The following is a 288,358-nucleotide window of genomic DNA, read 5'->3' as shown; positions in this document are numbered from 1 at the left end:
AGATGCGGAAAAACAGAGGAAAATGTATAGAATAATCCACGGAAATATAAATATGCAGGAGGTAGAAATGAATTCTAAGTGTTTGGCAAGATGGTATATCACGCCGAGTGTGGCACACAGATTGAGTGGAGATCATTCACCTTTATGTTGGCGTGGATGTGGAGGTAGAGGCACAATGTATCACATATGGTGGGAGTGTTCTAAAATAAAAGAGTATTGGGGGAAAATAGTAAGCTTGATTCAGAAAATTACAGAGGTTGATATTCTAGTAGACCCAGAGATTTGCCTTTTTCATAGTGCTAAGCTTTCAGTTAAAAAATACAAAGAATCTGGTTCATTGTACTATTTGAATGCAGCAAAGGGACTGATACCCAAGTATTGGAGGAGACAGGAGGTGCCGAAAATAAAAGACTGGGTGGATAGGGTGGATCAAATATGTAAATTGGAGGAACTCTATCATTTGAATGAAGATAAGATGGAGAGTCACCATACAAGATGAATGGGAATTCAAATAGTCAAGGCTAGCCTTAGAGGTTATGGGGGATTAACATAGAATAATATGGAAACATATTTTGTTCTTCTTTTATAGGCATTACGATCTCCAGAAATGAACAGGAAAATGCAGAGCAGAAGGGGTCAGGGATTGGATGGAAGGGGAAGGGGGGGGGTTGTATATAGGTGGGGGGAGGGGATGAAACGATAAATGTTTTGATAATATGTTAAGGTTTTAATGAGTATGTTTGTATAACTTGTTTATCTGAAAAATTAATAAATATTTATATTTTTTAAAAAAATATAACGTTCTCTGTCTCCCCTGAACTCCCTCATACAGGCTCTATAATAATCTCTATCCCCCTGAGCTCCCTCATACAGGCTCCATAATGTTCTCTGTCTCCCCTGAGCTCCCTCATACAGGCTCTTTAATATTCTCTATGCTCCCACAGCTCCCTCATACAGGCTCTATAATGTTCTCTATCCTCCTTGAGCTTCCTCATACAAGCTCTATAATGTTATCTATCCTCCCTGAGCTCCCTCACATAGGCTCTATAATGTTCTATATCCTCCCTGAGCTTCCTCAAACAGGCTCTATAATGTTCTCTATCCTCCCTGAGCTTCCTCATACAGGCTCTATAATGTTATCTATCCTTCATAAAGTCTCCCTCATACAGGCTCTATAATGTTCTCTATCTCCCTTGATCTCCATCATACAGGTTCTATAATGTCCTCTATCCTCCCTGAGCTCCCTCATACAGGCTCAATAACAATCTCTATCCTCCTTGAGCTCCCTCATACAGGCTCTATAATGTTCTCTATCTCCCTTGATCTCTATCATACAGGTTCTATAATATCCTCTATCCTCCCTGAGCTCCCTCATACAGGCTCTATAATGTCCTCTATCCTCCCAGAGCTCCCTCACATATGCTCTATAATAATCTTTATCCTCCCTGAACTACCTCATACAGGCTCTATAATAATCTCTATCCCCCTGAGCTCCCTCATACAGGCTCTATAATAATCTCTAATCCCCCTGAGTTCCCTCATACAGGCTCTATAATATTCTCTACCCCCTTGAGCTCCCTCATACAGGCTCCATAATGTTCTCTGTCTCCCCTGAGCTCCCTCATACAGGCTCTATAACGTTCTGTCTCCCCTGAACTCCCTCATACAGGCTCTATAATAACCTCTGTACCCCGTGAACTCCCTCATACAGGCTCTATAATAATCTCTATCCCCCCGAGCTCCCTCAAACAGCCTCTATAATGTTCTCTATTCCCCCTGAGCTCCCTTGTACAGGCTCTATAATAATTTTTGTCCCCCCCTGAGCTCCCTCGTACAGGCTCTATAATGTTCTCTATCCCCCCTGAGCTCCCTCATACAGGCTCTATAGTAATCTCTATCCCCCCTGAGCTCCCTCGTACGGGCTCTATAGTAATCTCTATCCCCCTGAGCTCCCTCATACGGGCTCTATAATGTTCTCTATCCCCTCTGAGCTCCCTCATACAGGCTCTATAATGTTCTCTATCCCCCCTGAGCTCCCTCATACAGGCTCTATAATGTTCTCTATCCTTCCTGAGGTCCCTCATACATGCTCTATAATATTCTCTATCCTCCCACTGCTCCCTCATACATTCTCTATAATGTTCTCTATCCCCCCTGAACTCCCTCATACAGGCTCTATAGTAATCTCTCTACCCCCAGAACTCCCTCATACCGGTTCTATAACAATCTCTGTTACTCCATTGCCGTCTCTTACCTTCTCCAATACTCTGAGGAACAAACTTTTTCTGCAACAAACGCGTCAATTGATGTGTTCATCCGCGCTGATAAATAGTCCCCATTATTCGATGAGGAAGAGCAGCCAATGGGCTTAAAGCCTCGTCAGCTCGTCGTGTTCTTTACTCAATACTTTATGTGATGTTCTTGCCTCAGTATTTGAGAATATTAAGGAATAAAGTGCAAGAACATGCCATGCTGGCGGAGGGATACGGAATGCAGCGCTTGTACTGTTCCCATGGTGATGGCCCGGCTTGTAGGGGGCGGGGCTGGGAAGGCGCTGTACCTGTACTATAGAGGAGGAGAGCCTGCTGCTGCCATTGGTGGAATGAGGACAAAACCTGGCTATCAAGTCAGCGAGTCTGTTGCTAGAATAACATATCAGTAGCCGTCTGTGAGAGAAAGAGCTTGAATGCGAGGAAGCTATTTACTACATTTTGGATGTGGGGATTAAAGGGTTTGTTCACCTTTTCAAAAAAAACACCATAACAATATGTTGGTGGATGCTGAAAGCACCACACGCTCTATAATATGAGGCAAAGTCCAGTACAGCACCACACGCTCTATAATATGAGGCAAAGTCCAGTACAGCACCACACGCTCTGTAATATAAGGCCAAGTCCAGTACAGCACCACACGCTCTATAATATGAGGCAAAGTCCAGTACAGCACCACATGCTCTGTAATATGAGGCCAAGTCCAGGAAAGCACCACACGTTCTGTTATATGAGGCCAAGTCCAGAGAAGCACCACACGCTCTGTAATATGAGGCAAAGTCCACGAAAGCACCACACGCTCTGTAATATGAGGCCAAGTCCAGGAAAGCACCACACGCTCTGTAATATGAGGCAAAGTCCACGAAAGCACCACACGCTCTGTAATATGAGGCCAAGTCCAGTAGAGCACCACACGCTCTGTAATATGAGGCAAAGTCCAGTACAGCACCACACGCTCTGTAATATGAGGCCAAGTCCACGAAAGCACCACACGCTCTGTAATATGAGGCCAAGTCCAGTACAGCACCACACGCTCTGTAATATGAGGCCAAGTCCAGTACAGCACCACACGCTCTGTAATATGAGGCAAAGTCCAGGAAAGCACCACACGCTCTGTAATATGAGGCAAAGTCCAGTACAGCACCATATGCTCTATAATATGAGGCAAAGTCCAGTACAGCACCACACGCTCTATAATATGAGGCCAAGTCCAGTACAGCACCACACGCTCTGTAATATAAGGCCAAGTCCAGTACAGCACCACATGCTCTGTAATATGAGGCCAAGTCCAGGAAAGCACCACACGTTCTGTTATATGAGGCCAAGTCCAGAGAAGCACCACACGCTCTGTAATATGAGGCAAAGTCCACGAAAGCACCACACGCTCTGTAATATGAGGCCAAGTCCAGGAAAGCACCACACGTTCTATAATATGAGGCCAAGTCCAGTACAGCACCACACGCTCTGTAATATGAGGCCAAGTCCAGTACAGCACCACACGCTCTGTAATACGAGGCAAACTCCAGGAAAGCACCACACGCTCTATAATATGAGGCAAAGTCCAGTAAAGAAGTAAAACAGCTTTTTCTTCACTGGACTTGGCACCTGACCTAGCACCCTGCAATGTTCTCTGACAACCAATCCCCCTCCACACTGTACTTACCTCAGTGGGTGACGGGCCGTCAGTTCCCATGCAGCCAGTATAGCAGTCCAGGCATTTGAAATCCCATTCCTCTTCTCCCTGTTCTTTCTGCAGTGACAGACCAGAGCGATTCTCTGTGCTGACCAATCAGAATCGCTGATTGTCCCAGAAGTACTGCAGAAAACAAGATCATGCTGTGGAAAAATTACTGTTTTCTATCTAAATACAGTCATCTTTCAGTACTCAAAATTTTAGGTAGAACTAAAGGCAAAACTTTTTTTTTTCATTTTTGAAGGAAGGGAGGTTTATCACTCCTGTTAGGTGTTTTGACCATTGAGGAGATTTCCCTTCACTTCTTGTCCCATAGTCAAAACAGGAAGTGAGAGGAAAGTGAAGGCATCAACAGTTCTATATTGTCCATTAGAAGACTTCTCTTCCATTTCTGTCCTGGTGACAACCCGAAATCTGTGATTTTCTTTCACTATCGCTCTCAGTGATCACAGAGATAGAGAGGGTGAATCTTCCTAACAGGGTCACAGAGAGCAATTAAAACTTGACGGGTGTTGTAACTAAAGTGCCTTTAGTTATACTTTATCCACTTTACTATACACATGATAAAATCTGCATTTTTTTTTGCTAGGAGAATATCTTACACTCCCATTCTATTATAATTTTCTGAAAGCAGAGTTTCTATAGAATTAAATAGCGGCAGATACATTTTTTTGTGTCTTATAATTTTTGTACAACTGTTATTCAAATGCATATTTTCAGGAAAATACACCAAAATGACTTTTAGCACATACAAATATAATATAAATCTCAGTTATGTTGATAAGATATGAAAGATTATTATTATTATTATTATTATGGGTTGCAATGAGTAAACAGGAACCATATACACTATATTACCAAAAGTATTGGGACGCCTGCCTTTACACGCACATGAACTTTAATGGCATCCCAGTCTTAATCCGTAGGGTTCAGTATTGAGTTGGCCCACTCTTTGCAGCTATAACAGCTTCATCTCTTCTGGGATGGCTGTCCACATGATTTAGGAGTGTGTCTATGGGAAGGTCTGACCATTCTTCCAGAAGCACAGTTGTGAGGTCAGGCACTGATGTCGGACAAGAAGGCTTGGCTTGCAGTCTCCCCTCTAATTCATACCAAAGGTGTTCTATCGAGTTGAGGTCAGGACTCTGTGTAGGTCAGTCAAGTTCCTCCACCCCAAACTCACTCATCCATGTCTTTATGGACTTTGCTTTGTGCACTGGTGTGCAGTCATATTGGAACAGGAAGGGGACATCCCCAAACTATTGCCACAAAGTTGGGAGCATGAAATTGTCCAAAATGTCTTGGTATGCTGACGCCTTAAGAGTTCCCTGCACTGGAACTAAGGGGCCAAACTCAACCCCTGAAAAACAACCGCACACCATATTCCCACCCTCCACCAAAGTTTACACATGGAACAATGCAGTCAGGCAAGTATCGTTCTCCTGGCAACCTGCCAAACCCAGACATGTCCATCAGATTGCCAGACAGAGAAGCATGTTTGATCACTCCAGAGAACATGTCTCCACTGCTCTAGAGTCCAGTGGCAGCGTGCTTTACATCACTACTTCCGACACTTCGCATTGCACTTGGTGATGTAAGGCTTGGATGCAGCTGCTCGGCCAAGGAAACCCATTCCATGAAGCTCTCTATGCACCGTTGTTGTGATAATCTGAAGGCCACACCAAGTTTGGAGGTCTCTAGCTATTGACTCTGCAGACAGTTGGCGACTTCTGCGCACTGTGTGCTTCAGCATGTGCTGACCCCGTTCTGTCATTTTACGTGGCCTACCACTTCATGGGTGAATTGTTGTTGTTCTCAGTTGCTTCCACTTTGTTATACCACTAACAGTTGACTGTGGAATATTTAGTAGCAAGGAAATTTCACAGCTGGACTTATTGCACAGGTGACAACCTATCACAGTACCACGCTTGATTTCACTGAGCTCCTGAAAGTGACCCATTTTTTCACAAATGTTTGTAGAAGCAGTCTGTATGGTGCTTGATTTTATACACCTGTGGCCATGTAGGTTATTGAAACACCTGAATCTAATGATTTGGAGGGGTGTCCCAATACTTTTGGCAATATAACGTATTTAAAGCAGAACTTCAAGCAGGAAACCCAAAAGCAAACATATTGCAGCCTACCATTTCTTAGATGTGATTAGTTTTCTTTTTTAGACTTTCTTTCCTTATTTTTCACCTGGTGGTCCAACCAGTAAGTCTGTTATTTTTCCAAAGAACAAGCTCTCTTGCAACTTGTAACAGTTACAGGGGTGAGACAAACTATTTACCACTAACAGGGGTGCTTACAATGATCAGCTTTTATTTATTTGTGCAAACCTTTATCCCAAAAAAGAAAAAAAACAACTGTTGCTGTAGATCAGTGGTCTCCAAACTGCGGCCCGGGGGCCGGATGTCGCCCTTTGCTTGCTTTTATCTGGCCCCTGGGCACTTTTCCTCCCACTTATATCAACATTGGGGCATAATTCCTGCTACTGACATCAACAACCAGACACTATTCCTCTCATTGACAACAACGATAATGCAGTTCCTCCCACTTACATCAATGATAAGGCACTATTCCTCCCACTGACATCAATTATAGGGCATTCCTCCCACTGACACCAATGATAGGGCACTTTTCCCCCCACTGACACCAACCATGGGACACTATTCCTCCCACTGACACCAATGATGGAGTACTATTCCTTCCACTGACACCAATAGGGCACTCTTCCTCCCACTGACACCAATGATAGGGCACTATTCCTCCCACTGACACCAACAATGGGGCACTATTCCTCCTACTAACACCAACAATGGGGCACTAATCCTCCCACTGACAACAATGATGGGACACTATTCCTACCACTGACACCAATGATGGGGCACTTTTCTTCCCACTGACACCAATAATAGGGGGCTATTCATTCCACTGACACAAATGATAGGGCACTGACACAAATGATAGGGCACTATTCCTCCCACTGATACCAACGATGGGGTGCTATTCCTCCCCTTAATACCAAAGATCCATGGTTTACTCCCACTGATGCCAGGACAATTTCTGATCCTGATGACCACAGTCAGGTTCCCAAAAAACCTGAAGGTCCCTTTGTTTAGACCGTTTGGAGACCCCTGCTGTAGATGATTATAAAGTATTAGCTGAAGTTCATCTTCAATATGTTAGTGTATTTAAATCTGCTTGCACATATAACACTCCTCCCCCTGACTGACAATGCTGCTGTCCAAAGGTGGCCCCTTTACTCCTTGATCCAGAGTGGGACACTAATACAGGAGGTGTGTTAATGGCCAGATCACCAAGTAAAAACAGAGGGAAACAAGCTTAAAAATTAATACTAATGCAGCCACCACATCTAATGATTAGTAAGCTGCAATATATTACATTTTTGGTTTTGGGTTTAATACTGCTTTCACTCTCTCAATTACCATTTACTATTTTTAATCTAAAGTTGCTAGTATTAGTAAATAAATAGGAAAGCATATTATATTTACTTGTTTTAAACTTTTTATGTTAACATTTTTTCAGTTACTTAAGTATCAGAGTTGCATGGAAAAATATCAGAGTTGTATGAAATAATTTGACTGTAACAAATCCTTCCTTCCTGTTATATATAAAGATCAAAATAGAAGGCAGGTATATATTTAGGTTTTTGGGGAGAGGATACGGACACACCCTATGGGCTCTCAGGAACTGTGGGGTGCAGTAAAATGCATTATACCAACAAGGGTATTACCTTCAATGCCGAGTCTGGTGCATGAGGCCCTAAAGACATCATTAGACTTACAATAGGGTAGGACCATGCTATTATTTTTAAAGTAGATTTGGAAGTTAACATACCTAGTTTCTCTATATAAAGCTGGCCATTGATAGAGTGCCCCACTGGGAATGGCTGTAGATAAAAAAAATTTCTGGGGGGGGTTCAGCTCGCAGCTGAGCTGCACAGTGGGGATTATTTACTAAAGCCGGAGAGTGCAAAATCTGGTGAAGCTCTGCAGAGAAAGCAATTAGTTTCCAGGTTGTATTGCCAAAGCTTAATTGAACAAACTGAAGTTAGAAAATGACTGGCTACCACCGACAGCTGCACCAGATTCTGAGTGCTCCAGTTTTAGTAAATCCCCCCCAGTATGTGGAAACTGAACAAATAGAAAAACTAAAGAAAATGGGGTAAAGCATCACTGGCAAGTTATGCAGGTGGGATCAGTGAACTGAAATATTATTATATTATCTATTATGACTTCAAGTAACACTGCAGTCTTTCAAATAATAAAAGAAATATATGTTGGCCATCTCCAAATAAATAACATCACGAACATTTGTAGATCCATTCATTAATCTTAATATCTATGTATAGGGTTGTACAATAGAATATAGTAGAAGTGGCATTGTAAAAGTTATTCCCAGGACCTTACAAATCCAAAGGAAAAAACCAGCTGCACTCCAGAAAATTTTTTTAAAATGCTGGTAACTTTATTAATGCAGATAACATAAAACAGAGAGTTTCTGTCTGGGAGTTTTACCCACAGGGCTGGGTTTAATCGTTTTAGAGATTTGTTGGGTGTGTATTGCATATGAGTATTTATGTTTATGCTTTTTATGAGTGAATAAGCATTACATATGTTTTCTAGCTGAAATGAACATTTTGGATTGCATGTAGTAATCCACCATTTAAACAGGCAGATTTAACAATTCGTTGATGAATGCCTTTAAATAAAAGTCACTTGTCAGGTGTATTGCATTGCATTTCCAATGAATCAGTGGTTACAATTGAAATATATATATTTATTTAAACATGAGGTCACCTTATGTAGGCCTGAGATTCTCTTTGATGTCTGTTAAAGACAACACGTATTTGCAAAGACATTTTTCTTTTCCTTCAAACCATCTATGAAACATGTCAGTTAGTACTTCTTGTCTGACAAATATCCCTCTTTCAAGGATTTGTTGTAAAATCATTCTCCCTTTATTTTCAAAGAGATTACGTGAGATAAATATTTACTCTTTTTCTTAATTACTACAGATAGGATTGCATTTTTGTACAAGAACCCATATATTATAACTGGTGTATATTTTGGATCATTTATAAAATAAAGTAGCATTTTAGCTGTCTAAATAATATTAATAACTTTTACTAAAGGGTAAACAGACATCAGTAGACTAGTCACAGGTATGTATAGTGTATAAAATACACTAAACTGATCATCACCATTCTAACCTACTGTAGAGTAGAGATGAGGCTAAGGTTCACCGCTACCATGGCTTTGTGTTGGATCCAGCGTGTTCAAAATTTGTGAATTCAAGTGGAAGACTGAATTCTTGGTTATCATAATGCACTGCCTGTCCTTTTGACTGTGGTCAGCAGGTTTACAATGGCCAGTAACTGGGATTTTTGTTATGTGCCAGCCCCTTAACTATACATCTTCCCAGAAGATTCCCAGAAGATCTTCCCAGAAGATATTTTTCAGTGTGTTTTAGAGTAGGGAGGTCTGACAGTCGGTGTACAAAGAGTTAACTGATATAGGATGCTATTCTGTGCTTTATTGTGCTAAATTACTTGGATTGCAGTGTGGTGGCTTACATATTCTTGTATATCTTTTCTGTGTTCACAGTTCAGAGACACCCAACAGTCCTTGCTAGGACTCTTTTGGTGAGTGTCAATAACAACTATAGTTGCTGCTTAGCTGATGCTCCTCCCACTTTCTAAAAAATAAAAAAATGTAGGTGACCCCCTTTGTAGAAAAAAAAAATTACATTCAGACCTAAAGAGAAATGCAGAGGTTCTGTACACAAGGGAAATAGGGGGAGAAAAGGTTTTACGTTTTTTACATGGAGGAACCCTTAAAACACCTTTCCAGGCTCAGGGAACTCCTACTAGTAATTACTTTATATACAGCTCACAGTACATTAGTTTGATGGTTACTGGGAAGAATGCTCATTACCTTTGTGGTTATTGGGAATACCCCCCCATCCTTATCAGTGGTGTCAGTGGTTACTTGTCTGAGAGGCAGGAATTGCCCATTGCGCAAGGAACCCCTGGCAACCCACTGTAAGAATCCTAGGGCCCAAGGGTTTCAAAGAACCCTGGTTGGGAAAGGCTGATCAGGAGGCAGAGCACATCTGCCTTTTTATTTCAGAGTGGCCATGCTATATACAGCCACATCACACACTGAAGCTTGCACAATATGCATTGGAGATGTTGGCTTACCCAGCAGCCAGTTTTATGTCTGAGAGGGTCATCAGAGCAACAGAAGGTATTGTTTAGATATGTGCGGTTTGTTTCATTCTGAATTCGATGTCTCAGAATTTCCCAATTACAATAGTAGCAAATCCAAAATAATGAAGGAAAATAATGAAATTAAATTTGGATGAAATTCGAATCAAATCTGAATCGAGTTGGACTCAAATTCAACTCGAATTCAAATAAAAAAAAGAAAAAGAATGGAATAGAACATAAAAGAATAGAATAGATTAGAATAGAATAGACAATAAAAGAATAAAATAGTAAACGTGATTCTTGTGAGCTACTACAGTGTGTACTATGGGTGAGAAATTATTAAGCAAATGTGTGTATAAAGAAACCAACAGGTTATTGAAATATCACCGTGTGTTTGGTATTAATTGCAGTAAAATAAATCAATTAAGCTGGTGTGCAAGATATTAAATAAATAAATAAATAAGTTGTTAAATAAATGAGTGGGTTGACTACACTATACACATACTCACACCAGTGTGTCAAAACAAATAAAAAATCCAATGGTGTTGCGATCCACTATCAATAATATAATATAAACACACACACATATATATATATATATATATATATATATATTATAAAGTAGATTAATTAAATAAACTAGGACAAATTAAAACAAGTACATAAGTCCAATATTATTTCCACAGCGGTACATTGCAATCACGCTGGTGCTACATGCATATTTTGTAATATTCCTTGATATTGAAGTGTCTTCTTAATGGTATAATACAAAGTATATATAGTCCACCAATCTTAAATAATGTTCTCCTTCACCAGTTGTGCTTTCACCTGATGTATATTACCAAACCGTTAAATGAGGTCATACAAGCTTGCGTCCCTTTAGTTGGTGAACAGATGGATAAATCCCTGTTTTCCAGATGGATGGATGGATGAATGGAGTTTTTCCCTTTCCCAGCAGTGGGTCTCGCTGCTTCCTGGGGATCTTTTTCTGCTGGAGGCGGATGGATGCATGGAGTTGTCCCTCTTCCCACTACAGGGGTCTCTTCACTCCCTTCACACTTTTTCCTCTATGTATATATATCATAAAATTAAAAAGAGAATATAGTGCCTTATCTTCTTTTTAAATAATTTATTAAACAAATGTAGTGCACTCACATAACATAAAACGTAAAATCGCTTTTTGTGCAAATTTGCAGGATCCTTAATGTGACTTCATCAGGGAGAATTGATTGGACGGCAAGGCGCTCCTTGAATTATATAGGAACTCCCGGTGCCATTTTCTAGAGGTGCGCATGGCGGTGGCCATGTTTTTGGGGCCCGAATTCATCTGTTAGTGATCGTGTGACTCGAATGCAGTGTGACAGATCCATCCGAGCTTCATGATGGATCAGCTGCATTACCATCACACTCTCTGCCTGTATATTCCCAAAGGGGGCAACATTATTTACTACTGAATGCTTAATAATTTACATGTTTAGCTAGTGGATACATTAACCCTATTTAGGGTATTTTATAAACCCACAATTGGCACAGTTTATTTATCTAGGGGAAATAAAATAATCTAAAACTTTTTGTACTGTCTATGTGTGGAGTACACCTGCAGGAAATGCATATTATTTAACATATTTTACATATTTGAAAAGATACATATATATAAAAATAAAATATGAACAATAAATAAGCTAAAATTAATTATTAAAAATACACATAATCAATATTCACAATTGCAGATGTGCAAAATCATCCGTATTAATCTAAATCCCTATGTTAAAGTATTATATCCTATAATAAGTAACGCTAAGTAATATAGTATAATATTAAATGGTGTCTCTGCCTATAAGTGGATACCTATATATACTACCTTTGCTACCATAATGTTGCTAATTGAAAATTTACTATTGGACACTATCCTTGAATGTTATCCTAATAAAGATAAAGATTTATTATTTGATGCAGAGATGAAAAATTAAGTTGACTGTGCAAAAAAAAGGTTAAAAAAAAAAAAAATACTTCTTTATGGTCCTATGCTGTGTTAAAATGTTCCTATGATTAAATGAGAGGAATATATACTATAAGAAATCGACAAGATTGTATATTTGAAATTTTTAAATATTATAATCATTCTGCCCAGAGGCAGATGACCAATCTACTACCACTGCTGAGTATGAATAAAATATAAATAATTGTAGACATTAAATTCATTATTCTAAAACAGTGTAATACTGATATGAATGGAGGTAGAATATATTTTAATAATTGCTAATGACACAGGAGAGATCAAATTCCTTCTTAATGCCCATTGGAGCTAGACTCTTCATCTCATAAATCTATCTGGATTCTTTTTTGTTTAATTCTCTAATTTTATTGTCCCCTCTCAAGTGACTAATATGTTTTTCAATGCCCCAAAATTGCAATAGACTAGCGTCCTTATTGTGGTATGTACGGAAGTGCTGTGATAGATGATGGCATTTATAATCTCTATTTATATTATAAACATGTTCTTTAATCCTGTCTTTCAAGGCTCTTTTTGTTCTCCCTGTATAAATGAGGTTGCAAGGGCATTTTAAAGCATAGACTACTCCCTTAGTCTCACATGAAATTAATTGCTTAATTTTATATTTCCTTCCAGTTTGAGGATTTTGGAAGGTGAATCTTCTCCTTGGGTTATTAGTGACTCTGCTGCAACTATAGCATCTCCCACATGTATAAAAACCAATTCCCTGAAAGAAACTCACACTCAGTATGTGTGTGGGGAGCTCTATAACGTTTTTCACTAATTTATCTCTCAGGTTAGGTGCCTTTTTGTAAACAAACATAGGTTTTGATGGTATGATATTTTTGAGGTGTTTATCAAATTTCAGCACATTCCAGTGTTTTTGAATAATATTCTCCACTGCTCTGTATTGTTTATTATATTGTAAAACAACTGGTAAATCAAAGGCTCCCTTAATTTCTTGTGGTTTGTCCATTAGTATGGTGTTTCTATTAGATTGTCCTACTACGTGCCTTTCCTTTTCTAACATATCTTGTTTATATCTTTTATTAGTGAACTTCTGTGCTAAAATTGCACTTTGTTCCTGTGACGGAACGTAGGCAGGACAGAACACACAGAGTGGATGGCAAACGCACAAAGCTTTATTGAGACAAAAAGATGACAGTCACTCAATGGAGGGATTTGCAGGGAGGGTGACCTCGCCAGTAAAGGGTAGCAAGGAGGGGCTAAAACACTTATAGTCAAGTACCGAGAGCAAAGAAAAAGTCTCTGTAGCAGATTGTAATCCAACGGGGGGGTGGGGGGTCATCACGGGAACAGTTCAGGTAAAACAGGGATAGAAAGTAGGACACAAGTACCTGTTGGGGTCCGGAATATGCGGGTGGTCTCTCCTTTTGGACTGAGGTCTCAGGCAGCTGGCCGGCAATCTCTCTCCTGGACTGGGGGTCTCGGGCCGCTGGCAGGCAATCTCTCCCCTGGACTGGGGTCTCGGGCCGCTGGCAGGCAATCTCTCCCCTGGACTGGGGTCTCGGGCAGCTGGCAGGCAATCTCTCCCCTGGACTGGGGTCTCGGGCAGCTGGCAGGCAATCTCTCCCCTGGGCTGGAGGTTTCAGGTAGCTGGCAGGCACTCACTCCCCTGGACTGGGGTCTTAGGCAGATGGTGGGCAATCTACCCTGGACTGGGGTCTTAGGCTGCGGGCAATCTCCCCTGGACTGGGGTCTTAGAAGTGGGCAGGCAATCCTCTTAGGCTGGGGTCTCAGGCAGGCGTGGATGCAGTCCCCGTCTTAGCTGGGGGTCTGGGCAGAGTCTGGCCACGAACGTCCCACCGCAGCTGGGCTCCTTCATTGGCTGCGCAGTGGAGAAGATGACTGGAGTGCCCGACATCAGCTTTTTAAGCTGATGCAGGACGCTTTCTGGTCATCCTGGCAACCATGGCGGGCTGGGGCTGGCTTGCCTCGACCTTTGTCCAGGGCTGGGGTTGGTGTCAGCTAGACGCCGCAGCCCGGAACATCCCTGCAGGAGGTTCGCACCTCTCCGCAGAGAGGTGTGAACCTCGCTACCTTCTCCTCTCCGGCCGCGCCGGAGGAGGAGAAGATCGTGGCAGGGGTGCTGAAAGCCGCACCTCTCGTCCTGCGTGGCAGGACGAGAGGTGGAGGGGGGTCATTGGGCAACAGTGAGAGGACAGGCTGGAGACAGGGGAAACAGTAAGGGGGGCCAGGATGACACAGGTCCCCCTGGGGACATCAAGGGGACCTGGTGACAGTCTCACAATTCCAGATGAGTTTACAGAAGAGGGGAAGAAGACTGGTCAGTGGTGGAAATAATAGGTTAATACAATTTGTGGACATTGAGCAAGCTGGCAGGGAGGAGAAAACTATGGTAAATGGATTTGCGCCATTTGGCTGGATGACACGGAGGACATACAGGAATTAAATTTGGGGACATTTGGCACACAGGATTAATGAGAGGGTTAAGCAGAATTAATAATTGGCAGGGCCCCTATACCGTGACAGTTTTATGCGCATAAACGGTCCTTTGGGGACATTCGTGAGCCAGGGCTTATAATGGCAGCTATTCAACAGAATATATGCGTTTCTATCCGTATTTTTAAAATAAGTTTTTGTATATAATGTGGGTTCCTCCTTTATAATCTGAATATCTAGAAAAGTAATGCTAGTGAAGCTGATGTTCCAACTAAGTTCAATATTTTGGTCATTAGTATTCAGATGTCCATAAAATGTATTTAAACCATGTTCGTCTCCTTCCCATATGATTATAAAGTCATCTATAAATCCTTTATATAAAATTACTTCCTTACTGAGGTCACTAAAAATGGTTTCTTCTTCCCATTTTGCCATGTATAAATTGGCTATACTGGGGGCAAACTTAGCACCCATTGCCACTCCCCTGTGTTGCAAAAAATATTCATCTTTATACCAAAAATAATTATGATTTAAACAAAATCTTAAACATTTTATGACGAATCTTTTGGTGTGTCAATGGTAGTTGGGAGTATTTATTGAGGGCCCACTTTGCTGCCTCTATGGCTCCCTCATGGTTAATGTTAGTGTATAGTGCTGATGCATTGGCCGTGCTCATGATGGTATTGCTATTGGTAACTATTTTCTGGGCTAACTGTATAACATGCTTTGTGTCCCTTAAATAGGCCGGGGTTTTAGTTACTAACGGTTGTAGATAATTGTCTATATATTCTCCCAAAAGTGCTGACAATGAGTCTATTCCGTTTATGATGGGCCTTCCTGGTGGTTTATTAATGTCTTTGTGTATCAGGGGTATGGCCATCACAAACCCAAACCACAAAGGCCACAATATTACAAGAAACCCACGTACAGACCTTACTCAGTACCGCTTCACAACAGATATTCACCCCTAGCATCAGAAGAACCAGAATCCCCCATCCCTAATACTTTTTTAGGTTGGAGTCAAACCCCCCCCCCCCCCAAGAGAGGGGAGAACCCAGAGAAAGACCATAAAAGAGGCTGCAGAGGAAGAAGGAAACAACAAAAAAAGAAGAAGGGATTAACAGGGGAGGGCATTTTCAACTTCAGTGGAGTACCCCTTACCAAAGAGGAAATTTACACTCTAGACAAGGGGTTAAAATTTGCACCCACTCAAAGTTTAAATAAGTTTGATACTTATATTGGCATTCAGAAATTAGTAAGGAATTTGAATATTAAAAAGTATTATGCCCAGAATCCTAGTTTAATTCCCATTAATACCAGGGAGCAGGAAAGTACATATCACACTACTTTGCAAAATAAATCTACTTTCAACCCCATTATCACAGACAATATGTATGTAGACATGTTTAGAAAATTGGTTATTGAGGATTTAGAGCCTTTACAGATTAACAAATACAAAGAAATAGGAGACCTCAAAAAAGGAATGAAATCACTCGAGGAAAGAAAGGATATAGTCATCCGCCCAGCGGATAAGGGTGGAGGCACAATAATACTCTCCAGGGAGTACTATGAATCAACTATGAATTACATGCTTAATGATACTAATACACACAGCAAACGTAATAATAATCCCACTAAAACATACAAAAAAGAATTGTTAAAGCAAATCCAGTATGGAAGTAAAAATGTTATACTAAATAGTAAAGAAGAGAAGTACCTTGTACCATCTACGTGCAAGTTACCTATCATTTAATGGTTCCTAAAATACACAAAGACATTAATAAACCACCAGGAAGGCCCATCATAAACGAAATAGACTCATTATCAGCATGTTTGGAAGAATATATAGACAATTATCTGCAACCGTTAGTAACTAAAACCCCGGCCTATTTAAGGGACACAAAACATGTTATACAGTTAACCCAGAAAATAGTTACCAATAGCAATACTATCATGAGCACGGCCGATGTATCAGCGCTATACACCAACATTAACCATGAAGGAGTCTATCTCCAATGGGCCTTAACAAGGAATCTTTCATTAGCAATTATTAAAATATATTCTACTGCCATTCATATCAGTATTACACCTTTTTAGAATAATCAGTTTAATGTCTACAATTATTTATATTTTTTTCATACTCAGTAGTGGTAGTAGCTTGGTCATCTGCCTCTGGGTAAAATGATTATACTATTTTAAAATATACAATCTTGTTGATTATTATTATAGGTACCTATATAGTGCTGTCAATTTACACAGCACTTCACATATATATTGTACATTCACAACAGTCTCTAACCCTCAAGGCGCGTACAATCTAAGGTTCCTAATTCACATTCATACATACACATACAAGGGACAATTTCGACAGGATCCAATTAACCTACCAGCATGTCTTTGGAGTGTGGGAAGAAACAGGAGTACCCGGAGGAAATCCACGCAGGCACAGGGAGAACATGCAAACTCCAGGCAGGTGGTGCTGTGGCTGGGATTCGAACCAATGACCCTACTACTGCCAGGCAGAAGTGCTAACCACTTAGCCACTGTGCTGCCCATATTATAGTATATATTCCTCCCATTTAATCATAGAAACAACACAGCATAGGCCCATAATGCAGTAGTCTAGATAGTGTCCAATAGTAAATTTTCAATTAGCAACATTATGGTAGCAGAGGTAGTAGATATAGGTATCCACTTATAGGCAGAGACACCATTTAATATCATACTATATTACTTAGCGTTACTTATTATAGGATATAGTACTTTAACATAGGGATATAGATTAATACGGATACTTTTGCACATCTGCAATTTTGAATATTGATTATGTGTATTTTAAATAATTAATTTTATATTTTTTATTGTTCATATTTTACTTTTACATATATGTATCTTTTCAAATATGTAAAATATGTTAAATAATATGCATTTCCTGCAGGTGTACTCCACACATAGACAGTACAAAAAGTGTTAGATGATTTTATTTCCGCTAGATAAATAAACTGTGCCAATTGTGGGTTTATAAAATACCCTCAATAGGGTTAATGTATCTACTAGCTAAACATGTAAATTATTAAGCATTCAGTAGTAAATAATGTTGCCCCCTTTGGGAATATACAGGCAGAGAGTGTGATGGTAATGCAGCTGATCCATCACAGAGCTCGGATGGATCTGTCACACTGCATTCGAGTCACACAAACTCCGATCACTAAGAGATGAATCCGGGTCCCAAAAACATGGCCACCGCAAATGGCGCCCAGAGTTCCTATATAAGTCAATGAGCTCCATGTCGTCCAATCAATTCTCCCTGATGAAGCGGGGTGTAACGTGTAGGGGAGGGGCTCTGACGTCACAACGCTTATAGGCAACTACACAGCAAGTATATGGGAGTGTGGCAAACACATTAAGGATCCTGCAAATTTGTACAAAAAGCGATTTTAACTTTTATGTCATGTGAGTGCACTACATTTGTTTAATAAATTATTTAAAAAGAAGATAAGGCACTATATTCTCTTTTTAATTTCATGGTATATATACATGGAGGAAAAAGTGTGAAGGGAGTGAAGAGACCCCCTAGTGGGAAGAGAGATAACTCCATCCATCCATCTGCCTCCTGGAAAAAGATCCCCAGGAAGCGGTGAGACCCCCTGCTGGGAAAACTCTATTCATCCATCCATCCATCTGGAAAACAGGGATTTATCCATCTGTTCACCTCTGAGTCCAATTAAAGGGACACAAGTTTGTATGACTTCTGTTAACGGTTTGGTCATATATGTCAGATGAGAGCACAACTGGTGAAGGAACACATTATTTAAGATTGGTGGACTATATATACTTTGTATTATACCATTAAGAAGACACTTCAATATCACGGAATATTCAAAAACATGCATGTAGCACCAGCGTGATTTCAATATAACACTGTGGAAATAATATTGGACTTATTCACTTGTTTTAATTTGTCTATTAGAATAGAAAAAACAATAGAATAGAATAAAATAGGAATAATATAACTGTCTTCCGAATTTCACATTTCGAATAGAATAAATTTGAATTCGAATCAAATAGAAAATAATAGAATAAAAAAGAATAGAATAGAAAGTTAAGAATAGAATAGAAAAAAAAACTATTGAACAGAATAAAATAGAATATAACTGTCTTTTGAATAGAATACATTTGAATAGAATAGATTAGAAAAAGAATAGAAAAGAATAGAACAGAAAAAACAATAGAATAGAATTAAATAGAATATAACTGTCTTCTGAAATTTGAATTTCGAATAGAATAAATGCAAATAAAATAGAATGGAGTAGAAAATGAAACTATAGAATAAAATAGAATATAACTGTCTTCCGAAATTCACATTTCAAACAGAATAAGTTAGGATTTGAAAAGAATAGAATAGAAAATAAGAGAATAGAACTGAATATAAAATGATAGAATACAACACAATAGAAAGAATATAACTATCTTCCAAAATTCAAATAGAATAAATTAGAATTTGAATGCCAATTCGAATGGCAATTTGAATTTTCCGAATTTGTTAGAATTAAATTCTAATCGCATTGAATCGAATTTGAAAACGAAACGAATTCCGAAAAAAAAAGAATTGAATTTAATGAAACAAAAGTATTAACTGCCTCCCGTCCGCCATATAGTACAATGGATGCAAGGCGGTTCTCTTGTTCTGGGAGGACATCATATGACGTCCTCCCATTCTAACTGCGCATTATTATTATTATTATTATTATACAGTATTTATAAAGCGCCAATAGTTCGCTCAGCGCTGTACATTACAAAGGGGGACAGAACATGTGACAGAACAATACCAATACAATGTGATACACGAGGGGTTCGAGGGCCCTGCTCTTTCGAGCTTATAATCTAGGAGGGAGATAGCTGTGGGGGATGGAGTGGTAGGAAGAGTGGAGGAGGTCGGCAAGTTAGCAGGGGGTGGGGTAGGCTTCCCGGAAGAGATGGGTTTTCAGGGTGCGCCTAAAGGAGAGGAGAGTAGGTGATAATCTGATGGGTTGGGGCAGGGAGTTCCAGAGGATGGGTGACACCCTGGAGAAGTCCTGGAGGCGTTACTCGGAGACAGACACAGAATTGTTACTCAGGGACACAGAATTGTTACTCAGGGACACAGAATTGTTACTGAGGGACACAGAATCGTTACTCAGGGACACAGAATTGTTACTCAGGGACACAGAATTGTTACTCAGGGACACAGAATCGTTACTCAGGGACACAGAATTGTTACTGAGGGACACAGAATCGTTACTCAGGGACACAGAATTGTTACTCAGGGACACAGAATTGTTACTGAGGGACACAGAATCGTTACTCAGGGACACAGAATCGTTACTCAGGGACACAGAATCGTTACTCAGGGACACAGAATCGTTACTGAGGGACACAGAATTGTTACTCAGGGACACAGAATTGTTACTCAGGGACACAGAATCGTTACTGAGGGACACAGAATCGTTACTGAGGGACACAGAATCGTTACTGAGGGACACAGAATTGTTACTCAGGGACACAGAATTGTTACTCAGGGACACAGAATTGTTACTGAGGGACACAGAATCGTTACTCAGGGACACAGAATTGTTACTCAGGGACACAGAATTGTTACTCAGAGACACAGAATCGTTACTGAGCGACACAGAATTGTTACTGAGGGACACAGAATTGTTACTCAGGGACACAGAATCATTACTCAGGGACACAGAATCGTTACTCAGGGACACAGAATCGTTACTCAGGGACACAGAATTGTTACTCAGGGACACAGAATTGTTACTCAGGGACACAGAATCGTTAAATTAAAGAGTATGTCAGACAACACGCAGAGGAGTGGCAGAGGAGGCAATGTTTCAGGAGCGAGCAGACGTGGCAGCAGAGGAAGGGGTCGAGGCAGCACTAGTCGCAGCCAGAGGCCAGTGCTCCCGGTGTCATCCAGCGGTCGTGTCTCCACCAACAACCCTGCCGTCATCGATTGGTTGGCTCGGTCGTCTTCCTCTTCCCAGGTCACCTCTGACACCTACAGCCAACGGTCGGTGGGTACGTCAGACACAACCGTTAGTTGGCATGGCCCGGGAGCAAGCCCAATGAAATCACGTGTCTTCTACCTGCCCCTGTCCTTTGGTGTTCCCTCACCAAGCGAAGTATCGCATGCTGTGGGCTCAGCCCCACTGTACAGTGAGGAAGAGCTAACAGAGGGCGGTCAGGAACGGGGGGAGACATCCGCCTCTTCAGCAGCCAGGCGAAGAAGTACTGGCGAGGAGAGTGGCTCGGTAGCCGGTCTAGAGACAGGTCTGTCTCCTGACCCACACGCAGCCGAGGGGGCTAGTAGTGAGGCGGAGACCCTAATTGATGATGATGAGGCTGATTGCACTTGGCAGCCTCGTTGGCATCAGGCTATTGCTTCCGCATAATCAGGAGAAGAGGGTGCCAGCTTGGCAGCGAGCAAAACAGTCGGTGGGTTGCCCAGGAGGCAGCAGGGTCGCAGCAGTGTCAGTGGAGGCAAACGGCCACGGAGTAGAGCACCAGCTCCACTGCAGCCTACCACCACGGCCAGTAGTGGTGCCGGTGTGCACGGAGGAAGTAGCAGTCAGCCAGTGAGGAGTAGCGGGGGCAAAGTTTCCTACTCGGCGGTGTGGCAATTTTTCGTCAAGCCGCCCGAGGAAGTAAACGTAGCCGTATGTCGACTATGTGGCCAGAAAGTCAAGCGTGGCCAGGGGGCCCATGTTGGGACTACAGCGTTGCGTCAGCATATGCAGCGTCGCCATTCGGTGGCCTGGGAAAACCGTGATAAAGATACGGCGGTTCTGCCTGCCCCAGCCCCCGCTCCATCACCCGCTCCGTTACTTGCTCCGTCACCCGACGTCAATCGCCCTCTATCAGCCAGTCAAGGCTCCAACACCTCTGCTGAGGGGAGTTGTCGCTCGTTGGCATCTTCCGCTCGTTCAGATGCTCCTTCTCCTGCTACTCCTCTTCACGGATTCTGTCAGCAGTCTTTCTTGGAATCCGTTTCCAAGAGACAACAGTTTGCGAGCACACACCCGACGGTGCAGAAGCTGAACGTCCTCCTGTCCAAGTTGCCAGTGCTGCAGTCCCTCCCTTTCCAAGTGGTGGACTCAGCACCTTTCCGAGAAATGATGGCTTGTGCCGCGCCGCGGTGGAGAGTGCCAAGCCGGCATTTCTTCGCCAAAAAGGCAGTGCCAGCCCTGCATTCACATGTAGAAGAGATGGTGGGCCAGTCTTTGAGCATGTCGGTCTCTGCCAAAGTGCACGGCAGCGCCGACGTGTGGAGCTGTAACTACGGTCAGGGACAGTACATGTCATTTACGGCCCACTGGGTGAACGTGGTGCCGGCACAGCCGCACCAGCAACTTGGACAGGTCACGCCGCTTTTGCCTCCACGTTTGCACGTCCTTGGTCCACAAAAGATGTCCGCCTCTACCACCTCTTCTTCCGCCGTGTCCTCAGCCGCCACCCCCGTGCCAAGTCCCATTACCCGACCGGCATATCACATGTGCAGGGCGCAACGGTGTCACGCTGTGCTGCACCTGGTATGCCTTGGCGAAGGTAGTCACACAGGGGAGGAACTTCTGAGTGTAATGAACAGAGAAATCGACAGATGGCTGTCTCCGCGCTAACTGAAAATCGGAACCATGTTGACCGACAACGGAAAGAACACGGTGTCTGCTCTGCGTCAAGGAAGGTTGTGCCATGCGCCATGCATGGCTCACGTGTTCAATCTGGTTGTCAAGCGGTTCCTAAAATCCACCATCCCACTGCAAGACATCCTTAAAATGTCACGTAAACTTTGCATGCATTTCAGCCATTCCTACACCGCAAAGCACACCCTCCTTGAGCTGCAGCGGCAGAACGGAATTCCACAGCATCGCCTGATCTGCGACATTGCAACAAGGTGGAATTCAACCCTACATATGTTAGACCGCCATTACGAACAGCGAAAGGCCATCACCGATTTCCTGATGTTACAAGGGGATAAAGGTACTCCCCTGTGTAACTTAGATGTCAGCCATTGGCAGCTCATGCGTGACACCTGCCGCTTGCTCAGGCCCTTTGCTCAGGCCACGCTATTCGTGAGTCGGCAGGACTATGGGATGAACGACGTCATTCCTCTGTTGCACGTCCTGGAACAAATGCTGTTAACAATGGCTGGTCAGGGTGCGGTAGACGTGGCGCACAGATCTCAACGCCACATGACCCCTGTGGGGGCAGGACAGGAAGAAGAGGAGGAGGTAGAGGAGGACATGGGTGCTCAGGAATTATTGAGTGAAATGGGTGGTTTTTCCACTCAGCGGACAGGAGTGGAGGAGCAGGAGCATCTGGTAGAGGAGGAGGAGGAGACAGAGGACCCAGACGCACCGTGGCAGTATGCTGTGGAGATGGAGGCAGGGAGTCCCTCGCATTCCTTGGCACAAATGGCCCATAGCATGCTCGGTTGCTTGTGTAGCGACAGCCGAATAATAACCATCAGACAGAGGGATGACTTTTGGCTGTCCACCTTGTTGGACCCTCGCTACCGTTCAAAAATGGTGGCCTTTTTCACACCTGCTGAGAGGGAGGCCAAAATAACGTACTATAAAAACCACCTATGTAGTCAGTTGGTCTCTGCCTTTCTGCGCCAACGTCCATCCTCAGACACTGTGGGCCCTGTGCGCTCGCGTTCCGCTGCCATGGCAGCAGGGGAGGGGTGGGGTGGTAGGAGCAGTGGCAGCTCCACCAGCAGCGGCTGCCTCAGTCTGCAGTCGATGATGAGTAGCTTTCTTCACCAGCGCAGTGAGGAAACTACTAACCAGCCGCAGCAGCAGCAGCATCAGGTGGACCTGGAGCAGGACCTCAAACAACAGGTTTGGGCCTACTTGGACAGCACCCTGCCAACCGAGGTAGACAATCCCCTTGACTACTGGGCAACGAAACTTGACCTTTGGCCCCAACTAGCTGAATTTGCCCTTGAAAGGCTGTCATGCCCGGCCAGTAGCGTGGCATCGGAGCGCGTGTTTAGTGCGGCAGGAGGTATTGTAACTCCGCGGAGGACACGACTGTCCACCCAAAGTGTGGAGAGACTCACGTTTGTGAAAATGAATCAGGCATGGATTAGTCTGGATTTCAAACCACCAGTTCCTGACACAACTGACTAAATCCGCCATGAATCATGCCCCAAACATGTTATTATTTTTAACATAGGCCTCTGTATGGCCTTCAATTTAAGCTGCTTACGCTTCGCCACTCTGCCATGGGCCCCTGTACCGCCTCCTCTTGCTGCTGCCAGGTCCAGAGTGTGTCATGGGTCCCTGTACGGCCTCCCATTGCTGCTATCTCCATCGCCACACTCTGCCATGTGCCACTTTCAGGTCTCCTCACACTGCTGGTGGGTTCCATTTTGTCATAGGGTGCTGGCAGATTACGGGCCTCCCATTGCTGCTGCCAGGCCCGTAATCTGCCATGGGCCCCCGTACCGACTCCTCATGCTGCTGCCAGGCCCGTAATCTGTCATGGGCCCCTGTACCGCCTCCTCATGCTGCTGCCAGTTCCAGAGTGTGTCATGGGTCCCTGTACGGCCTCCCATTGCTGCTGCCAGGCCCGTAATCTGCCATGGGCCCCCGTACCGACTCCTCATGCTGCTGCCAGGCCCGTAATCTGTCATGGGCCCCTGTACCGCCTCCTCATGCTGCTGCCAGGTCCAGAGTGTGTCATGGGTCCCTGTACGGCCTCCCATTGCTGTTGTCTCCATCACCACACTCTGCCATGTGCCACTTTCAGGTCTCCTCACACTGCTGGTGGGTTCCATTTTGTCATAGGGTGCTGTATGGCCTCCCATTGCTGCTGCCAGGCCCGTAATCTGCCATGGGCCCCCGTACCGACTCCTCATGCTGCTGCCAGGCCCGTAATCTGTCATGGGCCCCTGTACCGCCTCCTCATGCTGCTGCCAGGTCCAGAGTGTGTCATGGGTCCCTGTACGGCCTCCCATTGCTGCTGTCTCCATCGCCACACTCTGCCATGTGCCACTTTCAGGTCTCCTCACACTGCTGGTGGGTTCCATTTTTTCATAGGGTGCTGTATGGCCTCCCATTGCTGCTGCCTCCACCGCCACACTGTGGCTCCACACTCTGGTTTTGGCCCCGTGACTGCCCAAATGAGTGAAGTGTGCGGTGATTCTAAGATCGACGGCACTCATCTGCATGTCATACTGACTGACAGTATTATTTCTCTTCCCCAGCAGACTCCAAGGGCATTTAAATTAAAGGTACAGTGTTCTGCACTAATATAAAGGCTCTCTGAAGCCTAGAAACACCCTTTTTATAAGTTAAATTCGCAGCGAATATATTCGACTCGAATCGAATTTATTCCGCGAATTCGCCGAATCAGCCGAATCGAATTTTTGAATAATTCGCTCATCTCTAGTGATATGCGTGGCTCCTGTGATCTGCATGGCACCTTTCCACAGCAGCTCTCGAGAAGGAGCAGATGAGGTGGCAGCAATCCGGCCATTCCATTCCCACTGTTCCTTGAAGCTGACACTGACTGCAGAGACGTGCTTTCATTTATTCATGCTTGGGAATGCAACCAAACCTTTTTTTCAACTTTCCTTATAAACCTGGTTACTACACGATGTTCTGCTTGGCTTCTCCCTCTCTCATCCCTCTTCTGTTTGCAGCCACTGGGTTCCCAGCCTCGACAAATGAGGCAGCCTCGTACCGCCTGTAGACAGTTACTGGTTAATTTGTAGTTGCCCACAGCTTACGGTGACCAGTTTCTGAGAATTTGTCATTTCTATTTTATATGCTCTACTGCTTGGTCATGCAAACCACATTGTTGTGATATTGCGCTTACAGTTAAATGATACAATATAACCATAGAGGAGTTACATTTGTTTCCCAGTAAAGTTTTAATAGATCCCTTCTATGGTACATTTACTTTACCTGTTGGAAAAGCCCTAGATACACATTTTCACTGTACAATATTTATAATAATATATTCTAATGCTTATTTACAGGTACAACTTACCACAGCTTTCCTTTTTATATTGTGCCCTTGCCAAGCTGCTTACATACTGTCCGGGCACTGACCAATTTACTGAATGCTGCTATTGTCTCTCACATAATACATGCTAATGTTTATTTTAAGATACAGTCGGCCTCATATTTTCTTCTTACCTTACCAAGCTCCCTACATACTCTCCAGTCATTCTACAATACTTGTGGCTATTGTCTCACAAATAATACAATTTTATCTCTATTTCAAAACAAAACCTGCCCTGTCACTCCCTCCTATATTTCTGCCTAACCAAGCTGCTTACATAATGTCCAGTCACTGTAAATTATTTTTGGCTACTGTCTCTCAGATAATATATTCTAACTTTTATGGCACAATCAAACCTGCCTTATCTCTTTCTATTTGCTGCCTATGCAACTGTCCCTAACTAGCCAATTTCTACCGTATGTGAATTTATAAAAGGTCAGCGCTAACCCACCCGCAACTCAATAAACGCTATAAATTGGGGGTCAGCAACCAGTAGATCTTGTTAGGGTCAGGGCTTGCTGACCCGCCATCAGCAATGCAGAAGGACTACTTGTAAATTTGGAGCTGTAGTAGGGAGCAAGGGCTCTGTAGTGCCAGCTCCTGCACCCTGTCATGGTTGGTGCGTGTAGCACCTGCCAAGCATGACTCATTCAAGTGAATGAGGCCACCGTGCAAGTGCCCTGCAACCTTGTGCAATACAGCAAACAAGGCGGTGTGTTGCTTTCTCACCACCTGCCTTAACCCCTTGGACCCTCAAGAAGCATGCAGTTGCAGGGCACTTGCAGAGTGGCCCAATTTATTTAAATGGGTCTCGAATGACAGGCGGTAGCACCTACCAAAAACAACAGGGGATGTAATTCCTGCCGTGACATGTGTATATCTACTACCTCAGCAGCTAAAAGTGATAGGGATTGAGGGCAGTAAAACCATGACTCAACCACAGGGTTTTACCACTACCCAACTTTACATGTGAAAGAGCCCTAAGAGTGCGGCTGCAAGATGTAACTAAGGGCTCATTCACAAGGGCAGCAGACACTACTGCTCCTTTGCAAATCTATCCAAGTGTGTTTGACAGGTGGTGAGGAGACGATATGTTGCCTCTTCAACACCTGATTTAAATCCATGATTGTCATGCAAAGCATGCGATTGTGATACTGTAGTACTGTAATTAGAGGTTTAAATCAGGTGTGAGGAAGTGACACTGGGCGACACTGTGCCTGGTGATCTTTGACTTCTCCCATGTTGTTCAGGACCTCAGGTAGATCTCCACCTCTTTAAGGTTGCCTACCTCTGCTATAAATCACTATATATATATATATATATATATATATATATATATATATATGTATATATATATATATATATATATATATATATACAAAAAATCAACTACAACACCCCCTCTATAAACCATGTTTTCCCAAACAAAATCATGCAATCATGCAATGAGTGGCATCTAATGCACAAATATATAACTCAAATATGTAACTTGAACTCCTCTTATATAGGCAGCTTCTACAAGTGTGAAAAATATTAAATGTGCTCCTGTGCAATAAATATTCAAATCATGCAGTTCATATCACAAATTTAAAATCCACTGTGATGATTATATTGCATGCTCCAACATACAGTATATAAAAAGTCCACCATAAATATAAAAAAACAAACTCTGTGTATTTTCTTATCATGTGCCACCAAAAAGTGTTCTTCCACCACCGGATAAATTAGATAAACTCTTCAGAGCTCCAGACTGGTAATATTATAAACCAGCTGTGAGTGCGTGAACTCTGGGAGTAAGGACCTACAGCAAGAGATCACTTCTCCTCCCAGGCACCCTTCTGAGAAGCTCGCAGCAAAAAATCACTCCTCTTAAACCCTTCTGCTGAGCGCTTCCTTTGCATCACATACGGTCACATGAATCAGGAAGAAAAGAGGACAAGCTCCCATCACATAAAACCATAACAAATCTTTATTAAAAAACATTCTTTTAAACTCACATTTCTGAGTATCACCACTGACATAATTATATAAGGTACAATCTCGGAATAGGATTGCCTCTGACCGCTGCTTCCAGCCACAAACTATGCCCCGCCGTGCATGGAGACATCACATCCAAGGCCCATATCCTATCTGATAACTCATTGGATCAACACTCTTCAATATAAATTTATATAAATACAGTATGAGTAGCCATGTACTTTTTTGCATTTACAGTGGGGCGAAAAAGTATTTAGTCAGCCACCAATTGTGCAAGTTCTCCCACTTAAAAAGATGAGAGAGGCCTGTAATTGGCATCAAAGGTAGACCTCAACTATGAGAGACAAAATGAGAAAAAAAATCCAGACAATCACATTGGCTGATTTGGAAAGAATTTATTTGCAAATTATGGTGGAAAATAAGTATTTGGTCACCTACAAACAAGCAAGATTTCTGGCTCTCACAGACCTGTACCTTCTTCTTTAAGAGGCTCCTCTGTCCTGCACTCATTACCTGTATCAATGGCACCTGTTTGAACTTGTTATCAGTATAAAAGACACCTGTTTACAACCTCAAACAGTCACACTCCAAACTCCACTATGGTGAAGACCAAAGATCTGTCGAAGGACACCAGAAACAAAATTGTAGACCTGCACCAGGCTGGGAAGACTGAATCTGCACTAGGCAAGCAGCTTGGTGTGAACAAATCAACTGTGGGAGCAATAATTAGAAAATGGAAGACATACAAGACCACTGATAATCTCCCTCGATCTGGGGCTCCATGCAAGATCTCACCCCGTGGGGTCAAAATGATCACAAGAACGGTGAGCAAAAATCCCAGGAGCACACGCGGGGACCTAGTGAATGACCTGCAGAGAGCTGGAACCAACGTAACAAGGGCTACCATCAGTAACACACTACGCCGCCAGGGACTCAGATCCTGCAGTGCCAGATGTGTCCCCCTGCTTAAGCCAGTACATGTCCGGGCCCGTCTGAAGTTTGCTAGACAGCATTTGGATGATCCAGAAGAGGATTGGGAGAATGTCATATGGTCAGATGAAACCAAAATAGAACTGTTTGGTAGAAGCACAACTCATCATGTTTGGAGGAGAGAGAATGCTAAGTTGCATCCAAAGAACACCATACCTACTGTGAAGCATGGGGGTGGCAACATCATGCTTTGGGGCTGTTTCTCCGCAAAGGGACCAGGACGACTGATCCATGTACAGGACAGAATGAATGGGGCCATGTATCGTGAGATTTTGAGTGCAAACCTCCTTCCATCAGCAAGGGCATTGAAGATGAAATGTGGCTGGGTCTTCCAACATGACAATGATCCCAAGCATACCGCCCGGGCAACGAAGGAGTGGTTTCGTAAGAAGCATTTCAAGGTCCTGGAGTGGCCTAGCCAGTCTTCAGATCTCAACCCCATAGAAAACCTTTGGAGGGAGTTGAAAGTCCGTGTTGCCCAGCGACAGCCCCAAAACATCACTGCTCTAGAGGAGATCTGCATGGAGGAATGGGCCAATATACCAGCAACAGTGTGTGCCAACCTTGTGAAGACTTATAGGAAACATTTGACCTCTGCCATTGCCAACAAAGGAGATATAACAAAATATTGAGATGAACTTTTGATATTGACCAAATACTTATTTTCCACCATAATTTGCAAATAAATTCTTTCCAAATCAGCCAATGTGATTGTCTGGATTTTTTTTCTCATTTTGTCTCTTAGTTGAGGTCTACCTATGATGCCAATTACAGGCCTCTCTCATCTTTATAAGTGGGAGAACTTGCACAATTGGTGGCTGACTAAATACTTTTTTGCCCCACTGTATAAACACACCAAACCTACTAAAAATTTTCACAGCTCTTACAGGAAATAACCCTGCATGTACAGGTTAACCTCTTTTCCACCAGTGACAAAGCGTTTCCTCGGGCCTTTGCTATAAACTTAACGCATTTCTATAAACTGAACTTAAGTATTTATATAAGGTGATCATATTCCCAATGAATTGCCTGTTCCTAAGGTTCAGATAATGTAAATGTAAATTCAGTTCAGATATATCCTCAAAGATAAAGTCATCCATGCCTCATATGAAGTTACCCTACTTTGCTCTTTTTCCTGCTGATTTTTATATGTTGGTACATTAAGGAGAAATAGCATAGAGATTATAGAATGTTATTCATCATGGTTTTTTAGGTTCCGTTACCAGTAGCAAATTGGTGACATCATTGCAAGCATTATGATTGGTTGCTGTGGGTTACAACCCTTTGCACTTTGCTCTATACATAAAAAACAAAATATACATTATATATGCAGAGAAATACCAGTGCCATGCACACGTCTTTCTTTTCCGAGACAGCCGCATGGAATGCCAATGAGCACATTCTGTTGTCTTCCATCCTTCACTTTAATCAAAGTCTATTTTGTCTATATTAGCCTCCATTCCTCTTCTGACTGGTAGGAAACAGAAGAGAACAGAGACAGACGCTATTAATGCTCATGTGCTCAAGCATTAAAAGAACGAGTAATGAAAATCCATTGTTCTTTTGGAGGAATTTGATATGAATTCTCAAGTATTTCCTTACATTCACATGCACATCTATTCATGTTCAAAAGAGATGCAAAATTAAGTCTGTGAAAGTAATGGTCTACTGCATAAATAATACAGGAAAAAGCAAGAAAAAAATTCTAAAAGCAACATTGTGACACAAATGATAGAACCCTTCCTCCCCCCCAACCCCTTATTCTCCTACTTAAGGATCCTGCTATTTCTGATTGATATCTTGCTTTTGTCTGCAAATGCTCCAGGGCTGTAAAGACATAGAATGAGCACAGCAAGGATAGGGATGGCAGCCCCAACCCTAGATATTAGGATTAGATAACATTCTAAGGGTTTATTTTTGGTGTTATCTCTGTGTATTCTTTAGAATTATGTTTAGGTTAGCCATTAAAGCTCAACTCTGAGTGCGGGTTCCACACTACTGCCCTAGCCCCCCCAATTGGGGTACTCCAGCACTTATTAAGGAAATATTAATATCTTTTTTTACAGGTGTCTTTGGTTCCATTAGATGATGTCACGGGTCCTCTTCACCCCTTTTTCCCCTCCAGCAGTGGGTTGATATTAAATGTTACAGAATAGTGCTAGATTATTATTATTATCATACAGGATTTATATAGCACCAACAGTTTGCTTAGCACTTTACAATATAAAGGGAGACAATACAATTCAATACAAGAGTGTAAGGAGGACCCTGCTCCTTGAAGCTTACAATCCAAGAGGGAGGGGCTGGTGGTACAAAAGGTAATAACTGTGGAGGATGAACTGATAGGAGGAATAGAAGATTCCGTTATTAGCTGAAGACAGGATAGGCATTCCTGAAGAGATAGGTTTTCAGAGATCACCTAGAAGTGGGCAGAGTAGGCGATAGATAGATTGGGGTAGACAGTTCCTGAGGATGGGGGAGGCTCTGGAGAAGTCCTGGAGATGAGCATGGAAGGAGGAGACAAGGGAGCTATAGAGCAGGAGGTCGTGCGAGGAGTGGAGCGGAGAGGACAGTTTGGGTGATATTTGGAGACAAGATCAGTGATGTATTTTGGGGCAGAGTTATAAATGGCTTTATATGTTATTGTTAATGTTTTGAATTTTATTCGTTGGGCAATGGGAAGCCAGTGGAGGGATTGGCAGAGAGGGATGGCAGATATGAAACAGTTAGTAAGATGTATGAGTCTGGCAGCAGCATTCATGATAGACTTAAGAGGGGATGGCCTGCAATTAGGTAGACCAATGAGGAGGGAGCTGTAATAATCAAGGCGAGAGATAAAAAGGGAATGCATAAGTTGCTTAGTATGTTCAGAGGGTAAGAACGGGCGTATCTTGGAGATGTTGGGAGGTGAAGTCTACAGGATGTGGACAATGATTGGATTTGGGGCTGAAAGGACAGATGGGAGTCCAGGATTACACCTAGTACCCTGGCATGAGGGGAGGGATTGATGTTGATGTATTATTGATCTGGATGGAGAAGTCAGGGGAGGAGGGCACAGGCTGGAGGGAATAGTATGAGCTCCATTTTGGAAAGATTTAGTTTGAGGAAGTGGAGTGACACCCATGTTGATATGTCACTTAGTAATGTGAGAGGAAACTGAAGGGGTGAGGTGGGGAGTGGACAGTTAGATTTGTGTGTCATCAGCATAGAGATGGTACTTAAAGCCATGGGAATTTATCAAGTGACCGAGGGAGGAGGTATAGGTGGAGAAGAGAAGGGGTCCAAAGACAGAACCTTGAGGGACCCCTACAGAAAGAGGAAGTGGAGAGGAGGAGACAGAGTTATAGGTAACACTGAAGGAGCACAGCGATAGGTAGGAGGAGAACCAGGAGAGAGCTGTTTTGCACTCCAGCAGAAAATGCACTCAACTGTTGTGTTCAACTGCTGTTTTGAACTCCAGCAGAAAATTCACTCACGCAGGACAATGATCCCCATCCCCAAAGCGGAAGTGGAGAGGAGGAGACAGAGTTATAGTAATTCTGAAGGAGCACTGCGATAAGTAGGAGGAGAACCAGGAGAGAGCTGTTTTGCACTCCAGCAGAAAATGCACTCAACTGTTGTGTTCAACTGCTGTTTTGCACTCCAGCAGAAAATGCACTTATGCAGGACAACGCCCCCCCCCCCATGTGACCTCCCTCTGTGCTGTTCCCCTCATATTTGTTATTTAACTGTGCATTGTATCACCAATTCTTATTTCACCATGTTTGTTTCTATGTCTTGATCTGTTGCTGCCATCTGCTGGCCAGAATTTGCATGCTGCATGCCTTTGTTATAGCTAGTAAGTGTTTTCTCTGCTGGGCGTGGTTTTAGGCAAGCCTTGGTTCTGGTCACTTCCTGCAGCCATTTTATCTGCTATATAGCTGTGTGACAGGACATTCATTACCCTGGGTTTGTGAAGGCATCAGTTTTTGACCAGCAGTTAGCCTCAGGAAAGATATCACAGGACAGCATGAATACCTCTACTACCTTACAGTATTGTATCACTGTTTGTCGCTGTATTTTGGACCAAATAAACCCACGCTGATTTCATTCCCATGTATACGTTTGGATCCATCTAACCTGAACATCTGCCGGTCCGGTCTGCTCCACTGCTTGGATACGAAGGTAGGAAGTTACACAGCCATTATTAGATATACCTTCATTCGCCTTCATGTGGGGACAGAACAGTCAAAAACTGCCTTAAAGTCCATACCCCGCTACAGATTCCCTCAGAGTCCAGTACCACACTCAGGAATCTCCCTAGCAACAGGCCCACTTGCAGCAAATCTGCCCGGCTACAGTGCACGTTCCACAAGCCTATGCGGAAGCACTGCGCATACGCAGTATCTATAGTCTCGCCTGGAAGTCCTCCACAACTCGCCAAGCCATTCCTAAAGTCCTATATTAACTTTTCCTCGCATAATAGAAGTACTGTTTATGCACGCTCATTACATTGCTGTGGCCCGCAAAACCCCGCAATTCACTCTAAACATCTTAGAAATTTTATCAAAGTGCCCTATCGGAGCCGTGCTGCGATTTTCAGCGCCCAATTCAAAACTTCATTTTCTTAAAGGGACAGCGCACCTTAAGTCAAAATGGCCGAAAAGGACTTTGCACAGTTCCCCAGTGATGAACTAAAGCAAATACAACCTGATACTGATCGTTATGAAGGGCAGGGAACAGAATCCACACTTCCAGCAGAACAAGTCGTACGACCAAGACGCTCTCTGAAACCGACAGTAAAAGTCATTGAAAATTATCACACCACGAAAGATGAACTATGTGATAACCTGGAGGAACAATGGGAACGAGTTTCCTCCCTCATGTCCGGACTTAAATCCTCCTCAGGTGATGCCACAAGCTTACAAGTTGCCATCGGGCGGCTGGACACAGCTCATGAAAGATACAATAAACTGTCCACAAGGTATATAACCTTTCTAAAAGACTCTAATATCGATGAAGCCTATCAGAACTGAGCAAGGCAGAATCAATAGCCAGACAAAGAGACGTCATGGTGCTGGATGTTAAAGGTAAAGCGGAACTCCGTATCTCGCATTTGCAAGAAACTAAGTCACACAGATCAAATTCATCTAAACATTCCTCTCGGTCATACAGATCATCGTGCTCAAGAAGCTCAGCCTTGAGCGACAGATTACTAGAGGCCCGCATAAACGCAGAGCAATCCAAAGCGAGACGCTCCTTCACAGAAAAAGAAGCTCTTGCAAGGGCAGAGGCCAAGAGGGCAGAAGCAGAGGCAGAGGCCAAGAGGGCAGAAGCAGAGTCAGAGGCCAAGAGGGCAGAAGCAGAGGCAGAGGCCAAGAGGGCAGAGGCAGAGGCCAAGAGGGCAGAGGCAGAAGCAGAGGCCAAGAGGGCAGAAGCAGAAGCAGAGGCCAAGAGGGCAGAGGCAGAAGCAGAGGCCAAGAGGGCAGAAGCAGAGGCTCGAATAAAGATTTTCGAATCAGAGATGCAGGAGGAAATTGCATTAGCTAAAGTAAGACTACTTGAGCAAGCATTGAGCCAAGGTCTTGATCCAGTCTGCTCGCTACCACAGGAGATAGATGATCCAGTTGATCGCACCAGTGACTATGTACTGAATCAGTTATCTGCGCCACCCCCAGTTTGCAGTACCGTCCAAGCCGAGAACACTGAAACCTCCAAGTCAGCTCTACCTGCGGTACCAGTGCCACCCACAGCACCCGAGCAACCTAATAACCATTACCCGGAAGTGCCCTCTCAAGGACGATTGTTACAGAAAGATCGCTATCAGGCGTTTTCTGGCCTACCTCCACAGCTCAAGCAGCAGTCATCACAATATACAGAGGCTAAACGAAAGCTTAACCCTGCAGCTACATCATTCTACCCGGAAGCATCTCACCCCTTCACACCAGGCAGCCAATACGCCCCAGGGGCATCACAAGTCGTCATGGCAACAAGCAGTGAGAAATCAGATATGTCTGAGTTTGCCAGGTTTATGGTGAGCAGAGAGCTAACCAACACCAGTCTCTCAAAATTTGATGACCGTGCAGAGAGCTACAGAGCTTGGAAGGCAACCTTCAAGGCCGCCATCGCTAACCTCAACCTAACCGCAGAGCAGGAGTTTGACCTCTTGATCAAATGGCTGGGCCCAGGCTCCACAAATCGTGTCAAGAGCCTCAGAACTGTCTATGTGGGACAAGCAGAAGCAGGTCTTGCTGTCGCCTGGCAGAGACTCGAACGTACCTTCGGCAGTGCAGAAGCAATAGAGAAGGCCCTATTCAAGAGACTGCAGAACGTTCCAAGGATCAATCTCAAGGATGTCCAGAAGCTTCAGGATTTAAGTGATCTGCTCATGGAACTGGAGCTTGCCAAGGGTGACCCTCGTCTGTCTGGGCTTTGCTACCTGGATACAGCTCATGGAGTGAACCCAATTGTCGTGAAGCTACCATACAGTCTGCAAGAAAAGTGGGCGGCATCAGTCTCAAGGTACAAAAGAGAGCATGACATCACCTTTCCCCCATTTATTCACTTCTGTAGATTTATCAATGAACAGTCCCAGATGAGGAATGACCCCAGCCTCGAATTCCTGGAGTTCAACACTACAGCTTCAGCAACATCATCGTCAAGGTATGAAAGCATCATGCATAAACACAGAGACTTCAAGAGCAGCGTGAGTGTTAGAAAGACTAACCTACCATCTCCTGCAGTACCCACGGGTAAACAGTACACCACCTCATCAGGAGATAAGACCTTCAATCGTGAATGTCCCATTCATAAAAAACCACACTCTCTGAACAAATGTAGAGGGTTTAGATTCAAAACCATACTGGAGCGCAAGAAAATCCTCACCGAGCTCGGGGTATGTTTCAGATGCTGCGCTTCATTGGAGCACATGGCTAAGGACTGTAAATCTGTCATCAAGTGTGAGGAGTGTCATAGTGAAAGACATGCCTCAGCTATGCACCCAATCCCACTCTCCAGAGATTCACCCACTGCCGTCACCACCAGTCCTGCTCCAAGTCATGGCGGGGAGCCCCAAAATTACGCTAATGCAGCGACTGCTGTTTCCTGCTCATGCTTGGATGTATGTGGGGAGGGCCAGTGTGAGAAATGTTGTGCCCGAATATGCCTAATCAAGGTCTACCCAGAGGGACTACCAGAAAAGGCAGTAAAAATGTATGCCATCATCGACGACCAAAGCAACCGGTCCCTAGCAGGTCCTAAATTCTTTGAAGCCTTTGGAATAAAGGGACCATCCGAACCCTATACCTTAAACACCTGCTCGGGCCGCATAGAGACTAGCGGCAGAAGGGCACAAGGATTCATCGCTTCTCCAGTCAGTGGGGATACGGAAATACCCTTACCGACGCTGATCGAATGTGATCAAATACCCAACCATAGAGATGAGATTCCTACCCCAGAAGCTGCATTTCACCAACCTCACCTAAGGCACCTAGCCAACGTTATCCCACCTATGGACATCAACGCCGAGATTCTACTCCTGCTCGGCAGAGACAATCTAAGGGTACACAAGGTGCGTCAACAGTGTAATGGTCCTGACTATGCGCCATATGCCCAGAGACTGGACTTGGGATGGGTAATCATAGGAAATGTATGCTTAGATCAACCAGGAATTGACTCCTTCAAAACGTACGTGCGTGCAGATGGACCCACAACTTGCATTAAGCCGTGTCCTCATCACTATGAGGTGAAGGAGAAGTCTCCAGGCCTCATACAACCACCTGACGTCATTACTCCCCTCTTTGCCGACAACTTGGGGAGATCAGTCTTTCATACAACCAAGGACGACGATAAAGTAGCCTTGTCAGTAGAGGACAGAGAATTTGTCGAGATAATGGACAGTGAGTTCTTTAAAGACGAAACCAATCACTGGGTTTCTCCATTACCCTTCCGAGCTACCAGGGTAAGACTCCCGAACAACCGGGAACAAGCTCTGTCTAGATTTAACTGTCTTCAGCGTACCATGAACAGCAAGCCTGAAATGAGAGAACACATCGTTGCCTTTATGGATAAAATATTCCGTAACAACCATGCAGAACCAGCTCCATCCTTAAGGAAGAACGACGAGTGCTGCTACTTGCCTTCATTCGAAGTAGATCATGCCACTAGACCTATGTCTGTAGGTTCCTTTACTAACTCTACTTGGCTTACAGGTCCGGAGTTTCTGCTAAAACAGACGGACGAATGTGTACAGGAAGTTTTCAGCATCCAGGATCCGGATAATGATCCAGAAATCCGCGCTGAAGTCAGTGTATTGGTCAATGGAACAAAGCAAACCTCCAGCCTCGGTAGCCAGCGCTTTGAACGTTTCTCCAGTTGGATGAGACTCGTCAGGACTATCGCAAGGTTAGTGCACATTGCAAAATGTTATCACAATACTCACGAAGATAAGGATTGTCACGGTTGGCACGTCTGCCATAAACCCTTCTCTGCGGAGAACATCTCTCATAGTGAGTCCCTCATAATACGTCACGTCCAACAAGAGGAATTCAATGTAGAATGGAAGTGCTTATACAACAAACAGCAGATTCCAATAAAAAGCCCTCTTGCCAACTTAAATCCAGTTATTGACAGTTTTGGCTTGCTCAGAGTTGGTGGTCGTTTGAATCAAGCCCACCTAGGAGTTGCAGAACAAAATCCTCTCATCATTCCCAGCAAACACCATATCACCGTCTTGCTGATCCGACACTACCACAAAAAGACTGAACACCAGGGCAGGCAAATCACTGAGGGCAAGTTACGGTCTGCTGGCCTTTGGATTATAGGTATGAAAAGACGTGTGGCCCAAGTACTGCATGACTGTGTTCACTGTCGCAAAGCTAGAGGAAAACAACTACACCAACAAATGGCTGATTTGCCAGCGGACAGACTATGTACAGAGCCGCCTTTCACCTACGTTGGCCTAGACGTCTTCGGGCCATGGATGGTGTCCGCACGCAGGACCCGTGGCGGTCACGCAAACAGTAAGCGTTGGGCTGTACTATTTACTTGCATGAGTGTGCGAGCCGTTCACTTAGAGGTCATAGAATCCATGGACACATCCAGCCTTATTAATGCCTTAAGACGGTTCTTTGCAATCAGAGGACCAGTGAAACAGTTGAGGTCTGACCGTGGAAGCAACTTCATTGGAGCCTGTAGAGAACTGAACATAGACACCAAATCCATTCAAGATCACTTGGCGGAAAAGGGTTGCACCTGGATTTTCAATCCTCCTCATAGTTCCCACATGGGGGGCTCCTGGGAGAGAATGATCGGCATCTCACGCAACATCTTGAATTCTATATTGATGGATGTAAACTCTTCAAGACTCACACATGAGACTCTAGTCACCCTTCTCGCTGAAGTTTCAGCCATCATCAATTCTAGACCCCTCGTGCCAGTATCTATGGATCCTGAAACACCAGCCGTACTGACTCCAGCTATCCTACTTACCCAAAAAACTGAGATTACGCTATTACCTAGTGGAGAATTTACTCATGCGAATATCTACCAAAAACACTGGAAACGTGTACAATACCTAGCTGATTACTTCTGGAACAGGTGGCGAAAGGAGTATCTCAATATTCTTCAAGGAAGAAGAAAGTGGCAACACCACAAACCAAACCTAAAAGAAGGCGACCTCGTGTTAATGAAGGAGCAACATACCGTACGGATTGACTGGCCTATGGGACTAATTACAAAGGTTCTTCCTAGCAAGGATGGCAAGGTCCGTAAAGTGGAGTTGAAGATCTTCAGAAAGGGTGAGCTTAAAATATTCGCAAGGCCAATTAATGAACTCATTTTGATACTACCCATCGAGAACATTCCTGCTGGGTGAACTCTACTGAACTTGAACTTTGTGGTTCTTCTCTATTCCAACTCGGAATCTACTATATTGTTATGTTTATTGCATTCTAACATGTTCTTTGTTACAGGTTGTTTTATATTTTATGGACATTCGTCATAGTGAAATCCCTTATGGAATTTCAGACGGGGAGTGTGCTGTTCCCCTCATATTTGTTATTTAACTGTGCATTGTATCACCAATTCTTATTTCACCATGTTTGTTTCTATGTCTTGATCTGTTGCTGCCATCTGCTGGCCAGAATTTGCATGCTGCATGCCTTTGTTATAGCTAGTAAGTGTTTTCTCTGCTGGGCGTGGTTTTAGGCAAGCCTTGGTTCTGGTCACTTCCTGCAGCCATTTTATCTGCTATATAGCTGTGTGACAGGACATTCATTACCCTGGGCTTGTGAAGGCATCAGTTTTTGACCAGCAGTTAGCCTCAGGAAAGATATCACAGGACAGCATGAATACCTCTACTACCTTACAGTATTGTATCACTGTTTGTCGCTGTATTTTGGACCAAATAAACCCACGCTGATTTCATTCCCATGTATACGTTTGGATCCATCTAACCTGAACATCTGCCGGTCCGGTCTGCTCCACTGCTTGGATACGAAGGTAGGAAGTTACACAGCCATTATTAGATATACCTTCATTCGCCTTCATGTGGGGACAGAACACCCTCATAAGCTGGTCTAAATTTATAGGGAGATGATCAAATGAACAATTCTTCTCCGCCCCAATTAGGAACTGATAAGGATCACATGGATTTGGGGGGAGGTTGGTCAAAACCAGGCAAGCCACAGACACAGGTCAAAGTCATAAAAGATTATTGATTCTCTGATCACAGAAAGGAAAAGGAGGTGAGAATCAATCACCACAAACAAACAAAAAGATATAGGACTAATTATCCTGAGTTTTGCAGAAAGTCAGTGTGTAGCAGGGAGACAGTTTAAGGTAGAGATCACATAACAGCATTTACCTGTGAAAAAGCAGAGAGGACATGATCACAGCATTTACCTGTGAAAAAGCAGAGAGGACATGATCAGGGGGATCTGTTCAACTGCTGTTCTGCACTCCAGGACAGGACAATGTTCCCTGTCTAGGACTGTACCCCCCATCTACATAATAACTGGTCACTCCCCTTAGTATCCTGGGCTCACAGGCAGTGAGTTAAATGATGCTGGTCATCATTAACCCCTAAAGAGATCAATGAGCAGATAAGTCTGCAGGGGAAACCGCCCAAGAAAAGGTAAGTATAGCAGCTGGGGCTGATTTCTTTTCTTTTTAAGAGCTGTGAGGGATCCATATTAGTATTATTTGGACAGGCTGGAGTTGCATATTAATAGAATTACAAGAGAATGCTGCACAGAGAGTGGTGTCTAGGGATGACCTGAATGTACCTGGGTTTGGTGAACTTTGCTGGAATTTGAGTACTGAATCCAAACCCCATTGAAGTCAAAAGCGGACAAATGTTGAAAACCAACAATGGCCATTTTCTAGGCTTATAGGCAAGGGATTGCCAAACAACTAGCATGGGAGAGCAGGGCACTGCCCTGGAGAACATTGGGTGAGGTGGAGAGGACACTGTGAGATTACAATCTCCACCTCACCCAATCAGAGAATGCTTTGCATTCATGAGAAAATGCAAAGTATTCTCTGAATGTCATCATGCCAAGCAAGTGACTCCTTACTGTATGTTTACTAAGCAACAGGGAAGTCACTTGGCACAGAACCCAGAAGTTATCACTAAACACTGTAGTAGCGGTGCCTACTACAGTGATTTCCAGCTTCCACAGGGATCGGTCAGGTATGGCACATACATACTTGCATTGGTCAAAGATATAACTATGCAAAATATGCATACTGTACCTAAACTTCAGCTTTAGAGTGCCTATTCTGCACCATGGAGCCCATGATTCTCACCCAGCAGTTTCTGGGTTTCCACTAAACACAGCATCTCACAATCCATTGTAAGTGCCTTGGTGACCAATTGAGAGGCACGTGCATTGACCTGGGATGGGGTATTGCCTTTGATCTACTTTCAAAAACTTGTGTAAGACTTATCAATCTACACTAAATTATTTAATTATGTATTATTCTTCAAGACTAATGGGAATGTACAATATATATGTAAAGCGATGCGTAAAATGATGGTACTATATAAAAACCTGTAGTAAATTAATAAATAGCTTCAGAGTGGAAGATGTGAGTAAATCCCTTTTTCATTGTCCTTAAAGTGTCCTATTAATGTCCTATTTCAGTCCTTTACTTGTATAGTTCTGATGTATACAGCTCCATATGTAGAAACCTGCTCATAATAAAAAAAATATATATTTTATTTATGCAGGTCATCATTTTAGGATCTATATGTAGAACAGCTGTATACTGATAGATAAATATGCTGTACTCTTTTTATTTAATTTACTCAGTGATAATATTACCATTTCTGCCTTTTTAGAAGAGAAGTATGGCCAAAGCTTTTTGATGCTACTTCACTTTTGGGTTACAGGAGTGCACTTGCTTGTGCTTTCCTGTGACCCAGAATCAGTGCTCGATGTTGGCTGATGTCATAGAGCAACTCGACCACAGAGTCTGAGTCTAGATCCACCCAGATGCCTGGACTGGCAACTACTTAGCTTCTTAGTGGAGCCAGCTGCTCCCGCCCCATCCCCAGTCCCATTCTCCATGTAGCACTGAAGGGGCAAAGCAGAGTGCGGTAACTGACAGTCAATTTTCTCTACTCAAAGCTGACAAAGAAATGAGCAAGCAGTGGTCATGTGATCGCTCAGTTCTTGGGATTAAGGCCGGCAGGACAGTGACACTGTAGTTATAGTGGTGAGTATGTGTGTTTTTTTTATTTCCACATTTTTCCTTTGAACACTAACATATGTGAGCATACACTGCCAATTCCAGTCTGTTTGCGTTTTACCTGCTTAGAATCATATAATGTTTTGCTATAAACCCCTGACACTGGCACTGCATTGCTCCAAACCATGAACATTTTCTCTTTTTGGTAGAGGTACATTAACTCTTTGCTAAATGTCAGCACCACTTCAGACACCTGTAGAATATGAGGACTGCAGAGCAGTAATCAAAGTGTCAATAAATGCCAACACCTGAATCCACCATGAGGAATATATTTTTAGGTGGTAAAGTTGGAAAAGCCTCGGCCATGTTGCAATCAGTTTTCATATGTAGGTAGTCACAGTGTCAGAGACCCATCATGAGTATGAGCCATAAATAATTAGGCTGACGGACAAAAGTCTTAGTTCTTATTAATAACACACACAAAAGCCTTTTCAAAGGCTTGCATAAAAAACCTGCAGCTCAAAAGAATATTCTGAATCTGGACCCTGTGAGTCCACTTCTGGTTCATCACTGTGACCTCTATTCAATATAATAATATCAATCAACATAATGTTTCCTATGAATAATGCAATACAGACAGAAGATTATAAATTTTTTAGCTGATTCTGTGAAATATGTCATCGTAATCGGCTTGCTGGCCTTGAAATGAAGTGTGACATCGGACACTACTGAAACTAATCTACCTACAATTGTATAATAAGGCCATTAACATTTCAAAGCTAGTAAAGCATAGTGAACACCTAAGAAAGCAAACAGATCTAAATAAAATAACCATTAAATTCCATCATATGTCATTATGGAGCACTCCTGAAACTGCAATTGGAAACTGGTTTGCATTATTTGTGCTACACATCACTCAGTTATGGATACAATTCTGTGACTGTAAAGATGTATTAACCTGTGAATAAAATGGCACCGGTCCATTTGTTCTTGGTGTTAGGAGTCTGGTGCTAAAAGTTTAATTGTGAGGTTCCTGGAACCAAAAACACTTATGAATATTGCAGTTGCTTAAAGGAGAAGTGTAGGAACAGAATAAACAAACGCACATACTCACCTCTGTGTTGGGGAATTAGTGCAATGTCACATGACCGCTGATTGCTCAGTTCTCAGTCCACTCTGAGCAGAGAGTGGTGATTGTCAGTCATCATCTCTTTGCTCTGCCACTCCAGTGGATCGCCAGTCTGAGGAGGGGGCAGAAGTGACTGGCTCAGGCTCTGAGTGACGTGCTGATTGCCAATTGGGAACCTGGGTGGATCCCAACATTATTGTCGGAATCCTTCTAGAGCCTGGACTGGCTTAGTGACATCAGCCGACAATAGACTTTAGTCCGCTATTGGCTGGTTCTGGGTCACAGAAAAATTCTGGGTCACAAGAAAAGTGTAGCCAAAAAAGCTTTGGCCATACATCTCCTTTAAAAACCAACCCAGTGCTTTGTTCATGCACGGCAAAACATTACATTTTCATTAACAAAGTACTCCAGTAATAATTTTTTTTACAAACTTACATTGGTCCAGCTTGGCTCAACATAAGTATCCCTATCTGATATCTGGATGGCCACTGGTAATGCTGAAAATCACCGTAGTATTCTATACTACATACGGTGAGAGCCACGATCTTCTGGGTGCTTCTACAGTGGCATCCCCTTTGCACACTGAACACAAGTACTGCAGATCTGTCTCCTCTATTGCCAAAAACCAACAGGCGTGCTGGTAAATGTGGTTCAGTGGCTTTTAACTTGTAAAGTTCTACTTTTATTCCACAGGACTTGTGTTCAAGACTGGTTAACCACCTAGTGTTGATTCAATTAGCTACATGCCCAGCCCAGCCAGGCCATCTTCCTTTCTATTTAACCACTTGCCTACAGGGCACTTTTACCCCCTTCCTGCCCAGGCCAATTTCCAGCTTTCAGCGCTGTCACACTTTGAATGACAATTGCGTGATCATGCAACACTGTACCCATATGAAATTTTTATCATTTTTTTGTGACAGATAGAGCTATATTTTGGTGGTATTTAATCACCTTTGGGTTTTTTATTTTTTCTTAAACAAGCCGAAAACCACTGAAAATGTTGAAAAAAAATGTTTTTTCTTAGTTTTTGTTATAAAATTTTGTAAATAAGTGATTTTTCTCCTTCACTGATGTGCGCTAATGAGGCTGCAGTGATGGACACCGATAGGTGGCACTGATGGGCACTGATGAGGAGGCACTGGTAGATGGCACTGATGGGCATTGACAGGCATCACTGATGGGCACTGAAAGGCAGCACTCATATACGGCACTGATAGGCGGCACTGACTGGCACTGATAGGCGGCACTGACTGGCACTGTTAGGTGGCACTGTTAGACGCACTGATAGGCAGCACTGACGGGCACTGATAGGCAGCACTGATGCACACTGATAGGCGGCACTGACTGGCACTGATAGGCGGCACTGATTGGCATCACTGATAGGTGGCTCTGACTGGCATTGATAGGTGGCATTGACTGGCACTGATGGGTTACACTTAAAGGCAGCTCAGATGGGCACTGATATGTGGCATTGATGTGCACTGGTGGGAACTGATATGTGGCATTGATGTGGCACTGCCAGGTGGCATGGTTGAGCACTGACAGCTGGCACTGATGGGCACTGACAGGTGGCACTGCTGGGGCTACACAGATCATCAGGGCACACTGATCATCAGTGCCCTGATGATCAGTGCACGTGTCCCCTCTGAGGGATGCTGATTACCGGCTCTGCTCTCCTCTCGAGCTGTCAGCGTGACAGCTCGTGAGGAGAGAAATTATCATAACTGGCATTTCCCTATTTACATGTGAACAGCTGTGATTGGACACAGCTGATCACATGACCGAACCGACATCTTCAGCTCTTTCCATTGATCGGTGATCTGCTGTGTCCTGAACGACACAGCGCACCACCGATCGCCACGCTGCACGATTAGAATGGGACAACATCATATGACGTCCTCCCAGAACGAGAGAACCGCCTTGTGCCCGTCATTGTACTATATGGCGGACAGGAGGTGGTTAAAGTGTAGGTGTGTTTATGCATGTATTTTATAAAGCTTAGTCTCCATCATCGTCGTGTACTTCCATTTGAAGTGTCTGGTTGATCCTGCTGGTCGCCTTTCTTCCTTGCTTTAAACCAAGGGTCTCAAAACTTTCTAATCAAAGGGCCAAGTTTACTGTCCTTAAGACATTAGGGGGCCTGCGGATATCATTGGGAGTAAACAGTGCTACATCTTTGGTAATAGGGGGAAGAAAAGTGCCCCTTTGTTGGTTTTAGTGGGAGCAGTAGTGCCCCACCAATCCTGTCAGAGGGAGAAATTGTACCCCATCATTAGTGCCAGTGGCAGGAATAGTGCCTCAAATTCTTGGTGTTAGCAGGAGGATTAGCAAAGGGCTGCATCTGGCCCCTGGGCCAACAGTTTGGAGACCACTACTGTTAACTAACCACACAAAGCACAGAAGCTGAACTGTGATAGCGTGGTCAGATTTCATCCTTTACATGTACAGGACACTGCGTGTCTGTCTTGGGTAGTTTGTTCAGCCATGACTATAGAGAAAAATCCATGCTCAGATTATGTGTACCAAAAAAGCAGCCAGTACAAAATGTAGGATACCAAAACCTATACCAAATATCAATGTAAAGTGTGCAGCACTCACTTTATATGGACTAAAGCAGGGGTCCTCAAACTTTTTAAACTGGGGGCCAGTTCACTGTCCCACAGACCGTTGGAGGGCCAGACTATAGTTTAAAAAAAAAGTTAATGACACCCGCAGTTTTGTTCACATGTTATGGCCCCATGTCACTGAACCCCCCCCCCACATGTCAGTGTCTTCCCCATGTCACTGACCCCCACACATGTCACTGGCCCCCCACATGTCACTGTCCTCTGCATGTCACAGCCCCCCATGTCACTGACCCCCGCACATGTCACTGTCCTCAGCACATGTCAGTGGCCCCCCACATGTCACTGTCCTCCGCATGTCACAGCCCCCCCATGTCACTGACCCCCGCACATGTCACTGTCCTCAGCACATGTCACTGGCCCCCCACATGTCACTGTCCTCTGCATGTCACAGCCCCCCCATGTCACTGACCCCCACACATTTCACTGTCCTCAGCACATGTCACTGGCCCCCCACATGTCACTGTCCTATGCATGTCACAGCCCCCCATGTCACTGACCCCCACACGTCACTGTCCTCAGCACATGTCACTGGCCCCCACACATGTCACTGTCCTCCGCATGTCACAGCCCCCCCATGTCACTGACCCCCACACATGTCACTGTCCTCAGCACATGTCACTGGCCCCCCACATGTCACTGTCCTCCGCATGTCACAGCCCCCCATGTCACTGACCCCCACACATTTCACTGTCCTCAGCACGTCACTGGCCCCCCACATGACACTGTCCTCCGCATGTCACAGCCCCCCATGTCACTCACCCTCACACATGTCACTGTCCTCAGCACATGTCACTGATCCCCACACATGTCTCTGTCCTCAGCACATGTCACTAGCCCCCCACATGTCAGTGTCTTCCCCATGTCATGGCCCACCCCATGTAACTGTCCTCTCTGCGATCCATGATGCTCCCCAATACGCATCTTTGATCCATCTTGTGGAGCATCGGCGGCTAGTGATCCGCGGGATGAGCGGCGTGTGTAAGTGTAATCAGTGGTGCAGCAGAAATGGGGTTAACTGTGACAGCTCTGTGCTATGGTTGTTGCTTGGCGATCGGCTACTTCTGCCGAAAACCGTGACATGAGCAGATGCGTCAGGGACACACATCTTCATAGGGGAACTCATCTTGCCGCTGCGTCATGCTGGGAACGGCCGTAGTTTGAGGACCCCTGGACTAAAGAGTCCATGTGCTCATTGTGTGACATACACGAAAATAAACATGAAAAACACTTATAGTGAAATAAACAACATTTTGTGCCTAAATCAAGTATTGTAAAAGTCCACACGTACGGTATGTGTACTTATGTGCTCAGTAGAATGTCCACACTGTGCAGATAGATGGTTCCACTTTCAAGAGAATGCCCGAGGTATCCAGTGAGGACAGAAAACATAGAATTCTTACAAAACATCTATGGCCCTCCTATTTTGTGAGTGGCTATAAGTGCTTGAGGGACTCATCTCAATAGTGCTCCAAGAAGAGGTGTGTTCTGGCTTCCCTTTGAACTTGACTCATGCAGTAAAGGAATACAAGAACAAACAAAACCTGATAACAGGCGGAGCCAGTACGTCGTGACGTCACGCTGCCGGAGCCACGTGGAGGCCCGGCGGCCATCTTGGTATCTGGACGGTCAGTCCATTTCACATTGCTGTTTTTACTTGCCCTTATCGTGCTGTTTTTTTATATATGCTTTAATAAATTTCTACAATGATTGAAATACTACACTATGGGCACTATTCTTTGGCTTCCTATGTGGAGCAACTAATTTCCAGAGCCACTCAGATCCAGTGCTGTATAATTATCCAGAGAGGAGATCCTGGTATATAGACTTCCACATCCATCAACCCCTTAAAGGGGCCTTCGGCTGCCTGGGTTCATCTCCTTCTGAGAGCTCCTACAGCACCACCTACATGCAAAAGGAGGATCTTCCCTGTCCAGGACCACATCCAATACCTAGAGGGGACCATTTCTGCTTTAATGTGCATTAACATTGCGCATCTGGTGAGTGCGTACTCTTACCATATCATTTTGGGAGCACCGACACTGGATCGTGATTGTTACTATATGCACCTAGACCTGCACGGACTGTCACTTTGAGATTATTTGCGTAATTTACATTTATTATCGACATTTTAGCGTTGCACTTTATTTATTTGATTGATGAAGGTTTTATATTGGTTACCTTTGGAGGGGAAGGGGGGGAGTTGGAGTGTTAGATGGACTGGAAGATTTACAATAGATATATTAAAGGATAAGTTCACCTTTTACGAAAAATAATAAATCCACATATTTTTGCAGACTAAAATTGTGTATTTATTTTTTTTTACACTGGGGTCTGTAAGGCATTGCACCTGCGATCATCAGATTGTGGATGCAATGCCTGGATCTTGCAGACACTCAGCACAACTGTCTCATACCTTTCTCAAACCTTATAAGGGGAAGGAATTTACTGAATGACAGGAATAATCAATGGACTACGAGAGCGCTCACCTTCGCCCTCGCAGTTCATTAAGAACTACAAGCCGTAAGTCTCAGAGGCCGGAGGTACATGTCATTCATTCATTCACAGGACACTGTGAATGCATTATGCAGCTGTGTGGGCGGAGTTTCTCATGGCCACGCTGTTTTTAAATTGTGACACTGGGAAAGGATCCTTCGCCCTCTGTCACAGGAAAGGGGGATAGAGAGGGAGAGGAAGGAGGAGCTGGAGCATGTTACAAATTCCACCCTAAATATAACATGTTCCAAAGTTGAACTTAGCCTTTTACAAACTGAAGCCAAACTCCAGCTACCACGTTATAAGCAGATACAACTACAGTTTGTTTCCTTTTGGGATATAGGCTTACCCAAATAAATAAAAGCTGATCGTTGTAAGCACCCCTGTCAGTGGTGAATGGTTTGTCTCAAACCTCTAACTGATACATCTGCAGGACAATTTGTTCTTTTCAAAAACAACAGGCTTACTAGCCAGATCAGCAGGTGAAAATGAAGGCCTTAAAAAAAATGAATGCAGCCATCATATCTACGAATTAGTAAGTTGCAGTGTGTTAAATGTTTGCTTTTGGGTTTAATACTGCTTAAAGTTTTTTAAGCAAAACATACATTTGATCTAATATGTTCACTAAAGAAACCACACAAGTCTTATGCCTTCATTTTTATGGTGCCTACCGCGTATGACCACAAAGGTTAAATGATTTACAATACTGCTGAGCCTCCTCTGTTGTCTTCTGGTAAAGAAATGACAGATGGGTACTGAAGACCTCCACAAAAGACCAAATGCCATCCCTTACATTGTTCTCCGGCTTGTGTCCTACAGCATGCAGAGCAAGCATTGGTAGGAAATGAAGTGGAAGAAGCAGGTGCTGCTGTACAATTCCACTGAAAGAAAGATTATGCTGACTTCTTTTCACACTTCCAGCTTGGCATACCAACTTAGTGTAAATGAGCAGCTCTGCTGTATATAAATGATATAGGACTGTTTGTATGTAGCTTTCAAATGTCCCTCACTTGGAACCGAATCCCTCTGTCCCTCTTTCCTCCTCAGTTGTCAATCTTTTCAGTCTGATGTGTAGATCTCTATAAGAAATATGTGAAACTAAACCTTGCATAGAAAGTCTACATGAATGCATTTGTCATTTTGAAAAGCCATAGAAAGAATAGTGGCGAAAAGAAAAACACATATGGTTTTACCAGTCATTCCTCAAATATTGATTCTTACTGATCCATGTAACCAGTTGCTGTGTCCTTTGCCAACATACTTAAGGCTAAGGTTACATGTACACTGGAACTGCCATAGACATGAATTCTACTGGCAGCAGAAAAACGCTAAATGCGGCAAAAACATGTGTAAACGTGGTACCGCATTTACCCTCATTTAGTGCTTGGACGCTTGGCCAGAGTACTTACATATGAATAGAATAAGCGCTTAGGCATGTTTACACGTGTTTTTGCTACATTTGGCATTTTTTTGGCCAAAACGATCCTCTCCTGAATGCATGTAAACACTTGGATTGTGGTAACCAGCATACAGCCAAGCCTGTCATTGATGTGCATAGGCCTGTGCTTTGCAAGTGCAGAAATATGTTCGTTTTTACAGTGTATAGTCCCCTGCACCCATGAGAATGACTCCTATGAGGTGTCCTTATGTCCCATCTCGGAGAGTTTGGAGGTGCGGTATGCTTGTACAATATCCATGCACAATGTGATACACTATTGGTACTATCTTTAGTAAACTAAATTTTTATTTAATTGACTTCATTTTTAGGGTCCTTGAATATAGTACTCATGTATGAGTGCTGGATCTTCCTGGCAGAAATTTCCTGTGCAAAAACACGAGTATGGTCAGTATAGATCGCATGTTTACACATGTATATGAGCAGCCTTCAAAATTTCCACTCACCCGCTCGCATTGGGCGAGTGGAAATAACGTGGGAGCGAGCAGAGTCAGGACTAGGGGTGGGTGGGAGAGCCAGCGGTGGGGGCAGTTACAAGCACTGATCTCACTGTATGGCTTTCAATGAAGCAGCTGAAAGCTGTGGGAGGGAAAGGAGGAGAATCAACTTCCAGCTACTTCATTGAAAGCCATACAGAGAGATTGGTGCATGTAACTGCCCCCACCACTGCAGCAATCATCCCTGATCGTTCAGTTTCTTTCCTGGCCCCCCTGTGTGCTCCTCAGTGCCCAGCCCCTCCCCCCATCCTCTGCACTAATAGGAGAGGAGAGAGGCTGGATCTGCTCTTCCTCCACCTGTGCCCGCCCACACTCCAGTCCATGCTGTGCAGTTTCTCAGAAGAAGATGTGTGGGCAGGAAATTGTACATAGAGAAACCCGAAGCTCTGTGATGTTTCTGACTGAGCATGTGAGTTGGGAACCATCCGTGTGAGTCCAACCTTCATTCCTTCCACCCCTCCCTTCCTCCCTTTACTCCTTCCCTTCCTTCCTTTCTTTGCCCAACAGCTTTTCAAAAATACACTTTAATGAATGTTATTGCACACAAATACAATATAATACCCAATTATTTGTCAAATGTAAAAGATGATGTTACATCGACTAAATTGATACCTAACATGTCACAGTTTAAAATCGTGGATGCCCGTGGAATGGCACCAAACTACAGTACTTAAAATTATCCATAGGTGATGCTTCAAAAATGTTTACAAGTTACCAGTTTAGAATTACAGAGGAGGTCTGGCAATAGAAATTTTGCTCTTGCACTGACATTTGTGACAATACTTCACATGTGTGCTGTGATCACCGTTTACATATGCGTGTGTGACTTACGTATGCATTCACATTTGCGCATAAGCACGGGGGGAACAGGGATTGCTTTAAATATATATTTTTATTTATTTTATCTAAAACTTTTTTTTACACTTTTTTTTGTATTAACTTTATTGCTATCACAAGGTATGAACAACATCCCATGTGACAGCATGGGCCATGACAGGTCTTTATGGAGAGATCTGGGGTCTATTAGACCCCAAATCTCTCCTTTGGTCTCCAATGCAGCCACTCAGGCACAGATCGGTCTGGTCGGCTGCTTTCCTGGCCTCTACCTCCGGGCCAGGTAACCAAAGAGCCGAAACTAGAAGTGATGAAATCCTGGTTGCTCCTGGTTTCCGAGGTTACAGAGAGGGAGAAACAACATCAGTTCCTCTCTTTCTGTGCTGTGCAGCTGTCGCCGCCGGTCAAAGTTCTCCTGGGCTCCGTGATCAGACGGGAGAGCCCAGGAAAGGCGGCAGTGGCAGTGGAAGAGAAGAGGGGACCAAAACAGAATCGCTGGCTGAAAATTCTGATACTGGGATTATGCCTGTAGCTGCATCCTAGTATAACCACCAGAAGTCGAGGGAGTCATATGTCCTGTGGTTGGCATGTGGTTAGGGTCCACTGCAATGCATGTAACCTGACAGAGAACACCATGAGGAAAGGAAAGAGCAGCAGGTTGACTCATCAGTGTTTGCTGCTCCTTCATTGTCAAATCAGCAGGCTGAGGGCTTGTTCCTGAAAAATCTGCAGTGGAGTTTGTTACCTGGCAAGGTGCCTAGGATACATAACTTTCTGCAAGAATTACAACTTTTTGAGCAGGAAAAACAGTTCTCTGTGTATTTAGCTGCTTGTCTGCTTTACTTAAGTCTTTCTCAGTGCCCAGTGATGATGAGTGTTGGGAGAAGAGGCTGCTGCAGTAGTCAAGCACTCTCGCTGCCTGTTTTAACCCTGTAAATGCCACACCACTGCATGAAACTGAGTGCCTCACAAGTGGGTGAAGCACAGTTATGGCACAGCCCCATACAGAATGTGATCAGGGGTGTAAGGTTTGTTGCAGCTGCATCATGTGCCCACCCCTATCTCTCTGCCTTTGCTGCTTGAGGAGGGGCAGTAAAAACATGTTTCAACTACCTGTTTTTACCATCCCCCCAAACACAAGTGTAAACCTCGATGGAAAAACAAAATTTTAATTATTTGGAGATTCGAATTGAAGTAACAACTAGTTCATTTGTATACATTTGTTTCATTTGGATAACATGATGCGATAGTTTGAACCATTTGGTAATGTTTGAAGCATTTGAAATATTGTAAGAACATAACGAATGATCCTAATTAATTTGGCTCCATTTCATTTTTATTTTGCATTAACAATTAGAATTATTATTGAAAATGCACTACATATGAATTGGAAACATATTGCAATAAATACATTAAGGTGTAAGAGTGAAAAAGACGATAATTCCTAATTATTGTGTTTGGGTTGGATGGAGGTGGATCCATCAGAATTTCTGAATCATAACATAATGAATTAATCCAAAATTAATTTTGTTCCATTTATGCTTTCAGATACACATGATTCCAATTGATATCGTCCAATCAGCTCACTCCATTTCTCTTTGTGGATTTGACTAGCAGGGATGACACGTTAGCAGGGATTAACACGTTAAAACGAATATAACTAATCTTCTGAAATAACTTCCGAAAATATGAATTGATTCAGAACAATGAATATACCAAATATTCCAAAAATGAATCATTCTAACATAACAAATATGACAAAAAGAAACTATTTACTTTACGAATTAATCCAAAACAAAACAAAACTAATTTTTCCGTCGTGCACATCTGTAAACCTCAGAGCCCCTACAGCTTTTATATAACTTCAATCTTGCTTTAAATTATCTGTTGAATCTTTGAAAAGAACAAAGTAATCAGGGTGTACTTATATGATCACAGTGCAGGCAGTCTGGGCGCTGATTATTCCATGATTCCTTTTAATACTATTACATGAATTATGATAAACACTATGAAACAACAAGGCAAATACCTTCAAAGGGAATGTGTCACAAACATGACAATGCTTTATGCAGTTCACTAATTACACAAATATGTTTACTTTGTGTTTGTCAGTGTTTGGATTGTCATGGTGTGATGTGAACAAAATGTTATGACTGGAATACTAGAAAAATAAATCATAAGTATCAATGAACCATGAAAACTCTGACTTTGGAGGACCACAAATCACTAGCTGCCTTTTTTTTTGCATTTTCATAATTTTGAATGTCAAGAATTATTTGCATGTTAAATGTTAATCTTAGAGTATAAACTTTAAGTGCCACATATGAAAACAAATCCATGCTTTGTGAGATAAACATCCCCAGAGACATTCAATTATGCCACTTCTCAGTCTCAGTTGTACATACTAACAGCAAACAAAAGAAAAAAAAAGACGCATTACAAATCTAGTACAATCTACACTCGCCGGCCACTTTATTAGGTACACCTGTTCAATTGCTTGGTAACACAAATTGCTAATCAGCCATCACATGGCAGCAACTCAATGCATTTAGGCATGTAGACGTGGTGAAGACGACTTGCTGAAATTCAAACCGAGCATCCGAATGAGGCAGAAAGGGGATTTAAATGACTTTGAATGTGGCATGGTTGTTGGTGTTAGATGGGCTGGTCTGAGTATTTCAAAAACTGCTGATCTACTGGGATTTTCACTCACAACCATCTGTAGGGTTTACAGAGAATGGTCCGAAAAAGAGAAAACATCCAGTGAGCGTCAGTTGTGTGGACAAAAATGCTTTGTTGATGTCAGAGGAGAATGGGCAGACTGGTTGGTGTGACATTCAGATGGTAGGGTCAGAATTTGATGTAAACAACATGAAAGCATGGATCATTCTGCCTTGTATCAACGGTTTAGGCTGGTGGTGTAATGATGTGGAATGATGTGGGGGATATTTTCTTGGCACTAGCAAGGTGTACCCAATAAAGTGGCCTTCTGGCTTCACAGCCGGTTTCCTACTGTGCATGAATGAAGCTCTCTGCACCTTATGAATAGTCTTGCAGTCCCAGAAGGCTGCCGGGTTAGGTGGGTCGAATGTCCATCTCAGATTGCTGCGGCGTATCTGACAGGAAGTAGGAGCGGGTACCTGTCAAAACCCCTTTTGGGTGAAGTTCTGCTTTAAGTATTAACTGTAAGGGTTGTGTTAAGTGTTTGGTGAAGGTTTAGATTGGTTTAGATTATGGATTGGATGAGGATTAAGTTACATTTTAGGGCAAATTTTGGGGTTACTGCTAAAGTATTTACGCTGTGTTACCATTGCTTTTTTTATATTTACTTCTTTCAGATGTCTTTAAGTTGATCAAATGACCTGCAAGGTCTTCTTCCTTTTGGAATCTTCTTCAGCATTGGCCAGCCCACAGCAATGTAGAGAGATTCTGATGAGGACCCCAACGTAAGGGAGGGGGGGCACTGATTGGAACCCTGATGTATAGGGGACTCTGATGGTGATCCTAATGTAAGGAGGGCTCTGAGGGAGTCACTATAGTAAGGGGGTGCCCTGATGTAAGGGGGACTTTGATGGGGATCTTGATCTGATGATTACCCTGATGTTAGGGGATGTTCTTTAAGGTAAGGGAGATTCTGATGTAAGGGGGACTCTGATTGGGACTCTAATGTGAAGGAGACTCTGATGGTGACCTTAATGTAAGGTGACTCTGATAGGAACCCTATTATAAGGGAGGTGCTCTGATCTAAGGGAGACTCTGATAGGGATCTGATGTAAGAAGGTACTCTAAAGTAAGGGAGATTTTAATGTAAGGGGGACTTCGATGGGGACCCTGAGGTAAAGGGGACTCTGATGGGGGTCCTGATGTAAAAGGGACTTTGACAGAGACCTAGATATGGAGAACTCTTTGATATATATACCCCATTTAATTTTTGGCCTGCAAATATTTGAAAAATATATGATATGGCCCTTGTACTGAAATGTTTGAAGACGCCTATTTTAGAATCTTCCAAGTGCCCTTAACCCAGTGTTTCTCAACTCCAGTCCTCATGGACCCCCAACAGGTCATGTTTTCAGGATTTCCCTCAGATGAAACAGCTGTGGTAATTACTAAGGAGGTGAAACTGATCAAATCACCTGTGCAAAATAATGGAAATCCTGAAAACATGATCTGTTGGGGGTCCATGAGGACTGGAGTTGAGAAACACTGCCTTAACCTAATATTCAGTCTTTTTGTTTTCATGAATCATAAACATACAAGTGTAGTGCTTACCCCCGAAGAAGGCGCTGGAAATAGACAAGTTCTCCTAAAGTAGTAGACTGTCAGTCACATGAGCACAGTCACATGAGCACAGTCACATGAGCAGTCACACACTTCACGCTCAAGTCAGGCACCTGTACCATCCTTCCGTATGGACCCCAGATGTAAATAGACCCCTCCTGGCTCCTGTGTCACACTTTGCGGATGACTATGTTGTCCTTGTAAATAAATTGTTCTATGCTTTGGCCTGCTCCAATATCCAGGAACCTTTCCAGAATTTGGGGGAGTCTGGGTTCCTGCAGGCCTTTGGGACACTGAGGTACTCCCAGACCTCCTCATCGCATCACACCTGCCTCCGCTCTTCAGTCTTGTTCATTAAAGCCTTGGGCACACAGGGGTACTCTAGCCCATATTCCAGTGCCACGTTGCTTTGTAGTCAGACGAGACAACTTCTCTATGTCCCCTCTTCCTGGCAGTACTCTGGACTTGGAGATTTGTGAATCAGCTCTGTATGGGCTGGTTCTGTGCTGTAACTTGCTTCACAGTGCAGGAGATAGGAGATAGGTCCACTCAGTGCTCCCAATCTTCCTTATGGAACTGTAGTCTTTTGTAAGTCTCCAAAATCTGAAAAACTTGTTCTTTTTGCTCCATGGCTTGAGGGTCTGGCTCAGGGGACCATTCAGCTTCTTGACTCTCAATGCAATCTTTCCAGGACCACTCTGACTGTGATGACCTCGAATATCTCCAATCCCCTGACTGCTGTATCTCTTCTGACACACTGTCATCTCTGAACTTGGGTGACCTAGCGTTGGTTCTCTGAGCATTAACCTCTGACGCAAGATCACCTTCTTTGGCTGCAGTCAGTGGCTCCTCTGCTTTGTCAGCTGCCGACAAGATGCCAGCTCCTTTGGCTCAATAGCCACTGGCTGGATCACAAACTTCCACACCAGCTTGCTGGTAGAGGGATGTGTGGTTGGATTAATCTCTCTGGAGATGCACCACTCTACTCAGCCGCAGACATATCCCACTGCCTTCAGTCCCAGGCCTGAAGTAGCATGACATGATGGGTAGCAGCAGTGGGTGAGAGGGTGGATGAGGCTCCCTGCCCCCAGCTGTGCCTGAACTCTGGCGCCTATGAGCACAAATTTCAGTCTAAATTTAAATTTCAGTCGAAAGATAGTGGGTGGAAGGTTGTAAGGCAGTACTAGCAGTGGCTCCCCGCAGTGTTCTCAATGACTCCATGCTCTCATCACCATAGTTTTTTTTTTAGCAATTTCTGCATACCAGGCACAAGGGCTTTGCTCCACTCATGGTGCCTAGGGCAAAACAACCCTGGTGTACCATTATCACACCAGTATCTATCAGATATTCTTGAGCCTCAGCCAGTTGGTCTAGTCCCCCAGATGAAGTGGTGTACTCAGACACAAGCACCGTTTAGTACCCAAAAAACCTGTGGTGTGCCATTTGTAACATAGCACTCCAAGTGTGTCCTCTGCATACACCTCACAGCACGTAGCGTGATGGCTCTGCCTTTCTGGATTCTTTGGTACCAAGTTTCTTCCCATGCTGGACAGACTTCTCCTGCACAGAGAGTTGACTCTTCACTACCCACTGGAAAATGCACACTGCACTGGCAGCTGTTTTTTTTGCTCAGGCAAACTCTTTTCACAACCAATAAACATTGTAGCAGCCTTCTCCTGCTGTACATAATTTGGAGAGTCCATGGAAACTCCCTAGCGTTTTGGGCCTTACCACCATTTCCCAGGGCCTGCTCACTGGCCGTCCCACCAAATCTGCCCAATGGCAATCCTACTGAGTCCCATCCCATGTCCTCTTCCTCCTCCAGTACCATCTCCCCCATCCCATGTCCTCCTCTTCCTCCTCCTCTAGTCCCATTTCTCCATCCCATGTCCTCCTCCTCCAGTCCCATTTCCCCCATCCCATGTTCTCTTTCTTTTCCAGTCCCATCTCCTCCATCCCATGTCCTTTTTCTCCTCCTCCAGTCCCATCTCCGCCATCCCACATCCTCCTCTTGCAGTCTAATCTCCTCCATCACACGTCCTCCTCCTTCAGTCCCATCTCCCCCATCCCATGTTCTCTTCCTTCTCCAGTCCCATCTACTCCAACCCATGTCCTCCTTCTCCTCCAGTTCCATCTCCTCCCCCCACAGCAGGGTGGCAGTGGGACAGGTGGGGGGCAGCGGAACAGCAGCGGGACATGTGGGGCATCCACATGTTGATCTTTTGAGAGGGAGATAACAAAATCCTTCTACAGAACAGGACTTAAAGATAGTGCCCTCCAGCTAATGTAATCCATTAGCAATCGTCCTCAGGCCCTTCATAAAGATATGCGTGGGGAGGAGCCAGGTGACATCAGAGCCTGATACAGGAAGTACGGCGGCACGCTGTATTGAGGGAGACACCACAACTTTAGTCCAGTCTGTGACATGTTATATGTTCACATGTGAGTGCAATTTTAATAAATATTTATTTCAAGGTTTTAAATACTACACTATGGGTACTTTTTTGTGGCTGTGAGGAGGATAGAGACCAGTGGAGAGCCATTGTTGTTACCCCATGGGAAGCGGAGAGGTGCATTGTGACCTACTATAACCTGTGGGTCCATATATGACGGTGGGGGGCCATCGGGTATCACATTTGTGTGGTGGAGCACAAATACTGATGATTTACAGCACCAGGAATGTGTCCTCACTTACCAACAGGATAACCTCCTGACTAGCAACTGGAATGGACTGTTTCTGCACATATTTAGCAGAGACTTTAACACTTGCCTATTTCCATTTTGGAGTGTTTCACAGGCACCACTGGGTGTTCTTCTAATTATTCAGTCTTAGATTGTTATGATATAGGGCGGCGCATGACCTTTTATTTCTTTTTTAATATCTGTACAGTATATCCTTGCTGGCCTTCATCATTATGAAACCTATGTCATCTTCACTTGAAATGTCAGGCAGCAGGTATTATGACACATTCCATGACATGGTGTGTAAGCTCAACATTGTGCTAACATAGCTCAGGTCTATAACCACAGGCATAGCAAAATAAATGTACTATTCACACAAGGTCACTTAGCACAACAAACAATTCATAATCTTTTATATTAGATCTTCCCATTTGGTGGATATTTCTGCAGAGAAAAACCAATGGTAAATGTAAGTGATCTCCTATTATGGGCACTTGCTGTGTCTTTTTGCATGATTGGGATCTCCAGCATTAGCTGTTGTAAGAACAGCAGTTTGTTGAAGGAGTATAAAGCTGGCCATAGATGGATCAGCAGACACTGGCTGAATTTCATTCCATCTATGGCCGCTTCAGTGAAGTCGACCTAATGAATGACTTCTCTCAAACCAGCTTGTTGGAAAATGTTTCTTTGGTGTATTCTGACAGTGGAGAAGTCCCTGCTGTCAGAATTTAATAACGCAGAAGGTAGGATTCCTCCATCCACTTCACTTGTGTGAAGATCCATGTATGGTCAACCTATGTCAGAGGGGTCAGTATCAAATCAAATGTGTGTATTGGCTATATGAGGATCATAACAAAGCAGGAGCAAATGATATTTTAGACATTCTTTAATTTCTTCTACAGGCTCAAACTTTTTAGATCATAAATTGCTTCTATCTAGGAGAGTTTCAAAACTGAAATGAGAAACAGTTCCTTTTTTACTAGACTTATTGATTGCTACATTTTCCCTAAGCACTAATGCTTAGTTTACACTTGCAGCTGGGAGGGGTAAAAAATAGGGGGTTGGGCTGCGGTTTTACCACCTGCCCAAATGCCCCGGTCAAAACTTTTATTTTCCCAGGGCTCATTTTGTCCAGGGGCTTGGGGAAAAGCTGTACTTACCCTTTCCTCTGATCCTCCGGAAAACCGCACTGCCCCACGTCCAGTGGTGGACTGTTCCTACCATCCTCACCTCCAGAGCTGGTCTACGATGATGTCAGGAACAGCTCACTCACAAGACCACTATTGTGCAAGGGGGGCAGGAGCGGTGGGGACTGGTCTTGCGCTTGGAGGTTCAGCGGATTAGGTAAGTACAGTGGGGCAAAAAAGTATTTAGTCAGCCACCAATTGTGCAAGTTCTCCCACTTAAAAAGATGAGAGAGGCCTGTAATTGGCATCATAGGTAGACCTCAACTATGAGAGACAAAATGAGAAAAAAAATCCAGACAAGCACATTGGCTGATTTGGAAAGAATTTATTTGCAAATTATGGTGGAAAATAAGTATTTGGTCAATATCAAAAGTTCATCTCAATACTTTGTTATATATCCTTTGTTGGCAATGACAGAGGTCAAACGTTTCCTGTAAGTCTTCACAAGGTTGGTACACACTGTTGCTGGTATGTTGGTCCATTCCTCCATGCAGATCTCCTCTAGAGCAGTGATGTTTTGGGGCTGTCGCTGGGCAACACGGACTTTCAACTCCCTCCAAAGGTTTTCTATGGGGTTGAGATCTGGAGACTGGCTAGGCCACTCCAGGACCTTGAAATGCTTCTTATGAAGCCACTCCTTCGTTGCCTGGGGGGTATGTTTGGGATCATTGTCATGTTGGAAGACCCAGCCACGTTTCATCTTCAATGTCCTTGCTGATGGAAGGAGGTTTGCACTCAAAATCTCACGATACATGGCCCCATTCATTCTGTCCTGTACATGGATCGGTCGTCCTGGTCCTTTTGCGGAGAAACAGCCCCAAAGCATGATGTTGCCACCCCCATGCTTCACAGTAGGTATGGTGTTCTTTGGCTGCAACTCAGCATTCTCTCTCCTCCAAACACGACGAGTTGTGTTTCTACCAAACAGTTCTATTTTGGTTTCATCTGACCATATGACATTCTCCCAATCCTCTTCTGGATCATCCAAATGCTCTCTAGCAAACTTCAGATGGACCCAGACATGTACTGGCTTAAGCAGGGGGACACGTCTGGCACTGCAGGATCTGAGTCCCTGGCGGCTTAGTGTGTTACTGATGGTAGCCTTTGTTACGTTGGTCCCAGCTCTCTGCAGATCATTCACTAGGTCCCCCCGTGTGGTCCTGGGAGTTTTGCTCACCATTCTTGTGATCATTTTGACCCCACGGGGTGAGATCTTGCGTGGAGTCCCAGATCGAGCGAGATTATCAGTGGTCTTGTATGTCTTCCATTTTCTAATTATTGCTCCCACAGTTGATTTGTTCACGCCAAGCTGCTTGCCTAGTGCAGATTCAGTCTTCCCAGCCTGGTGCAGGTCTCCAATTTTGTTTCTGGTGTCCTTCGACAGCTCTTTGGTCTTCACCATAGTGGAGTTTGGAGTGTGACTGTTTGAGGTTGTGGACAGGTGTCTTTTATACTGATAACAAGTTCAAACAGGTGCCATTGATACAGGTAATGAGTGCAGGACAAAGGAGCCTCTTAAAGAAGAAGGTACAGGTCTGTGAGAGCCAGAAATCTTGCTTGTTTGTTGGTGACCAAATACTTATTTTCCACCATAATTTGCAAATAAATTCTTTCCAAATCAGCCAATGTGATTGTCTGGATTTGTTTTCTCATTTTGTCTCTCATAGTTGAGGTCTACCTTTGATGCCAATTACAGGCCTCTCTCATCTTTTTAAGTGGGAAAACTTGCACAATTGGTGGCTGACTAAATACTTTTTTGCCCCACTGTATGTCTTTGCTTTCCGAGCTCTTAAAAAAAATGAGCATTTAATCCATGCAGTGCGGGCTTGGCACCACTGCATGGGAAATTAATCATTTTGTCTGGAATTCTTCTTTAAGCTGCAAAGGCAATTGGGTGGGGTTGTGCACATGTTGTAGCCGCCATGCTTTGCTTCGCTGTGCGGCAAAAATGATCTTCCAAGTTGCTTTGGCAGACAGCACCACCGCTGAACAAGACCCATTTAAGTGTTATGGAACCATGCCGCAACTCCTTGTTACCCCATGGGAAGGGGAGAGGTGCATGTAGAATTCCCATTCAGAAAAAAAAAAAGATAATGCTGCCTCTTGAACGCCTGTTAGCCATGCCTGTACCACTCGTTGAAAAGTGATTCACTGGGGAACCACTCTTCAGAAAGCAACACATGTATAAATGAGCCCTAACAAACATCATAACCAAGATTAAATGATGGAATAGGGCAAAGTGGTGGTAATACATGGCATGAGATATAAAGAATTTTTTTTATTTGGTAAGTTGCCCATCAGAAGCAATATCCCTGAAGAAGCCGCAAGACTCATGGCGTAACGCGCAGGACGGAAGCTAAGGATGTCTTTTCTGGTGCCTGCAGTAGCCACCATCTGTGTTCACCCTGCTTTTCCATTAAATGCTTGCAATAGGTTCTGTGAACCTTGTGTCTATGCATTTTTTATACATTTTTATGGTAATAAAGCCTTACTACACCATGAGGAGTTCCTTGTTCCTTATATTTAGAGCACCTATCCGTTGGAGTGGGGATGTAAAGGATTGTTCCAGAGAGTGTCTGGAGAGACCTATGGAAGCAGAGGTTCCAGTGGGATTAATATTGAGCGCATGCTGACCTATATTTTCTATGGGTCAGCTGTTCAGGTGAACGTACATGCCAGAAGGTGGAGGAACATGATAGATTTGCATACTTGTTGAAGTCTCTACTGCATTACTAAAAACTGTTATATCACTTTTGGGCTGCATTTTGCACTTTATTAAATGTTATCTATCATCCACCATTTATCTGTTTTTTGTATATATTCAGTAGAGCTGTTTATTTTTTTTTTTATAACACACTTTTTGTGAATATCTAGCCCAGTTGAACAATAATTTGACTCATCACATATTTATTCCACTGGGGGGTTGATTGCTCAGCCGGGCATTTTTTATACAATCATTTAATTACTGTTTTTGTTGATTTTCACACTTTATGCTTCAGGTCAGCCGGGTGTTTATTACAGCTCGACAAGGTGTTTACGGCTATTGTGATCATGTTTTATTTCTGATATACATTTCACATATTTTACTGTTTTTGTTATTTTTTACACTTTATTCTTCAGCTCAGTCGAGTGTTTATTATAGGTTGGCCAGGTGTTTATTGCTACTTGATTTTGGTTTATTGTTGATATGTTTCACATATCATTTGGATTTAGTGGCTCAGCCAGTTTTTTGTTTTTATTTACTATTGACTTTATTTGTTTCACAAATTTATTCTATTAGACGCTGGGTTTGATGCTCAGAAGGGTGTTTATTTTATTATTAGTGTATTTTTTTGGGTTACTAGAGGGCAGCGCAGCACTATTCTTGGGGAATATAAGCAGTTCACCAAAGCTTCTGGAAACTTGGCAGTATTTATCAAATAAGGAATCAGAGTAGGTCAAACTTTGGCTGCCTTTGAGTGTTTTTTAATGAACAGCACAATACAGTGTTTGTCATGGGACTCTTGTAAAATTATAATAGTATAAAGGTCTGGAGCTCACTACATACTGTATGTTACATTCTGACTGTACAATCCTCTTTAGATTTACATGCAGTGCAAGAGTCTGCTTCATTGTATACAAACTGATTGGATTATTCAGGTAGGTATTCAAATTTGATAGATCAAAGGTTGATTGTATAGAGATTGTATGCTTAGATTGTAATGTCTACGGTGAGCCTATCATGGAAGTAATATGTAAAGTTGACATTGGACAGAATGCAAATATACAAATTGAGAGTTTAAAACCTGATTTTAGCTTAAGGTGAACCTTAAAGTAAAACTATAGGCAAAACTTTTTAAAATTTTTGGATAGAGTAATGGAAGGTAATAACCGCTGTCAGGTTATTTTTTGCCATCGGTGTCCTATTGCGGAGATTTACCTTCACTAAGCCAAACAGGAAGTGAGAAAATCTCTGCAAATTAGGGGAATTCCTTGGGAACTCCCAGGTCACCAGAACTAGTGTCCCCATTAGAAAATTTTCCCTCTATTACAATTCTGGGGACAACCCAAAATTTGGGTTTTTTTTTTACTTTCACTTTTGATGATGATGTAAACAGTACAAAAAGGGGAAATCTCCCTAACAGGGACACAGACAGCAATAAAGTTCCACGCTGTCCAGGGGCGGACTGACCATCTGGAAACTCGGGCACTGCCCGAGGGCCCGGAGTCAGTAGGGGGCCCCATGAGATGCCCCTGGTACCTTTTTCATAGGCTTTTTTGAGTTTGGGCAAGGACACAGAGGCCCCATGATCCCCTATTGCCCGGGGGGCCCCATGAGTTGTCAGTCCGCCCCTGTGAGGAAGGCTTGTCTGAAGATTCAAGCAATGTAGCACTTCTCAATAAACACAAAATATTCAAAATAGAAGATGTAGTCACCACCTACAGTGATGAACAAGTGTAAATAAATAAATCGAAAGTGTATAATATGTAACCGAAAAATCTTCTTTGGGTGTGCTTTGAGTGTAGGCAAGGACACAGGGGCCCCATGATCCCCTATTGCCCGGGGGCCCCATGAGTTGTCAGTCCGCCCCTGACGCTGTCCAAAACTAAAAATAAGTTTTGCTTATAGTTATACTTTAACTCAAAAAGTAAAACATTTTTATGTTATAGGGGAACATCTATAAATGTTAATTGTACCTACACAATACAAAAGATCTATCTATTGTTTGGAATTCCTCCTAAGAAATAATAGTGAACTTCCTGGCATGTGAGTGTGCCTAGGCAGAACTATGCCTACAGCTGTATATTTGCAGTGTGAGATCTAAGGCACTACTGCTTCTGACTGCTAGTCTGGACAGATTTGGAGCGAGATTTAATTTTACTGCTGTACTTCTCACTGTTCTCCTTGCTGGAGGCTCTGACACATGGAAGCAAAGCCCTGCCTCTACCAAGATGGCTGCCCTCACACTGAGACACATTGCTGAATATGACATGATAATTCAGTAATAGGAAAGGATCAGCTGTAGGGAGAGCACAGGGAACATTGATAACTAGTCCTTCAGGCCTCATTCACATGGGGCATATAAATGCATACACCCATGCAATGCCATGTATACCTGCACAGGTGTTCTGTGCAGGCAGTTCCACTATTGTCAGTTGGTATGCAGTAACTGGAAGGACACAACCACTGTTCCCAATATGACATACATGCGGGTGCATGGCTCTGAATGTTGACAGTGTGCATTCAGGGCCGTGCATCCGTACCCACACTGATGTCAAATTTAGAGCACTGGCTGTGTCTGTGCAGTTGCTATGTCCCAAATAGAGATAAATGGGACTGCCTGCATGGAATATCTGTGTATCCCTGTACAAGTAAACACTGCCATTGTACGGGCATACGCTGTAGTAACAATAGAAGCTAAACTAGTGCGCTGCCTGAAATTCTATTTACAAATTGTAGACAATACCTACCTTAAATGAGAAAATATAAAACATATATAAAAATATACATACACTGCTTAAAAAAAATTTAAAGGAACACTTTTTAATCAGAGTATAGCATCAAGTCAATTAAACTCCCGGGGATATTGATCTGGTCAGTTAAGTAGCAGAGGGAGTTGTTAATCAGTTTCAGCTGCTTTGGTGTTAATAAAATTAACAACAGGTGCACTAGCTGGGCAACAATGAGACAACCCACAAAACAGGAATGGCTTTACAGGTGGAGGCCACTGACATTTTTTCCCCTACTCATCTCTTCTGACTGTTTTTCATTTGTTTTGCATATGGCTAGGGTCAGTGTCACTACTGGTAGCATGAGGCTATACCTGGACCCTACAGAGGGTGCACAGGCAGTCCATCTCCACCAGGATGGCACATCAATACGTGCCATTGCCAGAAGGTTTGCTGTGTCTCCTAGCACAGTCTCAAGAGCATGGAGGAAATTCCAGGAGACAGGCAGTTACCCTAAGAGAGCTGGACAGGGCCATAGAAGGCCCTTAACCCATCAGCAGGACCAGTATCTGCTCCTTTGTGCAAGAAGCAACAGGGTGAGCATTGACAGAGCCCTACAAAATGACCTCCAGCAGGCCACTGGTGTGAATGTCTCTGACCAAACAATCAGAAAAAGACTTCATGAGGGTGGCCTGAGGGCCTGACATCCTCTAGTGGCCCCTGTGCACACTGCCCGGCATCATAGATCTCAATTGGCATTTGTCATTGAACACCAGAACTGGCAGGTGTGTAATTGGCGCCCTGGGCTTTTCACACATGAGAACAGGTTCACCCTGAGCACATGTGACAGATGTGAAAGTGTCTGGAGAAGCCATGGAGAACGTTATGCTGCTTGTAACATCATTCAGCATGACCGTTTTGGTGGTGGGTCAGTCATGGTCTGGGGAGACAAATCCATGGAGGGACGCACAGACCTCTACAGGATAGACAATGGCACCCAGACTGCCATTTGGTAACAGAATGAAATCCTTGGACCCACTGTCAGACCGTACGCTGGTGCAGTGGGTCCTGGGTTCCTCCTGATGCACAACAATGCCCGGCCTCATGTGGTGAGAGTATGTAGGCAGTTCCTGGAGGATGAAGGAATTGATATCATTGAATGGCCCCTACGCTCGCCTGACCTAAATTCAATTGAACACTATTTGATTTTTGGGATGTCTTTTGAATTCAGTCCTCTGTAGGTTGATGATTTTCATTTCCATCAAACGATGGGGCATCATTACTCTCCTAACACATTACCCAGTCCATATCAGTATAGATATCCAGCATGATATTTTTCTCCATTAAAATCTGATGTGTTTTGAGCAGTGTAAATATAGAATACTTCTGCAAGGCTGCTGCCTCCACAGACTGTTTCTAAATCAGTGAAAAGATAAATAAACAAATATAGAGTGTGGTGCTGCCACATACCATCAAATAAGTGTGAATAATCACAATGTGATGAAAATTAAAATATGAAATATATAAATAATAAAATAAAACTAAAAACAAGCCAAGCAATAAAGTGTAATATAATAGAGAATCCATGCATCCAAAGTGCAAGTCAGTGACAATAGTCTATTTTATGCACTGTATTCCATATAAGTGCTTCACCATTAAGAATGTGAAGACGCTCCAAATGCCCCAAGTGCACAAAATAATATATCTTCATGCAGACAACCACTGTGCTCATAGGTGGCCTCTCACCTCCAGACACGACCTCACAGATCTAATAGAGCTTCAAATCAGCAGATCTTCAGCCTCAACTGTTCCACCTGTTCGCCTTTCCGATCCAGCCACAGATCTCAAGATAAGTGAGAGGTCACCTATGAGCACTGTGGTTGTCTGCATGAAGATATATTATTTTGAGCACTTGGTGCATTTGGAGCTTTTTCACATTCTTAATGGTGAAGCACTGATATGGAATACAGTGCATAAAATAGACTATTGTCACTTTCACTTTGGATTCATGGATTCTCTTTTATATTACACTTTATTGCTTGGTTTTTGTTTTTAGTTTTCATTTATCATTTATATATTTCTGAGAGTGTGGCGCTGGCCACACGTTATATTTGTTTATATATGCTGTAGTAAACCCATGTGAATGAGGCCAACATCAATAATGGGAAAAGATCAGCAGCAAGGAGACTATAGGGAATATTGGTAACTAGCCCATTACCCTCTGCTTGTCTTTTTTTTTTTTTTTAAATCGCCGACTTTAAAGCTGAATTCCTGGAATTTTTTTTTTTTTTTTAACTTACATTGGTCCAACTTGGTTACATCTAATTCTTCATATCTCACAATTGGAGGGGTGCTGGGGATGCAGAAATTCACTACAATTGACTGTGCTACATGCAGGCAGTGTTGGTCTTTCCTGAGTTCTGCTTCAGCTTTGAAAAATAATATAAAATGTTCTCTGAATTACGTATTTCAGATACGCTATATTGCCAAAAGTATTGGGACAAAATCATTGGATTTAGGTGTTTCAATCACCTCCATGGCCTCAGGTGTATAAAATCACTCATCTTGGCATGCAGATTGCTTCTACAAACATTTGTGAAAGAATGGGTCACTCTCAAGAGCTCAGTGAATTCAAGCATGGTACCATGATAGGTTGCTAAAAGGGAAAAAAGTGTACTCTCCAGCACCTCGAGAGAACCAATGCCAGGGGAAGGCCAAGGGGACAGAAACATAAATAGCCAATGGATAACGTTCCGGAGATGCAACCCTCCTCATATAGGGAATTCAACAAACTGGAAGAAAGCATACAGGTTGCTCAAACACCTAGTGCATTACCCAAGGTTTATTAAAATTATATATTAAAAAACAAAGTTTTTAAGAAAAACACAACAACAACCCAGTGGGTCTCAGGATTTTTGGGCTAGAAAGCATTCCCAGAGACATTGACATTGGTAGACGATTTTGTCGATTATGTCAGAGAGAGACCTTTTGGATTCACCGTCTAGGAACTTTGTCACCCAGAGGACTCAATGAAGGACTAGATGGAAATGCTCTGATCCATTGATAATACTGGTAGACGATTTAGTACATTATGCCATAGAAGGCATTGTTACGGGAGTCACTTTTGGTGGGGGGCCCATGGAACACAGCCCCCTTTGGAGGGGTGGGGAGACCCCTGTCTCAGCTCCCCATATCCCTATTATGTGTAAGTCACCCTGTGCCTGTTAGGGGTACAGGGTGAAGTTTTCTAAAATTGGTGTGGGGGTTGTTCATTGTTTACTGCCATGTGGTTGCATCCCATTGTTCTATTGTGTGTATGGCTTGGGAGCAAACTATTATGGGCTGTATGTGTTTGTGTATTGGCTTGGTGGGGGGTGTATGCTGATGTGTTTCTTGTTGCTAGATTTGGTTTGTCCCGCCCTGTGACTTTATGCAGGGAGGGGGGAATTGTTCCCTTGAATGTATATATCTTGTGTCTGTGTTAAAATAAAGCAGTCTATTTCCGATTTATTTCAAGACTGGTCTCGTCTAGTCTCGTATGGTCAGCGGTGGTGTCCGTGGATCTGTGTTCGGACAGGGAAGCGGGAGTCTAACGGAAATACCCAAGTGCAGTCGGGGTCCGGTTCCGTTACAGGCATAATTTCAGGCTACATGTAAATGTATATGTTTTGATTTACCGATAGTACATTGGTTCCTCCATCTATTGGTGTTTTCCACCCATCATCTTCAGCTAGTACATTTCCACCTCGATATGCATTTATTAATGTTATGAATTTCATACACCCATTTTTTCATATACAACAATCTTCAAACTTAATTTTAATGACCACTTTTTAGTTTTCATGTTTGTTTGTTTTTTTATGATATAATCTTTAATGAACGTTTTCATGAGACTTTAATGAGACATTTTTCATCACTTTTCACAATAGCAAATCATGCTTTCCATATTTTTTTTTCTCTCTTCCTTTTTCAGTGTTACACTATTTTTGCATAGGTCATTCTTTTCACTTTTAATTATATTTTTCTATTTCTTTCCTCTTTTGTCATTCTGTGCCCTAATGTGCTGGTTCACACCAGGTGTGGTGCCGCAGCAGTTTATCCCTGGTCTCTTCCGGGTAGTGCGTGGTCCCTCTGGTGCGCTCCAGCAGTTATGCCTTGTGAGCACCGGACATGATGTCATTTTCAATGCACTTCCGGTTTGTTCCTTCCGGCCTGTGCAACGCAATGCCATGCTGGCGCGTGTTCCGGCGGCCATTTCAGTCTCATTTCAGTTTGCTTGCGAGTACCAGATATAACGTCATTTATGACGCACTTCTGGTTCTACGCTTCCGGCCTTTGGAATGCACAACCACACTGGCGTGCATTCTGGTGGCCATTTCAGCTTCAAAACAGTTCCAATTCTGACATTTACCAGTCATTCCCATGGGTTAGCACACACTAACTTGACTGTCTATGACATTCTATAACCATCCAAGCACCAACCTGTGGGACCTGTTTAGAGGTACTGTAACATCTAATGGCTGTATTAAACACCATTTACACCTTCCCATTTCACATCTAAGTTGCTATGATATGGTTGCTCAGCACATATATCTTCATCTCTTAACCATTACAATGCATTATAATGCTTACCATGTTTTTACATTTTATATATTCATTTGTACCATTCATGTGGTTTTCTCTGTACATATGGTTCTAACAACTCCCATGATCCCCTTCTCCTTCCTCCGGGCTTGAGGGGAGGGGTTTGGTCATTGGCCGCAGACATTTAAAGCATGACCTGTTTTCAGACTGGCCATAGCTCTCAAGAAAGGGATTTGTCCCCGAAATGCATCAGTAGGCCGACCGCACCATCAGTCGGACACTCTGCCATTCGTGTGGCCATCTCTATGGTCTTATAAGCTTTATACACATACTATGTTTGTATGTTTTTGTTTTTTTATATATATTTTTAATAAACCTTGGATATTGCAATAGGTGTTTGCGCCTCCTGTATGCTTTCTTCATGATAGGTTGTCACCTGTGCAGGCCACGTAAAATGACAGAGCGGGGTCAGCACATGCTGAAGGGCACAGTATGCAGAAGTCACCAAATGTCTGCAGAGTCAATAGCTAAAGGCCTCCAAACTTTGTGTGGCCTTCAGATTAGCACAACAGTGTGTAGAGAGCTTCATTGAATGGGTTTCCATGGCCAAGCAACTGCATCCAAGTCTTACATCACCAAGTGCAATGCGAAGTGTCGGATACAGTGGTGTAAAGCACACCGCCACTGGACTTCTGGTTGCCAGGAGAATGGTACTTGCCTGCGTGCATTGTGCCAAGTATAAAGTTTGGTTGAGGGGGGATTATGGTGTGGGGTTATTTTTCAGGGGTTGGGCTTGGCCCCTTAGTTCCAATGAAGGGAACACTTAAGGTGTCAGCATACCAAGACATTTTGGACAATATCATGCTCCCAATTTGTGGGAACAGTTTGGGGATGGCCCCTTCCTGTTCCAACATGACTGCACACCAGTGCACAAAGCAAGGTCCATAAATACATGGATGAGTGAGTGTGGGGTGGAGGAACTTAACTGGCCTGCAGAGTCCTGACCTCAACCCAAAAGAACACCTTTGAGATGAATTAGAGCGGAGACTACAAGCCAAGCCTTCTCGTCCAACATCAGTGCCTGACCTCACAAATGCACTTCTGGAAGAATGGTCAAACATTCCCATAGACACACTCCTAAACCTTGTGGACAGCCTTCCCAGAAGAGTTAAAGCTGTTATAGCTGCAAAGGGTGGGCCACCTCAATATTGAACCCTACGGACTAAGACGCCATTAAAGTTCATGTGCGTGTAAAGGCAGGCGTCCCAATTCTTTTAGCAATATAGTGTATTTATGATTTTGGACATGGAGACCTCATCTTCAACAGGCCAACTTTCCCAAGTTTAAACGCTATTAGAAATGTGGTTGCATAATAAAGTACTCAGGTCACAAAGGATGTGTCAGCTAATTGCTGGACAGAGCAGATCAGAGGATTCTTGTGTGGACGCTCCCTAAACTTGGTATATAATAGTTCTGTTTGTACGTGGGTGCGTCCTTTATCAACAGGATATTTAAGACTGACATCAAACGCACCAAAACATACAGAAATATATCTTACAAAGAATATGTCACTCATAGTACTGATACCGGCACCTTGTACTGCACTCCATATTAAGTACTGGGAGCACACACAACTGCATTCTTTGCTCAGGACTAGCAACATACAGCACTGTACTTCTCTTCATAACTAACAGCACACAACATTGCGCACATACTCAGGACTAACAGCATACAGCACCGCACTCCACACTGACAGCATACGTCACCACACTGCACACTGACAGCATACGTCACCACACTACACACTGACAGCATACGTCACCACACTACACACTGACAGCATACGTCACCACACTACACACTGACAGCATACGTCACCACACTACACACTGACAGCATACGTCACCACACTCCACACTGACGGCATACGTCACCACACTCCACACTGACAGCATACGTCACCACACTCCACACTGACAGCATACGTCACCACACTCCACACTGACAGCATACGTCACCACACTACACACTGACAGCATACGTCACCACACTCCACACTGACAGCATACGTCACCACACTCCACACTGACAGCATACGTCACCACACTCCACACTGACAGTATACGACATCACACTCCACACTGACAGCATACGTCACCACACTCCACACTGACAGCATACGACATCACACTCCACACTGACAGCATACGTCACCACACTCCACACTGACAGCATACGTCACCACACTACACACTGACAGCATACGTCACCACACTCCACACTGGCAACATACGTCACCAAACTCCACACTGACAGCACACGTCACCACACTCCCACACTCCACACTGACAGCATACGTCACCACACTCCACACTGACGGCATACGTCACCACACTCCACACTGACGGCATACGTCACCACACTCCACACTGGCAACATACATCACCGCACACTACACTGACAACATACGTCACCGCACTCCACACTGACAGCATACAGCACCGTACTCCATACTGACATTATACATAATTGCACTCTACACTGACATAATACACCACCGCACTCCACACTGACTTAATACACCACCCCACTCCACACTGTCATAATACACCACACCACTCCACACTGACGTAATACATCACTTCACACTGACATAATACATCACCCCACTCCACACTGACGTAATACATCACTCCACACTGACATAATACATCACCCCACTCTACAGTGACAGCATACAGCACTGCACTCCATACTGACAGCATACAGTACTGCACTCCATACTGACAGCATACAGTACTGCACTCCATACTCAGGACAGAAAACAATGCACATGAGCTCAGGACCGAGAACATACAGCACTGCACTCCACACTAACCAGTACTCTATTTCCAGGGCAGCATACAGCACTGTACTCCATCATAAGAACTGACAGCACACTTCATACTTAGCACAGTATAACCCCTTCACGTCATAGGCTGAACAGAACTGTCAGCACAGAGCACTGCACTTAACACAGAGGACAGTACTGCACTCCTTACTCAAGACTGACTGCAAACAGCACCACACTCCATTCTCAACATATAGCACCATACAAGACTGCACTCCACAATTAGAACAGCACATATGACATAACTGTGTACACTGCATACTCAGGACTATACACAATACATCACTGCACTCCTTACTCAGGAATAATAGCAAACGGCACTGCACTCCATTCTCAGCAATAGCCCCTTACAGCACTGCACTCCATAGTTGGGATGCCATTCAATACTGTAGTCTATACTCAGAACTGACTCCATACAGCACTACACTCTATACTCAGAATTGACTCCATACAGCACTGCACTCTATACTCAGAACTTACTCCATACAGCACTGCTCTCTATAGTCAGAACTAACTCCATACAGCACTGCTCTCTATAGTCAGAACTGACTCCATACAGCACTGCTCTCTATAGTCAGAACTGACTCCATACAGCACTACACTCTATACTCAGAATTGACTCCATACAGCACTGCACTCTATGCTCAGAACCTACTCCATACAGCACTGCTCTCTATAGTCAGAACTAACTCCATACAGCACTGCAGCCCTTACTCAATAACAGTACACAGCACTGCACTGCATATACTCCATACTCAGGACTGACCCCATACAGCACTGCGCACCTTGCTCAGGAATATAAGCAAGCAGCACTGCACTCCCTTCTCTGCAATAGCACCATAAAACACTTTACTCCATAGTCAGAATGACATAGAACACTGCAGTATATCCACTCCATACTCAGGGTAGACAACATACTGCACTCCAAAGTCAGAACATAATAGAACACTACACTCTCTACAATCCATACTCCTTACTCAGCACTGCACTCCATACTTAAGAATAGCAGTAGGAAGGACTGTACTCCTTTTTCACAAACAGTGCCATACAGCACTGCATTTTATGCACTCTATATTAAGGCTGGCACCATAGGGCACTGCACTTCACACTCAAGAATAAAAGCAAACTGCACTGCACTTTATTCTTAGCAATAGCACCATACTGCACTGCACTCCATAGTCTGGACTCCATACAGCACTGCACTTTATACACTCCATACTCAGGACTAACACCATACTGCACATCATAGCGAGAACACTATAGAGCACTGCACTCTATAAGCTCCATCCCTAGTCAGGACACAGCACTGCACTCTATACTCAGGACCAACCCCATACAACACTACATTCTTTACTCAGCACTAACACCAAACAACAACACTACATTCCATACTCAGCACTAACACCAAACAACAACACTACATTCCATACTCAGCACTAACACCAAACAACAACACTACATTCCATACTCAGCACTAACACCAAACAACAACACTACATTCCATACTCAGCACTAACACCAAACAACAACACTACATTCCATACTCAGCACTAACACCAAACAACAACACTACATTACATACTCAGCACTAACACCAAACAACAGCACTGCACTCTTTGCTTAGGACTTACACTACACATTACTGTACAGTTCATACTCAGGACTAACTGCAAACAGCACTGCACTCCATTCTCAACAAATAACACCATACAAGACTGCAGTCCACTGACAGAACAACACTGCACTGTGTATGTTCCATCCTCAGGACTGACACCTCTCACCACTCCTTCTCAAGAATACCTGCAAACAGCACTGCACTCTATACACTCCATACTCAGGACTGACACCATACTGCACTCCATACTGAGAACACATAGAGCACGGCACTCTACACTCTCCATCCCTACTCAGGACTAACAGCACTGCACTCCATCCTCAGGACAGCGGACATCGCTCCATCCTCAGGACAGCGGACATCGCTCCATCCTCAGGACAGCGGACATCGCTCCATCCTCAGGACAGCGGACATCGCTCCATCCTCAGGACAGCGGACATCGCTCCATCCTCAGGACAGCAGACACCGCTCCATCCTAAGGAGGCGCACACAGATCCGGACTCCTCCAGCTGAGCTCACATCACCGCAGAGCCGGGGGAGGCTAACCCCGGGAGTAGGGGATCGCTAATAGCGGAGCGGATTCTGGAGAGGCACGGAGGGGATCTCAGCCTTACACAGGACTGGTGAGCTGTATCTCACTGAGCTGGAAAGTTCTTTAGGACTGAACTGGGGAGCTGTGTCACACTGAGCTGGGGGTTGTATAGGACAGGACTGGGGAGTTGTATAGGACAGAAGTGGGGAATCGTATAGGACAGGACTGGGGGTTGTATAGGACAGAAGTGGGGAATTGTATAGGACAGGACTGGGGGTTGTATAGGACAGAAGTGGGGGTTGTATAGGACAGGACTGGGGAGTTGTATAGGACAGGACTGGGGAGTTGTATAGGACAGGACTGGGGGTTGTATAGGACAGGACTGGGGGTTGTATAGGACAGAAGTGGGGAGTTGTATAGGACAGGACTGGGGGTTCTATAGGACAGGACTGGAGAGTTGTATAGGACAGGACTGGGGGTTGTATAGGACAGGACTGGGGGGTTGTATAGGACAGAAGTGGGGGGTTGTATAGGACAGGACTGGGGGGTTGTATAGGACAGGACTGGGGGGTTGTATAGGACAGGACTGGGGAGTTGTATAGGACAGGACCTGGGGGGTTGTATAGGACAGGACTGGGGGGTTGTATAGGACAGAAGTGGGGGGTTGTATAGGACAGGACTGGGGGTTGTATAGGACAGGACTGGGGAGTTGTATAGGACAGGACTGGGGCTTGTATAGGACAGGACTGGGGAGTTGTATAGGACAGGACTGGGGAGTTGTATAGGACAGGACTGGGGGGTTGTATAGGACAGGACTGGGGGTTGTATAGGACAGGACTGGGGGTTGTATAGGACAGGACTGGGGAGTTGTATAGGACAGGACTGGGGAGTTGTATAGGACAGGACTGGGGAGTTGTATAGGACAGGACTGGGGGTTGTATAGGACAGGACTGGGGGTTGTATAGGACAGGACTGGGGGTTGTATAGGACAGGACTGGGGAGTTGTATAGGACAGGACTGGGGAGTTGTATAGGACAGGACTGGGGGTTGTATAGGACAGAAGTGGGGAGTTGTATAGGACAGGACTGGGGGTTGTATAGGACAGGACTGGGGGTTGTATAGGACAGGACAGTTGTGTCACACGAAGTTAGTGAAGTTCCTGCAGAGAGGACTGTCGGTGAAGCCTTGTTCCGGACTGAGCCTCCCTCTCCTGTGATGTGCGGTTCCCCCTGACATGGAGCCGGCTGCCGCCCTCCCGTACCTCCCCCCGCGGCCGGCCCGCCGCACTCAGTGGCTGCTCAGCGTCCTGGCTCATCACTACGGACTGGACCGCGGGACGGACAGTGAGATCATCGTGCTGGCCAGCGGGCTGGACCAATACCTGCAGGAGGTCTTCCATCACCTGGACTGGAGGGGAGAGGGAACCATCTCCGCGGAAGAGTTCCGCACCCTCTGCCAGGTCCTGGACCTGGAGCCCGGGATGGATGAATGTGAGGGGCTGCTCGATCAGCTGCCGGAGCGACTCACCTTCCGACACTTCCACGCCAGGCTCTGCGGGCATTTTAGCAACAAAGCCGGGGGTCCCCGTCTACCTGGGAGCCAAGACAGCCAGATCTGGCTGAACAGGAGGAAGAGTTCGGGGATGACCCTGACAGAGGAGGGCGAGGAGATGAAGAGACTGGAGGATGAGAACCAACACCTCCGAGAACTGCTGGAGGACCTGAGGACGGCTCTGCAAAGCAGTGATGCGCGCTGCCTGGCACTACAGGTGAGTCTGAGGATCCGCGGGGGCACTACCACAAAGGGAGACACATTGCTGGATAATGGCTTAAAGTAGAGGAACCAAATCACTAACACTTCATGTTTGCTGTACAATGTCAATGTGGTTTCATTAGTTGTTTTCAGTCCTTTTTTTTTGCAGTTTTCATTATTATAATACCATGTGATCTGCCATAACGGTTATTGTTCAGGCCTTCTATTAGGCTACTTTCAGATGGCCAGATAGCAGCAGCTGCAGGGAAGAATCAGTAGACTTTTGTTGTGAATGTGTGCAAACCAATGCGGCTGTTAGAGGTGGTTAGAGGTGGTGGCAGTAAGTACAACTCTATGACCCACACCGTTGCCATTTACAGATATTTACAGCCAGTGTTCTTCCAGGGCTGGCGTTTATGGATGCATACAAACAGGCCACAGCCAATCAGCCAGTTTGTGTGATGCCATAGCACAGTGTTGCTGCGTCCAGAGCAGGGGCGGACTGACAACTCATGGGGCCCCCGGGCAATAGGGGCTCATGGGGCCTCTGTGTCCTTGCCTACACTCAAAGCACACCCAAGAAAGCCTATAAAAGGTACCAGGGGCATTTCATGGGGCCCCCTACTGACCCCGGGCCCTCGAATGGTCAGTCCGCCCCTGGTCCAGAGGCAGTCTTTAATCACCTTTGAATGCAGCAAACTATCAGTATGCCATTGCTAGGGTTGCCACCTCAAACCGAACATGTTAATGACACAAGTTCTGAGGCTAATTTAATGCAGATAAGGCATCAAGTACATTTACTTAACACCTTAACGAGCCACAGAACCTGTGTCGCTAATCTGTTCGGTTTTATAGGGATGAGGTGGCCTACCCAGTGCCCATATGAATAAAGCCTTATAGGGTGACAACTGTCTTCCAGTTATGCTCCTGTGTTGTCACCTGTACGCCAACACGCTTGTTTTCAAGTGAAAAGTACTTTTTATTACATGATCGCATAGGAAAGCAACGTTTCGTGATCCTTCATCAAATCTGCCTCAAGCCAATGAAGGCTCCTTGTGCAGTCCCAAAATTTATTTATTTATTTATTGAGTTTATATAGCGCCAAAGGGTTTGCTCAGCGCTGTACAATAGAGGGGGGGACAATACATGAAACAGAACAGTAACATCAAACAGTACACAAGGGGTAAGAGGGCCCTACTCTTTCGAGCTTACAATCTAGGAGGGAGGGGGTAGAGGCACAGGAGGAAACGGCTGTGGGGGATGGAGTGGTAGGAGGAGGGAAGGGCAGCGGCTGTTAGGTGAGGGTGGGGTAGGCTTCCCTGAAGAGGTGGGTTTTCAGGGAGCGCCTGAAGGTGAGGAGGGAAGGTGACAGTCTGATGGATTGGGGTAGTGAGTTCCAGAGGATGGGGGAGGACCTGGAGAAGTCTTGCAGTCGTGCGTGGGAGGAGGAGACCAGGGAGCAAGATAGAAGGAGGTCCTGTGAAGAGCGAAGGGTACGGGTAGGGTGGTACCTGGGAATCAGGTCGGTGAGGTAGTTAGGGGCAGTGTTGTGAATGGCCTTATAGGTCAGGGTGAGCAATTTGAATTTAATGCGTTGCGCAATGGGGAGCCAGTGGAGGGAGAGGCAGAGGGGGGTGGCAGATGTGGAGCGGCTGGTGAGGTGGATGAGTCTGGCCGCTGAGTTCAGGATGGTCTGAAGCGGGGAGAGCCTGCACTGGGGTAGGCCGGTGAGGAGGGAGTTGCAGTAGTCAACGTTGCTTCTTTTTCAACTCGATTCAGTGATTGACCTCTGCGGAGTTGTTTCATTGTTCCAAGATTGGAACAATCCTTTGATGCAACAGGGTGGAAACAGGCACATTAATTTTTCATATGAATGCCCAATCCATTTGGATGCTTTAATCGATGATTGTTCAAAGCAATGCAAATAGTGAAAACCTCACCAAGCTGGTCATCTGAAAAGTTTAATGCAAAAAGTAAACAAGGATGAAGAGTAAGGGTTTGCTTCCACCACTGTTCATGTGTAACTCATCAATTGCTTTGGGGCACATTTATGGCACTTGATTGCACTGTCAAAGGCAGGACAACTTATATGCAAGAAAAATGTATGTATTTCAATTAGCCTAATTTACACCATTGTGAAGTTTTCATGTGTATTTAAAGAATTACAGCATGCTGCACTTTTTTCTCATGTACCAGAACTCACCGCAAAAGCTTGTAGATGCAATTCCGTAACACCCTGGTCACATCAAAGCCGATTTTGAAATTGTTCGACTTACAGTGAAGTTGTATGATTTCAAAGTCAGGTGAACTGCCAAATTGAGGTGCGATTTGCAAGACATCTGACATAGATATCTATGCAAATCGCACCAAAAGTAGTGCATGCACTACTTTAGAAATCGGTCTGGCTCCGACCAAGTCAGAACCGCACCGATATGACCGCTCACAGATGCAGAACGGCACACTGAACTGAAATCCTCCTTTGTGATAGAGCTATCCCTGCACTGCAACGGTTAAATTTAGGTCTGGGGGTGCTGCAGAAAGTGGATGCTCTGCTTCATCAGGTTCCATCCCAGCTGTAAGATTATTGCTATGCAAAATTCTCACAAAAGTTTCTGATCTTATTGATGTGTGTGTGTAATAACCATTAGAGGGGCAGAGTGTGGTTGTAGAGATTTTAAAGTAGAGCTAAAGGAAAAACATTTTGTGTTTAGTTTTAAACTAGTAGTGGAGAGGGATTAGAATATCTGGTTTTCATTGCTGTCTGTGTCCCTGTTAGGGAGATTCACTCTCTCTATTTCTGTTATCACTGAAAGGGAAAGTGATTGCAAATCTAAACTTTTGGATTGCTACCAGAACAGGAATTGAGGGGAAAATCTTTCAACGGGGACAGTAGATCCGGCGACTTTGGTGACGATCAGGATTTCCCTCACTTTGGTGACAATCAGGGACTCCCTCACTTTGGAGGCATTTCCTCCCACTTCCAGTTGGCTATGGGACATGAAGTAAAGGGAAATTTCCGCAGTGGGATACAAAGAAGAAAAGTAAAAACTTACAGGGGTTACAACGTACCCTAAGGCTTGGTTCACTCTGCAGCCAAGCCCAAAGTCATGCGACTTGCTTGCAATTTCCTTAAAACTTCCTTGCAACTTTTGTGATTTAATATTGTAGTCTATGGCAATCAATTCACACCAAACTGGCAGAAAAGTACTGCAGGAGACTTTTTACTATAATTGTGTCTTGAGTCACATTGATTAAAACGGCACCCATTGAAATTAATCTGTTTTGACCTGTCATGCGACTTTATGGGGTTTATTTACTAAAGCTGGCAAGTGCAAAATCATGCTCACTTCTGCATAGAAACCAATCAGCTTCCAGGTTTTATTGCCAAAGCTCAATTGAACAAGCTGAGGTTAGAAGCTGATTGTCAGCCATGCACAGGTACACCAGATTCTGAGTGAACCAGTTTTAGTAAATCTACCCCTTAATGTCGCAGGTTGCATGATAGGTCACTGCAGTGTGAACCAGTGCTTATCCAAAATGAAAAAAGCTCTGCTTCTAGTTCTACTTTAAGTAATATTCACTCTCACCATGCCTATCATAGGGTATGCTGAGTAGGGAGTGCTTATCCTGTAGGAAACTGGGGTGGCGCTGTAGTGTATTATAGAATAACTCCACTTCTGTTGAGAAAAAAAAAATTCTTCTCTGGGTGATCAATGTACTTTGCAGGGATTTTAACAAACGTTTTAGATTCCTACCTGCTTCTGCTCTGAAGAAATGGTTGTTTTTTGGCTATGTCCTTTGAATACTGAATCTAAATGGGAGGGTCTGGTTTTGTTATAATCACCTGGTACATTTTTAGTGTTCTGATGAGTAAAGTTGCAGGGTTTGCACGTCTTAGGAGGTAAATAACCCTTTTGGAGTATCTCGCCAAAGCATTTGAAATTTCTGGTGCAGAGGATACCTAAAATCTGACTTGTATCTTAGTGCGGATGTGCGGCGAAATCAGTGAACCAATTACACAAGCAGGCAATGACATTTCTGGGGGCATTTCATACACCAATGATGTACAGAACACCTCCAGACTGTCATATTGCATTGGATTTTAAGAAAATTACAGCACTGCAGATTGTTAAGGCAGTTTTGATAATCAATTTCAATATGGCATGTTTAGCAATTGTATATGCTATATTATTATTTTTTTTATTTGCTACATTTATTCCCACAGAATTGAAGCATAGCACCAGGTTCCAAAAATATGTTAAAACTAAGGAAGTACAGTTGATAAATCAGAAAATAATTTAGTTTCATTTACTATTATTGAGTGGTGTTAAAAAAAATCTGTCTTGCTTTATTTATATTTATTAGTTCATATAATAATATATATATATATATATTTTTTTAGTACTTTTAAAGAAATGTTTATGCCCTTTACCACTGAAACCAATTTGGAATGATTTATGAGACTAAGTCGGGCATTTTGTATATATCGGGCACATCTAGCTTAAAGGAGAGCTTCGCCCAAAAGGGGAAGTTCCCCTTTAAGGCCTCCTCCCCTGCGCCTGTTTATGAAGTGGCACCTTTGCTGGAAAGGGGGGGGGCTAGCGGGTACCTTATTTTGACAGGTACCCGCTCCCATTTCTGCTCCTACTGCCTAGGTAATCAGAGCGGAAGTTCTCTCCACCTCCCTTCCCGCAAGTCTTCTGGGGCGCGTCATAGGTCTCAGAAGACCGCTGGACCATTCACAATGCACAGTGGGCATCCGGCTGTGAATCTGCATGCTGTCACAGCCGGGTGCCCACAGTTAAGATGCTGGCACCAAGGACAGGAAATGGGAGGTGAAAATGGCTGGGGTGAGCACAGTGCTGGATCGTGATACAGGTGAGTGGCTGTTTATTAAAAGTCAGCTGATACAGTTTTTGTAGCTGCTCATTTTAATTTTTACACAGGAGACTGGAGCTCCTATTTAAGCAAACCTGTGCTTTGCCTAGGCTGGCCAAAGGAACAGGTACAGTACACTTCTAGTCCGGGACAATTCTGACATTTCTGTTCTACATGTAAAAAAAAATAATTTTTTTCTAGAAAAATACTTAGAATCCTCAAAAATTATATATTTTTTTAAGCAGAGGCCCTAGGGAATAAAGTGGAGGGTATTTATGTTTATATCATGCAATATTTGCACAGTGATTTTTCAAATGCAAATTTTTTGTAAAAAATATACTTTTATGCTTTTTAATGCACAAAAACACAATATAATGCCCAATTGTTTGGTAAAATAAAGGGTGATGTTACGCTGAGTAAATGAATACCAAACATGAAACACTTTAAAATTGCGTCCACCTGTGGAATGGTGTCAAACTATGGTACCTTAAAATCTCCGTAGGCAACATTTTAAAAACCTTTACAGGTTACCAGTTTAGAGTTACAGAGGAAGTCTGCCACTAATTTCTCTCACTCTGACGTTTGCGGTGATACCTCACATGTGTGGTGTGATCGCTGTTTATATATGCATGTGCGCTCGCAATTGTGCTTGAGCATGGGGGATTTTTTATTAATTTATTATTTTATTATTATTAATTTATTTTACTAAAAAAAAAATACAAACTATCTGAAATTTTTTTAATCTCTTGTATTGTTATCCAAAGGGATGAACAACATCCCTTGTAATAGCATGGGCCATGACAGGTCCTCTCTGGCCTCCAAAGCATCAGATCCCACCAAGATTGGTTTGATCCGATGCTTGTTCAAAGAGATAACGACTTGTTTACATGAGACCGAAACCAAAAGTGACAAAATCCTTGTTGCTTTCAGTTTCTGACGTCCCACAGTGGGAGGAAGAACATCAGTTCCTCTTACTGTGTCTCAGGAACCAGATGCCACTGGTTGCATCCTTACCAAGCTCCCCGATCCCATGGGAGAGCCCAGTAAAGGTGGCGGGAGAGCCCCTTCCACCACTTGTAAAAGTAATCCAACAGCTTTTTAGCTGCTAGGATTACTGTTACATTCAAGGGAATTGCCAACCCTAAAAAATTATATGTCAGTCATCTCTGCAGAGATAATCGAGATATCACCCTTCCAGTCCAGTGATGTACAGGTATGTCGCTGGATGGGAAGCGGTCATTGGCTCATTCAAAAGGCCGTTAGTGGCCATATACCACTGAGATCAGCATATACAGCAGTGACGGGGAGGTATTTACATTCAGCTGTGGACAAATCAATGACAGACTGATACTGTCTGTTCACAGGTAATCTTTCAAAGAGCAATAAAATGCGGTTTAGGGACAGATGACCAGCTTTGAATGTAGTCTATATCCAGGGCCATTCATCTGTCCCTAACCGCAGGTACTTGCTCCATGTGCGATTACATGCGGACAGCTGTGGCTCCCTTCAGCCTTTCATTGATTTTTATAAACAGAGTGACCACAGCTGAATGTAGACACCTGCTTATATCTGTTGCAGAAATACACTGTGGGGCAGTGAACAGCCAAATGAATGGCCCTAATAGTTGTTCACCAAAAGCATATTCCCTTCATTCCACCGCTGCTGTTTTCAGTCCCTGGGAGCCAAGAAATATATCCAGTGCTGTGCTTCCAGGTGTAGGGAGCAAGTTACTTATTTCCCTTCCTCCCCTGTGCCAGTGTTGGTGATGCTCAGGAATCCATCTCTGTGACTTGGGGAAGGGGGAGAGTCCTTAGAGAAAGCCTCAAGTTGATGCTGGGAGTTTACATAGGGAAGGTAAGCATGTGTAGCAAGTGGGACTTGTGTTACTATGAGGCCCGGTTCACACCTATGCAGTTTGCTTTTGCAGTGCTTTTTGCATTTCGTTTTGCGTTTTTACAGCATTTTTTTTGCCTTTTAAAAAAGTCTTTAACCCTTTCCAAAAGCATAGTGGCTGAAAAACACATAGATGTCCAATCAGGCCTGCTGTTAGAAACCACAGGGCCCCATACAGCCAACCTCACAGGGCCCCCCTCAGAAACAGTTTACTATGCTTCAGTTGTGAATGAACACAGGGAGCAAGGAATCTGCCTATTCCTCAACCTCTTAACTAAACAAATATTTAACCCCCTTAGTGAATTGGGGGTCCTGCTGCAAGGATAATTATTACTGCTGCCAGGAGTGGAGTTTTAAAGGATAAGTTCACCTTTTCAGGCAGAATATCACTTTTCATATTACATAGAAGTGTTTTCCAGTGCCATTTCTGGCCCAGCCATCCCAATGTGCTTTTCTCTCACTTACCTCATTAATATTATTATTATTAATATTATACAGGATTTATACCTCATCTACTGGACATTTAATTTTTTGTCAGTTTATGTGACATTTTGAATGGTTTTTCAGTTTGCATGATTCCCTATCGATGCTGTCTCAGCATTCACTTCCCAGAAGCCTTCACTTCCGTCTTGCATCACAGAAGGTGTAATAGGGTGTGTTCACCACTCTGGATCACATCTCCTTCATTAGAACTGCTTGTCTGCCGTCCTATAGCAGAAATACTGCTACAGAGCAGCAGGGCTGCACAAAATCACATATATATATGATTTGCATTTCTGGATAGGGGGCGCGCGAGCACCGCTCTACCCGCACCGCCATTGGTGGCTAGGGATGTCAATCACTGGGTCCCAGCCTGCGATTCCCCACCGGTACCTGGCGATTGTTGGGGAAAGCAACACAGGTCTCTCTGCTGTCAGCATGGACATGCTTTGTTGGATCTCTCTGCACAGCATAGAGATACAAAACAGCATGTCTACAAAGTAAAACACACACACAGCACACACAGTAAAACAGCTCACAGTTAACCCTTTGATTGCCCCAGATGTTAACTCCTTCCTGCCCAGTGTTATTAGTACAGTATTAGTGCTTTTTATTAGCACTGATCACTGTATTAGTGTCACTGGGGGTGTCAGTGGCAGTTAGTCATTTCCCACCCAGTCCCGCTATAAGTCACTGATCACCGCCATTACTAGCACTATAACTTTCACGTAAACCAACATGTATTGGGATTTTTGTTAGCAAAGACATGTAGCAGAATACATTTTGGCCTAAATTTATGACGAAATTTGAGTTTTACATTTTTTTACTGGCCATGTTTAATAGCAAAAAGTAAAAAATATTGGGTTTTTTTTTTCAGAATTTGTTTATAGTGCAAAAAATTTAAAACAGGGTTGATGAAAAACCACTGACAGAAAGCTCTATTTGTGGGGAAAAAAAGGACATAAATTTAATTTATGTACAGCATTACATGACTGCGCAATTGTCAGTTAAAATAACGCAGCACCATAATGCAAAAACTTACCTGGTCAGGAAGGGGGGTAAATTCTCTAGAGGGCAAATACTACCTTCCACCCATCAGCAATGTAGTACAAGGGCCTTTCTGATTTGATACAAATTGAATGGACTGTTCAGGTGTGTCCTCCTATTCCATAATCCTGATAAATCTAAAGGAAATTGAACAGAGATTGTACAATCAGATTGCATATTGTATGGCCATCTTTATACAAGTACATAGGAGTGAGTGGACGGAGACACTCAGTTGTCAGGCCCCGTTCACGTCTCCACTTAGTGAAGATTCACATTCCCGCATGCGATTGTTTTGGGTGTTTTTGAGTGTTTTTACTCGTCACGCATAGGGCAGCCCATTCACTTGCATGGGCTGCCGTACATGCAGCAATCACCCCACAAAAGCTCCAGAACCTTTTTTGGTGCATTACCGCAGTTTTTGGTTTGTTTGCCACACCTGGGGTGCCTTTAACATATAATGACAACACAAGCACGATGCACATTTGCAGCAAGTTTCTGAAACGCATGGCAAAACACGCATTTTCTGTACAGATTGCTATGCATTTGGAAACATACAGATGTGAATGGAGCCTCCTTGTTCTGTGTAAATCACCAATTTTACTTTCAGGCCCCATTCACACCAAAAGTAGAGGAAGCGCATGTGTTTTGACTCGTTTTTCCATTGACACACATAGGGCAGCCTATTCATTTCAGTGGGCTGTGCTACACGCAAAGTAGCTCATGGGGCACTTTGACGTGATGCATGTAACACATTTTTTATTGCACATTGCGCTGCATTTGTCATGCGGTTTTTTTTATGTGGCAAAACGTGTTCTTATTTCTGTGTTTGGTGTGCCATTACCCATTAATTACACTGAAATCACAACTAGGCAATTTTAGGTGTATAAATTTGGCCATACACTATACAATCTGATTAGATTTATCAATACTATATTATAGGTGAGCACAGCATCTATTCAATCACTCGGCCTGAGCCTGTCTGTAGAGATGCTGGGGTAGCCAGGGAAATGAACGTGGGGATGCTGTGAAAAAAAGTTAAAGGGTGTGTACTAACAAGATCAGCTGGTAAACTGCTTCCGAGCTCCTACCGGTTCCTCTGTCCTCTGTCTACATTCCAGGGCTAAGGTATGGCCTTGCTCTCCAGATCTTGTATATGTATGCAACTGAGGTACATTTTTAGTTTCTCATCTTTTGGGTGATTTATTTGATATTTTGATTATCAGCAAGCACGTATAGATGTATATTGTTATCATTATTGTCACATTTTTGATTTGAGATGTTGGATCCCACATTCACATAATTGTTTTGAATGTAGCGCAGCATTTTTATGTTTTATATTCACTTGATCAGAGGTACATTAATGGTATATTGGTGCATACGGGAGGTGGATTTTGTAAAGAAAAAAAAAAAAAAACGTGAACTTAGCCTTTAAGCAGGGGTGGACTGACAACTCATGGGGCCCCAGGGCAATAGGGGATCATGGGGCCCCTGTGCCCTTTCTCAAACTCAAAAAAGCCTATGAAAAAGGTACCAGGGGCATCTCATGGGGCCCCCTACTGACCCCGGGCCCTCGAAAATGATCAGTCCGCCACCCTGCCTTAAGTAAATGGTCAGCATTAGGTTTTACCTAAAATGTATGTAAAACTAAAACTTGTTTTTTATTATGGATAGAATATAAAAGGATTAGCACCTCTGAAAGCTTTTTATTGCCGTCTGTGTCTGAATTGAGGAGATTCACCCTCTTATTTTCTCTTGTCGACAATTGTCACTGAAAGTGAAGGGAAATCTCAAAATTTGCTGTTTTCACAGGGGCAAGCATAAAGGTGAATGAAACCTTTCAATGGGGAAAACTGTTCTGGTGACAGTCGTTTAAGAGAGAATTCCCTTCGGTTTGTAGAGATCTCTGCTTATTTCCTGCTGCGTCTCTGAAAAACAAGCAGTAAAAAAAATGGTGTTTTACCCATTCCCTACTCTATGCAAATGCCCATGTGAAAAGGGGTCTGACCCTAGGTTCACATGCGGGCACTACAGTCCATTTAACATGATTTCTGATCTAGTTCACATCTGTGCGTTTTGAGCCGGTACAGATTTTTTAAAGGGTCAGGGACTTTTTTTCCCCACAGCAAATTGCATTTTGCCTGTAATAAACTTCAATAGAGCCGCATCAAAAACTCATGTACGTGGGGTTTTGATGCATTTCCTGCATGACAACTGACAACTTCTACGAACAACATTAAACACTTCCAAAAAAACACAAAACAGATAAAAAAAACATTAAGATTGTCTCAAAAACGCGTGTGAAAAAAATACAAAATGCACCAGGAAAATGCATCAGCCGCAACCTGCATAAGTGTGAACCTAGCCTTAAAGATGTACGCTTTCAGGCCTCGTATATTCTTTCCTCAGGCATTGGAAAATGTCTGAGGAAAGAAACTAAAGGGTCTCAAAAGCTTATATCTTTAAGCCCCCAGTCACATCAAAGCCGATATTGAAATTGTGCGACTTGCAGTGAAGTCGCACGATTTCAAAATCAGGTGACCTGCCGATTTCAGTTGTGATTTGCAAAACATCTGACACAGATGTCTATGCAAATCGCGACAAAAGTAGTGCATGTACTACTTTAGAAATTGGTGCGGCTTCGACCAAGTCGGAACCATATCGATATGACCGCTCTAATAGTAGACAATAGGTTGCGACTTGGCATAAGATTTGCAAGTCGCATGGCATGCAAATTGCATGCCAAATCGCACCCAATGTGACTGGGGTGTAACTTCACCTTTCTTAACATGTTATATGTTACACCCATATTCAGGGTGTAACATGTAACATTTTATGAATGCGCCAGCCCCCCTCCCCCCTCTTTAGCTGTCAAATTTTGTTGCTTACGGGGCTCCGTCCACCCATCTGCCTCATTCATACACTGTGTTCTGTGAATGAGAAACTACAAGTCCGGACAGGCTTAGCGACTGTCAGCTTGTAGTCCTCAATGAAGTACCAGGGTGCTGTGGACAGCCATGGTAGTTCATTGATTCTTCCTGTCAGTATATCTGCTTGCTCTTATATCCCTTACAGCAAGCAGATATACTGACAGATCTGCAGGAGAACTGCATGGCACCAGTGATCTGCTGATCGTTGGTGCAATGCTTTAGAGGCTCCTGTAACAAAAAATAATAAATGCATATTTTTTTATCTGGAAAAAAATGTGCATTTACAAATTTTTGTATAAAGGCGAACTTATCCTTTAAGGCACCTTTCCCACAGGCCACAAAACCCAATATTACAGGGATCCAAACTAGACTGCAGTGTATCCCTGTATGTGGCTGGATGTAAGTGGATGCGCAGCTGCCTATATCCACCCAGATCTGGGTCCTTCAGGTTTGGATTTAATAGAAAAAGTTTGTGTCCAGGTCCACTTTTACTGACCTAACTGGATGTGGGCAGATATCAGGGATGCATGTCTGCTTACATCCAGCCACATAAAGTGAACCCATTGAATAGGGATTCAATGGGTTCACTTTCTCTATTCCGCCCTCCAGAACAGAGGTCCCCTACTGAAACAGAATGGAGGGAGCACATGTGAAATGGACATAATAAAGTAAGTTAGCCAATAAAGAGTATCATTTAAACTCCAAACCTTCTGCATTGATTGACGGCCAACAAGCTACAAAGCACTACTTCTGCCAAAATAAAGAATACATTTTTTTTTGTGAAATTTGCTTTTCAGCCCAACATTAACTTAAACAAGAAATGAATGTATTTATGTGTGCTTTTGAATTGTTTAAAGAGCAGATGTGACTTTCTTACTTTTCATGCCCTGGCATAGCTTTCTGCTTGATGACCTCTTATGATAGAATTGCAGAGGCCATCCATTTTTCAACTGTAGTTTGAATGAATTAAACCATAAAAGTATAAGCGGCGATGTAATTTTGTATTTTCATTGATAAACTCTCAGTCTGTTGACCCTGTAATCATCACTGCTATTCAGACCTCTGTGGGTCACATCTGGATTTAATAAACTCCTAGTGCAGGCTGATTTCAGCCCTATATAATGTGACATTGTAGCTGCTATGGGGGCAGCTGCATTAAATGTAAGACAAAAAAATGAGTTACATATGGCACGCATTTCATAGAGAAATATGAGGTTCTTAGAGAACAGGGGTATTAATCAAAGTCAAACCTCTACCATTGTGAAAGCTCAAAAATATGTTTACCAGATGGGAAAGTAGAATAAAAAAAACACAAAATCAAAGGACTAGAAGAAGAATATGTTGAAAACGATATATTTCCAAAAAACATATGTAGAGAGAAAAATAGAAAGCATGTTTTCGAAAATCAATTTACATGCGATTCAGCACGGTGCAATTTGAGCCCATTCATTTTGAATGGGTCCAAATCTCACTGCATTGCACCAACAGTAATACATTATTATTATTATTATTATTATACAGTATTTATATAGTGATAAAAGATTTGCTCAGCGCTGTACATTATAGTGGGGGACAGAACATGAGACAATACAGTAACAAAACAAAACACGAGGGGGTCAAGGGCCCTGCTCTTTCGAGCTTACAATCTAGGAGGGAGGGGATAGTGGTACAGGAGGAAGTGGCTGTGGGGGATGGAGTGGTAAGAGGAGTGGAGGAGATTGGCTGTTAGGTGAGGGCGGGGTAGGCTTCCCTGAAGAGATGGGTTTTCAGAGTGCACCTAAAGGTGAGGAGGGTAGGTGACAGTCTGATGGATTGGGGTAGTGAGTTTCAGAGGATGGGGGAAGTCCTGGAGAAGTCCTGCAGTCAGGCATGGGAGGTGCAGACCAGGGAGCTAGAAAGTAGGAGGTCTTGTGAGGAGCGAAGAGTACGGGTTGGGTGGTATTTGGGTATCAGGTCGGTGAGGTAGTTTGGGGCACTGTTATGAATGGCTTTGTATGGCTGTGTTAGTAGTTTGAATTTAATGCGTTGGGCAATCGGAAGCAAGTGGAGGGAATGACAGAGGGGGTGGCAGAAGCAGAGCGGTTGGTAAGGTGAATGAGTCTGGCCGCTGAGTTCAGGACAGACTGAAGCGGGGATAGCCTGTGTTGGGGTAGGCCAGTGAGAAGGGAGTTGCAGTAGTCCAGACCTGAGATAATAAGGGAGTGAACGAGTTGTTTAGTAGTGTCTGGGGTTAGGAACGTACGTATTTTGGAGATGTTGCGGAGTTGGAGCCTGCATGAGTTTGCCAACGATTGGACATGGGGTTGGAAGGACAGGTCTGAGTCTAGAGTGAAACCTAGGACTTTGGCTTGTGGGGTGGGACTGATGGTGGCGTTGTTGGTCGTGATGGAGAGGGTGGGGGGGGGCGTGGGCTGGGGGGAAAATCAGGAGCTCGGTTTTGGAAAGGTTCAATTTGAGGAAATGGAGCAACATCCAGTCTGATATGTTTTTCAGTAGGTGGGTGATACGGGCGGAGACTGAAGGGGTGAGGCGAGGGGTGGAGAGGTAAATTTGCGTGTCATCAGCATAGAGGTGATAGCTGAAGCCGTGGGAGTGTATCAGTTTGCCGAGGGAGGAGGTGTAGATGGAGAAGAGAAGGGGCCCGAGGACAGAGCCTTGGGGGACCCCAACAGAGAGGGGGAGAGAGGGGGAGGTGGCAGCGTTATAGGTAATGCTGAAGGAGCGTTGGGATAGATAGGAGGGGAGCCAGGAGAGAGTGGAGTCTCTGATGCCGAGGGAGTGTAGTTTATTAAGGAGGAGGGGGTGGTCAACTGTGTCAAAGGCTGCGGAAAGATCGAGGAGTAAGAGGACTGAGTAGTGGCCATTAGCTTTGGCGGTTAGCAGGTCATTAGTGATTTTGAGTAGGGCGGTTTCGGTGGAGTGTAGGGGACAGAAGCCAGACTGTAGTGGATCGAGGAGGTTGTTGTCAGTGAGTTGGGCGCTTAGGCGATTGTAGAATAAGCGCTCAAGGAGCTTGGAAGTAAATGGCAGCAGGGAGATGCGTCTAAGGTTGTTCAGGTCGGTGGGGTCCAGGGAGGGTTTTTTGAGTATGGGGGTGATGTGCGCGTGCTTTAGGGGGGAGGGGAGTGCGCCAGTAGAGAGGGAGAGATTGAAGATGTGGGTGAGGGAGCGTAGGATGGAGGAGGAGGATGACCAGAGGAGTTCTGTGGGGACAGGGTCAAGGGGGCAAGTGGTGAGGCGGGCTTCTGAGAAGACCTTAGTAACCTTATCAGTGGTAGCAAGGCTGAAGGAGCGGAGTGTTGGGGAGGTTATAGTGTGCGGGATGTTAGGTGTGGTGGGGGGTGGGGTGGTTGTGAGGTCAGAGGAGGGGAGAGTTGATGGGGATATAGTGGGAGGGAGGCTAGGTGGGGAGGTAGGTTGAGCATTGGCGATGTCCTTACGGATTGCGTCAATCTTGTTTTGAAAGTGATTGGCAATCTCATGGGCGGTGAGTGAGGTACTGGGTGGGGGTGGGGGGGGGAGAGAGTAGGGAGTTGAAAGTGGAGAAGAGCCGGCGAGGACAGATGGAGAGGGTGTTGATGAGGGTTACGAAGTAGGCTTGTTTGGCGGCGTGGAGGGAGGAGGAGTAGGTGAGGAAGGCAGATTTGTAGAGGGAGAACGCTCGAGGGAATTTGGTTTTGCGCCATAATCGTTCCAGCGTGTGACTGCGTCGTTTAAGATATTTAGTGTGGTCGTTCTGCCAGGGTTGAAGCGGTCGGGGTCTAATGCTACGTGTGGTTAGGGGTGCTAAGGAGTCTAAGGCAGCTGACAGCGAGTCATTATACGCAGTAGTGGCCAGGTCAGGGCATGACAGTGGAAGGATACTGTCGTACAGACGGTCAGCTGCAGAGTGGAGAGGGGCCGGGTTCAGGTTGCGGAGGTTATGGCTGGTGATGGTTTGATGTTTGGGGGGGGGGTGTTTGAGGACGGGGAGATGGAGAACGTAATGAGGTTGTGATCAGAGAGAGGGAAAGGGGTGTTTGTGAGGTTGTGGAGGGTGCAGAGATGGGAGAAAACGAGGTCCAGGGTGTTCCCGTCTGTGTGGGTGGAGGACTGTGTACAATGTGTGAGTGCAAAAGAAGAGGTTAAGTGCAGGAGTTGGGATGTAGCCGGGTTGTTGACATTGATAGGGATATTGAAGTCTCCAAGGATGATGGTGGGTAGCTCAGAGGAGAGGAAGAAGGGTAGCCAGGCAGAAAAGTCGTCAAGGAAGCGGGATACGGGTCCAGGAGGCCGATAGATTACTGCAATCCTCAGAGGGGTGGGGGAGAAGAGTCGGATGCAGTGGGCCTAGAAGGAGGAGAAGGATAGAGAGGGGGGTTTGGGAGTACCTGGAAGGTGGTCAGCGGTGACAAGAGCATGCCGACCCCACCACCTCTACGACCGCTTGGTCTGGATGAATGGGACCAGAGACCTCCATAGGAGAGTGCCGCAGGAGAGGTGGAGTCAGTGGCTTGGATCCAGGATTCAGTGACTGCTAGGAGGTTGAGGGAGTGGGAGATAAAGAGGTCATGGATGGCGGTGAGCTTGTTGCAAACCGATCGGGCGTTCAGGAGTGCAACCGAGAGTGGAGGGGTGATTACATGCACTACTTTTGGAAATGCACTGCAACCAAATCAGATGGTACTTTTTTTATCATGCTATCCGTTGCAGTCAAACGCACTGCATTTGCAAATGAAAATTAAGAAGGCGCACCAGACTAGTGCATTACCTTAGAAAATTCTTTAATGATTAAAAAAACAATTGATTATACACACAAAGAAAGAATGATCATGTGCATTGAACATAAACACCACTGGATGCGTGTCAGTCAGATTGGCGCAGCTGCTGCATTTCGAGGGACATGCCCCCTTTCTCAGAGATAGCCACTGCATTTGAAACCTGCGTTTGGGGTGTCATTATATTAACATTGACACACACTGCAGATTGCAACTGAATGCGCTGTGAGAAATGCACATGGAATTTGGGTTTCCTGCACTGTGTTCTAGTGTGAACCTAGTCTGAAAGTGTTTTGTTCTACCTGTGGGATAAGTTAGGAAAAAGTGGATCTTTCCATAAATTCTGTGAGCTGATAATTTCCTGTACTCTCTGCCTGTGCTGACTGTTATGAAACATATTGTTTTCAGCTATCTCTGAGGACTACAGGACCATGCCCTTCTATAAAATCATGCTGCAGTAACTATTGACTAGACTACCAAAGGAGTCCTGTGTAGCTTGAAAATGTTGCACTGTGGTGTGTATTCATTAATAAAACATTGGTGTTTGGTTAAGGGCCTCCTTACGTTGGTGGTTAGTGGAAGAGACCTGCTTACGTTGGTGGTGAATGGAGAAGTTCCCCCTTATGCTATGGTCAGCGAGAGATGGCCTTCATATATCTATGTTCTGTCAGAGGATTAATGCCCCTACATTGAAGGTCAGTTGAAAGAATGCACTCTTTCATTGGTGTCCTAGTATAGTGGGAGGAATGCCCATTAAAGTGGTGGTGGGAAAAATACCACCCTTACAGACAGCTAAAAAGATCACTGGTGTCATGGCAGTTCTAAATGGTGCTAGCCCTGGAACAATGCAGGCACTATTGGAAGGAAGGTCAATCAGCCACTGCCAAAGGAAACCCTAGCAAACTCCGACAGAACCGTAAAGTTCCACAAACCCCTGGTTGAGAATGGCTGCCCTATATTAAGGATATGTTTTTAGAAGAAAATTGTATAATTTATATGTTGCTAGTGGAAATTTGTATTCCTCATATTTATATGTTCCTAGTGATTACTCAAAACGTTATTTATGATATCTGCCTCTTAGTAAACTATGTGTTTTGGTGTGAATCCAGTTTCCCATATTGAACTGTCAATTTTATTTTGTGTCTCTTATAGGTTGGTCTATGCAGAAATCTTGCTTCACAGAAGGCTGAAGGCATCTCAGCCATCTCCAACAGGCGGGTGTTGTCCCAGAGTTACACTGTAACAACAAGATGTGTCCAGAGAGAAGTCAACCTGATCCAGAGCTCCAGAGATAAAAAGCTGGAGGAAGTGATAAAAATGAACAAAGACTTGGAAGAAGAACTGAGCAAAACTCAGAATGTCCTAATTTATTTAGAGGAATGCAACCAACGACTAATAAGGGAACAGTCAGAGACCAGAAAGAAAGCAGAAGATGCCCGACAAGCTTTGTTGACATGTTATGAAAAAGTGAAGGACTTGGAAGAAAAATCCAATAAAGTCCCTCTTCTCCAGATGCGTGTAGATCAGCTGGAGACTGAACTACAACATTACAGGTAAGTGAGCCAATTTCAATAATAATAAGTATATAATAAGTAACTCACAACATGGAATATGGAAATATCGAACCCACCAGCCTTTTCTAGCCATAAGCTTTCTGTATCACAGCAGTACTGCAAATAGTGCTTTTCCTGATATTACCGAACACAAACTCAAGCTGGTAATTTTATAGGCATCAAAGAAAAGACAAAACCGCCACTGGCAAAAATCAGTAGGCTGTTCAGCACCTCAATTAAGAACTATTATTAATGATTTCTCAGTCTGTGTGCCTTTGGGAGTTAACACATTTTCAAGCAAAAGTAAGAAATCAATAACTGTTTTATCTTCTGTAGAATCCTGCCATGGGCACGATGACTGGAAAATTAATCTGTAAATTATAGCTATATACAAGGTGAGGTATTACATAGAAATTTGTCCTCTTTAAATAGGATTAAATCCAGAGCCTCAGCAAAAGTATCTATATACCTGTGATGTCTTTGACAGAGTAAAGGCAAGTCAAATCTATACACACGTCCTGAGCAGATGTAGAATTGTGTGATTTTTTTCTTTTCATGTATAAAGACTCCCTTTATCTACTATTCCATGCACACTGGCTTAAAAAACACTTATCCTAAAAGTGTTTAGCATTTTGCCTAATGTTATCCTACTGTATGTATCCGTGCACATTAGGCAGTCTAGAGGTGTTTTGTAAGCTCCGCGTTGAGGCAGAAAAAAACACTTCTGTTGTGCATTTTTCTGGCATAAAAAATGCTAAACGCTAGTATAAAAAAATGCTCAAAATTAGCGGGTTTTTGTCTGCCAAGAGCACTGGCGTATTTTTGTTTTGTTTTTTTTAAGCCAGTGTGCATGGAGTCTAAAAGTGATTATAAAGGATATTATTTTTTTAATTTTAACATTTTTAAACATTAAAAAAACAATTCTGTTATAATTACCTACTCTGTGTAATGGTTTTGCACAGAGCAGCTCTGATCCTCCTCTTCTTGGGTCCCCCAGTGGAGCTCCTGGCTACTTCCCCCATTGCTACATAGAAAGCCACTTCCTAGGGGGCACTTGTACAGGCTCACTCCCGAGCCACACTCTTTTCATTGACACAAAAAGCATGCCTCAGCCCTGCCCCCTGATCCACCCTCACAGGCTATCATAGACAGCAGCGGAAGCCAATGTTTCACTTCTGCCTCTGAACCAGTGAGGATGGAGAGAGTGGAGAGAGACGCTAATCTCATTCACACCCCTGAAATGAGATCTGGCTCAGGTAGGTATAAAGGGGGATGGGGGGGTGTGCTGCACACAGAAGGTGTTTTGTATTTTACCTTGATGCTGAGAATGCATGAAGGGGAAAAACCTTCTGCCTTTAGAACCACTTTAGGCCTAAACAAGCACTAAATTCACAGATGAAATGCACATACAGGAGCTGTTTTCCTTTCTGCAGAATTTGTATTTTTGTCCACCCATTCCTAAAATGTACACAGCTTGGCAACATAGCATAGCCCTGTAAGAGCTATGAGAAAAATCACAGCTTGATTTTTCTCTGCTACATTACTGTAATACTGACAGGTCTAGTCACTCCCCCATCCTATACTCAGACAGTGAAAGGAGAAAAAACAGACAAGGTTGACACTTTGTTTTCTTCCATCAGCATTTTGCCTGTTAGAATGCTGCTTTTCCCTTCCAGTCTAAGCTCTGCTGTACCTTTAATTGCAGCTGGGTAATACCAAGTCAAATTCAGATACCTACATTGCTTTCAATAGAAAAAACTATTTTGTAAGGTATTAAAAAATACAGAGCTGCAGTCCTTTTTTTATGTCTGGGTTTCAGTTTTAAAGCGCTATCTTTGTACAGACTATGATTTGGTTCACCATGAATACTTTTTGTTCCCCTATTTCTATTGCAGTAGCAATGTTATACCTAGATTTCCATTTATGTCTTGTTATGTCTGATACAGATAGCCAGAGAAGTAACAGAATAAAAGTGACAAAATGTAGACATATTGGAATATAATGTTCCACCCTACAATTCATGCAGGCTGCAGTTTTATGTGCAGCAACTTTTGCCATTCACAGAAATTGGTATGAATAATCAACCAGGGACAGGACATGGATGAAAGAGGCCTGGCTTATTACTGGGAGAAAATAGCAATAGGTCGGCCACTTGGTTGTCCTGTAGATCACAAGTCATTATTTGATCCTGATCTAAATGGCTCCTGAGCAGGGGCGGACTGACCATTTGGAAACTCGGGCACTGGCCGAGGGCCCGGGGTCAGTAGGGGGCCCCATGAGATGCCCCTGGTACCTTTTTCATAGGCTTTTTTGAGTTTGGGCAAGGACACAGGGGCCCAGGGGCAGACTGACCATTTGGAAACTTGGGCAGTGCCCGAGGGCACGGGGTCAGTAGGGGGCCCCATGAGATGCCCCTGGTACCTTTTTCATAGGTTTTTTTGAGTTTGGGCATGGACACAGGGGCCCCATGATCCCCTATTGCCCGGGGGCCCCATGAGTTGTCAGTCTGCCCCTGCAGGGGCCCCATGATCCCCTATTGCCTGGGGGCCCCATGAGTTGTAAGTCTGCCCCTGCTCCTGAGTGACTGCTATGAGCTACAAGAAATGCTCTTGCATTGAAACATAAACTCTGAAGCCCATATGTTACAAACGGATACGTATTCCATAATTTTCCTATAATTAATTAATATTATCGGGTACAGTACTTGGATATGAAATTCAAAGTTTTACTTGGTTTCCAAATGTCCTGGCCATTGTTTCTTCATTATTCAGTAATGCGTTGCTTTCTTGCGTATTTTTCCATGAGTTCATAGACACAACACTTTGATGTAAAAATACTGTTATTGAGGAAGCGTTTAGCATCAAGGACTGTTGAACAGATCTGATTCCTGCATACCACCCAGAATAGTTCATCCCATCTGGTTTAGCAATGGAAAGATGTTTTGTTACTGATAAGCATCTCTGTCTGCCTCTTCACAAAGCATTCAGACTTTTTTTAGTTTCATACTATAAAAAGATAAAAGATTTATTTATCAGCTTTAAGGCGCCATTCACATCTGAGCGTAGCGTTTTTGTGCATTTCTTTGCGTTCTGTGGCGTGTGTGCAAATGTTTGTTTGCGATTTGTTCAGGCGTTTTCGGGCTATTTGAGTTCTGGCATTTTTGTATTAGCCAATAGAGAAAAATTTCATGTGACATCAATTGTTGCAATGTTTTGCCATGCCAGAAAAACGCTGTTGGTCACTCAACAAAACACTCGGAAGTGCATGAAAACACTTGATTTGCGCGTTTTCATGTATTTCTATGGGAATGAAAATGCGCCAAAAATTAATTAATCTGCCAGACTGGAGCTACAAAAGTAGCTTCAAAACACTTTTGGGCTTTAGATGTTCTGCTTCAAGCAACTTGGAGTGGGGATGTGAAACATCTCCATAGAGTCATATTGATTTTTTTCTCCCTGCGCATTTTGGAGCTTCGAGCTTCGTGCTGAATGGGGCCTTAGTTGTATTCCAGCCACCACCCTTTTTCTTTAATTTTGGAAGTGGGAAAGGGTTAAAACCTCTGTCAAATTTTTATTTATTTTTCTTGTTGTCTGTGTCCCTGTTCATATTTCCCTTTGCATCTTAGGGCTCATGCACACTGCAGCTGATAAACTCACGTTCAGGAGCTTTTCTGCATTTTTTTCAGCAGCCCCTCAACTCTAATGTTTTCCTGTGTGTCCATGTACACATAGTCGTTTACAGTAATTTTTTTGAACGCACCAAACTTGCGTTCAGGAGTAGATTTTATCAGCGTTTCAAACGCCAAACACTTGTAAACGCGTGTAAATGCAGATAAGCGTTTATGTTTAGAATCATTTTTAACTGTTCCATATCTAAATGCTGTCCAGAGCCTTTTTTCATCATCAGAAATGCATGCAAAGCATTTTCCATGTATTTAAATGGACCTAGCACACCAGCGCAGTCAGTTCCAGGTTATGCATGAAGGAAAAAATGGTAGAACGTGCTGCATTATGCTCATGATGGGATCCATAGTGACTACAACCAGAAAAGACAGGCCATCTCAACACATACTGCTCTCTCTGCTTCTGCTCTCTCTATTTCTCTCAAAATGTCTGAATTAGTTAATTTTTTTACAGTTTTTCAGTGCACTGGGCATTTTGGAAGGTCTCCTGATGTTATCTTTAAAAAATGCTTCTAAGCGCAAATGCACATAAAAGCGGTATGCAAATGCCACTAAACAGACATTTTTTAACCTACGTTTTCCAGCAGTCAGTTTCCATCGTTCAGAAGTGTTTTCCAAACATCCCGTGTACATGCTGCTATAGTGTTGCAAAGTCATTTTGAATCAGACAGCACATATTTTGTACCGCTGCCCTATTCTTTAATTGCTATGTCCCCACAGTGCTCATTATGCACAGTGTAGTTGCCTGCTGCTTGCAGCATCTCCTGTGTGAACTAAGCCAGCAAGCAGGCTTCATTCATAAATATTTTGCGGTAGTTTACTACACCTGGAGCACTCAAAATCTGCTGCACCTGTGCAGGGGCGGACTGACCATTTGGAAACTCGGGCACTGCCCGAGGGCCCGGGGTCAGTTGGGGGCCCCATGAGATGCCCCTGGTACCTTTTTCATAGGCTTTTTTGAGTTTGGGCAAGGACACAGGGGCCCAATGATCCCCTATTGCCCGGGGGCCCTATGAGTTGTCAGTCCGCCGCTGCACCTGTGCATGGTAATCAATCAGCTTCTAATTTCAGTTTATTCAATCAAGCTTTAGCAATAAAACCTAGAAGCTAACTGGTTTTTATACAGAGTTGCACCAGATTTTGCACGCTCCAATTTTAGTAAATAACCCCATTGCTACAAAGTTACAACTGAAACAATGTATTTTGTTAGTCCTTATGTGCAGAACAGAGACTTGTGAATATATCTGCACGTCAGTCAAACCAGAATTACAAATGTTAAAATAAACTTAGCTTTCCAGTTTAACCCCTTATTATCTTTTTCCTCCCCTTAGCAATTTTTTGGCAAATTTTACTGTAGTTGCGCTTAAAATTTTTATAATTCTTTCTTAGAGAGTGTGAAATGTTGTACTTATTTATTAATAATTATTACTTAATCTAAAAAATGCAGACAGAGAAATCTCTCCTGCTGGCTATGGTATGTAGACAGTCATGGCTGCCAGAATACATGGAGAGTGATCGCAGATGTTTGGTTGCAATTGCTATACTAGTGACAATTTTTCTGCACAGCTTCGATCTTCGGATCAAAGTTTGTCATGATGGGTGATGCCAGAAAGCTCACCCATAGACCAAATTTTGGGTAATTCAACACGAAATGACTAAAATGGCCATTGTTGTGGAGCTTGTGCTGAGGGTTGGGCAGCTACAAATGGCTGCTAGAATAGAGCACTGCAGTGTTAGGGCAGGAAACCTCATTTTATGCAGAGCAGGGGCGGACTGACCATTTGGAAACTCGGGCACTGCCCGAGGGCCCGAAGTCAGTAGGGGGCCCCGTGAGATGCCCCTGGTACCTTTTTCATAGGCTTTTTTGAGTTTGGGCAAGGACACAGGGGCCCCATGATCCCCTATTGCCCGGGGGCCCCATGAGCTGTCAGTCCACCCCTGATGCAGAGAGAGACATTTTAAAGCCCCTTTAAATAAAAATTAGTCACAAATCATTACATGGAGATAAAGAGATCAAAAGGTGTGAGGCTTCAATTGGGCTTTAGGCTCCATACACACTGGCATAAAAAACGCTGCTCCTAGAGGAGTTTAGCGTTTTGCCTGAGAAGCAACTAATGTTATCCTATGTGTCCATGTACATTAGGTTGTCTAGCGGTGTTTTTTTAAGCTCAGCGTTTAGAAGCAGAAAAAAACCCTTCTGTTTTTAAATTTTTTTAGAGCGTTTTTCTTGCAGAAAATAAATGCTGAATGCACCTAAACGCTAGTACAAAAAATGCTCAAAATTTGTGTTTTTTCTCTACTAAGAGCACTGGCATTTGTTTAATCCAGTGTGCATGGAGCCTTAAAGTTGAGTGTGTGTCTCTCTCAGCTTTAGTAAATCTCCTCATTGTCTCTATCTCAATGGTAAAGTATAATACAGTGTGTGTGTGTGTGTATATATGTATATATATATATATATATATATATATGAATTGCATCGTCCATTGAGAAGTATCTCAACCCCACAATTCCCCCAGGAGCATCATATCACTATGGCATGGAGCGGAGGTCCCAGTATAAAGCCCTTCAGGTATATTAAATTTATCAGTAGCCATCATTTGTTTTCGCTGCCACATTAGCGTATAATAAATGTGATTGCCAGATCGCATCCACACACTGTACGCAGACCATATGTTACGTATCTGAAGATTAATACAACTTTGAATCCACGCCTTCATCTATTGCCCGGCGTCCAGGTCACATCTGCTCATTTGTGTAATTAACATCACATTTCTCACAATTTGTCCTGGCTCAGTGAGAATGAATTGTGACGGCTTTGTTATATGGATCACAACAACATCCATCATTGGGATAATAACGCTCTGCTCATGTTGGCGGCAGCAAAATAAAAGTCTTTGTGGGACAACTTCCTGAAGGCTAAGTGCTATTCATATTTTCAGAACTATTTATGCAGTATTATATTGAGTGTTCCTTTATTCAGCCTTGATAAGCTTTACATTTTTATTAGTTTGTTAGGTCTTAAATCAGTCACTGTAACTAGTGTAATTCACAAATACACAGTTATATTTGATTAGAGTTCTTAGAGATTTTATAGATCTGGTAAGCAAAGTAATTGACTATAGCATAATCAAAACAAACAAGACTTAAACATTTCAGGAAAGCTGGAAAGTTTAGTTTGCACAGTATTGATGGTCCTTGTCTCCTGCCTGCCCCTAAGTCCCATTTATGTACAAGTCCAGAAGCCAGAGAGGTTTTGCAAAGTGCAGCAGTCTTGCAGATATTGTATGTCCCAAAACAGTCAATGGTCAATTTATTTTCATTACTGTCATTTTGGGCAGTCAAATGGAAGCTAAAATAACATTAGTTGCTATGTGTATTTAAATTATGTAGTTTAAATCAGGATATGGATTTTCTGGGTACACTTATTAACTTGGCCTTGGAGCCAGATATAACCCAGTGCAGCAAAGAATTAAAGGGGCTCTGACTTGACCTAAACCATGTGTAACGTAAAAAAATAAACAAATAACGCACTAGGACCCTCTGAAATTATCCACAGCACAACCTTTATGAGGATGGCAGGACTGATAGGTTTTCAGATTCCTAATTGTAGTGTAGATTTTCTTAAATCATATATATGGCTGTGAATTATACAAATTTGATTATTAATATTGATATACATGCATGATTTCTTTTCCATTCTCAGCTTTTTTATACGTTAGGGTCAGTTATTCCCCTATTTGTTATGTCCGTGCTGTGCCTCCACACATTTCCCTCACCAGGTTATATGGGATGACTTCTTGTGGTGGTGAATGTGAGGTTGGTGATATACATCTTGTGTATTGACATCTTACATCTTTATACATCTAACCCGGGCTTTCCTAGTTTTAAGTGTCATATTTTAATGGTGATGGGTGGAGACTATTTTTAATTTTTGTACATGCTTGTGCATATGTGTTATATGTGAATTAATAAAGTGTTTTGTTAAATTTAAAACTACCTGGGTCACATGAAAGTACCTTCTTTCTCTATGTTCTCTATGGGGGCTTTCCTCCATACATTTTTGCTAATGCATTTTGGGTACTTTGAGCCGCACCTTGAATTTTGGTGAGTTAGTTAATGCAACAATATTATATTCCCCTGTGTGGCGTTACTGTGTTTGGCACTGTTTTCCCCCCCTTTTTCACATCATAAGGCAGCAGACCTAAAGTTCATGGATTTTTTGGTCTCTGCATATTCCTGTTAGTCTTGGTACTGATCACTGTGGAGATTCTTGGCCTTGATTTCATTTTGTTGTCAAATGCCAGAACTTTAGTGGGTAGTGGTGGCTTGGGAAGTTGAATTATCGGGCTTACCATCAATACATGAAAGGGCTTTTTCTTTACTTGAAAACAATTGGGGATCCATATACATTCTAGGGGACATGGGAATTCATTTAAAATTTAGCATAGGTAATGGAAGGCATCAAAAGGTACTTGTATTTTAGAACTGTTGCTGTTCAAAAAACATTTTTGCCAGCTCAGGTTTGATGTAAAGCTAAGCTGCAGCATTCCCTTTAGGTTTTGCACAGTTGTATAGGTTCCTCTCCTGTACTAAACTTGCTTACTCTGATGCTACTGCACACTTTGAACATATCACAGTCATATAGAGCCCACCTCATTTTCTGGCTGGAGAGTAACCAGCTTCATCTAGACCAGGGGTCTCCAAACTTTCTGAAAAAGGGCCAGTTTACTGTCCTTCAGACATCAAAGGGACTGGACTCTGGCCAGTGGGAGAATAAAATGTCTTAAATATATAAAAAAAACTTTTTGCGCCGCTTCTAGAAAAGATGGGACTTTTGGGACAGCAGCACACACCTGGCTATACCACTAGCAAAAACAACAAACAGAAAATTGATGTTGCACTAATCACAATAATGCCACAGACATTCCAAGACAAACAATGAGATGAGAAAACAATAGATAATAGACCATAACATAATCAGTAAATGGAAGGAATATGGGAGTGAAGGGAGAGGTGAAATAATAAAGGTCCAAAATGAGGACAAAAAAGTGTAACAGACAATAAATCGTAACCGTGGGCAAAACGCACGGAAATGATCAAGGAAAAATAAAATATTAACTAAATCACAGTAATAGTGGGACATATGAGTCCGTCATAACATAAATGAAATAACATGAATACAACTAATGAGACAGTGGTGCAAAATGTGAAAAATACAAAATGTAGGGATAATATCCCCCTAACTGGTGGACCATACTGTTCAGCGGTGGCAATATATCTTTCACCTTTGGACACGGAAATCAGCCAGCGCACAGAACTCCTGCCAGGGGTCCGTTGGACCAGGAAAAACAGCCAGCTCACAGCACTCCCAGGGAGATAAGAAAAAGTTCTTCCATAGTGTAATATTGTAAATTAATCAAATTTATTGTAAAGACAATTCCGCTCTCTGACCTACGCGTTACATCACTGTCACGTGACGTCATCAGGGTCACGTGACAGTGATGTAACGTGTAGGTGGGAGAGCGGAATGTGGTGACGTCATTTCCGACATGAATGACCGCAGCCATATTGGTACACCCGTTACACCCATATCAGCATATGTGATTGATACCTTGTTTGATCTGTTCCCATGTAAGTGCGCATTTGTCTTTACAATAAATTTGATTCATTTACAATATCACACTATGGAAGCACTTTTTCTTGTCTCCCTGGGAGTGCTGTGAGTTGGCTGTTTTTTTCTGGTCCAACAGACCCTTTGTAGGAGCTCTGTGCTCTGGCTGATTTCCGTATCCAAAGGTGAAAGATATATTACCACCGCTAAACAGTATGGTCCACCAGTGAGGGGGATATCACCCCTACATCACTGTTTCGGATTCCACTTAAAGGGCCCCTGCAGTGAGTGTCCTGAAAGCCTTTTGGCCCCTTGGGGTCTGGGTGTGGAGGTGAGGAGGCATTTTAGCTGGTGTGTGATTCACTAATCATTTACCTATCCACGTTGTTTTTTTTTTTCTGGATGTGGTTTTGTTGGACGTTTGTGTACATGGACTTTATGTCGCATTTATGTTACTTTTTTTTTAGTCACATGTTATTTTTTTCTTCATTGAGTTATTGTATTTTTCGTTGCACAGTAATACATTCATTTGGTTACACTGTGCGTTTGTATCACCATTTTCTGTTTTATACTAGTTGCACTCTATATATGTTTGCCACATTTATTTATGGTATTTATATGGTCATTTATTAGTCGTTTTATGTCACATGGCCTTTTGGTGCACATTGTGTTATGATCCTTTAGTCACATGGTCAACTTTTTTGGCCTCACTGTGCTTTGTTATTGTCATTCTTCTGTGATAAGTGGTTTGTCCACTTTTATTATTTAAGAAAATGTCTTGCCATCAGTAAAAGTAAGCAAGGCCCACCTTTGGTATTAGTGGGAGGAAAAATGCCACAATGTTGGTGTCAGTGGGAAGAATAGTACCCCATTGTTGGTGTCAGTAGGAGTAATAGTGCCCCATTGTTGGTTTCAGTGGGAGGAATAGTTCCCCATCGTTTGGTTTCACTGGGAGGAAGAATTTCCCATCACTGGTTTCAGTGGGAGGAATAGTGCCCCATCATTGGTTTCAGTGGGAAGAATCGTGTCCCATCATTGGTATCAGTGGGAGCAATATTGCCCCATCATTAGTGTCAGTGGAAGGAATAGTGCCCCATCGTTGGTTTCAGTGGGAGGAATAGTGCCTCATCATTGTTTTCAGTGGGAGTAATTGTGCCCCATTGTTGGTTTCAGTGAGAGGAATAGTGCCCCATCGTTTGGTTTCACTGGGAGGAAGAGTGCCCCATCATTGGTTTCAGTGGGTAGAATAGTGCCCCATCATTGGTTTCAGTGTGAGGAATAGTGCATCATCATTGATTTCAGTGGGAGAAATATGACCCCATCATTGGTATCAGTGGGAGCAATAGTGCCCCATCATTGGTGTCAGTGGAAGGAATGGTGCCCCATCATTGGTTTCAGTGGGAGGAATAGTGCCCCATCGTTGGTTTCACTGGGAGGAAGAGTGCCCCATTGCTGGTTTCAGTGGATGGAATAGTGCCCCATCGTTGTTTTCAGTGGGAGGAATAGTGCCCCACCGTTGCTTTCAGTGGGAGGAATAGTGCCCCATCATTGGTTTCAGTGGGAGGAATAGTGCCCCACCGTTGCTTTCAGTGGGAGGAATAGTGCCCCATCATTAGTGTCAGTGGGAGGAATAGTGCCCCATCATTAGTGTCAGTGGGAGGAATAGTGCCCCATCATTGGTTTCAGTGGGAGGAATAGTGCCCCATCGCTATTGTCAGTGGAAGGAATAATGACCCATTGTTTGTATCAGTGGCACAAACTATACCCTATTGTTGGTGTTAGTGGGAGGAATAGTGTCTTGTATCAGAGGGAAGAATAGTGCCCCAAGGGCCAGATAAAGATAAGCGAAGGGCCACATCCTGCCCCCGGGCCACAGTATAGAGACCACTGATCTAGACTTTCCTTACCAGCCTTACTGCCCATGGCCTGCCATTTTCATTCATTGAATTTCAGTTCCTTCAATCATGGATGAGGAAAGAACAAACAGAGGGCGCACAGGCCTAGTGCATTAACATAAAAAATGTTTAATAAGAAATAAAGTAGGTGTTGTACTCACAAACGACAATAAAGTCAAGGCACATCATAAAAGAACAGCTGGGTCAACACCGCTCTGAGGAAGAGACAAGTCCTCGAAACGCGTCAGCCTATTGGATGTCTACACTCCTTATTGCGGACTGTTACTCAGCGCGGTGTTGACCCAGCTGTTCTTTTATGATGTGCCTTGACTATATTGTCGTTTGTGAGTACAACACCTACTTTATTTCTTATTAAACATTTTTTATGGTAATGCACTAGGCCTGTGCGCCCTCTGTTTGTTCTTTCCTCATTCAGTATATTTGGATTTCCCCGGTCTATTGAGGGCAGCAAGGTGTGCATGTTCCAGGACATTCTTAATGTGGTTGTAGCCTGCATCGAGTCCATCCCCAAGCGCAGTAGCATTTGTGTTTGCTGGTTCCTTCAATCATGGAGGCTGAGCATCACATTTGGACATACCAAATATCTACCATAGTCTGCTTGGAAATAGAGCCTGCTTATTAATACCCACTTCTGCAGATTGACAAACACAGTATAAAAGCATTTTTATATTTGCATAACTCCTTTCAGTAACCAGTCCACTACTTGCATCAGGACTGAGGAAGGGGGCTGTGATGTTATCAGAAGCTATGTACCCTCCCACCAGCCAGGATGAGCCTGCATTGCACAGAGAAGCACAGAGATCCAATGATGACACCATAGCCTTCCACAGACACATTGAAGTAGTCATCTTTGGTTAAGAAGAATGCTTACAACACTGCTGTGTGAGTTTCATTAGTTGCCTGACTCAATAGCTGGATACCATATCCTCATCTTAACAAATCAGATCAATTCCTATTTGGTTGGATAAGTGGTTTTAAATCAGCTTCTTGACTATGACCACATGGTGGGATACTTATCCCTTTTATTTATTTCAACCTTGAAGGAGGAACTTCAATCGCTGTTCGTCAGTAATGGCTTTGTCCTCTAATAAATTAGTTGAATCTCCACACACGAAATCGCTACAGCCTGAGTGAGAGGACCCCAGCTATTTTTCAAGTTAACAGCTATGGCAGGCCAAATGCACCTTTATTTTAGTGTTGGTATAATGCTAGGAAAAATGCAGACTATATAGAAACCCAAACAAGCCTTTATAAAATACTGTGGCTTAAGGCATTTTTTTGTTTAGAGAGGGATTAGTACACGCATCAGGTTTTTATTGCTTTTTATGGCCCTGTTAGGGAGAGTCACCCTCTCTAATTGTCATGTTTACTGTTACAACAAAAGGGAGAGTGAAAGAAAAGCCCAAATTGTGGGTTTTCCCCAGAGCAGTAAAAGAAAGGAAATCTTCCAATGGAAATACTAGTTCTGGTGAACCTGTTGAGGACCAGTGATTTGCTCACTTTGGAAGGATTTCCTTCTCACTTCCTGTTTTTGCTATGGAACAGGAAGTAAAGAGAAATCTCTTGAGTGGATCACAGATGAAAAAAAAAACCTGACGGGTTATAACCCTTCTTTACTCTATCCAAAATGAAAAAAAAAGTTTTGTCTTTAGTTTTACTTTATAACCTCCCCAGTCTCCTAATAGGTATGAGAACTGCATAAACACTGATAAAATAGGCAATAAAAAGTTAACATGCATAAACTCTGGTCATAATGTTAATCCACAGCAGTTTCCTGAGAGTGTTTTTATATTTTGGCTATACGCTTTAAAAGCTGAAGCACAATCAGAGTAAATCAGGTATTTTAGACTTTCACATTGCTTCTCTGGGAGTGTGATTTTTGCATACTAGACCAAAGAAATCCACTCATGAAGAATTGTGCTCTTTGCATTGGTATCTTTTACATGCCGTTGTCTAGTTGGTGTCTGTCTTATAGTAGGGAAGAACCATATACAGTGGGGAACATAATTATTTGATCCCTGCAGATTCTGTAAGTTTACCCACTTGCAGACAAACGAAGGGTGTTACATAGGCTAACACAAAACTGTGTTTAGAGGCATAAAAAAACCTGCCAGACTCCTTTAACAGCAGCATTTTTTTCGGCCTGTGTGCATGAGGCCTCAAAAGCTCAACTCAAGAAAAGGTAAAAATGCTCTTTTGCAGTGGCATTCTCCCTACCCTGCAAGGATTAAATGTCACCACTTTACTGGTAGAGGGCACTCTGGCAGTGGACTGTTCCTCAGTATCCTCAAATCCAGTGCAGGGTTATGGGCCTTGCATCAGTCTTAATGATGTCAGGGGCCTTCCAACTCCAGAGCATATGGGAGAAGAGGCTCAATCTTGCAGCTCAAAGTAGCCTGCAGGAGCGAAGGATCAGGTAGGGCAAAACAGCTTTGCAGTGCAGGGGCAAGGCAAAGGAGGATTTTACTTTTCCTGGAGTTCAGCTTTAATACTAAAAGAGGTGCCTACTGATGTTAAAAAGAAAATCAGAAAATTAATGTTTTCTAACAGCGCAGTTTTGGACCGAACTTTCTCAATATACTTCATTCCTTATATAATGAACCACTGGCCCACTTGTCCGTTAAGGGATATAGCTCAGATTACATAACCATCCGCAGGGGCACCAAACAGGGATTTCCCCTGTCTCCTATTCGGTTTATATTAGTCCTAAAACCGATAGCCATCAAGCTTTTAAACAATTCTAATATTCAGGGCATTCCCTGTGGAGACAGGATACATAAATGTGCTTTATTTGCAGATGACCTCTTACTGCTACTCACCTCGCCCATCATATCAATCACCAATTTGTATGGGCTTGTGACCCTTCACCTTAATATCAGGCCTTAGAGTTAATCGTTCAAAGTCGCAAGCACTCAAACTGACTCTCGACGCCCGCACAGTTGATACCCTACAACAGACTTTTCCTTTTAAAAGGCAATCTGACATTCTCCCTTACTTGGGCATTGTACTGACCCCCACCTTGGACACCCTTTACCAGATAAATGATTCCGCTTTTGTATAGGAAATTATCAGGGGACCTCATTAGATGGACATCCAATCCCCCTCTTGATTCGGCAGATTGCATTCCATTAAAATTAATATTCTACCCAGGGCTTTGTACCTGTTCAGAGCCCTACCTATTGCAATTAATGTGCCTGACCTCACTCCTTTGCAAAAGAAACTAATGACATTTGTGTGGGGATATAAAAAATGAGTGTAAATAAACTCACGTATATACATCTAAAATCAAAGATGGTTTGGGAATGCCAGACCTGGCTAAATATTTTTATGCAGCCCAAATGGCACAACTGATCCACCACCATTCATCACTACCCCATCCACAGTGGATGAAGTTGGAATCCTCTCTCCCATGAAACAGATCAGTCATCTAATGTGGTTGAGAGCAAGGGATAGACCAGCCATACTTTGCCAGACATTTCGTTTGCACTTAGCCTTTGGGATAGAGTGGCAATCCAACATGATTTTAAATCTCCACACACACCTATGGCACCAATGCTCGGTAATCCCGCATTTGCTCCGGATCTCAACTCCCATATTTTTGAGTGGTGGACCAACAAGGGTTTCCTCCACATCGCACTTCCACTCCAATGGAACACTTATGCAAGAATTATGACAAGCATAATACATTTATTTCTAAAATCTATATCTTACTACTCTCCGATTCCTCCAAACTGCCTTACATGGAGAAATGGGAACAAGACCTGGGTAAGCCAATGGACAACGCTGAATGGGGTAAACCAGCCCAATATGCCTCTAAGTCCTTTATCAATCAAATGATAGGTCTTTTTAAGATGGTACATGGCGCCTGTGAGGATAGCATCCTGTGTTCCAGATGCTTCTCCCCTTTGCTTTAGGGGTTGTGGTCAAGAAGGGACAGTGTTCCACATCTGGTGGACATGCCCAAAAGTTAGGCGGTTTTGGATACCTACATATAAATTGTTTGTCTGTTCTCTCAACCAGATGAATCTCTTTAAAAATCCGCAACAGGCCCTACTGGGACATCCAGTGGAGGGGGGTGGGGTGCCGAGACATGTCAGATGGTTGATAACTTTTACCTTTACAGCAGCTAGAATTTAAATTGCGAGATCCTGGAAGTCTCCTGTGATTCCATTTCATCTCTGGAAGGCCAAGTTGACATGGATCATGACAAATGAACACCTGTCAGTGATCCTACATGACAAACTGGCCCTCTTTGCGAAAACTTGGGACCCATGGAGCAGATACTTAACTGACTCCCCATGACTCGGATAGCTTACTCATTCCGGGTTTTGGATGAGGGCGCACCTTTCTTTTCTTTTTTTTTTTTTCTTTCTTCTTTCCTTACTTTTCTCTCTCCTCCCTTTTAAGTTTTTCTTTTCTGTTCAATCTAGTCTTCCCCTCTCTTAGGGGATGATCTCTCTATGTTACCCGCTCTATGAAGCACATTAATAATAATTGTCTCCATGGCAAGCAACAGGTAATATTGCAGGGGTGTTCACGAGGAGAACCCGTTGCATGCCAACAGAGCCATGCTGGGTGTATCTTGGTTATAGTAGCCTTCCCAAAGGCTCAGCAGAGAAGCAACTTGTTTGTCTGTTTCTTCCTTTCACATACTAAACTTGTCATACCAAGTATATTGGAGGTACGCTCTAGTATAGCAGATTTTCCATAATACTTCAGATCATTATTGTTGTACTTTTCTTTTGTCCATTACACCGAAATGTGCCTGGATATGTATGATGTTGGAACTGTGTTTTTTCCATCCCATATGTTTATGGGATGATTTTGTCTTTACAGCGATTTTCTTTGGGTATTCCCCCAACCCTTAGAGGGCAGCAAGGCCTATGCCAGCACGAGATGCACTAAAGATTTGACACATTCCACCTTTACACACCACTCAGGGGACTTTTTTGTTTCTGCCTTTCCAGTGTATTCTGATGCCAGGGAAATCTCCCTCGGTTAGAATAAAATAGCTCAGCAAGGAGGATTCCTCCATCCACCTCGAATGTGTGGATGGAGGAATCGAGTCATTTTACTTCGTTCAACTCACTGGTTGAGAAAAACAAAAAAAAGACTAATCTATGGCCAGCCTTAGAAGAAAACCAAAGCAGAGGGCCACTAACAGGAGAAACACTGTCATTGTGAGGACTTTACTTTGTACATCATTATATTGGACACTTCTAGAAATCCTCACATGCAGAAGAAAATATGTAATGGTCATCTACAGCAGAGTTGGTGTGCCAAACTGCTGAAACTGGAGTGCTTAGACAAATAAGTAGAGTCTGGGTGCAGATTATCTTAAAGTGGACCTTCAGTCACATTGGGGTCGATTTACTAAAACCGGAGAGTACAAAATGTGGTGCAGCTCGGCATCTTCAATTAAGCACTTTTATTTCAAATCTTAATTGAACAAGCTGGTATTAGAAGATGATTGGCTACCATGCACAGCTGCACCAGATTTTGCCCTCTCCAGTTTTAGTAGACCAACCCCATTCTGTCTGTCCAAGAATCAGATCCCAGGAGACTACATGACTGTCATCCCTACCGCCCATTCCGCCCATGCACAGTAGGGGATCTGGCTGTAAGTTATCAAGTCACAAGTCACATAAGTCACAAGTCACAAATCCAAGATGTCGGGGTGAAATCCAAAGGACCTGCAAAGAGTATGGGTTGTAGAAGGAGCACTTGACTTTTATTGCCTGTAATTACTTGTTTTTTTTATAGCTACTATTTATAGCTGTTGACTTTTAATTCTTCTCAATAAATGAAGTTTCCCTTTAAGCCTCTAGTAGTTATGTCTCCCAGAACACATTTACTCTTGTTATTATCTCAAAGATCATGTTGTGAATCAATATCAAAATACAACTGGAGAGCCAGAGCATCTGGATGAAAGGGATTACTTTCAAGTTCATTGCTTTCAGAAAATCTGGTTCATGAATTAAAGTTTTCAGATGATAAAATAGTGTCTGGAAGTTTCTGGTTTTAGTGTTTGTTGCTGAGTAGCAGAACCATTGCCAGAAGCTTTCAGTGCTGATTTGTTATACCCAAGGTTGGATGCTTGTCTAAAGCTTAGTGCACACGATCAGAAAAGCGGACCAAAAATACCGCTTTTGAAGCGATCGTACGATAATCTGATCATTAGTACATAGCGTTCGGCCGAAATTATTTGAAGGGACAAACGTAAATTTTTTTTCGGTACAATACCAGATCGCATGATTTTAATTTAATCAGCATAGCATTTGTCCGAAAAAAATCAGAAGAGCAAGACCACTCATGAAATGAAAGAATACAATACAATACAATACCACACATTAAATCACTTCCGAAGTTGTGTTCTGTCCTACAAGAATTTTTGTAACTTTAGTAACCTCTTTATTTTCGATATGAGACTAGCATGCAAAAAAAAAAAAAAAATGGATGATCATTCATTCAATATTCTCATCGTGTGTACCAGGCTTAACACCTAGAGAGCCAATTGCAGTTGATTTACTCATGGCAAATAGGCTGTTCACATTGCAGTGGAATTTGGAATTTGCAAGGGAATGGACGATAGGGACACATTATAGGACAAATTATATAGGAAAAGGACACACCCCTACCATATCTTCAGTAACGCAGACCATGAGGATTAATGTACAAAAAATTGATTGGTTTAACCCAATTTTTTTTATCGCTACTTTTCTCTTCTTTTGGATTTTCAAAATATCAAATATAATCATTTTACATTTTGGATAAAAGTTATAATAGAGTAAAACCCTTATGATAGTTAAAATAGAAGTATGGGCTTTAAAAAAAAACCCCAAAACCTTATACTCACCTACGTGGATGTCATCTGTCTCTTGCCAGCTCTGCACTGAGAGCTGAGCAATCAAACATTGCTAATTGCTGATTGCTCTGTTCTCCCTTCTGTTCTGAGCAGAGAACTGTGACCATCAGCCTTTGTTGTCAGTGTCCGCTCTGCTCCTTCACTGCTCACTAGAGTGCATAGCTGTGCAGTGAGCAGAAACTGCTGAGTGGCTGAGCCAGGTGCCAGTCCAGACTTCTGGGTGACCATGTGGTCGGGATCTTTTCAGAGCCAGGACCAGCTCTGTGATGTTAGCTGATAGTGGGCTTTAGCCCACTGTTAACTGAAAACAAATCACAGGAGTGCAGAACGAACTGCACTCTTGTGATCCATAGGAGAAGTACAGCCAAAAAAGCTTTAGCTGCATGTCTCCTTTAACCTCCCTGGCGGTATTCCCGAGTGTAGCTCGGGGTAAAGTTTCAGAACCACAAGCGGTAATCTTGAGCTACACTCGGGAATACCCTGCAGCGTTGATCCAGGATCTCTTCTTCACTTACCTTGTCCTGCGCTCCCACGATGTCCCTCCTGCAGTGTCCCCGGCAATGTCCTCCGGCGGATGCCAGCATCTGTTTTCTGGGTTCCATTCCCTGCGACGTCGGGACATACGGGGACAGAACTGGCGGGAAATTTGAAAGTTGTAAAAGTGACATTCACTAAATTCACTAAAATCTCATAGTATAACATTACTGTATCAAACCATTTCACATACACGTTGTCCCTAGTGCTTTGTCCTGCGCCCTGCCTGAATTTTTACTGTTCTTTCTGCCTGGAAACTGAGAAATGTCCAGGGCGTCCAAAAAGCATCCCTTTAGGTCAAAAGCTGTTTTAGACCAGCTAGAGAACAGTGATAGTAATTTAGAATCACTTGCAGAATTGAGTGATAATGATTTGTGGGGAAATTCGTCATCAGACACTGAAAACGATTTTGCCACTTTGCTCAGTGATGTGCGAACTTGGCGCTATATTTCAAATTTCAGTGTTTTTGGTTTGATTATATTATTTAAATAAATGTATTATTATTATATTATTATTTTTTTATGATTATTTATTAAATTATAATTTATGATTTCGTGTTTCAAATTTTAACATACCTGGGATGTTTACTAGACTCTTGTTCGGACAGATTTCAGTGAGTTATTCCTAAAAATTACAGGCCTACAATAAAACAAATACATATTTCCATGCAAAAAAATTTACCGCTTTGAGCAGAGAAATATGGACATAATCAGACTGCTAGGGAGGCTACGTGCTTACATCAATCCAAAAGAAAGACAACTGAGAAAGAAAGAGTGAGAGGCATTTGGTTCCAAAAGAGGGACAAGTCCCCCCCATATGAGGGACATTTGAGAGGTATTCATGATTGAATGATGGAAATAAGAACTTCGCTAAGCTATGTGGCAAATTCCCTTGCAAATGCAACTTCGCTTGGAAACTGAAATGTTTGCATTTAGTAAATCAACCCCATTGTGTTGGACTGCAACTGCTGTTGTCAAGGGCAGTCGATTCCCTGCTGTGGGTTTCTAATTTGGAACTGGATGAATATTTTTTCAGATAAGCAACAACCATAATAATTGCATAAAATATGTTTTTCTCTTTCGATTTGGGTCACCATTTAAACTTTATGTATAAACTGGCATAAAGTCTTGATGGAATGAATATTCTAATTTAGGAACGGAAATAGTAACAGTAGTCAGTTCTTAAAGTTGAAACTTTTTTTCCCGTGGATGAAGAGTAGTGATGATTTCAATGAACATCTTTCAACAAGTTTCTTCATGGCCTCTTCCTGACCCGAGAAAGGAAGGCTCTAAATCAAACAGCCTGAATGAAAGGTGGAAAAAGACACATAGTATCTAGGAGGTGTAGGAGGGGGGGGACGCTGGACATTGTTAGAGGCCAACCGCCAGCTGCAGACAGATGAAACCGCTCAGCTTCCTGCTCCTTCATTTCCATTATCACTCAGTATGGAGGAATCACAAAGGTTCTGCTGGAAAGAAGAGGCTTTTCTCTATTTAACAATACATGAGGAGTCTGTTAAATGGCTTAGGCCCTCCAGCTTTGCCCTAATTCTTCAGAGAGGGAAAAGAGCCAGTGGATGATGGTTGCCATTGCTTGTCTTACCCCCTTGACGCCGTGAGACAGTAGACTGGAATAATGAGTATTGGCAGCCTTGATAGTTCCGGTTAATTGCTTCCCTCTGACTAGGGCTAAATAGTAGAGAATGGTAGAGCCATTTGTGCCAGGACCACAGATAAAAAGTATCATAAAGCTAATGAGCTCTATTGATTGATATTAACACTGATTCTCGGAGTCTTAGAACTTCGTAATTAGGTTGTCTATCACATGCGGTTATAACTTAGTAAAATCAGTTGATTTTAAGCTTCCCACAAGAATTTTTTCCTTTAGCGTTAAGAAAGTTCCTTTATTCCATGGCCATGTTTTCTTCTATTCAATATATATAAAGCATAGGTGTAATTGTAGAATACAAGTAAACTTTTAAGAGATACACATTAAAATGAAAAGACGTTATGAACTATTTACAGCAATAAATATACATTTTCTGTGACTTTGTATGCTCTCCAGTAGGCTACTATGCTTTAGTTCGAAAATTGGCTCATTTACCCTTTTAGCTATTTCTATATAACCCTGGTGACAAACCGGAGACCCTTTTGGTACCCTTTTTTGAATGGGAATATGCGCAAAAACTGCAAGCCTAGTGTGTGGCTCGCAATCACAAGATGACCCCATTTACTTGAGTGGGTTGTATTTGGCGCTGTTACTGCCTGCCAAAGACAACAGGGGAATAGAATATGTCATATAATGCTTGTGTCCCTTTAGATGGGCCAGAGTATGGATAGAATGATATCCTGCTGTTTGGGGTCCTTCTCTACTCCAACGATAATCTTCCCTTCCATGGTTGTTGATATAGAGGAATGGAATAAATCATAGTGTATTATCCTTTAAAAAGCCTTTTTATTAATAAAAGTAATGCACTCACATGTACTCTGTGTATAAAACAGCTTTGTTCACAAATGTGTCCTCCAGAACTTTTCCTATGGTGAAACACCTAAAATTGCCAGCTGGTGTCAGTATGGTATCTTCGAGCATCGTGATGTCAAAGCTCCTCCCCTACACGTTACGCCACCGGTCACGTGGCTTCATCAGGGGTAATTACACCATGATTTGATTCATTCCTCTATATTAACAACCATGGAAAGAAAGATTATCGTTTCAGTGGAGAAGGACCCCAAACAGCAGGATATCATCTTATCCATACTCTGGCCCATTTAAAGGGACACAAACATTATATGGCCTCTCTTAACGGTTTGGTCATATACCTGAGGTGAGAGCACAACCGGTGGGGGGGGGGGGCACATCTTTGCAAGTTTTTTCTGCACATAATATTTTATTTTGGAAGCACGAGTTACTGCATCTTAAAGTGAACTATGCAAGTCTGAGGAAATTTTATATATGGACTTTTTTGTTAATCACATGGACACTGCTATTGGATATTGACACTGCTTTTTTTTGTTTCTTTATTTTTCTTATTTTCTTTTTCACAATATTGTTTACATTTTTGATATGCAACATAAGTAATGGCAACTGATGTATAGTTTTAAGTGAAGCACGGCACATTGTGGTATATAATATTGATTTAGCAGAATAGTATGAGTATGTGTTAGGCGCAGGCGATTCACCATTAGTACTTCAGTAGGTTTTTCACTTGCATAACAGCTCACAAGCTTTCACATTTTTTGGGATAGAATGTGTCGCTCTGCAGTATGTGTACAACCCCATCCAGCAGTCTTTGCAACTTAATGGGTCAGAGCTAGGGGGTGGTAATAACGGTAATTTACCGCCTCCCAACTGCAAATGTAAACTTAACCTAAAGGAGTAATAGCGGTGAGCTTTTCCAGCCTTCATGTAACATCTACTTAGTTTTGAACTATCATCTCCAGTCTCCAACCAAACCTATAACATATCTACCTTCCATTCCCTCAGTATGTCTGGCAGTCCTCTCTAGCACTACATACTGTATACTGAACATTATGTGCAACCCTTTGGTGATGTCAAGGACCCAGTTGAGGCATCCTTTACCTTGTAAGTTTACCACCACTGCCATATCAGGGCAAAAGGGAAGGCAGTGAGACCATTCTTTTTTTAAGCATGCCTTACCAATCTTATTTAAACCCGCAAAACATCTTTTTGTGTGTAAAAGAAAAAAAAAAATATTCCAGCTGAGTTCTGTGGTCTTCAGGATAGGTAAGTGGGGGTGGGGTGGTCTGGTGCAGTACAGAAGTGCAACTTTAAAACTGAACTCCAGGTATACAAAATATATCCCATATAGTGGGACTCATGCTGTATTGCTAAGGTTAAATTCTCTTTTACTAGGGTACCAGTAACAAGGACTTTAATAACCTATTCCCATGTTCCCGCTGGCTCCCTCCACTCTGTAAGTTATGATCACCACAGCCTCTTCTCTAAGGTGCTCCGTGAGTCGCCGGCACTCTGATGTCATCAAGTGCATTGTATGCAAAAATGCAGACAGACCACTTACATGGCAGAGTGGCAGGGAAAAAGTTGAGCGCCCACTGCTGGGTGAGCAAGGGATAAGGTAAATAAAAGTCCTTTATACTAGTAACCTAGGCATAAATGACTGTATACCATTGCAGCCCCACTGCAAGGGAATTTTTTTGTTTTCCCCAGAGTCCAGCTGAAAGGAGAATCTGTCACTGCTCATTCAGTATACCTTTATCTGCTGGAACCCTAAGAAATATGTAATACTTTTAGGTATGGGTGATTATATATGTCCTTCCAGGATTCATTGCTCAGGCCTGAGGGGGCCAGTTGCCAGGTCCAGATATTTTCACATGGGGGAGACAAGAAGGTCCCCCATACCTGAAAGCACCCTGTGACACTGACTGACACAGTTTTCTAAAAAAAGTTGTTGAAAATGCTAATGTAGTGCTACCCTTGTGAGGGCCGCTGTGTTATGAGTATCCCTAAGGCTCTCTCCGCACACCCAGGCAACAGATATTCCTCACACCAACTTTCATCCATAGACAATGACCAGTCCATGGGCTTGGTTTTGTTATTTTATTAGGGGAAATCAACTTTGAGGGGAATAAGGATTATGGGATGTCCAATTTGGCTTGAAACAATGGAAGGTGGACATTTGCCTGCGATGTAAAAAAGCAGATCCTGGACTGTTCATTTCCTGAAATCCATCAGTCATTGCGGATCAGTAGCAGCTGCCCTTTATGGGCAAGGAACTAGCAGCCCCTTAAAATAATCACTTTACTTCTCGTAGCTACATGCAGAGATATCTTCTCTCCCCCTATAGAGCTGCTCCCAGCTCCACAGCCTGCAGACACTACCAGCCCTCCTGGCTTCCTGGAAGATCTCCCGGGACAAGGATCAAGGATTGAGCTCAATGCTGTCCTTAGAAAGCTTGCAACGTTTGGCAGTCTTTACCCTTGTAGATCCCAGAGTGTGCTGCAGTACTCACACTGTGCTTTTTGCTCCCTACTGCTCCAAGCCTTGATCCCATCTGCGCCTCTCCACAGAATGTATCCTCCTGAGCCAGCCTGAGCCCAGCCTAGAAGCTGCCCCCCCAGACCTAGGGGACCCCTCCTAGGCACCGACAGTCTCCTGAGCACTCCATCTTCCACCCGACTCCTCTGTCAGCCTGACTCTCTCATATTTATAAGCCAGTTCACCACTCTACCAGGGCTTCCAAACCTGGGATTGGCCGGACCACCTATGAATATGGAGATTAGGCCTCCACCCCTTCCTTCTTACTTCCAGAAGGTTTTATGGTCCTCCAGAGTCAGGAGGAGGCAATAGAGCCACAACCTGTTGAGTCATCCTGCTGACCTGCAATAATACGACCTCAATCACATAACTCACGCAACTACCATGAGTGACAATGATTTTTCCTGTAATACTCTACGCTATTCTAGTAGCACACTAGAGGGTGCTACACTAACTAAATGATAATTAGTTTGGCACAGCACTGTGTACCTACAGTTTAAATTTATTTTAAATAAAATGCTTGTTTCAAGTGTTTTTTTTTTCATCTCTTGCTACATCTCAGTACTGCTGATCTGCAACCTCTGCATTCCAGGAATGTCTGCATGGCATTTCTCAGGGTAGGTTTTCGGATTGTGACAACAGTGGGCAATGCCTATGTAATTTAGGTTGAACCCGCTATTGTAGTCTCAATTGGAAGCTCATGTGAGAGGGCTGTCAGGACAAAAGAACAATTGGGAAACATTGTCAGCCTGTACAAGGATCTCCATGGCAGGATCACCATGTATTATTTTAATGAAAGCAGAAGATTTAAAAAGACTAGACATGCCTTTTGAAATTACATTTATGGGTTAAAACTTCTGGGGATTTTAGTGATTGGGTTTGCATACATTTTAAAGCTACAACTACCATAGTGAAACAGACAATAGTAAAAACCTGACAGAGGCTCTAACCTTTCTCTGCACTTTAAAAAATTAGATATGGGTAGAAATGGGTTTTACACTGTGTATTTAGCTGTATACATGAAGCTTCAAACTTGCTAAAGTGAAGGTGCCCATGATGTGTTTGTTTCCTTTTCACCCACTTAAATTGCTCTAAAATTCAGATAACATTTATAAGAAATTGACTGTGTGTGCTATTTGTAATCATTTCACGAGGAGGGCATGTCATATATAGAGCTAGCAGCTGTACACAGATAACATGGCTCCCCCCCCCCCCCATCACTTTCCTCAAACTAACTTACAGCAGCATTTCCTAGAAAAATCAATACCGCGTCTGTATCAGAAAACGTGAAAAGAAAAATGGTTTACTTCTCGGATTTGGAAAGGTTTTTATATGTGTAATTCTGACAGTGTAATGTACTAACACTGCCTTCTGAGTGCTTCAATACATAAAAAAAAACAGAAAATAAATGACTTCATGTATTTCTATGTTATTCTCTACAATACTGACCTAGGGGAATATAACAAGTAGCTTCCAGTCTCTATCTGAAGTGAGCTCTGCTGAGCTGCATATTTGCCATGTGAACTCCCAGTGTGTGACATGTGGGATAGGAATCACTTTGTATGTGTGTTAAAGTTTTTATGAACCTAAGAACAAAAACCAAAAATATTAAAATTTTCCAGTCCTTAGATGTGGCCGCATTTGTTTTTTTTTGGGGGGGGGGGGATTGTTTTCCTTCTTTTTCATCTGGTGATTTTGCAAGAAACACAGTTTCTTTTCCCCTAGGGTGACAACGCTCCCACATTGAACTTTATTGATGAGCAGCATTGTCACCCTAGGCTGCTTTATTCTCATAAGGATTGAAGAACACTTCCCAATCTCCCTATCTACATAACATAGGGGGAGTCATTCTGTAGTTCACTAAGGCTAATAACAGTGACATATAACTAAGGCTTCATGCACACTGGGTGTTAAAAACACCACTTTTAGGAGCATTTGTCTTTTCTTTTTTTTTTTCCCTGCCTCTAGACGCCTCTCAGTGTTAGCCCATGGGGTTGATTTACTAAAACTGGAGAGTACAAAATCTGGAGCAGTTGTGCATGGTAGCTAATCAGCTTCTAACTTCAGTTTTTTCAGTTAAGCTTTAGTCCTCATGCACATTTATGTTTTTACAGCGGCTGTTTTTGGCTTTTGACATGGTTTTCTACAGCTAGTAATCCCCCCAGCATGTTATCCTATGTGTCCATGCACACATAGACTGTAATCAACGTTTTTTGGCAGGGACATTTTTTGGCTGGAAAAAAAACCCAGGACTTGTGGGTTTCTAGAGGAGTTTTTTAGCTGTAAAAACGCTCTAATGCTGAAAAAATGTGGCAAAAGGCAGCACACCGGCGTTTTTGGATTTTTGTTAACAAAGAAAAAAATTTTTGGTTAAAAAAAACCGCTAAAAAACGCAAACGCGAAAAACCACTTAAAACCACTAAAAAACGTATGTTTTTAACGTGACTTTACACAGCTAATGTTACCGCCGTTATTAAAACAGAAAACTCCAGTCCACAATGCAACATATCACATGGTAGGATGTGTTCTTCGTAAAAAATGCTAAAAACCGCAAACGTGGCAAAACGCTAATGCAAAAACGCTAAACAAAGCTGAAAACCTCACGTTTTTAATGTGACTTTACAGCTCTAACGTTACCAGCATTATCAAAATGTCCAGCGTGCATGAGGACTTAACAAAAAAAACCTGGAAGCTGATTGGTTTCTATGCAGAGCTGCACCAGATTTTGCACTCTCCAGTTTTAGTAAATCAGCCCGTGTGTCCATGCACACATAGGCGTTTAGAGGCAGAAAAAAACAAAATCCGGCAGCTCACTTTATTTTAAATTCTTTATTGACTACATGTCAAAAGATATAGAGTACACTCTCTACACTTTATCTATGGAGGAGCAATGTTGTCACCCTAGGAAAAAAAGTGTGTAAAGACTACAGAGCACCTTCCCTCTTCTCCATAACCTTAGGGGGTATTCTGTAGTCTTAACACATTTCCTAATAACACTGTTTTTGATATTGGTGTTTCAAGGCCTTGCCTCTTCCTTAGAGCCAGTGAGGCAAGGCCTCGAAATGCATTAGCCTGTTGGATCTTTGTATGTTCTACCATGTGATGTGTTGCATCGTGGACTGGAGTTTTCTGTTTTAATAACGCTGGTAACGTTAGCTGTGTAAAGTCACGTTAAAAATGTGTGTTTTTCAGCGTTTTTAAGTGTTTTTTTGTGTTTGCGTTGTGTTTTCCTTTACCCCCTCAAATTTTTATGTTACAAAAATGTCCAAAAATGCCGGTTTGCTGCATTTTGCCACGTTTTTCAGCATTAAAGCATTTTTACAGCTAAAAAACTCTTCTAGAAACCCTCTAGTTCTGGGGTTATTTTCCAGCCAAAAAACGCTGATTTTAGTCTATGTGTGCATTTGTTTTATGGTTTCAGTGATCTTAGACATCCCCAGTCTTGAGAGGACAGCAAGATGAGGCATGTCCAACAAAGCCAAGAGGGAACTACAGCCAACTACAATTTCTGGGGTCCGTTTTCAAGCACAGGAGATTGTGTGTATTTATTCACTTCGTTTTCTGGCAGTAATCAGGCCGGGGTCTGACAAGTGAAATTTAACTCTGCTTTCCAAAAAATGTGGTTAATCACAGTTCATTCATGATTAAGCAAGGGAGGGGCGGCGGTAATTACTTTTTCAAATAGGGCCAGGCAGGTTTGGAAAGCTTTTTTTCCTTTAACCATTTGTCGACCGCAGATAGCCGAATGACGGCTCCACTGCGGCCGGCCAGTTCTGGGAGGGCATCATATGACGTCCTCCCAGAACACGCTCTCCTGCATGCCCCCAGCGATCTCCGTTATCACTGTGTCCTATGAATCACGTGATGTGGTAAAAGGCCGATCACAGTGGCCTTTTACCACGTGATCAGCTGTGTCCAATAAGACGCAAATTCCCTTTATTGGCTGCACTTTCCTCACGTTGTCACAGTGTGAGGAAAGTACTGTCGAGAACCAGCAGTTGTCAGAGGAGGGATCGTCACCGATCATCAGTGCCCTGATGATCGGTGTCCAGCAGAGCCGCCCACCTGTGCCTATCAGTGCAGCCTCATCAACGCACATCAATGAAGGAGAAAAATTACCTGTTTGCTAAATTTTATAATAGAAACAAAGAAACTTTTTTTTTTCAATTTTTTTTTCAAATTTTATAGCGTGAAGAAAAAAACCCACCCAGTGGCGAGTAAATACCACCAAACGAAAGCTCTATTTTTGTGAAAAAAAATATAAAAATGTCATATGGGTACAATGTTGCATGACCACGCAATTGTCATTCAAAGTGCGACAGCCCTGAAAGCTGAAAATTGGCTTGGTCAGGAAGGGGGTATAAGTGCCCCGTAGGCAAGTGGTTAATGAATATAATCATCATTTAAAAAAACTTCATTTTGTACTTTCTGAAGTTATCTTTGTGTAATATTCAAATTTGTTTGATCGAAATCATTTAAGTGTGGCAAATAAATGCAAAAAAAGAAGGGGGCAAAATACTTCCTTCACTTTTGTGTAGTTGGATGCAGCATTGATTGAGCATTGAGAACTGAGTGATCAAAGACTGCTGATCACTCAGTTTTTCCCTCCAGTCTAAGCAGTGAGCCGTGACTGTCAGTCACCGGCTCTTTGCTCTGCCCCTTCAGCGCTCACTGTAGAGATTGGCTGTGGCTCAGGATCTTGGCAGATCCCTGAGAGGCTAAACCAGGTGCTGCTCCAGGCTTCCAGGTGGATTCTTTCCAGAGCTTGTATGGGCTGAGTGATGTCAACAGACAGCAGACTTTAGCCCACTGTTGGCTGAAAATGGGTGACAGGAGTGCAGAACAAACTGCACTCCTATGACCTACAGAAGTACAGCCAAAATAGCTTTGGCTATACTTGTCCTTTAACTCTTCCGGTAACCCGTACACTATCCCTCCTTAATGTAAATGTATTCACAAGGCACATAAGTGCTACTGTGTTTAATACAGCCCTGGTCATGACACCAGGACAAGAAATAAGGAATTTATGTCAGTACGCACAGGCGTAATTAAAATCTCAGAGTTTTTAAAGTTGTAGTGAACAAAATAAAAAAAAGAAAGGTTTGGCCACCAACAGGTGAAAGTCATAATGTGCTGCTAGCACTTTGCCCGACTCAGCTATTACCCACTGGTCACATCAAAGCTGATTTTGAAATCGTGCGAATTACAGTGAAGTCGCACGATTTCAAAATCGGGTGACCTGCCGATTTCATTGAAATTTGCAAAACATCTGACACAGATGTCTATGCAAATCGCAACTCCAAGAAAGTCGTGGGTTGTTTTTCTCAAGAAAACCCCTCACTTTGCCAGAATTCGTAAAGTAATAGAGTCTATGTTTAATAAAGAAGGAAAGGTCATTGAAGCATACACACGTTTTTAAGCATCTCACAAATTTACTGAGCAAGAAGGTGTGCAGGACATAAATGTTATTGCTCTACTGGGCTTAGCAAAGTTTAGTCACATGCATACATTTGCTCTAGCGTGCCTTACATGCTTGCTTTCTTTTTACTCCCAGTCCTGGAGGAAGTGCTTTTACAAGGCTAAAGCATAACGAGACATTTTTCAGGCATTCTGCTTGAACTAGAATATGAACTAGAATATTTTACTTTGGTATTGATCAAATTCATATTGGAAATGAGCTTTTAATTATTATTAAAATGCAAAATATACGCACATGCAAAATATTAGTTCCTTTTTTATAGCACCTCATTTTATTTTTCTGAGAAATCACTTTGAAAATAACTCCCTAGCATTTCTGGTTGTGGCCATCTTAACTAAGGGCAAATGATTAATGTAGCATTTACTTGCTAGGATCCATCTGCCCTTAGCTGAGGCATGTAGACAGCTTTCTAATGCTTTAAGATGTAAAAATTGTTTTTCGTCTCTATGTCCTGGGAAAGCTGTGTACTCCAAAAGAATGCACTGTTCTGCAGTGATTTTGACTACCTAGCTTTACCAGGAGGCAGCAGTGAGGTTCAGTGGTGTCAGTGCACCTTTGAAATCTGAGTGGTGTTTTTTTCCTCTGGTTTTATTTTGTATTGGTGGGGCAGGTAAATGGAGTGTGCAATTTAAAATAAGGTCCACTTCAATATGTTTTGTTGGCTAGTTATTTATGGTAGGCTGGAAGTGAAATATAAAAAAAGTGATTATGTTGAGGCTTTGACTTTTAGATTTTTATGCCATATTTGGAAAAGTAAGTATAGTGTGACGAGAATGAGGAGGGTGCCCACATCCCAAATATTGTAAGAAATGAATAGAAGATGCTGTGGGAGTAGAGGACTTTTATGGCATCCTCTGGGTGCCATGAAAGTCCTCCACACCTACAACATCGTTTATTAATTTCCATGGTTTTAATGTCAAATATATACCTGTTCCAGTATTTTATACATCAGAATTTCAAACATAAGATACAAGGGGCCAGCTCCAAACAAGGGGGTTCGAAGAACTAAGATGTGATTTATGTTTTGATTTATGTTGTGGGCTATTAAACTCCCCAGCCCCACTTCTATTATGGTCTGTCTGTTCAATAATAAACACAGGAAGTGGTCTGTCTGTGCCGCCACTAACTGCTAACATCTGCGTTCAATCCCCACACACTCCAAGCCTTGCTTTAATAGTTATCAAGTTCCTTGTGCCTAACCAACAGCAGGCATGCAGCCAAAAACCTAAGCTTTCAGACCTAGGATAGGAAGAGTTAATTAGCCCAGGACTAAAGGACATCTGTATCCATTTACCTGATATTGAACATAGATACATGCGATTCACTGGTGACAGAGATCTACAACACAGGCACTCAGTTTGTTTATATCATTTCCTGTCCTTTATTTCAGGTTGACCTGTGCTTGCTAGGAGACCATTCTATCTTCAGATCTGTCATTTATATCTACTGTATGTAGCAATGTTCCCTGATATACGAAATGGTGCTCATAACTGTATAACAATAACTGAGGTACAAAAAAATTAGAGATACATAAAAAGTAGAAAATAGAACTTTCTATAGGAGAGGAGTTCATATACTGTGGCTGAATATTTGGTTCAGATCAGTGACTTTCTACTACATCAACCCTTTTTGGGGAACATGGAGGAACATTTAAAATATCTTTCAGGTCTCAGGGAACCCTTGATGATATTTGTCATATCTGCAGCTCATGGTACATTTGCGCGAGCCAAAAGAATGGAAATTAGAACCAATAAAAGAATGAAAATTGTGGCATACCTGTTCAACTCCCAAAGCAGATAACATTTTTATATACCATCCTACTTTATGTAGTAAATTCATTTTCAGTAGTCTAAAATTAAGTGATTGATAATGGTCAAAAAGGAAATGCAGACACTGAAAATTGGTGACCTACATTGGTCATCAGTGGATAAGAGCCCTTTTACATTGACAGTGGAGATGGGTTACCTTAAATTGGTAGTAAGCATAAAGACTGCCCTATTACATTGGTGATCAGTGCAGATGGGTTCCTTACATTGGTATTCAGAGTAAGAAGGTTTCCTATACGTTGGTGATCAGTGGAAAAAGAACTTATATTGGTCAGTGGGCAAAGAGCCCCATTAGGTTGATTAGGAAAAAGATTGCTCTGTTGAATTGATAGTAGTTGTTGTGCCCTCTTTCATTAATAGACATTGGCTTCTCGTCGCTAACTCTGCTGTTGTTTCCAGAACTAGGCAGGTACTGTGAAGTGGATAATTAGTATACCACCAATTACAGAACACCTAGCAATGTTTCAAGGAACCAGACAGACCACTGGCTATTGAAATAAGGTTTCTCATGACAGCCCCAGAGCCCTTGTTTTTATTAGCAGTTGCTCTATCTCTGTGGTCACCAATTCACTTTATGGAATAACTTCATGCTCCAAAGAAGGTGTATGGAGGCATAAAAAAAACTTTTGGTTTCCCAGAAGTTTGGGAATATGAAAGATTATCAGAAAAAGTTAACAAATATGAGGAGGATGAACATCAAACAGTAAAAACCTAAAATGTCAAAGCCTCAACATAATCACTTTTTTAAAAATAATATTTCACTTACAGCCTACCATAAATAACTAGCAGGAAAAACATATCATGCCTGAAGTGGACCTTATTTTAAATTGCACAGTCCATTTACCTGCCCCACCAATACAAAATAAAACCAGAGAAAAAAAACCCCACTTACCTCGGTACGAGCACAAAAAACACAGTAAGTCACAATTTCATGAAAAATAGATTGCAGGGCCATTAAGTAGTAGTGGATTTGTATGGATTATTATTACATGTTTCTATACCCAACAAAAATTGAAGTGGTACCACATCCGAAAGTTACTAGAGTCTTAGAAAAAAAGTAGAAATATGGGCCTTTTGGGCACCCAATAACAGATAATAATATTCCAATAAGGGTATATACATATATTACAATAGCAGTATAAAAGCCTTAAAATGACTTACAATTAATTGTTGGAAACATATAACCAATGCTTCACAAACAGAAAAGGCAGGGATGGAGAAAAGGTAGGGTAAGGTAGATACTGAAGATTAGGGACACAATAGGAGTGAGACAGCCAGTAATCATCAGGGAAGAAATGTCCCTCTGAATAAATAAGAATTCCCATACTTTGGTATAAAGGCTCATACTAATAAATTTTCAATATCCATATAAAGAATCCATGAGGTCCATTTGATTCAAAACGTTTCGTATTTATCATGTTGCTAGGCAGCCAGTTTCTCCATCCTTATTAAATGTCAAATTTCAGCAATCCATTCTCCAGTCGTAAGGGATATGACTGTATGCCAGAGTCTAGATATCAGTGCTCTAAATGTGCATAGGAAGAATCTGAGTAATCATTTCTTGGCTGTTAAGATTGATCTAGGGAGTGTTGAGAGCAAACTGATTGCTGGGGTTAGTTTGAGTGTGGTTGATGTAACTCTGTCATGTACTTGCGCTACTTTATGCCAAAGTTGTTTATTTGGAGGATAACTCCACCAAATATGCGTAAGAGTGCCCATCCCATTCAAACAGTGCCAGCATAGGGTTGAGTTGGTAAAAGAGATTTGTTATAGGCTATGGGGGGGATCTGTATCAATGAGTTAGTGGTTCATGTAATTTTAAGGACATAATATTACTTAAAATTTGTAAGTACTTTTTTCTAACTATAAACTGTTGGGAAAGCCCTAATGCTGGCACCCTAAGTTGTGTACACATACTGTTTGTTATCTTCACAAGTGTTCTAGGACCACCAATGACTGGGTTACTCAATTTTATTTTTCTCTAAATAAGTTGAGGTCTGACCTAATCCCTTATGTAGCACTATTGTATCTATTGGTTATATTGGCTCCCAGTTTTTTAGATTTACTGTGGGAAAATGCTATAAGAGTTGGTTCATTGTATAATAGTGTTTTCTATTAATGTTTTGTGACTGGCCTAATTTAAGCAATTGTAAGGGAAGTAGATCTGCTAGATCCACAGTATGCTGCATTACTGTATGTATGGATTCTAATGTGATGCAGTAAAAGAGTTATGGTTCTTAATTAGGGATTGCAGGGCCAGTTAATTATTGCTCAGTGACAGGCATGGCTGTTTAACTGTTCTACTAAATCCATTGCAGGGAAATGTAAGTGGTGCATTATTTGTGCGTACACAGCATTTCCAGCATTTGTGACACTCACTAGACCAATAAAGCTTTGCTGACATCAGTATTATACCATACATCAGTCTATCGCACACTGTTCAATATCACTTGCATTATTTGCTAAGCACCTTTGATAGATTTACTCACTAGTAATGAAGGCTGATGACTGCATTATTTCTCATCCAGCATGAATGGGCACTTAGCATGATAAAGCTGCAATGCATTTTTACAGGATCCTTAAGGCCCAGAGGTACCTTACTGAAAGCACAGAATGCATAATACCTTTTGGAAAGAGCTCTTTATCATACCTCCCAACTTTCTGAGATGAGAAGGAAGAACATCTTAATATAAGGCAGGGGTAATGAATTAAAATTTACAGAGGTCCGATCAGTAAAATATTCTTCCAGCAGAGGTCCGAATTGCATGTTTGTGTGAAGACTCAGATCCTTCCCTTCACAGCCCCCCCCCCTTATATTACAATCCTGTTTTTAAATCAGTGTGCTCAGTCCCCGGCACATCACAGTCTCCGACATAATAGTGTTCTCAGGCCATCTTCATATCAGCCCCACCCACTTCATAGAAGTGTACTGAGGCCCCTTCGCATCAAACACCCCCTTTATTCCCATCAGTGTTCTGAGCCCCCCCCCCCTCCCCACACACACACACACACACACATACAAAACACTGCCTCCCTTCACATCAGCTCCCCAAAGCACTACCCCCCTCACATCACAAATCCCCCGCCACACACACACAGTTGCATGCTCTGCCCTCTTCACAGCACTGCCCCACCTTTACATCTCCGCATCATTGCACTACCCCCCCTTTACATCACCCCCCCATTGCACTACTCTGCCCTTGTCACATCATACCCCACAATATTGCTTCTCTTCACAGCCCCCCACACACACAGCACTACCCCCCTTTATATCAATCCTGCCTCCACAGCACTGCCCCCCCACAGTGGTGTGCTTTGCCTTCATGACATCCGCCCCTTTTTACATCACCCCACCCCCTCCCCTTCCGTCGTGTCCTCTGCCCCCCTCACTCTCCTATTTAGAAAGTGTGGAGTGCAGGAGGCAGGATAGTAATGAGCACAGCATTGCCTGGAGGGTGGGAGCTGCAAAAGTTAACTTTATAGATTAACCAGTAGGTGATTGGTTGCTAGGACACAGAGCAGTCCTAGCAACCAATCACTTGCTGGTTAATATGAAAGGTTAACTGCAGACAGTGCCTGTCCCTGCCCTCCATCGAATGCTGATCTGTGCCTCCCACACTCAGTTCATTACTATCCTGCCTCCCGCTCTCTGAGCTGTTTTGAGAATGGCAGAATCTGGGAGATAGGAATGGCTTCTAAATGGCGCAACCGTGGGTCTGGATAGGACAGTGGCTTGGTCCGGGTTTGGACCACGGTCCACCAGTTAGTGATGCCTAATATGTAGGTACTGTATATAGATGAAGGACATGCTCCTGTGATGCACCAAGTTACATGGACCACAAAAACATTATATGGAAAAACTATGATTTCTTTATACCAACATTTCAAACAAATAATTTAGTAGTTGGATGTATGGTTTCCTGCAGTACTAAATAGTACATTTCTTTAAAGAAGTCTATACACCAGACCAAAAAGAGGGACAAATGAGAGATAAAGAGGGATTTGGTTCCAAAAACGAACAGTCCCTCCAAATCAGGGACAGTTAGGAGTTATGCTTCTTAATATTACTCCTTTTATTTATATAGTGCCATCATATTCTACAGTGCTGGAAATAGGGTGTCTCATAAAGCTGTAAAATACTTGACCTTATTGAAGTTTCCTGTTTATTCTCTACACTTTGTTGCTTGCAACACTTTCAGATATGGAGGAGCATGGAACTCACCCATTTTACAGTACTGGATCAGTGGTTGGCTCTGCCTTTCTCAAAGATAATTAGTACACAGTGCTCCAATGAAATAATTTATCAAAAACGTGATCATTTCTCCTTATAATGATCCCTTTTAAATACCTTTATGAGTTAATTCTAGTTGTGATGGTAATGTTAGGAAATTATTTGATAGGCAAATTTATATAGTGTTTAGGTGGTAGTATGTATAGTATATACAACGGAGTTTGAGCTTTTTTATTGAACTTGTTAGATTTTAACATCAAAGATAATTTTGTATTCTTCCTGCCCATCTGTACCCCCGATCCTGGCAAACTCTGTTCAAATTGAATGTGCTGCCTTTTAACAATTACTGTCATCACCTACGCAGATTAATGCCGTCACCTGGTGTTTCTCTGACCTTCCTACCCAGTGCTCATCTGCTGGTGCTACCCTTTCCCAGGACCCCATTGCTTTATGTTAGCGTGCTCCCCTAATGTTTTCACCCCAATCACCATCTGGCACTTTACACCATTGCTCATGACCTTTAGACTAATGATTGATATCCTAATAGTATTAGCTCCAATATGCCATTATGTCTATCAATAGATTGAATCATACAGCAAAATCCTAGTTCCTGCTTCCATAGATTTAGTGATATTAAGAATTATTTGGCCACAACAGAGTAGGAGAAACCTTCTACAGCTTCTGTCATGACATTGAACTGTAGCTTTGTTCTTAAAGCGTAGCTCCACTCAAAAGGGAAGTTCCGCTTTGAGGACTGCTTTCCTGCTCCCCATTAAGGATTGGCACCAGGGGGAATGGCAGGGGCAGGGGGGGAATGGGTACCCGAATTTGACAGGTACCTACTACCATTTCCGGTCTGATTGCCTAGGCGATCGGAAGCGGAAGGTGTCCTCACTTTCTCCCTCCCTGTAGTCTTTTGGGACACGTGACAGGTCCCAGAAGACTACAGGACCATTCCCGAAGCGCAGCGCTACTCGCACATGTGCAGTGGGTACCTGGCTGTGAAGCCGCAAGCTATCACAGCTGGGTGCCCACACTGAAGATGCTGGCCTCCTGGAAACCAGGATGGCTGGTGAAACGAGCTGCGGGGGACACACCACGGCACCGAGGGACAGGTAAGTGACTGTTTTTTTAAAAGTCAGCACCTACCGTTTTTGTAGCTGCTGACTTTGATTTTTTGATAGGTTGAGTGGAACTCTGCTTTAAAGTATGACTAAGGGTGACTTCACATGACGATTGGGGTGAAAACATTAGGGGAGCATGACAGCATAAAGCAGTAGGGGTCCTGGAAAAGAGTGGCACCAGCAGTTGGACACTGAGTGGGAGTGTCATGGTGTGAGGTCATGGAATAAGAACAAAGGGCCTTGGGGACCTATAGCCATGTAATGAGCTCTCTGTATAGTTTGAAGATGATACTATCACCACCACAAAAAATGCACCAAAATTGCATCCAAAATGCATGTACATGCGGTTTTGATGTATTTTCATTACAGTCTACAGGCCACAAAAATGCACTTCATATCACCAAAGTAGCACGGGCACATTCCTCAAATTCACATTGCAGTTGTGTTTCATTGATGTGAAAGGAAATGGAGTTGGATTCCTTCTATCCCCACAGAGCACCTTCCAAGTCCTTCCTACCCCTACCTTTCTATCTCTCTCTTCTTTTGAGATGCAATGTATTCATCTGTTTTCCCCAATTTCTCTGAGAATTGCAGTGATTTATTGGCCTCCTGGACCAGTATCATGTTTTTTTGATGACTTCTCTGCCTGGCTACCCTACTTTTTCTCCTCTGAAATACCCACTATCATTCCTGCTGACTTTAACATCACTGTTAATGTTAACAGTCCAGCTGCACCTCAACTTCCCAACTTAACTCCATCTTTTGACCTAGCAACCTCACCAACACCCCCTTTCCTCTCTCTGATCACAACCTCATCAGTTTTGAAGGATCAGTGTCTCCAACCAGCCATCCCTCCAAGCAGCAAACGATTACTTGTAGAAACCTTTGCCACTTTAACCCTTATCTTCTCTATTGTGCTACTGACCACCTCTAAAATTTCTCCCCTTTCCTGTCCTAACTTGGCCACCTCTGTCTACAACAATTCACTCTCATCCTCACTGGACACACTTGCTCCTCTAACTACATGAAGAATCATGCCCCGACCTTGACAACCTTGGCAAACTGACAACACCAGAAATCTCAAGAGACGTTGTCATGCTCTTAAACAACTGTGTCTTATGACCAAATCCCTGCAGTTCACCCTATATAAATCCGCTCTCCTAAAATACAATTCCTGCCTCCATGCCACCAAACAAACCTACTTTGTCTCTCTTTATAAAACCTTGTCATCCAGTCCTCATTGGCTCTGCACTACCTTTAAAGCAGGCCATAGATGGGGAGAAAACCATCCGTTTTTTTTTTAAAAAAATGAAAAATGGGTCGTTCAATCAGCCGACATTACCACTATTGGTAAAAAAAGGTCGGCTGATTTTCGTCCCGTCTACGGCAGGCATGTAGAATATATGCAGAAGAAGAAGAAATAGTATATGCAGAAGAAGAAGAAATAGAATATGAAGAAGAAGAACTAGAATATGAATAAAAGAAAGAAATAGAATATGCAGAAGAAGAAAAAGTTGCAACATTGTATCTATTTGTATCCATTTTGGATACAGATGTTTCTATTCGGATACAAATAGATACGATGTTGCTATACTTTTAAATGTCAAATATAATATCAGACTGAAATTCTTTTTTTTCCTTCTTCTTCTTCATATTCTATTTCTTCTTTTCATTCATATTCTATTGTTTTCGTTTTCTTCTTTTCCTTCTTCTTTCATGTCACTGCTCATGCGCATTTTTAAATATCGGAAAAAGGTCGGCAAATTTGTCCATGATTGCCGTGAAAATCGGCAGAACGACAAATTTGGCCGATTATTTTCCAGCAGGGACGATAATCTAAAAGGTCAAAAAAAGGCCGACTGATTACCGCACTAATGATCTGAAAATCGGCTGATTTTCGGACGTTTTTCATCTCATCTATGGCCCCCATTTCTTTCTGCTTTGTTCCCCACCCCCTTTTCCCACTAACTCACTCACTGCCCAAGAGATTGCGAATCACTTCAAAGACAAGATTGATGCAATATGTGAGGACACCTCTACTGTACAGATATCTTCCCCACTTAACATACCTTGTCTAACAGCACAGTCAACACTTACCTCTTTTGAACTGGCTACTAATGAAGAGGTTACCAAACTTTTCTCAGATTCCTGCCTAACCAATTATTCTCTGGATCCTGTTCCCATGCAACTATTACAGTCACACTCTTCTTCTGTCCTATGCTCTCTCACTCACATCTTCATTCTATCCCTATCTACTGGCACCTCTCCCCCCCCCCCCCCCCCCCCAAAGCCTGCACATATCACTCCCATACTTAAAAAGCCCTAACTTATGTGCTTCATAGACATGCACAGTGCTGATGAGCCACACCACTGCTCCTTCTTCACAGGCATTTGACTGACAGCAGCTGGAGCCTATGACTCCACTGTCCTCAGTTTCTCCTGTGATGTGGCGGTGTCAGAGCCAGCACTGGAGCTGTGGCATGGAGCCAGGTAAGTGTTTAGGGACAAGGGAATTAGGACGGAGTGAGGCATTATATCACATTAATGCAGAGAATGCATTAAGGTAAAAAAACATTATTACCACTTTAAATTATGTTAAGTGGGCTTGGGATAGTGCCTTTTTTTTCCCTATGAGTGACTTTTTTCTTTAAGCAGTTTTCTAATTATAGGCAGGTGTACACTCACTGGCCACTTTATTAGGTACACCTTGCTAGTACCAGGTTAGACCCCCTTTTGTCTTCAGAACTGCCTTAATTTTTCGTGGCATAGATTCAACAAGGTGTTGGAAACATTCCTCAGAGGTTTTGGTCCATATTGACATGATAGCATAATGAAGGCAAGATGGATCCATGCTTTCATGTTGTTTACACCAAATTCTGACCCTACCATCTGAATATTGCAGCTGAAATCGAGACTCATCAGACCAGGCAACGTTTTTCCAATCTTCTATTTTCCAATTTTGGTGAGCCTGTGCGAAGTGTAGCCTCCGTATCCTGTTCTTAGCTGACAGGAGTGGCCTTCTTCTGCTGCAGCCCATCTGCTTCAAGGTTTGATGTGTTGTGCATTCAGAGATGGTATTCTGCATACCTTGGTTGTAACAAGTGGTTATTTGAGTTACATGTGTCTTTCAATCATCTCGAACCTGCCCATTCTCCTCTGACCTCTGACATCAACAAGGCATTTACATCCACACAACTGCCGCTTACTGGATATTTTCTCTTTTTCGGACCAGTCTTTGTAAACTCTAGAGATGGTTGTGTGTGAAAATCAGCATATTTTGAAATACTCAGACCAGCCACCTGGCACCAACAACCATGCCACATTCAAAGTCACTTAAATCCCCTTTCTTCCCCCTTCTGATGCTCGGTTTGAACTTCAGCAAGTCACCTTCACCACATTTGGGTGCCTAAATACATTAAGTTGCTGCTATGTGATTGGCTGATTAGCAATTTGTGTTACCAAGCAATTGAACAGGTGTACCTAATAAAGTGGCCAATGAGTGTAGGCTCCCATGGGCTTGAAGTATACATTTTCTTCAGTCCCATGCAAATTACAAGATAGGCACCTTCTCCACCCTGTTGACTGTGTATGTCTTAGCAATGTTAGAACAGAAATACAAATATTTTTTTCAGGTAAAACAGCTCCCATACACCACAATATACTATATGCAGTTTAATGGTGTATTTAGCTGTTTGCTCATAGTTTTATTTTCATAATCCATAAGAAATATATGTCGAGAGCATACAGAAATCATTACTGATTTGATTAATTATGAAGGCAATTATGCTGAAATGTAAATGATCCTAAAAGCCAACAGATAATTAGTTGAACACTAATTAAAAATAAAATAAGCACAAATACACAAGAACAATAGTACCAGAATTCTAATTAGATGAGGTTTGTAATTATCTGCAATGTAACCCACAATATGAACTCCTCCAACACATCTCTGCAAGTGCTGTGACACCTCTGTAGTTACATGTAGTCCCTGAAAACAGATCCATAACACCCCCAAGGACAATGAAGTATGGAATAATAACAACATGCACAGTGACAGGCTGACACTCAGAGTTTCTGGCTGACAAACAATGACCTTTTGGCTTCTATTTTACATCCAGCTGGAAGGGTTGGTGCGTGGAGAGATTTCCTGATAAGTTCTCTGGTTGAGCTGGAAGGCAGGTCTGTCAACCAAAAGGCCAGGACACTCAACACTCTCAAGGTCATGGAAGTAATGAAAATGAGCTTAAATGAAGCTATTCTTGATGAGATGCAACTAATACGGAAAAGCTTGTCAAGACCACTCAATTTCGCCAAACCTGTAGAAACGGAATCTCCTGATTTAAACTGGTTTACCTGTTGATCAAATATACAGTAATAGAGCTTGTTGTAGGGGCTAAGCCAATTAATATTATTATTATTATCAATTTCATTATTAATATGATTGATTATTATCATTATTATTATTATTATTATTATTATTAATAATCATTATTCTCAGTGCTTTATAAAATGAAGAGATACAGTTACAATATAATTGAGTACAAGAGGGATCAGAGGGCCCTGCTCGTTACCCCTGGTTCACACTAGCCCACACGCTGCGGGCTGATTGCAGGTATCAATGCAATTCCTGCACTTGCAACCACACGCACCCATTTCTCTTGTGAGATGCGCGGGGGTGCCATTCATTCTGAATCAAGTGAGGGAACCACACGAAAATAAGCATGACCAAAAAGACCATGTGGTTTCCCTGCAGATGTGTTTTGGAAAAGGTGCATGCACCATTTTCTTGCGTGAAACTACACAAATGGCCTCCCCCTTCCAGCTGATTCTGTATCAATCAACTTGGGTACAACCAGCCTGTCAGCAGTAAACATTGTGTTCTGCTGGCAGGGAAGGCTCTCCACGCCCCACTGTCGGCAGAACACAATAGCACTGCAGGAGACAGTCCCCCATCAACACTGACTGTGTTGATGGGGGAATAGAGCAATTTTCTTTCCTTTCATCCTCAGTGGAAAAAAGAAAGAAAATCCAATCATCTATGGCCTGCTTTATCTCTCACCACCCCTAGTCAACCATTTGTTAACATCATTGTGGCTAAGAAACTATATCTGAGAAAGAGGCACTGTATTTGAACAAGAGAAATACCGACAATTTTCCAGCCCACTGATTCTAGTGTAAAGTATAAGTAAGTGTAAGTATATAAGCATTATCCTCAGCATACTAGCCAGGACATCTCTTCTGATCACAAAATTGTCTTGGCGCATTCCAAGGTGTTACTTCCTTCTCTAACTGTATCCTGAGACCTTACCAGATTTCTGAAATCTCACAGAGAGTAAATGCTGCAACCTATAGCCCCTTTAAAGGTTAGTTTGCATTTATCGAAAACATTTTCTATGTAGGTAAGGGGCAACTGTAGATAAAAACAAACTGTGCAGCTTTGGCCAAAGCTAAATAATGCCTTTTCTATAGGTATAGGCAATTTACAGTCAGGTCCAAAAATATTAGGACATCGACACAATTCTAACATTTTTGGCTCTGTACACCACCACAATGGATTTGAAATGAAACAAGATGTGCTTTGACTGCAGACTGTCAGCTTTAATTTGAGGGTGTTTACATCCAAATTAGGTGAATGGTGTAGGAATTACAACAGTTTGCATATGTGCCTCCCATTTGTTAAGGGACCAAAAGTAATGGGACTATTGGCTTCTCAGCTGTTCCATGGTCAGGTGTGTGTTTTTCCCTCATTATCCCAATTACAATGAGCAGATAAAAGGTCCAGAGTTCATTTCAAGTGTGCTATTTGCATTTGGAATCTGTTGCTGTCAACTCTCAAGGTGAGATCCAAAGAGCTGTCACTATCAGTGAAGCAAGCCATCATTAGGCTGAAAAAACAAAAAAAAACCATCAGAGAGATAGCAAAAACATTAGGCGTGGCCAAAACAACTGTTTGGAACATCCTTAAAAAGAAGGAACGCATCGGTGAGCTCAGCAACACCAAAAGACCGGGAAGACCACGGAAAACAACTGTGGTGGATGACCAAAGAATTCTTTCCCTGGTGAAGAAAACACCCTTCACAACAGTTGGCCAGATCAAGAACACTCTCCAGGAGGTAGGTGTATGTGTGTCAAAGCCAACAATCAAGAGAAGACTTCACCAGAGTGAATACAGAGGGTTCACCACAAGATGTAAACCATTGGTGAGCCTCAAAAACAGGAAGGCCAGATTAGAGTTTGCCAAACGACATCTAAAAAAGCCTTCACAGTTCTGGAACAACATCCTATGGACAGATGAGACCAAGATCAACTCGTACCAGAGTGATGGGAAGAGAAGATTATGGAGAAGGAAAGGAACTGTTCATGATCCTAAGCATACGACCTCATCAGTGAAGCATGGTGGTGGTAGTGTCATGGCGTGGGCATGTATGGCTGCCAATGGAACTGGTTCTCTTGTATTTATTGATGATGTGACTGCTGACAAAAGCAGCAGGATGAATTCTGAAGTGTTTCGGGCAATATTTTCTGCTCATATTCTGCCAAATGCTTCAGAACCCATTGGACGTCGCTTCACAGTGCAGATGGACAATGACCCAAAGCATACTGCAAAAGCAACCAAAGAGTTTTTTAAGGGAAAGAAGTGGAATGTTATGCAATGGCCAAGTCAATCACCTGACCTGAATCCGATTGAGCATGCATTTCACTTGCTGAAGACAAAACTGAAGGGAAAATGCCCCAAGAACAAGCAGGAACTGAAGACAGTTGCAGTAGAGGCCTGGCAGAGCATCGCCAGGGATGAAACCCAGCGTCTGGTGATGTCTATGCGTTCCAGACTTCAGGCTGTAATTGACTGCAAAGGATTTGCAACCAAGTATTAAAAAGTGAAAGTTTGATTTATGATTATTATTCTGTCCCATTACTTTTTGTCCCTTAACAAGTGGGAGGCACATATGCAAACTGTTGTAATTCCTACACCGTTCACCTGATTTGTATGTAAATACCCTCAAATTAAAGCTGACAGTCTGCAGTTAAAGCACATTTTGTTTGTTTCATTTCAAATCCATTGTGGTGGTTTATAGAGCCAAAAATGTTAGAATTGTGTCGATGTCCCAATATTTATGGACCTGACTGTATGTACCTCCCAAAGCCAGGCTGAAAAACTCCCAGATACATCATCGACCTGACCTGCCTTGTTGCTAGGACGTTGCTAAGACACTCCCAGCCCATTCAATCCCTTCATGGCAGTAAATCTGTCCTAAGTGTGCTTGGGTTTGAGAGTTCACACCTGTGATGGTGGGGGTGAGCAGTAATGGCAGGGGGTGTCTGAGCAATATCCTAGCAACAGGGCACAACAGGATGAGACTCTCTGATCTCTGAGAGTATTTTGGCCAGGCTTTAAATGGCTTTGCACCAAGGGCATTATCACACTATACTCAAAGCCGCACAATTTACTTTTATCTACTTTATAGGAATTCCTTACCTGCATTGGCAATCTTTTTTTTTTCCAAAGAGGAACTCGCCCTTCAACTATAGTGCAGTATATGCGTATATAGTTCCATCAGTGATGAAGATGATCTTGAAGTAATTAAACTCCTACATAGAAGGCGACAGGTTTAAGTGCTCTGTTCAGGGTACATTGTGGACCCTTGCAGACATGTCTTCTGGTTTTCAGCTTATACCTCTGTATGGGCTTTCTGTAAGCTAGAGGACATGTCAGTGGAATACGAGAGTGCTCATCAGCTCCCTAGCAGCTCTTTGAAACTAGAAGCCCATCTGCCTCAGTAGAAGACAGTACTTAGAGTTTGTCTATTCACAGGAAACTGTGAATGAATGATGTGGCTGTGTAGGCGGAGCCCCACTCAACCGCGCTCTTTTCAAAAAGTGACAGTGAGTCAGGAGAAGAACTCCGCCCACTGGCGGGGGGATCGGGGAGAGAGGCAGCAGAAGCTGGAACATGTTAGATGACCTTATATTGGTCTATCATATTTTTAAATATAATGTCATGTAACATGTTCCAAAGGCAAACTTATCCTTTAACTCAAAGCCAAACTGAAAGTAGAATTTTAGGTAAAAAAAACAAAGGGCGAACAGGCAGGAATTTTAATGCAGAAGACACATGCTTTGTGTCTTCTGCATTAAAGTTACCGTACTTATCTGCCTGCCTGCCTGCCCCTGTACAGTGAACTGTACGTGTGCAATTCACTGTAAAAAATTGGCAATGCTGAACCCAACTGAACACCTGTGCGGGATTGATGTTATTCCCGCCCAGCCAATGAAAGTGGCCGCAATCAAGACCCAGAAGCTGGCCACCCGAAGATGTCAGCAGCCAGGCCAAGAGCTCTGAGACATCACATCGCTGGAACCAGGTGAATATACAGTAGTTCTGCTTGAAGAAACTCCGAAGCATCTGAAAGCAGATAACTTGTTTCTAGGGTTGCCACTTGGACAGTCTGTTTATTTGCCTGCTTTAAAAGCTTCTTCTCCTGTTGTCCTGTGTTTTTTTCAGGACTGTGGGTGCTATTTTTTGGCGCCTCTGACACTTATTAGGCACTGTATTACAGCAATGACCTCCCCCTTCCAGCTGACTCTACAGTATATGGCAGTGGTCTCTAAACTGTGGCCCTTTGCTTGCTCTTTTTCTGTCCCTTGGGGCATTATTTCATCCACTGATTAGAACACTGGGGCATAATTCCCTCCACTGACACCAATGACACCAATTCCTTCCAATGACATCAACGATGGAGCCCAATGACAACAATGATGGGGAACAATTCCACCCACTGACACCAATAATGGTGAGCAATTACACCCACTGAAACAAACAATGGGGCATTATTTTTCCCGCTGCAACCTTTTCTACTCCCATTGGCCACAGTCTGGCCCTCCTAAAATCTGAAGGACAGTAAAATGACCCTTTGTTTAGAAAGTTTGGAGACTCTCTGCTACATGGTGTTGAATAAGTGAGTCTGCCAGTTCGGAAAGAGACAGACCAGGAGCTGGCACAACTGCATGACTTGCCTGTGTTGGGAGAAGAGGGATGAGGCAAGTGCCTAGGGCGCCACTTTCAGCCTCTAGAGTGGCAGCAAGTACCAGGTCTTGGAATGCTCCAGTACCCAGGACAGGATAAATAGAGGTTATCCCAGGAAGAATTGCCTCCTGTCTCGTGCCAACAGCACAGGAGAAGGAGCATCTTCCTTGTGCTGACCACTGACACTGTGCCATTTTTTTCCTTACACCGATGATCATGAGGTGGCTTTTGCTCCACACATTTCCGTCAATTGATCGCCAACACAGGCTGGATACACATATGACTATTTTTAGGCAATTCCTGTCACTTTTAACCATTTGCAAAAAGGATGAATATTTTGATGTATTTGATTGTTTTTGTGATTGTAAGTCAGCTGAAAGTGTTTGAAATTGCCTGACAATTGCCACAAGTGTAGCTACTGTAGGATGTGAAGAATATTATTGGCTTGTTTTGTACACAAAGGGCTGCCTGATGGTCCTCTTGAATCCTGAAGTGTGGACAGCTTTCTTGCTTTCTTGGCTACATCTTCAGAGAGGAAATTATAATCATTTTAGAGACACAAAGAGAACATTGCAAATCAGGCTGTTTACATTTTTGTGCTGTTGGAAAGTTATTTTTATTCCCCATTTATACACGTTTTCCCACCTCCATGGAGTTTACTCTGCAATGTCACTTTGTGATCTGAATGAGATGCCTAATGAATACCATCATTAAATGAACTCTCTTTATCTAAAAAAATAGATTTGAAAGCAAGATTTTTTTTATTTTCCCGCAGACAAAGGTGCTTGATGCTTTGAACCTCTACCCTGAAATAATTGTGTAACATTATTTATGTTATTTTCTCGTGGAAGACTATTTAACCACTTGAGTACTGGACACTTTCACCCCCTTCCTGCCCACGCCATTTTTCAGCTTTCAGCACTTTCACATTTTGAATGACAATTGCGTGTTCATACAACACTGTACCCATATGACATTTTTATAATTTTTTTTCACACAAGTAGAGCTTTCTTTTGGTAGTATTTAATCACCATTGGGTTTTTTGTTTGCTAAATCAATAAAAAAAAAAAGACAGGAATTTTTTTTTTAAAAATGCGTTTTTCTTTGTTTCTGTTATAAAATTTTACAAATAAATAATTTTTATTCATAAATCTATACCAAAATGTATACTACTACATTTCTTTAGTGAAAATAACCCAAATTAGTGTATATTTTTTAGTCTGTAGGAAAGTTGTAGAGTCCACAAATTACAGTGTGTGTGTATGTGTGTATATATATATATATATATATATATATATATATATATATTTATATGAAAATTGATCAATCCTGATGTACTGACAGCCTCATTTCTTGAGGCCCGAAAATGCCAATACAGTACAAACATCCCCCAAATGACCCCTCTTTTTGGAAAGTAGACTAAGATATTTAGTAAAAGGCATGGTGGGTTTTTTTCCCTATTTTTTTTTTGCTAACTGTCACATTTGCTTGTGTTCTCAACCAAACTGTCAAATCATCAAATGGCTGGTGTTATAACTGATCGCATGTGCAACACCATGGCAGTTGCAGATCAAACAGAGGCTAAGATGGCAGTTTCCTTGGCTGAAAAAGATAGGAGGGTTTAGTTCAGCTTTAAAGTAGTATTAAACGCCACTTTGCATGTTCAGTTATTAACAATGCTGATCCAAAAGCATATTCTGCTCTATGAAGAGCTTGATTAAACCCTTGCCCTCCAGAGGATTTACCCCCCTTCTTGGCTAGGCCATTTTTTGCGATACAGCACTGCGTTACTTTAACTGACAATTGCATGGTCATGCAACGCTGCACCCAAATGAAATTTACGTCCTTTTTATCCCACAAATATAGCTTTCTTTTGGTGGTATTTGATTGTCTGTACCTTGGTTTTTTTTTTTGCGCTAATAAACAAAAAAGACCAACAATTTTGAGTAAAAAACTATATTTTAGATTTTTTGCTATTAAACATGTCCAGTAAAAACATTTTAAAAATCTAATTTCGTCATAAATGTAGGCCAAAATGTTTTCTGTCTCTGCTAAAAAAATCTCAATACATGTAAATTAATTGGTTTACGTGAAAGTTTACAAATGGTGGTATGTATACTGGGATTTTTTCTTTAATTTTTACTAGTAATGGCGGCAATCAGCGACTTATTGCGAGACTGCGTTGGGCATTGTGACACTGGGGGGAACTGACTTGGTATCACTGACATCCCCAGTGACACCAATACAGTGATCAGTGCTAATAAAAAGCACTGACACTGTACTAATGGCACTGGGCAGGAAGAGATAACATGTGGAGCGATCAAAGGGTAACTGTATGTTGTGTGTGTTTTACTTTGGGGCTGTGTCTGTGCTTTCCACTGTAAGCACACTGCTTTGTATGGCTCTGCTATGCAGAGCCATACAAAGCAGTGTGCTGGAGCTGACAGGGGAGAGATCTGTATTGTTTACATACAGTTCTCTTCCCCCATCGATATTATTTGGTGATCACCAGGTGCCGGCAAGTAATCACCAGCTCGGACCCGGTAATTGACAGCCAAGGCAGTATGGGTAAGGCGTGCCCCCCTACCCGGAACTGTAAAATCACATATATATATACGTGATTTTGCGTACCCATGCCACCCTTTAGCACTATTTCTGCTATAGGATGGATGGCAAGCTGTTAATGTTCTCCTGATTTTCAAGTTTCATTTTATCTATAAATAAAGAGATTGTATATTTGGGAGGCAGTGGTTTACAAACCTTCCTGCCTTGAAAATGCTGCTGGTGATGTTATCATCCAGAAGCAGCAGAAAGAGTGTTTCTGGAATGAGAACTCTGGAGGGACTTTCATTACGGTCCTCATCATTTCATTCCATAAAGTATATGTAAATGTCTTTAGGGCACCTCTGGCATGCTTAGATATATCTTCTCGTAATATTTGCAAATTGCAGCTTTGCTCTCAGCATAAATTGCACTGTGGAAATGTTCCCAAACTCTAGATGTTGGTCTCACTTTTTTTACTGAGAGAAGGATAAGAAAAAACAGTTTACTGAGCAGACTATAGGTAAACATTATGTTGTGATGGTGGAAAACATTAACAGGAATCATTTAAAGCTTATAAAGATAAACTAATTTGTCAGACAAATTTACCCTCTTACTTGTCAATGAAGGCTTGAGAGGACAGAAACATCTTTTACTGTATCCCAACAATCACCCAACTGTAGGAGGTACAAGATGTAGCCCACAAGCAAACTAAACTGGAGCCTTTTCCCTGCAGTACCCCTTAGTGACAGAAATGCATCTTTCTTTCGTCTGAGAACTGCAGTACAGTGTTACTTGAATTGTATTCCAGGATTTGCTTGTCTTCATCTGAGAGAACTTGCAATAATCAAGACTTTTTACATAAGTCCCATAAATCTTTCATTAAAGTTTTACTAAACCCAGGAATCGGAATTAACTCTATCTGGTCTCCCACCGTAAACAGAACATGGAAATGCAATTTTAGTAAATATAAACTGCTAAATACCTTTTTTTCATCAGCAGTTAGAGCAGTCTTGTGACTTCTATCAGTGTTCAGCAGGGCACTGGTTAAAGCTTGTAGGAGGAGTTTTCTTTCTGTTCTAGGAAGATGTAGAACTCCTGACCTCTGTCTGGACAGTGTCAATTGACCCTGTGCTGATCAAATGCACTCTCCCAAAAAAAAAAAAAAAAACTTTTCTAGCAACACACACCAAACTGAGCATGTGCAGAGCATCTCCACACGATATGTCTTATCAGGAGATAAGTGGGGGGCACTGGAAGAAGGGGAGGATCAAAAAAGACAGGATCAAACATAATTTTTACACAATGCAGAGGATTATCCCCTTAGGTTCCACAGTAAGTATGCTTTACTGCATATACAGACTGATTTTACTGTTGTGGGTTTAGTAACACTTTAACCACCTTCCCTCCTGAGAATTTACACCCCTTCCTGACCAGGCCATTTTTTATGTTACGGTGCTACATTACTTTAACTGACAATTGCGTGGTCATTCAACACTGCACCCAAATTATATTTACAACCTTTTCTTCCACTAAAATAGAGCTTTTTTCAGTGGTATTTGATCGTCTGTGCGTTTTTTTCTTTTGTTTTTCCTTTAAATCAAATATCATCATAAATTTAGGACAAAATGTATTCTGCTACATGTCTTTGCTAAAAAAAATCCTAATACATGTAAATTAATTAGTTTATGTGAAAGTTATAGCGTTTACAAATGGCGGTATGTATACTTTGATTTTTTTTGTTTTACTAAGAATGGCGGCGATCAGCAACTTATTGCTGGCATTCTGACACTGAGGGGAACTGACTTGGTGTCACTAACAAAAATATGTTAGGAACTGAATGGATTTTATAGGCACTTAGACACCATGTTTGTAAAAATTTCCATACTCTTTATTGACAAATCACATAGTTACAACAATTAACAATGATTTCTAAAATATGATACCATTTGAGTACCACAGTTAACAACATCAAATTGCACCTCATATTTGAGATCCTACCACTCCTAGATGATCATATAACCTTGTTGGTACCAAATGATGATCTTGTAATGGATGGAACACGGGTGTATTGTCATAGTATGGAGCTAGTATGACCTCAGCTGAATATTGGCTGTACATGTTTCACGACTCTCAGTCGCTTAATCAGGAGCTATGAAAGGGTGCATCTATGATAGAACAAAACTTGATTGTTGACTGTATATAATAGTACATATAAACCATCGCAACAAAATATATTTTTCACATATAATACAATATAAATTAGACAAATATTCATTTACAATTATTGCCATGAAACTATATATATTGGTAATTGATTATCGGAGGGACAATTTGCGTCAGGATGGGTGTCCAGGCAGGGGGGGCACATCAAGGAGACAGGGACGACATCGTATAAAGAACATGACCGTCTGTTGACAACAGGACAAGTTTATAGACTAGTAGTGTAAACCAACATAGTATTATTTGGCTCATTGTCAATTATGCCGCTAATATCAGGGCCATAGTCTATTAAGTGTTCTAAGTGTTTTTCAAAGAGTGGAAAACTGAATAAAAAAACCTCTAAAAGAAAAGGGGGAGAAGGACAAAACATGTGTATGTATTCACTAGGTCATATAGTTAAGAATTTATATGTATATTAATTAGTTGACCGGCAATCTATACTTGTATAAGAACCATGTCTTTAATGGAAATAGTTAAAAAAAAAAAAATTAAATGAGTACAAATACTTTGAAAAATATATAAATTTGATTATCAAAAGTGCAGATTCCACTTTGTGTGGATATTCAAAATATCCAGTCTTCAATGATGTAGTCCAACTCGATCAGTTGGTGCAAATATACGTGATTTTGCACACCCGTGCTGCCCTGTAGCAGTACTTCTGCTATAGGGCAGACGGAAAGCGGTTAAGGTGTTCATGTTACATAGTTTGAATACCATGTCATAGATATATTATTTATCATTGTAACAGAGCATATTCTTTTTTTTCAATTTTTGTCTGGAAAAACAACAAAAAACGGCTTTGAAAAAAATGGGGGAAAAAAATGCACAGAGTAGGACATTTGGCTCTAGTAGGAACCAGGAGCTTGCATGCAAGGTTAGCTCCACAGGACCCAGAAAGGGAAACTAGAAAGCAGCACTAGTGCTGAGAAGACCAGCTGGGGGGAGGGAAGAACTTTTGTTCATCAAGACTTAGCATGTATTGTAAGACTTCACCTTAGCAGGTGAGATTTATAGAAAAATGAAGCTTTCAATATCACTTTACCTATGTTGAAACTCTGTCATTATATATGTGCAGTGCAAGCATCATTATCGGAAGAGAACATAAGTTTCAAGACATAAATTCCAGATTTCCAATTCATAGCTTCCTTGCAACACTATTTATAGCTTCTATACCTGACAATCAAGAACCTGAAGACTATGTCAAAATGCAATGCCATTTACATTTATGAAGGTGTGCAGTTTTCAAAAGCAGTGCCTTGAATAAGATATTATTTGGGACAGTGCTTATTTCCCCACTGGGTCTTCACACCTGGAACCAACAGTGACAAATATGCACATTGCTCTGAGAACTTACAAAGGGCTCTGGCAGATGGAGACCTGAGTTTGTCCTGTGCAATTGCTGGCGTATTTTACTCCATCCAGACAGCCCAGGTATAGAGTACAGCCTCCTATTGACATGAATGGCTGTGCACTGCTGTACTCATGTATATAACACTGATATCCAGTGCCGGATTACCATATAGGCAGAATAGGCACAGGCCTATGTGCCCCCCACAACGGATCAAAATAACATTTTATTCTGATCTTGAAGGAAATTATAATGAAGCTTTCTTAAATTGTTTACAAACGATAGAAAAAAATGAATGAATTCAAAGAAATAAAAACTTTACATTAAAGACTCTATAGAGAAAATACAGTATTATGTAATGTACCCAATAACAACATCGTACATAAACCATAGAAATCAGGCTCACATTACAGTTTGTCACGTAAAGTCTTCTTTCAGTTGTCAGCTTGGTGCAACCTATGTACGTGTAAATGATCAGTAGTGATGGTTATCTCCATCTAGCTGCCAACGTTCATATTACTTAGTTCAATGTTATCCCACTGGAGTGTGTGCGCAACAAACCTCCTGAAACCTGTGATGAGGGGCCCAATTGTTTTGTCTGCCTAAAGGACTCCACAGAGTTTGATCCGGCACTGGTGGTATCGCTACACGCCTAACTTGCTAACATTTACAGCCCTCACTGCTAACTGAAATAGTGTTTAGAGGTGCAGTATATGATGGCAGTCCCAATGTACGTGTCTTTGAGAGTCACAAAGGCTGGAGGAAGGAAAAACTGATCAGATTCCAGGTGTCATTTCTCGAGGGAACCTTAGAAAAGCAATGCTCTGGTTGGTTGCTATGGGCAACAAGAACAGTTTTTCCATCCTCCAGTCTTTGTGAGTTTTGGCCCAATTTGTTTTTGTTTTAATAAGACTTTTACGTAGTCCCTATTGCATATTTTCAGTATGTGTTTTTTTTTTTATTCTTTATATTAGGTTTAACAAGTACACAACAGTACTCATATTACAAAGAAATATAGTAAGTACAAGCAATCTACCACAGCCTGTGAATACCACTCCCCACCCCCCAATTATATGTGTTTTCAACCTTTTAACCGCTTTTCAGCCACCCTATAGCAGATATACTGCTACAGGGCAGCACGGGTGCGCAAATTCACGTATATACTGTATACATGATTTTGCATTTCTGGCACTCGTGAGCCCCGAGCATTCCCTACCCACGCTGCTATTCGTGGCCTTGGCTGTCAATCACCGCGTCAAGGCCGGAGATTACTCGCCGGCACCTGATGATCGCCAAGTATTACCGACGGGGGAGAGACCTGTATGTAAACAATACAGTTCTCTCCCCTGTCAGCTCCTGCATACTGCTTTGCATGGCTCTGCATAGCAGAGCCATGCAAAGCAGTGTCCTTACAGCGCACAGTAAAACAGCACACAGTTAACCCTTTGATCACCCCAGATGTTAACCCCTTCCTGCCCAGTTCCATTAGTACAGTGTCAGTACTTTTTATTAGCACTGATCACTGCATTGGCATCACTGAGGATGTCAGTTACACCAAGTTAGTTCCCCCCAGTGTTGGAATGCCAGTCTCATACGACCCTGTCCCTGAGGCTGAGGTCACTGCCTGGTGGGCGGAGCCTGAACATGGCGGCAGGGGAGAGCTCAATGTAGGAGCTCGTGGACGGAGCTCCGTTGTCTGACCTCCCCAGGCCTCCAAGCTTATCCCCTGGGGCATGTTAGAGCCCTGCGGCGGGGGACTTACTTGGTCTGAAGGCTCCCGGCGGAGGAGAGACAGATGCGGGTGAGGGAAGAGAGAGGAGCGGCTGGTGACTGGGGAAGAGAGAGTCCCTGGACGCTGGGAGACGAGAGGGGCCGGCGCGATCACGTGACCGGCCGCAAGGCACCTCTGGGAGATCAGGAAGCCGGCCGGCCGGCGTTTTGCGGGGAGAGAGCAGCGCCGACCTGTTTGCCGGGGGCCGACACACTCTCCCCCTATCCCCCTAGTAACCCAGGAGCCTAAAAGAATGTGGAAGGAGAACCATTGAGACCTGGACAAGGAGTCTGAAGAGACCCTGGGGAGTTCCCCCCCATGAACAGACCCTCAGAGGAATCGACCGAAAAGGCACTCACTGGAAGAAGACATAGGAGGAGGGTGAGTGACAGATGTGAATTGCATTTGAAGATTTATTAGGCTGACATCCAAGAAATAGAGTGTATATGAAAGGGGGGACCCCTAGAGACTGTATAAAAGGTGGAAGAGGCTCGCAGAGAGAAGAGGAGAGGCTCGGGGGGAAGGAGGGGGAGAGGGGTGAAGGAAGAGGAGGAAGAGAAGAGAAGGAGAAAAACCAGCAGGGGGACAGGGCAGAGACTTGAAAGTTTAAAGAAATAATATCCCGCCCTACCCACAAATTTATAAAGGACTATAAGAAGGATAAGCGCCACAGAGAAAGATGAAAAACAAGAATGTAAAAGGAAGTGGGCTTAAAGGGTCCCAGACTGGCACAATTAAAAAATATACATCCCAAGGAAACGTAACCCCAGAAAGACCTCAGAGCAGACCTGAAAAAGGAGAAGCAGACCTTAGTATGGAAAGAAGCCCTAGAGTATCAATAGGCCCTGATACTAGTAACCAGCAAATATCAGGCAATATAGAGGCGGAAAAAGACCTACAAATACCTAATAAAAGGAAATGGCAGAAATGTTTAAAGAACTGGAGAAAACAATAAAACAAGAAATGGTAAACATTCGCAGTGATCTGGGACACCTCTTGGAGAGAGTTGAGGAAACGGAGGAGAAAGTTAAAGGTCAGACCCAGGCTATCTCTGAACTTGAAAAAGAACTAACTAATATAGGGAAAATCCAAGAAAAACTGTTATATAAGGCTGAGATACAAGAAAATAAAGACAGGAAAAGAAACATCTTGATACGTGGGGTCTCAGAAAACTTAAAGGGAGAAAGTCTGCAAGAGGTGGTTTGTAAAATATTTAACATTATAACAGACAGCTCTGAAATGGAAAGGTCTAAAATAGAAGGAACCTTTAGAAAAGGAAAAATCCTGAGAAACCTGGGGAAAGAAAGGCCGAGAGATATAATTGTTAAATTCTATGAACTTCGGGACAAAGAAAAAATCTGGAAGAAGACTAAGGGAAAATCAGTAATTAAGTATGAAGGAGGAGACATACAGATATATGCGGATCTGGCTCCAGAGACTTTGTGGAGAAGGAGAACTTTGAGACCCCTACTGGAAAGGTTGAAAGAACAAAATGTGCAATATAGATGGGGGACTCCCGAATGTTTAATAGGATGGAAAAATGGGACTACAGCATACCTTAGGTTTCCAGAAGATATGAAAAATTTTTGTGATAGTTTAAAAATTCAAAGAACGGAAATCCCTGGCTGGGAAGAAGAACAATGAGAAAGTAGAGCGAAGAGAAAAGAGAACTGGCAATGTGTGGGGGGGAGAGGTGGAGGGGGGGAGAGGGATGGGGAAAGAGAGAGGTTTTTTTTTTTTTGTTTTTTTTTTTTTTTTTTTCTTCTCCTCCTCTCACCTTCTACCCCCACTCTATTGCCTTAGTTATGGATTTCTTCTTCTTTTTTTTTTTTTTTTTTTTTCTTCTCTTTTCTGCCGGTGATAAATCCAGGGAGGCTTGGGAGGTTATGGGGAGGTTAGACAAGGGGAAAGTCGTCCATGGACGGAGTCTTAGCCCAAGGACCAAATCAAAGGTGGATTTTTAATCCATAAATGATTAGTAGGCAAATGTTAGGCCTAAAAAGAGGGGGGAGGGGAGGGGGGAGGGGAGGGGGGAGGGAGGGGGTTGGAGGGTTGGAAGGGTGGGAAATGGGAGAGGGAGGTTGTTTTTTCTGCAAAATAAAAGATGATATAAAAGCAAGTGAGAAGGGAGAAGGAGAGAGAAATAAAAAATATAGATGGAGGAGAAAAGAGGAAATTTAAGGAAGATGGAAGAGATTCAGTTTATAACATATAACATAAATGGGTTGAACTGTCCCGGGAAAAGATATAGATTATTTAAAGAATTACACCATAGAGATGCCTCAGTGATATTTTTACAGGAGACACATCTTGAGATAAGTTCAAATGTTAGGCTGAGGTCTAAAAATCACCCAACATGGTATTATGCAGATTCCCCGGTTAAAAGAGCAAAAGGGGTAGCAATAGGCCTGGCAAAGAACGTTAGGTTCGAGTTGGAAGACAGAAAAACAGACCCAGATGGGAGATTTTTGTTCTTAAGGGGCAAGTTACAGGAGATCGAGTGTACACTGGCTAACATTTACTGTCCTAATAAAAAACCGGAGGAGTATCTGAAAAAGGTGTTGAGGAAGTTGATGGACTTTAAAAAAGGACGTTTGATCCTGGCAGGGGACTTTAATTTTTGTATGGACCCACAAAGGGACGCCACCTCCCATATAAAGACAGAAGGAAGTAAGGCCCTGAAATTATTGAAAAAAGAACTACACATAAGTCAATTGGTAGATGCCTGGAGAATTACACACACGCAAGATAGAGATTATACTTTTTTCTCAAATATGCATAAGAGATATTCAAGATTAGATTATATATTAATAGAACATCAATTAATTGACCACCTGACCCAGGTAGACATAGAGACAATATCTTTGTCAGACCACGCTCCAGTTACTATGAAAATGGAATGGGGGAGAAGGAAAAGCGGAGGGCTGGGATGGAAATTGAATGAGACACTTTTAGTGGAAAGGGAAATAGCTCAGAAAATAGGGGAGGAGATCGAACGCTTTTTTAAGGAGAATCAGACAGGGGAGGTGTCAACAGCCACAGTGTGGGAGGCACATAAAGCTTATATAAGAGGAATATTAATGGCGATTGGGGCAAGAAAGAAAAAAGAAAGAAGGGAGAAAATGAATGAGCTCTTAGAAGAAATAGGTAAATTAGAACAAATACATAAGAATAGAATAACAAAAGAAATAGAGCTGAAGTTAAAAAAACAGAAGGAAGAACTGAAAGAAATGATAGAAGAGGAGAGGAGAAAAGTATATAATAGAGTTTTAAGTGAGAGATATAGATGGGGAGAAAGACCTGGAAAGTATCTGATGAGAGCCTTGAGGAAAAAGAAAAATAGAAATTATATAGAAAAAATAAAAGATGCTAAAGGAAACATGAAACACTCAAATAAAGATATCACCAAAGCCTTCATAGAATATTACAGGAAACTGTACAATATAAGCCCCTTGGAAGGTTCAGAAACTATAGACAGTGAGAAAAATCAGAAAAGAAAGAAATATCTGGAAATGGCTAGGTTATTAAAATTAAATGAGGATCAACTAAACTCCCTAGATGCAGATATCTCACAGGAAGAAATAAAACTAGCATTAAAGGGGACAGTGTCGGGGAAAAGCCCAGGTCCAGATGGTTATACAGTGAGATACTATAAAAAATTTTGTGAAATCTTAGTACCAAAACTCAAAAACTACATGAATGCACTAGGTGGAGAGATGGAAGTAAGAAGAGAATCATTACAAGCCCAACTCGTGCTCATTCAGAAAGAGGGAAAAGATCCCTCTCAGTGTTCTAGCTATAGACCTATTTCACTATTGAACACAGATACTAAGCTGTACGCAAAAGTCCTAGCAAACAGATTGAAAGAGCTAATGCCTGGATGGATACATGAGGATCAGGTGGGTTTTGTTCCAGGGAGGGAAGGAAAAGATAATGGAGTACGATCATTGATGCTAATCCAAAAGAGTAAAAAGGGAAAAGAACCGGTGGTACTACTGTCTATAGATGCTGAAAAAGCGTTTGATAGGGTAAACTGGAGATTCATGATGGATACTCTGGAAGCTTTGGGAATCGGGCCTAGGATGAGAGAGTGGATAGGAAAGCTGTACAGATACCCCTCGGTGGTCATTGGGGTAAATGGGGAGAGGTCAGAACCCATTGAGATGTCAAACGGAACAAGACAGGGATGCCCATTGTCCCCATTGCTGTATGTTATATCTCTAGAACCTCTATTGTCAACAATAAGATTGAATAGAGACGTAAAGGGAATCCTGATAGGAGATACGGAACATAAAGTTGCTGCCTTCGCAGACGACTTGTTGTTCTATGTAGGAAACCCCAGGATAACACTTCCAAACTTAATGAAGTCACTAAAGGAGTACGGAGAACTATCAAATTTAAAGATAAATCCAACAAAAACGGAGATTCTAAATATAAACATCTTAAAAAACGAAAAAGAAAAGATACAAAAAGAATTTCCCTTTAAATGGAAAGACAGAGATATAAAATATCTAGGAGTAAAACTCACAGCCTCACATAAACATCTATATAAACTAAACTATATTACACTGATTAATGAGATTAGAGATGAATTAAAAAGATTGGAGGGAGGAACCCTGACATGGATGGGTCGTATTAATCTGGTAAAAATGGTAATAGTACCAAAAATCATATATAGATATCAAATGATCCCAATTAAACTCCCAGAGATTTTCTTTAAAATAATTAAGAAATTGATAACAAGATACATATGGAGGAATAAAAAACCAAGACTGTCATACGAACTGCTAAGTAGGAGGAAAGAAAGAGGGGGTTTAGGGCTCCCAGACTTTAAAAGATATTACAAAGCGGTAATACTGGCAAGAACCATAGATTGGATATTTAATAATAAAAAAAGCTGGGTGAGAATAGAGAATGAACTCAGTGGAATAGACTTGGGAAGAATGATATGGGTGCCAACACAGTATAGGGGTTTAAATGACAATGTAAATACATACACTTTGAATGTTTTAAAGATTTGGGATAACTTACACAGAAGTATGAAATGGACTTTTAATTCTACACTGATTCCACTAAAAAATACAGAGTTTTTCCCCCCAGGTAGAGAAGAAATAGGAGGGAAGTGGTTTAAAAAAGATAAGGTGCAATTAGGAGATATCTTGGTGGGAGACGAAATAGGAGCATTTGGCGAATTGAAAAAAAAAGAGGGAGAGATTTTCACTAAATTAGACGAATGGCGGTATTTCCAATTGAGGTGTTTTGTCGGAAGTTTGCCAAGACCTTTAAGGACAAGAGACAATTGGAACTTGTTCGAAAAGACATTGGGAACACAAGGTGATGGGAAACACGGGATTGCTAGAGTTTATAAAATACTCACTGAACTAGACACAAACACGAAACCAACATACTTAACAAAATGGGAAATGGATATGGGAGTTGTGATAGATGAGGAAAAGCAGAGGAGAATGTATAGATTAACTCACGAAAATGTCTCTATGAGAGAAGTAGAGATGAACTATAAGTGTTTGACAAGATGGCACATTTCACCAATAGTAGAAAATAAGATGTGTGGAGAGAGTACACCGCTGTGTTGGAGGGGATGCGGAGAAATAGGCACAATATACCATATTTGGTGGGGATGCCCAAAAATCCAGATATTCTGGAAAACAATAATCCACTTAATAAGAAAATTGACAGGAATAGATATAAATCTAGATCCAGAAGTATGTATCTTGCACATCACGGATATAACGGTAAATAAATATAAAAAATCAGGGATATGGTACTATATAAACGCTGCAAAAGCCCTGATACCCAAGTTCTGGAGGCAAATAGAGGCACCAAAGGAAGAGGACTGGATTGAAAGAGTCGAGCAGATTAAAAAGATGGAAAGGTTGTGCCATACCCAAGAAGATAAGATGGAGGTTTATTATGGGAAATGGGAGAACTGGGAAAAAGCTAGATTATATATGAGATGTAGGAAAGAATAAAGATAACAGAAAAATTTCCACTTGCTGATACAAGAAGACGCAGAGAAAAGATAGAATAGGCAGAGGGGATACGGGGTGGGGGGTGGAGAAGGGGGGGAAAGGTTGCATAGAGTATATAAAGTAGAAATGTTGGTTAATATAATATTATAGAATATATTTTTATATATATATATTTATATTGTGATGATGAAATGTAATTAAAATGGAAAATTAATAAATATTTAAATTAGAAAAAAAAGGAATGCCAGTCTTGCAGTCCCACTATAAGTTGCTGATTGCCACCATTACTAGTAAAAAAAAATATATATAAAAAAATCCCAGTATATATACCGCCATTTGTAGACGCTATAACTTTCACATAAACCAATTAATTTACACATATTTTTTTTTAGTAAAGATATGTAGCAGAATACATTTTGGCCTAAATTTATGATGAAATTAGATTTTTAAAGTTTTTTTACTGGACATGTTTAATAGCAAAAAGTCAAAAATATTGTTATTTTTTTCAAAATTGTTGGTATTTTGTTTTTATGGCGCAGAAAATAAAAAACGCATAGGTGATCAACTACCACCAAAAAAAAGCTCTATTCGTGGGAAAAAAAAGAACGTAAATTTAATTTGGGTGCAGTGTTGCATGATTGCGCAATTGTCAGTTAAAGTAATGCAGCGCCGTAATGCAAAACATGGCCTGGTCAGAAAAGAGGGTAAGAGGTTAATGAAAAGACAAAATGGCTCCAAGTAAACAACGTGTCCAGGAAGCAAATAACTGGTATATTTTTGTAAAGCTTCAGATGTCAGCTAGATAAACTATCTTATAATTTGAGGGAGCTGAACCCCCTTCCCCAGGGAAGGATTATCCACGCTGCTGTCTCTGATACCAAACACACTAGAAATAACCAGAGACAAGTGCTTTTTATTTAAAGCCTAATTCCAGGCAGGAGACCTTCACAGGTTTAAAGCAGGCAAACATTCTCATTCCGTAGGAACAAGCATAAGTTTGTGCCCTGCAATTCATTTAGTTTCCAGCTCCCACTACACTTCCTGGCCATTTTGACTGTATGAGCTATAAGTCTTAGAGACCCCATCACTACATTTATGTCTTCGTCTCCCCTTTCCTATAGGCCATTCACAAAACAGAGCCTGGGGATGTTTGTTTTGTGAATGGCCTGGAGGAGAATGGGACACAGATGTGACTGTAGCACTAGGGTCTATGAGATCTGCAGCACCTACAGCTGGACCAGCCAAGTAGTATAGTGGGAGCTAGATTTCTTGCGACATGTAAATGAACTGATTTTCAGAACATAGAACCTATGCTTGCATGACAGTGAGGTCCTCCCAAGGAAAGAAAATGTTTTCCTGCTTGAGATCTTTGATAGTAATCCTGCTCTGAGTTAGGCTTTAATGATGTATGTGGATAAAATAATGTCAAATAATCCATAGTAACATTTGCAAAGGGGAGTTTTATTCTTGGAATGTATCTGTCTGAGCACAATATCTTTTAATTAACTTTTCTGTTGTACAAACCTATTTATGAGAAAGGTCTGTTTTTAATTAGTTTAATAGTGTGTGGCTATGTGGTTGTATTTAATTGAATAATCTGGTGTAGTTCAGCTAAGGCAATAGCACATGTAAGAGATGTTTAACAACTCAATAACACAAGTGCACTTTAGTTGACAATGCATTAAGCAGGCCATAGAAAGTTCAAATCTATGCCAGTTCAGCAGGGACCTGCTGAGATTCGAACCATGTATGGGAAGGCTGAATGTACCCAAGTTGATCGATCAATCAACTTGAGTACAACCAGCCTGTCAGATTTTACATGAGATTATAGCTAGCAGCCATTACAGCTGCTAGCAGTAATCACTGTGTTGGGAGAACGCAATGGCTCCACAGGAAGGATACCCCCATCAACACCGACTGTGTTGATGGGGGAATCAAACGATTTTCTTTCCTGAAATGACCTATGAAAATGCAATAGAGGAGCTTATTCAGCCATTTTGAAATTCTTGTGGGCAAAGACCAGGTGGGAATTCTGGATTATTAAATACTGGTGCCACTGGTGAGTGAGGGGATTGGAGCAAGGCCAATCTGTGGGAGGAATCCCAAAATTGTAAAGAATGGGATAGGGTAGGACAGGGAATTGCTTTCCGATGTTTTAGGTAAATCCACATCAAAAGATCTATGGGTAAAGGAACACAAGGCAAATCCAATCTAGTTTATAAGATCAGTTGGGTCAGCTGGGGTATCTGGGTGGCATCCAATTTCTATTTTTAACACCATAAGAGGTCATGCCTCTGGAATACAGTGTGCTAGAGAGTACAGGCTCTAGATCCAAATATGTCTTTGATAACCGATAATAGAGATAACTCTGTTTCAAATTTTTCACTGTTTCTGCATCAACAACCAACATGTGCACATACAGGTGTGTTATCTAAAAGACAAATACTTATACGTGCACAAGGTTGAGGTTGGTGCATTCCTATTGGCCGTGTGCAAATCCCCAAGTGCATCAGTTTATGGTTTCCAAATCTTCTAAGCTTTTTTTGGAACAGGCTCTGCTATTGTAAAAAACTTTAAATTTAGGTAGGAGACAATCAACATGTCTCACCAGCTGGGTGTTGACAGTTGCCCCTAAATACATACTTACCAAGTGTCCCAAATTGGCTGGGATAATAGGTGCTTTTTATGCAGAAGCACCATGATGCCTACATCCTGGGATCGCCAAGTGAGGCCCACTGAATCTGTCCCTCCCTCTGCCCAGCAGCCCTTGTAGTTCAATCATATGCAAATCAAACAAGTTTGTGTATAATAGAGCCATGGGATTTGCATATGAATGAGCTGTGGATTTATATGCAATTCCTGCAGCTCCTTGCCCTCTGCTTTGTGAGTCTGTGAAAAATCCTTTTCATCTCTGAGTTTTACAAGGATGTACAGGACAAATTGCTTAAAAAGAAACAGGTACAACTTATGTAGAAGGATTTTTTAATCTCTGTGAGTCCAGTAACTTCATTTGGTATAGATAAGGGTCTACAACCACTTTAGGCTGGGTGACAGAGTCCTGTCTAGTTTTATTACACCTACAAAAATCCAAGAATCCATCATCAGACGCAACAGGTATCTCAAAACTCAGCAGACAGGTCAGTGTCAAATGATGTTGTCTAAATATTTTATGCCAAATATGTTTGCAATATAATTAATGTTTATCATTATAATCTCTGCAAGAATGTTTGGGTTGCCGCACTTTAAATAGACTGTAAATAATAAAACTTGTAGTTTGCTAAACAAATACATAAATAATTTTGCCTCAACACGTTGATACACCAAAATCACAGTGTTGGGCATTAAAGAAAAGCAACCGTTGAAAAAAAAAATGCAAACAAATACAGAGATTACATCCTGTCTTGTAGCAAGCTCTTGTAGGTAAGGGTGATATTACTGGACCTACCCTTGGCATCCTGGAAAAACCGAGAATTCCAAATTCCCTGAAATATGTGCAGCAACATATCAGCAACAAGATCACTTAGACCAGTGATTCTCAACCACCTGGCAGTGGGCCATTGCTTCCCTTCTCCTAACCTGCCAGCACTCATATTTCCACCCAACTTCCCATAGTGGCCCTCAGTGCCCCTCAACCTCTCACAGTGCAGAACCCCCCCAAACACCCACAACAGTGTTATTAAGGGCCCCCAACCCCTGCAGTGCCCATTGCAAAATGCCTAGCCCCTTCCAGAAACTCCATCTCCCACAGTTACTACCAGCTCCCTCCAGAAACTTCATACTGTACAGGGTTGCAAAGTCTGCTCCAGAGTCCCCTAACGCCTTCCAGAACCTTCATCCCCCACCAGTAACACCCAGCTCCCTCCAGAATTTCAATACATATCTTGTATCCCCAAATCTTTATTGTATGATTATAAAAAAAATTGTCTTTTACTCTTGGGACACTGAAGGTTTTGGAAGAAATTTGCCACCCCTGGTTTCAATAAGAGAACCGCTTTGCTTAGAGAAATGATTCAACCGCTCCCTCACCCTCATCTCAAGCCATTGCCAAGCAATAAGAATTTCTTTAGGATGTTGCTTAGAAGGCTCGGGACTTATAATAGTTTTTCTGTGTATAGTTATGCTATTTCCTTCTTTATATGTGCCTAACCGCCAAACTACATCTTGAACCATTAAACTACTGGAGCTGAAAAGTTTTTGTTTGGCGTTTTATTTCAACAATGCGTGGCATTGTCTGCTGCACTGCTTTGTAATATGAGATTGTGTAGCCAATTAAATCTGATTATGCTGTGTTTAGAAAAGGTACAATTTAAATGCAGTTATATTTTTGGACCCTTAAAAATACTTATTATTGCAGGGTACAGTTTTTTAAATATAGTTTCATAAAGTAGTACTCAATGCAAACCGCTACTTTGTTGAAATGCCTATATGTTTACTAATTTACCCACCAAAGAATCTGTAATTTTAGCAACCCATTCTTGTAAAATCCCTTTGTCACACCTTGGATTTGTATTACTGCTTCCTAGCTTCCTGCTGTGTGGTCATAATGAGGTGATGATGCTGATTAACTTTCCATTGATGGACCTTAGCAGCACAGAGGTGACATAGGAAACTTAAAGTGGAACTTTAGTCAGTAAAAAAAAAAGTCCTGTTAGTTCAAAAGCTCGCCCCTTTTGCAGATATAGCTATGCAAAACATTACAAATACTTTAAATGCCTATACTGTTTAAAATCCAGTAAGGCAGGTCTCTCACCCCACTTTGCACATGCTTATTTGCGTTCTATACTGGACAGTGTGCCTAAAATCAGAGCCAGTAGAGGCAGATCAGCTGACAGCTTTAAGATTTGCTGTTGTTGAAGGGGGAAGAAAGCAACAGGAATGAAGTAGACTGTGTGGGGGGAACACAGATTAGGGAGGGAAAAAAGGACAGCAGGAGAGGTAACAGGACAAACTCTGCTGCCAGGGAGACACAAAATAGTTAAACTTAAGCAGGGCATGGATGGATCTAATCTCATTCGGTTCAGCAGGAACAGACTGAGATTTGGTCCACCTATGGGCAGTCTGGTTGTATTGAAGTTGATCCATCAATAGACCTTAGTACAACCAGCCTGTCAGATTTTTTCTTGCGATCACTGCCCACAGCTATACTGATTGTGTTGATGGGGGAATCCCTGTAGCGTCTTCTCCCTGAGGTGTATAGAACTGCCTTGGACTTGATGACAGTAAGGGATAGTCCACCACCGGAGTGTGAGGCAGCAGAAGATCAGGTTAGTAAAATCACCTTTACGCTTCCCTAGGCTAAACAAACACTAATGCTCATAGTGAAGGTGCAACACAACTGCAAGGAATAATTTCAAGTTTCCCAAAGTTGGCCTTTAAGCCTCACCAAGGCCCTTTCATGCTGTGCCACTGTGGTTTTTCCCTTAACGGGGTGCAGCGCATTGTACCAAGTGTTTATATTAAAGTTACCTGTGCTTTCCCATAGACTTTTATTAGATTAGGAGTTTTTTGTTTGTTTTCTGAAGGAGCACCAAAGATGCAGCATGCAGGACTTTTTGGTGTGCTTTCAGCAAAAGCACCAAAAATGCCTGATCTAATAGACGTCTACGGAAAGGGCTGGTAACCCTCATGAAAACTACAGGTGCACTGCACTGCAGCTGCACTGTGGGAAAACTGCAGAAGGACAGTGTGAAAGGGGCCTAAAAGTGCAGCAGCACTCAACACCAGTATTTCCATTGAACTTAATGATCCAGCCCGTTCACACATGAGTGTAATGTTGCTTTAAGGCCTCCTTCACATTTAGCTGCATCCACCAGCTTCCAGCTGGAATGATAGGCGCATGCTTATAGCACCCTCCCAACAACAACCACCCAACACCGCCGGCACCATAAAGTGTATTCGGGTGCAACAAAACTAACTCTTTCCCGCCAGCCTTATGCATATATGCAGCCTCTCAGCAGGTGGGTCTTAACACCAAGAGGTTGCATATATGCATATCCAAAGAAACACAGAACTGTGCGAGAGCGCGCACCGTGTGCTCTCCCAGCATAGTTACTGGCGGCTAACAAAATGCTTTCCGGAGCTTTCTGATCATGTGACTGCTTTGGCAGCCAATCACGGTGGTCACATGATCACAAATTCCGCCCTACCTCCTGGCATCTGAAACCCCTAAAGGGTCGGGAGGTGCCGGCACAAAGGGGCTAATCAGAGAAATATTGATTTATGGTTATGTCTCTGATGACAAACTTTAATCTATTGTGGTACATATACCCTGTTCCTGAAATAAAGCCAGAGTAAGGAAAGGCATCTGCTATGGGTATAGTAGCGCTTGGGGGCCCTAGACACAGTCTGAACACAATTTATGTGAGGAGCAGCTGGAAAGCTGCTGATCTCCCACTTACCCATAGCTTTCACATTTGTTTCTGGCTGTTAAACACACAGAATGATAATCTGGGATCATGCATCATTACTATACAGCGGGGGCACAATATGGAATGCATTCGCCTTGGGTGTAACAACACGGTGTCCCACCACTGCTTCACAGGGAACTTTATGAGGAGTTGTATTTGGTTGAATTTTTCTGTACGGTACTAAACAGGAAATGCTATTAATTGATTAACAAAATGCGGTATTTGCCAAGCAGGGTCCGAACAGCTTTGCTTCTTCATTACCTTGTAGGATAAAAATAGGAGAGTAAATAGATCCTAAATATTCTAATTAGGAAAAACAGATTTATAGTCCGAAAAGAAAAGCAGGAGAATATACTGCTAATTTCATGCTTGAGAGTGCTGAACATAAATACGAAACATGAATATTACAGACAGAGAATAAACCGTCATTACAGCTCTAAGTGAGAAAACATATTTCCCCGAGAGGCTCTAACTTACACAATAGGGCTCCTAATCCTATTATGAAAATGTGCATTTTCCGCATTACGACTTAAAAAGCCTGAGAAGCAAAATAGGACTTAGCCTAGCTGTAAGTGATATCATTGACTCATCCATTATTTTTACTTGATTGGAAGCATTACGTTTTGCAAAGCGAGGAAAGGGACTGTTGCATGTGCACTGAAGTGTATTTTGGTTATCCATTTAAATGCGGAAATGTTGGCATATAAAGTTCAATTTTTTCATTAAAGTCACATGGGAGGATAAAGTAACAAAGCCGCGTTTACATATCTTTACACAGATTTTTATGATTTCACAAGTATACTTAGTGTAGTCTGATCAATCATTTTTAAGACAATTACACACAGCTACAAATAGATTTTATTTTGCATACTGCCGAGGCTCAATCCAGAACACTGCTTCTCTTTACAAATGAAGGAGACATTGGGTCGAAGTGTTACACATTGTAAGTTCATTGTTTTTGTAGTTTTTGATGTTTTTTTTTTATTTTTTCATTTTTTTTTCTAGTGCCAGATAGAAAAGGTAAGGAAGAACAAAACAAAAATGTTTTTGGATTTATTTGGTGAGCTTCAATATGTATTAATTTCTTAATGGCAGATTGAATAATATAGGATAATAGTGGAAATACTGTAGTGGAAAAACTGATGTTTTGAGATATAACAATATCTTAGTATGGACCTATCTTTTCCTATTAAAAAATACTCCCCGTTTATTGGAACTAAAATTACTGTTGCGCATCCAAAAAAAAAAGAAAATTATAATAAAATAAATATATGTACTAATGCGCTGTTGATAAATCCAAAACGTGTAGCACATATCACACTTACAAGATTGCAAAGCCAAAAGATTCAGCGCTGCTACAATTTTTCAACACGAAATTATGAAATATTAGTGTTCAGACACTACCAAATGTGAATTAATGTCCAAAATAGCCCTCCATATATTACAATGACTTCACACCATATACAGTACTGATAAAGTGAAAGTTCCCATCTTCTGTGTGTAAATCGCCAACCCTCTATAAGACAGCAGCACATGCTGAAAGACAGAGTAGTGTTTAAAAGGTGTTGGTGGTCTCATTGCCCTTTGGGAGATGACATTAATTATGGATAAAACCCCCTTGGAGCTGTATATGAGGGTAGACAGTAGAATTAGGTTAAGAAATCCGGGGATGGGGTTATAACTCCATGTTTTGCATTAAGTTGTATGTAAGTCAATCCTTTCTTGAAATCAAATTGAAAAAAAATATAACTCACATGCAATTAATTTTTTTTATTTTATTTCCTCCTTGGAGCTTCCTTTTTCAGTTGTCCTTTGGCTGCACTGCTATATTCCCATTCTCTCTGTGCCGCTGGGACCTATGGAGTCCTATCTGACTCTCTTGTTTACATGGTGATAAGCTGTGATTGGACACAGCTGATGACATGGCTTTTTACAGTGTCATGTGATCAGAGAGAGGGATTGGTGCGTGTTATATGACGCCCTCCCAGAACTGGACACCCACGCTGTAGCTGTCATTCAGCTATAGTGTGATCAGGAAGTGCTTAAAGTGGTTGTAAAGGTAGAAGATTTTGAGTGCAGCTTCCGACATCCTTATTCTCATCTGAGTTTGATGTTGATCCAGCGATGTGCACGAGAATTGAGGCTTTCTTGGGTCTCTCATTTCTCATTGGCTTAGAGACAGCAGTGTGAGCCATTGGCTCCTGCTGCTGTCAATCCCAGCCAATGAGGAGGGAGTGGGGGTGGGGCTTTGTGTCATACTTTGTGTGTCTTATGGATACACAGAGGCAGCTTTGGGGTGAGTCCACATGAGTGCCCCCACAGCAAGCAGCTTGCTATTGTGAACACTCAGCGGGGGGAAGAGCCAGGAGCGCTAGTGCAAGACCTGAGAAGAGGAGGATCGGGGCTGCTCTGTGCAAAACCATTGCACAGAGCAGGTAATTAAAAACAGTTTAGAATTTCTTAAATTATTTAGAGTTTCAGTCCCATACCCCATCATTTTCTTTCCATAACCCCAAGGGTATAGATATACCTAGTTAAGTATCCCCTGGTTTAATAGATTGGCTACTCCTGTATATAATCAACCTTTAAAGTGATAATAAACTGCAAAAAGTACATTTTATTGCTTCCAGCTTCCTCCAACTCTCCCAATTCCTATTTAATTGCTGTTGTTATCTGACTTCCTGTTAGAAGGTGGCTACGTTATCAATGGTCCCGTTGTATGGAGAAACGTAGCTACCCTGGCTTGCTCATTCACAAAATGGACTAGGGACTATGGACTCTGGGATTTGTAATGTGCATAGAGCAGAGCATGTGACCCCAATTTAAGTGCACAACTTGTTCCACACAACGGGAAGTGAGGAGCAGAAGGAGACGCTTGGAGGCTCATGCAGTATGTTACAAGGAGGCAGAAAAACACAGTAAGAAACAATTTCATGAAATATAGACTAGAGGGCCCTTAAGTAATGAATGTGTGTGTATTAGTTTTGGAGAATAGAACTATAGATTAGTATAGTGATATAAAATAACTGCACTAGAAAAAACATACAAAATCACTTTTACAAACTAAAATTTACTCTTGTTTTACTTGTGTGTGCATCTAATTGCTGCTGGCCCTCAATATTTTAGGAAAGGCATTTATCCACAAAGATTAGGACCCCAAAGTCATCCGATTTACATTTCTTCTGCAGCACACTAAGCCTGTGTTTCTCCTGTTATGGAAACCCAAGTGCCTAGCTGCTTACTCTGATTAATGTGTTTCATTAATCACTACCCTCAGCATACTTAATTGGTTAATTGGTTGACATTAAAAAAGCAAGGCAAATGAATTTATCATGGGTCATATTAACAGCGCCTTTTCCCAGTACTACTGAGAACATCATTATTAAATGTATAAACTGAGGAAGAAGGTTAAAAGTTATATGTCCTAGGATAGTGAAGTTTGTGATTAGATAAGTAGAGATTGAAGGCACCAAGGGGATAACATAATATGAAATACTAGCTAGTTCAGTGTGTGTTTAGAAGCAATAACACATTAACAGGAAAACACTGAAAAACCGTTAAAATAAATTTCATTTGACATTTTCCAAATAGTCCTATGCTAAGAATATTTTCAATAAAAAATGGTCGAAGATTTTGACAAAATATAAAGTAGCTTCTGTGCTTAATGATAGCTCTATAAAATCATAATTATAATAATATTAGGCTCAGATGACTGGATTAATGGCTGTTTTAGGAAGCTTGACATTTAGCATGATAGGACACTAATCTTATTCCACTCCTCTTTTGATGACCTTTTGAAGATGGAACACGGTGAGGCTTCCACATTGATACGGCTTGTTAAAGCACTTTGCAGTGGAATCTATGCTTTCATAAGGCCTTTGTAGGTAATGCCTGTGTTCTATAGTGGGTATAGTACATATAGATATTCGATAAATGTCACTGGATTTAATTTATTGCAGCCAAATTGGGTGATGTTTACAATATCTAGGGTAGGAATTCACAAGCTGAATCCAAATAAGGACAAACATTAAGGATCAGATTGGTCTGTATGGTTGAACGGTGGCTGTTGTCATTTATGGGTGTATATTAGAGTGTTGAGTGAAACAGTAATTATAGTAGCAATATTAGTATGAATCTTAGCATGAATATCACTATACTTGTTGGTGCAAATTGAATTCATTAAAGGTTCTGTCTAAGTCCTGGTTCACACCAGTGTGACTTCAGATGTGACATGTGATTTACAAATCGCACGTGAAGTCGCATCTAATGTATTTCCATATTTCTATGGCGGTGTCTTAATTAGTGCAAGTGGGGGACCTGAGAAGAGCAGGATCAGGGCTGCTCTGTGCAAAACTACTGCACAGAGCAGGTAAGTATGACATGTTTGTTATTTTATTTATTTATTAAAGAATTGCCTTTAATATCACTTTAAACTGAAATTACAACACCCCAAGATATAGATCAGTCTGCCAGATTGTAGCAAGACACAACATTATATGTACAGACCATGCTACCCAGAGATGCCCGAATCTTGTGTTGGAAATTCATTATAATATAAACACATTACAAAGCAAGAATGAACAGAGATGGTAGATCTCTTGGTATAGACCAGTTTAAACTTTTTGTCCTGAGCCACTGAGCTGCTACACCTCCTCATCCATGGCATCCAAAGCCATTTAGGAAAAAGCATAGGCTACTGTAGATGCCAAACAGCAATTAGCACAGCAATGTGATGGCAACCATACTCAGGTGCTCAGTCTGAGTCCAGAACAGGTCTTGGTTCCAGCCTGTGTGCATCACATAGATCTGGGTGCTCTCAGTCTTTTATTAAGGGCAGCATTTTTATGCGGAGCACACTTTCTATACCTCCACCCTCCTCTCACACATGCCTTACTCCATAGCTCTTTACCTGGTCCCAGATATCTTGTAGCCATGGGACGAAGTGTACATTGTCGAGTAGTTCGGTTAAAAGAGGCAGGGTGTGCAGCCATGAACCACTCAACAACAATCACCAGCAGACACTAATTTTGAAAACCCTTTGTGTAAAATAATAAGCAACAGCAGAGTTTCCACTTTAAGGAGGTGAAATTCATACAGTGAATTTAGACTCAACACTCTGTGGGGATGATTTACTAAAACTGCAGAGTGTAAAATCTGGTGCATCTCTGCATAGAAACCAATCAGCTTCCATTTTTTTGTCAAAGCTTAATTGAACAAGCTGAAGTTAGAAGCTTATTGGCTACCATATGTTGTGCACTCCAGTTTTAGTAAATCAACCCCCATATATATTTCTCTTTTGAGTATCCAGTCTTTGTAAGGAAACCATATGCTTCTTCTACTGCCTTCAAAGAATGTGCTAATATACCTTAGCAATGTGCATATTTTTCCCCTTATTGGGGAAAATTTCCATCAATTGGACAACCTCTATTATTATAGTAATGTGAGAAAGTGAAGTCATGTTTCCCTGAAGCTGTTCTTTATAGGAGGACTAATGTGGATGGGATTAGGATGTGCATAGTGACCTCTCACTGCTTATTTATTAGTTGAATTAGCCATATCACAGGATTCTATCTGAAGGACCAATATCAACCTAAGTAAAGGGTGTTGTCCCTATTAGGATGGCAGAGATGTGTCAGTCTGGTTGCTAATCTAGCAGCCTAAGAGCAGGCCCTAGAATTCATGTAAAGGATTATAAGAAGTAAAACTTTAAGGGATAATGTAGTCCAGGATACCTGCTTTTTGTGTAGCTTTCTTTCAACGCTCACCTGCACAAATTCAAATGAGGGGGAATCGGTTAAACCCCATTTACAAATGGAACTGGACCACGTATTTGACATACTGCCAAACTTAGAACTGGCAATGTAGGGACCTCCTCTTTGAGCTCATCAGACTTTAGAGAGAATCCTTGTAAATAAAATATCAACGGATCTAAATACCTACCAAATCCTGATCTAGCACTCCACCAACATATCTTCATTTAATGCAAAAATTAGACATAGAAACTTGATTGCTATGAACAGAAGCTGCAATTTACACCAGGTGTTATAAATCAGCTCCAGCATGTTTATGACCAGCTTTAACATTTAAACAGAAGACCTCAAAAGGTACCCATTTCTATCCTAAAATGCTTGACACTAATAGACAGTAGCTTGTGGTCAAAAATATGTAGGTGCCATTTACTTGGGATCTGAGTGACATTTAAATATCTTTATAGCCGTAGATAATTAATGATTCTCTAAATCATTTACAGCAAGTGAATACTGAGTTTTGTCTCTCGTTGCTACATCATATGTTAATTAAATATGGATTCTTGTTCAAGGTCAACATTCCCTGTCTTATTACTTATACTCTCCATGAGCATGATACATGAATGTAAAAAACCAGTTGTAAAATGAACCAGGGCTTTTTCAAGAATCTCAACACTCCAAAAACATAACTATCTGCTAGATGTACTAGGATATAGTCTTACACCATAAAACCATTTAGCTCCAAAGAATTAGGGCACACCCTTTTAAAACAAATATCTTTACTTTTAACAAACACTAAGGACTCATTCACAGAGAGAAAGCGGGGAGAGAGAGTCCTCACTGTTATAGAAAGTATACAGTTTTCAACCACTTTACATCAAAGTCACTTGTAAGAGAAATGGGATCATTAAACATGCACTTACTGAATATTGTTTTCCACACATCACAGGTGAAGTATGGTCATTGCAAGTTCTTGTGTACAGACCAATCAGTGAGTGATACCTGCTCATTACTAAGCAATCTTCCTCCAGCCAAAGTTTCAGCCAATGTTTCAAACCAGCATCACAAGCCCATACCTTGGAGGTATAAGGACAGTTACATAGGTTTGGGGAATTTTCATTAAGGTATTGTCCCTAATGTACAGGTGAATGGGGCTTGAAATTTTGTGAACAGATGTACACTTACATGTTTTATGCTGGTTGCCCACTTAGAAAGTGTTGAAACAAAACTTTAGCTTTGAAAAAAAATATACAAGCCCTTCTAGGTAAACTATATACTTTGAAGGACTTTGGTAAACTTTTTTTTTGCAGATTTATATACCTTTAAACCTGAAAAAGATTCTGTGTGTTTTTACCGCGTCCTTTTCAAACTGAATTTTGAACAGGAGAGTCAACCTTATATACTATATCCACCTGTTGACATCTCTGTGTTGTAATGAAAACAGTTGCTGTACTTGCATACATTTAGATGGGAACAAGCTAGTGTGTACCGTACCGAAATTAAATACAGTGGAAATTTGACTTCAAATCTAAAAATCCAGGCTTGTGAGAAAAGCATCAAGCCAATCACTGAATCAGGAATTTAAATTTCTAGAGACATTCTGTACACTAACAGTTTGGCATACGGCAAGGAACACATATTTGAATTTTCTTTACATTTTTTTTAAATTAAAGCAGCTGCCAGTGTTAATTAAGTTGACAAAAATATTTTCATCTTAATTTTCATCAGCTGCATGTTTTCAATGTTGAAAACTAAACGAAAATCGATTCCAGTTTTTGTCAGTTGACGAAAACTATGACGAAAATCATTTCCAATTTTTGCCAACGAACGAAAACAGAACAAAAAGGTGAGGAAGGGACATTTACCCAACTGATCTTCTGCTTTCCTTGGAACTCCACCTGTCTGTTAAAGCTCCAGCCCCCTGACTCTACTGGCAAGCTGTATTGTCTAAGACAGTGGTCCCCAAACTTTGGCCCGGGGGCCAAATGTGACCCTTTGCTTGCTTTTATCTGGCCCTTGAGGCATTATTTCATCTACTGATACCAACAATTGGGTATAATTCCCCCCACTTACACCAATGAAGGGCACACAACTCCTTCAAATGACACAAATGATGGGGCACAATTCCTTCCAGTGACACAAATTATAGGGTCCAATGACATCAATGATGGGGCAGAATTCCTCCCAATGACACCAAACAATGGAGCATTATTTTTTTCCCATTGATGTCAGGACCTTTTCTGCTCCCACTGGCTGCAGTCCGGCCCTTGTAAAGTCTGAAGAACAGTAAACTGGCCCTTTGTAAAGTTTGGAGACCCCTGGTCTAAGAGATGCAGGCTCCCTCTGTTCACCCGCCTGCTGTCTAGGATTTCTGGAACAATGCCCGGCAAACCACAGAAGAGGAATGCCTTCTTTGGATTCATTCATGTCTGTCTGGATGTGAGGTGGTGAGTGTTTCTTCTCCTAGTAAGATAGCAGTGTGTAAAATAACAGCCTCCATAGACCGTGCAGTTCTCTGCCCTGTGCACTCCCTCACTCCCATTTACTTCCCCATCCCCACTTGCAGCCTAAATCTGTGTCTGTAGTGCATGTTAAAACCTTAATAACATAAATAATAACATCTTATTAGATGTTTACTCCAGGAGTATATGAGTTTGTAAATTCTAGAGGAATGCTTAAATAATGCATTACAATTTATCTAAACCCTTGAGATTTTAGTCGACTAAAATATAACTAAAACAATTCAGATGACTAAAATATGACTAAAAATCACAAGATTTTAGTCAAAAGACAATGACTAAAACGATATCAAATCTTGATGTCAAAATTAACACTGGTCGTTGCAGTTTGAAATACGCAGCTTGCAATTTTATATATATATATTTTTTTTTTTAATGTGTAGATTTCCTTCAAGCCTCCTAGACGGTTTTATACGTATATCTACTCCTCTCACCATGCACCCCATCCAGGCTTGACTAGCAGTTTAACAGCTGATTTCCTTATTAGCACCCAGAAGTTGGTTAGGGTGACTCTTGCTTCAGTGGTCACTACAGCTGATTGTTATAGTGATCATATACTGAAGCATAAAGTATATGTAAAATACTTTTTTCTTTTTTTTTGTTTTTCATAAAAGTATTCTAGTGGGGACACTAGTTCAGGTGACTACTGACTTAGGGGAGATTACCTAACATTGGAGAAGTTGTGTCTACAGGATAGTAAATGAAGGGAAATTTCTTGAATGGGAACAAAACTGACAGATATTCTAACTGTTCCCTATTCAATACAAAATGGTAACACAACTTTTAGATATAGTTTAATAAACTGTTATAAAGTTACACAATTGTCACTGCAGTTTATAGGTGTGTTAACCATTGCTGTGTACATCTGTTTGTGTGTGTTTCTTTCTGGTTTTTTTTCCTCCCCCTTTCAACATCTCTCCTAACAGTCTGCTAAAACTTTGTAGTAGTACTGCCTGGACCTTGAAGAAGGGGACATACCCCAAAAGCTTGTCCTCAAAATTGTATGTTAGTGCAAATAAAAAAAAGTATCACGGACAGTACTCAATTGTTTCTGTCGCAAGTGCACTAATACGGCTATAATCACCTCAAGCAAAATAGGTGTGTTCTGAAATCGGATTGAGCTGTAGCCAGTAACAACTTCCTACCCCATCTCTTATTTGCTCTTTCTTTCTTTTCTTGACAATCTTTAAAATGTTTTACTTGTTATACACAAACATTTTATTACATTTTGTACCAGCAACATAGTTTTAATAAACAAGAAAGGCAGAAGAATAGAATTTCTTCTTTGTATGTACTGTAACAATAGATGTTATTATTATTATTATTATTATTATTATTATTATTATTAAAAAACAGGATTTATATAGCGCCAAAGGGTATGCTCAGCGCTGTACAGTAGCATGTTGAAACATTCTTGGAAGATGAGCTCACCAAATGAAAACTGTGAGACCCCGCCCCCCAAAAATGAAAAATATATTTCTATAGCCAACTCATTATAATAAGTAAAGACCCCTTAGATTGTAAGCTCCAAGGAGCAGGGCCCTCCTAACCCTCTTGTATTGAACTGTATTGTTGCTGTATTGTCTCCCGTTATATTATAAAGCGCTGAGCAAACTGTTGGCGCTATATAAATTCTGTATAATAATAATAATGACAAAACTGTGGTCAAATCATCTTTAAAACTGAGAAAAATGGTTTGGTCTTCAAAGTGAACCAGTACATTACCCACGTAGAGCAAAGCAACAGGTTTATTATAATGCAAACATCCTCATCAGCTTAGACTTTCCTTCCTTTAACTTCCACCTGGCTCCATTCAGATATAGGGGCAGGGAAAGTACAGTGTAAGCTACTAACCGATTGGCCCAGCTGGTATGAATCACATGCTTCTCCATACGACATATATCACGTATTCTCTTTAGCTTTTAAGTGTGATAGCAAGATAAGTATTCGCTGTCAAGGGGTGTTGGAAAAAAAATATCCATATGCCCTAAATGGGCAAAGCACAGGTTTCCTTTAAAGTCCAACTCCAAGCTTGATTTCAAAATAACACTCTGAATGACACAGGGTGTAATTCCAACTAGAAAAGGAGTGGTGCCACATTGCTGCATCAATGAGTCTGTGGGAAACAGTGCAGAAAATTGAGTAAGGAAGACGGCTGTGGTTTATTATGTTGTTCAAGGGAGAATTGGACTTTGAAAGGTATAGAAAGTAGCTAGTCTTGCAATGGATAAATGCCCTGAAATCTTAATTCATAAAATATTTCTAGTCTTGGAAAAGCAAAATAGCTTTAGCTCTGTCATACATCACAACAAAATCAAATGACATTGTTCAGTTTGGAACAGTTTTAGAAGGGAAGACTTGAATTAGGCCTCTATATTTGTCTTGTACATTCAATTGGTTGCTTATTTTCAAAGGCACGTCTGTTTACACATGTCCTTAGGTTTTGCTCTTATATGTGAGTTCTTGCATTATTCAGTAACTTTGCTCTCCTTTTTAGCTAGATTGTCACAAATAAAATGAACTGAACTAATGCGGACTCACAGATGTAAGATTACTGGCTCTCGTGGTGTTGTTTAGGTATAAAATCTCAGCAGCTTCTTTTTGATGTTAGTGTTACTAAACCCACAACAGTAAAACCAGTCTGTATATGCAGTAAAGCATGCTTGTTATACTCACTGTGGAACCTAAGGGGTTAATCCTCCGCATTGTGTGAAAAGGCTGTTTGATCCTTTCTTCTCTGATCCTCCTCTTGTTGAAATGACCACCTGATACAGACTGAATCCGTAGTCACATGCACATGCTCAGTTTGGTGTGTTTTCTTGGGAAAGTGCATGTGATCAGCACAGGGCCAATCAGCACTGTCCAGACAGAGGGTCAGGACTTTCACATCCTTCTAGAGCAGAAAGAAAACTCCTCCTACAAGCTTTAACCAGTGCTCTGCTAAAGTCACAAGGGTGCTCTAACTGCTGATGAGAAAATGTATTTAGCAATTTATATTTACTAAAATTATCATTATTATTATACAGTATTTATATAGCACCAACAGTTTGCTCAGCGCTTTACAATATAACGGGAGACAATACAGCAACAATACACTTCAATACAAGAGGGATGGCCCTGCTCCTTGGAACTTACAATTTAGGAGATAATTGCATTTCCATGTTCTGTGTACTGTGGGAGACCAGATATAGTGAATACAGGGTCCTGGGTTTAGTAACACTTTAATGCTGTCATATTTGTTTTCTTTCGAGGACATAGACATTGTCACTCTTCTGTGAGAGGAGAGTGACACCCTGGGCTCAAAGAAAGTGGGTTGAAAGACACCCAGGGGTTTATTTACAAAAGCTGGAGAGTCCAAAATCAGACTCCCTTCTGCATAGAAACCAATCAGCTTCTAACCTCAGCTTGTTCAATGAAGCTTTGGCAATGAAACCTGGAAGCTGATTGGTTTCTATGCAGAAGGGAGTCTGATTTTGGACTCTCCAGCTTTAGTAAATAAACCCCCCAGTGTCAAGAAGAGTGGTACCACATCACTGGTTCAGTGCTACCAAAAAAGCCCACAACACATTCTCAGGGCTCATTTACACTTGGGTTAGCCCTCTGAAGAGTGATCTGCACTGGTTGGCTTTTCAGAGGGCATTTTACAGGTGGTAAGGAAGCATTATATTGCAGCCTCACTGCCTGTTTTAACCCCTAAAAGCCTGAACCAATGTACTGTAGCCCTGAATGGTGGTTCTGGCGTGGCCCATTTCACTTGAATGGGATGCATTCAGTGGTGGGGTACTGCCCACCATGTAGTACACATGCACGGTTTGGGAAGGGGGAAGACTCAACGACCTGTTTTACCCCCCTCAGTATAAACTAAGGTCACAGTTTTGTGGAACAAGCTGTTCATTATATATATTGTTTATCTATGTGAGGCTCCACCAAATGGCTTTGTGTTATTGTGTGAGTGCAGATGTCTACTATAGCTCTACCTTTTAGCCATGAAAATATTGTCAGAATCAGAAATTGTTTCGGTGTGTGGTGTGCCATCCTGAAGCAGCATTAATGCAAGCAGCCGGTGTTTTGCTGTCTTTTGTATTGCAGCGCTGGACAGTTTTCTGTCATTAACCTAGTTATTGTATTCTATCTCTGTGGTATTGTCTCTTCATGGTGACAAAGCGAGAGAACAATCTTTTTTATAGACTACCTTGAGGAGTGACAGATGAGACAATAGCCATAACATGTATTTACAGCATGTATTTGTCTTGTCACATGCTGAACTGTACAACATTATTTTTCATCTAATAAGTGGATTTTGGCAGCTATTAATTTTGTGGGCATTGAAAATACCTGTTATAGCTTTAAGCAGTTACTATGATCAATGAAATCCTGGAAGATTGTAGAGGATGCATCTGGATCCTAGCTTCACTAACTAATGAGGCACTGTCCTGTAAGTATTCAGGCTGGGAGTCCAGACTTCACTGTCTACATGCTTGTTCCAGTGCAGGAAGGCGTTGAGCAACATGCCAGTTCTGGAGCAAGTCCACAATGGCAGCTCTTATATTTCTGTCTACACATTTCCTTTAAAGGGTAGCTGTACCTTTATCTTACCTCTACCTGAATCTCCCCTCTCACCCCCAGTCACCAAGCTGCACTAACTGCCCCCTTCCTCTCAACCCCAGAGCTACTTTAGATTGCGATTCTCCTAGATTGTAAGCTCCAAGGAACACGGCCGTCCTAACCCTCTTGTATTGTACTGTATTGTTGCTGTATTGTATCTTGTATTGAACTGTATTGTTGCTGTATTGTCTCCCGTTATATTGTAAAGCGCTGAGCAAACTGTTGGCGCTATATAAATCCTGTATAATAATAATAATAATTATTTACCTCCAGTGTTCCAGAACCGCAGCCTCCTCCATTGTTTTCATCCCTTCAATGAAAATACATCTAAACACGTCCAAGAAACAATTACAAGGCACATCCTTGCTTGCTTTCTATTATTTATCAGATCATCCATACTTGCTGGATAGTAATGGTGTAGGGCTGATTCACGCATAGTGTGGTGGCTGGTGTTTTCCTGCACTGGATAAATGACAGTCACTGCTAGGGCACATGAAAACAATTATTTTGGTGTGGTGCAGTCCACTGCAGTAAAATGCAAACATCTATCATTTTACCGCAGCTTACAGGTAGGTACCGCATGTTGCCACACAGCAACACAACATGCAGAACTGCTGTGCAGATACATGAATGAAGCGTTTGTGCACTTCAAATTACATTTAAAAAAAAAAGTAAATGGAGTGATGCCCTGAGACTCACATCGCACCACCTCCTTACTGCAGCCAAAAACTGGCAGCTGCCTGCATGCTAAAACTGAGCATTTAGGCTCCAGGTACATGGGACACTTCTGAACGATGGAAACTGACTGCTGGAAAATGTCTTAAAAAAGTCTATTTAGCCACGTTTGCATACCGCGTTTATGAGCGTCTGCGTTTAGAAGCGTTTTTTAAAGATAACCTCAGGAGACCTTCCAAAATGCCCATAATGCACTGAAAAACAGTCAAAAATTAACTATTTCAGACATTTTGAGAGAAATAAAGAGAGCAGAAGCAGAGAGAGCAGTATTTGTTGAGATGACCTGTTTTTTTTTTGTGGTGTTTGGATGTGTTCCAGCTCATTTCTGTGCAGAAATTATTGCAGCAGTGTCTAACATATTTTCTTTCACGCAAAACCTCAAAGTATGGTGTACCAGGTCCATTTGAGTACCGTGAAAACGCTTTGCATGCATTTTTCATAATGAGAAAAGGCCACGATTACATGCGTTTACAAGCATTTGGCGTTTGAAACGCTGATAAAATCTACTCCTGAACTCAAGTTTGGTGCATTAAAAAAAAATGACCGTAAACTCAACTGCCTGTAAATGACTGTAAACGACATAGTGTACATGGCCACATAGAAAAACAGGGGCTGCTGAAAAAAAATGCAGAAAAGCTCCTAAACGTGAGTTTATCAGCTGCAGTGTACATGGAGCCTTAGTGTGTGGGCAATGTGAATGAGCTCTTTCAGTAAAGGAAGCAGGGTGCAATATTTTAGGGCATATTCATGATTTACTTTATTAAGTTATTATTATGCTAAAATACAATTAGGGCTCCTATATGACAGTCTAAAAAAGTTTCAAAAACTTTCTTTCCCTGATTAAACAAAATCTTCCTTCTTTTTTATTACACACGCTCCCCCCTCTCAGACACTGCAGCTCAAAGTGGGAGGATTCCAGGAGCAGAGGCAGAGCTGTCAATGCAGAAAGCAGTGGGAAGGATTAGGTGTGACCAGCTTGTGAATCAGCAGTGACAGAATTGATAGCCACTCCTCCTGCAACATCTTCTCATCCCAATATCCTGTAAGTTGGCACAGCCTGTATGAGGGTGGCAACTCTGCTCTGAATTTAGGAACAGTGCAGCATTGTTGCCACACCATTATAGGAAAATGTATTTGGTGGACTTCACTGGCAGGGAGTGTGGGAGTGAGGAATCCAAGGAATCTGGACAGCTACACCCCAAAACAAAATCATCCATCTTTATTGGAGATGTAAAAACACCCTAATACAGCAAGAAGACACTGTGGGGACCGAGGAAACATTTATGCGGTTCAAGCTCTGTGAGCACTTACTGAAGAGCTGGCAGATTGGAAAACACACTGACTTTTCCTTTGTCCCCACAGTGTCTTCTTGCTGTATTATGGTGCTTTTACATTCCTTTGATTCCTCACTGTGCCCAGCTAGACGAGCTGAGCTATCACCTGAGTAGGTGAGAGGTGTGGAGGAGTGTAGCGGCAGACCCACCTGGTGCAGCTGCATACCTTCAGGTATTTATGGGCATTTGTAGGGGGGGCTAAGAGAAAACTGTAAGTGTAGATGCACTGTTCTGGGGTACAGGTTCAGAAAAAACATGCTCTGCCCAGTCAGCAATGCTCAATACAGTGTCCATACATGTAATATTACTATAGAGGAAAGATGAGGGACTGTTCTAATTCTCTGGGGCTTCTGCACATGGTGGTCACAGACATTCCCTGCTGCCTAGAATGGTCTTTCAATGGAGGAATCTGCAAGATATTGTACATACAAACCTTGGAGAATACAATTAATACATACATTGAAAAACAGATTTGGCATTAGAATTATGTGCAGGTTGACCTCCCTACACAGGTGGCGCTGTTGCATCCACCTTGCAGGAAGAGTGGAGGACAGGAGGAATACCCATTCTTCTCAGGCCTTCGTACATGTCATCGGGTGGACTTCTCTGCTGTCCGATTGGATACTGCCACCTGGGTGACCTCTGCAGCCATCGTTAGTGAGGACAGAGCTTACTAAAAGCCCTAGCGCACTGGAGTTGGCACACATTCCGCATGTGACTATGGCAGGGACAGGAACCCGTCAGGGAGAGTGTGCCTAGAATAGGGACAGCATAGGGACTGTTGTCAAAGCATTGGGGAGCTTCTGCTTACTGCATCTACCTTCAAACTGCTCCCTGCACCAGGTGCTGTCAGCCTCTGTGCATCTGGGTAAATCCGATGTGGGCAGGGAAGATGATTGGCATGGTGGGGGGGGGGGGGGGGGGCAATTACTGGAACTGATCCCCTGTATGGCTTTTTCTGCAGCAGCTGAAAGCTGGCTTCTTCTCCTCTTCCTCCCGCTGGTATTCAGCTGCTGCAGAGAGAGCCATACAGAGGTTCTAGTATATGCCACCCCCCACCCATCACCCTTCCTGTGCACCATACATTTCCACTTGCTGCCCAGGCCCCCTGTGTGTTCCCACCCCTGCAGTGCTGCTGGCTTTCCTCCTCTTCTTCCCACAAGCAGCTGCAGCAGCTGAAAGCTGGCTTTTTCTCCTCTCCCTCCCGCTGGTATTCAGCTGCTGCAGAGAAAGCCATACAGAGGTTCTAGTATATGCCACCCCCCACACATCACCCTTCCTGTGCACCATACATTTTCACCTGCTGCCCAGGCCCCCTGTGTGTTCCCACCCCTGCAGTGCTGCTGGCTTTCCTCCTCTTCTTCCCACCGGCAGCTGCAAGCAGCGGTAAGGGTCCGGTAAAAAAGTCATATTCACCGGCCCCTTCCTTTCCTGAATGAACACAGTGAGTACCAATCATTCACTGTGCTCATTCATAACTGAAGTGTAGTAAACTGTATTTTTTTTTTGGGGGGGGCGGGGAGGGAGGCCTGTATGGGGCCCTGTGGTTTCTAACACCAGCCCTAGCTGTGAAAGTTGCAGCTTGTCTTGAACTGTTGGAAAGACTCTGTTACTGTAACTGGAACATATTGGCAATATAACTCCGAACTTTAAATCACCGTATTTGCAGTTCTTTTCCTCTGGGTGCCTACCGCCTGGGCCTTCCTCCTTCACACAACAGATAGATACATACTTAAGATTATAGACACGTTTAAATTAAATCTGCTTCCTTCACCCCTCCAGCTCCTATAAAAAAAAAAAATCCCTGCCGTCATCACCCATTTTGGCTCCATGACACTGCTAATTTTATCATAGCGATTAAATTATATACGCTGTTTCATATGGATAGCAGAATCCACTTTATGCCGTGTTACAGAGATGAAAGTTTCTAGTCTGTAATCATTTAGCAGATTATTAATTAAAATGAGGTCATTGGTTAATGAAGATCAGTGAACCCAGTAATCAAGTGTATAGACATTTCTCACCAGTGCTGGAATTTTGCATTTATCTTGACAGATCTTTACTGGTTGGCCCTTTAATTAGCCTGTAAGCGATTATTAAATAGATATTGTAAACCCTGCTATGTGGAGCTAGAGTGTCAGCTATAGGATGAGCCCTCTGTTCTCAAATACCGCTTTACCCAAGGAGTGCTGCCTGCTTTCAGGTCATTGAGTATTGTCTAATGTAAGGCAATATATTAAGAGACTGGAGATATGGGGGGTTATGTTTGGAATAACAAATGAAGAAAAAATATTTTGCGCTTAGTGTAACAATATGTGTACAGAGCTACACCTATAAAATATCAGAATACTGATGTTCGTTCTGAATACATACACATGTAATAGGTGCACATCAACCCAAATAGAGTCTAAAGAAACAGATTATGTGAAAAGACATTCACATTTCTGAGGTGTGATAACCCTTCAGCACAGTTTATGAAACAACAAAGAGTTCAAAAAATAAATTGTGAAACAACCAGCCATCCACCTATCCAGTGTAAGTATCTTGAAAAGCCGACCAAACACTTTCTGATCTCCTGCAAAGAGAAACAAAAAAGAAAGCGCACCAACCTTGCGCATTACCTCAGTAAATCATAATTTTATTGAATACAGAATGATACTCACAAACAACGAAGTAAATCATGTAAGTCCTCAAAGGAACTTTAGAACTGTGAAGCCTGTGTGAGTCACATCATAGGGGTAGACACTCAGAGTACGGCTAACGCGTTTCGAAGGGCATCCCTTCTTCAAACAAACCAGTGGTGTTCAAATATCACCTAAAGAAATCTCTATTTTTGTGAAAAAAATTATATAAATTTCATGTGGGTACAGTGTTGGATGACCACGCAGTTGCCAGTTAAAATAGCACAGTGCCGAATTTTAAAAAATAGCCTGGTCGTGAAGGGGGTAAATTCTTCCTGAGCTAAAGTGGCTAAAGTGGAACTCTAGGCTTGGGATCTCATTTTTGTGCCCCACATACTGTGTATGGCCTACCACAAAGTTATAGCTGGAAGTGTCCTACATGTGCACAGCTTAAAGCTGAACTCCAGGAATTCTGCCACTTTGTAATGTGCTGGCATACTATGAGTTAAGTCCAAGAAAGAGCAGGCCATCTTATATTATGGAGCCCAGGGAGAACAGCTATCGTTACACTCTCAGGGCTCTGACAGGCAGGATGCTGTGTTTTCACCCAGAGCATCTCTGCCTGCCACTTCCCTCAGCTATTCAAGCATTTGTATTCTGTGAATGAGTTTACTTAATAAATGCCCTCTGTGACCGGGCAGAAGGAGGGGAGGAGAGGGCATAACAGCTACAGGCAACCCTACAGATATAGAAAAAATGTACACTGTAATTTAAAGAGATAAGTTAACAAGATTGCATTCACCTCATTGGACATAATCCCTACAAATCAAGCACATTCAGCTTTATCACTCTCTCACTTCCGAAAATCGTATTAGCATAGCTTGCCCACATAAGTGACTGAAGAAAAGTTGGCTGCCAAAGGTTCTGGATCACCTTCTGACACCTTTACTGCCAATTGGTCAATAAACCTTCTGTGTGCTCCCTCTTCTTGTAACTGTTTCCAGTGTTAACTTGACAGCTCTGTGCAAAGCAGTAGAATCCCTCCTCTCTGTTGGAGTTATGGTGTGCAGGAGCTTAATGAAAGACTTCTTGTATGACTCCTGGTAATTATTGTGGTAGAAATTAATACAATTGTGTGTTTAAAGTACTATACACCATATTAAAGGATTGTTTTATATATTTGCCTGAATTAAAGCCAATATTCAGGCAAACCTGAACTTTATGGCAGATTAAACACAGAAGAAAGAAGAGGCAGGATTTTGTAGCCACTGACATAAGGACAAACCCACAAAGGTAATAATAAATCACTAGAATCAAAAGCTGGCCATAGATGGATTAAATCTCGGCCATTTAGGCAGGGACCGGCCAAGATTCGATCCATGTATGGATAGGCTGGTTGTACTGAAGTAGATCCAGTTGATTGACTTCAGCACAACCAGTCTGTCGAGGTTTTTTTGCATGTGATTTCTACAGGCGGCTGTAGCTGCCAACAGTGATCATTGTGTTCTGCTAGCAGGCAAGGCTCCCTGTTGGCAGAGTACAATAGCACTGCAGAAGGGATACAGTGTTGATGGGGGAATCAAGCAATTTTTTGTCTTGCAACCGATCTCTGGCTTGCCTTACTAATTTGTTTACTAAGTCAGACACCCCTACCAGACACTGTACAAGTTCCTGACCATTTACTTTTATCTACTGCAGTGAAAGCAATACAGCTGGGCCAAGGAGGGGATTGGATAGTAAAGAAAAAGTTAGCTGACAAAGATATTTCTGTGCTCTCCAATCAGCAAGCTTTATTTCTTAGATTCAAAGCACTGTGCAATGCAGTAAAGCTTGATTGGCTTACAGTGATGTCCCCTCTTCTTCCATTCTCAAGGCAGGGAAGTATAGAAGGCTAATAAGATGACAGATTGAGGTACTATTAAAAATACATTTAAGTTTTTTAATGCATTTGTACCTGGACTAAAAACATGGTAATTTTTATTTTCTGACTACACTTGAGAATTAACAAAGGGATTTACTAAGGGAGTAGAGCATGTTCACTTTGCAAAAGGAAGTTAAATGAAAATTCAGTATGCACAGACTGTCCAATTGTGTGCAAGAAAAATTTAAAACCCAGAATTTTTGCTTGAACATGATAGTAAGATTGAAGTCCTCAGAGTTTCAGAGTGAAAATTCAGTTTTCAAAGTGAACACGTTCCACTCCTTTGGAATTAACCCCACTGGCTGACTCCAAGCACCTCATCCACGTTGTCAACTTCTGCTCCTGGATGTCCTGCTGAGATCTTTATAGTGCTGATATCTTTGTTTTTTGAATACCACTAAAGACAAGCCAATGAAAATTCGAGGAAGAGTGTTCCTTGGTTCTGTCACCACCTTTCTGTGGCTATATCACATCCTCATTTTGCCTACTTTAGCCTCAGTTGTAGTATCAGAATAAATCCCCATTCATACGTGAGCGATATGATGCACATTTCCAGAACAGCTTCTATGCCTGACACTCAGATTCCATCGTATTCTATTGTGCTCATTCACATCGGAGAAACCTGCTGTAGTTCCATGCCCTGAAAAGTACAAAAGCTTCTTTCGGGCATAATCATGCATTTTGGCCCTAATAGGCTTCAATAGAAGCAGCTTAAAAATGTATATCCTGTGCTTTTGTTTGCATGGATTTGTGCCTAAAATTGTTTCATCCTCCTAGTAACTAGCTAAGGTAAAAATGTTCAAGCTTAAAAATGTACAAATGATCAAAAAAGTGCAAAAAATAACAGAAAACGCCAACTTGTAGGAAAGAAAATTGCTTGATTCCCCCATCAACACAGTCATGCCTCAGCCACATGTTGAGAAAATTGGCTGAAAAAAACATGATTTTGGAGTAGTCATCTGATAATTTGATCATTAGTAGACAGCTTTAGAGAGCCGATCACAACAGTTCATTTGAAACTATCTGAAGGGACAAACACAAAAATTTTTCTTGTAAGGTAACAGAACAAACAATTTTCATGTAATTAGTATAGTATTTGCATGATAAAAAATCGAGTGACCAAGACCGTACATGCTTGAAAATGAAAGAATACATTACAATACAATACATTATATCACTTATGAAGTTGTGTTCTGTCTTGCAAGAATTTTTGTAACTTTCGTAACCTAGTAAATTTGTTTATGAGATTAACATGCAAAAACAAAATGAAGGACGATAATGTGTCCAATATACTCATCGTGTGTACTCGGCATTAGTGTTGATGAAGGGTGTTTTGTGTGTCCAATCTAAGCATTGATAGTGTGATCTCTGTAACTTACAGTTGTGATGAGATAACGATAACTTCAACCTCAGTTGGGGTCCACAGTCAGTGACTCAATCAGAATGATATCTTACAGATCTTGTGAAGTTTACTCCATAAACTGAGAGAATCTTACAACAATAAACATTTGATAGGTCGAAAGAACATACTGTTTCTGCTTCTTGCCATGAGGCTGTTGCAATGCATCTCTGGGAAGGGAGGAGGGATATCTATGCAACATTAGCTAAACTAAAGGAAAGGGAGGAGCAGAGACAAAACACTGAAAACATTTAAAGGTATATGACAGTCAACATGGCACTCCCCGTCGAAATCTATGATTTCTATAATAATGAACTTTAGTTCAAATCCAATATAATAATAGGATTCTTTCCAGTAACATCTGCAAAGAGGGAAGGGAAGAACAAGGGAAAACAATGCAAACCTTAAGCATAATGCAGATGTTGGTCTCAAAAGTCCAGGCTGAGACATGGAAATCCTGTTTCAGAGGGGAAGGCAGCAACATGCACGATTCCTTCTTACCTCCCTTTAAATCAAGTAGATGACTTGTCTTCCTCTTTGGGCAAAAGAAGTACTAGTTCCTTTATAGGCCTGAAGTAAAGGTGTGCAGAACCTTCTTTCATGACTTTAACTTCAACCTTGCGTACCTTTCCATCGTTACTTGGCATAGTCTTTGTAATAAGACCCATGGGCCAATGGTTGCGATGGGAATCTGTCTCCTTCAAAAAAACTACATCTCTTACTTGTAGATTGGGTTTGCTAGTTTGCCATTTGTTACGACTTTGAAGGTTAGAAAGGTACTCCATCTTCCAGCGATTCCAAAACACATTAGCAAGATGTTGAACCCGTCGACAGTGATGCTTGTAAATGTTAGGGTAATCAAGTTCTTCTGTGGGAATAGTGGCTACTCCAATTTTTTGTGTAAGAAGAGTGGCTGGAGTGAGCAACACCGGGAACTCTGGATCTAAGGACACAGGGACCAATTGCCTTGCATTGATTATAGCAGACACTTCTGCAAGAAGAGTGACTAAGATTTCATGAGTAAATCGAGAAGTTTTCTGGTCCAGTAGCATAGAGTCCAGGATCTTTCTTGCAACTCCAATCATGCGTTCCCAAGAGCCTCCCATGTGAGAGGAATGAGGTGGGTTGAATTCCCATTTACACTTGTTGCCCTTGGTGCTGAACTTGCTCATGGAAATGTCTAACAGAGCAGTAATGTGATGACATCCTGGAATAGTATGTGCAGGTTTTTGTGTGAGCTTGGTCTTGCCCATGATAAATCCTACACCCACTTTACTGCTGGGATCCGTAGCTTGAAGATAAGCCACCGCAGCAATGGCTTTGTTGGAAGCATCTAAGAAGCATCTCTTCTGGTGGCATTCTTTAAGGATGCCTGGGTGTAAGAGCGTGGTATCTGGAGTTGTTGTAATGCTTTTAGAGACTGTTTCCAGGATTCTCACCTTTGTTGTTTCTCCTTGGGTAAGGGGGTATCCCAGTCTGAGCTTTCAGAAGTAAGTTGTCTCAGTAGTATCTTACCCTGAATGGTGAGAGGTTTAATGAGACCTAACGGATCATAAATGCTGTTCACTGTAGACAATACTCCTCGCTTTGTGAAGGGCTTGTCATTGGCTGATGCTTAAAATGTGAATGTGTCTTGTTTAACATTCCAAAGCAATCCAGGACTGCGTTGTGTAACAGAAAGGTCAGATCCTAGTTGGAATTTCTTCTCACTGACAGCATGGTCATCAGAAGGAAAGGCTATCATGACCTAGAGATGATTTTGTGAAGTCTGAGGTTTGCAGTGGCAAGCATGTTTTGGGTTCTGGTAAGGTCAATAGCTTCTTCTTCATTGGGCAGAGATTTGAGTCCGTCGTCTACATAGAAATTCCTTTCGACGAACTATCTTGCATCAGATCCATATTCTTTCTCACCCTCTTTAGCTGTTTTCTTTATTCAATAAATTGCTACTGCAGAAGTACTGTTACCGAAAACATGTACCTTCATTCGATAGTCTATGACTTCATCGTTGACATCATTATTGCAGTACCATTGGAACCTGAGGATGTTTCTGTAGTCTTCACGGACGATGAAACAATGGAACATCTGCTGAATGTCAGCCATAACAGCAATTGGCTCTTGTCTGAAGCGAAGTAAAACTCCTATGAGATTGTTGTTCAGATTAGGCCCAGTGAGAAGATTGTCATTGAGGCAGACACCTTCATGACGAGCACTTGAGTCAAAGACCACCCTAATTTGATCAGGCTTGCGAGGATGGTAGACACCAAAGCATTGTAGATACCAACATTCTTCTCCTTCCATAAGAGGAGGTGCAGGCTCAGCATGATCTCTCTCAAACATCTTTTGCATAAAGTCCAAAAAGTGCCTTTTCATCTCAGGCTTCTGGTTCAAACTGCGATTCACAAACCGTGATTCTGCATGTACCCTGTTGTTTGGTAGTCTCTTTCTTGGGGTACGAAATGGTAGAGGTGCTACCCAACTGTTGGAATCATCTTGGTAGAACTCTTTACTCATGGTTTTCAAGAATTCTTTGTCTTCTATGGTAGCTGCTAACTCATTGTCTTTAGTGGTTACCTCGAACACTGTGTTGCCGATGTTGTCATCCCAGAGATTAAGAGCTTTCTTATTGTCTTGTATGATGTGCTGTTGTGAACCTTTTTTAAACAGTCTTTCTTTCAAAATATATTTATGTGGTCATTGTGCGTAACAAGTTGTTCGTCCATTTGACAGGACATGTGTTTTAAAGGAAGCAACTGAGTAGGACCTCCTGTCCTTGTCTAGGCAGACATTGCCTATGATGACCCATCCTAGATCCAGACGCTGAGCAAATGGTGCATTGTGTGGACCGTTGATTTGATGATGTACCCTTAGGATGTCTCAACCAAGTAACAGCAGGATATCAGCACTTTCATCGAGGGCTGGTATTTGGTTGGCTATGTGCCTTAAGTGAGAATGGTGGAAAGCAGCTTCAGGATTAGGAATCTCCTCTTTGATGCTTGGAATCTGGTTGCACTCAGTGATAGTGGGCAAAGATATTTCCACGTTGTCATTCAGAGGAGCAGCTACAAGACCACTGGCCCTCCTTCCTAAGACCTCTGTAGTGCCGGAACAAGTGCTTAGAGTATAAGGCAGAGCATCTCCAGTTGTCTTCAGCAGTTCAAAAAACTTGCAAGAGATCTGTTACCCTGATCATCCAGAATAGTATACAGTCTTATGGCCTTTTCATGTTGACCTTTGGGGTATACACGGACCAAGCATATCTTTGCACAAGATTTGTCGTAGAATCCCTCTCCACAGACCTCTGTACATGTAGAGAACACTGGGGAGGTAGGTGCTGCTTGATCTGGGCGCTCCCCGCCTTGCTTTGCCTCAGGAGGATTGTTTGTGAGCGTAGTAGAGTTGTGCGAATATGGATGAAAAGCTTGCACATGGTCATCACTGTCACACTCTATACATTTGATGATCGCTTTACAGCCCTTTGCAGTGTTCTGTGGAGGCACAGCATTTGTAGCAAACCCCAAATTTCTTCAAAAGTTCCTTAAGTTCTTGGAGGGTTTTCTTTCTGAAGCCGATACATTTCTTAAGTGGATGTGGTTTGTTATGTATTGGACATTGGCGATTTGGGTCCTCAATTTTCTTGTTTTGATCAGTCTTTGCAAGAACTGTAGCAGGTGCAGGTAGAACATTAGTCCTTTTCACTAACGCTGGACCTCTACGGTCTTTGTGCGACATAAGTGTGTTTGTAGGTCTTGGAGAGAGTGTACTGAGAGAGTTACAGTCCCCATATGAGAAACTTGGGTCATTCTTAGTGTCTGCAATTCTTTTGATGAACTCGCAGAAGTAGGAAAAAGGAGGAAAGGCAAATCTATGTTCTTCCTTATACTTTGATCCAAGCGCTGCCCATCTTTCTTGAATTCCATATGGTAACTTGAGAACAATAGATTTGATGCCATGAGAGGTGTCAAAGTAACTGAGACCAGGTAAGTTGATGTCAGCCTTAGCAAGTTGAAGCTCTAATAGAACATTGCTGAGTTCTTGATACTTTAGATTGTCGCTAGCAGAAATCCTTGGGAAGCTTTGCAACCTTTTGAATAAAGCATCTTCAATGGTCTCTGGGCTGCCAAAGGTATGTTCAAGTCTGCCCCAAGCAGCATTAAGGCCTGCAGCAGGGTTGTCAATATGAACTGCTTTGAGTCTCTTGATGCGTTCAGTAGACTGGGGACCTAGCCATCTGATGAGTAGATCTAATTCCTCTGTGGCATTGATGTCTAGGTCACTCATTGTGGCCTTAAAAGTGGATTTCCAGCCTCTGTAGTATTCAGGCTTGTCATCAAACTTGGTGAGGCCTGTCTTAACAAGCTCTCTGCGGAGCATGTATTTATGAAACTATGACATGTCCATGTTTTCATATTTTGGGTGCATGACTGCAGGTGGAACAGAGTTGGTTGTGACGGTTGGTGGACTTACGTGGAGTGACTTGGGAACATATGTTGCTGCTAAGGCATTCAATGTCAGAGCTGGCTTAAAGTCCATTGACATGCTGGTTTGTACAGTAGTGCATTTGCTAGGAGGTACTCTGTTGGTGCCAAAGTATGAGGGACGGTCTGTTAAATACACACCATTGTCTGCGGCTAGCTGAGATGCTGCAGTCTGATGTATTGGAGGATATAAGGGCAAATCGTCTTGAGGTACAGTAGGTGCAGAGAAGAGACCTTGATTGAATACTTTGGCTGCTGTAACAGGGAGTTGACATTCTGGAGAGGTGTGTGAAGAATCTGAGACATAAGATACAACTGAGTGCCTGGAACTGTTGTCTCTTTCGTTTTCACTAGCGGCTTGTTCTAAGACCCTTAACCTTGCCATGGATGTGGCATGCTCACATTGTTTTTCCAAAACTTCAATTTCTGCCTTTTGGTGTGTGGCTTCAGCTTCTTTCTCTGCTTTCTGATGTGCGGCCTGAGCCTCCATTTCTGCTTTCTTATATGCAGCCTGAGCCTCTATTTCTGCAACCTGAGCCTCTCTTTCTACTTTCTGATGTGCGGCCTGAGCCTCCATTTGTGCCTTTTTATGTGCAGCCTGAGCCTCCATTTGTGCTTTTTGATGTGCGGCCTTAACCTCCATTTGTGCTTTTTGATGTGCGGCCTGAGCCTCTATTTCTGCGGTCTGAGCCTCTCTTACTGCTTTCTGATGTGCGGCCTGAGCCTCCATTTCTGCTTTCTTTTGGGAGAAAGCTGCCTGAATTTTAGAAGCTTCAGCATCAGCACAGGCTTTTATTAGTTGTTGACTGAGTGTAGAAGATCTTGATTGTATGGATTTGGAAGATCTTGAGGAGCTTCTAGTAGACGCAGAGCGATAAGATCTGGATTCATGAAGCTGTGTTATTCTCCCTTCTGCCTTTGTCTTTGTTCACACCACTAAATTGTCTCTTTCAAGATTGAGCTCCTCAAAACTCATTAATTCTTCCAATGACCCTTGAGAGGTGTACCGTTTTAACAGAGCAATATATTTAACACACAGTCTTTGATAAATCTCATAAGCAACATTCAATTGCTGGATAGCGCCCTCTAGTTGTAATGGCTCATGAGATTGTTGGGAGAGAGCAGACATGCATTTAACAGTATTAGACCATAAGTCATTAATATTAGACAGCAATTCTTCTTTATCAGTATTGAAATTCTCTTGCACTTTCCATGATGGATTTCTTAAGCGTTTTTCTCTCTTATCCAAGTCCTGCTCTGGATGAAGCTCTGATTGTGGTTGTGTATTAGTTTCCCCAGACTGTATATCACTTTCCTGAAACATGATGTTAGCAAGAAGAGGGGTTGATAGAAAGCTTACAGAGAAATGTATAACTTCTTCTGTGGCTGAGTTCAGGTTTTAATGCAATAATTGCAGGAATATTTTCTTTTTCTTTCTTCTAAGTTCACAGAGAAGAGTTGTGTGGTATTGTGTACACATGCAGTGTATAAACTTGCAGTTGTAAAACATTCACATCAATAATTTGTCCTGACACTGATGACTGTTATGCTGGGATATACTTGGAAGCATGTACAGACTTGTGTAGAAGTGGCTGCACTCTCTAAAGCTGTTATATGCAGTGTCCATGTAATATCTCACTGTGTAACCAGCCAGCAAGGATTCTTATGAAGCATTCCACTGTTATTTCGACTGTTCTGTGGGTCCAATCTAAGCATTGATAGTGTGATCTCTGTAACTTACAGTTGTGATGACATAGCGATAACTTCAACCTCAGTTGAGGTCCACAGTCAGTGACTCAATCAGAATGATACCTTACAGATCTTGTGAAGTTTATTCTATAAACTAAGAGAATCTTACAACAATAAACATTTGATAGGCCGCAAGAACATACTGTTTCTGCTTCTTGTCATGAGGCTGTTGCAATGCATCTCTGGGAAGGGGGGAGGGATATCTATGCAACATTAGCTAAACTAAAGAAAAGGGAGGAGCAGAGACAAAACACTGAAAACATTTAAAGGTATATGACAGTCAACATGACAGTCATGTAAAACATGACAGAGGTATTTTTCCCTCTGAGCTATTGTATTCTGACAGCAGGAGGTTTCCCAGCCATCATAATACAATGATCACTTCAGGCGGTTGCTGACAGTGATCAAATGGGGAAAAAAAGGACCTTTCTTGACCAATTGTATTAAAAGATCGTTCAGCATTCCAAAATCAAAATCAACAGGTTTCCCTTGCAGAGGTTTTAACTTTTCCATCCAAAGAAATCCACATTCAGCCTCCTGACTTACACATGCAGTACTCCTGCTCTGACCGTACGTGTTAGGTCCTATCTCTGTGTTCTACAACAGTCTTCAGAGAGAACTCTGTGCACATAACTTGCAGCCCCTTGATGCTCTGGCTCCCACCTAACTCTACTAGGTGGAGCCCTCATAACTCCTGGGCAAAGACCTTCTGTCTGCCAATTTGGAACCCAGAACCCTAGTCAGGTCACTACATAAAGCCCAGCACATACCTGAACAATTAGTGTGCCGGTTGTTCCTAAAACCAGGACCCAGGATTGGAGATTTCATCCCTCCCAGATCACAAAGGAATCCTCTGCATGACGAAGGCCACCTGGAGCCCCTCAACTTGCCTAGATGAGAATCCAGGGTCAACAACTCTTTTTAGACCCTGGCAGGGCACCGAACTGCCACACTGCATAAAAGTCGCAGTTCAATGATTCTTTTTACTTGTTGCCATAAAGTGCTCTTTAAATTTTCTGGTATAATGTAGTTCACATCTACAATGCTTTAATTACAGTGTATGAAATTATTACATTGTATTTTGAATCATTCAGTTTATTATTGCCTTGCAATATACACAACATGTGCTGATGTTCTTTACATTCAAAGAAGGCTAATTTAAGATTCAATGGGAGCTTAAATACAAAGGAATGCTGTGCTTTATTGAATTGAGCATGGCTGTGTTTATACACAATAGCAGGATATCCAGAATTAGATCTTTTCTTTCTCTCTGCAGCAGGTCTGTTGTTACCTTCAAATTTGATATAATATCAAAGAGAAATATAATTTAGTCTTGATTTATCACTCAAATCAACTGGCAGCCTTAATGGGTTTTTCTAATTCTGTTACAAAGGTTAAATTACTCATTCAAATGACTTGTCAACAGTTCACAACAGGAATAATCCTTGACAGGCTGTAACAATGATAGCTTTGGTTCTACATACAAATACTGTGTCTTTATTCTAGATACATTAAATATACATATTGTGACAAATGGCTGTGGATGGCACAGTTTATAGTAGTGTGTACAAAGTGCAATTTCATCCAGACTGTGGATTAGATAAAAGACACCACTGGGGGAAAAAAGATGAGCAGAAAAGGGTATTCTGTCTCATAAGGGATCTAAAGTCTGGCTAGCCAAAAGAGTTGGTAGGCTCCCTGGCCTGACCACTTCATTTCAGATTTTCCTGGCCTGACCACTTCATTTCTGAACAGGTAGCAAGCTAAGGGTATTCCTTTGGTGTGGAAAAATTGCTGCTGAAGCCAGAAAAAGATGAGTCCACTCTAAATTAAATGACTATATATTCTAAAATTGTTTGGACCTTTTGGTCATTATTTTTCGTCACTTCTTGTTTAGGTGACATCTGTAAAATTTAGACTCAATAAGCAACTGGCTTACCTGAACGTACACATTTATTCCACTGGAGAGGTAAGGGGTGTCTAGAGCTTTGAAAAGTAACCAGACATTACAGTGGGGAGCGACAGGGATTAAACAATGGATTCAAACTTGTTTGGACGATCATTTACTCCAAGAGCTATCATCTAGCAGGTGCCTGGTGTAGCCATAAACATGAAATCATGGCTTTCCAAAAATGAATAAAGTTTGGATAAATTTTGCACATTCTTCAGAAAGATCCTATACTGTATCTTGAAATTAGCCCCATGTTTACACCGTTTCCAGTAGACGAATGGTTGAAAGCCAAAGCTTAGCAGTTTTTTTTCTGACTTTATTCTAAGAGTAACCTACAAAAGACCTTACTATAATCCAGCAGTAATTAATAAATGTTGGTGTTCCAGTCTCTGGTGAAATAATTCTATAGCTTTAACCATCACAGTGAGAAGGGCAAAAGAAACCAAATCTTAGTTCCACCTCTCCATAGGTTGACTATCATAGTAAGGTGCTTCTCCAATCCCTACTACTTCATAAAGTCATGTTTTACATATTGTTCACTGATCAGGGTCATAATAAATAGTTTGCATGGAATGGTTAAATTTAAGAACAAGCCCGTTGTTTTTTAGATCTGTGTTTGGTGTGATAAAATGTATATACATTCTATTTTAAGGTTAAAAAAAACAAAACTTTTTTTTTCTTTTTTTGATGAATGAAGCTGGAAGGAGTTGACAGCAATACATATGGGTCCCTTGTATCCATTTCATTTGTATTATAGATTCCTTTCCACAACAGTTAATACATGACAGTGTGGCAGTTTGACACTGTGATTGTTGTAAAACAGAATTGTATAAGTTGTCATTCCCATCCTAGTATCTTACATAACACTCTACTAACATTTGCCTATATCTGCTTCTTTTGGGCAAATTGGGCAGATTTTGGAGACAAATGATACTATACAGAATGCCAGGAGCATCAGTTTCAGTATCTTACTTTTACCTAAAAGTTTCTTTCAGATCACAAATATATGAGGTTTCAAGGCTGTTTTTAAAGCAGCCATGCTTAAAATGCATTTGCCAGGAACATAGAATCAAACTTTAAAAAAACTTAAACAGGGAATCTGATTAACTTCTCTGAAGAACAATTCCAGTTTTGTGCTCATATTCTATATTCTTGTTTATTTAATACATTAGCCTTGTTTGTGCCTTGTAGTTTCATGACATCACAGTTCTTAGTAAACTTACTGTATATGGCATATTGTTCATTAATTGACTCCACTTTATACTTTTATCTAATGTCTGTAGAGATTACAGACAACCCAAGGTAAGTATTTACACGATTCTGTGTTAGAAGCAATGCTTTTGATTTCTTTTGGGAAGTAACGTTAAACAAACATACTCAAACAGGGCTTCAAAATAGTACTGTTTTGTCTGACAATGGTATCTAGCTTCCTTGAGGGAAATACTCACTGTAATGAGTTTTTAAAATACTTAGTTCTTCTTTGATTAAAGGATCACATTGCTAATACACTTGTAAAAAAACAGGCTCTAAAACTTCCAAAGAATATAAATGTTTGCCATTTTCAGTGATAGAAATGGAATAGCCAAGAACCTGTCTACAATAATTTCAGTTCCTTCATCCCTGGCGCTAGTTGTTTATAGTCATTGACTTAATCTTGAACCCCAACAAAACCCATTTCATGCATGATTCCCATGTAGTCTAGCTTCAATTTTTCCCAACACATCCTCAGACACAAAGGCAGAAGGATGAATGAGACCTGTTTGAACATCACCATAGAAACACAACCCCCCACCTCTCTCCATACAGAATCCATGGACAGATTCCCATGCTGTTCCTTCCCTGCCTGTGTCTTGATCTTTGCTCTAAGCAAACTCAAATCTGCCTCTTAGGTCTCATCTCCCAAACTCCTAAATGTGATATAAAACAATAATGTAATTTCACTGTGGGCCAAGAAAACGGTCATAGAAAATAGTTCTGTTCAGATTTACACAAACCATTTTCTATTCAATTTCTTTTTTTAAGGGGTTTACATCTGTTTTGTGTTCATGGTGAAGTTTTGCTATGCCTGGTATTAAAGATTCTTAAGCTACTTGTTAGAAAGTGTAGGCATGTGAAGAATTAGAATAGTAATAATGTGCTTAATTGGTTACATATATGTTTAATCTGTTTTATTGAAGTTTCAAAGAATACAGCACAAAAACAGAGATCATGTACAAAATATCCTAATATACAGTACATCAGCTCAAATATTAAGATTTGGGAGTACAGTATCAGAGCACATATCTAGTTTTGTAGGATATCATATCGAAACTACAAACTGAAAGAGTATGCACAGGGAACCCGTAAGGAAAGTAAAAAGCATCAAATTTGCTCCTGGCCATCCAGCGGTTTAGCCAGGTCAGTAGTGAGCAAAAAAGTAGCAAGGTTACTAATATGGCCCATACCCCATGCAAACTAAACAAGGGAAACCAGCTGAATGTACGGGAAAGAGAAATCTTACCCAGTAATTAGGAAGGCAAATAGGTGGTGTGGAAAGAGAGGGTAAGGCAGGACATACAGGCAATGAAAGTAAGGGGAAAAAGAAAAGGGGTGAGCAAGGAAGAGAAGAGGTATACATACATGGAGGTCCCAGACACAACCCGGTGTTCAATCCCTGCCTGATGTAAAGGAAACTAATTTAGAAGAGTATCGAAATTGGGACCATAATATACAGTCCTTGTGAGCTAAACTTTGCATGTGCATTTGTAACACATTTTCATATTGAAAAAAAAAAACAACCGTGAACCACTATGTGACAAAAGAGCGGAACTGTAAGGAAATATGTCTTATTAACTGGCATCCATTTTTCTATAATGTCTCCATTTTAGATGTATGAACAAGTTAGTTTCATTTTTGTAACTCCTTTCTCGTTTCTGAGAATAGTTTCATTTCAGTATAAACGGAACTACCTTATAAGGTATCCCTCAGCTATTTGATGTTTCTGTTCTTCATGTAACTATATTGATAAGAATGGAATAATTCATTGGTCATCCTAAGATTAGACAATGCCCACTGAGTTCTGTATAACAGTTCTTGTCATGCATTAAACTTTCAGAGATTTAGCTTGCACACTTCGGTGTCTGGAGCTTTATTTCTCCCAGGCCTGGTGGGGAAAATAACGAGGACGGGGGGCTACAGACATAGGCTGATTCCTATCAGTGAGATTATAGGATTTAGGTTTGTCTTTAGCCCAGGCATGTGCTCTAAGTGCTCAATGTTATCCATTTCACAAGCCCATTCAGTCAGTGACAGTGGTTACACATTGAACAGCAGTCAGGAAATGTCTAATCAGGCCTTTTTTTATGTTTATAGTATCTTCGCATAGATAATATAGTAATTACAGGTTCATTGGGAATGTGGTCACTTACTAATGTGTCATACAAGTGTAGTATCTTATCCAAGAAAAGGAAGATTAGCGGGCATGTGCCTCAGATGTGGGTCATAGTGCCAGGAGCCTGTAAACATCTCCAGCAAGTGTTGGAGATAGTGGGGTTGATTTTATGCGAGGTTGTGGGGCATCGGCACCATCTAGACAATGTACGGTAGTTGCGTTCTTGGGCATGGAAAGAAACAGACTGTTAATAAGTAAATGCCAGTATCTTGTCCCAGTCTATTACATAAGCTGTAACTTCCAGTTCCTGTTCCCACTTAGCCAAGAAAGCAGGTGGCTGCTGGTTGGTTTATTTTAGTAATATTTGGTAAATCCAAGAAATGGCAAGCTCAGGCCTAATGGATTGGAAGAACAGTGACTCAAATTCTGTGTGAGGCCTGGTCAGGAGATATGTAGATGGCCAGGTCCCTATGTAGTGTTTCAGTTGAGAATGTTCAAGCCATGCAGAGGATTAAAGATTGAAACAAAGAGAGCAGCCCCCAGCACAAGGGATATTCCTCATTTAACATGGTACAGCCCCTTGTGTTAATTTAGAAAATATTAAATAACTTTACATTTTGCCTACATGCATTGACCAATTATTGACTAGCTTGCGACAAAAATCCAGTAGGGTAGGCTTCTTTGTTCTGTGTTTTATCTCAGCATGTTGTCTAATACACCTGTATTACATGCAGATATACAGTATAGTGAATAATTTACAGCAATGGCTAATCAGCCGCTTGATACAGAAAACACTTGGCACGGATACATCTGCCTATACAGGAAAATTCCTTTTCCTTCCAATAATTCTATTTGGCAGACTGTATCCCTCATTACTAACAGTAAACTTATTTAACAGGTGTCACATTAATAAATCTGATCAGTGGAATACATCATTTGTTTGTCGAAAAACTTTAAATTCTTCCTACGAAAGCAAATTTGAGTTTGTCTTATCGGTCCCAGGAGGCGGCTCCAGATGCCAGGATTTGTGTCATGTTCTGGCTGATCTTTAACAAATTGACAGCAGCTGTTAGATTAAACGCAATTTTTCCCAGAAGCTCTCCCTTTATCTGTGCTCCAGACCTTTGTAGCAGTACATAATCAGTACTGTAGTGTCATTTCACTGAGAAATTACTAAGCGCTGAACTTTCTGTTAGAGGCCTGGCCTTCTAACACGTCATGATCCTCCCCTCACAAGTTCGGCATCTTGCTACATAATTAGTAGTTTTCTTATTTGTTTTTGGCTTCTGCAAAGGCGGGTATTTTTGGCACAGTAAAGCACTGCAGCTGTTATTCAGAGACAGAAATAAAGATAAATTAAGAAAACAATATATTTAAAAGAGTTTTATGGTCACCGCATACATCTTCATTTGTAACATCAGTATTTTAATACCAACACAAACAATAGTTATATTTGACAATCCAATATTCACTTACTTGAAAAATCTCTTTTCATGTTGTGAGTTCTGCCTGTCTGCTGGCCATCTCTATCCACAACTTCCTGGATTCCTTGCATGCTTTGCTGTTTCTCCTGTGCTGTTCCCTTTCAGTTTCTAAGGGCTACATATCCCATAGTACCTTGCTTCCAGCAAGCAGTGATTCCTGTACTGACTCCACCCCCTGAAACTCCTCCTGCTAGCGCCCCTGTAGTTCAGAAGGCAGGCTCTGTGAAATGTGTGACACAGCAGTGTATATTCAAATTAAGATTTAAAAATCCCTGTCACCAGTTTCGTGAGCTTTGCCTAAATTCAGGTAGTTCTTAATCCTGACACTTTTACAAAGCAGTGCTATGGCTGCACTAAATTCAAAACCAGTTACCTCCAGTTCATAGACAATAAAACCTGAGGTAATTACCACCAACTCTAACTGGGTGTACAGAGACAGGTAGAATGCCTGTCTCTGTACACTGCTGTATAGCAGAGCAGCATGTCTGTAGATGCTATCTGCTTCCCTACCCTCCTATCAATGGTTGTTAAGGATCCTGCTGGCTTCACAGCTATCAAGCTTCTAGCAACCAGTTCCGCTAACAGTGGGAGGAACCTGATGGAGAAACTGAGGGACTAGTTCTCTTTCCTTGTGATTGACAGCAGGCAGTGAGGGAATTCTATAGTCAATAGCAGGCTGCCCATTGGTTATGAAATGCACCTAGCAGACCTGATGGGAAACTAGCGTTGCCCACCCACCTACAAAACTCCTCCTGAAGATGGAGTGTCCATATGGACATGCCGCTTGACCCAAATACATGTACCTGTTTCCAACAGGTACATGAATCTGTCACTTGCAATGACATTTGTAATCTGTCGGCATGATGGAATTCTAAAGAGTGTTGTAGAAACTCTATGAAGTTCACTTTCATGCTTGCATATGGTATGCCGCTTCTAGTGCCTCTTTCTGTGCTTGCCAACCCACTAATTGTGAAGGCATAATTTGGGGCTTAGAGTACACATGGAATACACATAAACATAGAAAGTGTCCCCTAGAGCTGGGGGTTAGCAGCATAAAGGCACATGATGTTATGTGTCATGATGACGTCATTGTGCCTGTATGTGATGAGTTTGGGATGACGCAGGGTGTCTCAGCTCTCTATTATGAAAAAAAAAAAAAAATCTGTGTGATTTGAATGCAAGTGCGTAGAAGAAAAAAATTTAGTTTTTTAAGATTGCTCTCTTTGCATTGTATAGCTGTTATTGCAGGAACAGAGCAGTTGTCAACCAGGGGTCATTGGATCAGTTGCAGTCTTGAATATAACTGTATTTTCTATCATATGAAAACAAAAATCATGTACAGATTAAAAGGTATCTGTATTAATTGCTGAAATTGGTATTACGACTTGGATTTTCCTGTTTTCACAAAGGCATATTAGGGGCCAACAAAAAATAGAATATTTATTAAGAACATTTAGCCAATGCTGTGCATTTTGTTTGTTTAATAACATTGACATTCTATGAAAATGAAAAGGAGATGACAGATTCAGCATCTGTTATTAATACTTAAGCTATGTATTCATAAAACAGATCTATACCCAGTAACAGAGAAATGACCATGCATTGTAGTATATTATTAAGTTCCGAGAGTTGTTGATAAAAACACAATTCTCTGCAAGTAAGGTGCAACCCCAATTCCAAAAGAGTTGGGATGTTGTGTAAAATCTACATAAAACAGAATGCAATGACTGGCAAATTTTTAAACAATATTTTATTCACAATAGAAAATAGAATACATATCAGATGTTTAAACCTAGAAAAGGTAATTTTGAAATTGATGGCAGCAACACATCTCAAAAAAGTAAGGACAGGGCAACAAAAAGCTGGCAAAGTAAGTGATACTAACAAGGAAGAGCTGGAAGAACATTTTGCAACTAACTAGGTTAATTTGCAACAGGTCAGTAACATGACTGGGTATAAAAATAGAATCTTAGAGAGTCAGAGTGTCTCAGAAGTAAAGATGGGCAGAGGTTCACCAATCTGTGAAAAGCTGCATCTAAAAATTAACAAACAATTTCAGAATAGTGTTGGGACAGGGCCATGTTTACCACAATATAGCATCCCCTCTTCTTTTAACAACACTTTGTAAACGTCTGGGAACTGAGGAGACCAGATGCTAAAATTTTGGGAGAGTAATGTGGTCCTGTTCTAGCCTGAGCATATGCTGCTCTAAAACCTAGATATATCTTTCAGAATTGATGGTGCCTTTCTAGATGTCAGTAAAAAATAAAAAAAGTGTTCAAAAATCAACTCGCCAGCCAGCTGCCAACAACCAAATTAACCTGTCTAACAGTATGCGTTTAAAAACAGGGGTTTAGTAAGCACACATTTGCAAATATATACACAAGCCACAGAGCCAGATCACGGCACCCTGATATTCTGTGGTCCTAACTCTACAAATTTGAGTCCCCATAGTAGAGGCACATGTATTTAATGGATAGACCTAGGGCAGGTGCTCATCAGGGAGCCCACCCCTCTTAAAGGTACAGGAGCGCAAAGAACACCCTGCATATAGCTCAATGGCAGCCAGGGTGCCCAGTGCACAAACTCACCTAAAAACTAACAGTAAAGGAAAACATGGCACCTGCCCAGGTCTATAACTGGCTTATGAAGCAAGGACTACGTGAACCGGGCAGCGCATGTCAGTAAAAAATACAAATAAAAAAAGTTTTCAAAAATCAACTCGCCAGCCAGCTTGCCAACAACCAAATGAACCTAACAGTACGCGTTTAAAAACAGGGGTTTAGTTAGCACACATTTGCAAATACATACGCAAGCCACAGAGCCACATCACAGCACCCTGATATTCTGTGGTCCTAACTCTACAAATTTGAGTCCCCATAGTAGAGGCACATGTATTTAATGGATAGACCAAGGGCAGGTGCTCATCAGGGAGCCCACCCCTCTTAAAGGCACAGGAGCGCAAAAAACACCCAGCATATAGCACGATGGCAGCCAGGGTGCCCAGTGCACCCACTCACCTAAAAACTAACAGTAAAGGAAAACATGGCACCTGCCCAGGTCTATAACTGGCTTATGAAGCAAGGACTACATGAACCGGGCAGTGCATGTCAGTTTTCCTTTGCCTTTCTAGATGTGCAAGCTGCCCCTTATATACACACTAAATGCACCCCCATACCATCAAAGATGCAGGCTTTTGAATTGAGCGACCAAAAGACCTGGTACCCATGGTTGCCAAAAAGAATATCAAATTTTGATTTGTCTGATCACAGGACAGTTTTACATTTTGCAGCAGACCATTTGAAATGAGTTTTGGCTCAGAGAAGAAGGTGGCATTTTTGGATCATGTTTAGATATGGCTTCTTTGCATAACAGAGCTTTAACTTGCATTTTTGGATGGCATGGCGAACTGTGCTCAGACTGTGTTCACAGACTTCACAGGTTTCTGGAAGTATTCCTGAGCTCATGCAGTGATGTTCATGTCAGAATCATGCCTGGTTTTAATGCAGTGCCGTCTGAGGGTTTGAAGATCACGGGCATCCCATATTGTATTTTTGCCTTGTCCAAGAGATTTCTCCAGATTCTCAGAATCTTTTGATGATATTAGGTACTGTAGATGATGATATATTTAAAGCGGAGCTCTACCCAAAAGAGAAAGTTCCCCTTTTAGCCCTTGTCCCCCTCTCCCCATTAAGAATTGGCACCTTTGAGGAGCAGGAGGGGAGCGGGTACCCGAATTTGACAGGTACCTGCTCCCACTTCCACTGCGAATGCCTAAGGCAGTCAGAAGTGGAAGTTGTCCTCCATCCCCTCCCTCCCCATAGTCTTCTGGGACAAGTGACAGGTCCCGGAAGACTACAGTACCATTCACAAAGCTCAGCACTACTCAGGCATGCGCAGTGGGCACCCAGCTGTGAACAGCTGGGTGCCCACACAGAAGATGCCTGCGCCAGGGAGAGAAGATGTCTGGTGAAATCAGCCATGGTGAGAACATCGCTGGACCACAGAACAGGTAAGTATCTGTATTTTAAAAGTCAGCAGCTACAGTTTTTGTAGCTGTTGACTTTTTTTTTAAATCAACTGGAACTTTGCTTTAAAGTCTTTGCAATTTTATGCTGAAGAACATTACTTTAAAATTGTGCATACATTTGTATACACAGTTTTTTTTAACAGATTGATGCATCTCTGCCCATCTTTACTTTTGAGAGACTCTTACTCTCTAAGATGCCCTTTTTATGCCCAGTCATGCTACAGCCAATTAACATAATTAGTTGCAAAATGTTCTTTCATTTCTTCCATGTTAGTACCATTTACTTTGATAGCTTTTTGTCCCAACTCTTTAGAATTATTGCCATTAAAATTGACCTTATTTTTTTCTTAAAATGGTACATTTTCTCAGTTTAAACATTTGATATTTCCTATTATGAATAAAATATGAGTTTAAGAGATTTTCAAGTATTTCTAGAATATAAACCTGTTCTGGTGACCTCCGCTTTGCTACTTTTATAGGATATAATAAGAAGTAGGAGTGTTAAATGGGTGAGTCTTCCTGCTTTATTCACCTAGCCCCAGTGATTGATCCTCCCAATTTATTTGCTGGAATATTCTTCCAACAGCAGACAGGAGCAATCAACTACCAGGTTTAGAGAAAAACCTGCGCAGAAAAAAAGGTAAATTGCAGTTCAGCTGCAAAGCCATATCACTAAATGTAACCAGCTCAGGACGGGGGCGCTACATTTCTATCCCAAAATCAAGCAAGCCAGTATTCTACTTTTAGAACATGCGTTTATCTTATAAAATATGTTGGCAAATGATTTGTCTTTGTTACAGTAGGAATTACATCATAAACTGGCATTGAGCAGTGCACAACTGAGACTTTTATCCACATTTTATCCATGGTATGTTTTCCAATCTTGTGTACTAGGTGTCTCTATACTAATCTGAGTTCTTCTCTTTCCAGATCAGAGGGGATGATTAACTTGGCGACACAAGAGCAGACAATCTTGTCCAAGACATCAGGTCCTCCAGTCAGAAAAGCAGAAAACACATCCCCCAATGAAGATATGGAGAACGTTCAGAGTGGTAGGTAGACTCCTTCCACTTATACAGGGGTGTGGAGATTTTTTAAAAAACTACTTGTGCCAATCTACTTATCCTTTATCCTTTTCGCTGCCAGAGCTGTTTTTGCGTTTTTTGCACAAGATTAAAAAATAATTTTAGTCCTGAAGGTTACACGAAAACCCCTAAACATGATATATTTTCTGAAAGCAGAGAATAAAATAGTTTAGGTTCCAGTTTTTTATGTTGCATGATATTACCACAAACTTTCAGTAAAAAATACAAGTAAGTTAATTTTAGGGCACAAAAAAGCAATATATTACCTTATTTTTTTCGGAAAATATAAAATATGCAGCGAGTAAATATATATCCAACTTGTCAAACCTCAAAATTGTACGTGCTCATGAAATGGAGACGAACTTCAGTACCCTATATTTTCTATAGGTGACACTTTTAAAGCCCCGTATAGGTCATCAGTATAGTGTACAGAGGGGGTCTGGTACTAGAATTATTGCTCTCATTCTGGCGTGCGCGGCTATATGTAACAGGTGTATCACAATCAATGTTTTTATGCATAGGTGCCCCAGTGTGTAGTTTTACGTTTGTACGTGCATATATGTGGGGGCGCGGGGGCCTCCATTTATTTTGGGCCAAGGATGTTATGTGCTTGGGTGTAACTTTCATTTTTTACAATTAAAATTTTTTTTTTTTTTTTTTACTTAATTTTTAAAAAAAAATTGATGACAGGTTCTCTTTATTGAGACATCCAAGGTCTAAAAGACCCTACATGTCTCCCCTGTACTCCACTGAATGTAATGCGGTGCACATCGCACCGCATTACATTCTTTCCTGGCCTCCATGGCCGGGAATCTCTCAACAGGGACCCGGAAGAGATGTTATTGTCAGGGCAGGAACGCTGGAATGGGCAGGCAGACCTATGGTACGGTCACGCTGCGACTGACGACAGCCACTACCCACAGACCAAAGTCCCTCAGGGCGCGGAGTCTAAGCCCCAAGCTACCCTTCACCAGGGCCCCTGATGGTGGGGATGGACTTGACGCAGCCTGAGACCAGGTCGCGGCCCTTGAGTGACCCCAGCTGCGATAACGACTGCCGCCAATGGCGTACAGCTGGTGGGAGCTAGATGGGAACACGAGTAGAGTAGTCAGACAAGCCGGGTCAATAACAACGGAGCAGACAGTACTAGACGGTAGGCAAAGAATACTCAGGTCACGGGCCGGGTTCAGCAACGGGAGGTCAGGTAAAGGGTTAACGCAGAGAGTAGTCTTGTCCAAGCCGAGTCGGTTACCAGGAGAGCAATGGGAACAACACAAGAGCTTGCAACAGGGCAACATACAGGACACAAGTGCAGAGCACACTTGCAGATAGCAGGTTTAAATGTGCTCAACCACACCCTTCTGAGGAGGAGCCGCAGAAGCCTGAAGGCATAAAGGTTCCCACCATGCTTTGCAGAAAACCAAGATGGATGCCAGCTCATGGAGATGCACAAGCTCTGAAGAAAGGTAGGACCTTGACAGTTATGATGTCACTTCTGGGTCAGGACAAGACCTTCCCCTCTAGCTGATGGCGGAGAGCCGGTCCCAGGCCCATAGATGGGCAAGCGAAGCCCAGGAGACAGTGGGTGGGGGGAGGTTCACACGAGGGTGGCACTGTGTGGATGCATTTTTGCGGCAGCGCTGTCACCCGAATGCTTCCACCTGACAGGTGAGCCCTGCTGCTTGCCCGCAGCAGGGCTAAAGGTAAAAAAAAACCTATCTGCGCGGCACCCGGAACTACATTTCCCAGGCGTCGGGCGATAGGAATTCAACAGCCCTGTTATATTTTTCCATTATCAGTACAGCTGAACTTACTTCAAGATGGCTTATTGAATTTTTAATGCTTTTTTTGATATACTGGTAGAAAAAGTAAAAGTAAATCACATCAGTGTTAATATTTTCTTTTGAAGTGTTATTAAACCCAAAAGCAAACATTTATTTTATTGAAGCTTACCAATTCTGCAATAGTTTTTTTTTTTAGGATTTCTTTCTTTAATTTTCACCTGATGATCTGGCCAATAAATCTGTTGTTTTTCAAAAGAACAAGCTCTCTTCCAAAAGTATCAGTTTGCATGGATGAGACAAACCATTTAACACTGGCAAAGGTGCTTACAATGATAATATTTTATGTATTCAAATAAAACTTTTATCCAAAAAGGAAAAAATGTTTAATTGATTAGTAAGTGTGAGCTGGAGTTTGGTTTCAATTCGTTGTTTTCAAATCTGCCAGAACATATAACTCTCCCATTGCCCCCCAGACTGACAATGCTGCTGTCTGCTGTGTCCTTTACTCATGCCTCCAGAGTGGTGTCTCACTAATACAGGTGTGTTACTGGCCAGATCACCAGGTAAAAACAGAGGGGAAAACGTAAGAAAACAAAACTGATGCAGCCATCACATGATTGGTAAGCTGCAATATAATATGTTTTGGGTTTAATACCCTAAGCACATGGGGCAGCCATATTTGCACATTACATAAGCAAGCTTTGTTTCCTGATGATTTTTTTCATATTACTGCTGAGTTGTGTCTGGTTGAAAATAATAGATTCTCTGCAGTCTGTAATGGTGTCAGGCACCCACAATGCAGCTTGTAGCTACAGGCCATGTCATGTTTGCCTGGGCTGGAGTCATTTATATGTCAAATTTAAATGTTATGGCTTGAACCCTATTTAAAGTATATTTAAACCTAAAACTTTTTAAAGTGTTGAATCAAGTAGGGGAATGATTGAAAACTCATCAGGCTTTTATCCTGCATGTTCTGTTGAGGATATTTCCTTTCACTTTCTGACTTGAAGAAACAACTGGAAATCTCTGTAAAGTGAGGGGAAATGCAGCTATCGCCAGAACAAGTGTTCCCATTATCTAATTTCCCCCCACCTCTTCTTCTATTGACATGTACAAAATATGACAGTGGTCAACAGGACAAATAGACACTGTATAGACACTGTGATCTTACCACTGGGGACACAGATATTAAAAGTAGAAAAAAAAGTTTTGGCTTTGAATAGTCTTTAAGGTCGACTGGGTATATTGCAGTTTTCAGGTTGTTCTGAATAGTAACAAATCACTGGGGGCCACTACATAGAGAAATGTTAAACTGAAATTCTGTCTTTGAAAAAAAAAAATCATGTCTATTACATATTTCATAATAGTTCAGAGAGTTTTCACAAACTTTGAAGATTCACTAGCTTCTGCTCGGGAGATATTATAAGCATACTTCCTATGGCCTGCTAACATTTTTAAAGTTTAAGCTGAGGTTCTTCAGGGATAATGAGATCATCCATTAGCTCTGCGTAGGATAAAACCTGAAGACTTATTAATGATATCTTATTAATGAACATAGATGATAAGTTAGTACACTGTAAATAGGAATGATTTATACTGATTACTTTTCATTCTCATGCTTTATAGCATTTAAAATAGAGTGCTGAACTTGTTAAAACGGAACTCCAGTCAAAGCTAAAAAAAAAATAAGTCAGCAGCTACAAAAACTGTAGATGCTGACTTTTAAAAAACAGCCACTCACCTGTCCCACGATCCAGCATTGTACTCACCAGACCACCTCGCTTTTGGCATTTTAAGTGTGGGCACCCGGCTGTGACAACTTCCAGCTTTAATGCCAGGTGCCCACTGCGCATGCGCAAGTAGCACTGTGCCTTGTGAATGGTCCTGTAGTCTTCTGGGTCTTGTCACATGTCCCAGAAGACTATGGGGAGGGAGGGGGAAGGACAACTTCTGCTTTCAATCCCCCAGGTGGTCGCAGCAGAAGTGGGAGTGGGTATTTGTCAAAATCAGGTACACGCTCCCCCCCCCCCCTTGCAAAGGTGCCAATGCTGGGGAGCGGGGGACTAGTTCTCGAAGGGGAACTTCCCCTTTTGGGTGGAGCTCCGTTTTAATCAGTGTGAGAAACGTTTGCATGTTTTACACACTGATGACTCATCTGTCTGTATCAGGGAAGGGAAAATAGGCATCTTCAAAGTGACAGTTACATAGATGAAATAATAAATAGTTTTTGGAAAATGCTGTTTTGACAGCAGGAAGTTTAAAACTGAGAACCACATAAACACTGGTCAAAGTGCACTTCTGATTTCTGAAAGTTGAAAACTCATTTGAAAGGTTTCTGGTACCTTAGATGGCTGTTTGAAATCCTTGAAGTAGGGTGCTGTAACACATTATCCAACCTTGAAGTGAAAATACACATTTTTTTTGACCAACTCCATATTTTATATACAATGCTACAGTGTCAAAAGTCATGCGTTCACTATTCCACACATCAAGCCCATGTGACACTAAAATATAACTTTAATTTATTCAATTGAATTTTTCTTATGTTCATTATTGGACACCACTTCTCTTCATTCTTAACCATAGGATTATAGCGCCACCTACAGGAGTAGGACACTAGGAAGAAAACAAGAACTCGGCACCGCCTATGGGCAGTTATACAACCCCTCTCTAATATAGGCAGTCCAGTTATCAGGCATCGGTGTCAGGTTTTATGATGGCTATCTGGTCGCCTGTGCATATTTGTTTATTGAAGTTGTGGTGTTTGCCTCTTTTGGATGGTTGTTTTTTGGCCACTCGGTGTTGCAGTCCGCTGTTTAAACCTTCTTTCTGTGTTTTGTGTGGTTGACTGTTTGCCTGGCTGTTGCAGTTGGTTTTTGATTCCCCCCCACCACCACCAGCACCACCACCACCGCTCGTTGAGGCACTCCTTTGGGATGTCTAGAATGAAGAGCAGCTGTGTAGCTGTGTCCTTTAATGAACATAAGAGAAAACAGGAGTTTTTGTTACTCACCATAAAATCCCTTTCTCTGAATTCATTGACGGATACTGCAAGCACCCCTCTATTGGAGTTTCTTCTTCTAACACTGCTTTGTAACTGATTGGTTTGCCTATAGCAGAGAGGGAGTTTCTACCAGCTAGGACTGCCCGTAGGTGGTTCTGTGTTCTTTTTCGGCCTAGTGTCCTCCTGTAGGTGGCGGTATAACCCTATAGTCAAAAATGAAGAGCAGCTGTATCAGTCAATGAAGTCAGAGAAAGGGATTTTATGGTGAATAACAAAAACTTCTGTTTTCTCCCCACATTGATTGGCACATATATTTCTAAAAGCATCTCCTTCAGAAACTGGCAAATATACATACGCATATATGTTCAAGGTTTAAGACTTTATATATGGGGATTAACTTGCTTTCTCTTTCTTAGATTGTAAGCTCCAAGGAGCAGGGCCATCCTATCCCTCTTGTATTGGACTGTATTGTTGCTGTATTGTCTCCCGTTATATTGTAAAGTGCTGAGCAAACTGTTGGCGCTATATAAATCATGTATAATAATAATAAGAAGATCCTCTCATTTTATAAAGTCTTCTTTATTATTCTTTTTTTAGTTCTCATCCATATTTTTTTTTCTTAATCTGCATTTGCTATCACTTTTCAAACATATTTCCAGTGGCGTCACTATGGGGGTGCATGGGGTGCGGACCGTACCCAAGTGACACCCGCCAGAGGTGTGCCACTGATCTCGCTATTTACGAGCTGCAGCTGTCAGTCTCTCAGAGAGCTGTCTTCGGGAGGCAGGACAGCTCAGGATAGAGTGCGGGGCTTCCCAAGTTAACAGCAGGTGATTGGTTGTTAGGATGCAGGGCAGTCCTGGCAACCAATCACCAGCTTGCAGCTCCTGCCCTCTGTCCAGACCCCCTGTGTCTCAGAATGAGGGGGTGATGTGAGGAGGAGCTGAGGACAGTAAAGGGAGTACTGTGGGGGGGGAGTGTGAGCTGAGGACAGTAATGGGACTCTGTGGGGGGCTGAGAACAGTAATGGGGAGCTGTGAGGGGGCTGAGGACAGTAATGGGGTGCTGTTTGAGGGGGTGCTGAGGACTGTAATGGGGTGCTGTGGGGGAGCATTAATAGTGAGGACAGTAGGGGGACTGAGGACAGTAATTTGGGGCCTAAGGATAGTAACAGGGACCTGAGGTCAGTAACGGGGTCACTGAAGACAGTAATGGGAGGGACTGAGGACAATAATGGGGTCACTGAGGACATTATTAGGGGGGACTGAAGACATTATTGTGGGGGGACTGAGGACAGTAATGGGGCCGGAGGACAGTAATTGGGTCACTGTAGACATTAATGGGGAGAAAGCCGCACTGATGTGCTAGCCTGCTCAGTGCCCTACTGTCTGTCCTGCTGGGGGGGGAGATCTGACACCATGTTTTACCACAGCAGGTGACACCAACCCTAGTGACACCGCTGCATATCTCGCTTTCAATATACATGTGCAACAAATTACTATGGATTCATCAGGGGACTGTGCATTGTGAAGGATGTGTATAGCACAATTTTGTGCATAAACATAGCTGCTACTCGCTTGTGTGTCTATCATTTACATTCTGTTATACAAGTGTGTGTCAACACAATGACCACAATATGCCATGTATATTACATACAGTCACAGCCAAAAATATTGGCACCCCTGCATTTCTGTCAGATAATGCACCACTTGCCCAGAAAATTGTTGCAGTTACAAAATGTTTAGGCATTCTCAGGTTTATTTCTTGTATTTGTATTGGTATGACACAATAAAGTGGAGAAACAAAATGCCAAATCTGACACATTCCATGCAAAACCCCAAAAATGGACTGGAGAGAATTATTGGTACCCTCAATTTAATATTTGGAAGCACACCCCTTGGAAAAATTACTGAAATCAATTGTTTCCTGTAAACATACTTACAAATCTCTACTGGAATTCTGGACCACTCTTCTTTCACCAATTGCTCCAGGTCTCTCAGATTGGAAGGGTTTCTTTTCCAAACTGCTGTTTTGAGATCTCTGCAGGTGCTCTATAGGAATGAGATCCGGACTCATTGCTGGCCAGTTCAATACTTTCCAGCACTTTGTCTGAAACCATTTCTAGTTGCTTCTTGATATCCTGCTGCGAGACCCATGACCTCTGACGGAGACCCAACTTTCTCACACTGGGCCCTACATTGGTAGTCTTCAGATTTCATAATGCCATGCACACGGTCAAGACATCCAGTGCCTGAAGCAGCAAAGCAACCCCAAAACATCAGTGAACTTCCACCATGTTTGACTGTAGGGATTGTATTCTTTTCTTTAAAGGCCTCATTTCTTTTTCTGAAAACCGTAGAATGGTGGGCTTTACCAAAAAGCTGCAATTTTGTTTTGTCTGTCCACAGTGCATTCTCCTAAAAGGATTTTGGCTTCCTCAGGTAAGTTTTGGCAAACTCCAATCTGTCTTTTTTATGTTTCTGTGTCATCAGTGGTGTCCTCCTGGGTTTCCTACCATAGCATCACTTTTCATTCAGATGGCGACGTACAGTGCAAGCTGTAAGCTTGAATTTGTCTGGAAGTTGATTGAGGTTCTTTAACCACCATTCGAACAATCCTTCATTGCAATCTTTGATTAATTTTTCTCTTTTGTCCACATCCAGGAATATTAGCTACAGTGCCATGGGCTGTAAACTTCTTGACAATGTTGTGCACAATGGACACATGAACATTAAGATCTCTGAAGATGGACTTGCAATCTTAAAATTGTCCATTTTTTTCCACAGTTTGTGTTCTCAAATCCTCAGACAATTCTTTGCTGCTCTTTCACTTCTCCATGCTCCATGTGGCATACAGAGACACACAACAGAATGTTTAAGTAAATTTTTCACCATTTTAACTGGTTGCCGGTTTGATTTCTATATTGTCAGCACCTGTTAATTGATACAGGTGAGTTTAATTAGAAATTACAGGAGCACCACAAACTTGGAATGCATTTATTTCTTACAATTTTGAGAAAGTGCCAAGAATTTGTCCAGCCAATTTTTGGGGTTTTGCGTGCAATGTGTTAGATTTGGCTTTTTGTCTCTCCACTTTTTTGTGTCATACCAATACAAACAACAGAATTAAACATGAGAATGCCTAAACATTTGTAATTGCAACAATTTTCTGGGTGAAGTGGTGCATTATCTGACAGAAATACAGGGGTGGCAATATTTTTGGCCATGACTGTATAACAAACACTACGTGTGCCACAAATGCACAATTTTCAACTCCCTTCCACCTATGTTTCTACAACCTTCCTGTTTGCCAGGGTAAATTTCCACCATTTTTATTAGAGGCATTAAATGTCCATTGACCAACATCTTTTTAATGGGCATACTTGATAATAAAATCCAATAATTGATACACTAAACATCTAACTTTATATACACTTTTGTGACAATTCTACATGGATTTTTATATTATATACTGTATTTTATAAAGAGGCACCAAATAACCACTGTATTTTTCATGTTTATAATTTAATTGCATCTACCAACAGAAGTATTATTGTCATGTAAGAGCTCTTTATAACAACACAGATGCATGTCTATTATTGATTGTGTACAAACGGTAAGTGTGTAAAACCCTCAGTCCATAGGGGGATTTGTTGCGCCTAATTTAAAGTCTGAGGGCTGATTTTATGCTTTGATGGACATGTTTATGTAGAGATGGAGGAGCACCACTGGGTCAATGGACCACATTTTATTTGTTAGAGGGATTTGGAACAATATATTTGCAGTGGAAAAAGCTTTTAGTAATATTTACTTCTCTTTGTCAGCCATGTCCTTCGTGCTCTCTAGAAACATTATGAAGTACCAAATGAAGAGCATTTCATGGTAACCGATCCATCACAAAAGTTGTAATAGTTATAAGCATACTTGACCTTATCTAGCTTGTCATCTAAGTACTTAAACTGCAGACTGAGTACAGAAGGCACTCATCCATGCAGGGGCCTTCTATATATTTATTTTAAAAAGAGCTAAAACATGTCCTAGAACTTTTGTTTTTCTGTTTTCTAGTAGATGGTCAATTGTTTCGTTCAGTAGAAGGGCAAGCTGCATCTGATGAAGAGGAGGACAGATGGATTGGGGAAACCGCTGCAGAAGTGCAACAGCTTCTGACCAATGTCTCATGCTGTGCAAGTGGGTGAGTATTCTCAGAGTTTAAAGTAGAACTACACTGCATCTGAGCCACCCAAATCAAAAAAGCTATTTACTAATTTTGTAATATTCAAAGCAACTTCACCCATCCATCCATGTCTCCATGCCTTATTTGCGGAGAAATGACATTGAAAAACACCCCCTAGCGTTTCTGGCTATGACCATCTTGAGAAATGGCAGATGATTTATGTAGCATTTATGTCCTGGAATCCATCGGCCCTTACTTCAGGCATGCAGGCAGGAGGGTGTGATTGGCTAAGAAAACCCCTCCTCCCTTCTTAAATATTCCTGCCATGTATAACTTATTTGGCTCGGCATGGAAACTGGGAAGTAACTGAAGAAATGTAAAAAAAAAAGTTTAAAAACAAGTAAATATTATATACAGTATTTTCTGGCGTATAAGACTACTTTTTATACTTAAAAATATACCCCAAAAATCAGGGGTCGTCTTATATGCGAGGTATAAAATGTGAACCTTGAGTTTGTTTGGGTCAAGCTGGCTGGATGTGTGGCAATACTGTACATACATTATACCGTGCTGAGCCAAGCTGGCTCAAAACAAATGTCCCTATAACAGATTAATCTGTCAGCCCGCTGGATGTGTGATATATACAGTATACTGCGCTGAGCCAAACGGTTTCAAAACGTACCGGTACGTCCCTACTGTAATCAGCTCGCTGGATGCGTGTATGTACGGTAGCTGCGGCTACATACAGTATACACTGGGCCAATCACGGCGAGTGATGTATTCTACTAATGAATATAAAGCCTGCTCGGATTGGCTGAGTCAGAGAGGTGGGCTGATGATGTCACAACCTCAGCCAATCCGAGCAGGCTTTGTATTCATTAGTAGAATACATCACTCGCCTTGATTGGCCCAGTGTATACTGTATGTAGCCTCAGCTACTGTACATACACACATCCAGCGGGCTGATTACCGTAGGGACGTACCGGTACGTTTTGAAACAGCTTGGCTCAGTATACTGTATATACCACAGTGGGATATACTCAGTATACGGTATATACCACACATCCAGCGGGCTGACAGATGAATCTGTAATAGGGACATTTGTTTTGAGCCAGCTTGGCTCAGCGCGGTATATTGTATGTACATTACTGCACATCCAGCGGGCTGTATATATACTGTATACTGTATGTAGCCGAAGCTACCGTATTACCGCACATCCAGCGGTAACCATCTTATTTGGAATTTGATCCATATGATGACTGTCTTACAAATGTATCACAAGAGGTCATTCATGAACTGAGGATTTTAAAGGATTTTAAGTACCGGTAAGTCACAACCATTTCAATTAAAAAATCTGATGTTTTTATATGGTGTTGCCTTGGAAGGGGGGTAGTCTTATACGGCGAGTATAGCCCAAAACCTATGTTTTAACTGGAACATTAGGGGGTTGTCTTATACACCTAGTCGCCTTATATGCCGGAAAATACGGTACTTTCCTATCTATTTACTAATGCTAGCAGCATAAGGGTTAAAAATAGTGTTGACTGAGAGGGTGAAATTTCACTTTAAACAGAAGGTAACATACAGTCACCACTGAAAAATAAAAAGACACTTAATTACCCTTTTATTTATTTATTTATTTACAGCAGTCATATAATTTTCTTAGTATACAGAAAATTGTAGGTTGAAAAAAATGTCTTTATTATGTATTTTAAATTTGCTTTTCTTGTGTGGTCCCTAACTCATAACTATCTGAGGTCTCAAGGAGATATATTCACTATATTGCCAAAAGTATTGGAATGCCTGCCTTTACACGCACATGAACTTTAATGGCATCCCAGTCTTATGCAGGCCATAGATGGGGAGAAAAAACGGCAGTTTTTTCTTTTAAAAAACGAAAATTCGGTCGTTCAAGCGGCTGACGTTACCATCAATGGTAAAAAAAATCGGCCGATTTTCATCCCTTCTACAGCTGGCAAAAAGTGTCCCTGCAGAGAGCTCCGCTATTTCTGACAGTTCTCTGACAGTTCCTTCACATTTACAGCGGTTGAAACATTGTATCTATTTGTTTCCATTTAGGATACAGATGTTTTTATTCGGAAACAAATAGATACAATGTTTCAACCGCTGTAAATGTCAAAGAACTGTCAGAGAACTGTCAGAAATAGCGGAGCTCTCTGCAGAGATACTTTTTGCTGGACTGGAATTCTTCTTATTTTCATCCTACTTCTTCTTCTTCTTCATCCTCATCCTCATCCTCTTCTTCTTCATCATCCTCATCCTCTTCTTCTTCATCATCCTCATCCTCTTCTTCATCCTCTTCTTCTTCTTCTTCATCCTCATCCTCTTCTTCTTCATCTTCTTCTTCATCCTCATCCTCTTCTTCTTCTTCATCTTCTTCTTCTTCATCCTCATCCTCTTCTTCTTCTTCATCTTCTTCTTCATCCTCATCCTCTTCTTCTTCTTCTTCTTCTTCCTCATCCTCTTCTTCTTCCTCATCCTCTTCTTCATCCTCATCCTCATCTTCTTCTTCTTCCTCATCCTCTTCTTCTTCTTCTTCTTCATCCTCATCCTCTTCTTCTTCATCATCCTCTTCTTCTTCATCCTCATCCTCTTCTTCTTCTTCTTCATCTTCTTCTTCTTCATCCTCATCCTCTTCTTCATCATCTTCTTCTTCATCTTCTTCTTCTTCCTCATCCTCTTCTTCTTCCTCATCCTCTTCTTCATCCTCATCCTCATCTTCTTCTTCTTCCTCATCCTCTTCTTCTTCTTCTTTTTCTTCATCCTCATCCTCTTCTTCTTCATCATCCTCATCCTCTTCTTCTTCTTCTTCTTCTTCTTCTTCTTCATCCTCATCCTCTTCTTCTTCATCCTCATCTTCTTCATCCTCATCCTCTTCTTCTTCTTCCTCATCCTCTTCTTCATCCTCATCTTCTTCATCCTCATCCTCTTCTTCTTCTTCCTCATCCTCTTCTTCATCCTCATCTTCTTCTTCCTCTTCTTCATCCTCTTTTTCATCCTCTTCTTCATCCTCTTCCTCTTCTTCTTTTTCTTCTTTTTGTCTTCCTCTTGCAGGTCACTGCTCATGCGCAGATTTTTTATCGGTAAAAAATCGGCCGATTGGCCCATTAATTCCGCGAAAATCGGCCAATCGGCCGATTTTTTTCCAACTTTACCAAAAAAAAAAACGGCCAAAATCCCGAAAAACGGCCCACCAAATCGCCCACTAACGATCCGAAAATCGGCCGATTTTATTTTCGGCCGACAAATCGGCCGATTTTCGACCCATCTATGGCCTGCATTAGTCCATAGGGTTCAATACTGAGGTGGCCCACCCTTTGCAGCTATAACAGCTTCAACTCTTCTGGGAAGGCTGTCCACAAGGTTTAGGAGTGTGTCTATGGGAAGGTTTGACCATTCTTCCAGAAGCACATTTGTGAGGTCAGGCACTGATGTTGGACGAGGGGGCCTGGCTCGCAGTCTCTGCTCTATTATGTTACCTTGCCTAAATTCACTGAGCTCCTAACAGCGACCCATTCTTTTACAAATGTTTGTAGAAACAGTCTGCATGCCTAGGTGATTGATTTTATACACCTGTGGCCATGGAGGTGATTAGAACACCTGAATCTAATGATTTGGAGGAGTTTCCCAATACCTTTGGCAATATCGTGTATATATCAGTGAATAAATTAAGAGCAGATATGAATCTGCTCTGGATTTAATCTGGCATACACTGCAAATATTGACCGGGTCCTGAGAACCAGACAAAATTAACTATGTGGTGGCCCTGTCATCCCCCTCCTGCCCAACATCCTTCAACTGTAAAATTGAAGGACCCAGGCGAAACATTTTTGATTGAACAACAGCTTCAGTGATATGTAGCTGCTGTTCAGGTGTTCTGATAGCCACATGCAGCAGTTGCTATAATGCAGTAAGCACAGTGGAAGATTAATCCATCTGCACTGTATAGTGTGTATGTAGGAATCTGTTAGATTTTCCTTCTTTTAGCATAGAGTAATGCAGGCCATAGATGGGTCGAAAATCGGCCGATTTTTCTTTTAAAAAAACGAACAATCGGTCGTTCAAGTGGCCGACGTTACCACCAATGGTAAAAAAAATCGGCCGATTTTCATCCCGTCTACAGCCGGCAAAAAGTGTCCCTGCAGAGAGCTCTGCTATTTCTGACAGTTCTCTGACAGTTCCTTTACATTTACAGCGGTTGAAACATTGTATCTATTTGTTTCCATTTAGGATACAGATGTTTTTATTCGGAAACAAATAGATACAATGTTTCAACTGCTGTAAATGTGAAGGAACTGTCAGAGAACTGTCAGAAATAGCAGAGCTCTCTGCAGAGACACTTTTTGCTGGACTGGAATTCTTCTTATTTTCATCCTACTTCTTCTTCTTCTTCATCCTCATCCTCTTCTTCTTCTTCTTCATCCTCATCCTCTTCTTCTTCTTCATCATCCTCATCCTCTTCTTCATCCTCATCCTCTTCTTCTTCTTCTTCCTCATCCTCTTCTTCATCCTCATCTTCTTCTTCTTCCTCATCCTCATCCTCTTCTTCTTCTTCTTCCTCATCCTCTTCTTCTTCATCCTCATCTTCTTCATCCTCACCCTCTTCTTCTTCTTCATCATCCTCATCTTCTTCTTCTTCATCATCCTCTTCTTCTTCTTCTTCTTCATCCTCATCCTCATCTTCTTCATCTTCTTCTTCATCCTCATCCTCTTCTTCTTCTTCTTCCTCATCCTCTTCTTCTTCCTCATCCTCATCCTCTTCTTCTTCTTCTTCCTCATCCTCATCCTCTTCTTCTTCTTCTTCTTCTTCCTCAAGCTCTTCTTCTTCTTCATCATCCTCTTCTTCTTCTTCTTCTTCTCTCTTCTTCTTCTTCTTCCTCATCCTCTTCTTCTTCTTCTTCTTCATCCTCATCCTCTTCTTCTTCTTCTTCTTCTTCTTCATCCTCATCCTCTTCTTCTTCTTCATCCTCATCCTCTTCTTCTTCCTCCTCTTCTTCTTCCTCTTCTTCTTCATCCTCATCCTCTTCTTCATCATCCTCTTCTTCCTCATCCTCATCCTCTTCCTCATCCTCTTCTTCTTCATCCTCATCTTCTTCTTCTTCATCCTCATCCTCTTCTTCTTCATCCTCATCCTCTTCTTCTTCTTCCTCTTCTTCTTCTGCTTCTTCTTCTTCATCCTCATCCTCTTCTTCTTCTTCTTCATCCTCATCCTCATCCGCTTCTTCTTCATCATCCTCTTCTTCTTCATCCTCATCCTCTTCTTCTTCTTCTTCTTCATCATCCTCATCTTCTTCTTCTTCTTCATCCTCATCCTCTTCTTCTTCATCCTCATCCTCTTCTTCTTCCTCATCCTCTTCTTCTTCTTCCTCATCCTCTTCTTCTTCATCCTCATCCTCTTCTTCTTCTTCTTCGTCATCCTCATCTTCTTCATCCTCATCCTCTTCTTCTTCTTCTTCCTCATCCTCTTCTTCATCCTCATCTTCTTCTTCCTCTTCTTCATCCTCTTCTTCAGCCTCTTCCTCTTCTTCTTTTTCTTCTTTTTGTCTTCCTCTTGCAGGTCACTGCTCATGCGCAGATTTTTTATCGGTAAAAAATCGGCCGATTAGCCCATTAATGCCGCGAAAATCGGCCGATCGGCCGATTTTTTTCCAACTTTACCAAAAAAAAAAAAACGGCCAAAATCCTGAAAAACGGCCGACCAAATTGCCCACTAACGATCCGAAAATCGGCCGATTTTATTTTCGGCCAACAAATCGGCCGATTTTCGACCCATCTGTGGCCCGCATAAGTGAAGGGTATAAACAGTGTCAGTTTTTTTGGAGCTGCAATGTGACAGCTGCTGCTTGGTGATTGGCAACTCAGACACCCATCACTGTCACATGGGGGTGGAAAGAGAGTCCTCATCCATTTGTTAGCTATAGGTTATGCTTTGGAGCTTACACAGCCTCTTCTCCCTGCTGGCAGTTCAACAGAGCAGTGTAGGAATAAGCAGCTGGTGGGGCCACTTTTGTCTTTTGTTTCATATACCAAAAAAGTATATCAAAGAGTTATTATAACTTGCAGTTTGTAATTCTCCAATCTTTCTTATTTTTGTTTTAGCAGGCTTGACATTATTGATGAGGTGGAGAGTATGTCTGAAGTGTACATTAACTTGTGAATTTATTTTTCTAGGTGTGAAGACAGGAGAATAAGAAAGCTACTGTGTGATATCAGGTCTGATGGTATTAATTACAAGAATATGCTTGTCTTATGGGTCAAGAAGGTTGCCAAAATGACAGAAGAGCTGGCAGTTAAGGAGCAGGAGATGAAGGATCTGGAGGTCCTAATGGAAGAGGTAAGGAATTATCAGCATCGGTGGTCATTTATGTGCAGGTGGTGATAGGAGAGGTCACCATAATCTGAAATATTAAAAACAGGAATAAAATTTGTTTGTAGGAAATCCTCTACCATGAGTAAGTGCCTTTTACCTAGCCTTTTTTAATAGTAAATGAGGAATGATTAAGAACGAATAGAATGCTTAAATGTTTCCCATCTAGGTGTTCAGTCACGCGGGGGTGTCAAACTGGTGACCCTCCAGCTGCTGCGAAACTACAAGTCCCATCATGCCTCTGCCTTTGGGAGTCATGCTTATAACTGCCAATCTTGCAATGCCTCATGGGACTTGTAGTTTGGCCGCCAGTTTGACACCTTTGAGTTAGAGGATACACAACATATAAAATACAGCAATACTGGATTGACCTACAAGGTCTAGCAAGTAGTACATTGCAATACCCTGTTTGTAAACTACATAATCATCTAGGATTTGAGCCAACAACCTTAGTGCTGCTAGGTGGAAATACTGACCACCTAGCCACTCTCCTGCAGTTGTCAACAGAACAAAAGGTGAGGGGATATCTTCCAATGGGAGAACCTGTTCCTTTATAATGCTGTCTAACAGGTAAATATCACTCACTTTGCAGAGATTTCCACTATTTTCTTTTACTTCCCTGGGACAGGAATGAGTCCTTCCTAACAGAACAATGGCATTAAAAGGACGGGTTTTAACTCTTTCTGTCTCTATCCAAAATATACACTTTAAAGGCATCATAAAGCTTCTTACCTGCATCTTGTGTTTTTCAATTGAATAAGATTTGTATTAAACATGTAGTGGAGTAAACCTTAACACTCCTTTGTCAGAAGATTAAACAGGCTAGTGCTTGACCTTTGTCTGTAGTGTAAGAACTGACATTTCCTGTGAATAAATGAAATATTCCACGATCCCAGGAACTCTCAGGCTAATGTTAGTGCACGTGAGAGCTAAACAGTAACTAGATCTGAAATAGACACAAACAGGCAGAGCAATTACTAGAGAGCTCACCATGTAGCTGGAAGAAATGGTTCATCACATTAGCAATTCCACATTTGTGATACAATACAGAGGAAATGGCGAGGCATGCATTGGACACTGTGTGACCCAGAATAGGAAGTTGCTTGTCCCTAGAGACAAGCTAGCTTAATTAATACATGGACATAGGGGAACTGATCAGCCATGACACTACAGACTGTAACCGCAGCAGTATTATTCCAATTATTCTACTTCTAAACATTATTGCAGTATTATTATAGCCCATCATTACGATGTAAGACAAACAAACAGCATAGGGAATATAACTACACCAATACCCAATTAAAACCGTGAAAACATTTGAAAGTGTACAGTGCCTTTAAATAAGTAGAACATATTTAAGACCTTTACATTGAATAGTAGAACTTTGAATGGGATATATAATATGACCAATTTGCTCTCCTCCACCATCTTCATTTTTTTGTATATAAATCTCTATCCCTTCCCATTATTTTTACATCTGTAACTAAGCTCTGAGTCTGGGGGTAAAACACATCATAGAAAAGCTGGCCATAGATTGTTTGAATTCGATTATTCAGTAGCTCTGTCGACCCCATCTTGCCCAACATCCTTCGATTTAAGAAAATAGAAGTCGTCAGGTGAAAAATTGCTGGCCAAACAGTGGCTGCATTCAATTAGCTGTAGCCATTATTTGGGTTTTTGACAGCTGGCACTGTCAGCTGTCACAATACAAAAGCCCAGCAATGTGATTTGGCTATCTGCACTGTATAATCTTTGTAATTAGTTTTGCCTATACACGAAATTAAAAAAATCTAATAGTGCAGATCAGCTAAGGAGTGAAGTCTGTTGGGCAATACTAGCTGTTCTTTTTAATTACATTTTATTGATTAGTGACACATGCAGTAGTCCAGCTTGCCTTTGGGGTTGATTTACTAAAACTGGAGAGTGCAAAATCTGATGCAGCTCTGCATGGTAGCCAATCAGCTTCTAACTTCAGATTGTTTAATTAAGCTGTGACCAAAATCCTGGAAGCTAATTGGTTTCTATGCAGAGCTACACCAGATTTTGCACGCTCCAGTTTTAGTAAATCAACCCCTTTGTACAATGCCAGAGTTTCAGCTGCAAAATATTTCTTCCTGAAGCATCACTTTTGCTGTGTGTAATTATCTCTCTCTGAAGAAGCTGCAAAAAGCATCTTGCACCTTTCAAATTAGGGTTGACTAACTCAACAGGTTGTAATCCCCCCAAAATATGTATATACCTGTCATTAATATGTTAACACTTTCTAGATGAAGACACCTTTCACTGAAGAACTGGAAAGGAAAGCTGAGGAAATTGAGTTGATGAAGATAGATCTTCAGATGCTGGAAACAGAACGGGTTCGGCTGTCACTGATTGAGGAGAAGCTTCTTGATGTTCTACAGCTTCTTCAGCAACTACGTGACCTGGTAAGAGAGAATTCCGTGGGGTTGATTTACTAAAAGCATATAGACTGTTCATTTTGCAAGAGAAGTTGCACTTTGCAAGGGGATTTTCCCCTGCGCTTGATAATGGTGGTAAGATTTAACTTTATAAAGAACAGGGGCGGACTGACCATTTGGAAACCCGGGCACTGCCCACGGGCCCGGGGTCAGTAGGGGGCCCCATGAGATGCCCTTGGTACCTTTTTCATAGGCTTTTTTGAGTTTGGGCAAGGACACAGGGGCCCCATGATCTCCTATTGCCTGGGGGCCCCATGAGTTGTCAGTCCGCCCCTGGTAAAGAATACCCAGTCACGTGCAACAAAAATTAAAAAAACAGCATTTTTGCTTGCACATGATTTGATGATGTGCTTCACCTCATTTACTAAGCTCTAGGGCAGGGGTGGGCAAACTTTTTGACTTGAGGGCCGCAATGGGTTCATATATTGGACCCGGGGGCCGGACCAAGAGTAGATGAATGATGTGTATGTGTCATCCATAGTAAGTATAGTAATATTCCCCCATAGTAAGCATAGTAATTAATCCCCCATATAGTAATTCATCCCCCATAGTAATTCATCCTCCATATAGTAATTCATCCCCCATAGTAATTCATCCCCCATAGTAATTCATCCCCCATATAGTAATTCATCCCCCATAGTAATTCATCCCCCATAGTAATTAATCCCCCATATAGTAATTCATCCCCCATATAGTAATTCATCCCCCATAGTAATTAATCCCCCATATAGTAATTCATTCCCCATATAGTAATTCATCCCCCATAGTAATTCATCCCCCATAGTAATTAATCCCCAATATAGTAATTCATCCCCCATATAGTAATTCATCCCCCATAGTAATTCATCCCCCATATAGTAATTCATCCCCCATAGTAATTAATCCCCCATATAGTAATTCATCCCCCATAGTAATTAATCCCCCATATAGTAATTCATCCCCCATAGTAATTCATCCCCCATAGTAATTAATCCCCCATATAGTAATTCATCCCCCATAGTAATTCATCCCCCATAGTAATTCATCCCCCATATAGTAATTCATCCCCCCTATAGTCATTCATCCCCCATATAGTAATTCATCCCCCATAGTAATTCATCCCCCATAGTAATTAATCCCCCATATAGTAATTCATCCCCCATAGTAATTCATCCCCCATAGTAATTCATCCCCCATATAGTAATTCCTCCCCCCATAGTAATTCATCCCCCCCTATAGTAATTCATCCCCCCTATAGTAATTCATTCCCCATATTAATTCATCCCCCATATTAAGTCCCCAAGTCCCCCCTGTGTCAATTCACTTACCTTTGCTCCGCGCGTTCCTCTCGCCGTGTTCCCGCGCCGTTCTGGTCTTCAGGGCGGACTGTGAGAGGAGCCTAGCTCCTTTCACGTTCATCACGCTGCCCCGCCTACACACATCCTGACAGCCATCCTGACAGTATCGCTCCGCGGGCCGGATCAAAAGGTCCGCCGGGCCGTATACGGCCCTCGGGCCGTAGTTTGCCCATTGCTGCTCTAGGGGGAATTCCCTTGCAAAGTGCAGCTTCTCTTGCCTTGAACAACCCATTTGCTTTTAGGCTCCATGCACACTGGGCATTTTAATAACGCTGGTAAAGTTAGCTGTGTAAAGTCAAGTTTTTCAGCATCTTTTAGCATTTTTGAATTAGTGTTTAGCCGTGTTTTGTTGCGTTTTTCAGCGTTTTTTAGAGTTATGTGGAACAAAAATGCTGGTTTGCCGCAATTTACCACATTTAACTGTGTTTTTCAGCATTAAGAGCATTTTTACAGCTAAAAAACTCCTCTAGAAACCCACTAGTCCTGGGGTTTTTTTTCCAGCCAAAAAACGTTGATTACAGTCTATGTGTGCATGGATACATAGGATAACATGGTGGGGAGTTTACTGGCTGTAGAAAAAAACATCAAAAGCAGAAAACAGCAGCTGTAAAAATATCCAGTGTGCATGAGGACTTGGTAAATGAACCCCAAATTGGTCTTTTAGTATAATAATAAAATACAACTTGCAGACTTACCATTAATTCTAATGTGTTACATGGTATGTACTGTAGTTTGCAAGATATAGCTTGTTCTGGCTAAAGCTGATATATGACCCAAAATAAAGCAATGGTAGAATGACACTTTTCAGTCAATCAGACGTTGCTTTTTATTCGATTAGAGCAGTCAAAACAATGACATCATTTACTGCTAATGGGCCAATGTCTTTAAGTCCTCATGCACACTGGACGTTTTGATAACGCTGGTAACGTTAGGTGTGTAAAGTCATGTTAAAAACGTGAGTTTTTCAGCTTTTTTTGCATTTTTGCATTAACGTTTAGTGGCATTTTGCCGCATTTGCTTTTTTTGCGGTTTTTTTACCAAACAAAAAAAAATGTCACAAAGGATAACATGCTGGGTAGTTAAAAAATGTCAAAAGCCAAAAACATCAGCTGTAAAAACATCAAGTGTGCATGAGGACTAAAAATGAATTCATATACATTACTCTCAAATACAATGATGGTGGCAGAAGAGCATGTTTGGGGGCACGTTCATCAAAGCACATGTCGAGTTTGACTCAGTACACCTATTTGTTTCACTGGATTGTTACGTCTGGAAGTTAGCCCTTTTTGAGAGCTCAAAGATGGTGTGTAGGCAGTTCATATATATGTAGGCTGGTCAACATTGCCCCTATTTAAACACAGACACTAATTGCAATTTAAAAAGCCACAAATGTGGAAACCTTTAATTGCCATTTTAACCTATGTCTGTCATTTTGCACGTCTGTACCAAGACCAAACATTCCAGGGTATGTAAACTTTTGATCAGGGCTATTTGGGTGATTTCTGTAATTATTAAAGGATAAGTTCACCTCAGGGGTGGACTGACCATTTGGAAACTCGGGCACTGTTCGAGCGCCCGGGGTCAGTAGGGGGCCCCATGAGATGCCCCTGGTACCTTTTTCATAGGCTTTTTTGAGTTTGGGCAAGGACACAGGGGCCCCATGATCCCCTATTGCCCAGGGGCCCCATGAGTTTTCAGTCCGCCCCTGGTTCACCTTTTAGACAAAAATAATAAATGCACATTTTTTGCAGGTAAAAAAATGTGCATTTATTATTTCTGTCTACAGGAGCCTGGAAAGCATTGCACCAGCGATCAGCAGATCGCTGATGCCATGCAGGTTTCCTGCAGACCTGTCAGAATATCTGCTTGCCATACGGTATGTATGGGATGTACGGAATGCATGGGATGTATGGGATGTTAGAGCAAGAAGATATTCTGACAGGAGGCTTCAATGAACTACCATAGCGCACCACAGCACCATGGTAGTTCATTGAAAACTACAAGCCCACAGCCGCTAAGGCTGTTGGGACTTGCAGTCCATTCATTCACGGACGTCTGTGAATGAATGATGTGGATGTGTGGGCGGAGCCCTGCACAGCTGTGCTGTTTCCAAATCTGACAGATAGTAGGGGGAGGCTTCTCCCCGTACTATCTGTCAGAGGGAGGGGTGGCAGCGGGCGGCGGCTGCAGCTATGGGAACATGTTACATGTGGCACCCTATAAACCGGTAGAACATGTAACATGTTCCCAAAGGTGAACTTATCCTTTAAGTCTTATTACACCCACAACAGTAAAATCAGTTTGTATGTACTGTAAAGCATGCTTGTTATACTCACAGTGGAACCTAAGAGGTTAATTCTCCACATGGTGTAAAAAGGCTGTTTGATCTTCTCTTTTATGATCCTCCCCTTCTCCCATTGTCCCCTAAATATCTCCTGATAGAACAGAGGTTTGGAGTCACTCTGCACATGCTCAGTTTGGTGTGTATTGCTAGAGTTTTTTTTTTCTTCGGAGAGTGCATGTGATCAGCACAGGACCAATTAGTACTGTCCAGACAAAGGACAGGGGTCCTGCATCCTCCTAGAGGAAAATGAAAACTCCTTCTACAAGCTTTAACCTGTGCTTAGTTGGACACTGATAGAAGTCACAAGGCTGCTCTAACTGCTGATGATTAAAGGTATTTTGCAATGTATATTTACTAATATAATTGCATTTCCATGTTCTGTTTACTGTGTGTGACGGGAGTCACTTTGGGAGGGGGGCCCATAGAGCACAGCTCACTTTGGAGAGGTTGGGAGACCCCTGTCTCAGCTCCCCATATCCCTCTTATGTGTAAATCACCCTGTGCCTGTTAGGGGTACAGGGTGATCTTTCCTAATATTGTGTAGACATGTTTAGGAGATGTGTGGGGGTTGTGGATTGTTTATTGCCATGTGGATGCATCCCATTGTTCTATTGTGTGTCTTGCTTGGGAGCAAACTATTATAGGATGTATGTGTTTATGTGTATTGGCTCGGTGGGGGGTGTCTCCAACAGCCTCCCTCCTGATGGGTGTGTCTGTTGGTGTGTCTCTTGTTACTAAAGGTAGATTGCCCCGCCCTGTGTCATTATACAGGGAGAGGGGTTGTTCCCTTGAATGTATATATCTTGTATCTGTGTTAAAATAAAGTAGTCTATTTCCTGGTTTACTTTAAATCTGTGGTGTCTGTGGTCGGTGTTCGGACAGGGAAGTGGTATTCTAACGGAAGTACTCAGCGCAGGCTGGGACGGTTCCGTTTCACAGTGGGAGACCAAATATAGTGAATGCAGGGTCTTGGGTTTTATAACACTTTATGATTTACAAAAGGAGCCAAACAACTGTGATAATAAATGACTTAATATGATCACCATCCCTAAATTAAAAACAGTTTTTTTGGCATGATCAGTCATATTTTCAATATCAATGCCATAATGTCATGATTTCTGCCAGGGTATGCAAACTTTTGAGCACAACTGTACATGGTGTGGCCATAATGTTTTGGTTCAAAGCCACAACAAATTGTACTAGGCCTGTAGAGTGCAACAGGTGTCACTGCCTGTTAAACCCCTCAATGAGGTCAATAGGAGTGTGCTGCAGATGCGACCCAAGCGCTTGGCTCTGAGTTGTGCTATTTTAATACAGAATACTCCTTGGGATTAAAAAAGTAGATATTCAGAAGGCAACAGGATTGCCTCTTGAAGATCTACCAGCCGCTGCTATAATACTCTCCTAAAATCAATTCACTGCGGATGGCTTTTCAGGGGATGATAAACACTGCCGCAATGTGAAAGAGCCCTGCCTGTCTAGTGAAACTGTTATCACCAAATGTTGTGAGGGAAAGTCTTGCTAATGGAGTCCTGGTGAGCAATGAAAACCTGACAGTGGCTCAAATTGGACCCAATTCTTTCCAAAAGAAAAAAAAAAGGTTGGGTTGAACATACACTTCAAACCTTACCACTGCAATTATGTAAAATAATAATTGGTGTATTACAGCAATAAAATAATCACTTTGAAAACTTTTCCTTTTACGACCTTGACTTTCATAAACTACGACAGCGAGCTGTTAGCGTTTTATGGATTTCATCATCTCTCATCAAGAATTATTCAAATTTCCTGAAAGCCGCTCGCCTCCCTCTGCTGTGACTTTCTCAGTCGTTTGTTATGAATATGTATGTGTATGACTCTCAAGCACTGAGATGGAAATAAATATTTTCCTTTTAAACATAAGTAATGACACGGAGCTAGGATGGAGAATCCTAAAACAATGGTAGCTCATTTACTGCTGTACACGCTGTAAATAAAATGCTTATCTGTGTTAGATTCTGATTCGGAAAGCCTAATGGAAATGAGAGTTTACTTACTGTGTCCTGCAAATTAATCTGTTTATATATTTCAGTTTATACGCCGTCTTGTTAGCATTCATAAGGACGCAGTCAATCTTTTTGTTCACGAAACTACAAGCACAGCCCGCTATAATAAATGTGTATCATTTTCTTATTTGTAGCTGTTTGTATAAATCAGAAAACAAACAAGTTGCAGTGACACGGATTGTGGATGCATTGTCCAGACCTCAGCAAATTAAAAAATAAAGTCGTATATCAAACCGTAAGGGAATTTATAGGGGCAAGCAATATATTTTCCGTAGTTGGTCCAAACTCAATAAGAGCAAGGAATGAAAACTTTAAAAAAAATCTGTAATTTTTTTCTTATAATAAACACTATAAATCTATCATTACAAATGAACATGATTTTATTTTACACAAATATCAGCACAACAAATAACCTAGTACCCCAATTAAAGAAGAATTCCAGGTATAGATAATTTATACATAGTTACATTGGACCAGCTTAGACTAATACAATCCCTCGGCAATGCCCTTGGAAGCTGGAAATGCAAGAAGAAGACACAGATACTCCAGTGATCTGCACTTGCTTTCGAGATTTGTGCCAAGCAGCTGCCTTGCTGCATTTTGAACACAGGAAGTTGGCCGTTCGGCACATGTACTCTTCAGAGAATGTTTTGCATTTTCTGAATGAATGCAAAGCATTCTCTGATTGGACAAGGTGGGGTGATGACATCACACTCTCCATATCTTCCAGTCATGGAACACTTTGCATTTATTCAGAAACTTCAAAGCAATCCCTGAATGGCACTGGTGCAGAGTGGCCAACTCTTTATGTTCAAAATGCAGCAAATCAGCCGCTCAGCACAGGACCCAGAAATATGTTGAGATCACTGGAGGAGCTATGTCAACTTTAGTGATTTTTAGCTTCCAGGGGCATCGGCCAGATATGGTTTATGGAAAATTTAATTGGTCCATGCTGGACCAATGTAACTAGATGTAACATCTTCATACCTGGAATTCCTCTTTAAAGTGGTAGTAAACACTTATTGTATACTTTTACCTACAGGTAAGCTCAGGGGCGGACTGACCATTTGGAAACTCGGGCACTGCCCAAGGGCCCGGGGTCAGTAGGGGGCCCCATGAGATGCCCCTGGTACCTTTTTCATAGGCTTTTTTGAGTTTGGGCAAGGACACAGGGGCCCCATGATCCCCTATTGCCCAAGGGCCCCATGAGTTGTCAGTCCGCCCCTGGGTAAGCTTATAATAAAGCTGTATAAATAAATAAAATGAATATCTCCTAAACGTGAACGGTTTAGGAGATATGTGCTCTTTTTGACAGGTGGTGCATGCACTCTGGAGGAACGGTATACCTGTGCCATTCCTTCAGAGTACTGTGCCATGGCCCTGGACTCCTCATGCATGGGAGTGATGTCATTGCGGCCAGTCAGTCAGCCAGAGCTCACGAACCCAGAAGGAAGACTGGGTGAAGATGGGAAGCCTTTGCAGCAGTGACAGCCCGCCACTGGAGGGCTTCATTTTAAGGTAAGTCCTTTTATATTGTGCTACTATGCGATACATACTAGCACATTCTGACATTACCTTGCAGGGGATTTTTTTTCTCTTATTTTAGGTGTGGTTTACTACCGCTTTTATTTATTTATTACAGGTACTTATATAGCGCCGTCAATTTACGCAGCACTTTACATACATATATTGTACATTCACATCTGTTCCTAACCCTCAAGGGGGTGTACAATCTAAGGTCCCTAACTCACATTCATACAGTGGCCAATTTAGACAGGATCCAATTAAGCTACCAGCATGTCTTTGGAGTGTGGGAGGAAACCAGAGTACCCGGAGGAAACCCACACAGGCACAGGGAGAACATGCAAACTCCAGGCAGGTGGTGCCATGGTTGGGATTCAAACCAATGACCCTAGTACTGCCAGGTAGAAGTGCTAACCATTTAGCCCACGGATGTCAAACTGGCGGCCCTCCAGCTGTTGCCAAACTACAAGTCCCAAGAGGCATTGCTAGATTGACAGTTACAAGCATGACTTCCAAAGGCAGAGGCATGATGGGACTTGTAGTTTCACAACAGTTGGAGGGCCGTCAGTTTGACCCCCCTGATTTAGCCACTGTCCTGCTTTAAAGCACTTGTGCTATATTTATAAAGCAGTATTCAGATAGTATTCGTGTTCAGAAGTGTGTGAATTGTGTCTCATACATCCAAAGAGTAAAACATTTTCCAAGTTCAGTCAAATGTCATAAGGACAAGGACAACAAATGTGTGGTTGTGGCAATACATGTCCAACAAATCATCAGTTTCTATATTACAATGGCAATAAACTGACAATCTTAAATATATGTGGTTAATGGATTAGTAGTTGTGTCATACATGGGTAACAGACAGCTGTTACATTGGGCAGTCGTAGCAATATATGTGCAACAAATGAGCAATGCTACAGTAGACAAAAAAAATGCAGGGGCAATAACTGAAGCCTAAAAAGGATTTTTGTGCACCAATCTTTTTGTTTCATGAATGTCAGATATGGGTGAGTGGTGCTTTCCTTTTTTTTCTGGTTCATATTTAATAACTGGATGGGTGGAAGTCTACACCTTGTAAAATCACCAGCTACACACCAAATGTTAATGCTGCTTTGCTCCTTTCCTCCAAAAATATGCTTCAACAGCTGGTCTGTAAAAATCTTACAAAGCAGCTCTTGCAGGACATCTTTGATGGAAAGGAATGAAGCAACTATCCTACTGCCAATTGGATGTTCATTCATTATCACTTCAGTCCACCACTCTATTCAAACCAACACTGGCAACCTTGATAAAGGAAGTTTAATTATATTCCCCAAAATTGTTGGCTTGTTGTCTTTGGACTTCTACTGTTAAATAGAAGTCGACCATCAAAACTCTAAATCTTTAGTGTGAAGCTCTTGTTTTCTTGTGCCCCAAGGCTCCTTATGTTAGAGAGCCACCTGGCCACAATAATGGTTATGTATCTTCACAGAGAAACTGCACTGGATCTGGCCCTTCCTTACCACACATTCTGAATCTTTTATTGCTGTCTGTGGCATTTTTTGCAAAGCTTTCCCAGCTTTCTCCCTCTCTAAAGGAAAGCATTTCCATCCAAAACAAATAAAAAAAAAGCTTTGGCTAAATTCCAGCTGCACAAAAATTGCTTGCTAATTTATGTCTAGGGAAAAAAAAGCAGTTTTACTTACCTGATCCTCCACTCCACGGCAGACAGCATGCCTCCATGCTCTGATGGTGAACTGTTCCTCAGCATCCAATGATGTCATTGGACATGATGTTGAGGAGCACTTTGGTCCTTGCAATGGTCTTGATGATGTCAGAAGACTTCTGACCACTGGAGCATAAGGGAGAAGAGGGACTGGAGCATAAGGGACTGGTCTAGTAGTGCAGAGGAGCCTACAGATGTAGAGAGTTGAGTAAGTAAAAGTGCTTTAGCAAGTCTTCAAGACATAAATGAGCAGGTAACCGTTCCAGTGTGGGTGCTGAATTAAAATGGTTGCAAAGGCTCAAGGTTTTTTACCTTCATGCATTCAGGTAAAAAAATCTTCTGTGTGCAGCAGCCCCCCCAATACTTACCTGAGCCGTATAGCAATCCAGCTATGTGCATGAGAGCCTCGGCTCTTCAGGGACTCTTCCTCCCCTGAGGGCCATTGACTCCCGCTGCTGTCAATCACAGCCAGCCAGTCAATGATGAGAGAGAGAGAGCGGGGCAAAGCTGCGGCTCTGTGTGTGAATGAACATGCAGAGCAGCGGCTCGGGAGCAAACCTGCTTGGGTGCTCCCATAGCAAGCTGCTTGCTCTGGGGGCACTAGGCAAGAGGGGAGGACCTAAGAAAAGGAGGACCGGGGTTGCTGTGTGCAACACCACTGCATAGAGCAGGTAAGTATGACATGTTTGGCAAAAAAATGCCTTTAATATCAATTTAATGGCATGCAGACAGAAAAAAGGCTGCAGGAGATTAGGAACTAGATGAAAGAAGATGAGAGTCACAGCCTACACTTTCATTTCATAACACCAACATTGTAACTGCAATATAAACAATACATTTCACACTACGGCAGCCTTTCTCAACATTTTTAATGCAGAGGAACCCTTGACGTAACTTTCGAGTCTCAGGGAACCCCTGCTAAAAATGGCTTTATCTACAGTTCTTGATACATTAATGTGATAGAATGCTCCTTACACTTGTGGTCATTGGGAAGAATTACCCCCTTACAGATTGCTAAAAAGATCAATCAGTGGAAACTAAGATGAGATGTCAGTGGAAACTTACCTGAGAGGCAACAATTGCTCATTGCTCAAGGAACCCCTAGCAACTTCTAGGGGAACCCTGGTTGAGAAACCCTGCACTACGGTATAAGATTTCTTTAAAAAATTACCTTTCATGTGATTGCTACCTGTCTGCTGACCATCTCTTTCCATGACTTCCTGAATTCCCTGCATGCTTTTACAGCTTCTGCTCTGCTCATTCCTTGGGCTTACTTTTGATACGCTACATATACTAAATATGCCATGGCACCCTGCTGCCTGCAAGTAGCACCTCTGTAGTTCAGAAGGCAGGCTCTGTGAAATGTGTGACACAGCAGGGCCTACTCACAGGACATAGTGACTACGTGTTACAGAATTCAAGGAAATAAATAGGTTGGGTTCTTCAAAAAGTAAGTTTTCAAACGTCATGATTATTCAGATCAATAGGAGTGGGCTAGAAATAATTGAAAGACAATGTGGAAATTAATATATGTTTTTAAATTTGGACCACAGATACTCTTGAAAGGTACGATATACAAAATACTCAATTATGAATGGTCTATGTCTTTACTCCTGTTTGTTTGCTATTCCATGCAATAGCTTTTGTCCCTCTGTGGGGGCGAACCTGTTGCTATGTTACCTTCTTTGAAAACCAAATAAAAGTATTGCTTGGAAAAAAAGGCAATTATTTGTGATACACCGTATTTTTAATATTCCATTTACATGTACTTTACTTCTATTTTAAGGTACAGGAGCAGTTACACAAATATTCTTTGTGTTTAACTTTTATTTTTCCAAAGCAGAGCTATTTTCCAAGGCTATGTAATTCACTCTAGCAGAAAAATAGAAGCATCTTTGTTGTACAGTTTTAAAGACAACAGCTGTTTTCAACAGCTTTTCAACCTCTCTACTTCCCTCTCTCTCTCTTCTATTTTAGAAATCTGTCTATTTAAATCAGACATTAGCACGGGGCAGCGGTGCCCTATTGATGTACCAGAGGCAATATGAAGCGCATATGTGCTGTCTCTCTGACTCACTGCCTGAACAAAGCCTCTGTTTATGTCGTTTTAGAGCTAGGCGTACAGTAATTTTAAGCAGCCCTAACATCCTGCAGAGACATGACAGAAAGGGATGTGATAAGCTCAAATAACCCAAAAGATAATTAGCAGCAACTATAATGGAGATGACCAGGATTAGTGTTTAATCTGCTCAACAAATTCCTTTTTTTTGCACAATGGTGCATAAGGCTTTCTATAAACACTGGACAGTTGAGGAAAGTGGAATAAAATGGTATGTAGACCTCCAAACAGCGTTGGGCACTTTAGTTTTCAATGTTATAAACATAATACAGAAGTAAGCTATGTATGGATATCATGGCCACTGAGCAATTGTTACGTAAATGTGCAAGTTCTTCTCAGATCTCAATAAAGCAGTTGGCTGGCAAGATCCAACTGATTGAATTTTCCCTAAACAGGCTTGACAAGGGAAAGTCTACTACGGTCATGGTGAAGCCTACATATATTCTAATATTCCTTCATCTGACCATAAATGATTGTATTGGGTGGACATTCCACCCTCACTATTGTTCTTGATGACCATTGTGACCAGCAGAAAAGTTTACGGTTGTCACCGGAACATCAGCAAGGGAATATCTGTTCCAGGAACAGCTAACAAAGGTGGCGTTCCCCTTCATTTTTATAGGAAATTTCCAATCATTGTTATTTGTGTTTCTGGGACAGGAAATGAGGAATAATCTCCAACAAGGGGGGGGGGGGGAGGGGGGCAAAGAAAGCAATAAGAACCACAGTTGCTAACCCTTTTCCACTCCATGCAAAATGTAAAACGTTTGATGGAAATTCACTTTAACTAGTTCCCGCCAGTTGTGCGTATATATGCAGCCCCTCAGCTGGTGGGCTTTAACACCGAGCGGCCGCATATATGTGTGCTTATATAAACATTATTGTACCAGCACAGTAACTGGCAGTGCATACTTGCATTCGGGAGCTGCCAGTCACATTGGTCACATGATCGGAATGCCTGCCTCTGCCTCCTGGCATTTAAAACCTCTTAAAGGGCCAGAAGCCGCTGGTGGAAAGGAAAACAAACCACACAATGACAAATTCCATAAATGGCTAGGGAATGAATCTGTACTTCATTTGGCAGCTAGTGTTGATTTTTTTGGTCAAAAAATTATGTTATAGGTTCCTTTTATAATGAGCATTCAGTACACGATTCATGTACACAACTCTCCTGAAAATATTTCCTGCTTATGTAACTTGCTAATCGTTGTTGCCACCTCTAGGCTTCTTTTCACAGGATTACCAGGCCAATCGTAAGTGCTTTGCATAAAAAGTTTTTTACAGAGCTCAATAGCTGATGCTGAGATGGATTATCTACTATAGATTGATTATTCCTATCTGAAAAGATCAACCAAAAAATAAATTGATCGTTTTTAGAAGTGTATATGACCACCACAAGAATGGCTTGCTCTGGTTGCAGTGGGTGCCAAGGACCTATTAATGCGTAAGAAACGTAGGTTCAGCATGCTTTTGGTTTCTCCAGAAGTGAATTAACAATTCTGCTTGGAGATAGTAAACATTTTCTTAATTTTTTTTTTTTCCTCAGCATTAAAAAATTTGTTCTTGAATTGAGCAACTTCAACACAGGTAATTACAGTGGGTAGAATAGTATTATCCCTTTCTGTTCCAGTTAATTAAGTCATAATTCAAAGCCAAACTCTAAGCAGATGAAAACAAAACCCCATGTATTCCAGGTAGGCATTAACGATAAAATCATTAAACATATTTTACATGGAAACAACATACTTGAATCTCCTTTGATATCCGCCTTCTGTATTCGCCTGCAAAACAGGCTGAGAGAGATCTTGAGAAAATTATGCACAGCTGCTTTACAGATGTGAGCATGCGTACAGGAGAAGAGAACAAAGGAATGATCTCACCAGTATGCTGCTGCTCTGTTTATTGTCTAATCCAATGTTTCTCAACCTTTTTTCAGTCAAGGCACCCTTTAAAGTTATGAACATTCTTGAGGAACCCTTTAAAATTATCGACAGTCTCAAGGCACCCCATTCTAAAATAAAAAAAAAACTATTCTGATAGTTCTACCTAGTGCAGCAACACCCACACATGTAGGACACCCAATGTTAGAGGGGATTTATTCTTCCAATGCAAATACATTTTTGCACACTGGTACTGAATAGTATTCCAATGTTTCTCTTCTTCATCAATTTCTCTCTATCACTCAGCTACTTTACCCCCATTAGTGACAAAGAGGGGTAGGGGAGGGTCAAACAAGGATGCTGTGCAGGCGACAGACATCCTCCATATCAACTGATGGCATCATTGGTTGTTAGGATGCTGGCAGCTAGAAGGTCATAATGGTGCACAATGAAAACCTGTGGCTTTGTGTAACTAAATGGCAGGCTTGATCTATCCGCTAACTTGTATACAGTTTTTGGACATGTTTAGGCAGTTTGCCGAGGCCCCATGAAGAAACATCTAGGCACCCTGGTTGAGAAAGGCTGGTCTAATCACAGGCTATGGTGAGTCCTGCATAAGGCTGTATTGCCTATCTCCAGTATACTTTGAATGGAGGACCAGGCTGTGTAATCTGACAGGGGTATCTGGATCACAAAACAGAATTTTAAAATGTTAATCTATATATTTCTCCCTATATATAATTGGCATACTTGATTTATTATCAGCTTTAGGACATAGGTTAAAATTATATAAAGTAGAAGCTGTCCCCCTAGCAAAGATGAATTATACCTTTATTAGGAGGGGGAACTATTTTTGAAGCTTCATCAAAATATGTCCACCGGCAATATAGAATAGCCTATTCTGTCCTTTTCTCATTATGTTTTGAATGTATGGTACTGTGTAATATTCCAATAAATCAGTTCCGCATGAAGGGTAATGTTATCTGCATACAGTATTAAGATTTCCAGTTTTTTTTTTTATCTAAATGATTGATCACTGACATTTCACTTATTTTACCTCTCTGAATCATGTTCCTTCTGCTCTTTACAGGAAATCTCCCAACAGGAATTAGGAAGAGTTTTACTAAACACCTTGGAGATGTGCAGAGAACCGAAGCAAGGTATGAACAACCTTATTTATTGGAATTGTTATCTATTACAACCAATTTATCACCATCTCATGGATTGTTATTTCATTTTAATGAGTAGAAGTGGAACTAAACCCATCTATTTTACCTGTTTCAAAAAACATTTACATTCCTTGAACGTGTTACATTTGCTAGTGCTCTCAACCAAACTGTCAAACAATCAAATGGCTGGTGTCATAACTGATTATATATATATATATATGCAGCATGATGCTTAGTACATGAGTCATGATGAGAAAAGTGGATGAAAAAAAATGCTTTCGGAGCGATCGTCCAATAATCTGATTGTTAGTACACAGCTTTCGAGAGCCGATCACGACAGTTCATTCGTAGATAACAGAACAATGGTTTTTGTGTAATTAGTATGGTATTCATATGAAAAAAACTAGTGACCAAGACCGCTCACGCTCAAAAACGAAAGAAAACAGTGCAATACAATACATGATACCACTTACGAAGTTGTATTCTGTCTTACGAGAATCTTTGTAAGCTTGGTAGCCTCTTCATTTTGACTAGCATGCAAAAATAGAAAAAAAGACAACAATCATTCGTCAAATATTCTAATAATGTGCATTAGGCTTAAGATGGCAGCTTCCTGAAAATGACAGGAGGGTTTAGTTCTGCTTTAACCTCTTAGTGCTGGTGCCTCCCGGCCCTTTAAGAGTTTCTGAAGCCGGGAGGCGGGTGGAGTTTTAGGGCCATGTGACCGCCGTGATTCGCCGTCACATGATCGGAAAAGGTCCCGATCGAAAGGGGAGATTAGGACCTTTCCGTGAGTCACGGACATATGTGCTGGCGTGCTCTCATGTATTTTCTAATTGCATACAAATATGCGGCTGCTGAGTGTCAAGGCCCAGATGCCGAGAGGCCGCATATTTGCGTGCGCTCGGCGTCAAGGGGGTAAAGTGTATGTCCAGACAAAACTTTTTTTCTTAGTTTTGGACAGCATAGGGAAGGATTAGAACCCCTGTCTATCCGAGGCTTCATTAGAGAGATTTCTGCTCCTTTCCTGACTTGCATAAATGTTTTATCAAGCTTGGGAAAATCTGCAACACAGATAGGGATAGAAATAAATCACCACATTTGTCGGGGGATGGAGGAGCCTGTGACTCCTTGCCCTTTCTTTCATGGGATAATGCTGGTGTATGGGGGTTGGTCCAGTGCTGTCATGAAGCTAGAAGCTTGCAAGGTCAACATTAAAAGTGGAAAAAAAGAGCATCTAATGATCAAGAGTCCAGAATTGTTTATTATATGTGACAACTGGATGGCAAAAGACAGCCAATGTGTTTCTGGAGCCAAAAATCCCCCTTCATCAGGGCTTGGACAATGTAGCAAAAAGGTACCTTTTGAGCTCAAAGCAAAGGCTTCTGGTTAGAACTCTCCAACAGGGGAAGTATTGATGGGGCTCACTTGGCTATGGCTACAGAGGCAGGTGCAATTGCACATCAATTCTTTCTGTTGTCAGAAAGTTATATTCAGGAAGTTTTGCTAAGAGTCTATTAGATACATTTTGATGCATTGTCCAAGCTCTGATGAGGAGAGATTTTTGGACCCCGAAATGCATTGACTTTAATTGGTGTCCTTGTTGCCACATGTAATTAATATGAAAGGATTTTGGATTCTTGAGATTATCTTTTGGCACACTCTTTTTTTTCATGTTAACGTCTCAACCCTCGGTGACCATAAGACATTACTGATCATTCCTCATTATGGGTTAAGGATCTGTGTCCAACTCCTCATCCCCATCTTTCATCTGAGCTTACACAGGGTATCTTTTCCAGAATGAAGTGGGGAGTGAAGGAAAGGTGGGCATGCAAAGCTGTGGGGGACATGCATGGGTAAAGAACAGGTTTGCTTTAACCTTTGTAAAAGAAAATGGGATTTGGACTTTAATTGGTGGATTTTTTTTTGTTTGAATTATCAGTGCAATCAACAAAGTTCTGTAGAGCGATGACTGTAGAGCTTTAAAACAAGTTGCATGGATTCTAGCATGAATGAAATAAGAAACAGATGGAGAGATACATTTGCAGAGTTCTGGGGGCGATTCAGATTCTGTGATTTTTAATTTCGAGGAATTAGGTCTGCCAGTTTGACCATTTAATTCCACACGTGTAGTAAAGGCACATATGGCTCACATACATCGCGGTCATGAATGCATGTGCTGCTTGCTTTGTCACTGTTTCCATGCAAGCACATAACATTCATGTGCGCTGATTTGCTTTGCAGTCACGTGTAGTCACATGGCTGACCAGTTTACACATTTGACCTAGAAAGCCTATGAGGAAATCAAGGAATTTATCTGGAGTGTTTCATGTCAGAGGAACGGTGAGGTTACCAAGGCTACATTGGACAGAAGATATTTGTATGCGGTGTATTTCAGAGATTATTCACAACGGTGCTAGAATGATCTGTAATGCCTTCCAATACCTTCTACTGACCCATTCTTTTATTGCCTGAATGACGTTGGGGATTTAAGAAGAGATCACATACATGCAACTGTGTGTCTAAATCACATGTTATATAAATTGATACAGTTGTTATGGGATTGGCATGCTGCCGGTTGGGGAGATAGAAGGTAGTAGTGTTATCCTTTTATATCCTTCAGGCCCTATTCACACTATTATGCTGTGATAATGCGCACATTACCGCGTTGGTGTGCTGTGGTGCCATTCATCAAAACACACTTGCCTTACAACGCAGCACAACACGTGCTGCCGAAAATACTGAATGTGCCTATTTTATGCGATTTGGTGTGTTAGGTAGCCTGGACAAATGAATGGGGCTGTCTTAACGCATCAAGTACGGCTTAACAACACTTGTGCTAACATGACACAACAGTGTGAAGAGGGCCCTATAATATCATATTGATTCATGGTAGTAGGGTTAGAAAGGTGCTTAGTTAGCCAGAGAAGCAGTTTTTTCTGCTACTGGGTCCTGGGGAGCTGGATCTGCATATTGTCAGCATAGAGGCTCCTAACGCAGGAAGAGGTGAGTGTGCAGCAGGGGTGGAGTGTTTTAGGGTGGGTTACATCTAAGCAGTATTGGGCCTCTTGTACATTGTACTGATGTATGAGCATCCGCCATTCCTGGCATAAAAAAAACCCATAAGGATGAGCTGCGTTTCACTTGCACATATATGAGAATATGCACACATAAGCAGGAGGCATGGTATTTGCATGTATTTGTGTGTATTTGCAAGTATACATTTAAATATACCGATCGGCAACTTTGATTTTTGTGGGGTTTTTACTGATCAATACGCAGTGCTTGTATGTACAAACACATTGAAAACAATGGGCTGATGATATGTTATGGCTCATTAAATTTGGCTGATTAGGACAAATATGTGAGTGTTCCCTCAGGTTTACGAGCGTACTATCATTGTTGCACTTGGTTTTGATTTTGTACTTCTTTTCTATTTTGATATATTTGTTAAAATTCAATCAAAATGATTTGAAAGAAAACAATGGGCTGCATTTTAGATCATTGGAAAAAAAATAACACTGTATGCCTGAAATCGGAGCATTTTCAAGCAGAAGTGTGCAAAAGGCCTTAAACCCAAAAGCGAACATTTATTATTATTTTGTTATTATTATTATTATTATTATTATTAATGTTGTTAATGCAGCTTACCAATTCTTAAATGTGATGACTGCATTAGTTTTCTTTTTTAGGCTTTCTTTCCCTTATTTTCCACCTGGTGATCTGAGTAGTAAGTTTGTTGTTTTTCAACAGAGCAAGCTCTCCTGGAAATGTAACAGTTAAGAGTTTTGAGACAAACCATTTACAGAAGTGCCTACAATGATCAGCTTTTATTTATTTATTGCAGGTCTTTATATACGCAGTGCTTTACATACAGTGCATTCATAAAGTATTCAGACCTCTTTCACTTTTTCAGTTTTGTTATGTTGTAGCCTGATACTACAGTTGTTTAAATTAATTTTTTTTTCTAATTAATCTACACTCAGTACCCCATCATGACAAAGTGAACACAGAATTTTAGGAATGTCTATGCATTTATTAAAAAGAAAAAACTGAAATATCACATGTACTTAGACCCTTTACTCAGAACTTTGTCAAAGCACCTTTGGCAGCGATTAGAGCCTCGAGTCTTTTTGGGTATGACACGACAAGCTTTGCACATCTGCATTAGGAGATTTTCTGCTGTTCTTCTTTGCAAATCCTCTCAAGCTCAGTCAGGTTGGATGGGAACCGTCGATGGACAGCCATTTTCAGGTCTCTCTAGGGATGTTCAATAGGGTTCAAGTCAAGGCTCTGGCTGGGCCACTCTAGGACATTCACAGAGTTGTCCATAAGCCACACCTGTGTTGTCTTGGCTGTGTGTTTATCATCATTGTCATGTTGGAAGGTGAACCTTCGGCCCAGTCTGAGGTCCTGAGCGCTGTGGAACAGGTTTTCATTGAGGATATCTCTGTAGTTTGCTCCATTCAGCATTCCCTCAACCTTGACCATCTCCCAGTTCCTGATGCTGAACAACACCCTCACAGCATGATGCTGCCACCACCATGCTTCACTGTTGGGATGGTATTGGGCAGGTGATGAACGGTGCCTGGTTTCCTTCAGACATAACATTTAGAATTGAGGCCAAACAGGTCAATCTTGGTTTCAGCAGACCAGAGAATCTTGTTCCTCACAGACTAAGAGTCCTTCACATGCTTCTTATGCAAACTCCAAGTGGGCTTTCTTTATTACACTGTATTTTACACTGAGGAGAGGCTTCTGTCTAGCTACTTTGCTATAAAGCCCAGATCGGTGGAGGGCTGCTGTGATTTTTGTCCTTCTGGAACTTTGTCCCATCTCCACAAAATGACCTCAGTCAGGGTGATCCTTGGGTTCTTGGTCACCTCTCTTACTAAGGTTTCTCCTCTGATTGCTCAGTTTGGCCAAGGGACCAGCTCTTGGAAGATTCCCGGTTGTGCCAAACTGCTTCCATTTGAGAATTATGGAGGCCATTGTGCTCCTGGGCACCTTCAATGCAGCAGAAAGTTTTTAGAGCCTTCATCAAATCTGTGCCCTGCAATAATCCTGTCTCTGAGCTCTGCAGTTCCCTTGAGCTCATGGCTTTTGCTGTGATATAATATGCATTGTCAGCTATGAGGCCATTTATAGAGAGGTGTGTGCCTTTCTGAATTGTGTCCAACTAATTCAATTTACTACAGGTGGACACCAATCAAAGCGTAGAAACATCTCCGCAACGATCAAACTTAGTGGAAGGCATCTGAACTAAATTTCAAGTGTGTTGCTAAGAGTCGAAAAAATTATGCTAATTTGATATTTCAGTTTCTCTCTTTAACAAATTCACAGACATTTCTTAAATTCTGTTTTCACTTTGCCAGTATGGGGTACCGAGTGTATATTAATGAGAAAAAATTAAAATACTGTACTATCACTGTGTATGTATATATATATATATATATATATGTATGTGTGTGTGTGTATGTATATATATATATATATATATATATATATATATATATTACACTCACATCAGTCCCTGCCCTCAAGGAGCCTACAATCTAAGACCCTTAACTCACATTCATATAAACACATACTAGAGACAATTTTCCTCCCAGCATGTGTTTGGAGTGTGGGAGGAACCTGGAGTACCCCAGAGGAAAGCCATGCAAGCAAAGGGAGAACATGCAAACTCCATGCAGGTAGTGTCATGGTTGAGATTCGAACCAATGATCCTAGTGCTGCCAGGCAGAAGGGCTATCTACTTAGACATTGTAAAACCTTTATCTTAAAAAAAAAAAACCCAAAAAAACAAAAACTTTGGGATGCTAAGCTGTAGTTCGGCTTAAAGTGTTACTAAATCCCAGACCCTGCATCCACTATATCTGGTCTCCCACAGTACACACATGGAAATGCAATTATTTTAGTAAATATAAACTGCTAAATACCTTTTCTAATCAGCACTTAGAGCAGTCTTGTGACTTCAGCTGAGCACTGGTTAAAGCCCGTAGGAGTTTTCTTTCTGCTCTAGGAAGATGGAAATCCCCTGACCTCTGTTTGGACAGTGCTGATTGGCCCTATGCTGATGCACCCTCCTAAGAAAAAAACCCTCTCTAGCAATACACACCAAACTGAGCATGTGCATGTGACCACAGGTTCAGTCTGTGTCAGGTGGTCATTTCAAAAAGAGGGAGGGGCGGATAAGAAAGGATCAAACAGTCTGTTTACGCAAGGCACAGGATTAACCCCTTAGGTTCCACAGTGTGTATAACAAGCATGCTTTACTACATATACAGACTGATTTTACTGTTGTGGGTTTAGTAACACTTTAAATTTATCGGTGTATCTAAATCTGCTAGCATATCTAACACTCTCCTCCCCCCATATTAACAATGCTGCTGTCCAAAGGTGCCTCTGCTCCTTCATCCAGAGTGGGGGCACTGTACTGTGTGCTACTGGCCAGATCACCAGGTGAAAACAGAGGGGGGAAAAGCCTAAAAAAAGAAAACTAATGCACCCAACACATCTAATGGTTGGTAAGCTGCAATATATTACATTTCTGGTTTTAGGTGTAATACCTTTTCAAAATCAGTCCTACTTCAAAACAAACAGCATCTATTTTAATATTCATGAATGTACCAGTTATATGCATTTAGACAGTCCATTGCAATTACGTTCATTCTGAAAGAGATGATTCACACCCTCGATCCTCTTTCTACTGTATACATCGGGAAAGAGCTGTACAGAACGACGACAAGAGGCCACGGCGCTAAAAGCCCTATAATCTGCCAGTGGGAAAATGATACAAAATTCACATCAAAGTCTCTTTTATGGACTTGCAGACTTTGCCAGGTGCTGTTTTTTAAGAACTTTATATCAAAATAATGTCTTTCTTGAGGAAAGTCGGAATGTAATCTTTATTGTAATTTCAGCAGACTGAGGTTGCAAGTGAAATGTCAAAGATAATTTATCTCATTTTCCGCATTGTTCAAACCCTTTTATTTTCTAGGAAAGGAACATATTTATGAAGTCTTGGATACTTTACGTCATGAACTGTCAGTCTGTGAGCTACTCCAAAGCCAACAGGAAAATGAAGACAGCAAAGCACCATCCATGGCCAACTCGCTAGTCATCTCTTGTTGAACAACAGCGCCACCTACAGCCTTTCCATGAACGTACGCCTTTGAACAGGATCTATCTTTTATCAACTCCTTTGAGTTTGTTGATAAGCAGACCAGCTCTAATCCATCTGCCTCAAGCTGCTCTCCAGTATCTGAATCACACCATGTCAAAGGGATGCATTGTGGGTAGAGTCAAATAAATAAGCTCATGAAACATTTTCATTTGTTGACACAGATAAAATTTATTTATATAGTCCTACCTGCAGGTGCTCCGTGTGGACGAACAGAGCTCATCATTCAGCAGTTCAATAATAGTCATATGGGGAGCAGCATCAATTGGAATAATTTCCGGAATAAAATGAAAACACAGCCATAAAAATGACGGATTCCCCAGGCCAGGAGTGACAGTCTGCAGTATTGCAGCAAGGACGGCCTAGCTAATAAACGTACGGATCAACAGTTTACACGTCCAAGACTAATGTAGGGGATGATATACATGGTCTGACGAACAGATCAATAAATCTCACAAATTGCTCTGGTTGAGATATAGGTGTGAAATCGGGTTGATTAAGAAAAAAAAATGATTGTGATGCTTTGTTTTGAGCTATTGCTGGAATCTGATTTTTTATATGTGTCGTTTTGCAGGATACACGATGAGGGGATATATTGTATCCTGTAAATAGATGTTATGTTCTATATTTTTATTGATGCTGAACTCTAGGCAAACAGTTAATAGAGTCACAAGACATATAAAAGGGCTATAGATTTTCCTGATAAAGATATCTCTTGCTGGCTATCCATTCCTGAGATTTACACAGCTCTGCCAGGTCATTGACACCACTTTGCATCCAGATGTAACCCAGCTGGAAGACATTTAGTTTGCTAAAGCACTGTGAATAATAAACGCCCTAACATATCCTACCTTTAAAATAAAATAATCCCATTTTGGTTCCTATCAAGGGCGGACCGACCATTGGGGAACTCGGGCACTGCCCGAGGGCCCGGGGTCAGTAGGGGGACCCATGAGATGTCCCTGGTACCTTTTCATAGGCTTTTTTGGGTGTGATTTGAGTGTGGGTGAGGACACAGGGGCCCCATGATCCCCTATTGCCCGGGGGGCCCCATGAGTTGCCAGTCCGCCCCTGGTTCCTATAAAACAACATGATGCCATCCCTCTGTTCACTCTGTTCTCTGCTTCTGTCAGCATGTTCCTTGTCATGTATTCAGCACACTTCAGATTCTAATAGTGTCTAATCCTTCCTTTCCTAGTCTTACCTCGGGTTCACACCTAAGCGTTTTCTGCAGCGTTTTGCAGAAACGCAGTACAGTCCATTTAACATGACTTCCTATGGGACACGTTCACATCTCCATGTTTTCACCCGGTGCGTATTTTAGAAAGGGTCAGGGACTTTTTTTAACGCAAAAAGTTGCGTTTTTGGTTCTGTAGACTTCAATGGAAATACTGAAGAAAAGCAAGTAGTATTTTTTGCTGCGTTTTACATTTTAAATCTGCCTAGCAACAAGAAAAATAATAATAGAAAAAAGCATCAAAAATATGGCAAAAACGCAATGCAGAAACAGCTTAAATGCAAACTGCATAGGTGTGAAGCCTTAGCTATGCTGTACAGTGTACTGTAGATACAATGTCAGAATTGGGTACTTACTCTAGATGCATTAAAAGCAATGTGGAAGTCCCGGATAGATCTAACTAAGCTTCAAACTGCTCCCACTTCTAACTTCCCTGTAGAAGGAAGATGCATATACTTCCCTGTTCTCAGGGAGCCCCAGTCCAGCCATGCAATCTCCCTAACATCCGGCTTCAGGGGAGAGGAGGAACAACGGACTGCAAATTCCCCATAGTAAGCCTATGGGTGATGTCACTGATCAAACATCTCTTGTTGTTGGCGATCTCTCTTGTCTTCCAAAGCCAGGGCTGCTGGGGAGATCACAGGACTGGACTGGATCTCCCTGAGAAAAGGGAAGTATAAGCATCTTCCATCTACAGAGTAGTTAATATAGGTGTGAGAAGGGGAGTAGGACCAGACTTAAGCTTGGATCTATGCTTCAATTCCATTTTAAAGTGGTTGTAAACCCTTACATATACCCAGTGAAGTGACTGGACTCAGGTGATACACAGAGATTAAATAAATCCTTCTACATACGTTGTACCTGTCTATATGCAGTCTTCTCTTCTCTACAGCCATGCAAAGTGCTGCATTTATAAAGCTTGTCTGAGAGTTCAGAAAACAGGGGGCGGAGACCTGAAATTACACTCTGCAGAGCTCAGTAACGGGAACCCTGAGAGCTTATTGGAGGAAAAGAGACCCCCCCCCCTCCCCTTGACACAACTCACAGGAACATGGCTGAACCTATCAATCAGCTGGAGGTCCCTCCCCGTCACCATTTTTCTCTTGGTGTCAGGAAAACTTGTCAAAAGTGGTTCATGCTGATAGCAGAGGAATGAAACAGCATACAGAAGTGACCTTAGTGCTCTGGATTGAGACAAGTACACAGTATAGAGGGATATGCTTTGTTCATATTTCATGTCTGAGGTTTACAACCACTTTAATAATTTATTTTGAATACAGAACTGCATTTATTTGTGTCTTTGAGGCCTGCTTCACATTAGTGTGGTCACAGTAGCCCATTCATTTGATGGGCTGCTGTGCCCGTGTTTCACGCAAAGAAAAGGTGCGTGCACCTTTTCCAAAACACATCCGCATCGAAACCGCATGGTCTTGTTGACCGTGTGGTTTCTATGCATTTCCCACACTTGCGATCACAATGGGGATGAGATGCAGGGGGTTGCCATTCAGAATGAATGGCACTCCCCTCGCATCTCACAAGAGAAACGTGATGCAGCTGTGGGTGGTTGCGGGTATGGGAATCACATCAATTCCCACAGGCTACTGTGAGCCTTATATCTGCCTAGAGTTCATCTCCAATAGGGCAGTGACATTTCCCTGATACCAGTCCTTTTAGCCTGCTTTTCCACAATACATATAGATGTTTATTTATATATAGCAGATGGTTTGATTGCATTTTATTGGGTTTTAGATGCTACAGGACCAGATATTTTCTTAAGTGTTAATAAAGAACAATTTCTTCTTTTGCTTGTTTGTGAAATTATTTCTAATATTTATAATACTTTTTTAAGATGTTCTTTAAATGTGACAGTCTACAAGGTTTGGATTGGAACGCCTATCAGGTTTTTATTGCTGTCTGTGTCCTTGTTAGGTAGATTCACCCTCTCTATACGTCCTGGTGACTGTTATCACTGAGAGTGAAAGTGAAAGAACAGCAGAGGGGAAATTGTCCAATGGGGACACTCGTTCTGGTGACAATCAGAGATTTCAAAACTTTAGAGCAGGGGTCTCCAAACTATGGCCCCCCAGCTGTGAAGTACTACAAGTCCTATGATGCCTCTGCCTCTGGAAGTCTTGCCTGTAGCTGTCAGGGTCTTGCAAGGCCTCATGGGACTTGCAGTTCCTCAACACCTGGAGGGCCATAGTTTGGAGACCCCTGCTTTAGAGGGATTTCATATCTCTGTAACCAGTAAAAGTTTAACCTGTAGCAGTATTCAGACCATTAAAGTTCACTTGATTTGTTTGATGCTAGGATGACAAGATCATTTAGACATGTGCCAGGAAAAATCAGTTTACAAACAACCAGGCTAGCATGGGTGGTACACAGAAGGAAGAGTGATTCACTCATTATACTGTACAGTCCAAGTACGGATTTACCGCGTGGTCTGTGCCTAAGGGCTTGTAGCTGAGCCACGTGGCCTGTGCCTAAGATCAGGAAGTTAAGCTGTGGTTTTACCAACCATCTAAACACAGAAATGCAAGTGCTCAAGGCTGTACACTTGCCATGGCAAAAATTAAATGGCATGTTGCATTCTACAGGCAATAACACTGCCAAACCCATTTAAATTAGTGGTTGTAAAAAAATGTTTTTTTTGTTCCACAAAGTAATAAATATACTTACCTACTCTGGTATTGCACAGAGCAACTCTGAATCTCCTTTTCTGGGGTCCCCCTTCGGTGCTCTAGGCTCCTGCATAGTTTATACAGCTTGTCTGAGCTTTCAGAAAGCAGGGGGTGGAGGGCTGAAGTTAAACCCTACAGAGCTCTGAGAGCTGATTGGAGGAAAGAGACAAACCCCCATTCACACAGCATGCAGGAATGGAGCTAAAGCTGTAAATCAGAGGCTGCGTGCTGGAACTCCTTAGCCTGTCCCCGTCGTACCTCTCGGTGTCAGGAAAACTTCTTCGAAGTGACTCATACTGATAGCAGAGGAACAAGGCAGCAGAAAGAAATGACACTTAATGCTCTTATAGAGGGATACGCTTTGTTCATATTTCATGCCTGAGATTTACAACCACTTTAATGTTGGGGTGATACAGTACTATATTGTGTCTTCCTTGGCATAGGCTCTGGCAAGGTAAGTTAATCTTCCTGTGTACTTAAAGTAGTTGTTAACATGCAATGGGCTCAATTCACTAACGGTTACCCAATGCGATATGAAGGTCACGTGACTCATTTTTTCAGAAATATCGCATGAGATAATAAGAGTGAATTCATCAAAGTAAAATATCAAATGTGAAGTATTTACAGCACATTTGGTAAAATAGTGAGATAAATACTGCACAAAACATGAGATAAATCATTAAAGTCAATTCATTAAAAATCACACGTTTGTTATTTATCACCTGGTGTTTGCTGGCGATATTTTAGAAATGTACAAAATAACAATTAGAGGAACTCTGCATTGGCCAGGGAGTGAAACGTATACAATGTGCAGTATCAGTGTGAAAATGTTCTCCTCTGAGCTCCGGAATGTAAATAAATGGTAACATTTTATCAGAGGGAGATTATTTTTTGAATGAAAGCACACTAGAAAGTTTTCTCAATTATGCTGTGTGCCTTCTGATGCAGTGTTAGCCTGCAAAAAAAACATTGCGAAAAAACGCCAAAAATAACGCAAAATTAAAGTGCTATCACAATACAAATATGTGTATTTGTTAAATAACGCATGTTTTTTAGTGAATTGACTACTTTGGAGATAAATACAGCATTAGTTATTTTAACTCAAAAATGAATGCAGTATTCATCTCTGTGAAATGACCCCAATGTTGTAAACGCCATCTAATATAGTTATAACTATGCAGACACCATATCTGGTTTCAGAAATGATCTTTAGTACTGTTTATACAAGAATACAAAGTTCTGTCACCATGCAGTTCTTCTTCTTGCTAGTGGGCGCGGGGTTACAGGACCCTCTGTAGACAAATGGTGTGCCTGTATTCAATAGTCTGTTCAGCCTGAGGCTGTGCTTGAGCAAAGGGTGTGCCCAAGAGGCAGGCTGTAATTGGGAGGAGGTGTGTGCCAGAGACAGGCTATTATTGGTTATGAAGGGGGTGGTGGCTGTACAAACTACCCAATACAGACATGCTGTGTGTCTGCACAGTGTACTGTACCTCTGAATGGCCAGCCAAAGGATGAAAACTGACCACGCTAATACATTTCAGTTTCTTTGCTTTGTGTGTCAGTTTAGCAGGATCAACCCGGTTCTTCAGGTGAAAGAAGTACATGAAAATTATTAAGATTTATAAAATACACATATTGTATGTGAACACACACATAGAAGAAAGATAAAAATCTAGAGTTACATACAGTTTAATAAATAAAGTATGTGTAATGGTGCTAAAGAGAATATATAAAGAGATAAGGAGTGTTGTGTTTCCTGGAATTGCAGGATGCACAGGATTTTATAATGGCTGTTCTGTGTGATTCATTGGTAGAACTTCTACACTTCTAGATTGTTTCAATTTACAGCCCACGCTGCTCTTTGAAATAGTATTTTGAGGCCTGTGACAGCAATGTAATTCAGCTATAAGGACAATAATGGCAACAGTTAACTAATAGCAACCAAGTCAAATTCAAGATCAGTGGTGAGCTCCTGGTGTAGACACAGGGCAATATTACCCAGCCCTCATGAATGACTGCTGTCAGGGCTGGTGCTAGACTATTTTGCATCCTAGGCAAGACCAGCTACTTGCGCCTCCCCTCCCAAAAACATTTTTTTCAAAGTAGAAAATATTAAATCAACAAAACATGAAACTGCTACATTTCTTTTAATTTGCAAAAATAAGTGCCATAAGATGCCATCAGAACCAATATTAAAGATGAAATCAGTGTCATAGACAGTCTGTATCTGTGGCTGGCAGTGGCAGGGTGACAGTTGTAGTGGATGTAGGATGATGGATCCACACTCTGACAGATTCCAGGCAATGGAGGGAGATAAAATACTGTGACAGCAGGCAGTTGAACTGAGCAATCCCACACAGTGACAGAACCGACACAACACAACAAACCACCACCAACACTGACACAGATCAGCAGGCACTAGAAAAGCAGGCTGTGGGCTCGTGGTCATGTCATCACTCACTGACACATTGCACACTGATGAATGGGAAGAGAAGGGCTGGAACATCCGGCTTGCAGTAAGGGACTGAGTCTGAGAGGAACACTGGAAGGAACACTGGTCCCAGATACCCAGCATCTTCCTCTGTCCTTTCTTCCTTCTCTCTGATGCCCCTCTTCTCAGCTGAAGGAGCATACATGATGTGGCGGTGTCCCACACAGAGGGAGTGCTGGCCTGTGCTGTGCCCAGGTGCCCCTAGGTGGCCACCTAGTTTGCCTAGTGGATGCATCTGCCCTGGCTGCCATCTGTCAGTGTCTCATTGGTTTGAGTGGGGTTCCTAACACCTTTTTTCAGGGGATCCTGCTGAGTCTCCATCAGGAAATTGTAGCTGGCCCCAAACACACATGTGAATGAGGCCTAAGCTCTTCCTGCTTCATTTTAAGCATGGAGAATGTTACTCCTAAAGGAAGCTTTTTAATATTTTTAGTGGTTCTCTACAAAATAAATTGTGTGCACATGTCAGAATGGTGGCACTTACACTCAGTGATGTTCTTTTCATATGAAGAATAACATTCAACCGGGGGAAAAAATAGCCAGGTAAAAAATTGTTTTTGCTCCCTTTTGCACAGATCAAATGTGCATACCTTTTAACAAACTAAATAGCTGTAAAAACCCAACAGAGGTCCTAACCTATCTCTGTTGTGTCCAAAATTAAAACAAAAACAAAGTTTTCACTTTAAAGAGATCATTTAAAGTGTATGTAAAGTGTTATTAAATTCACAACAGTTAAATCAGTCTATATATACAGTAAAGCACGTTTGTTATGCTCACAATGCAGGTTAATCCTTAGCATTGTGTGAAAAGGCTGTTTGATCCTGTCTTCTCTGTTGCTCCCTTTCAATACTGTCCTCAATCCACCTGCTGATAGTACAGAGCTCTAGGAGTCACTATGCACATGCTCAGTTTTGTGTGTATTGCTAGAGAGTTTTATTTCCCTTTGGGAGGGTGCATGTGCATGTGATCAGCACAATCAACACTGTCCAGACAGAGTGTTAGGGGTTATGCAGCCTCATAGGACAGTCAGAGCGGAATAAAATCTCCTCCTACAAGATTAACTAGTGCTCAACTGGACATTGATAGAAGTCACAAGCCTGCTATATACTGCTGATGAGAAAAGGTACATAGTCATTTATATTTACTAAAATAGTTGCATTTCCATGTTCGATGTGCTGTGGGAGACAAGATATAGTGAATGCAGGGTCCTGGGTTTAGTAACACTTTAACTCAATTTATTGTAGGAGGATGAATGGGATAATCTGACACCTTACTTAAAAAAAAAAAAAAAAATAACATTTCCTTTAGACCTTGTTAGTCGTGAGGCTACAGTGGCAAGGAAATTGGTTCAGTCTACAATATAGCTACGTCTTCTGCATGTAGGGGGCAGCTCCTGGTTAACCTAGCCACACAGGCACTGTTGATTCTCCAGTATAAGGTGTCCTGCATAAATATACAGAGGCGCCCTCACTTGCCCTGAGCACAGGATGTGAATTTAAGCGCGTTCTCTATATGTAAATATATGGCATATTTCCCATTTACATTCAGCTCAGCGCTTTCTTCAGTCAAGGGCGCCAGCATCTCCATGAACTATAATTTGTTTATATATGACTGTAAATGTTCTTTATTTTGTGCATCTCATTTTCTATATGCAAGTAATTAGATATTTCTCTGTTTATCAGCTTTGGGAATAGTCTTGGATTAATAACCATGCTGCTCATTAATAAACAGGAGTTAAGCAGAATTTAAAAGCAGTTATACAGTCATACAAATGGGAAAAGGCTTATATGTGCTTATATGCTTTAAAAAAGGATTTGCTGGTTGTGTCTTGACAATGAAGAGATCGCTTTAAAGGGTAATTCCACTTTCATGGAAAAAAAATCGTAAAATAAAAAATAATACTATAGCATATACAATTGCTATACATGTCATTTTGTAATTTACTGGTCTTAAAAATGACCTTTCCTTTTCAGTCTGCAGCCACTGTAATTTTCTGGAAAATCAAAAGCAATATGTGAACCTGGAGGCGCTATGTGCACTGTTGGTGTATAGAACGTTTCAGAAAGGTCATTTCCTGCTTGTGTGATTAGCGCACTGATTTTCTCAGAAATCTGCTCTAAGATTCAAGTCACATTTTAGGCATCCCTTGCAATAGGAGTTTCAGTTTTGGCAAGGGTTAAATACCGTATTTTTTGCTCCATAAGATGCACTTTTTTGGGGTAAATGTCTGTCCGTCTTATGGAGCGACTGGCCCAGTATTCCCCCCGTCACCGTCGTGTTAGAATACCTGTTCCTCTATCCAGTGGTGTCCTCATCATCTCATCATCTTTAGTGTGAGCACCCGGCTGTGACAGCTTGCGGCTTCACAGCCAGGTGCCCACTGAGCATGCGCGAGAAGTGCTGCGCTTTGTGAATTGCCCCGTAGTCTTCTAGGAACTGTCACGTGTCCCAGAAGAGTTTGGGGAGAGAGGCGATTGCAGCAGAAGTGGGAGCGGGTACCTATCAAATTAGGGTAACCCCCCCACTGCTCCCCTAAGGTATGCAGCCTCTTTTCATCTCCTGTACTATGTCTGCAGTCTCTGGTCATCTCCTGTACTAAGTCCGCAGTCTCTGGTCATCTCCTGTTGTATGTCCGCAGTCTCTGGTCATCTCCTGTACTATGTCCGCAGTCTCTGGTCATCTCCTGTACTGTGTCCGCAGTCTCTGGTCATCTCCTGTAGTATGTCCGCAGTCTCTGGTCATCTCCTGTACTGTGTCCGCAGTCTCTGGTCATCTCCTGTACTGTGTCCGCAGTCTCTGGTCATCTCCTGTAGTATGTCCGCAGTCTCTGTTCATCTCCTGTAGTATGTCCGCAGTGTCTGGTCATCTCCTGTAGTATGTCCGCAGTCTCTGGTCATCTCCTGTACTATGTCTGCAGTGTCTGGTCATCTCCTGTACTGTGTCCGCAGTCTCTGGTCATCTCCTGTACTATGTCCGCAGTCTCTGGTCATCTCCTGTAGTATGTCCGCAGTGTCTGGTCATCTCCTGTAGTACATCCGCAGTCTTTGGTCATCTCCTGTACTGTGTCCGCAGACTCTGGCCATCTCCTGTACTATGTCCGCAGTCTCTGGTCATCTCCTGTAGTATGTCCGCAGTGTCTGGTCATCTCCTGTAGTACATACGCAGTCTCTGGTCATCTCCTGTACTATGTCTGCAGTCTCTGGTCATCTCCTGTACTGTGTCCGCAGTCTCTGGTCATCTCCTGTACTATGTCCGCAGACTCTGGTCATCTCCTGTACTGTGTCCGCAGTCTCTGGCCATCTCCTGTAGTATGTCTGCAGTGTCTGGTCATTTCCTGTACTGTGTCCACAGTCTCTGGTCATCTCCTGTAGTACATCCGCAGTCTCTGGTCAACTCCTGTACTATGTCTGCAGTCTCTGGTCATCTCCTGTACTATGTCTGCAGTCTCTGGTCATCTCCTGTAGTGCAGTCCATTGGTTCAGAATGTTTTTTTTCTTGTTTTCCTCCTCAAAAACCTAGGTGTGTCTTATGGTCAGGTGCGTCTTATGGAGCGAAAAATACAGTACTTCTAAAAGGATTATAGCACACTCCTAGTTCAGAGTAAGCTGCTAGTGTGGCTGCTCTGTAAACAGCGAAGCATGGGTTGATTGCTTAGGGTTGTTCAGTGTTTCACATACTGCTGTTCTACTTTCCCCTGACTTCTAGAAGAATATTTATTGCACTCCAGCCAATCCCTGGGGAGGTGTACCCAGAGGGTGTGGGGGGAGCCCAAAAGAAGTCTGAAGCCTGGCAGCAAACAGGGAGCAGAGTTCCTCGATCCATTCTTTCAGGAGGAGACACCTCTGTAGGGGCTCTGTCTCCGGGCAGAAAGAGACAGAGAGGAAGTCATTTGAAGACATTGAGGTCCTAACTAGGCATAGCTGCGGGGCCTACTGAAGAGAGCTGTATCCAGAGACTAAACAGATCCAGAAGGGAGTTGGCGGGAGGATGCCCAACCATTCTGGGGTTTGGAGTGAGGCACTGATCCTGCTATAGAGAGGAGAAGTGATTGTGGGGTGGCCCGAATCCCCCCTCCCCCCAAAGCAGGTGCAGTGCAACCAGGAGTTGTGCAAAACAGCCAGGAGCGTGCATTACTGCTTAGAAGTTTTCCCAGTATGGCCAGGAATTTTTCAAGGCAGGCAGGAGTTGTACAAGACATCCAAGAGGGTACAATGCAGCCAGAAGTTGTGCAGTGCAGCCTGCATTTTTGTACAAAGCAGCCAGGAACTTGGTTCTTCTCAAGTTGTTCTACAGTTCCAAGGTATCCCATACTCCACATCCAAGTTACTGTTTTAATAAAAACCCTAAAAGAAACCCCTAGATTGATCTTTGAGCCAGAGGAAAAAGAATGCTGCAAATGCAGTGTGCCTGGCTGTGTATGCGAGAGAAGAGGGAATAGGCACCAAAAACTTACAGCAGCACTGAACGGTGCGCTACAGGATGCAGACACTGCGGTGTTCCTCATTATAACACTAAAAGTTCAGCAAGTGATAATAATGAACTCCAATCCAGAATCATTCTGCAAAGGAAAAGGTGAAACAGACAGTGATGTCTTCAGAGCAGCAAAGGGTAGGAATCTGCTACAAATGAGGTCAAAACCCTTCAGTGTACATAGATCGCCCATAGGGGTCTGTTTTTTCTTAACAATGAAGATGGCAAGAGTTGGGAGAGCAAAGTGGAAATATGGTGTTAGCCCAATTAAAGTAAAGAAAAAATTACCACCATGGCAAATCTGAAGCCTTAAAGAAGAACTCCAGGATAGGCCAAAAAAAATCACCCATTAGTATACCCCCCTACACAAAACACTAACCAGTTAATACATTTGTGAAATTCCTTCCAATTGAAGAGAAAAGTCTAACTGAATTTTCAGGAAGTCATCTCTGTAATTCAAAAGATAACAGCATCTGCTCTGCCAAGGAGGAGGCGTAACAGCGGGGATTACATAAAATCCTATTCTCTCTCTCTCTCTGCAGTAAAAGGAAACTACAGTTCCCATCAAACACAGGGAATCGCATTAAATGTGGGCGGGTACGCTAGGCCTGTACATGTTGAATGTGTCTGAGAGTCTCGTTCCGTTTACCACTGCAAGTGGGGCTGAATTACATCACTGCTTCCGGGAGAAAGAACTACAGAAGGGATATGCCAAGACCAGTGGCTGGGGGAATAGGAGGCATAGCAGTCACTGGTCTTACAAACAGGAAACCAAAGAGATTTAAAAATTAAGGCTTATTCAGAGCATTTAATGAGTGAACCAAAAGATGGATGACATATTCAGTGAAGGTAAGAAATCAGCAACAAGGACATGTAAAGAAGTTTTTGCCCAGAGTTCTGCTTTAAAGCTTCCAAAAGGAGGACAGGGTATCAGGAACATAGAAGTGTCTGTCCCACTCCCTGATAGTCCAGTTGTAGTTAAAAACAGAGCACATATGAATTAAAGTTATCAGAGTTCTAAACATTAGGTAGACATTGAGTTCCTACACCATACATTTGTTGTGTCTACAATTTACTGAAGCAGTTGTAATTCTTAAATATACCTATGTAGAGAACATCTAGTAAAGAAAAATGTGGCTAAGCAGTACCCTAAAGCATTTAACTTTGCCTTTATCCTAAGAAGATGTAGTGCACTTCTTTATATGTGACATTACCTAGGTACCCGTGCTCTATAGTCTTAAAGCTTCAAATCTTGCAGTAAAAAATAATGCAGGCCATATGCCTTCTACTTCCGTTATTTGGTGAAGTCACTACTGTGATGTATATTCTAATAATGACTTGCTGGTGAGGAAGCTGTATCTGATGATCTACAGTGGAAGGATCTCATTACTCCTATATCATTCAGCCTGATCCAGGTAAGTAACGGAAATCAACCTCTTACTCAGCTCCTGTGCCGTCTTCACTTCTGGGGATTCTTGATAGTCTTTTTCCTGCAATGTTGCTGTCTGTGGATCTGTGGCCCCTCCAACTCACTTGCTACATCTTCTTCATCTCTTCCATCACTGCTGTCTGTGTAAGTGAAGCTGTGCTTCCTCTTCCTCCTCAGGGGGTAAACTTTGACATCAAGAAGCCAAGATGTTGTCCATCACACCAAAACACAGTGCTAAACAAAGCATAGTGGGTCTGCTGGTGATTCGAAACTTTAGTTGGTTGTTTACCTCCATAACAATTACCGCATCATTCTTCTGTTAGCTTTACTTCAAGGCTAGGTTCACACTTCTGCAGTTCAAATTGGACCACATTTTCAGTGCTATTATGTAGTGCAAATTGAATGTGGTTTGCATATTCTATGGAGCCCAGGAATTGCACCAAAAGTGTACAGGAACCTTTCCCAAAACCGTGTTGTGCTGAGTTGCATTGATGTGAAGGGGCACTATTGAAAAAAAATATGATTTTCATGCAAATTCAAGTCACAAGCAAAACTACATCTCCTAAATTGTCTTCTAATTTCGTAAAGCAAATAAGCCAGCCATACTAATATTTACACAAATAGCCATTGATGATGCAATAATTGCAAACTAACAATTTCTACACTGCACAGAGGAGATAAGAACTACTGGTGGTAAGAGGGGCTCCTTATCTGATCAATCCAAGTCCTTTCTTCTGCTAGGCACATTTTCTCTCATGCACTGCTGTTTATATGGAGCAAGCTATTGCAACAGTTTCCAGCCACAGAACACTGTTTACATAAAAAATGGTATTTAAAAGCTATATAAAATTTAGCCGATACTGCGCTGGGGCCCTTGAAGAGATCGGCATGCTTATTGCTTATAGCTAAGTGAGATAGTCTAAGAAAGAAATGGATTCCTTTGTGTGCAGAAATGGGATAGGTACCAAAGTTAGGACTTGATGTAAAACTCAGCCAGGCAGGACAGACAGTACTTAATAGCAATTAACTAGAGACTTAGAAGATGTAAATGAAGCTTGGTTTCTCAAAGGATTTGTTCAGTGTCAGCAACAGAGCAATGGTGGGTAATTAGAGCAGCAGAATGGCTAAATGGTTAGCACTTCCACATGACAGTACTAGGATCCTTGGTTCAAATCCCAGGACAGTACCACCTGCCTGGAGTTTGCATGTTCTCCTTGTGTCTGCGTGGGTTTCCTCCATGTACCCTGGTTTCCTCCCACACTCCAAAGACATGCTGGTAGGTTAAATAGATCCTGTCTAAAATGGCCCTAGTATGTGTATGAATGTAAGTGAGGGACCTTAGATTGTACACCCCTTGAGGGTTAGGGACTGTTGTGCATGTATAATATACAGGCATATCTCAGTTTACGAATGCCTCAGTTAACATAATTTTCAGTTTACGAATGAAAATCCATTGAAAATAATGCCTTGGTTTTTTTCGCAATACGAACGGATTCATTGGTTTTCAATACATTTACGATTTTTTTTAATCATGTCCCTGTACAGTACTATGCCTTTAAAGTGCACTTCATACAGAATTGTGAACAGATAAAACTTTTTTTTACTTTTTTCTGACCTCCGGAACAGATTAATTGGTTTTCAATGCATTTACAAATATTTTTTTAATCATGTCACTGTACAGTACTATGCCTTTAAAGTGCACTTCATAAAGAGTTTTGAACAGATAAGACTTTAACTTTTTTCTCACCTCTGGAACGGATTCATTGGTTTTCAATGCATTTACACATTTTTTTTAATCATGTCCTTAAAGTACACTTTATAAAGAGTTTTGAACAGATAATAGACTTTTTTTTTACTTTTTTTTGACGGATTAATTGGTTTTCAATGCATTCCTATGGGAAACTGCGTTTAAATTCGTAAACAGAGGTACACCTATATATGTAAAGCACTGCATAAATTGACAGCACTATATAAGTACCTGAAATAAATAAAAGACTGGACTGCCTCAGAGAACAGAATGCTGGCTTTCCTGGAGCAGACCCAAGTGGCCGTAGAACCAGATCACTGTGCAATGCAGTATTCTCAGGTTTCCCTGCGGCAGATGGACAGGCCTCAGAGAGGTGTCGGGAAGGCAGCCAGAAAGTGTAGACGCATTGAAGGTCTAAGTGTAGAGATCTGCAGGGCTAAGCTGTGACTTTACAGGTAATGCAGACCAAGCTCGGCTCTCCCTCTCGGCAGCAGCTCCTCTCTCTTTATTCTGGCTGGCGGTGATTTCCCAAAAATCCCCACTCTTTCCCAGGCTTCTCCTCCCCTAGTTGTTATGAAGCTGAGAATAGAGGCTATGTGATCACTTATAAAAAGGAAAAAAAGTATTTATAATATTTTTTATATCTATAAATGTTTTTCCTTTCATTTCTTTTTTAAACTAAATGGGTTGTTTTACAAGGTGAGAGTTTACAATCACTTTAAAATCCCATTGACACCAATGCAATTTGTCATGCGATTTGACAGTTCAGAATTTCATGACAAGTCACATACTATTTGTGCCAATGTAACTGTTCAAATCTGTATGACTCCGACTTGAATCAATTTTGAAAAAGGTTCCTGCACTATTTTTTGGTGATTTAATGTGCGACTTGCACTGACATCTGTGCATGAAGTCGCACAGAAGTCGGCAAACCGCATTGACTGATAGCTTTGAAAGTGCGCTACGTCAGCTGAAGTAGGGCGATATCAAAGCCGCATTCAGTATGAGCCAGAGTTAAGTGTTCCGCACCTCCAAAGTCCAAAGTTTATGTTTCTCTTTGGATTGTTCATGTTTGCAGCATATTTTTAGGAGATGGAATAGAGAATTTCCATTGAACCCACTGAGGTGTGGCATACCATGTTTTTTGCCTGTATAGCATTCAAGAAACAATGCTCAAGTCTTATGATAGGAGTATTTCCAAAGTTTCCACAGTCCCTGAACACTTGTTATCTTGTATCTCTGCAGCTCTAGCCAGAGAGGTCATGATTGATCTTCTACGTTTGTGCGCTCTGTCAGCGCTTGTTAAAGGGGATTGTCACTTTACCCAGAGTGCTTAGATAAGTAACTCTACAGCTGCCAGAAGTGTTCTCTTCTAGAGTGGGTCCTTGTAATCTGGAGCCTTGTAGTTCATAGCTATTCAGTATATACATAGCTAAGTATGCAGACATGATAGATGCTTGTTGACTTTGACTGACTTAATGTGTAAAAGTCCTTTCATATAACAAATAGTGGCGGGAGCTAGTAGTAAAGTAGATCTAAAGACCAATTTGATTTTCTAAAGCGTTTATTTAGCATTAGCCCAACAAGCTGTGATTTTTTTTTCTCTTTCAGAAAATACTTGTAGCAGGACCCCCCCCCCACGTAGAGGCCAGCAGATTGTAGGTCCTTTTCCCACTATCGCCCCACAGCCAGGCTTACATGCACTTCCTCTCTTTCGGCTCAAAAAACAGTCTATGGCAGGGGTGTCAAACTCCATTTCATGGAGGGCCGTATCAGCATTATGGTTGCCCTTAAAGGGTCAGTTGTATCTGTAAGACTGGATGTTCAGAGCACCCCACCCCCCATTACATCAGATGTCAAGAATCCCACACCTCCCTAACATCACCGTGCACCCCCTTTGGAAACAGAGCTGGAAAGCAGAAAGTGCAAGGTCTGGAGGAGGGCCTGAGGAGGAGTAGAGTCAGTTACCAGAGTTTGCTGAATGCTGAGACCAGGGGAAGCAGAGACGAGGGGGTGCTACAGCTGCACTGAGAGGTGCAGGATTTGGCAGAGGAGACAAGCTGGGGGCGGAGACAAGGGGTTACCTGCAGGAGAGGTGCAAGGGCCACATGAAATGGCCTGGAGGGCTGGATTCGGCCCACGGGCCTTGTGTTTGACACCTGTGGTCTAGGGTGTTGGTTTTGGTGTTCTTAATAAAAGGATGAACTTGGATGAGGATTGGGAAAGTAGGATACTCCAATATCTTGCTACAGTGAACTTTGAGGACACTAAAACATGCTTCTTGAAACTCGGAACTCTTGTAACGTTGAATACTGTCCCTGTGTAGCAGAGAGCGGAATGGTTCTGCAAGGCAGTATTCAGGAGGTTGAACCTTCCTCGGTAAACAGTCCTAGTAACAGCCTACCTCCCAAGGAATGGATAAGCTATGCTCTTAAGGGTGAACGAAATTTCCTAGCAAACACAGGACTGACTATCCAGCACATAGAAGAGGAGATCCAGTATCCTGCAGGCAGCTTCTCCCAGTGATCAAAGACTAAATCCTTAAACGACAGCCTTCTCAGTCAGCTTTCAGCAGCAAATAGTGGCTCCAGGCCCTCCAGCCTCCCAGCTGCACATCATTGGTGTATCTACACTATGGAGTTGATTTACTAAAACTGGAGAGTGCAAAATCTGGTGCAGTTCTGCATAGAAACCAATCAGCTTCCAGTATTTTTTCTCAAAACCTATTTGAAAAAAACTGAAGTTAGAGCTGATAAGCTACCATGCACAGATTTTGCACTCAAGTTTCAGTAAATTAACCTCTAAAATGTTGTCACCCTGTAACAGGAAGTGCCTGAATGCAAACCTCCATGGCAGGATCACAAGATATTATTCTAATGAATGCCCTAGATTTAACAAGCTTGAAATCACATTTGAAATTAGGAAAGCAGCATCATTATGTCAGTAAAATGATAACAATTAACAAATTATTTTCGAATAATAACGAAAATAAATTTTTTAAAAGTTAATTTTTATACTTTGTTAAATATATATAAAATGAGAAAATGTTTGATTTTATTTATAGTACTTTTATAGCGCTGTCAATTATGCAGCGCTTTACATGTATATATTGTACATTCACAACAGTCCCTAACTGTACAGTCTAAGGTCCCTAACTTACATTCATACATACAAATACTAGGGACAGTTTAAACAGGATCCAATTAACCTACCAGCATATCTTTGGAGTGTGGGAGGAAACTGGAGTACCCAGAGGAACCCTATGCAGGCACAGGGAGAACATGCAAACTCCAGGCAGGTGGTGCCATGGTTGGGATTCAAACCAAGGACCCTAGTACTGCCAGGCGGAAGTGCTAACCATTTAGCCACTGTGCTGCTCTGTTTGTAAGTTTGTGTGTAAATTTGGCTTGAGTTATTGAGCTCTGCAATAGGACTTTATTAAGAAAGCATGCAGAAAAAGAAACTAGAGCTCTACTTGCTGGCTGGATATAATAATAAAAAATATTCACTTGCAATATTTCATATTTGCCTTGATTTAAAAAAAAGAAAAAATATATGTTTGTTCAATGAAATGTTTGCCACTCCAATGATAATAAGCACAGGCAATCAGTGCCAGTACAAGGTCATCCAGTGCCCAGGGCAAAGATGCCAAACTGCACCTAACCCATTCTTGATGTGCAAGCTTAGGAAATCCTATGCCCAGCAGTCACTTGCTTGTCAACATCTTTGCTGCTGTCACTACTCCTATCAGCCTTGTAACAGTAGGAAGGTGCCCCCGTCCCCAACCATTGTGACCAGGGCAGCAGCCCCTTGGCCCACCCCTTGTCCTGGCCCTGCAGGCAATACATTTATGCAATACCACTATACAGTATATTCCCTTAACAATCAAGCTATCTTGATGGCTAAAATATAAAAGCTACAAAGCATACCAAAACCATGGGAATGGGATCTTTTCTGCCCTAAGGAAAGATGAGAGCCATATCCTCTATGGGCCGCATGAGACAAGCTTCTTGATTTTGTTTCCTGGCCCTAACCCAAAGCTTCTCAACATGTGCATAAAAGATTTCATGAAATATCATATACCTGGGACTGTCCAGGAAGCAAGATCATTTAGATATTTCATTTGTTACAATAGGTACTAGTAACACATTATTGCAGTTAAAAAAGAATTTAGCAAAAATATATAATTTTACTTTTTATCAAAAAATAATAAATGCAGGTAAAAAAAATGTGCATCAACTATTTTTTTTTTTTGAGACTGGAAAGCATTGCACCAGCAGCCCTGAATGACCATATTTTCTTTTAAATTGTGGCAGCTAGCAGGGGGAGAAGATCCCCTTCTACGACAACAGGGCAGCAGGGGCCAGTCTTTGTAACATGTTACATGTTACACCCTGCATATGGGTGTAACATGTAACATGTTATGAAAAGTGAAAATATTGAAACAGAATCATGTAGTTGGTTAAATTTTTTACATTTTCTTTTACTTAGTACATTGTGCAATTGCAATACAGATTCCAACAACGACATGCTGAACATATAATTACAGTGTTACAATACAATATTGATGTATATCCTGACATTTCAAACAGAGGTAATGGATTTCAGGGGAACGGCTAGTGCAAAGCAGCCATCTGGCCAAGTAACATGTACAGGCACAATATTAATAAACCTGTGTAACAACCCAGATCATCTCAATCAATGTATCAAAAAGTGACAGTTGTTGTTGTATCCCCTGACTGGCAGTCCTACTCTAGGACATTAATATAAGCATGAGCAGTTCTACACAATGCATTATTTTTCCTGAATTATTATATTATTATTATTATACAAGATTTATATAGCGCCAACAGTTTGCTCAGCGCTTTACAATGAATTAAACTTACGTAACTTAACAAGGAAAAAGGGGGACTTCTCTACCCTGACAAAAAGGGGTAAATAAAACAAAAAACAACAAAAAAGGGATTGGGGGGGAAGGGGCAGGAAGAGGGGTGGGGACATTAAGATCAAGGAGGGGAAATGGAGGGATGGGGGAGGTGGATGAGACTCTACTCCATCTGCTAATTGTCTACATTTAGCATAATTTGATAATTTTATGCTTCGGCAACAGTTTACACATGGTGACTTAAACAAACATTGATATATATATATATATATATATATATATATGTGGTCAGTCTAATTTTACAAAAACAAAGTAAAATTTGCTCCGTTTTTAACTGATGATGGTGCCTGTTGTCACCTATGTCTTTTCTCATGGTCAGTAGGGCTCTTTCTATTGTCATAACAGTAAAGAATTAAAGTAGACATATACCTAAAATATCATTTGGCTATATAACATGGATTTATTAGAAATGCAATGTGATAAAGCAATTAAGTAAAAAAAAAACAGCACTGTTGTTATATAATTACTAATAAAACGTGGGTGAGTACATTTGCACGTGACACTGCCAAGATTCATTCTGTTCTTGTAGCCTCACAAGAGCCTTTCATGAGTTTGATTGGGATTCTGCAATAATTCTTGCCTCTAAACATTGCATTACCTTCATGGTGTCATCAGTAACAGGGTCTAGAGACACAAGGGAATACCTAGTGCTAGCTTGTTCCTGTACTGATATGGTGACACCCCCAGAGCCACACTGTGCTGCAGAATAGATGATGGAGCGAGCCTAAGCAATCGATCAGCCATAAAATGGCTCTTTCACAACTGATTTGTCTTGCACTGTTTGAAATATAAGGTTGTCTAAGTTTAGATCCACAAACATAAGAGCCCATCAGTTGTGTACAGTTTATTTTCTCTCAAGAACCGACTGTTTTATTTCAAATTAAAAAGATTTTTTTCAAATTAAAAAGATTGCATAACAGTAATGTTTTCCAACATATAGATGGCTTCCTCTTCAGTGACAACAAAATAGAATATTTTCATTTGAGTCTTCTTTAGCCCAATGACAGCTAATCTAGGGTAATTGTGTAAATGAAGCCATTTTTACTTATATTTTATATACTTAGGGTTCATGTACACGGGGCGTTTGCAAAACTCTTCTGAACGAAGGACACTAACTGCTGGAAAACGTAGGTTAAAACATCAGTTTAGCTGCGTTTGCATACTGCATTTATGCATGTTTATGTGCGTTTGCGTTTAGAAGTGTGTTTAAAAGATAACCTCAGGAGACCTTCCCAAATGCCCAGAATGCACTGAAAAATAGTAAAAAAAATGTACTATTTCAGACATTTTGAGAGGTGATTGTAGCCGTATTAGTGCATTTGTGACAGAAAATGGAAGACCTCAATGTTTTAGTTCTGAAAGGAAAATTCAAATCCATCCAGGAAAGAAAAACTTTTGAACTAAGAATGATAATTCTATTTGACACAAAAGATAACGGCCTTAACTTGGACATGGGATTCCTCAACCATTATCCGACAGTTTTATGACCATCTATTAGCTGAAGCTTGACCCCCTCTGTGTGAGTGTAGTATCCCCCCCTCCCCCCCTCACTCTTGATGTATCTTATCCATAGCTTTTTTTTTTTTTTTCTCAATCCCTTCTAACATTCTGCTTAAACTTTGTGATTTGTAATAGTACTGTTTGGACTTTGAAGAAGGGGACATACCCCAAAAGCTTGTCCTCAAAATTGTATGTTAGTGGAAATAAAAAAAGTATCACGGACAGTACTCAGACATTTTGAGAGAAATAGAGCAGAAACAGAAAGAGCAGTATGTGTGGAGATCAGCTGTCTTTTCTGGTTGTAGTCACTATGGATCCCATCATGACCATAATGCGGCACGCTCTACCATTTTTTCCTTCACACGAAACCTGGAACTGACTGCGCTGGTGTACTGGGTTCATTTGAATACATGGAAAATGCTTTGCATTCATTCATTTTTCATTCTGATGATGAAAAAAGGCTCTGTACAGTATCCTGACATGGAACAGTTTAATAAATGCTTCTAAACACAAACAACACATTTACAAGTGTTTACACACATTTACAAGTGTTTGAAACGCCAGTAAAATCTACTCCTGAGCCCAAGTTTGGTGCGTTCAAAAAAACAACTGTAAACTCAACTGCCTGTAAATGACGATGTGTACATGGACACATAGGAAAACATTAGGGAGAGTTCAGGGGCTGCTGAAAAAAATGCAGAAAAGCTCTTGAATGTCAGTTTAGGAGCTGCAGTGTACATGAGCCCTTAATCATTAAGAAGATAATATTTGATTTAGATATATTCCTTAAAAATAATGAATAAGTTATACAATGTATTAAAATCATTTTAATGTAGTCTGCTGATGTGCAATAAGTCACCGCATGTTGAAGATCCAAAAGTCCTCCAGCACTGGTCAACACAGTAACAGACTCTGAGATTGCTACTTTATGCTGCAATTCAGAACGTGTACACCTGTCATTGGTAACATAAGGGATTTCACCTGCTGAGCCTTGGACTTGAACTGCCTGTCGAGCTCTGATATATCAGCAGCAGGGAGCAATTCCTTCACTGTCTCAGAGGCTTTTCATTCCTCACCTCCCCATACTTTACAGTTCCTTGACCTTGTCTTGCACATAGGACATGAATGAATTTAAACTGAATACCAAATCCCGCTGTCCAGGGAGAGCTTTGTCCCTCACTAGATTACTCCACATATAACCTACTACCCTAATATCCCATCTGTGAATAAATATTGTATGTGCTATGTATTGTATTGATGTGTTATGGTATTTGCCATGGATTATACAATCTTACCATCATAATAGAAAATAAGATTTACTGTATCACACACTCACTATATCTCTGCCCTGCAGGTATAAATTAGCACTTTGCTCTGAGAGCAGAGGCAACAGAAAGGATTAAGGAACACATTCTCCTCAGACACATGTTCTGCATTCATTGACTGACAATGATTTGTTGTGTATATAAATTCAAGAAAAACTGTCTTTATATTCTATAGTACTCTATAGTAATTAATCAGATTTTTTTTTCTTTTCCTAGTTGCACAGGAAAAATCTGATTGTTGATTGAAGAAAAAATAAATATGGATAGGGATAAAAGAGCAATTAAAGTTAACACATGGCCATTTGGTGTCTCCTTGGGAAGCTTAAAGGTCAACTTCCCCTTTTTTCCCTCTAATTTGAGCTCCCCTATGTACCAATATTCCATTAATTTACCTGTTGCTGAAAAATAGAAGCTTTCTTTGGTTTTGAGGACAAGGCCTTACCTTAGCCCTTGCCGTATTTCTCAGAAAGCTTTATCAGGTCCTGATATGTAGATTTGGGATGAAGAAACAACTAAGAAACAGAAAGGAGTTTATCAGCTGATCTCATAGGCCAGCCATACATGGGTCGATTTCTGAACTATCTTTCGTTCGAAAATCGGACCTAAGAATAATCGACCGATTTTCGCTCTGTTAGTAGGGCAATGGCACCGGCCAATTTTTGTGGTTCCTCTCCATTTCGTTTTTCAGGCATGTTGGAAAATTTGTAAAAACCTACTGATTTTTTAAATCATTGGTGGCACCATCGGATTACAGAACGAACAACGTTTTCGACTTTTGATCGAAAAATCATTCAGAATTCTACCCATGTATGGCCTGCTATAGCACACACATCCTGTACCAACCCCATTAAAACACACACCCTTCACACATCAACTATGTTTGCACATCATTCCCAGAGTCTCTCCAGATGGGCCTGGGCAGCATGTTAAACTCTCTGGGGCTGCATGTAGCCTGTGGTTTGGACACCCCTCTGCAAGGGCCTGCCTGATTGAATACAGAGTGAATGTATAGATAGCTGGGTCCTCCTATTCCATAGTTTTGGAATCTAAAGGAAATTGTACAATCAGATTGTACAGAAAGTGGCTGGAAGATGAAAAAGTAGGTGAGGTGTGGCCCAGAGTGGTGACCACGCCTTATCATGCTCTCTTTTGTGCCAAAAGGAAATGAATGCTGCTGGGAGATGACCAACAGCAAGTGAATGCAGGGAGACGATCTACAGGAAGAGATGGAATCTGAAAACCATTTTAAAAATCCAAATACACAAACAAGATTTCAAAGCCTTCTATAGAAAAGGTAAGTGAAAGAAAAGCACATTGGGATAGCTGGGCCAGAAATGACATTATAAAATGCTTCTATTTATTATGAAAAGTGAAATTTTGCCTGAAAAGGTGCACTTGAAGGCACCGATGCTTATGTAGAGCTATAGTTGAACAGTGATCCTCCCTATTGGCAGAGTCACTTGAGCAAAGTCACAGTACTGATCAGAAGATTACCAGCATCCAGATCGTTAGAGAAATGGGGATGTTTTTAGCCATTTTAGGAACAATTTCTTTTTTTTGTTTAGCTTAATTCAGTGGTATCGCTACGTATCACCACATTTATTTGACTACAGATCCACTTTAACCTCCCTAGCGGTCTGATTATGTCCATATTTCTGTGCTCAAAGCGGTACATTTTTTTGCATGGAAATATGTATTTTTTTTATTGTAGGCCTGTAATTTTTAGGAATAACTCACTGAAATCTGTCCGAACAAGAGTCTAGTAAACATCCCAGGTATGTTACAATTTGAAATACGAAATCATAAATTATAATTTAATAAATAATCATAAAAAAAAAAATATAATAATAATAAATTTAATTCAATAATATAATCAAACCAAAAACACTGAAATTTGAAATATAGTGCCAAGTTCGCACATCACTGAGCAAAGTCGCAAAATCGTTTTCAGTGTCTGATGACGAATTTCCCCCACGAATCATTATCACTCAATTCTGCAAGTGGTTCTGATTTACTATCGCTGTTCTCTAGCTGGTCTAAAACCGCTTTTGACCTAAAGGGACGCTTTTTGGACGCCATGAACATTTCTCAGTTTCCAGGCAGAAAGAACAGTAAACATGCAGGCAGGACACAGGACAAAGCACTCGGGACAAAATGTATGTGAAATGGTTTGATACAGGAATGTTTTACTATGTGATTTTAGTGTATTTAGTAAATGTCACTTTTTGTCATTTTCAAATTTCCCGCCGTTCCGTCGCCCGTATGTCCTGACCCTCACAAGGGACGTAACCCAGGTGACATCCGCCGGAGGACATTGCAGGGGACACTGCAGGAGGGACATCGCGGGAGCGCAGGACAAGCTAGGTGAAGAACAGATCCCGGAGCAGCGCCGCATGGTAAGCCCGAGTGTAGCTCTGGGTTACCGCTTTTGGTACTGAAACTTTACCCCAAGCTACACTCGGGAATACCGCCAGGGAGGCTACACTCTAATTAAATTTTTTACTAAAGGCTAAGTTCACCTTTTCTAGATATTTAAAAATCTTACAGCTTTGTAAAAAATGTTTTGGTTATATCTGACAGCCATTTGCCCCCCTAGAAGTCTGTCCTAAAAACTCTCAGTTGGCAATCTCCACGTCCTGCCTTGTTACAGGGATGTGACAACCATTGGACACTCACTTCTAGCATTACAGCATTCTGGTAACAAGGCAGGATGCAGAGATCACTTTCTGGGAGTTTTTCAGACAGGCTTCCATGACAATCCATTTTACAAAGTTCCACAGCTTTGTAATAAATGGTGGAGCATTGACTGCCTAGGCCAGTGGTGGGCAACCTTTTTTTTCAACTGAGCCAAATCTCGCCAAAACCACGATTGAAATTTATTTTGAGAGCCACATTTTTAAAACTGAAAATACATAGGATGGTACACTGTTTTTAGTTTCAATAAGTTTTTATAGTAATTCATCCCCCATAGTAATTCAACCCCCATATAGTAATTCATCCCCCATAGTAATTCATCCCCCATATAGTAATTCATCCCCCATATAGTAATTCATCCCCCATAGTAATTCATCTCCCATAGTAATTCATCCCCCATATAGTAATTCATCCCCCCTATAGTAATTCATCCCCCATATTGTAATTCATCCCCCATAGTAATTCATCCCCCATATAGTAATTCATCCCCCATAGTAATTCCTCCCCCATATAGTAATTCATCCCCCATATAGTAATTCATCCCCCATATAGTAATTCATCCCCCACATAGTAATTCATCCCCCATAGTAATTCATCCCCCATATAGTAATTCATACCCCATAGTAATTCATCCCCCATATAGTAATTCATCCCCCATATAGTAATTAATCCCCTATATAGTAATTCATCCCCCATAGTAATTCATCCCCCATAGTAATTCCTCCCCCATATAGTAATTCATCCCCCATAGTAATTCATCTCCCATAGTAATTCATCCCCCATATAGTAATTCATCCCCCCTATAGTAATTCATCCCGCATATTGTAATTCATCCCCCATAGTAATTCATCCCCCATATAGTAATTCATCCCCCATAGTAATTCCTCCCCCATATAGTAATTCATCCCCCATATAGTAATTCATCCCCCATATAGTAATTCATCCCCCACATAGTAATTCATCCCCCATAGTAATTCATCCCCCATATAGTAATTCATACCCCATAGTAATTCATCCCCCATAGTAATTCATCCCCCATATAGTAATTCATCCCCCATATAGTAATTAATCCCCTATATAGTAATTCATCCCCCATAGTAATTCATCCCCCATAGTAATTCATCCCCCATATAGTAATTCATCCCCCATATAGTAATTCATCCCCCATATAGTATTTCATCACCCATATAGTAATTCATCCCCCATAGTAATTAATCCCCCATATAGTAATTCATCCCCCATAGTAATTCATCCCCCATAGTAATTCATCCCCCATATAGTAATTCATCCCCCCATATAGTAATTCATCCCCCATATAGTAATTCATCCCCCATAGTAATTCATCCCCCATATAGTAATTCATCCCCCATATAGTAATTCATCCCTCATATAGTAGTAGTAAGTAAGTAGCAAGTAGTAAGCCAAGTCCCTCCTGTGTCAATTCACTTACCTTTGCTCTGCGTGTTCCTCTCGCCGTGTTCCCCGCGCCGTTCCGGTCTTCAGGGCGGACTGTGAGAGGAGCCTAGCTCCCCTCACGTTCGTCACGCTGCCCCGCCTACACACATCCTGACAGCCAATCACTAGCTATCAGGATGTGAGTGGCAGCGAGACTGGCCAATCATTGCTGGGCTAGCTGCAGAGTCCTCGGCCGCCCGAGAGGAGGGAGGGGAGCGGGCGCCCGGCACACAGAAGAGCCGCATTAAAATGTGTAAAGAGCCGCATGTGGCTCGCGAGCCGCAGCTTGCCGACCACTGGCCTAGGCTATTTTTCAGAAAAGGTAAGCTTAGCCTTTAGGTTGCCCAACAGATTTTAATTAAAAAAATGCAGCTTTTGATGCATTACTTACCTTCTCTCTCCCACAGATATTCCACTTCCATGCAGGGGCGGACTGACAACAGGGGATCATGGGGCCCCTGTGTCCTTGCCCAAACTCAAAGAAGTCTATGAAAAAGGTACCAGGGGCATCTCATGGGGCCCCCTACTGACCCCAGGCCCTCGGGCACTGCCCGAGTTTCCAAATGATCAGTCCGTTCCTGCTTTCATGTCTACTTTCACTTCAAATGAAATCCATCATCATTCAGCCCATTTCTTGTGTTCCCAGGCTGTTATAGATATAGATTCCCTGGAGGTGCGCTAGGCTGGACTCTCTGGGGAATGTTGCAGAGAATAGACTTCAAGTTTTTGTAAACCCTTACATCAGTCAGGTGACTGGTCTGGTGATATACAGAGAATAAATAAATCCTCCAACATAAGTTGTACATGTCTATCTGCAGTCTTCCCTTCTCTACATCTATTCAAAGTCCAGAATTTTCAAAGCTTGTCTGAGCTGACCGAAAAAGGGGGGTTGAGAGTTGATATTACATACTGTAGAGCTCAGTGAGGAAAGCTTTGAGAATTTATTGGAGAGAAGGGACACACCCCCTCTTTATACATAGGAAAAGAGCTGAGGTTGTCAACCTGCTGGTGGTCCCTTCCCTGTCACCTTTATCTCTTGGTGTCAGGAAAATGTGTTGGTAGATTGAAGAGGAACAATGCAGAAGACAAGAACACACTATAGAGGGATATTTTTTGTTCAAATTTCATGTCTGGGGTTTACAACCACTTAAACATAAATAAGTAGTAACTTGACACTGTAGCACTAAGGACTTTCAAAGAAACTGAACAAACGTTCCTCGGATGATAACTAACAGTACACAGCTTGGACTGGATGATAAAGACGATGCAGTCCTTTTAAGATCAGGGACTGCGCAAACAGCATTTAGGACCGCCCACCTCCAGAGTGTAAGAGAAAGGATCCTGGGACATCAGATAACCAACTACATTTAAGGTATGTATGAGGGGATGTGACAGAAGCGTAGGTAGGACAGAACACACAAAGAAGATGGTAAACACACAAAGCTTTACTAAACTATGGAAGGCACTCAATCAGGGCAGCTCTTGGTACTTCGCAACATGCGGCTTGTAGGGACTCTTACGGTAAGCGGGCTCACGGGGATTCAACGGGACCTTAGCTATAAGGCCTGACCTCAGCACAACCCCCACACAGTTTTTTAGGGACAACATCAGGCTCACGGAGACTCAACGGGACTTTGGCTGTGGGGCCTGACCTCAGCACAGCTCCCACACAGCTTTCTAGGGACAACAGGCTCACGGGGACTCAGCAGGACCTTGACTAGGATGTCTGACCTCAGCACAACTCCCACCCAGCTTTCTAGGGTCTTGCAGATGCTCAGCAGCAGGCGGCTTCCAGGGAGGTAGGCGACATGCGGACGCTCAGCAGCAGGCGGCTTCCAGGGAGATAGGCGGCTTGCAGACACTCAGCAGCAGGCAGCTTCCAAGGACCCAGCAATCAGCAGACAGGGCGGCTTCCCAAGGACCCAGTGATCAGCAGACAGGGCGGTTTCCCAGGTGCCCAGCGATCAGCAGACAGGTGCGGCTTCCCAGGGACCCAGTAATCAGCAGACAGGGTGGCTTCCCAGGGACCTAGCGATCAGCAGACAGGGGCGGCTTCCCAGGGACCCAGCGATCAGCCGGTAGGGACACAGCGGGCCTCAGTGGGTAGGGACACAGCAGGCCCGCAGGGGCTCAGCAGGGTCCCAGCCGTGGGGCCTGTCCTCAGCGCAGACCCCACACAGCACCCCGTTCCGAGCAGGAACAAGCACACACACAGGCAGCTTCCAAGGACACTCCCAGCCCCGGAGTATTGCAGAGTGGCAGTGGACAATAGTCCTGACCCCTGGGTGAGTCCCCCGCAGTGTGCGTAGCGGGGATGGCCATGGAAGCCCGATCCCCCCACCCGGGCCCCCCTAGCGGCCCGCACTCCAGCAGCGGCACAGGGGGAAGAGGGGATCACACTTTCCCCTTTGGATTTATTTTCTTTTATATTACAGAGAATGATACAAAAGGAAGAAAAATATATTTGAAATATATGTTAAAAACATTCTTCCTAAATATATTGCCATATATTTGAAATGCTATAATTTTGTCCATATTCTGTATATTTGTGTATATATATATATATATATGTATAGTGAAGAAAATAAGTATTTGATCCCCTGCTGATTCTGAATGTTTGCCCACTCACAAAGAAATGATCAATCTAAAAATTGAATTGTAGGTGTAACACTGAGAGACAAAATAGTAACAAAAAATCAAAAGAAATGCATGTCTAACAAATTATGCACTGATTTGCATGTTCATGAAGGAAATAAGTATTTGATCCCCTATCATTCAGCAGGATTTCTGGCTACCAGGTGTCTTTCATACAGGTAACAAGCTGAGATTAGAAGAAGTCTCTTAAAGGGAGTGCTGCTAATCTCATTTTGTTACCCGTATAAAAGACACCTGTCCACAGGAGCAATCAAACAATCAAATTCGAAACTCTCCACCATGGCAAAGACCAAAGGGCTGTCCAAGGATGTCAGGGACAAGATTGTAGACCTACACAAGGCTGGACTGAGTTACAAAACTATCGCAAGCAGCTTGGTGAGAAGGTGACAACAGTTGGTGCAATCATTCGCAAATGGAAGAAACACAAAACAACTGTCAGTCTCCCTAGGTCAGGTGCACCATGCAAGATTTCACCTCATGGAGTGTCAATGTTCATGAGAACAGTGAGGAATCATCCCAGAACTACACGTGAGGATCTTGTCAGTGATCTCCAGGCAGCTGGGACCACAGTCACCAAGAAAACAATTGGTAACACACTACGCCGACAAGGATTGAAATCCTGCAGTTCCCGCAAGGTTCCTCTGGTCAAGAAAGCGCATGTCCAGGCCCATCTGAAGTTTGCCACTGAACATCTGAATGATACAGAGGAGGACTGGTTAAAAGTCTTGTGTTCAGATGAGACCAAAATCGAGCTTTTTGGCATCAACTCAACTCGCTGTGTTTGGAGGAGGAGGAATGCTGCCTATGACCCCAAGAACACCATCCCAACTGTCAAACATGGTGGTGGAAACATTCTGCTTTGAGGTTGTTTTTCTGCTAAGGGGACAGGACAACTGCACTGCATCAAAGGGACAATGAACGGGGCAATGTACCATCAAATCTTGAGTGAGAACCTTCTTCCCTCAGCCAGGGCATTGAAAATGGGTCATGGATGGGTGTTCCAGCATGACAATGACCCAAAATACACGGCCAAGGCAACAAGAAGTGGCTCAAGAAGAAGCACATCAAGGTCCTGGAGTGGCCTAGCCAGTCTCCAGACCTTAATCCGATTGAAAATCTGTGGAGGGAGCTGAAAGTTCGAGTTGCCAAATGTCAGCCACCAAACCTTAATGACTTGGAGAGGATCTGCCAAGAGGAGTGGGCCAAAATCCCTCCTGAGATGTGTGCAAACCTGGTGGCCAACTACAGGAAACGTCTGACCTCTGTGATTGCCAACAAGGGATTTGCCTCCAAGTACTTATTCATGTTTTGTGAAGGGGATCAAATACTTATTTCCCTCTTTAACATGCAAATCAGTGCATAATTTGTTAGACATGCATTTCTTTTGAATTTTGTGTTGCTCTTCTGTCTCTCAGTATAACAATACACCTACCATTCAATTTTTAGACATTTCTTTGTGAGTGGGCAAACATTCAAAATCAGCAGGGGATCAAATACTTATTTCCTTTACTGTATATATATATATATATATATATATATATATATATATATACTGCATGTTGAAATGCATTTTTTACATATTACAAAATATATGAAAAATATTTTTAAAAATATATTTTTTTAAATATATTCTTCAGGGTTTTTTTAACATATAAAAAAGTAATCTTAACATATATTTTAACATATACTTGTAAATGCATTGCAAAAATGTAGATTTGTATTTTTAAAGACATACAGTATATTTGAAATGTATTTTTAAAATATTTTTTATATATTTTGGAATAAAAACGCATTTCAACATGCAGTATATATATATATATATATATATATATATATATATATATATATGTATATATATATATATATATATTTTTTTTTTTTTTTTTTAAATATATTTTGAAATATGGCCAAAATTGTAGCATTTAAAATATATGTCTATATATTTGGGAAGAATATTTTTAAAATATATTTCAAATATATTTTTCTTCCATATGGATTATTTTAAGGTGAAATACATAGGAAGTAAAGGACAGGGCGCTGCAGTATCTACAGACACAATTATGAATTATTTATTGAATTACAGTCCTGGATTTGTTTCCCATGCCTTATCACATATACCAGACAATATTGTGCCTATTTATCAAGGTGCTTCTAATAAAAGTTGGCAGTTCTAACAAGAGACAGATTGATAAACAAGGCCAAGCATTATTAGCATGTTAGGTAATCCTTTGAGAACTGAAGTTGAACAAAAACGTTTGCAGATAAAGAAAGGAAATCATTAAGTGCTTACACATGATTATATGCACAACATTCCTTATCAGGCGCATTCACAGTCATTTTGGAGATCAGCTCAAGTCAAAACAGTTTAGGTTGCTTAATGTACCAATAAAGGTACATGTATTTTTTGTTATGATGCCACACACCGTAATGCATGATGGTGCAATACCATGATCTGTGGTTTGCTGCAACATGTCTATTGGCATGGTGCATTGGGAAACCATTAGGAATGAACGGTACCATATTACACTAGCATGCACTTTCGTGGTAGTGTGCAACAGTGTGAATCCTGCCTTACTTGACACTGGTAGGCTGTAAAACCTTTTTATTTTCCTTTGAAACTGTTTATCAGAATGTTCCTGAGTTGCTCTCCTCTAAAATAGCTTAATTGCTTAGATTGGACTGGTAGTTCTAAAAGTTCTGTAAATCCAGGAGTTATGTTTTAGGTTAAGATCTAATGTTTGTCTCTTCAATTATGTTTAAAAAGCCAACAATTTCCATTGGGTGCACTTGCTTTTTTTTACATGACTTTATCTGAAGCAGCCCCCCCCCAGAGTGCCATAATCTTTTTAACGCTTAGTTCATTGCAAGAAAAAGCCAGAACATATTCTTTCTTAAGGAGACCTCAGATAATTTACTATACAGGAATGAAGTAGGTCTCATTGGCATATTAATAAAATGTTGTGTATTTTTTGTCTTTTTACAAAGGACCCCACTATTCTAAATATTCTGAATACATTTTAAAGACAGATGTTCCATTTTTTTTTTTATTTTAAGATACTTGGGTTTTCATTTTAGCAGACAATTCCTTGGCAAATTTACATATTCATCTACAAGAGCCATTATCAGACTTTACACCGGTGACATTAAACTTAGAATAGAGAAATCAAGGCTCAGGCAAAATACATCCAGCAAGCAGTAAAAGTGACAAAGCCTGCTACTTATCTCATCAAGAAGAGAGAATACACCAAGCTTCTTACAAGTGTTGCATTCTGTTGAATAGAGAACGTACAAGTAAAGCTGAGCTTCATGTCACCTGCAAGATATTCTGAAGATCTTCGCTGGCAAAATGGCTTAGAGCTGTACAATGATACAATTTGTACATTTACATTCTGAAAGAAGTGATAATATACCTGCAGTCAAATAGGAAAAAAATATTCTATGGTAACTTATCATCATGTCTTTAAATCTTTACAACAACCCCTTCGCAATACTTCATTTTCTCAGCCAAGCTCTCCACACCACATGCTTTCCTCTCCTGCTGCCCAACACCGCTGGGTTCAGCATACGTGGTCCCCAAAGTCAACATGGAAACTGACACTCACAAGAGTATTGATCTCTTGTGTACCCCACAGTTCTTACTGGTTCCTCCTGCCGACCTCCATTTGTCTTTCTATCTGTGTGTGTGTGTATATATATATATATATATATATATATATATATATATACAGTTTACTCAAATGTTTGCATACCTTGGCAGAAATTGTGAAATTTTGGCATTGTTATTGAAATTATGATTGATCTTGCCAAGAAACTGTCTTTTAGTTAAGGATAGTGATCATATGAAGCAATTTATTATCACATAGTTGTTTAGCTCATTTTTAAATCATGTTGATAACAGAAGGCACCTAAATGGCCCTTAGCAGAAGTTTAAACACCTTGGAATGTTTGACCTTGGTGTGGTTGTTTTGAAACAGCACAATACCACGATACTTGAACAACCATGAGCTGCATGGTCGAGTCGCCAGAAAGAAGCAGTAAAGGCTTCTGTCTGGCAACTCGACTGCGCAGCTCATTTTTGTTCGAGTATTGTCGTATTTTGCTCCTTCAAAACAACCACACCATCTTTTACCAGCCTGTATTTCTGCTGAGATTACCCGTGTGTTTTCTTTGTATCCTGAACAATTCTTCTGGCAGTTGTGGCTGCAATCTTTCTTGGTCTACCTGTACTTGGCTTGGTGTCAGGAGATCCCTGAATTTTACACTTCTTAATAAGTAATTTAAAGGATACGTTTACCTTTGGGAACATGTCATGTTCCACCCATTTTTAGGGTGGAACATGTAATATGTTCCCAATGCTACAGCCGCTGTTTGCTGCCCCCCCGTGACAGAAGTATCGGGAGAAATTCTTTGTACTAGCTGTCAGACTTGAAAAAGGGTGGCCATGCGGGGCTCTGCCCACATGGCCACATCATTCATTCACAGAGTTTTGTAAATTAATGAAAAGCAAGCTTGCTCTGGGGACACTCAGTGGGGGTAAGGGGCCAGGAGCACTAGAGGGGGAACCGAGAGGGAGGAGTATCATGGAGGAGGATCATGGCTGCTCTGTGCAAAACCATTGCACAGAGCAGGTAAGTATGACATGTTTGTTGTTGTTTTTTTAAAATATAGCCTCTAGTGTTACTTTAATAATATTTCAATCACTCTTGTTGTAGTTTCTGTCCTCAATGGGATCTAATAATCTATATGGATGTGGAAGAAGTTGGGGAAGTAGTCTATGTAACCCCAGCTATTGTATAAGGTAAAGTCTCATTATTTCTTATTAAGGACCTTGAATAGGATAAATATCCTGTGGAGTTCACTATTCCTATCTCGAAGTCTTAAAGCAGTATTAAACACAAAACCAAAAATGTAATATATTGCAGCTTACCAATCATTAGATGTGGTGGCTGCATTGGTTTTTTTTTAGGCTTTTTTCCATCTGTTTTCACCTGGTGATCCGGCCAGTAACATCCTTCTTGTATTAGAGTGCCTACAGTCTGGATGAAGGAGCTACAGAGCCACCTCTGGGCAGCAGCATTGTCAGTCTGGGGGAAAAATTGTGTTAAACAGACTAGCAGATTTAGTTACACTAAACAAGTTGAACATTTTTTAAGCAGCTACACCAGCAGTTTTGTTCTTTTTGGGATCAATGATTTACATAAATGAATAAAAGCTGATTGTTGTAAGCGCCCCTGTGTGTCTAAACATTTTGTCTCAGCCCTTTAACTGCTTCATTCGCAGGACAGCTTGGTCTGTTGAAAAACAACAGACTTACTGGGCAGATCACCTGTTGAAAATAAAATATATTTTGAAAATGTGAACTGTTGTATTTCTGTAAAGCATATATATGGAATGTTATACAGGAATATATGTTGAGTACAGGAATATGCACACATAGACATGGGAATATATATACAGTATCTCACAGAAGTGAGTACACCCCTCACATTTTTGTAAATATTTTATTCTATCTTTTCATGTGATAAAACTGAAGAAATTACACTTTGCTACAATGTAACGTAATGAGTGTACAGCTTGTATAACAGTGTAAATTTGCTGTCCCCTCAAAATAACTCAACACACAGCCATTAATGTCTAAACTGATGGCAACAAAAGTGAGTACACCCGTAAGTGACAATGTCCAAATTGGGCCCAAAGTGTCAATATTTTGTGTGGCCACCATTATTTTCCAGCACTGCCTTAACACTCTTGGGCATGGAGTTCACCAGAGCTTCACAGGTTGCCACTGGAGTCCTCTTCCACTCCTACATGACGACATCACGGAGCTGGTGGATGTTAGAGACCTTGCGCTCCTCCACCTTACGTTTGAGGATGTCCCACAGATACTCAATAGGGTTTAGGTCTGGAGTCATGCTTGGCCAGTCCATCACCTTTACCCTCAGCTTCTTTAGCAAGGCAGCGGTTGTCTTGGAGGTGTGTTTGGGGTCGTTATCATGTTGGAATACTGCCCTGCGGCCCAGTCTCCAAAGGGAAGGGATCATGCTCTGCTTCAGTATGTCGCAGTACATGTTGGCATTCATGGTTTCCTCAATGAACTGTAGCTCCCCAGTGCCCCCCCCCCCTTATTTTTTCTTTCCATGTTGGTGATATTCACACTTCTTGAATTACATTAATAAAAAGTTGGTATTTATGTACACGTTGACTGCATTCACTGGGGTACCTAAAAGGCCCACTATTTCTCCTGTTGGGTAAAATTTTGTCTATAGTATGGATTTGGTACCCTATTACATTAGCTCAGTCTTCTGCAGTGACTCCTATTTTTAGCTGGGTTGACCTGTTCTTTGGAAGTATGAAAAAAATAGAATGATTAATAAGGGAAGAAAATAAAGCCAATTGAGAGTTCTAGCCTTCTTTACCTTTTAGCATGTGCAGTGGATGAACTTGCAGAGGTTGAAATAACAATATTGTACTATTCATTCATAAAAATAAATGGTCACATGTAGTCTCTAACAAACTGTAGTGTAGTAAAACAGCAACATAAGGAATAATGGATGGTTAAGTGTATAACACAGATGAGTTCACAAGCTCACTTTGCCATTCAACCTATTCTTAACATGCTCTTAACATGCTCTTAGCACAGACTCTATACATAGGAATTATTCAATTTCCCTAAATGGGTATCCAGGGAGCTGTGTATGTATTGCCAATGAACATTTATTGAGAACTATAAATCAGACAGAATGTGCAATGTTCCATAGAATATATATAACGTATAAAAATGTAAAGTAGCGAGTGTACAGCTTGTATAACAGTGTAAATTTGCTGTCCCTTCAGAATAACTCAACACACAGCCATTAATGTCTAAACCGCTGGCAACAAAAGGGAGTACAAGCTGTACACTCACTACTTTACATTGTAACAACGTGTAAATTCTTCAGTGTTGCCACATGAAAAGCTATAATTAAATATTTACAAAAATGTGAGGGGTGTACTCACTTCTGTGATATACTGTATATATACCTTCCAAATGGTCATAGAATAAACAAGCACATTTTTGACAAGATGTAATAATTGCTAGGGAAAAATGTATCAGTCCAGGCAGACAAACTTTGATCCCAATCTACTTGATGGCTGAAATGGAAAAGATAAAGGTAGTAGATTTTAACAGATTAAATTATGATCACCCCATCCATTGACCAATGAAACCTTTAGTATACTTTTGTTTCTGTAGAAGACCAAGGGTTGGGCCATGGGTAGAGATGAGAAAAACATGTTAAACTGGTGAGTCAACATGTCCCATCAAAATGATGGCTAATCCACTTTCCAAATGGTCTGACTCTGTATAGAAGAGTACTGGGGGTATGTTATAAAAAGGAAACAGACAGACAGCTCTAATACAATATCACACAATGCTGATATATCTCAGGGTGTTAAGACAAGGTCTTAAATTTCTCACTTCAGAATTCATATTTTATATTTTAGTCTAGTAGCTTTCTGTACGTCTCTGATGGCAGCTTGAAGAAACAGGGAATGACAAGTCACAGCTCATGTTTATAATCGGGTTGAACCCCTTTTTGCCTTTAGAAGTGCCTTAATTCTTCATGGCATAGATTCAACAAGGTGTTGGAAACATTCCTCAGAGATTTTGGTCCATATTGACATGATAGCAACATGCAGTTGCTGCAGATTTATCAGCTGCACATCCATGATGTGAATCTCACATTCCCCAACATCCCAAAGGTGCTCTATTGGATTGAGATCTGGTGACTGTGGAGGCCATTGAAAGTACAGAGAACTCATTGTCATGTTCAAGAAACCACTTTGAGATGATGTGAGCTTTGTGACATAGTGCATTATCCTGCTGGAAGGAGCCATTATACGATGGGTACACTGTAGTCATAAAGGGATGGACATGGTCAGCAACAATACTCAGGTAGGCCGTGGTGTTTAAACAATGCTTAATTAGTACTAAGGGGCCCAAAGTGTGCCAAGGAAATATCCCCACACCACCACCACCACCAGCCTGAACCATTGATACAAGGCAGGATGTCTCCATGCTTTCACATGTTGTTTCCACCAAGTTCTGACCCTACCATCAGAATGTCATAGCTAATTGAAACTCTTCAGACCAGACAACGTCTTTCCAATATCCTATTGTCCAATTTTGATGAGTCTTTCCAAATTGTAGCCTTGGTTTCCTGTTCTCAGCTGAGAGGAGTGGCACCCAGTGTGGTCTTCTGCTGCTGTAGCCCATCTGCTTCAAGGTTCAACGTGTTGTGCATTCAGAGATGGTAAGGTATGGACTGCATACCTTAGTTGTAACGAGTGGTTATTTGAGTTACAGTTGCCTTTCTATCATCTCGAACCAGTCTGCCCATTCTCCTCTGACCTCTGACATCAACCAGGCATTTTCGTCCACGCAACTGCCACTCACTGGATATTTTCTCTTTTTCGGACCATTCTCTGTAAACCCTCGAGATCGTTGTGCGTAAAAATCCTAGTAGATCAGCAGTTTTTGAAATGCTCAGACCAGCCCGTCTGGCACCAACAACTATGCCACATTCAAAGACACTTAAATCTCCTTTCTTCCCCATTTTGATGCTCGGTTTGAACTTCAGCAAGTTGTCTTCACCACATCTAGATGCCTAAGTGCATTGAGTTGCTGGCATGTGATTGGCTGATTAGCTATTTGTGTTACCAAGCAATTGAACAGGTGTACCTAATAAAGTGGCCAGTGAATGTATACACACATATACATATATATATATATATATATATATATATACCAAACTATAAAATAATGCTTTACAAATTTATAAGAAATTAAAAAAACTAAACTAAAATTGATCCAAAAAGTAATATAATGACTCCTTAATTCCACAATGTAACAAACATATAAGCTGAAGTGCCAAGACACTTCTAAAACGCCTGGATATGACTTTATTCCAATAAAGGTCAGGGGGACAATTCAAAGAGTATCTGGGGGTTGAAAAACATCGGATTCAGCAGGTCTTGAGACTGAAAACAATGTGATGGACTAGAAGTGAACTGGACTTTTAATGGTATTATTTCCAGTGTGATTACAAGCACTGTTGCTTAAAGGGGGCTTTTTTTGACCCATGAAATGGATTTGATACTCTTTGGATTGCCCCGACTTTTATTGGAATAAAGTCGTATCTGGAACTTTTAGCAATGGTGTGATGCTTCAATTTATATTTTAGTTACATTACACTACCAGCCAAGGAGACAGTGGACATTTGCTGGGGTGTAGCAGCCACCTGCCAGGCAACCAGATCACTTCTATCCATGTCAGTACTTTAAGATAGCAATATCAATACCCTTATGGATCCAGTGCTAATTTTCCACTTTCCTCAACCTAATTCCAGCATGTCTTCTCTCTAGAAACTCAGAAAAATATACATATAAGAAAAAAAGCTCTAGCCTAAGTAATATTTACCTTTTAATCAATAAAAGAATTGTACATTTTTTTATACATTTTTATTGTATTTAAAATTGCATTGGTTAGCTTTTGCTTTACATGTATGCTCCTTTATACATAATTAATATAGGCAATTATTTTTTATATATTCCATAAATATAATAAAAACTCAAACAGAGATATAGTAAAAGCAAAAACTCACAATCCAGATGGTGAAGCTTTACACTATGGAAAAATTATTTTGAATAAATTAAAAAAAGGTTGAATTGTGTATTTCCTTGTCAACATCTTTGTAGAAAACAAATATTACACTGTAGAAAAATCAGTTTTAATACATTAAAATATAAAATAAGTTGAATTGTGACTCTCCTTGTCAACATCTCTGTAGAGAGCATAGGATCTGACCAGCATTTAGAACTAGCTGGAAAAATGAAACAAAAGACCAGTAACAGATAATCATGTTATAGAGTGGAACAATACAATGAAATTTGCTTTGAAGTTTTGAGTCTCCAGGCTAGTAAGAACACATTGATATTCACTAGTGGTTTCCTTAAGAGATCACTGTATATGGAGACTTCATATTGTGCAGAAATATATTGATTTCCGTGGAATAAAGGGGGAACTGAGTTGGCAAGATTCTTTTTAAAGATAAAAGTGTGTATTTTTAGGTTGAGTTGTTAAGTTTGTTGTGGACTTTGTTTTTAACTAAAGGGATTATAAACTCAAAAGGTTTTTTTTACCTAAAAGTGGTTGTAAAGGCAGAAGGTTTTTTACCTTACGGCATTCTCTGCATTAAAGTAAAAATACTCCCTCCCCCCATACTTACCTGAGCCTGATCTCGATCCAGCAATGTGCACCGCAGCTCTCTCTGCTCTCTTTCTTAATTGAACAGAGAGGTAGCAGTGGGAGCCATTGGCCCCTGCTGCTGTCATTCACAGCCTGTGAGGAAGGAGCAAGGGGTGGGGTTGAGCCACGCTCTGTGTGTCAATGGACACACAGAGCCATCTCAGGATTGAACAGCCGATGGGGGACCCAAGAAGTGAAGGATTGGGGCTGCTCCTGGCAAAAAAACCACTGCACAGAGCAGGTAAGTAAAGCACATTTATTATGTATTTATTTTTTAAATTTATTATGTATTAAGGTAAAAAATACCTTCTAATACTTGTTCCCACCCTCCCTAAACACTTACCTGAGTCCTCTCTCACTTTGCCGCTGTGCCTGTTTGCAATGTGGCTTCCCTCCATCTTCCTGGTCTCACAGGAGACTCTGAGAGCAGCAAGAGCCATTGGTTCCTGCTGTTGTCAGTCAAAACCTGTGAGGAGAGCATGGTGGGGGAGGGGCATGGGCCAGCCCTATGTGTTTCTATGAACGCACACAGCCCAGCTCTGGATGGACAGTACAAAACAGGGACTCCTCAACAGGAATACTGTCCTGGGTGTACAAAATAGTAACTGCTGATCTCACAGTAAAGCTAAATAAAGTCTTTAGATCCAGAAGGCTATTACTGTTTCCTGATCTCAGTGAGTTCAAATGAGTGCAACTGACAAGTCCCAATTCGTCCTATTATGTATAACAATATCTAAATTTAACTTGATTTATCTTATCATGTGGGACGTTTGCTCTTTAAGTTTTTTGAGGGGGCTAATCAGCAGTTGACCTGCTCTTGGATTATGTTGGAGTTTTCTTTGGCTGAGACTGCCTTCCTCTATTGTGAGTTTAATCCATGTGAACCCCACTGTTGTTATTCCTATCCTGATGTATCTTTGTACGACTGTTGAACTGGGTGGGTTTGTACTTTGTTAATTCTTCCTGTTTATGCAAAACTCGATAAATGGATTGAAATATAAAAATATATACATTTAGAAAGCCATATCAATATATAAGAAAAAAGAGAGAAGCCTCCTGCACTGCCAAGAAAGTACTATCTGTCAATAGAAGTGGCTGCTAACACCCAACTATAATCAAATAGTGAGAAACGATAAGTGAAGGAAATGGTGCTGCGCCACTTCAGAGTGAATGAACAATACACATAAATGAGTGAACAGTAACATAAATCCAAAAAAGTGAACAATCCACATACAACCATATAATGGATGTGTAAATACTACCACAAAGGTGAATGCCACAATAGGGTAATCCAGTGGCAATAAAGATAAAGATGGTGAATGCAAGAAAACATCAAGTGTGCAAATGCGATGACATAAAAAAAAGCTGCATCAGCCATAATAAAGTGACATATAACAAATATCACAAAAAATATATAAATAAAGAGAGAAACTTGGCCAGAAAAAATAGGATGAAAAGCATCAAGTGTGCAGTGGGTGAATAAATCAATAACCACATAAAAGTGGCATCAAACGTGGCAACAAAGATGAAATGTGGCCAAATAGTGAAACAACATAAATGTGAAGTGGATAAATCATCAGAAAGGACAATGCAACCAATGACAAAAAAATAAAAAAATTTAAAAAAAATAAATAATATGTCCCCAATAATGGACCAAAAAAAAGTCCAGAACCACAGTCCCAAAAAACAAAGTCCCAAAATGGAAAAAAGCCCAACAAAAACAAACGATGTGTGTATCTTCAAAAAATGTGAATCAACAGTGACCACCGACAGAGGGACGATCCTTCACCACCTAGCGTGAGCGCTCAACTTCGGATTGTGACCCGCAAGGAGACACACAGCATAAATGCAGGTGGATTATCCCCAACCGAATGGATCTCACTGATAAGACAAATGAAGGTTCCTCTCCATGGCATACACAGCAATCAGTAATCACAATATCCTTAAGGATGTATAGCTTTTAATCTGCTCCTCATTTCCTCCTGACAGGATGTATGCTAATCTCAAGTCTTCATCTGGTTGGTGGTCTTGAAATTTTGCCTTGAAAACTTCTCCTGTTTTAACATTTACCGCAATACCATATATTATTGGAAGGTGAATTCCATCATTCTTTTTGTCATTTAAATCTGTTACACAGAAAGTTACAAGATGTATTTCTTGAGCTTGACTGTCAAATGCTCAGTGCCCGATATTAAGAACTTTTTTGCTTTGACTCTCTATGTGGGGGTGTTCCAAAATGGTTTCCCATGGACTTTTGAATGCACGCTATTTTAGATTACCAGTAATTCCTATTGGCCCATTACTGTGATTGGCAGCCCCATTGGCCGGAAGGAATGCATGGAAGGAAGGAAGGAAGGGGTGGACGGGCTTCCCTATAATACAGGCAAGTATAATACAGGTATTATTTTATAAGATAATACAGGTATTATATTATAAGGTAAGAAAATACATTTTTCATGTCAATGTAGTAGTCATGACAGAAAGAGTGATCCACTATGTGAAGGCTTTTGTTTATATTACAGTCTTTAACCGTAATGACTTGATTTAAAGTGTATTCCGCTTTTGCAGCCAATCTGGGATAACACCTACTTTATATTTGTTACATGTCCCTATTCTCATAGTATAACTTAAAATAAAATGTTTAAAATTGCAGTTACCTTTTTTAAATGCTACTCTGGACCCCCCAGCAAGGAAAATTCATAGGGTACTGTTTGATTATGAATGGGCTGGGCAGCTGTGTTTGCCATAATTATCCCTGTCTGTACTGTGCGGACAGAACTTGATTATCAATTGAAACTAGATTTGGGCTCTGTACGTATGTACTAACAAAGGGTTAAAGGAGTAGAGGCTGGGCTTCTTACATTGTATGATGACAGACTTGGGACAGGCTCACTCTAACACTGCTCCACAAATCTGGCAGTCAACCATGACACTTCCTCCTGAGAAACATCTAAGTCTCAGTTCACACTACTATGACCTGAAAGTCGCACGACTTACAAAGCAACTTTGCCAGGCAACTTGTGTACTACTCTGAAGCAACTCTGATGCAACTCCGAAGCAACTTTCAGGGAATGCCTGGGTAATATTCCTGTAATGTCAGATCCAAATCACATCAATATAGATGAGGATCTAACTTGGAGGTGACTTCCATTAAAGTCTATGGGCACAATAAGTCAGCCAATCCCAGAGGACGCCATTTTTGGAGAAACACATGTCGGGCGGAGCTTTCTGTGACGTTACCTTGTTCTGGCTGGTGGTCTGACACCGCAGGAATTTTAAATGTTTACACTGCCTTTATGGACCTTGTCTATGTAAGTGCAATACTTTAATACATTTTTTGCTGGTTTATTGGGTCACACTATGAAGTTTTCTTCTTCTGTTTTAAATCTTTCCTTGCATGATGTGGAGAACTGTCTGATGTGATGGATTCGTTCAAGTGAACCTGCAGTTGTCCGTACATCTCCTATTCATCTCCTTGAGAAGGCTAACTAGGGTGTCAGTGTGGGATCTGAACACAATCCGCTCGTTTGATCTCTTGATTGGAGATCAAAGTGTCTGGTAAGAGGCTGATTTTTTCTTTTGTGTCAAGCATTTATGTACACCTATGCACTTTCCGATGGAGAATTTATTTAGCACACAGCACTGTGTTATTGGATTTTGGAACTTTTAATTATTTATTTATATGAATGTGGACTTCTATCATTCCAATTAAATTATGCACATTTTTTATGCGGCCGTATTTATATGATTTATTATTGTTTATAATTTTGTAGTGTACAGCGCACTAATTTTTTATATGTTTTGTATTTTCTGTTGTTCAGGGAAAGAGTAGCAGAAGTTCACTAATTGTTTCACTGTTGTTTCAGAATATATATTTTTTTCACACATTTATTCACATATTGTATTGTTTGTGGTGTAGCACAGGTTTTTTCTCTTTTTTTCTGTAGTTTAAGTCTGCTTTCTGCTCCCTCACAGTTGTGTATTTATATTTTGTGCTGCCCTAGGCAACATAAATTTTTTTTTTGAAGGCTACTAAATGCTGTGCAGTTTTGTAGCTATTGTGTCGTAAAACAAATTCACACAGCAAGCATGGTAAACTGCAAAGCGGGAAGCTTGTTGCTCAAAAGAAGCTCCTGGTGTGCTGATGTATATGATCACTTTCTGTTCCTCAGACTCCTTGTCACAAGGACAGAAAGTGAAGCGAAATCCTGTCAATGGGGGGTCACTGACAGCAAAAAAAAAGAAAAAATCAAACTCTTCCCCACTGTATCCAAAAGAATACAGTTGTGTGTTTGTATTGGGCCCTAATGCACTCACATCCTTCGAGTACCTTCCCCCCTAGCGCTTTACCAGTCCCCCTCTTACAATAAATATTTGATCAGCAGAATTTCACTTTCCACTCTAATATGGTTATACACACAGCTTTGAGCACTGATACAATAAACATATCTACAGCAAAATCCCCATAATACAGATCATTACAATTTCCAATTAAATGGCTTTGTTATTTAAGCTGAAATACATGGTATGGTTCTGAAAGAAAAGAGGCATCTGTGCGTTTGGTCTCAATGATATCCTGCAGACAGAAACGCGTTACCCTTTGAATTCAAATCAGAGACATTATTTGTGACGCACAGATGTTATTTCATATAAACTCCATTCTCTACGGCAATGTAAGGAAATGTGCTGACTGCTCTCCCAGAGCCCCATTCTCAAAGAGAAAGTGTGAAAATTCTGCTCTTTGCCGTTCCTCTTTATTGGCTGTGCGTACTCAATTATGCTGCATGTGTTAGAATAAGCCTAGAAATCTGTACTTTACAAAAACCTTCCACTGTAACTTTGTGCCTGGAGGAGCTTTATATACATTTTTATTAGTAGAACATTTAAATATCATGACCTACACTACCCTTGGGAGATATTACAGTAAAATGATATTCAGTATAAAAATGATCAGTAAACTATCAGGTTCTGTTCACTTCCTCTGTCTTGCTTTGATTCGGAACTGTAGTAATACCTGCTGCACTAAGTAGCTAACAGTGTTCTAATTGGCTATTCAAAGCTGGGGGCATCCTTTACATGTTGCTGGGGTTTAGTGCATAATGGAATCACACCAGGGGCGGACTGACAACTCATGGGGCCCCCGGGCAATAGGGGATCATGGGGCCCCTGTGTCCTTGCCCAAACTCAAAAAAGCCTATGAAAAAGGTACCAGGGGCATCTCATGGGGCCCCCTACTGACCCCGGGCTCTCAGGCAGTGCCCGAGTTTCCAAATGGTCAGTCCGCCCCTGAATCGCACTGTGAACATTTGTGGATTTGTGGTCTAAAGCTGGTCATAGATGGAGCTGGCTGATCGTACATTCAAGGTGGATGAAAAAATCATGCACTATTGTATCCGGACAGTAAGACTTCTCCTGTCTGAATGTGGTGATCAACACTGCAGCCAATTGCCATTCACTGATCAAATGAAAAACATTCCTGTAGGAGAAGCCAGTCATTAGATCGACTTCTCTAAAGGGAATGGCCATAGATGGATTGAAATTCAACTAGTCCCAGCTGAAACCACTGAATTTAAATCCATCTATGGCCAACTTAGGGCTGGGTATAGACGTTTAGTTTTTTTTTGTTCAGCTTACTGGCAGGATGGAGGAACTCCCCCCCGGTGGGAAAATGTATTCTGACAGTGGGAGACTCTGCTGTCAGAATGCACTGATCAATGGATAAAGCAAATTGGCAGCAGCTTCTGATCAATGAAAGTTTCCAGCCTGATCATTCAACAGAAACCAGTCTAGAACTGTATTTATTTTAATTTATTTTATTTATTTATTACAGGTACTTATATAGCGCCGTCAATTTATGTAGCGCATTACATATATATTGTACATTCACATCTTTCCCTAACCCTCAAGGGGTGTACAATCTAAGGTCCCTAACTCACATTCATACATACACATACTAGGGCCAATTTAGACAGGATCCAATTAACCTACCAGCATGTCTTTGGAGTGTGGAAGGAAACCGAAGTACCCAGAGGAAACCCACGCAGGCACAGGAAGAACATGCAAACTCCAGGCAGGTGGTGCTGTGGTTGGGATTACAAATCAACGGCCCTAGTACTGCCAGGCGGAAGTGCTAACCATTTAGCCACTGTGCAGAAATCAACTTCGGTTGAACAAGGAGGACCACACACATATCGAAATTCAGTCAATCCCTTTTGAACAAGCAGCATTTCGATCCATCTGTATTCCATTCTAAGAATCAATATTAATTTTAATTATTGAATTTATATGAAGAAATTTTCTGTCTCCATATGTTGTGTTACTGGAACAGGAAGTGTAGTGAGATTTCCCCAGTAGGGATCTTTTAGTAAAATATGGACTTTGCAACAATCTCCAAGGGGTGTTGGCTGCATACTGTAACTATTTTCTTCACCAATACCACCAAAACAAATAACAATGGAAAACACTCAGGTCAGTTAAAAACAGCAATAAATAAATTAATAAATAAATAAAAATAAATAGCAATATATAGAGCAATACACATTGTAAGTTTTCAAATGCCTTGGGTGGTATTGGGCTTGTGGTGTGTTCTGTACCTTTATGAAGGAGAGAAGTACCAGCCAGTAACCTGATCTCAATTTATGCATTGTTATATACTTTATGTCCTATACTTTTTTTTATTTTACAGTTTACAGAGGTGCTTTGTCACAACAGTGTGGCTTTACGTGTATTTGCAAATGTATGCATTAAAACCTGAGTGGTTAAAACAGTTTAGTTAGGTTTTTATTGCTGACTGGCTGAAAGGTGTGCTGGGGTACGTTTGTATTGATCAGTACCCATACTGGTTGGAAGGTGCTGTAGCACCCTGAAACATTATGGTTAAATACGGTACAGTGGGAAATGGGAAGATATTGATTAAACAGACAAAATGGCAGGGGTTCTAACTCTTATCAACTCTTTCCAAAGTACAAAAGAATAAAGTTTTAGATATACTTTAAAGGGGCAATTAGTACGACGTTGATAAATGCACAGCTTGTATTTCATTAGAATATTGTTACTAATACACCCAACCTAATTGCCCTTGGAAACTGCATTCACATGTTGAGAATTGTGATTTATGTAGTCCCTGATATTTCTTAACATAACATTGTAATGTCAAAGTTATCCACTGAAACCAAAGAAATTGGATTTCTTACTAGACAGTCTTCTGCAAAGTCTAGAAGCAGTTGGTAACCTTGAGCTTAAGCTCCACTGTGAAGTGATCTGAAGCTGCTATAGCATTGCTAACATGATTGAGAGCTGGTGGCATTTCAGAAAATGACTAGATGTCTAGTTGTCATTAAGTAGTCGGGAAATGGAGAGCTAAAGATCATAACTACACCATGTGGAAACAGCAGTATTTTATAAGTTGGCTCTGACCATTAGCAGTATTAGGATGACCTAGAGGCCAGCAGGAGATGACACAGAGCTTCTAATGAATTTAATTTCAGCTGCACATAACCGGTATCTATGGAAACAAGAACAGATAAAAAAAAGTAATGCAATACATTGACATAGAAAAGAACTGTTTTTGAACACATGTGGATGGTAGCAATTACATATGCCAAGGACCACCTAGGATTAAATAATCTCTTCCAAACATGACCACATACATTAAATAAATAGATCAAATTTAAAGTGAAGCTGTGGTTTACCTATTGAGGGAAAAGTAAGAGGTTTGGCTGATAACCCACTTGTCCACTGCACCTGTCCATATGTTGCCTTGCCCCATTTAAAATGAAAGGAAAGCAGCATTCAGGGCAATACGCATCCTATCCCTGGCTAACTGTACTTCTAGACTGAGCTGCACTCGCACAGCTACTCGCTCAAGGAGGGACCACCCACTCCACCAGACGAAGGACCTAGGACAGTGGTTCTCAACCTGTGGGTCGCGACCCCTTTGGGGGTCAAACGACTCTTTCACAGGGGTCACTTAAGACCATCGGAAAACACATATTTCCGATGTGTACAGAGCAGCTACTGTGTAGAAAGCAGCTACTGTGTTGAAAGCAACTACTGTGTTGAAAGCAGCCGTATTGAAGGTAAAACGACACATGAATTATAATTACTGGGAAAAGAATTTTATGGTTGGGGGGTCACCATAACATGAGGAACTGTATTAAAAGGTCGCGGCATTCGGAAGGTTGAGAACCACTGACCTAGGACATCACATGACTAACCTGAAGATTGTGGGATATAAGCATAGCACTAGCCCCCGCAGGGGGTGCTGGAAATATACTGGGTCTCCCCAATCTTTTTAGAGACTAATCACCTTATGTCCAGTCCCAGTAGTACACTGACACATTTACGCTCAGTCTAGGGGTCTTTTGACTTTTTATTTGCAGGTCTTGAACAAAATGCAGGGAGATGGGGTTAGGGTGCAGGATACCTTAGGTACATAAATCTTACAGGACAGCTTTCTGGAAAAACTTGTACCAGCAGTATTAGGCCATAGAGTAGCAGCCTCAAAATGCTAAAGAACGAGAGGAAAGCCAGAAAATCTGAAAACCTATGTGAGCAGTCACAGTCCTAGTGTCTCATCCTCAAGCAAAACTTCTATACCTGGAGCTACAGGAGAAAAGTTCCACCTCTCCAGCTAAGCTTCCACAGGCAATTTAGCTTTAGACAATCAGCATATGCCACTTGCTGAGGTCTAGTAGCAGTAGCTCTCCGGGACACACACACATGCACCCTCCAGGGTGGAAGCCCCAGGAGAAAAGAGACACTGATCAGATCCTCCCAAACATTTTTCTTCTCCTTAGCCCTGCTCTCTGGTTAGCTTCCCTGGGATTGGCTAAGGTCATATAACTATTCATAATCCTATTAATTGATCCTCCCACTCTATTTCTGGAACATTCTTACAGTAATAGACAGAAGCAATCAGCCACCCAGTTTAGAGAAAACCTGAGCAGACCTGATAGAAATACTTGTACTATACATAACAGCTTCCTTGCTGTCAGTAGTTGCGTAGTGGTGAGTGCCCGCATCCACCTCATCCTTAGCAACCTGTGATTTTTCCTTGCCCCATTCATTTAGTTGCTGTGAATCCCTACATGGTCATATTTAGACAATGAAGCCATCCAGGAGACTCCAACTGTTTTTTTGTGGCTGGGGTCCAGAAGAGGTATTGTGGCACAAGTCAGTGACAGGATCAGACACATCTGTAGGTCCATGGAATTTTCCTTCTTTTGGCGTTCATCATTCATCATGATTGATGTAAGGTAGGTAGTAGGGCGCGTCGGTGGACAATGCTGTGGAAGTATGGCAGCTGATGATGGATGGTGTGTAGGGAAACCGGTACTGAGAAGCACTTCTAAAGAGTAGAGACAAACTCTGTGCACAAGAAGATGAAACAGGAAGGTGCTTCTAAGTGCAGCATTCCAGGTCAACTTTAATAAAAAGCGGTTAAAAATACTTACAATGTAGTAGTATAAACAGGCTCTAATGTAAACCGTCAGTAGCAGGGCTCTGTCCTCTGAGTGATGGAGCCGCTGTGCTAGCCAGCAGCTGCAGGGGGAGCTTGAGGAGAGGTGTTAAAGATGGCCGCCGCTCTGTTCGGACCGCTGGAGCACATGCTGGAACACGCACTGTCCACGGACCGGAAGTGACGTGAGCATGGAGTAGTGACGTGTTTCGGAACATGAGCAGAGCTCCTTCTTCAAGACCAATTGGACCATTAGAGCCTGTTTGTACTACTACATTGTAAGTGTTTTAAACTGCTTTTTATTAATGTTGACCTGGAATACTGCGCTTAGAAGCGCCTTCCTGTTTCACCTTATAATGATTGATGGGTTCTGCATTGCTTGATGACATAATGGATTTACATTTTGGGATATTTTTAGTTTAGTGTTTTTTTTAAAGGACTTTTCATAAACTGATTGTATTTATTACTTTCACTTTTTTGAGTGAAAGAGTAGAGGTACTATGTACCTTTTACTTTTTCACATGCGGGGATGGCAGTTATCTGGGGGGCCCTAATTGTTAAAGGTCTCTTCCAAATTTCTAAAGGCCCCCTACCCACACACTTCCACAAGCACTGGGCCAGGATTGTAGGGAAGAGAACCTTGTCCTTATCAAAATCCAAATGGGTAACCCCCATGTTTTGCCATGTATTTGACAATCCCTTATATTTTAGCCAACAAATATGTCCATTACTATATAATTTTCAGCTCCCATTGACCTCAGTGAGGTTTGGATTCAGCACTTGAATTTTACTCATGTTCTGCGACTTTGCCTCAAAGCAAACCAAAGTATGTTCAGCTCATCCTTACTCCCTACCCTAACCTGTATGCCTATCTCCTGCCCTGTCTGCCTTATCCACTTGCCCTCCTGAGCATTTACTCCCCTTAATGACCAGGCCTCTTTTTGCTACTTGGTGCTGCACTAGTTCAACTGATAATTGCGCGGTCATGCAATGCTGCACCCAAACAAAATTTACGTCCTTTTTTTCACACAAATAGATCTTTCTTTCGGTGGTATTTGATCACCTGTGTGCTTTTTATTTTTCACACTATAAACAAAAAAAGACCAAATATTTTGAAGAAAAACAATATTTTTTACTTTCAGCTATAAAAAATATATAGTAAACTCAAAGTTAGTTATAAATTTAGCCAAAATGTATTCTGCTACATGTTTTTGGTAAAATAAATCCCAATAAGTGTATATTGATTGCTTTGTGTGAAAGTTATAGCGTCTACAAACTATGGTATAGATACTGCAATTTACGCCATTTTTTTGCTATACAGCGCTGCACTAGTTTAACAGACAATTGCGCGGTCATGCAATACGGTACATAAATGAAATTTACATCCTTTTTTTCCCACAAATTGAGCTTTCTTTTGGTGGTATTTGATTGCCTGTATGTTTTTTATTTTTTGCGCTATAAAAAAAAAGGCTGACAATTTTGAGGAAAAAAAACAATATTTTGGACTTTTTGCTATAAAACATATCCAGTAAAAAAAATGTAAAAATCAAATTTAGTCATAAATTTCGGCCAAAATGCATTCTGCGACATGTCTTTGGTAAAAAAAAAAACAATACGTGTAAATTAATTGGTTTACGTGAAAGTTATAGCGTTTACAAATGGCGGGAAATATACTGGGATTTTTAATTTTTTTTTATACTTATAATGGTGGCGATCAGTGACTTATGGCGGCGATCAGTGACTTATGGCGGCGATCAGCGACTTATGGTAGGACTGCGGGACTGCGGCGGACATTCTGACACTGGGGGGGAACTGACTTGGGGTCACTGACGTCCCCAGTGACACCAATACAGTGATCAGTGCACAAAAAAAAGACTGACACTGTACTAATGGCACTGGGGAGGAAGGGGTTAACTTTATTTTTCAGTGAAAGGGTTAACTGTGTGAGGGGAGTGTTTTACTAGGGGGCAAGGGTGTGTACTGCAGGGAACACCGCTGATTGGGAGAGATAAACTCTTCTCTCCCGATCAGCCTGTCAGGAGCTGTCAGGGAACTGACAGAGAGCAGAGCTACTGCAGCCCTGCTCTCTGTCAGTGATTGCTGCTAATCGCCAGGACACAGCCAGTAACGAACGGCTGTGACCCGGCGACTGACATCTGTGGCCGTGATCAGCAGGACAGGTAGGGCGGTGGCGCGCCTCACGCGTGCCCCCTACCTGTTTTGAAAACACACGTTTTAAAACGTGGTTTTGCCCAACCGTGCCACCCTGCCAACGTATTTCTACAGTGGCTGGGCGGCATGTGGTTAAGGCAAGCCTTGGATACTTATCTCTTCTTGCAAGCCTATTAGCAACTACATTTTACTTTCTCAGTCAACTCATCCTTATACAGCTAGTAACTTTTTTTTTTATCACTTCCACTTCTCTTTTGATTACTCTGTAATTCCGTGATATGTCAGACTTATCCTGCAAAGCGGCCCTTTCCAGCAGTTTTTTGGTAAACTAACTTTTAACTCAAAGGACTCTGCTGCCTTTATAAAATATCTGAAAAAGAGAATAATTATTACATTATTACTTATCTGTTTATCAGGAGGTAAAATGTTATTTTGCTTCTTATATTTATAATTTTTTTTTTTTTTTTAACCCTTACCTAATTTGTACTGCTATCTGAGGCTCTGCCCTACAATCTGTCCTGTTAACAATAGTTTCACCAGGAAGTAGGGGAATACTTACAACAGCAAAGTATATCTGAAGCAGTATTTTTTTGTATTTTGAATAGAGTAGGGTATGATTAAAACTCCTGTTAGTGTTTTCCATCTGTGTCCAGTTTGGGGGATTTACATTTATTTTCACTCCAGGAGACAAACCAGGAATTTAGAAGAAATTTCTTCATGTTTCTTGAACAGTTGCCAATGAAACCAGTGTACCCATTGGCTGATTTCCCCTCAATTCCTGTTCGGATGAAAACTTAATTTTGTCCCAGTGACAACAGTAGCCAGGAGAAATAGAGAATCCTCAATAAAACCACAGATAGCAAAGAAAACCAATCCGACATATACAGAATATATTTATTAAAGGCAATGTGTGCTGCTGAGGTAGCTATAAGACCACCAATTGCTGTTCTCTCCTTGTGCAAAGGTTAGCTGCATGGCTGTCATGATGATCCTCTGGCATCACTAATTATAAAGAACAGAAATCAAATGTACTGACTTAAAGTGCAATTCCAGGCTAAACTTAACTAATCTTAAAAAATGCTCCCTTCCTTCTAGAGACATGCACAACGGAAAATTTGTTTTGTTTAGATTTGTTTGTTAAGTTTATCATTTCGTTTTGGCATATTCATTATGTCTGAATAATTTGTTTTTGGAATTTTTTTCATATATTTGGATTAGTTTTGTATATTCGTTATTTTCAAA

The 288,358-nt window shown here is 41.7% G+C and overlaps 1 protein-coding gene across 2 annotated transcripts; it reads left to right on the top strand.

Annotated features, from left to right (window-relative positions):
• The first annotated feature begins 74,239 nt into the window (after positions 1–74,239).
• On the top strand, positions 74,240–239,608 carry EFCC1 (EF-hand and coiled-coil domain containing 1). 2 transcript variants are annotated; one of them, XM_089678728.1, is made up of 8 exons: positions 74,240–75,320; positions 92,439–92,839; positions 197,299–197,420; positions 206,309–206,432; positions 212,607–212,769; positions 215,070–215,228; positions 229,306–229,375; positions 236,388–239,608. In XM_089678728.1, the coding sequence occupies exons 1-8, from the start codon at positions 74,787–74,789 to the stop codon at positions 236,519–236,521; spliced, it is 1,707 nt and encodes a 568-aa protein (XP_089534854.1). In that variant the 5' UTR covers positions 74,240–74,786; the 3' UTR covers positions 236,522–239,608. The 2 variants fall into 2 exon arrangements, with proteins under 2 accessions (XP_089534854.1, XP_089534853.1); XM_089678727.1 differs by having other exon boundaries at positions 74,348–75,320; positions 206,306–206,432.
• Positions 239,609–288,358: the final 48,750 nt, after the last annotated feature.

This window comes from Staurois parvus, unplaced genomic scaffold, assembly GCF_062004578.1.
Source record: "Staurois parvus isolate SC_StPar_1 unplaced genomic scaffold, SC_StPar_1.0 ptg000209l, whole genome shotgun sequence".
NCBI lineage: Eukaryota > Metazoa > Chordata > Amphibia > Anura > Ranidae > Staurois > Staurois parvus.
Note: the sequence above shows the minus strand (reverse complement) of the source record. Positions and strands in the feature narration are given on the sequence as shown.

Bases quoted from the DNA above. Each gene is read 5' to 3' on its own strand.
- EFCC1 (XM_089678727.1), top strand. From the start codon at position 74,787: ATGGAGCCGGCTGCCGCCCTCCCGTACCTCCCCCCGCGGCCGGCCCGC. The intron at 206,433-212,606 runs GTGAGTATTCTC...TTATTTTTCTAG, and splicing joins GTCTCATGCTGTGCAAGTGG to GTGTGAAGACAGGAGAATAA. The intron at 215,229-229,305 runs GTAAGAGAGAAT...TGCTCTTTACAG, and splicing joins TTCAGCAACTACGTGACCTG to GAAATCTCCCAACAGGAATT.